Here is a 288,358-nt window from a genome sequence, read left to right as displayed (position 1 = left end):
TCACAATGCTACAAAACTCAAAATCAACCACAAGAAAAAATTTGGAAAGGTAACAAATACTTGGAGACTGAAGATCATCCTCCTAAAGAATGAATGGGCTAACCAAGCAGTTAAAGAGGAAATTAAAAAGTATATAGAAGCCAATGAAAATGATAACACCACAACCCAAATCCTCTGGGACTCAGCAAAGGCAGTCATAAGAGGAAAGTATATAGCAATCCAGGACTTCCTAAAGAAGGAAGAAAGATCTCAGATACACAACCTAACCTTACGCCTTAAGAAGCTGGAAAAAGAACAGCAAATAAAACCCCAAAGCAGCAGAAGACAGGAAATAATAAAGCTTAGAGCAGAAATTAATGCTATCAAAACCAAAAAAACAGTAGAACAGATCAATGAAACCAGAAGCTGCTTCTTTAAAAGAATTAACAAAATTAGTAAACCACTAGCCACTTTGATCAAAAAGAAAAAGGAAAGGACCCAAATAAATAAAATCAAGAATGAAAGAGGAGAGATCACAACCAACACAGCAGAAATAAAAACAATAATAAGAGAATATTATGAACAGTTATATGGCAATAAAATGGACAATCTGGAAGAAATGGACAAATTCCTACAAACATATACACTACCAAAACTGAAACAGGAAGAAATAGAAAATTTGAACAGACCTATAACCAGTAAGGAAATCGAATTAGTAATAAAAATATCTCCAAAAAACAGCAGTCCAGGGCCAGATGGCTTTCCAGGGGAATTCTACCAAACAAGTAAGGAAGAGTTAATACCTATTCTCTTGAAGCTGTTCAAAAAATAGAAATGGAAGGAAAACTTCCAAACACTTTGTATGAAGCCAGCATTACCTTGATTCCAAAACCAGAGACCCCACTAAAAAGAACTATAGACCAATTTCCCTGATGAACATGGATGCAAAACCCCTCAACAAGATATTAGCCAACCGGATCCAACAATACACTAAAAAAATTAATCACCACGACCAAGTGGGATTTACACCTGGGATGCAGGGCTGGTTCAATATCCGCAAAACAATCAATGTGATTCATCACATCAATAAAATAAAGGACAAGAACCATATGATCCTCTCAATAGATACAGAGAAACGTTTGACAAACTACAGCATCCTTTCTTGATTAAAACCCTCAAGAAAGTAGGGATAGAAGGAACATAACTCGAGATTATAAAAGCCATATATGAACGACCCAATGCTAATATCATCCTCAATGAGGAAAAAAATAACAGCTTTCCCCCCTAAGGTCAGGAACCAGACAGGGATATCCACTCTTGCCACTGTTATTCAACATAGTATTGGAAGTCTTACCCTTTGCAATCACACAACACAAAGAAATAAAAGGCATCCAAATCAGCCAGGAGGAGGTCAAACTTTCACTCTTCGCAGATGACATGATACTCTATATGGAAAACCCAAAAGATTCCACCAAAAAACTGCTAGAACTGATTCATGAATTTAGCAAAGTTGCAGGATATAAAATCAATGCACAGAAATCGGTTGCCTTCCTATACACCAACGATGAAGCAACAGAAAGAGAAATCAAGGAATTGACCCCATTTACAATTGCACCAAACCCATAAAATACCTAGAAATAAATCTAACCAAAGAGGTGAAAAATCTATAGACTGAAAACTATAGAAAGCTTATGAAAGAAATTGAAGAAGACACAAAGAAATGGAAAAAGATTCCATGCTCCTGGATAGGAAGAACAAATATTGTTAAAATGTTGATACTACCCAAAGCAATCTACATATTCAATGTGATCCCTATCAAAGTAACACCAGCATTCTTCACAGAGCTAGAACAAATAATCCTAAAATTTGTAGGGAACCACAAAAGACCTCGAATAGCAAAAGCAATCTTGAAAAAGAAAACCAAAGCAGGAGGCATCACAATCCCAGACTTCAAGTTATACTATAAAGCTGTGATCATCAAGACAGTATGGTACTGGCACAAAAACAGACACTCAGATCAATGGAACAGAAGAGAACCCAGAAATGGACCCGCAAACATATGGCCAACTAATCTTTGACAAAGCAGGAAAGAATATCCAATGGAATAAAGACAGTGTCTTCAGCAAGTGGTCCTGGAAAACTGGACAGCAATATGCAGAAGAAGGAACCTGGACCACTTTCTTACACCATACACAAAAATAAACTCAAAGTGGATGAAAGATCTAAATGTAAGACCAGAAGCCATCAAAATCCTCCAGGAGAAACCAGGCAAAGACCTCCTTGACCTTGGCCACAGGAACTTCTTACTCAACACGTCTCCAAAGGCAAGGGAAACAAAAGCAAAAATAAGTATTGGGACCTCATCAAAATAGAAAGTTTCTGCACAGCAAAGGAAACAATCAGCAAAACTAAAAGGCAACCGATGGAGTGGGAGAAGGTATTTTCAAATGACATATCAGATAAAGGGTTAGTATCCAAAATCTATAAAAAACTTACCAAACTTAACACCCAAAAAACATATAATCCAGTGAAGAAATGGGCAAAAGATATGAATAGAAACTTCTCCAAAGAAGACATCCAGATGGTCAACTGACACATGAAAACATGGTCAACTTCACTCATTGTCAGGGAAATACAAATCTAAACCACAATGAGATACCACCTCACACCTGTCAGAATCACTAACATTAACAACTCAGGCAACAACAGATGTTGGCAAGGATGCGGAGAAAGAGGATCTCTTTTGCATTGTTGGTGGCAATGCAAGCTGGAACAGCCCCTCTGGAAAACAGTATGGAGGTTCCTCAAAAAACTAAAAATAGAACTACCCTATGACCCAGCCATTGCACTACTAGGCATTTTTCCAAGTGATAGAGGTGTGCTGTTTTGAAGGGACACATGCACCCCCATGTTTATAGCAGCACTGTCAACAATAGCCAAAGTATGGAAAGAGTCCAAATATCCATCGATGGATGAATGGATAAAGAAGATGTGGTATATATATGTGTGTATATATATGTGTGTGTATATATATATACATATATATATATGTACATATATATGTATATATACATACATACAATGGAGTACTACTCAGCTATCAAAAATAATGAAACCTTGCCATTTGCAACTATGTGGATGGAACTGGAGGGTATTATTCTAAGTGAAATTAGTCAGTCAGAGAAAGACAAATATCACATGACTTCACTAATATACGGACATAAGAGACAAAACAGATGAACATAAGGGAAGGGAAACAAAAATAATATAAAAACAGGGAGGGGGGCAAAAGAGAAGAGACTCATAAATATGGAGAACAAACTGGGGGTTGCTGGAGGGGTTGTGGGAGGGGGTATGTGGGCTAAATAAGTAAGGGATACTAAGGAAATCTATTCCTGAAATCATTGTTGCACTAGATGCTAACTAATTTGGATGTAAATTTAAAAAAATTAAAATGAAATTCTCATTAAAAAAAGAAATGTGTGCGTGTGTTCAATTCTCTCACTTGAGTATAAACCCCTCAAGGATAAGAATTGCCCTTTTCATTTTTTACTATGTGTCTGATGTAAATTTGGACACAGGAAGGAGTCAATAAATATTGTACCCAAAATGATTGATTAAAATTATTGAATATAAAGGAGGAGGAAAGAATGCTAGATGCAAAAATCAAAATGAAGCGGGTTTTAGAAGCATGAAAATCTGGCCACAATAACAAAGGCTTCAGTTTGTGGAGGGATCAAGTGAAGTTAAAGTTCCTAAGTCCTCTGCAGGAGACTGGTGAAGGCCTGAATCAGAAGACGAAAATGCTGAACTCCGTAAGACAGAGATAGAGACAAAGGCACCAAGAAAGGAACGTTGTGGGGGAAGTAGGAGGTAGTGAAATGACCTGTCAACAGGATTAAGAATTAAGTATCATGATTGGTTTCCATTGCTCACAATCAACTTGGAGGAAGGCTGACTAGTTCTCAGGACTTCTGGCCATGAGTCAGATCACGTGTGAAGCTATTACAAAGGTGCAGACCACAGCCACAAGATAGGCAATTGTATCAGGTTAGTGATTTTGCCTAAACTGACCTAATTGGTCAGCTGATTAAATTGACTTCAAAAGTTTTTTTAACAGACTTGGTTGTGTACAAATTGAATGAACCAATCAAAGAGTTTGTATTTATTCAATATGTCTGTGGACTAGCACATCTACTAAAGAAATCAACATATTCAGGGGAATTTGTAGCTGTCAGCAGGTGTTTGGCTACCGGCAATAAATAATTATATCACTTCTCAATATTCTGTACAGTTATGGCTTCACTTAAGGGATAATATAAAGAATGCAGCAAGGATGAAAGAGTAATTATTGAATTCTAATAAAATGTTGGTTCAAAAGCAAATTTTAAAATAGCCAGTTGAAAAGCCTGCTGGCAAACAGTTCAGAAGTGTGTTGAATCCTGCACTACACAGTACTGCTAATGCAGTTTCAAGGAAGCAATGGGTTGAGTTATTTAAAGTTAGATGAAAATAAAAAAGAAAGCAGGTGACAGAAATTGTACCATTGAAGAGCTTGCTGCAGAACACTGGAGGTCTGACCGTGAAAATAAAAACCTCTGACAATCCTGATGAAATCTAAAAACCAAATAAGTGGGGCACCTGGATGGCTCAGTCGGTTAAGCATCCGACTTCAGCTCAGGTCACGATCTCGCGGTCCGTGGGTTCGAGCCCTGCATCAGGCTCTGGGCTGATAGCTCAGAGCCTGGAGTCTGCTTCCGATTCTGTGTCTCCCTCTCTCTCTGCCCCTCCCCCGTTCATGCTCTGTCTCTCTCTGTCCCAAAAAAATAAATAAACGTTAAAAAAAATTAAAAAAAATAAGTAATATAGGGAAATGCAGCGTACATTATTAGATGGCAGAAGGCAGATTCTTTCAAAAGAGCAAAGGGTCACATTTTCCGCAGTTGAATTGCCACACCTGCAGTTTGCAAGTTTGGGATTAGGGCAAGGAAAATAGTCACCTTGGGATCTGACCACCCAGCTAGGCTCTAGCAACTGTAGCAGTAGATCTGAAGACCTTGCTCCAGTGGCTTCCTACTTGGAAAAGACTACTTAGTGAAGACAGTCAGAGATAGGGATTTAATGTGAATCTTGGTCAAGCCCGGGTCATTTTTCCCGAGGGGGAAAAATGTTCATATGGATGAATAATTTTAACATTCTTTGTTTCCTGGGATAGAAAACAGATCATTAGCCCATCTACACTAACACATTCGGTAGAAATACGATTTGTGTTTGCATGCAAGATATATGAGAATGTGAGTTGTTTATCCTTTGAAAGTGCCTGCCTTTGATGACAAGGTCCGTGCCTTTCTTTAAGTTTGATGAGAACCTAGGCATTGGCATGGGCAGGTAGCTCCTATAAATATTTGAGTGATTCCCCTGGTCCTTGAATTTTTGCCACCAGATGAAAAGGAAATATTGATGCCTAGAGCTCTCCCCAGAAATCTCTGAAAGGCAATGGCTCCTCCAGAGAAGTCTGTCTGGCTTTAACATAGAGCTTCTTGTCTCCATTTTTCAGCACTGAAAGCACAATGGGAAAAGCTGAAAGGAAGACAGGGGCCATCATTCCTACGTTGTCAGTTCACAAGTGATGGCTAGGGCATGTAAACACAGTAGTGCAGGAGCCTGGAACTCCAACCTGCCCCCCACCCCCCCCACACACACACACTCCACAGATCAACCAAAGGCGCTCATGCCTGGTGCTAGCTCTGAACTGCAGGAAGATAGAAGCAGCTACTCATCTATTTTCTTGTTGATGGAACAGTAAGTAAAGTCAAGCCAAATGTGCGTTAGCTTTTTCTCTCCTGATTTCAGTGTCTGGAAGGATTAAGCAAACAAAATCCACAAGGAGCTAATAATGATCCCAAGAATAGTCTTCTCAAATATGCTCAAAATAACACAATATGCCATATTTGTTGCACGTGTTCTTTCATTTACATAATTTACACAAATGATTCCCACTCCTCAGTGGTTCTGCAATATGCTTTTGCATTCAATATTATGTTTTTGAGATCTGCCCAAGCTGATATTTAGCCTGACCTGCCTATCTAGCCTGCTGACAGTGAGATAGACCTGACCTCACTAAAAGATAATCAGGTATCATAATTCCAAAACAAGAAGCTCATCTACACAACAAAGTAACCAGATGCCCAAATTCTGAGGCAAAGATCACAGTGAGATGTGCCACTGACACCTTCCCCAGTCATTGCAGACATTGACAGCTGATCATCTACACTCTGGGACTTTGCTTTCCTAATGTAGGACTGAGATAATTTGAGATTTTTCAGCTTCAAAAGACCTACCATATTTTTCCTCCCTCAAAGCCCATCATCAAAGTTTAGATGGCTTGTTGGATTGGGGCCTGCCTTGCAATAAAAATGACTTTCATCCAGCATTCCAGCTTTGTTCTTTGAGTTTTTATTTTCTGGTTCTAATTCATTCTACATGGTATATAATGTTCCTTTTTGTGCACCTTCCAAGATTTATTTCTCTTCTCACCTACTGATGTATTTTGGGGTTGTTTCTGCTTTTTTTTTCCTTATTACTATTACAAACAGTATTATGCGGAAGACTATTGTTTGTGTCTTCCTGTATATAACACCACAATGATATGATGACAAAACCAGTCCTAGCAACCAAGAGAAATTCATGTCAGTCATTCAGCTAACATTAATGTTTTACTCTCTAAATGTTTTACTCTCCTAACTCCTTTACAAGTCTTTGATAGATGGTCCCACTGTTCGGAAAATAAGTAAAGTTATGCACCATAAGATGGCTGATGAGACTAACATAAGCTCTAGTTCCTAGTTTAGAGACTCCTCTTCCAGGTTCTTCTTCCTGCCCTGCTTGGTGTGTGCACCAAATTACTGCTAATGCAGAATGTGGAAGTAACAGACTATAAATTGTTCCCCGTGCTTATGCTCGGGACTCAGACCTCTGGAGAATGATCTCCTCTGAGCCCACCAGTGTAAAATAAACCTCCTGCCTTCCAATATGACTGAATTCCGCTTGTTTTTTCCACCAGCATTCCAGCCTGGTTCCATAACACCACAATATTTGTTCTGAATACATATTGTGAGGTGCCTTGTTTACAATTATATTGGTACTCAGGGGGTTCGTTCAGGGCTCATTTTTTTTAAAAAATGCTTATTTATTTATTTTAAGAGAGAGAGAGAGTTGGGTGAAGGGGCAGAGGGAGGAGAGAGAGAATCCCAAGCAGGCTCCACATTGTCAGCGCAGAGCCCAACACTGGGCTGGAACCCACAAACTGTGAGATAATGACCTGGACCAAAACTAAGAGTCATATGCTGCTTAACCGACTGAGCCACCCAGGCATCCCAGGACCCATCTCTAAGGATCTGTTTCCAAAGTAACACCACCTACAGTTTCCTCAGATGGGACATTCTGTCTCTGGCCAGTAAATTGTGACTCCTTCCCTCAGCTCTTGGCTTCTGGTGTGCACCACACACAGACTCCATCACTGGGGCTCTCTCATCTCTTCAGGCTTCCTCTCCAAATGAAGGAGACTAGAGGAAACACATATTCACCCCAATTCACCTCAAATGCTATAAAGAACAGTAGGTACTGTTGACTCTGCCACAACAGATCTGTCCTTACCAGTCTTTCATCTTTAAAATACTTGTACAGGACGATGTGAAATACTAGCCTTCTGTCCCCTAAATTCCAGGAGATGTAAATCAAGTTCCCCAGGTGATCTTAAAGAACTTATCATTTGTTTGGAAATGGAGAGAAACCTAGGATAACTCCAGCAGTTCTCAATCGAAAGAAACCCTTTCTCTCCAATCTTCTACCTTTGGGTAACTCTTAATTATCCATGTAGTCTGGAACTGAGAATGAGTTAAACAAGGAGGCGGAAAGTGGTTTGACAAGTTCTCATGATGTCCTACAACAAAGGTCTAGCACCTATTGTTCCATGTAGTGTCACTGCTAAAATTCCCAGAGGACAAGGTATGTACATTGTAATAGCTTCCTGCAGAGATTTGCAGATTTATTTATGTTTGTTAATGATGTCCTTTACTATCTTAGTAGCGCTCATGATGATTCTTATTTCTTCTTTCGTTCTGAATTTCATTTTTTTCTTTTTTAGATAACTCTTACCAATGATTTTTTTCATTAATTTTTATTTATTTTAAAAAAATGTTTAATGTTTATTTTAGAGAGACAGAGTGTGATCAGGGGAGGGGGAGAGAGAGAGAGAGAGAGAAAGAGACAGAATCTGAAGTAGGTTCCAGGCTCTGAGCTGTCAGCACAGAACCCAACATGGAGCTCAAACTCATGAACCACGACATCATGACCTGAGCTAAAGTTGGATACTTAACCAACTGAGCCATCCAGGTGCCCGTCATTAGTTTTTATTTTTAATTTTTTTATTTTATTGATCACTTTTTTGTTTTTGTTCCCTATTTCAGAAATGTTTATCCTTTTATTTCTTACCACTATTATTAAGTTCTTGTTTACCCTGTTTCTTTTTTCTTTATTTTTGAGTTTAGCTATTTTTTTCCAGTATTTTCTGTAGTTAAATGTTTAAATGTATTCTAAGATATAAATTTCTAAGTTCTACTTCGGTTAAATCTCAGAAATATTGTGGTTAAATCTCACAAATGATCTCACGGTTCATGAGTTCAAGCACCACATCAGACTCTGTGCTGATAGCTTGGAGCCTGGAGCCTGCTGCAGATTCTAGGTTTCCCTCTCTCTCTGCCCCTCCCTCACTCACTCTCTCTCTCTTTCTCAGAAAAAATAAACGCTAATTTTTTTAAATCTCACAAATGTTGTATGTAATATTTTTATTTCATTTGGTACTTTGTAATTTCCCAGGAGATCCTCCTTAATAAAAGCAATACTTATTTTAGGCTCCAAATATAGGGGTTTTTTTAAAGGCTGTCCTTTATGGATTCTAACTTTATTGAATTTTGGTCAAAGAACAGTCTTAGTATAATGCTTATTCTTCAGAATGTACTGGGACTTCTTTTGCAGCCTTGTACATGAATTCTCCCACAAATGAACTAAAAGAATCTGCATTCTCTGTTGGTTATACATTTTTACATAGAGCTCATATTTTCATATTGTGTTACCCAAATCTAGCATATTAAGAATTTTTGTTGGCTAGATTTCTCAATTTAAAGCACAATTTTTGATATGCCTATTTCTCCTTCTTCTGACCATTGTTGTTTGATATGTTCCAGAGCTGCACTGATATTCCACAAATTATTCTGTACACGATTACTATACCTAAGATTCCTTTTACCAATGAATAACATGCTTCTTTATCCCTACTAAACTTTTACCTTAATCCTTACTTGATGTATTATTAAAATAAGTATTTCATATTTCATTCAGTCTTCTTTCTTCTTCTTCATGTCTTTGTTCAAACGTGACCTTTTCAACAAGGTCTGTTTTAACAAATTACAATCCCCTGCCCTCTCTACCCCTCCTCCCTGCTTTATTCTTTGCAAAGCATTTGTCACTTTCCAAGATACTATAGAATGCAACTGCTCATTTTGTTTGCTGTCTGTCTTCCCTAGTTAAAAGGTCAAAAATATGCTGAACAGGTATTTTTTGTCTGTCTGGCTCCCTGCTCTATCACCACACCTGGAAGAGGAACTAACACTTAGAAGGCATTCCATAAATATTTGTTAAATGAGTGAATAAATAAACAGCTGCGTATGCTTTTGTTTTAAATGCATGTCCTGTAGACAAAGGTCTCCATTATGTGCATGTTTGTCTGAGGCTCCTCCTGTATTTTACTGTGCCTTGGAGAGGGCTGGGAGTCTGCAAACGACATGTTCCGGGATCCCTTACCAACCGGCTTCCTATGAAGTTCTGTTAATGGGGGTCCTGAGAGGGATTTGTAAGGTGAAAGAGGAGAGTTGTACCTCTCATTCTGCTTCCTGTTTCTGGTAGAGTCTTCAGTGGCGGCAGCAACAGAGCAATAGTGACTGTAGCACAGCTACGGATGACAGCATCAGTAGTAGCCACGACTGTGAACAAGACGTGACAAATGTCCAGCAGTTCATCAGCAGGTGTAGACTCTTGGGTTTGAGGGAGAAAGTGTCAGCAAACTTCTGATATCTGAGCATCACCCCCTTTTTTTTGCTCTTGCTAATCATCTGTATTGTGTTCATCCAAAATCTGCATAACCAATTCCCTGTTTTAAATCCCCTCTAAATACTAAGAATATTTTACCTTGATGGGATCTTGATTAATACAGCAATATACTGCTAAACCTTATTTTAAATCCAATCTGGGTGTTTCTATCTTTAGATTTCTGAGTTGAACTCACATTTATTGAAACTACTCTTAATGAGATTTTCTTCTCTGTAATGCTTAGTGTTATATATTACCATAGTTTCTTTACTTTTTTTTTTCTTTTTTTTCTCCTTTCATTTTTTATATTAGGAAGGTTGAATTTTCTTAGCTGGTTGAAAATTCTATTTTGTGGCTTCTAAAATGCATGTATTTTATTATATAGTCTCTTGACAATCAAGGTGGGTTTAAAGTCTCTAGTGTTTTATGAACACGGTTGGCCAGGCAGTAAAGTTATGACACAGTTGTCATTCCCTGAGCATGTGGGAATATCAAATATGCCAGCATTGTTACCCACAGAATGGGTGTCAGCAGTTTTAAAGAAAATCCCAGAGATAAATGGTGGAGAATAGAACACTTTTAATCTCTAGGAACGAAATGTTACAGAATAAGAGGTTGACAGAGTGGTGAATTGGACATCCTTAGCCACATTCTTCAACAGATGTCTAAAGTCAGCCTGCTCAGTGTCCCACTTCGGCTCAGGTCATGATCTCGTGGTTCAATGAGTTCAAGCTCCATGTCGGGCCCTGTGCTGACAGCTCAGAGCCTGAGGCCTGCTTTGGATTCTGTGTCCCCTTCTCTCTCCTCCCCACCCCTGCTTGTGCTCTGTCTTTCTCTGTCTTTCAAAAATGAATAAACATTAAAAATTTTAAAGTCAGCCTGCTTGGGGCACCTGGGTGACTCAGTCGGTTGAGCACGGGACTTTGGCTGGGGTCATGTTCTCATATTTCGTGGGTTCAAGTCCCACATTGGGCTCTGCACTGACAGCTTCAAGCCTGCATTGGAATCTCTGTCTCCCTCTCTCTACTCCTGCCCTGCCCCTCTCACACACGAGCATGCACCCTCTTTCTCAAAAATAAACAAACATTAAAAAAAATGTACGGTAGGCCTGCTCTACCTGCAAGTATAGCGGTTTTACTCCTAGAAATTCTTTACAATGTTGCATTGCCACTCTTTACAACATAGAAGTTTATTTTGTGCAGAAAACCACAAACAACAATGAGGTTAAATTAAAAACTTATTTAGAAGAGTTGGACTCAGAAGAGTGTGAAGAAGATTTATGAATATGTTAACTGGTTTTATTTTGGTTTTTCCTTTTATATTTTTATAAGAATGATAATATCTAAAAGACCTCTTGCAATATGAATAAAAATTATAACTGATAAGAAAACATTCATTTTTTTAATGCTATATTTACTTTTGAGAGACAGAGCGTGAGCAGGGGAGGGGTAGAGGTGGGGACAGAGGATCTGAAGCGGGCTCTGAGCTGACAGCAGCAAGCTGGATGCGGGGCTAGAACTCACAAACTATGAGATCATGACCTTAGATGAAGTCAGCCGCTCAGCCAAATGGACCAGCCAGGTACCCCAGAAAGCATTGTGTCTTAATTGGCAGCCCCTTTTTCATAGTTAGCAGCACTTTTTCTTCTTAGAGGTAAATGAAATAATGGTGTGCTTTATCATCGATGACATCTTGAATTTTATATAAAATAGAATGCAGACATATCGTTTTGTTTATGTATGATTATGTCTAATCAAAGCCTAATTTTGCATTTAGTTTTAACTATCAATTTCTTAAATTTATTTATATCTATTTTTTTAAGCCATTCTCAACCCCCACTGATTTCCAACATCCCTTATAGCCCAGATCATATTAGAATGACCTGGAATTTTAATTCTGGATTGTTATGGACTTTTTGACTGTTTATTATTATTGCTTATTAAGGCAATAACAACACTAGCTGGGCGATAATGCCATGGCATTACTTCCTCTTAGATTCATTTCTCTTTTTGTTGGGGTTCTTTCTCCAAGAGTAATTTCAAAAGTGGTCTTTGTTTTGCACATTTTCTGAGGTTCAATTATCTAAGTCTCAGAAAATAAATATATTTCATTTTCATAGCTAAATATTATTTATTTGAAAGAAATCTACATTCAAAGTTATTTTCCTTATACTTTTCTCCCATTTAATTATTCAATTCATCTAGAAAATAACTTTACCCCATACCATTTATTAAATAAAGATATCCCTTCAGTGTTGGTCTGTAATGCTTCCATTAGCATGTAGTTAATTCAGAGATACATCAGTGCATATTCCATTACATTTTAATGCACATTAATTATTTTGTCAGTACTTCATAGTCAATTGTCAGGGCTCTAATGGAATGACATACGAGGTTATTCTATTACAGTGTCTCAAGATGTTAACTACCAGTTCTGGGTCATCCTACCTTCCCCTGCAACCATCCCCATCTTTATTTGTGGAGGATAATAACCAAATTAAAAATGGCAAAACTCTACACTATGCAAGATGTAAGACTAAAACAATGAAGAAAACCAAAGAACTGGTTTCTGTCTTCTCAGTTATCAGAGGTGAGCCCATAAATAAAGCTGAAAGAAAAAGAGGCAAATCTTGGAGGGTGAGGGGTTAATAGCTGTGTATAGAGAAAGTGACTTGTGCCTCCACCCTGATTGTCCCCATCCCCAGAATTTCCCTTGCAATTTGGAACATGAGCCTAATGGGTACTTCTCATCTGAAGCTCTCATGGAGACTAGTGCTCAGCTAAAAAATAAAAATATTCAAAAGAAAAAGAAACCCAAATAAGCCAGTACCTATATGTATGTAATACACACACACACACACACACACACACACACACACACACGCACACATCTAAAATACAATATACCCATAGAAGTTCAATTGAGAGAGAGGGAGAAAACATTTAAAGATCTCCATAAAAGTGGAGGGATATTTGTGTTTTCTAATGGGAATAGGCTCTAAGCTAGTTTGGAAGCTTGGCAGCTTGGCAGAGAATAAAACATATATCAGTAGGAATTTGGGGGTCACACCCCATGGACTGCTTGTCTAGAATCCTCCACGGCAAAGAGTAGGGCAGGTTCCCAGCTGGGTCCCCAAATACACCACAGGTCAAAATCAACAATGGGTATATCAGTGCCACAAACCAGTCAAGGAAAGACAAAAGCATGGGAGCCCACACAGCTCTGTGACCTAGTTGGAGATACTTCACAATAAAGACTCTGACTCTGACTTTAAAATGATCTGAACAATGAAATTAACCACGTTGCTTACTCTGTTGCATGACACTAGCTCAAGCATAGAGTTGATATTAGTTGAGAGACAAAATAGAGTACACATGTCATACACATTTGATTGATGACTTTTCAGTTAATTCTTATCATGTTATAATACAGGCAATAATCGATATTTTTACTTTTTCAACGTTCCTGGAAAATAAGGTTCTAATACAAATCAAATGCATATAAAGAATGCATGCCATTTAACCCAATAATTCTATGTCTTAGAAACTATTTCAGGAAACAATGTGAAAATATGCTTATTAAGATATGATTTTAATTTGGTGACAAAAAATTAAACCAATATTCAATAATAGAAACATTTGAGGGGCGCCTGAAGTGGCTCAGTTGGTTGGGCAGCCAACTTCGGCACAGGTCATGATCTCACGGTTTCTGGGTTCAAGCCCCATGTCAGGCTCTGTGCTGACAGCTCAGAGCCTGCAGCCTGCTTCGGATTCTGTGTCTCCCTCCCCTACTCAAACTCTGTCTCTCTCTCTCAAAAATAAATAAACATTAAAAAATAAAAAATAGTAGAAACATTTGATTATAAATGTAATACTGTCACCACTTTAGTCATCCCCAACACTTTGTCAATAGTGTTCTATAACCCACTTGTTACCAAGAAGTGTTACTGTGGCAACTAACAAATGTTTGGATGTTTTGTTTACTCTAAAATTTTAATTACATATTTCAAATGTTATAGCCCTTTGGTCAGGAAAAAAAATCTATCATGGATATTTCTGCCATTTGAGTTTTTAAACATATTTATTTATTTTTTTAGAGACAGAGAAAACGCAGGTAGGGGAGGGGCACAGAGCCCGACATGGGGCTTGAACTCACAAACCATGAGATCATGATCCGAGCCAAAATCAAGAGTCCAACAGTTCAACACTTAAACAACTGAGCCACCTAGGTGCCCCCATTTGAAATATTCTAAATTTAGTTTATAGCCTGATGTATAACTTTCTGTGCCAAAAATTTCACGGAAATTGGAATTTGGTTTTGCTATCACTTTTTGAGTTAAACTGTTTATATGTAAACCAATGCTTCATTTCTATTAATCATATTATTCTGATTTTCCATATTTTTCTACTTAGCCTAACAATAGCAAAGACAGTTATCCTACATCATTTGTGTTTCTATTTTTTCCACAAGTCTTTACTATATTGATCTTTAATATATATATGTATATAATATATATGTTGTTTTAATATTTATATTGGTCTTTAAAATATATATTGTGATAGTTCAGTAAGCATCACCAAGAAGAACCCATGAACATTATATTTTCATTTAAATATGAATAACAGCTTTCAGCCCACTTAATTAATTTTGACTTTAATTCTCAACTTGTCTGAAATTAAAATTGCCACTGAAGCTTGCCATTTTCATTTGATAAATGCTGCTTATTATTTTTAATCATTCTGATTCCATGTAGTTTTATGTATATGCCAGTCTTCAGTCTTCATCCTCAATAAAATGCTCAATCTGATTATATTTATTGACAAAATTTGCATGCTTTTCCTTACTTTATGTTTTCCCTTTTGGGACAGGTAGTTTTTAATTTTCTTGTTCCCATGAATTTCTATATTTTTATCTCTTCATTTTTTAATTATCCTTAACAACTTTTTACAAAGTTAAAAAGTTTAGTCTTAGTTTAGTCATCTTGATGTTTATTATAATTATTTAAAAAACATGCTTTTGAAGGGGTAGAGGGGAAGATGGCAGCATAGGAGGACGCTGGGCTCACCTCATCCTGCTGATCAGTCAGAGTCCACCCACATCTGCCTAAATAACCCAGAAAACCACCAGAAGCCTGGCAGAACAGACTTTCCAGAGCCAAGCGGAGACAAGAGGCCCACAGAACAGGGTAGGAAGGACAGAGAGGAGGTGCACGCTACACGGACTGGCAGGAGGGAGCCAGGGAGGTGGAGGGGCAGCCCGCCAGGAGGGCAGAGCCCCTGAAGTCTGGCTTGCAAAAGCGGAGGGGCCAGACTCCATGAGTTCTGACAGCCAGCGGGACTTAACATCTGGAATGTTAAAAGTCAACAGCTCTGCTCTCTGAGAGCGGGGAGGGCGAGAGGACGCTGGGAAGGAGAGTTGTTGAGCCCTGGAAGATAGAACTCAGCTCAACAGGGGAACTGCTGGCAAGCACCATCTCCCTCTCCCATCCCCCAGCCAAAATTCCAAAGGGAACCAGTACCCATCACCATTACCAAACTTGCTTGCACCGCGCAAACACCCAACACTGTGCTTCTATGGATCCATCCCTCTGATGGGTCTGCCTCCCTCCAGGTGTTGCAGGGCCCCTCCCGCAGGAGACCATGAAAGGCAAAGTGAGCTAAGCCAAGCCTGCCCCTCCCACCCCTATGCACCTTGCGGATCCACCTGGGCTAATATGCCAGATCCCATTGAAGCAGCACAACAAGCCTGGCAGTGTGCAAGTAGCCCAGACAGGGGCCACACCACTGCACAGTGAGTCCTGGCCCTGGGAGAGGGGAAGATAAGGTACACACCAGTCTGACTGTGGCCCCAACCGTGGGCTGGGGCAGACATCGGGTCTGACTGTGGCCCTGCCCACCAACACAAGTTACTCCAGAGAGCACAGGGGAAGTGCCCTGCAGTTTGGAGCCACCACAGAGAGTACGCTAAATGACAAAACAGAAGAATTCTCCTCAAAAGGAACTCCAGGAAGTAGCGACAGCTAACGAATTATCAAAAACGATTTAAGCAATATAATGGAACAAGAATTTAGAATAATAGTCACAAAATTAATTGCTGGGCTTCAAAAAAGCATAGAGGACAGCAGAGAATATTGCTAGAGATCAAGGGACTAAGAAATAGTCATGAGGAGCTAAAAAATGCTATAAATGAGGTGCAAAATAAAATGGAGGCAGCCATAGCATGGATTGAAGAGGCAGAGGAAAGAATAGGTGAATTAGAAGATAAAATTATGGAAAAAGAGGAATCTGAGAAAAAGATTAAAAAATCCAGGAGTATGAGGGGAGAATTAGAGCTCTAAATGATGCAATCAAACGGAACAACATCCGTATCATAAGAATTCCAGAAGAAGAGAGAGAAAGTGGCTGAAGGTGTGCTTGAACAAATCATAGCTGAGAAATTCCGTGATCTGGGGAAGGAAAAAGGCATTGAAATCCAAGAGGCACAGAGAACTCCCTTCAGACGTAACTTGAATCGATCTTCTGTACTACATACCATAGTGAAACTGGCAAAATACAAGGATAAAGAGAAAATGGTGAAAACAGCTAAGGATAAACAGGCTCTAACTTACAAAGGGAGACCCATAAGACTAGTGGCAGACCTATCTACTGAAATTTGGCAGGTCAGAAAGGAATGGAGGGAAATCTTCAATGTGATGAACATAAAAAATATGCAGCCCAGAATCCTTTATCCAGCAAGTCTGTCATTCAGAATAGAAGGAGAGATAAAGGTTTTCCCAAACAAACAAAAACTGAAGGAATTCATCACCACTAAACCAGCCCTATAAGAGATCCTAAGGGAGACTCTGTGAGTGAAATGTTGCAAGGACCACAAAGTACCAGAGATATCACTACAAGTATGAAAACTACAGGCATGACAATGACTCTAAACTGATATCTTTCAATAATAACACTGAATGTAAATTGACTAAATGCTCCAACCAAAAGACATAGGGTATCAGAATGTATAAAAAACAAGACCCACTGATGTCCATTCTCACCACTGTTATTCAACATAGTATTAGAAAGCTTAGCTTCTGCAATCAGACAACACAAAGAAATAAAAGGCATCCAAATCAGCCAGGAGGAGGTCAAACTTTCACTCTTCGCAGATGACATGATACTCTATATGGAAAACCCAAAAGATTCCACCAAAAAAACTGCTAGAACTGATTCATGAGTTCAGCAAAGTTGCAGGATATAAAACCAATGCACAGAAATCGGTTGCCTTCCTATACATCAACAATGAAGCAACAGAAAGAGAAATCAAGGAATCAATCCCATTTACAATTGCACCAAAAACCATAATATACCCAGGAATAAATCTAACCAAAGAGGTGAAAAATCTATACACTGAAAACTATAGAAAGCTTATGAAAGAAATTGAAGAAGACACAAAGAAATGGAAAAAGATTCCATGCTCCTGGATAGGAAGAACAAATATTGTTAAAATGTTGATACTACCCAAAGCAATCTACATATTCAATGTGATCCCTATCAAAGTAACACCAGCATTCTTCACAGAGCTAGAACAAATAATCCTAAAATTTGTAGGGAACCAGGAAAGACCCCGAATAGCAAAAGCAATCTTGAAAAAGAAAACCAAAGCAGGAGGCATCACAATCCCAGACTTCAAGTTATACTACAAAGCTGTGATCATCAAGACAGTATGGTACAGCACAAGAACAGACACTCAGATCAATGGAACAGCATAGAGAACCCAGAAATGGACCCACAAATGTATGGCCAACTAATCTTTGAAAAAGCAGGAAAGAATATCCAATGGAATAAAGACAGTGTCTTCAGCAAGTGGTGCTGGGAAAACTGGACAGCGACATGCAGAAGAAGGAACCTGGACCACTTTCTTACACCATACACAAAAATAAACTCAAAGTGGATGAAAGACCTCATTGTAACACAGGACGCCATCAAAATCCTCGAGGAGAAAGCAGGCAAAAACCTCTTTGATATTGCCCGCACCAATTTCTTACTCAACATGTCTCCAGAGGCAAGGGAAACAAAAGCAAAAATGAACTACTGGGACCTCATCAAAATAGAAAGTTTCTGCACAGCAAAGGAAACAATCAGCAAATCTAAAAGGCAACCGACAGAATGGGAGAAGATATTTGCAAATGACATATCAGATAAAGGGTTAGTATCCAAAATCTACAAAGAACTTATCAAACTCAACACCCAAGAAACAAATAGTCCAGTGAACAAATGGGCAAAAGACATGAATAGACAGTTCTCCAAGGAAGACATCCAGATGGCCAACCGACAAATGAAAAAATGCTCAATATCACTCATCATCAGGGAAATACAAATCTAAACCACAATGAGATACCACCATACACTTGTCAGAAGGGCTAACATTAACAACTCAGGCAACAACAGATGTTGGCGAGGATGCGGAGAAAGAGGATCTCTTTTGCATTGTTGGTGGCAATGCAAGCTGGTGCAGCCCCTCTGGAAAACAGTATGGAGGTTTCTTAAAAAACTAAAAATACAACTACCCTATGACCCAGCAATTGCACTACTAGGCATTTTTCCAAGTGATAGAGGTGTGCTGTTTTTTTTTTTTAATTTTTTTTCAACGTTTATTTATTTTTGGGACAGAGAGAGACAGAGCATGAACAGGGGAGGGGCAGAGAGAGAGGGAGACACAGAATTGGAAACAGGCTCCAGGCTCCGAGCCATCAGCCCAGAGCCTGACGCGGGGCTCGAACTCATGGACCGCGAGATTGTGACCTGGCTGAAGTCGGACACTTAACCGACTGCGCCACCCAGGCGCCCCGAGGTGTGCTGTTTTGAAGGGACACATGCACCCCCATGTTTATAGCAGCACTGTCAACAATAGCCAAAGTATGGAAAGAGCCCAAATGTCCATCAATGGATGAATGGATAAAGAAATGTGGTATATATATACAATGGAGTATTACTCAGCAATCAAAAAGAATGAAATCTTGCCATTTGCAACTACGTGGATAGAACTGGAGGGTATTATGCTAAATGAAATTAGTCAGAGAAAGACAAATATCACATGACTTCACTCATATGAGGACTTTAAGAGAAAAAACAGATGAACATAAGGGAAGGGAAACAAAAATAATACAAAAACAGGGAGGGGGACAAAACAAAAGAGACTCATAAATATGGAGAACAAACTGAGCGTTGCTGGAGGGGTTGTGGGAGGGGGGATGGGCTAAATGGGTAAGGGGCATCAAGGAATCTACTGAAATCATTGCTTCACTAGATACTAACTAATTTGGATTTAAATTTTAAAAAAATAAAAAATAAAGTTAAATCAAAAAAAAAAAAAAACAAAACAAAAAACAAGACCCATCTATTAGCTGTCTACAAGAGACTCATTTTAGACCTGAGGATACCTTCAGATGGAAAGTGAGGGGATGGAGAACTATCTATCATGCTACTGGAAGTCAAAAGAAAGCTGGGGTAGCCATACTTATATCAGACAAACTAGACTTGAAATTAAAGGCTGTAACAAGAGATGAAGAAGAGCATTATATAATAATTACAGGGTCTATCCATCAGGAAGAGCTAACAATTATAAATGTGTATGTGCTGAATACGGGAGCTCCCAAATATATAAAACAATCACAAACATAAGCAACTTTATTGATAAGAATGTGGTAATTGCAGGGGACTTTAATACTCCACTTAATACAATGGATAGATCATCTAGACACACGGTCAATAAAACAAGTGCCCTGAATGATACATTGGATCAGATGGACTTGACAGATATATTTAGAACTCTGCATCCCAAAGCAACAGAATATAGTTTCTTCTCGAGTGCACATGGACATTCTCCAAGATATATCACATACTGGGTCACAAAACAGCCCTTATAAGTATAAAAGAATTGCGATCATACCATACACATTTTCAGACCACAATGCTATGAAACTCGAAATCAACCACAGGAAAAAAGTCTGGAAAACCTCCAAAAGCATGAGGTTAAAGAACACCCTACTAAAGAATGAATGGGTCAACCAGGCAATTAGAGAAGAAATTTAAAAATATATGGAAACAAATGAAAATGAAAATACAACAATCCAAATGCTTTGGGATGCAGTGAAGGTCCTGAGAGGAAAATACATTGCAATCCAGGCCTATCTCAAGAAACAAGAAAAATCCCAAATACAAAATTTAACAGCACACCTAAAGGAAATAGAAGCAGAACAGCAAAGACACCCCAAACCAAGCAGAAGAAGAGAAATAATAAAGATCAGAGCAGAAATAAACAATATAAAATCTAAAAAAAAAAAACTGTAGAGCAGATCAATGAGACAAAGTGTTGGTTTTTTGAAAAAATAAACAAAATTGATAAACCTCTAGCCAGGCTCCTCAAAAAGAAAAGGGAGATGACCCAAATAGATAAAATCATGAATGAAAATGGAATTATTACAACCAATCCCTCAGAAATACAAGCAATTATCAGGGAATACTATGAAAAATTATATTCCAACAAACTCAACAACCTGGAAGAAACAGACAAATTCCTAAGCACCCAAACACTTCCAAAACCCAAACAGGAAGAAATAGAAAACTTGAACAGACCCATAACCAGAGAAGAAATGGAATCAGTTACCAAAAATCTCCCAACAAATAAGAGCCCAGGACCAGATGGCTTCCCTGGGGAATTCTACCAGACATTTAAAGCAGAGATAATACCTATCCTTCTCAAGCTGTTCCAAAAAATAGAAAGGGAAGGAAAACTTCCAGATTCATTCTATGAAGCCAGTGTTACTTTGATTCCCAAACCAGACAGAGACCCAGCAAAAAAAGAGAACTACAGGCCAACATCCCTGATGAATATGGATGCAAAAATTCTCAATAAGATACTAGCAAATCAAATTCAACAGAATATAAAAAGAATTATTCACCATGATCAATTGGGATTCATTCGTGGGTTGCAGGACTGGTTTAACATATGCAAATCAATCAATGTGATATATCGCATTAATAAAAGAAAAGAAAAGAACCATATGATCCTGTCAATCGATGCAAAAAAAGCATTTGACAAAATTCAGCATCCTTTCTTAATAAAAACCCTGGAGAAAGCCAGGATAGAAGGAACATACTTCAACATAAAAGCCATTTATGAAAAGCCCACAGCTAATATCATCCTCAATGGGGAAAAACTGAGAGCTTTCCCCCTGAGATCAGGAATATGACAGGGATGTCCACTCTCACCGCTGTTGTTTCACAGAGTGTTGGAAGTTCTAGTATTAGCAATCAAACAACAAAAGGAAATCAAAGGCATCGAAATTGGCAAAGATGAAGTCAAGCTTTCACTTTTTGCAGATGACATGATATTATACATGGAAAACCCGACAGACTCCACCAAAAATCTGCTAGAACTGATACATGAATTCAGCAAAGTCTCAGGATACAAAATTAATGTACAGAAATCAGTTGCATTCTTACACACTAATAATGAAGCAACAGAAAGACAAATAAAGAAACTGATCCCATTCACAATTGCACCAAGAAGCATAAAATACCTAGGAATAAATCTAACCAAAGATGTAAAAGATCTGTATGCTGAAAACTATAGAAAACTTATGAAGGAAATTGAAGAAGACACAAAGAAATGGAAAAAAAAATTTTGTGCTCATAAATTGGAAGAATAAATATTGTTAAAATGTCAATACTACCCAAAGCTATGTACACATTCAAAGCAATCCCAATCAAAATTGCACCAGCATTCTTCTCGAAGCTGGAATAAGCAATCCTAAAATTTGTATGGAACCACAAAAGACCCTGAATAGCCAAAGTAATATTGAAGAAGAAGACCAAAGCAGGAGGCATCACAATCCCAGACTTTAGCCTCTACTACAAAGCTGTAATCATCAAAACAGCATGGTACTGGCACAAAAACAGACACATAGACCAATGGAATAGAATAGAGACTCCAGAACTGGACCCACAAAAGTATGGCTAACTAATCTTTGACAAATCAGGAAAGAATATACAATGAAAAAAAGACAGTCTCTTTAACAAATGGTGCTGGGAGAACTAGACAGCAACATGCAGAAGAATGAAACTAGACCACTGTCTTACACCATTCACAAAAATAAACTCAAAATGGGTGAAGGACCTGAATGTGAGACAGGAAATATCAAAACCCTAGAGGAGAAAGCAAGAAAAAAACCTCTCTGACCTCAGCCGCAGCGATTCCTTACTCGACACATCTCCAAAGGCAAGGGAATTAAAAGCAAAAATGAACTGTTGGGACCTCATGAAGACAAAAAGCTTCTGCACTGAAAAGGAAACAATCAACAAAACTAAAAGGCAAGTGACAGAATGGGAAAAGATATTTGCAAATGACATATCGGACAAACGGCTAGTATCCAAAATCTATAAAGAACTCACCAAACTCCACACCTGAAAAACAAATAATCCAGTGAAGAAACAGGCAGAAAACATGAATAGACACTTTTCTTTTTTTTTTTTAATTTTTTTTTCAATATTTATTTATTTTTTGGGACAGAGAGAGACAGAGCATGAACGGGGGAGGGGCAGAGAGAGAGGGAGACACAGGATCAGAAACAGGCTCCAGGCTCTGAGCCATCAGCCCAGAGCCCGACGCGGGGCTCGACGTGGGGCTCGAACTCACGGACCGCGAGATCGTGACCTGGCTGAAGTCGGACGCTTAACCGACTGCGCCACCCAGGCGCCCCGAATAGACACTTTTCTAAAGAAGACATCCAGATGGCCAACAGACACATGAAAAGATGCTCAATGTCACTCCTCATCAGGGAAATGCAAATCAAAACCACACTCAGATACCACCTCATACCAATCAGAGTGGCTAAAATGAACAAATCAGGAGACTATAGATCCTGGAGAGGATGTGGAGAAATGGGAACCCTCTTGCACTGTTGGTGGGAATGCAAACTGGTGCAGCACTCTGGAAAACAGTGTGGAGGTTCCGCAAAAAATTAAAAATAGATCTACCCTATGACCCAGCAATAGCACTGCTAGGAATTTATCCAAGGGATACAGGAGTGATGATGCATAGTGGCACTTGTACCCCAATGTTTATAGCAGCAATTTCAACAATCGCTAAATTATGGAAAGAGCCTAAATGTCCATCAACTGATGAATGGATAAAGAAATTGTGGGTTATATACACAATGGACTACTACTTGGCAGTGAGAAAGAATGAAATATGGCCTTTTGTAGCAATGTGGATGGAACTGGAGAGTGTTAGGCTAAGTGAAATAAGTCATATAGAGAAAGACAGATACCATGTTTTCACTCTTATGTGGATCCTGAGAAACTTAACAGAAGACCAAGGGGGAGGGGAAGGAAAAAAAAGCTAGAGAGGGAGAGAGCCAAACCATAAGAGACTCCTAAAAACTGAGAATAAACTGAGGGTTGATGGGGGGTGGGAGGGAGAGAAGGGGGGGGATGGGCATTGAGGAGGGCACCTTTTGGGATGAGCACTGGGTGTTGTATGAAAACCAATTTGACAATAAATTTCATATTTAAAAAAACATGCTTTTATTTTTCTTTACTTCTCTACTTACTATCATCCATCATAAAACAGTGTTTTAACCATGTGGGATTAAATTTTCAACCATTCTATTTCATAGCTTGGATTTGAACCCATTACTGCCTAAGCCAAGTAGGCACGCTCTGAGCATTTTATTTTTTTCAAAAATATTGACTTGTATTCAGTTTTTTTACTTGTATTCAGTTTTAAAAGTAGCACTTAATAGCACTTGATTATTTAGATTGATTATTATTTAAGATAATAATTTAATTTTGATATTCACAACATGGTTTGGGCTTAGTTTACTTATTATTGTATTTTTAACTTGGATTCATCTCCCACTTGACTAAGATATGGCTTCAAACAAAAACTTTTACATGTGTAGTAGTTTTTGGAGATCTCTACATAACCAATAATGTCATTCTTATAAACAGCAACTTATCTAATGCAAAATTATTAAATCATGAATATATTCTCTTCAAACCCTGTAAAAAATGGTATTTTGAGAAAGGAGCTAGAATTGTGAGTAGGGGACCAGACTTTGCCACAGATGCAGGTGCCAGTGCCCACTCTTAACAATGTTCCCTGTGGTAGGCAGGATAATGGGCCCCCAAAAGATGTCTTAATGCCTGGAACCTATGAATGTGTTACCTTATAAGGCAAAAGAGACTTTGCGAAAGTGATTAAGTTACAGATCTTGAGATGCAGAGATTGTCCTGGATTATCCATGTGGGCCGAACATTATTACAAAAATGTTTATAAGTGAAAGAGTGAGGCAAGGACCAAAGAATGTGGGTGGCCTCTAGACGTTGGAAAAGGCAAGGAAATGGATTCTTCTCTGGCGCTTCCAGAGAGAATATAACTGCGACAACCCATTTTAGAACTCTTTCCTTCTGAACTGTAAAATAATACATTTATATTGTTTTAAGCTGATAATTTTGTGGTAGTTTGTTAAAGCAGAAATAGAAAACAAATACACACTCCCTGCTGATACCCTTACTGTGGGATACCATTTAAGTCCATAACAAATTGAGGATGCTTGGCTGAAATAGAAATTCTTTCCTCCTGCATACATAAGGGCTCTCACTCCTTATCAGGGTAGGATTCAGCTACTATTCCATCACTTTTTAACGTTTAAATGCTATTTCCACAGGGTAACCCCAATCCCATGATAATCCTCAGAGTCCACAGAGGGCTTTTTCATTTGCAATTAGTTAGACCTACTTGTTTCCACCTTACATGATGGCACTAACCCTTGAATACTACAGATATTACAGCCAAATACCATAAGTCTCGTTTGCTTCCCATCTAAGCTCTATCGACAACCTGATACCTATGTAACATCCAGGATATGCAAATAATCCTCAGTTTATCATCGAGACTTACACACTCCTCCAGTTCTCCAGAAGTAATGTGGCTAAGGTAAAGACTCCTGCCCCAGTTTCAGATCAACAGTGCCTGTCTTAGACCCTGGCATTCTTCAAGTCACGATCATGGTTTGTGAGTTTGAGCCCTGTGTCGGGCTCTGTGTTGACATCTGTGGAGCCTGCTTGGGATTCTCTGTCTCCCTCTCTCTCTGCCCCTCCCCACTCACTCTTTATCTCTCTTTTTCTCAAAATAAACAAACATTTAAAAAAGTAATAGTTCACAATTACTTAATGTTCTTAAAGGATACAAATTTTCTGTAAGGTTTTCTTCTGATATACCTGTCCATTATTTAATGTTTATGATCAAGTATTTTAAGAAAAATATTTATAATTATCAAAGAAAGTATGTGCTAAGATATCCATATTGGCCAAACTGCATCATGGTATATATCAACTCTTCAGAACAGTCACTGTGACTCTGATGCAGGTTCCACATTATACTTCTTTATGACCTATCACCTCCGTCTCAGTCAAAATACTCTGAGGAACTTAAAATCTCCCTGAGTGATGAAGTCACATATCAAAATAATATCACAATTGGAAATGGAAACACACTTGAATCATTTGGGCCAAAGGCTAGGCAGGAGCTAGACATGAGGAGAAATTTTGTATGAATCAACACCTAAATTAAGTATGGAATGTTTAAAATAACTCTAGGTGAAGCAATTAGTTATGGCCCAATAACTATTTAGTTGATAATTATTAGCTGGATAAGAGTTCTTAAAGCTCCTCTTGTTTTATAACAGGACTTGATGTTGAGTTCTGATACTTCATCTTACAAGAGAAGAAAACATGCAATTAAATATGCAATTAAAATTTCTTTCAATAATGCAAATGAAATTTAATGTGTTCATAATTTTTCCACCACACAGTAGTTCTCTTCCAATGTTTTTCATTTTTCAAGCTCAGCATATTAAGGAACATGAGTGAGAAAATTTAGGCTTTATTTGATTGTAAAGTTTTGTTGACCAGTTGGAATTTTATAAAGTATTTTTTACTTGGAAAAATGGCACCACAGTATATTTTCAAATTTATATCACACAAAGCAAATTATCATCTTCTATTTTTTAAAGCAGGGAGAGACATAGCAAAGGGAATGTGGACATAATATGAACATTAAAAATATCAGTGTATGCCTTATAATAGTATGCTTCTAGGCCTACTTCTGCTACACAGTATTTCTCTAGTGCTAACCATGGGCCATGCCATTTAATCCGCACAATAACTGTATGAGACAGCTACCACTTCTGTCCTCATTCAGATGTGAAGATAATAAAGCACAGAGAGATTAAGTCATTTGCTTGAGGTCTGCCAACTGGTGGAGCCCAGACTTTAGGCTTTTTAACTGCTACTTGCTATCACTTCTTTCCAAGAACTTACACCCTTGAATGACTCTGTGGCTTTAGCCTAGGACAAACCACAGACCGATGGGATACCCCTGAGACTGACTGATCCCTTACCCCTCTGACTAGTCCTGCTTTCATGGGCACCAACAGGTGCAGCCTCTGGGTTTTCTGAGCACCTAAAGTAATCCTTCCAGATTTAGACTATTTTCTGGGAGATTTATTGAAATAGCAGAACTTTATGTTGCTTATTAAAGCACTTTACACATGTGAGAAAACTCAGTGGAAAAAAAAGACTCAGTTGAAAAACAGACAATTTCTCAGTTTATATGGCTCCCCTAGACCACAACACTTTTTGATTTAAAGTTCAACATTTAAAAGCTGAATTGAGTTAATAATTTTACTTTGATAAGCAGAACACAAATTTATTTTGGGCAATGAATATGACATTACAGATTACCTCAAATGTTCATCCTCTACTTAAATGAATACCATCTCCAATTTGCTAAGTTTCTCACATAAACTCATTTTTCCTCTAAGTATAAGCATTAGTGATTTAACTGATTCTTAAAAAGTGTGAGTCTTTTTCCAGATTATGGATAAATAGAGCCCTATTGCTCTAATAAATATCCTAGTTAGCTTAAAATCTTTGACCATACAATAATCAAAGTACCTCATGGTATTAAAAAAATTGAACTATGCCTACTTCATAGTCATAAATTTGAAATAAACATCTTACACATTTTGAAATTTTTAGTTCATGGGGAAGTTTATAAAATGGCCAGTTCCTTTTCTAAAACTCAGTTGAATATTTCAGTGCTATTTTGCATTATTAATTGACAAAAAAATGAACCACCTAAAGAGAATTGAAAGATAATTTTTCCTTTATTTTCCCTTTTCGCTTTCACCAAAAGAATGCCACATATTGTTATCTAGGCACTAAATTATAAACATGATGAGGCCTATTAAAGGAACATATACTAAACATTTCAATTTCAGAAATCATAAGGGCAAAACAATGAGGATGTGTCCCTGGTTCATCAAATTAGGTGTCAGACATCTCATGCAGCACAGTGAGCAAATGACTATTTCTGAATTGTACATCAACCCAAGTCTCCCAAAAGCTCTTTCTTGTACCAGCTGCTAAATGATTAATAGTGTTGCATTGATAATTTTCATAAAAGACACTGCTGAATGAGAGAACACTGTGTCAGAGAAAATCAGTTTGAGGTTCAGGGAAACAAAACACTTCTTCATAGTTCTAAAAGAAACAGAGTGAGCATTGAGTTATATAGACTCTATATCAGTTTCTCATAGTAAACGAGCCTGTGCCAATCTAATCTTCTTCATTATAATACATGTCAGGAAGTTTATTTTCAATAGTCTGCATATATTCATATATCCATCATATATCCACATATGGATATATGAATAATCTTGACTACATAACTTAGACTGATGATTTTAGTGCAGATATTGAAATACATATATATTTTTCATTTTGAAATTTTACTACTTGCTTGCTTTATGGCTTTTAATGTATCAATCTTCCATCCTCCCTACCCTTAGCAAGATTGTCTATTATAGTGGGAAAAACATGGACTTTTAAGACATGAAAAAAATGATTTAAAACAGAGCCCCACCACTTATTAGCTGTGTGATCCTTTGCAATTAACTTATATCCTTCTGTAACTGAATGGTCAGCTTCATATGCCGAGAAATAACAAAAATCGCACCAATATCATTAGATTGAAAGAAAATAAAATTAAATCTATAGGTTTTGTCAACCAGTGGTATAAAGTAAAGTCATATATTTTGTAATGCTCAAATCCTAGCAGCTCAAGCCAGCATTTTCTCCACTTAAGTAAACTTGCATTCTCAAAATTTTATACCAAGAATCTTATGTTTGATATATTTATTCATGCATTTGTCATTGTAATCCATAACAAAATACTAGCAAATTGGATCCAACAATGTACAAAAAGAATTATATACTGCAACAAACTGGGATTTATTCTATGTATGAAAGGCTGTCTCAACATTTAAAAATCAGTCAATGTGGGGTACAAGGCTGGTGCCAGTTGTTAGAGCATGGGCTCTTGATCTTGGGTCTTGAGTTCCAGCCCCACATTGAGTGTAGAGATTACTTACATACATACATACATATATACATACATACATACATACATACATACATACATACATACATATCAGTCAATGTAATCCACCACATCAGCAGCGTAAAGAAAAAGTAAATCTTATGATTATAACTGATAAAAAGTATTTGACAAAATCCAACACCCGTTAGTGATAAAAACTTTCAGTAAACTAGGAATAGAGGGAAACTTCTTCAACTTGATAAAGACTATCTAGAAAAAACTTAGAGCAAACATCAAATTTAATAGTGAGAGAGTGGCCACATCACTTTAATATCACACTCAAAAGGGGTGCCTGGGTGGTAAGTTGGTTAAACATTTGACTCTTGATTTAGGCTCAGGTCATGATACTAGGGTTGTGGGATCAAGCCCCATGTGCTGCTGAGCATGGAGCCTGTTAAATTCTCTCTCTCCCTCTGCCCCTCTCCCCCAATCACGCACATGCTATCTCTCTCACACACAAAAAAGGATGTTCTCTCTCACCACTCCTATTCAACATCACAGTACAAACCTTAGCTAGTGCTATAAAACAAGAAAAAGAATTTATATATTGGAAAGAAAGGCATAAAACTGTCTTTGTTCACAAATGATATTATTGTCTATATAGAAAACCTCAATGAATATGCAAAACAAAAACAAACAAACAAAAACAAAAGTAAAAACAAAAACAGAACTCCTGAAACTAATAAGCAACTATAGCTAGTCACAATGTAACTATACGATGTCAACAGGCAAATGTCAATTGATTTCCTATACACCAGCAAGGAACAATTTTCATTTGAAATTTAAAAAAAAAGTTTACAATAGCACCCCCCAAAGTGAAATGCTTAGGTATTAATCTAACAAAATATATGTAACAAATCGTAAAAACACTGATTAAAAAATATCATTAAAAAACTGAATAAATTGATAGATATTTCATGTCCATGAATTGGAAGATTGAATACTATTAATATTGATTATTCCCAAATTGATTTATAGATTTATCATAAACCAATTAAAAGTCCAGCAGCTGTTCTATAGACATCAACAAGCTTATTCTAAGATGTATATGCAGGGGAGGAGCCAAGATGGTGGAACAGCATGGAAGTTTTTTGTGTGTCTCGCATCCATGAAATACAACCAGACCAACACTAAACCATCCTGCACACCTAGAAAATTGATCTGAGGATTAACACAAATATCTGCACAATCTGAACCACAGAATTCAGCAGGTACATGGTGCATAGAGGTGAACTACAGGAGAGAGAAGCTGCGGAGGGGAGAGAGCCACTTTTGCATGTGGAGAGAGAACAGAGATGGGGTGGGGGGTGAGTGGAGAATATGGGGAAAGCACCCCCCCACCAAAAGCAGCTGGAGAGAAAGTGGAAAAGTGGAAACAGCCGCAGGGACTTTACTAAAAGGGGAGAAAGGAGAAAGGAGAGAAGAGAGGGTTTAAATTCCATTAAGACTATAAACAGGGGGAGCTCAGAGTCTGAAACTCCAAAGTTTGATACCTGGTAGTTCTCTGTTGGGAAGGGCGAATCCCCAGGAACAGAGTGGGGTCCAGGGGTCTTCAGGCAACACGGGAGAGGTGGTTCCCCTGATGGGAGGACACCTGGTAGAGGCCATGTGGGTTCCCCAAAGGCAAGGCCCAGCAGAAAACAGCCACATTCGCTGGTGCTGGAACAAGTTCATTAAGGGTGAAGCCTGGTGTCAGATGTGTGTTGTGCTTTTGCATAATCCCTGAAACTCTGCTGTTACACTATCTCCCGCAGTCTCTGGGCACTGGCAGCAGGACAGTCCCGCAAATGTTCCTGGGTGTTGTGGGCACCCGGCCATTGCTTGGTAAGACCCTCTTTCAGAGGGGCAGAATGGGTCAAAGCCGCAGTCACTCAGAAGTAAGGGGTGATGAAAAACAGCCACATCTGAGACAAAACTCAGGAGGGAGGTGCTGCATGGGGCTTGGTCACAGTCTGTGTAAAAGCAGGGAGTGAATGGAAGCCGAAGGAAAAGTACGGGTGTGCAATTGCTGATCGGGGAGAACAGAGTTCTGATACTAGAGACTAGGTAGCTGGGTGATGCTATTTTCACCACTCCAACACATACGCATACACATCTTCAAGCGCCACAACCATCCACCCCAGCTAACTAAGCAGCGCCATCTAATGGAGAATGGACCCGTTACACTAAGCCCCGCGCAACTGGGCCAAGCTCGCTTTTCAGGAATACAACTCTCCACCTGCTTAGTTTATGGACTAATAAGCGCTTCATAGATTGAGTTCTAAAGGAAAACAAAGTAATTTCAGGTGTATTTCAGTCTGTTCAAAGGTCCATCTATTCAATTTTCTGTATTTTTTATTTTTTGTTTTATTTTTCTTGAATACAGAAAGAGAAAAAAATCATGTTTATTTTTAATTTTTATTAAAAATATTTTTCTGTATTTTTTCTACTATATTTTTTACTTTTGTGTAAATTTTTTCAAATTCTATTTTACTTCCATCATTTTCATTTTAGCCTACTTCAGTGTATTCGTTTTTTTCAAATTTTCACATGATTTCCTTTTTCTTTTCTTTGCCCTTTTTTCTTTAATCTATCAAGCCCCTTTCAACACCCAGACCAAAACACACCTAAGTCTAGCATCATTTATTCGATTTTGTGTGTATGTGTTTTTAATTTTTTAATTTTAATATTTTTTAAAATTTTAATGTTTTTTAATTTTAATGTTTTTACCTCATTAATTCCTTCTCTCTCTTCAAAATGACGAAACAAAGGAATTCACCCCAAAAGAAAGAGCATGAAGAGATGACAGCCAGGTATTTAACTAACACAGATACAAACTAGATGTCTGAATCAGAATTTAGAATCACAATAAGAATACTAACTGGAGTCAAAAACAGACTAGAATCCTTTTCTGTGGAGCTAAAAGAAGTAAAAACTAGTCAAGATGAAATAAAAAATGTTATAACTGAGCTGCAATAACGGACGGATGCCACAGCGGCAAGGATGGATGAGGTAGAACAGAGAATCCACAATATAGAAGACAAACTTATGGAGAATAATGAAGCAGAAAAAAAGAGGGAGATTAAGGCAGAAGAGCATGATTTAAAAATTAGAGAAATCAGTGACTCATTAAAAAGGAATAACATCAGAATCATAGGGGCCCCAGAAGAGGAAAAGAGAGAAATAGGGGTAGAAGGGTTATGTGAGCAAATCATAGCAGAAAACTTTCCTAACCTGGGGAAAGACACAGACATCAAAATCCAGGAAGCACAGAGGACCCCCATTAGATTCAACAAAACCAACCATCAACAAGGCACATCATAGTCAAATTCACAAAATACTCAAGCAAGGAGAGAATCATAAAAGCAGCAAGGGAAAAAAAGTTCCTAACCTACAAGGGAAGACAGATCAGGTTTGCAGCAGACCTATCCACAGAAACTTGGCAGGCCAGAAAGGAGGGGCAGGATATATTCACTGTGCTGAATCAGAAAAATATGCAGCCAAGAATTCTTTATCCAGCAAGGCTGTCATTCAAGATAGAAAGAGAGATAAAAAGTTTCCCAGACAAACAAAAATTAAAGGAGTTTGTGACCACTAAACCAGCCCTGCAAGAAATTTTAAGGGGGACTCTCTGAGGGGAGAAAAGATGAATAAATAAACAAACAAACAAACAAACAAAGACCAAAAGCAACAAAAGATTAGAAAGGACCAGAGACCACCACCAGAAACTCCAACTCTACAAGCATCATAATGGCAATAAATTCCTATCTTTCAGTACTCACTCTAAATATCAATGGACTCAATGCTCCAATCAAAAGACATAGGGTAACAGAATGGATAAGAAAACAAGATCCATCTATATGCTGTTTACAAGAGACCCACTTTAGACCTAAAGACACCTTCAGATTGAAAGTAAGGGGTTGGAGAACCATCTATCATGCTAATGGTCAACAAAAGAAAGCTGGAGTAGCCATACTTATATGAGACAATCTAGACTTTAAAATAAAGACTGTATCAAGAGATGCAGAAGGGCATTATATCATAATCAAGGGGTCTATACACCAAGAAGACCTAAGAATTGTAAACATGTATGCGCCAAATGTGAGAGCACCCAAATATATAAATCAATTAATCACAAACAAAAAGAAACTCATCCATAGTAATAACATAATAGTAGGAGAATTCAACACCCCACTCACAGCAATGGGCAGATCATCTAATCAAAAAATCAACAAGGAAACAACGGCTTTGAATGACACATTGGACCAGATGGACTTAACAGATATATTCACAATATTTCATCCTAAAGCAGCAGAATATACATTCCTCTCCAGTGCACATAGAACGTTCTCCAGAAAGACCACATACTGGGACACAAATCAGCCTTCAGCAAGTATAAAAAGATCAAGATCATACCATGCATATTCTCAGACAACAACGCTATACTTGGAGACTGAAGAACATCCTACTAAAGAATGAATGGGCTGACCAAGAAGTTAAAGAGGAAATTAAAAATTATATGGAAACCAATGAAAATAGTAACACCACAACCAAAAACCTATAGGACTCTGCAAAGGCGGTCAGAAGAGGAAAGTATATAGCAATCCAGGCCTTCCTAAAGAAGGAAGAAAGATCTCAGATACACAACCTAACCTTACTCATTAAGGAGCTGGAAAACGAACAGCAAATAAAACCCCAAAGCAGCAGAAGACAGGAAATAATAAAGCTTAGAGCAGAAATTAATGCTATCAAAACCAAAAAAACCAGTAGAACAGATCAATGAAACCAGAAGATGATTTTTTGAAAGAATTAACAAAATTGATAAACCACTAGCCATTTTGATCAAAAAGAAAAAGGGAAGGACCCAAATAAATAAAATCAAGAATGAAAGAGGAGAGATCACAACCAACACAGCAGAAATAAAAACAATAATAAGAGAATATTATGAACAATTATATGGCAATAAAATGGACAATCTGGAAGAAATGGACAAATTCCCAGAAACATATACACTACCAAATCTGAAACAGGAAGAAATAGAAAATTTGAACAGACCCATAACCAGTAAGGAAATCGAATTAGTAATAAAAAATCTCCCAAAAACAAGAGTCCAGGGCCAGATGGCTTTCCGGGGGAAATCTACAAAACATTTAAGGAAGAGTTAACACCTATTCTCTTGAAGCTGTTCCAAAAAGTAGAAATGGAAAGAAGACTTCCAAACTCTTTCTATGAAGGCAGCATTACCTTGATTCCAAAACCAAAGACCCCACTAAAAAGGAGAACTATAGACCAATTTCTCTGATGAACATGGATACAAAAACCCTCAACAAGATATTAGCCAACCGGATCCAACAATACACTAAAAAAATTATTCACCACGACCAAGTGGGATTTATGCCTGGGATGTAGGGCTGGTTCAATATCTGCAAGACAAACAATGTGATTCATCACATCAATAAAAGAAAGGAGAAGAACCATATGATCCTCTCAATAGATGGAGAGAAACATTTGACAAAATACAGCATCCTTTCTTGATTAAAACCCTCAAGAAAATAGGGGGGTGGGCTAATGGGTAAGGAGCATTAAGGAATCTACTCCTGAAATCATTGTTGCACTACATGCTAACTAATTTGGATGTAAATTTTAAAAATAAAATTAAAAAATGTATATTCAAAGAGAAAAAGGCTCTAGAATAGCCAACACAATACCAAAGAAAAAGAACAATATTGGAGGACTTGAATACTAGGTGACAGAACTTACAAAAAGTCTATTATTTCATAGAAAAAGAATCATTTTCAAGAGTCAAATCTCACTTTCCTAACGAAAATACCTATCTTAGCATAAATAGAAGAACAGTGTTCAGTGAAACCATGTTGTAAAGTGTTTCACTACAACAATAATTTAATTCCACTACTGGTGAAATTGTGTTCTTTCTATTTGGCAATAAAAAGATTGCTTGCAATCTATGTGAGGGGTGAGAATTCAAACATAGAAAGTTAGGTGATAAAAAGTTGGGAAAGGAGTTATGAGGAGCTATGAGGTTATGATAAAAATGAGTTGGGTATCTTTAATACCTGGGTTATAAAACTTACATGAAATCTTAGCAGAAAGGCTTGATTTGGGGATTCCTGGTTGACACAGAAGATACAGATGGACTGTAAGAATGGATCCAAGTAATAAATATGTGTATTTGAGAATAATCTTCTGGGAAATTGTGTCTGAAATTCTGGACTCGTGACCAGAATCCATAACCTGAATTTGTAACTTTAGAGAATTTGATGGGCTTCTATGGACATGATTGATTCGGTTTACTGGGCAACATGCTACCTTTTCACGTGCCTTTTGTTCTCAGGAGCCAAGAATTAAAAATCACATCACTCAGGCTCACTGGCAGCTAGGATTTCACATATGAAATAGTTTCTGCCCGTTAGACATAACCTCAGGAGACTCGGAAGGTAGAAGTGAAGCCACTTCACAGTGGTACTGTCTGCTACCGTATTCTCCTAACAGGCAGTATTACAGAAACAGAGGGAAGAAAGGAAGCTCTGGCAGCCGATTTTGGCATTTCAGAGTCTAGTCATCACTCTCATAGGTGTTGAGACAAAGCTGGGGCAACAGAAGTGCCTGCGGACATAGGAAGTTTCTGGTCCTAGGACAGCATACTTTGTGGCATGTGTTTAAATTCAGTATTTCCAGTTGTGCCCAACTTCTCAGCCCTTTCAAAAATTTTCCTTATATTCGATATGTTTCTGTGTAAAAATCCAGAGTAGCTGTAGTTTCTAAACGAAATCTTGACTTGCTTTTTAAATTTTAAATATTTTAAGGTCATTTGAGTAGCTTATATTTATGATGTTGATGTAAAATATATGTAATTTTTATTTAAAACAATATTTAAAGACAAAGAAGATATAATTTACTAAATCCATATGTTTAGGCTTTTAGGTACATATTTAAAAATTTATGAATCCCTTTCATTTGAGTTACAGCTCTGTCTTATTCTGTATTTAATGTGCTTAAATTAATTAGATATTTTAGATTTAAGATTTTAGTATGAAATAGCTAAAAGTAATCATTAATCAACTATTCAAATTGAATTAAAATTTAGGGAATTTAGTCTGGTAAATCCATAAGCTAACTAAAACTTAATAGAAGAAAAATAAAATGAGTATTTTAATTTAAACAAAATATTAATAGATTTGTTTTAAAAATAAGATTTGTAAATTAAGCTTAAAAAGTTGGTTTTAAATTCAATTTATTGAAGTTATACATTTTAACACAAATCACTGTCAGTACCTTTTTTATACACCAAAGTTGTGCCCTCCCAATACTAGGCACTAAAAACCAAAGTGACAGCCTATAACTTTGGACTTCATCTTTTTTCTTACTCCAACAATGTAATTCGTTTCCACTGTGCAAATATCTGCTATTTAAGTAGTCTCCATGTACGGTAAATACCTGCCAGCAAATTCCTAGAGCTTTAATAGGTTTTGTGCTCAAGTGTGTCTTAATTTTACTGTATTATTTTGTTAGGAGATTTCATGACACCATGAGGTACAAGTAAAAGAGTGAATAAAAAGGAGACTCATGACAGCATATAATTAGTAGTTACAATGAGGACACCCATTATAGGGAAGACAACTGTAGACATACAAAATAGGGGCAGAGAAGGAGTGGACTCAAGAAAACAAAAGGTGAGGCTGAAAAGTAATAGAGCATTCTGGAAACTGCGCTTGGCAATGCCCACAAGTCCAGCTCAATTTGTATGTCTGGCCTATCCCAGCATCAGCTGGGACATACCACCCATACCAAAATTGTAGCCTAACTCCTCAGACTTCTACAAAATCTAATATTATAGCAGTGCTAAGAAAGAAACAACAACAGATAAATAATTCAGTATAGGGCATGTAAGGCTTTCAGTCCAAACTAAATGCAAGAGAGAATGGTGAAACCAAGTTTGAGAATGGGAAGAATGTGTAGAAAAAATTGCCCCTCTCAGGTGTGCCAATGCAGAAGATTAGAAAAGACAGGAAGACTGAAACCAACATTGTGGAAGCCAAACTGGAGATGGTATTGGCTCAGAAGAGATGACTTTCTGACTGTCAGATTTTGCATCTTTAAAATGTTTAGAGAAAGAGTGGGAACTTAGCATGTGTTTAACACTTAATTTCTAATTTTGAAAATTATACAATGAGAGACATAACATTTCCATCCAAGATAGATAAGAAATGACCTAGAACTTAATTAGATTATCCAGAACTTGAGCCAGACTGTCACTGATTTTATGACAATCAAGCCAAAAGTCAGCAATCCCACTGACTTTAGATGACACTGTTCTGATATGCAAGTACGATGTGGTGAGTGTCCGAAGAGCTGTTACTAAAATCCTTCTCACTGAGGCACATGCCTTTGCTTAAAAGCAGAACTTAAGGAACCACTAAGGGAGAAGGTGAGGCTTAGCTGAAACGAGGATGTAGATGAGAGAGCTAAGGCAGGCTTGGGGTGACAAGGAAAACGTGGAGAAACTGGAAAAGAACAGAGGAGGAAAAGACCAAAAGCAGTAACAGGAATTAGGGAACAAAAAGAAAGCACCTAACTCCTAGGGATTCACAAAAATATTGATAAAGACATTGTGATATTCAAAGGTGGATAAAGTAGATTCTGAGAATTAGGGCGAAACTGCCAATAAGGCAGCCCACAGGATTTGGGGAAATCATTTATGAGTGGACATCCTTGAGGAGGACTTCAGATAGCAGATTCAGGGTTATATTTTAATAGTAAACCACAAATAAAGTCACTTTTTGTAGTCACAATTATTTCTCCCCCACCCAATAAAATATCACGATGAGTGTCTTAATAATGTCTGTATGTTGATACCACTCCTAAACAGGATTAGGAATCGCCTACAGAATAAACAAATGAAATGTGTTCCTCCTGCAGTCTATATTTCAAATCAAACAGTGAAGTGTTGTTATAGATAGAGATGTTGCTATAGAAATGTACAGTTGAAAAATGTGCTTCTTGACAGTAATGAAATTATCTGCTTTTTATTTAAATGTGCTCTGATATAAAGGTAATAAGGCAAGTTTCAAATAATTCTTTTAAACATTTCATCAGTTCCTTTTCAGCAATGACACACCTTTGGAGTTATTAAAACTTTAGCTTTACTTGTCAAACCCAGACAGGTATTGCAGCCCCTTAAAATAGAACTGAAGCATCATGTAAAGACACTAATGCCATCAGAAATCTGGTGTTTGAAAGTGAACCTGTCATGAATTCTAAGTGTGGCTCAAATAAAATCATTCTCTGCCTATTGTCAAACCAGGGCTCAGATAGTAAAAATACCTGTGTTCAATGAGGCTTTGTGTTTTGTCAGTCATTTATCTTCACACTGAAAATATACTGTCAATCCATAAGTAAACTTCTACTAAAAGGAATTACAAACCTCCAGGGAGAAATTGCCTCTTCCCTAACCAAAAAGTCTCCATCCACAGAGACCAAAGAGATTGTTTTCCTTTCCTCTTTTAACTAATGGAAACTGCAGTACCCAGAAATTCTCTTCAGTGTGAGTAAATATCAAATGGATTTATTTTTCTACAGTTAGTTTGTAAACGGTGTGTTTATAACTTATGTGTAACATTTAATAATTAGGGAGAAAAAGCAGAATAAACTTCCATTTATTGGGAATTCAAATAACCAAAAACCTCAGGTACCTGGTGTTTTAGATCATTTTAATGGCCTGAGTAAAGTTAACCTGTCATTTCCAGAATTAAAAAAAAGAATCATAAATAAGTTCCAAGACCGGGATTTGTCTGCATATTAACAGAATAGTAAAAGATCATTAAAGACAACTGCTGTTGATACCACTGGTGGCAAAGATGTAAATTTATGCTTTGGTATATTTTATTATTTGAGGCAGTGTAACTAGAACAGTAAGAGAAGAAACTAGCTCAGGGGAGGGACATATAAATAATTGTAAATCTAATCAGAGCTTTGAAGGCGTATGAGGGAGCAAAGGCAAGTCCAGGAGGGGTTGTGGGTGATGGAATTGTCATTCCATGGCTCTCAGAAAATTGTGTTGGGCACGTTGATCTCATACATGGAGAGTAGCTGGCACGTGGTAGGTGCTCAGTACTTTGAGTAAATGAATTCTGAACCTTCTATGAAGATGACATTGGATGCCTGCAGTTAAATATCTTGTTAATCTAACCTTAGCATTTATCAGTGTTTCATTTACAATAGTCACTACTATGCTATACCGATAATCGTTTTTTATTTCCCTAATGCCTTTCATATTTATTAATTGGAATTCTATAAAAATGTTTAATGTTTCTCCCCATTCATTCATTCATCCATTTATGTAAGTATACACTCAAAGTTATTTATTTTATTGTTTGGCTTTTAATTCAATACTATTGTTATTTATTTTACTGCTCAAATTGTGCAGTTTTGGCTCCTGGGAGCTCTTTCACTGCATGGCTTCAGTATACTTTGACATGACCTCATCTTTGTTTTCTTCTATTTTGTTTTGTTTTACTCTGAGCACTTTCTACCTTTCTGACACTACAAAACACCCCAGGTTCATCTTTGTTTCCCTGGCCCAAATCTAGAATCAGCCATTCCTACAAGAAGCCTTTGTGCATTTATTAAACAATTAATATTTAAAATTTTTTTTTCAACGTTTATTTATTTTTGGGACAGAGAGAGACAGAGCATGAACGGGGGAGGGGCAGAGAGAGAGGGAGACACAGAATCGGAAACAGGCTCCAGGCTCTGAGCCATCAGCCCAGAGCCCGACGCAGGGCTCGAACTCACGGACCACGAGATCGTGACCTGGCTGAAGTCGGACGTTTAACCGACTGCGCCACCCAGGCACCCCAACAATTAATATTTAGAAACCAAAATCTGAGTACTAATTGTGCTTGCTGCTACTGGGATTTCATGCTCCTCTCAGAGAATAAAGCAGGACATTTAAGTACATATCTTCATACATGCACATACACGTATCTATAATTTAAGGTTGCCAAATAAAATATAAGATTCCCAATTAAATTTAAATTTCAGATAAATGTTTTTAGTATAAGTGTGTTTCAAATATTGCATGGGGTATACTTATGCTAAAAAATATTATTTCTTGTTTATCTGAAATTCACATTTAATTGGATGACCTGAATTTTCAGTTGCTAAATCTAACAACCCTAGCTTTATTTCTGTATCTTTCTGAATATATATGAGAACAAGCATGAGTTCTTATTGTTATGACCACATGGTTCATTCTAACCCCCCTCTAATTTTTTTTTATGTTTATTTATTTATTTTGAGGGAGGTGGGGAGAGGGCCAGTGGGAGGAGACACAGAATCCCAATCAGGCTCCACACTTTCAGTGCAGGGCCTGACACAGGGCTTGATCTCACGAACTGCTAGATCATGGCCTGAGCTGAAACCAAGAGGCGTTCGCTTAACCAAACTACTGAGCTACCCACACATGCCACCGCCCTCTAATTCTTGACTTCTTTCGATCACAGTGAGATACCTGGATTTTGGTATATTTGCTTATTTGTTCAATCCTAGTTTCCATGTAAAGTAGTTTAAGAACAGTGAAACCACACCCTTGTGAGAAACAAATTTATTAAACTATAATTTTTATGCACAGTTTACACTTTTAGCTGTACAGTATCTAGATGAAGCCAAACATTTTAGGTGAGTTCTTTTCTTCTGCCACTGCAGAAGTTATGAGGTTATGTCACGCATTTGTAATATACTTAGGATGTTTTTGTCCTGGTCTTCATTTCATTCTGGGATCCTCAAATTTTATTTTTTTATTTGCATATAATATAAGGTATGCTTTGCAGTTTATAGTTCTAAGGGTATTGGTGACTGATTAGAATCATGTAACCACCATCACAGTACCATATACAACAGTTATAACTCTAATAATTCTCTTGTGCAAGTTTTATAGCCAATCTTTATTTTCATTCCAACCTCTGGCAATCACTGACCTATTTTCTATGCCTATGCTTTTACCAGAATGTCATATAAATAAAAGGCTAGTGTGTGGCATTTTGAATCTGGTTTCTTTCATTTAGAAAAGTGCTTGTAAGATTTATTCATGCTGTTTCATGAATCAGTGTTTCATTCCTTTTTTCATTAAGTAATATGTTATCATGTGGATATACTGTTGTTTATCCAGTCACATGTTGAAAGCCATCTGGATTGTTTACAACTTTTAGAGATTACAAATATTCACACACAGATTTTTGTGTAAACATAGGTATTCAGTTCTCTTGGTAAATACCTATGTTTGAGAATGCTAGTTCCTATGATAACTGTGTTTTCAATTTTATAGGAAACCGACAGACTATTTTCAAGGTGGTGGTATCATTTTGTATTCCCACCAGCAATGAATTAGAGTTCTTACTGCTCTGCGCTCTGGTCATTGCTTGGTATTGTTAACCTTTTTTATTTTAGCCATTTAATAGATTTGAACTGATACCATATTGTGGTTTTAATTTTCATTTCCCTAAAAATCATGTTGTTAAGCATCTTCCTATATATTAATTTATAATTTATAGAACTACTTTGGTGAAGTATCTGTTCAGATTTATTGCCCATTTTTAATTTAATTTTTTTCTTATCAGATTTTACATTCTTTTTGTATTCTGGAAAGAACTACTTTATTGGATATATGATTTGCAAATATTTTCTCTCAATCTGTGGTTTGTCTTTTCATTTTATTAGCATTGTCTTGTACAGGATAAAATTTTAATTTTAATAAAGTACAAAACTTAGCATTTTTTCTATTATGAATCATGCTTATTGTGTCATACCTAAAACTCATTGTCAAACCCCAGTGGGCTCAGACTTACTCCTTTGTACTCTTCTAGATGTTCTATAGCCTTGCATTTTATATTTAGGACTATGATTCATTTTTAGCTCATTTTTGTATAAAGTTTGAGGTGTGTGTTGAGGTTGTTTTTGTTTTGTTTTGCAAAGGATTGTCTAAATGCTCCAGTACCATTATTTAAAAGGACTGTCTTTTCTCCATTGACTTGCTTTTGCACCTTTTTCAAAATGAGTTGACTAATACAATGGTCTACATTTGTGTGGGTCTATTCTGTGCTATCAAGTTTCATTAATGTATATAACTCTCTTTTCAGTAACATCATACTGAATTATCAGTGTAGCTTTACAGTACATCTTGAAATCAGAGAATATTGTCTTCTAAATTTATCCTTATTTTTCAATTGGTTTCTCTATCCCAGTTCTTTCGATTTTCCATATAAATTATAAAATAAGCATACTGATATCTAAAAAAAATATTAGTTTTCCGGGGCTTTAGTTGGGATTACATTAAATTTATAGATCAAATTGGGAATAACTGACACCTTAACAATGTTGAGTCTTCTGATCAATATACATGGTGTAATGTCTTCACTTACTTAAATATTCTTTGATTTCTTTCATCAGAGTTTTGGAGTTTTTAGATTTATAACCTGCACATTTTTTGTTTAATTTACACCTATTCCATTTTTTTGAGCAATTGTAAGTGGTACTGTTTTTTATTTCAAATTCCAACTGTTCATTGTTGGTAAATAGGGATTATTGGCTTTTGAATATTGACTATATAGTCTACAAACTTGTGAAACTCATTTATGTACTCTGGAACTCATTTATAAAGTCCATGGGATTTTCTAAACAGACAATTCTCTGGTCAGCAAATATAGATCATTTTATTTTCACACATCTAATCCATATGCCCTTTACCTCTTATTCTGGTCTTACTGTATTGGCTAGTACTTCCAGTGCATTGTTAATAATGTTAGTGAGAGACAATATTCTTGCCTTGTTCACACATTAACAGAAAGCATTCAGACTATCAAGCACTCATACTGAGGATGATGTGTGCTGGAAGTTTTCTGTATATGTCCTTTATTAGGTAAAGGAAGTTTCCTTTATTCCTAGTTTGCTGAGGAATTTTTTAAATCATAAATTAAAATTGAATTTTGTTGAATACTTTTTCTGCATCTGTTGATATTGTCATATGTGTTTTTCTTATTAATAAGAAAATAATAAGTCTGTTAATACAGGGTATTACATTGATTTTTCAAATTTTTGAATCAGTCTTTCATATTTGTTGAGCAAATTTATGTATATGTTCATGAGGGATATTGGTTTCTAGTTTTGTTTTTGTATAACGTCTTCCTCAGGTTTTGATATTAGCATAATGCTGGCCTCATAGAAGGAGCATAGGAGTGCTCTTTCTTCTTCTATTTTCTGAAAGGGATTGTGTAGAATTAGTATTATTTTCCTCATTAAATATTGATAGAATTTACCAATGAAAACATCTGGGTTTGGAATTCTATTTTTTTGGAAGATTTTTAACCATAGCTTAATTCTTTTTATGTATAGAACCATTCAGATTTTCTATTTCTTTTTGAGTGAGTTTTAGTAGTTTGTGTCTTTCAAGAGATTGGGCCATAGGATCTTAGTTGTTAAACATGTAGGCTTAAATATGTTTTCAGTAACCCATTGCTATCCATTTAATAACTATGGGTTTGTAATGATGCTCTGTCTTTCATTCCTGATATTATTTGCTTTCTTTTGAGAGAGAGAGAGAGTGCCCATGGGGGAGGGGCAGAGGGAGGGGGAGGGAGGGGGAGGGAGGGAGGGAGAGAGAGAGAGAGAGAGAGAGAGAGAGAGAGAGAGAGAGAGAATCCCAAGCAGGCTCCATGCTCAGCACAGAGCCCAACGTGTAGCTTGATCTCATGACTATGAGATCATGACCTGAGCCAAAATCAAGAGTTGGACATTCAACTGACTGAGCCACCCAGGCAGTCCCACTCCTGATATTATTGTGTGTCTTCTCTCTTTTTCTCTTGGTCAGTCTTGCTAGAGGTTAATCAATTTTATTGACATTTTCACGGAAATTCTGCATTATAACATTTAACATATAAATAACTAAATTCTCTGGTAACTGTCCCACCTGTATCATATCTGAGTCATAATTTTTTGTCCCTTTAGACTATTTTTTCTTGCCTTGTATATACTGCATAATTATTGTTGAAGCTGTATATATGTGCAGGCCTGTTGATACTGAGATAATACATTTTATGCTTAAGGATGAACACAACTTCTCTGCTAGCTCTTCAGTGAGGGGGTGTTTTTTCAATCTCTGTTTATCGGCCTGGAGGGGGTAGTCTGAAAGGGAGGCCTTCTCTGATGTTCTGATTAAACCTTGTTAGGCAAGCGCTGTGAGGCTGCATCTAGGCTTTGTGGCTTTCCCCATGGTTCCTGCTCTTCCTCCAGCTGTACTCTGATTCTAGCATGTATTTCCACCCCTTTGTTAGAAGGAGAAAATTTTTCTCCTTATTCTTCTCCTCCAACTGCAAAGGGTTCACCAGTGCTCCAATGCAATAGATTTTTGTTGCTCTTCACTGGGTGTACCAACGCTTTTATTCCATAAGGAAGATAAAGAACGTGGATCTCAGTGACATTTTGGCAATGATTTCTGTTCCCCTTGCTCAGCCAGGACCACAAGGAACCTTTCTCAGGATTCTCCATAATCATCCCTGCAAGTATTTGGTGGTCTTCATGGAGGAAAAGCCTGTAAGAAGGTACAAACCCTTGTGGCTGTGGCCTCCAGAGGCTTCCCACTATCACAAACCCATATTTAGCCTTTAGTAATTCTTTTTAAAAAACATTTAGCTACATTTTCTTATTGGTTTATATAATTTTTGGCAACATCTCCTCAAATACTCAAAGTCTGGGGTCCTGTTTTTCCCTATCTTTCACCATTTGGGGTTAGTGGTTTGCTCTTTAATTTGTAGTTAGTCCAGCTTTTTTCTTGTAAGGATGGGAGTAATGTCCTTCCAGCTCTCTACATCTTTGAGCTCTCGGTTGACATTTTAAAAGATTCTTGAAATATACTCAAGGATATTGCTAAGATTAGACTGTCTTTACTCAGCTCAAAGAGCATCATGATTTTGCAGTGATACCACAGATATGGAAATAGGTGAGTCCTTATGTTACCAATATATAGGCTGGCAACAACTATGGTATCAGTGCATGGGATGGTAAAAAAAAAAAAAAAATCATTCCAAATCTAATTACAAATGCTACAACAGATGTTTTTGCACATGCTAATGGCTTAGCTGTTCCAATATGAAAATGTACTTTTTAAAAGTAAAGGTCAACGACACAAGGAATGAATTTCATTATACTTCTATCAACAGTTCTGTAAGAAAGAAAAACTACACCATGGCATTTATTTACAAGTGGTGTCACCATACAAGTTGACAAGAAGATAACTCCAGAGTGTGGGCATGGCACTCAGAAAAAAATAAAATAAAATAAAATAGCTAAGAAATCCCAGCATAATGCGAAAAGAGAATTCAAATAGCTACTCCCCAAATCACCCTCCAAGGCACAGCCAGAGAAGCAGCTCAGTCTGATTGCCACTTTCACAGGAAGTCTGGATGCACTTATGTTTACGAGGTGATCCCAATAGTAGTTTATATCTCAGCTTTATATAGCCAATGCACAAAATTACAAAAATATTTACAGATAGAAAATGCTACGTAGGCCTAACCGAAAAATAACTGTTATATATCAACACAAGTGCTTTCAAAGGAGCAGGGATATTGTTACATTGTACTCTGAGCATTTTTACGGGTACAGATTTGCAAGTTTGGGCCAGGAACTAGAGGTAAATGCTGCCCTACATAATAGCAAGAGGTTTTTCTCACCCCTTGAAAAAAGCAATTGGAAGGTCAGGAGAAAAGCAAGGAAGATGGCAGTCAGCCAAGGTGCCACCTGGGTAGGAATAACCACTGCGGTTTCTAAGTAGGAAATAATCAGGTTATTATAAGTTATTGTGAGGTGATCGAGCTGACCCTTTAGTAAAGCTTTAGTGAAAAAGCTGCTTTCGTAACTTTCTTTTATCCAGGGTGCTTTGGAGTGTTATGATCCCGTGGAAGAAGCTGTTTCCACATTTGGATCAGCCCCAGGGCAAAGATAAAGGACTTTGTCTGGAAGCAGGAATCAGTCAAAGGGGACTTAAGAATGAAAGTCCCTACTCCTCTTCCCATTGAAATCAACAAAGACTCAAAAAGGCTTTTAGATTTTCAGTTCCTCAAATAGGGGGTCTTCCTTTGCCAACAACCATCTACCCATGTGTTTAATTCTTTGTAGCACCTGGGCCTCACCACCCACTCGTTCAAAGACTATATCGCTCATTTGGAAATCACCAGGAGAATACACCTGGTATTTGTGTTTATGATAATGCAAATAAAAATAGAGAGAAAAAGAACCTGCTTCCAATTTTATCCAGTGATGCTCCAAGCACAGCAACCACAGAGCCTCCAAAGGAAACATGAGGACCCAGGACTTATGGAACAAAATATTTCATAAAATGTCACTCATTGCCACAGTCCACTTGTGCTGGTTCCTGATGTGATTTACAGCACAGTTTTATTTGTGAGGATCTCATGTTTTTCTAAAGACAGCCTAGTACCAGTGTGCAGTACACATCCCAGAGAACTCGGGTCTGATTCCAGACCCAAAGTGCTACCCACCAACATCGCAGTCTCCTGCTTGCTTCATCACCTCACCCAAGCCTGCCACCCCTAAGCGCAGAGATTTAGCAGGCATTGCTACTGATATATTTTCAAAATTCTCATTAGTGGCATAGAACAAATTTTTAAGTTCCTTGAGAAAGAAAAAGCATTTTATCCTTAAGCATGGAGGGATTAGCTAATTACATTTGAAAAAACTGAAAATAAGGACTTTGAACAATGTCATTCAATATTGAAGACTGTTACAAATACTGACAGACCATTAACTTTCTTTTAAGTATTAAACTCCACATTTACTGTAATTATAAACAAAGTAGGGGACTTTCTTAACAATGCCCTGCAAAATGTTTTAGAACAGAACAGAAAGTATTAAAGCTATATAACAATATTTCAATATTATCTGTGATTGATTATTTATAATTTTCACTTCATAAATTTTGCTTTGGTATTTTCCAGTTTTTTTTCCCAAGTTGTGTGAATTTAACCTGTGAACTAAGAAAAACTTGGTTGTTTGTGGCAGAGATCGATATTCTTTAGATAGAAGAGTTTTTCCTCCCACACAGCCTAACTGTTCTATGATTTAAAAATTTTTTTTCCTCCCACACAGCCCAACTATTCTATAATTTAAAATGAAATATTATCTTAAAAGTAGCCATGAAACTACTGACTACGTAAAAAGGCATGCTATCAGGTAAAGCAAAAAGGGAACAGGCTTGAAAGCAAGAATCTATGTATTTTAAAATAGGATCTTTTAAATAGGCCAAAATGATCACTTCAGAAAGAGGTAAACTAGTCAGATTGCTTCATTTTACAAATGAGAAAATGAACACTGGTGAGGCAAAATGACTTTCCTCAAATAACAGAGGTGTGGGATGGCCAGAAACAGAGTTGAGGCCCTCTCTCCTTCAGTCAGATCCATGATATTCACCTTACCAGAGAAATATATCCCATTTAATACAAGATAACTGTGGCCTTTCAAAAGGTACCTAATGCCATTACCTTCTCCATTTGCTCATCTTAACAGGTGTCAGGTCTAGGAAATAAAAAATAAACTTATAAACTATAAACCCTGGCTCAATTCACACAATTAAATTCCTTCCATTGTTCATAGGCAAATGGGGGGTTGGGGGGTAGGAGAAGAATATCATTCTATTTTGTCCAAACAGGGAGGTAAGTTATGGTATATTAAGGAGAAATAAATTTCTATTTCTATAGCTGGCTCCAGATGCCCAGAGAGAAGAGACTTTACTTAGGAAATACCTTCATAGAAAACTTTAATGAGGGAAACACCAAGGCCTGAGAGTATGTTCTTTTAAAAAAAATGTTTTAATGTTTATTTATTTTTGAGAGGCAGAGACACAGAGCACAAGCAGGGGAGGGGCAGAGAGAGAGGGAGACACAGAATCTGAAGCAGACTCCAGGCTCCAAGCCATCAGCACAGAGCCCGACACAGGGCTCAACCTCATGAATAGTGAGATCATGACCTGAGTCAAAGTTGGACACTTAACCAACTAAACCACCCAGGTGCCCAGAGAGTAGGTTCTTTATGGAAGCAGCGGAGTGAAATATACCCAAACTGTTCAAAGTAGCAATTTAACAGAAATATTACTGGGGGAAGAAACTATGCATAAGGAAGAAAGGAGTCCAAACGACATGGCAGGATATTGGACAATACGGATAAAGGTAAAGAATGTTGATGATAAACACTGACATTTAATTTCATTAGTTTTATTTGCTGAAAAGACACATTCTCTTTATTTAGAAAAAAAAAAGTTCTAGAATAGGGGAAAAACATCAAAATCTTTTGCACACACAAAAGTTCTGGGCAAATGAGTATCATTAGAAAGAAAAGTCATGTGGTTCATATTTTACACCTGAAGCAGAGAAATGAAAACAGCTCCAGGATGTGAGACTTGGTAAGATTGAGAATTCAGTGGCAACATGCAAGTCCACCTCCTCCAAGCATCCTGACACATTAAATAAAACATTAACCTCATCATCTTTGTGAAGTTTAACTCAATTTGTATTTAATTCTCAAAAAATGATAACCCCAGTGGATCTCTAGGTTGTACTGGTGTGAAGCATGAGTGTAGAAATAGAAACATAAATCTTAACATCAGGGAATTTTTCCCTCCCAATTTCATTATCACATTGTATTTGGTGCTTATCAAAATCTCCTATCTCTAAGCAAGGCTCAATTTAGTTTATTTTGGTGATATGCAGTGAAGTTAAAATATTCAGGAAAGTTATTTAGACCATATCAAATGCCATGTACAAAATAAACTTTATGGTAATTAAGGAGACACAAAGCGAACCTTAGGGTAATTAAAAGTTAAATGTACTGGGCGCCTGGGGTGTTCAGTCGGTTAAACATCTGACTCTTGATTTCAGCTCAGGTCATGATCTCATGGTTTGTGAGATCGAGCTCTGCATTGGGCTCTGTGCTGACAGCATGGAGCCTGCTTGGGTTCTCTCTCTCCCTCTCTCTGCCCTTCCCATGCATGCTCTCTCTTTATCAAAATAATCTTTTTTAAAAAAGTTAGATGTAAAAGCTTAAAATTGAAAAAACCTAGTAAGAAAATGGGATAAATGTGTAGAAGATTCTAAAAAAATGACATTGGTGCAAAAGTATGTTGACTCCAGAATGACAACATATATGGTTTTCCTATTATGACAAAAAATAAAATGGAATGGAATCCGACATATATGGCAGGCAAGGACTAATCCTACATTATACAGATTCTACCATGCATAAAACAAAAAGGACTCAAATAGCTAACTAGTCAAAGACATTAGGAGGTTATTCAAAAGAAGAGGAGATCCAATCATTAAGTAAACATTTAAGAAACTACACTATTGATCAAAATAATTAAATTTCAAAAATAGTGTCTTTATTACTTCATAAATCGGTAAAAGTAACTTTAGTGACAATACTTCCTGCTGACCAGGATGTCCCATTTCACTGGGATATGATATTGGTTATATGTGCAATGTACAGTGTGAATAACAACTTTACCTTGGTACTTTTTTTAGAATGCAAAATATCTGTACTTATCCAGAATCACAACCAAGTACATACCCTTTGACCTAATAATCCTAAGGAAGTCATAAAAAACATTAACAAAAACGAAAACAAAAAAAACTATACCAGGTTAGATGTCATTCAAAAATAACAACAACAAAAATCTATCCCAAATTTTCAGAGAAGTAAATTATGAAATAAATCAATGTACTGCTATACAATAATTTTAAATACTGAATATAATGACAGCTTAGCATATAATCTTAGGTAAAAATATAGAACAGAAAATATAATCTAAGTTCAGAATATACATGCATAAATGCACACATGTGTGTACCTACATATATAGGTATCAATTTAAGCAACAGAGGGAAACATGGTAAAGGTCAAAAGCAGCTTTTGAGTTAGGATGAAAGATATAGAGGGATTTGTCTTCTAACTTCTTTATTTTTATGAAAATATTCATATGACAAATACACAGTTTTTAGCAGAGAGGAGGTCATATTGAATAGAGCTCGTATGTAACTCCTTTTCTACACTATACCATTTCATCTGTTGACATATCCCCTCCCTTCATTAATTAAAAAAAAAGCTATATTCTATATTTTAAATTTTAATTATCTTTACCAAGTATATAAAACCACTCTAAGCAATAACAATTTCTTAGCAGTTGGTCATCTTTCTTGGGGCACCTGGGTGGTTCAGTCAGCTAAGCATCCAACTCTTGATTTTGGTTCAGGTCATGAACTTGTGGTCATGGAATCAAGCCCTGCATGGGGCTTTTTGTTGAGCATGGAGCCTGCTTAAAATTCTCTCTCTCCCTCTCTCTCTCTGGCCTGACCCTGCTCATGCACATGCTCTCTTTCTCTCAAAAAAAAAAAAAAAAGAACAAAAAAAGAAAAATATTAAAAAAAAAATAGGTCATCTCCAAACAATAGTGAGAAATACAGCCCTGATTAGGCATCTAAACATCCAAGCTGACAAAAATGAAATAATTTGCTAATTTATTAAATATATGTGAATTTACACATGCCCTGATATTAACAACTCACCTTTATGAATTACAAATTCCAAAAAATTTTTAATTTAATTTGTTAATTTTTTTCACTTATGTATTTATTGAGGTTCCATTATTTACACCTAGCAACGTGTGAGTGCTAGATATTCCACATTCTGGTCCAACAGTTAGTATTATTTGAATTTTTCATTTTAGTCATTTTGATGGGTTTGTAGTGGTATGACATTATGATACCATGTGCTACTGTAGATGCTTTATTGGTAATATATTTTAATCCCTAATAAACCCATATGGAAATTGAGGCACAAAAAATGTCAACCTAACAGTAAATTATGAGCTGTCAGACTGCAAAGGCTGAGCTTTTGACCTTTGTGATAGAACTGACTCTACAAGTACCACATAAATTCTCTTAGTAATTCTGCAGATTATTGCACCAGCTTGGTTGTTTTAGTGAAGGAGATTAAGATCAATCATTCTTTTCCCATTAGCTCAAAATATTAATCAAACTAATGTTGCATTTTGTCCCTTTAACCTATGACATTCATAAAGCTGTCTTTAAAGCACTAAGAAATTAGCATTCAAGTTGAAATATCAGCTAACATGACTGATGAAACAAACAAAGAGAAATTCTAAAGCTGTCATCCAACTATAATTACATACAATTTAAAGTTTTAAATCATAACAGTCTGATGAATGCCTCCCTTAACACACCTATAAATACATTTGAGGTAAAACTGAGAGTTTAACCAGTCCTTATGGCATACTAATTTACTTTTTCAGCTGTTCTCTGTAGAATCCATCGCAAGATCATAAACAATTTTTAGTAGCAATGTACATAAATGAAGTCAATAAGTACTTCCTCTGTCTTCTTTCTGATATCTCTCTATTCATTAAATAAAACCAAAGGCTTAAAAATTCCAAATTTTATAATGGATTGTATTATATTACTTACATTTATTTAAACTTTGAGTATCTCTACTAACTGTTAATTATTTCTTGTTTTTTTCTGTTATTTACATGAGTCTGCCACATCAAATAGTAAAGTCTAATGAACATGCTGTAATTCAAGTTTCTATAAGTGAAAAACTAATTTCACATTTAATTCATAATCTAGATATAGAGCAAAATGTAACAATTTATTTTGAAATTTCCATTCTGAATTTTGGTTGGCAGTCATAGAGTAGAGGGTTAGGAGGAGGTAGCATTCAAGAATGCAGAGTTCTGTAACTATATTTAGACAAAAGTAAGGGCAAAGGGAGGTATGGAAATAGGAAACTACAAGGAAAAAAGATTAGTTTCGGAAACAAAAACATTTCCATTTAGGCTTAACACTCATGTATAAATAATACCATAGTTTTTTAAGCTCATAATATTTTTAATACACATATATTAATAGCATCTTTCTATTGTAAACCATAAACATTTATGGAAAGTTTATTATTATTGCACACTACTGTGACTCCTTTCATGATTGGGCCATTAAAAACTATGACCTTCTACATGGGCTTGAATGGACGTCTTCATGAGCTACTTGAAAGGAGGTGATGAATAATACTATGCATGTAGCTCATTCCACATGCCATTTTCAAGAAGTGCTAAGGTGTACTAAGAGTAGCACAGCAAACAAATCACAAGCTAAAATCAACATTATTTTAATGAAGAGTAGCATATATGTTCTTTAAGTGTAATGCAGAAAAACATTGGTATTTTTCAGTGCTGAAAATCTAGAGAAAGACAGAAAAAGCTAAGTTTCATTACAGAAATATTAATCTAGAATGGTCTAGACTAATCTAAAATGGATTATTCAAATTCCCAAGGCTCTATTTCAATTTTCATTTTCTGTTTTATTTTAAGAGAACTCAAGTGGACAATTGAATCTAATTTCTAAATTTCTTCCACAGTTACATATATGAATGGGGAAATTTTGTATACTATGGACTTCTATAATGTTCCATTTTTACTAAAAAAAATAAACTATTAAAACTAAACTGTTACACAATATTTGCCTGTGAATCTTTCCTAAATCAATCCTCAATCCATCATTACCATCAATTAGATATAATTCTAATATTAATATTTTCAACAAGATCAGAGTTGTAGATTTGTCATTATTTCTTAATTTATCACATGCAAATTAAATTCTTCATTCAATAACCAATATTGTATTTTAATTTATTAACCTACCTAGGTTTCATGTACTTTTAAAGGCATGAAATTATATGTTTCCTCAAACTTTCAAGAAAGTTTCCAAGTTTCAAATATCTTCTCTCTACTCTCAGATACACAAATATCAGTACTTTCTCAGTAATAATGATGTAATGTTAAATGCCATTAAAAAGAAGTTTAGATCATTCTTAATAAAAATGTGATTAGACCATTGGAATCTATAAAGTGAACTCTTTTCGCATATAAAGCACATACACAAATCAGATTTTTTAAATGAACTACTTTAGAACAGCTTTTTGTCCATAAGCAAAATCAACCTGAATTAAATCTATCTCTCCATCATATAGACTGTTACCAAGCAGGTCCCTAGGATATACATGATCTATGTGCTTAATATAATTATAGAAGGACTCAAAGTCTGTTATTTTTTAAATTTCTAAAGTCTAAAATTGACGCAAAAAAATGTAAAATTCCTATAGAAATTTTCACTTAGCACAAACATTTGTAAGAGAAAAAAGAACTTTAGGGACCAAATAAAGTGAATGCTTTCAAGTGAGATGTAAAATAAAAAAAAAAAAAAAAAAAAAGATTTCCCACCAGTGCCTAAATCATAAATCATTTTCAGAGAAATCAATGTGCATTCCCTTCTGTGTCTGGGATTTCAGGCCCTTATATAATACATCTTTCCAAAACAAATGTAACTATCTTATGCCCTTGCTAATAGAAAACAAATGGTAGGTTATATGCCTCCGATCCTTCATTTACAATATTTTTATACTTATTGCTTTAGATCTTTATATAGCTTCATTTTTATGTTTCACTGGGTAATTTCTAAGGAAAGAAATCTGTTCTTTAAGTCATTATTTTTGTGTATTAAAAAACATATTCACCATATATCATGGCAGATATTTAAAGTCAATTAGAATCGATCAATAAAAGTATTACATAAGATTTGCAATGCTCGAACTAGTCTTTAATAATTACTTTTAAAAAGCATTCACACAGATCTAAGTGGCATTTATATCTTCTTTCAGAGTTGAATTTGTTCTGGGAAGGGACATAACAACAGAATAGGAAATAGAGGACTATTGTACTTTCATCTCTGGGTTTCAAATAAGTTAATGTTATTTATATTGAGAGGTAGGATTAGTAGGATTAGTGTACATGTAGGATTAATGCTACATTTTGTGGGGGTGGTATCTAGATACTGATGTCAAAGAATCTAGAATCTAAGAGAAAAGCTAAAACATTCCCTCCAAAGACTCTAACACAAGATGAAAGTTAAAAGCACCCATAAATTGAGTGCTCGTAAAGAGCTATGGAAGTGCAGAAGTTCCTTCCTGCTTGGGAGAAGCAAGGTCTGGGAAGGATGCCCAGAGTAAAGTGACTTTTGAACTGGACCTTGAAGGGTAATTCAGAAAACCGTGTCAAAGGCATGAAACTGTTCTTTCACAGACAGAAGTTACTAATGCCTAGTAACATCTTCTGGAACAGAGTACAGAAAAATACCAGTTTGGGATCAATCACTGTATCAAACCAGTAGCCATGGCCTCAGAGAGGCAAGTAGGGGCATAATCTTGATTGTGGAGTGTGGGGCAAGCTGAAGGCAAAGTACAGGCTAACAGCACCATCCCCCTATCACCCGGTGGAATATGTGTGATATTCCTTGGACACTGCTGGGCTGCCCAAGAACAGGGGAAAGAAAAGAAAGCAAATGGTTGACTGATAGAGATCACAGTCATGCAGGACAGGAGTCTCCTTCAGTTTACAGATAACTTAGTAAACTGCAAGAAAAAGGCAATCTTATCCATAGCCTAATCTCTAGAAATCTATACTGTTTCCTAGAGCCCTAATATCACCCTCATCAAAATGCAAAGGAGTTAAAGTGCTTGCCATGGTGGTATGGGAAACAAAGGTAAATGAAAAATTAAATTCCCTTACTTCGTACAGCCCAGTGACAAGTCCTTGAAACAAGCAGAGTGACCTCCTTCTAGGAGCTCAGCTGCCTCGATGATGACACTTTGCTAGGGGGCAAAAGGGAATCTGGTTTAATGTTATCCTGACCCCCCAGGAACCTGTAAGTCTACTTTAACATATAAAAATTCCTTTTAAAACCTCCTTTATCTCAACTTCCCCAAGATATAGACTGGCAATCATTCTCCAAGTTTATGCCTCCCTGATATACATCTGAAGGGTCTCATGACTGAGATTTTACTAAATGGTAAAAACAGCATTTTCCTAATAGCAGATAGCCCCTCAAGGTCCTGGAAACCTTGTTTCCAAAAACCTTAGAGACTTACGCTGTCCCTAATCCCCTTCCAACCTGAGGGTATATAATCAGTTACCCATCACAACCCCAGTGCAGCTCTTTCTGCCCAGAGGTCCTGTTCCCGTGCCTTAATAAAATCACCTTTTTGCACCAAAGACATCTTCAAGAATTCTTTCTTGGCTGTCAGCTCTGGACCACCCCACCACCACCCCAAAACCCCATCAATCCAAGCAGTGTTCAGCGAGAGAGGAGAAAGTACTGGGCAGAGACCTGCTATAGACAAATGAGTATGAGTGGATACTCAGAGCAGGATTCATGCTCCCGCATGGCCTTTAAGAGTAAAGAGGTAGCATCCCTGACTCCATAAGTGCCTTCAACAGCACCACATGTGAAGATAACAAAGACAGACATCACAGTTAATTTGTTTTCAATATCACCTCCCTGGTCCTCCTTTCTCAGTCTTCTTTGCTGGTTTCTCTTGTATATCCTTGCTCCTTAAGCTGCAAGTGCTAGGGATTAGTGCATGGCAGGCCTCTCCTCCCCTTCCCTAACTTCTTCTCCTCTTCCCTCTCCTCCCCTCCATTCCCCTAACCTCCCCTCTCTTCTCATCAATCCTCACTCCCTTCGTGAGCTCAGAGCATTCTCATTCTCAGAGCATTAAATGTCATTCTTGTGCAGATGAATCTCAAATTAGCATCAGCCCAGAAGTCTCACCTATATCTAGAATTGTCTATATGATACATCCACCTTATTGCCTCAGAGACTTCTCAAATTCAACATAATTTAAACTGCTCTCCTGTCCTCCCCCAACTCCTTGTCTCTAAGCCTACACTACCAGATTTCTTTCCTTCCAGTTTTTCATGCAAAAACATGCTTCACCCCATTCTTTCTCTATTACCCCACATCTAACGGTTCAGCATTCTGTTGGGTCTCTCTTTAAAATTTACCCAGAAATCTCACCTACTTTCATTATCTCCATTCTCATGTGTGGTGATTACTTGCCTGGTTCCTACATGGTCTCTATGCTCCCCTACAGTACAGTCTAAAGTTGAAAAGCCAGAAGGATCCTTTTAGAACATGCTTCAGATAAAATGACTCCTCTCTCAAAACCCAGTGGTGGCTTCTCATCTAAGATAAAAAGCAAAGCTTTTATAAAACCCAAGTCTCTACATGTTCTTCTTTCTTGTACTAGGCACTCCCTGACCTCATTTCCTACTATCCTTGCCTTAGCTGGTTCCACTCTAAGCACACCAGCCTCTCTGCTGTTTCCCAGCTGTGCCAGGGAAACTTCCACCTTGGCTTTGGCACTGGTTGTTCCCTCCGCCTAGAGTGGGCTCCTCCAGGATAACTGTCATACTGACTCTTACCTTCATCAATGTCACATTCTCAGTGAAGTCTACTGAAAACCACCTTATTTGAAATTACACTCTACTCTTCCACTCCACCTAGCACTACCAATCTCCATTATCTTCCTCCTTTCTTTTTTTCTATTTCCTTCCATGAAATTTATGGAAGGAAATTAAATCATACAATATGATTTATTTATTAGATTTATTTTTTATTGTTATTTCCCTCTATTACTAAGTAAGCTCCATAAGAGCAGAAATCCTTGCTTTATACACCAAATACCTAGAATAGTAATTACCAGAGTCAGGACTTAATACTTACTAATTATTATTATTAAATACTAATACCATCTGAGGTATCTATTGAGATAATTTTTCTCTCATTTTAACTACTAATATAATTATATATTGATATATTGATTGATTAACATGGTAATATTTAACTGTAATTGCAATCCAGGGAAAACCATATTTAATTGTGATAAACTGTAGTCCCTAAAATGCCTTTTCTGACATTTTTACATCTATATTCAAAAGTAAGATGAATGTGACATTACTTTGTGCCATCTCTACCAATTTGGTAAAGATGTAAAAACACAGCTGTGTTTGCTCTTTGAAAAAAGATGGAGATACCCCACCTTTACCACAGACTATGGAGTGTTGGATGCAGCACACCAATTATCTTTGCCAAACACTTCAAGAGAATTTACCAATAAGGTAAATTCAGCAGTTTTTTGATGATTTCTCAATTTTTCCTCTGTTTTTTTTCTACCTTCTATTTATGAAAACTTTGGAAATATACATACCTATATATGTATTTCATAGGTATATGAATTTATAGGATATTAAAGTATATGGATATTTTCTAAATAGGTAAGCATACAACTTATGAGCCTATGCAACGTAGCTTTGGTGTTAAGAGCTAGACTCTGAGCCAGGGTACCTGGGTTTGAATCCCAGAACTTGAATTCCAGTTTTACCACTTACTAAGCACGTAAGATTTGGCAAGTTAATGTGCTTCTTTATGCATCAGGTTTCCCAAAAATAAGAAGGGATGAGTAATAGTATGTACCCCTTTGGGTTGTTCTGAATTATTTGACATAATATAAAACTGATGTGGAATTGAAACAAAGGATTCAGTATTTCAACTTCCTCTCAACTAAAATGAAAATAAACCACCCAACAAGTGATAACCTGTGTCTATGATAATTGAGGTTCATTTTATTTAAATTTCAGGTTGATGTTTATGCAGTGGCTCTCTTTAAGAATTTAATGATCTGTAAACACACACTTGATAAGGTGCTACCTAAGAGGACCCTGTGATATTTTTGTGGTGTGAGGAATTCACTTTTAATGTAAAAAATTCCATCTGCTAATCTACATGCCTAGTGATAAGGTGTTTGGGTATGTTAAACATTCTATTTAATAATATGGCAGAATATCTTCCAGATTTGCCACATCTGTATTTCTTGGAGGACATCAGGCCACTAATCTAATTTCTCCCCCAGGGAGCTTTCTCTCATCAACCCTCTACTTTCTGTCATTCTGGATTACTTGTTACTGGTTACATGTCCTCAGAGCTCTCTGTTTTTCTCCTTTACCACTTGGTTAATATCAAAATTGTGCTTTTCAGTTATTTGGGTAATTACTGGTCAAAAGTCAGAATGCAGGCTCCATAAAAGCATGGACTGTGTCTGTCTTACTTACTTGTTGTATCACCACTATCAGTTTTAAAATCTGAAAATTTGTACATCCTCAATATTTTATAAAATAAATGGATGAATAGATGCTGTTATTCAGCATTACCAAACAATACCATATAGTGCTTAACAGTATAGACTTTGGAGGAAGAACATTTGGATTTTGAGTCTCTCAGAATGATGGTGAAGCTGAAGTGAGATGGTGTTCCTGAAGGGCTCAGAAGAATTGTCACTGTACAATACACTGTAGATACAACACACTGTAGCTATTATCTTTAGGATTATTATTGAGCACATTATTATTATTATACCTTCAGTCCTAATTGTATCTTTCATTAATATGAAATGAACTTCACAATCCAACATTACTTGGTTTGTGTTTAAAATAGCTTTCTCGGGGCGCCTGGGTGGCACAGTCGGTTAAGCGTCCGACTTCAGCCAGGTCACGATCTCGGGTCCGTGAGTTCAAGCCCCGCGTCGGGCTCTGGGCTGATGGCTCAGAGCCTGGAGCCTGCTTCCGATGCTGTGTCTCCCTCTCTCTCTGCCCCTCCCCCGTTCATGCTCTGTCTCTGTCCCAAAAATAAATAAACGTTGAAAAAAAAATTAAAAATAAATAAATAAAATAGCTTTCTCTAGGAAATATTCAGAAAGTCAATTTCTCTACCATTAAATTTATCTATTTGCTGTGAACTACGTCCATTTGGCCCCCCACAATTGTTAGATTCTTCAGATGGCAGTATTTCCGATGGCCTGAGATACTTCAAAGACTGAAGACAACTTACAGGCCCTCCTCGTTATCCAGGGATGGTCTGGATATTCTATAAGGTTGGTCTGAATCCCACCACTTCTGCCTGAATTAACAGCAAGTAGTATAAGAACAGTCATATGACCTTTCATAGGAAGCTAGATCAACCTGTTCTTTGAAGCACCTTGCAAGATCTACCTGACGCATATGTAACAATTCTGTAGTGGCAGAATCCAGCCAGTTTTTCATCAGAATCAGGTGACAGAATTCTGTTTTGTGATTCATTTCAGGGCCAAGATGACTCTAGGGATACTACTCCAAAGGGAATGACCTTTTTGATTTTAAATCTTATTTATGCAAAGACACTGGTGCTTGATTAATATCTCTAGCTAATCCACAAATCTTAAACATCAGTAATTCCATCAACGAACATGATTTCTCACGTCCCTTTATACTGATTGGTAAACCATCTAGTTCTAACCAGAGATAAAAAGAGTTGACTTGCTTGTAGCTACTGTCTTTGGAGCATGGAATGAAGACTTTAAATTAAGTCTTTCAAATTCTGATTACTTTCTCACCCACCCAGCAGCTCCATAGTAACCACTGTGGGGTATATATAAATCAAAATTCACATACACAGCATTTTCTATGCTGAAACATTTTAAAGTAAAGCGATGTGATATATTTACTAAATCATTTTACACTCAACTCTTTGCAGTCTAGAGATATTCACTCACCCTCTCTGTGCTTCAGTTTATATCTATAATATGGGGTAAAAATAGCAATTTTATTACCTGGTTGATACGAGTTTTAAATAAGTTAATACCTATGAAGCACTTAGAACAGAGTTTGGCCTATATAGTCAGTAAATTTTGGCAGCAGCTGCTACTACTACTGACACTACTATTACCATTTTGTAATTATTAATATTACTGAGAATATAAGCAGATTTTTTTCTTTTTTTATGTTTATTTTTGAGAGACAGAAAGACAGAGCATGAGTGGGGCAGGGCAGAGACAGAGAGACACAGAATCCAAAGTAGGCTCCAGGCTCTGAGCTGTCAGCACAGAGCCCGACGCGGGGCTGGAACTCGGGAATGGTGAGATCATGACCTGAGCCGAAGTTGGATGCTTAACCGACTGAGTCACCCAAGTGCCCGAAAGTAAGCAGACTTAGACAACATTATTTTCCTCTGAGTTTTCAGGATCCTGCTCCCTTTTTTGTATCACTTAATTCTTTCTTGGTTCCTATGTTTTTTTTTCCCATGTACCCACTCATGAATTAAAAAAATCTTCCTAGAGAGTATGGTTAGGATGTGTGGATTACCCACAGTTTCTGCACAAATCCCTCTTGGACTGCTCAGGCAAGTGTCCAGGAAACTGGGGACTCCCTAGGAAACCAAATTTATTTCTGCTCTCAGGTTGGAAGCAAAAGTATAGGTTGGTATGTACTGCTCTTTGCCTGGTCTCTATTTCCTCTGAAGCAATGAACAAATGTCAGTTGTCCTTATGTATGTGAGACCAGATTTTAAGCCTCCAGAACAGAAGCTCCAAACTCATGATCCTGAGCTTACATTTAGATGTCAGAAGTAATTGCTTGTCCTACATAGTGCTTCTGTTGTTGTTGCTATTGTTTGTTTTGTTTTATAAAATTTAGGTCAAAATTAAAAATTGAGAGACCTTTCAAAGACTGGAACACAAGACCTGATATCATAAAACTCATAAAATAAAATAGAGAAGAAACTCATCATATTGATCTTGGCAATGAGTTTTTGAACATAACACCAAAAGCACAAACAGAAACAAAAAGTAACAAATGGAACTGTATCAAACTCAGGAGATTCTGCACAGCAAAAGAAACAACCAACAAAATAGAAACCTACAGAATGGCAGAACATTTTTATGTAAACCACATATTGAATACAAGGTTAAAAGCCAAAATATATAAAGAACTCAGCCCATTTAACAACAACAGCAAAAACAAACCAATCTGATTCAAAAAGGGTGGGGGGAGCGGGAAGCTAAATAGATATTTTCTCAAAGAGAACTGCAAAATGGTCAACAGGCACATGAAAAGAGGCTCAGTATGGCTAATCATCAGAGAAATGCAAATCAAAATTACAATAACACCTCACACCCATTAGAATAGCTATTATCATGAAGACAAGAGACAACAAAAGGTGTTGGCAAGGATGTGGTAAAAAGAAACTTTTACACAGTGTTGATGGGAATATAAATTGGTTCAACCACTGTAAAAAATAATATAGACAGCCCTCAAAAATGTTTAAATAAATCTACTATAGGACCCAGCAATTCCACATGTGGGTGTATACTCAAAGGAAATGAAAATAGGATTTTGATGAGATATAAGCATTCCCATATTTATAACAGCATTATTCACAATCGCTAATATATGGAAACAACCCAAATGCCCACCAATGAATAAACCAGTTAAAAGGATGTGGTATGAAATCACAGTGGAATATTATTCAGCCATGAGAAAGGAGGATATCCTTCCATTTGCAACAACATGAATAAACCTCAAGTACATTATGCTATGTGAGATAAGTTAGAGAAAGACAACTACTACATTATCTCACTTATATGTGGAATTTTTAAAAAAATTTTGTTAATGTTTATTTGTTTTTGAGAGAAAGAGAGACAGAGTGTCAGCAGGGGCAGGGAGGGGGCAGAATGAGAGGGAGAGACACAGAATTAGAAGTAGGCCCCAAGCTCCATGCTGTCAGCACAGAGTCGAACATGGGGTTCATACTCATGAATCATGAGATCATGACCTGAGCCAAAGAGATACACTTACCCAAATGAGCCACCTCGGTGCCCCTATATGTGGACTTTTAAAAACTTAAACCTGTAGGGGCACCTTGCTGGCTCAGTAAGTAGAGTATGTGACTTTTGATCCCTGGGATGGTGAGATCAAGACCAATGTTGGGCTTAGAGATTACAAAAAAAAAAAAAATTAACTAAAGGGTCACCTGGGTGGTTCAGTTGGTTAAGCATCTGACTCTTGGTTTCAGCTCAGGTCATGATCTAGTGGTTGGTGAGACTGAGCCCTGAGTCACACTTTGTGTTGACAACATAGAACCTGCTTGGGATTCTGTCTTCCTCTCTCTGCGCCTCCTCTGCTCACTTTCTCTATCTCTGTCTCTCAAAAATAAATAAGCATTAAAAAAATAATTTAAAAAAATAAATATAAAAACTAAACCTATTTAAAAAATAAAAGAGAGTAAAATGGTAGTTACCGGGGAATGGGGCAGGGGATGATGGTACAAACTTGTAAGGAGTAGTAAATAAGCCACAGAGATTTAATATACTGTGTAACGAATTTAGACAATAATATTGTACTTCAATAATGTTATGTGATCAGCAATCATATTAAATATATGAATGATCAACATAATACCTCATATACCTTAAATTTATACAATGTCATGTGTCAAAATTATATAATAAATATTTTAATAAATTAAAAAAAAGGGAAGATCTTCCATTAAAATCCACATTTTAGGTTTCTCTTGAATAGATCAAGCAACAAAAGAAAAAAAACTTGTGTAAAACTGAGAAGCAGCAGCCCCCTTCCAGAAAGCATGTGCTATCCAATTTGTCCCAATACCTTCACTGCTCATGCAATCCCCTACCCACCATAAGGTCAGATGGTGCTTCTGTATATATCTGTGGCTCTGCTCTTTCATTTTTCTAGTATGAATGTATTTCCTGTACTCAATCTATCTGCACCTATACCCACATCCTCTGCCTTCATTAATGCAAAAATGGATAAAATGCCACGCTTCTACCTACAGTCAGTCCTCTAAGTGTATTCGGAATCCCATTATCTTTTTGTATACTTAAAGGTTCTACACTCTTCTACAGTTTTTTCCTCTCAACTGGCTTACCCTTATCAATATTTAAACAGGCAAGAATATCTTCGCTCTTGAAAATACTACATTGTGGGTGTGCTGAGGTGGCTCAGTTGGTTGAGTGTCGGACTTCCACTCTGGTCATGATCTCATGGCTCATGAATTTGAGCCCTGCATGGGGCTCTCTGCTGTCAGCACAGGGCATGCTTTGGATCCTCTGTCCCCTTCTCTCTCTGTCCTTCCCCAGCTCAATCTCTCTCTCTTCCTCTCTCTCTCTTTCAATATACATAAACTTTAAAAAAATAATAATGAATAAATAAAATACTCCATTTTTCATATCCCACATCAAACTACTGCCTCATTTCTCTTTCACAACAAACTTCCAACTGCTTGATACAGGAGTTGTCTCTCCTCCTGTCTTCTCATTCCCTTTTCAAAGCCATTTCAGTCGGGCTTTTATCCCTTCTACTCCACTGAAACTATTCTTGTCAAAGTCACTGATAACTTCCATCTTGCTAAAACTAAAAATCAACTCTTTGTTGTTACCTTAATGAGACATCTCATCAGCATTTGACAAGTTGTTCGATACTCTTTGTTTAAATACTTTCTTCTGTTGGTTTCCATGACACCACACTTGCATTTTTCCCTCCCATCTCTTTGACCCTTTTCAAGCTTTTTTGAAGGATTCTCCTCATCCTATCTGCATTCTACTGCTTTATTTCCCATTCATATTTAATTCCCTGCATCCCATTTCTCATATCTCTTTTCTTCTGACCAACCTCATTCCATCAGTTTTAAATATTCCTTTACTACATGACAATTCTCAGAATTCTCTAGCTTCAAACATTACCCTGAACTCATAAGGCCCAGATCAAGTCAATGTCTCTACTTGATTACAGATTAGGTTTTCGTGCATACGTGTCTGCATCCGAACTCTTGAATTTCTTCAGACCTGCTCCTGCTTCAGCTTTCCTCATCTCAGTAAAGGGAACCACAATTGTCCACTTGCTCATTCTTGACCCTTCATGCCTGATATATAATCTCTCAACAAGTTGGCTGACACTGCTATCAAAGTATCTGTCTGACTCTGACCACATCTCACTGTAAATTATCCCTAAACACGACATCATTTTTCACTTAGACTACATCAATAGTTACTTAACAAGTCTCCCTGTTTATACTCTTGTCTATCTAGTCAGTTCTTCACCAGAGTGACCTTTATAAATGTTAAACCATGTCATGTTATGTTCCTTGCTTAAAACCATCAGATGGTTTCCTTTCACTAGCTTGACCACCTCCTCTCAGTTTGTCTAAGGTTTTCCCAGATTTAACATGACAGTTTTTTTATTTATAAGTTTATTTATTGAGAGAGAGTGAGAGCACATAAGCAGGGGAAGGGATAGACAGAGAGGGAGAGAGAGAATGCCAAGCAAGCTCCATGCTGTCAGCACAGAGCCTGATGCAGGGCTTGAACCCATGAACCACGAGATCATGACCTGAGCCAAAATTAAGAGCCAGATGGTTAACCAACTGAGCCACCCAGGTGCCCCAGATTTAACATGATAATCTTATGTCCCAGGAACTTCTTCAGGCTTGGGCAAACTGAAATAGTAGGTCATCCTGCCATTCTTTTGCCCCTTATCTTCTATCACTCTTTGCCTTGTTCACTCTACTGTAGCCACAGTGGCTTTCTGCTGTTACTTAATGCATATCAACCCTGTTTCTGCCATAAGTGTTGAATAATTCAAATAATCTAATAAAAAGTAGAAAAGCAAAAAACAATTATTATGGTGACACATTTTAAGAAAATAGTACATATATATTTCTTTGTGGCAAACGAGAATTATTTCTGTGCATTTAATATAGAGACCTCTATCTACTTTGTTAATTTGTATAAGAAGTCTGGTCCCAGTAGCATTTGAGTTTTCAGCTCCTGCTCTAAGCCATGCTAAGAAGCTCAGGACATGAAGACTTGCTGCATTGGATAGATTAACTTCAGGACAATAGGAGGCCTAAGCTGTGCCTGGATTTCAGCTACTGAGCAGTTAATGCAAGCTGTTAATTGGCCAACAGAGGATACTTAGAAAGAGAACTAACTTTTCCGTTAGAAAACATGGGTCCTAGTCTTGGCTTTGCTACAGTCTAATTACATGGTGTTCAATGAGTTACATTCTCAGGTATTGGATTTTTGTTTTTGTTTTTGTTTATTTGGTCAGTTGGTTGGTTGTTGTTTAATCTGAAAAAGCAAATTAGATCACGAAGTTGTCTCTCAGATTCCAGCTCTACAATTTTTAAATGACTGATTCTCTTTTGCTTTTCCCCTTGAGCTATGCATTCATATTTTCCAGATACAACAATAATAAGTGTACAATCTATTTGGAACTGATCTATTATGGATGCCACAAATCATAGAATAATAATGCTGGCTACATAGTGCCTCTTTACCAAGCCTAAGCAGCATTTTTTTTTGCATGATTTTAAAAGAGATATTCAGTGAGATGCAGACTGGTTAAAATTATTTATGTCATCAAGCTTTTAACATTTCCTTGGGGCTCTCGTCCCTTGTCACTGTTGAGCAAATTTTTGGATGGTAGGATAAAGTTTCTTTTGCTCAATTTCCTCCTATCTTTTGATTATTCCCTTTTAGATCAGACAGCATTCTCCTTCCCATCTTGGTGCTTACAGTTTTTAAAGATTTTGTAGTAATGTGCCATGCCCTAGTAGCTTTCTAAACTAATTTCAAACCCCTGGAGCTTCATGGAAATTCTGTTGCTTACATTTTTCCAGAGAGGTAGAATGCAAATAACGTTATTAATATTTCAAACCTAGCTTCATGATACCGTATTTAAAATTCTATTTTTGTTTTAAATAGAATAAACTCCCTCACATATTCCATTTCTAAATGGCAAAAATACTAAGGAAACTGAAAAGTCATATCTCCTGCTGTGTCAGTTTCACTACTGAATAGAAAGAAATTGTCACCTAGCTAGTTAATAGTTTGATGCTTCAGAAACCCTACCCCAACTTACATTTTTCTTTTTGTTTTTATTTCACATTATTTATACTCTCCTAATGTTCCCTTAACTATAAACTGTCCTTATTTTTATGCTCCCTGAAATATAATTTCCCTTGCTATTTAATGCTAATCCATTCCTCTCTCCCCTCTAGGTACTTAGCTCTCCATTTTCTTAGGTATTTCATTACATTTTACCCATTTTATAATTCCGCCCATTCATTTGTATGCGATTCACTTTTTCCTCTCCTTCCTGTGAAGAATAAATGATAATTGTCTGCCATCAGCAAACTTTATGAATTTAACTTGCCTGTTTTGTTTTTCAGGAAGACACTTAATAATTCTCAGTATTAATGTAGCATCTTTCATTTTATAACTCACTGTGTTTTTAAAATCATAATTTTATATAATTATAAAATTATATAAAAGTAAATTACTCTTGGGACACCTGCGTGGCTCAGTCGGTTAAGCATCCAACTCTTGATTTTGGCTGAGGTCAAGGTCTCACGGTTCCTGAATTCGAGCCCCTCATTGGGCTCTGTGCTGACAGTGCAGACCCTGCTTGGGATTCTCCCTCTCTCTTTCTCTGCCCCTCCCTGCCTCTCTCTCTCTATGTCTCTCAAAATAAATAAAAGTAAACTTTTTTACTTTTAAAAAGTAAACTTTAAAAAAAAGTAAACTACTCTCTTTCCTTGGAATGGTTAATCTGGTTATGGCATGGCCCACCTACGAGCATTTCACCTTTTGGGAATCCTTTGTTGTTGGTGGATGGCAGGGATCTTCAAATAGAGTTAAGCCCCCTTTATGATCACAGGTGGTTTTGAGTGTATCTGGAATGTGATAAAACTTAATGAATGTTAGTTTCCCATCTATTCTGAACAGATAATGAGATACATTCTATATCCCAGAACTAACAGGTTTTGGTAGAATTATAAAAAAGTATGTGCACTTAATAGGTCATAGGATAAATTTCTCATCCTGTGCCACTGTGTGTGATAATCAGTGATGTTCATTCTGTCTGTGTGCAGTATTGTGAGTGAGGGAAGAAACATGCACACAAATGATTAAAATCCAGTGGGAGAGTTGGTTCTAAAGGTATGAGTGGAGCACGGTGAAATTACCAGAGATGAAGTTATAAATTCTACCTTGGAAATTCAATATTTACAAAAGAAGCTAAGATTTGAGCATTGTAGTTTGTGTTCCAGAGAGGAAGAATAGTATGAGTAAAATCAATTCTGAACAAGTGAGGCAAAAGGTATAAGTAAAGTCAAGGAAGCAAGTTAGTAGCAAGAAAATGAAAGTCTCTGAAGTTGGTGCAAGTGAACAAAAATATTTTAATTACACATATACTATCAGAACCAAGGAAAATCTAAACATCTAGGACACAAAAGATGTAGCAACTAGAGAACTTAAGGACCTCTATTATGTATATCTTAACTATTTTCCCATATATTTCATATTTTCTAATTTATTGACAACACAGGCCCTCATCACCCCAATTCCAAATTCCCACTTGAATAATCTAATTAACTCAGTTGAGAGAAGTGACCCTCTCTTTAATTCCTTCAGCTATTGGAGGTCCTCACAATGATGCCATACTATCTTCTTTAAAGAGGGCTTGGGTGGAAGCATCTTCATAGGCTTGGGGACAGACTAGACTGATATACTCCTTAGAAGGAGACCAGTGGCTGATAAGACTGGAAATTTACATTTGGGTGAAAACATGAAAGACTGTTATTCCAGTCATCTGATATATAAATAATTTGGATAAAGCACTTTAAGAACATCTTGGTTTTTTCACATGGTATTTGGGGTCTCAGCTGAGAAGATTCAGTGTCTGAAGATTACTCGGTGGCTGATGGCTGTAATCATCTAAAGTCACATGACTGGTGGTTGGTGCTAGCTGTGGCCTGGGACCTCAGCTTGAACTGCAAGTCACAACACTACATATAGCCTCTCCATGTGGCTGTCTGAACTTCCTTAATTGCTATTTTGACGGAAAAAAGGGTTTAAAGAAAAATGAAAACTTGAGAAAATTTTTACAACATTCAACATATAGGAAAGGAAAAGAGTTACGCATAATTTTTAAAGTTTGTAAACTTTAAATTAAAAATAGTAAGAAAGTGAAAAACACCAGATAGAAATTAAAGTGCATTAAGAAAAGAAACTACAAAAACCTATGAAGTGCATGAAAAAGTACACAACTTGCATGCCATGTAAAGAAATGCAAGTGATATAAAAAAATAAAATAGTTTTATCTTTACCTATCAGACTGGCAAAGATGAAAATTTGGAAGATACCTCTAATCAAGAGGTATCTTGTGTGTGGGAAAGGAAATTCAGATTACTTTTAGTGAGAGGACAAACTTACATAAATTTTCTGTAAATTGCATTACAATTTTAACTGTGGATAATCTTTAGCACGGCATTTTAAATCTAGAAACGTATCCTCAGGAAATTCTCAAGCAAGTACAAACATGCATATAAAAGGTCATTCAAAATAGTATCGTTTATAATACTGAAAAATTACAAATAGCCTACCCTTCTAAAAGTTTAAGAAATTGTTTAGGTGGAGTAGAAAATGATACATGCAGCTTTTAAGATAATTGTGTAGATTTATATTAATTGACATAATAGTATGTCCAAAATATGATAATGATCAAGATGGAAAACCAGTTTACAAAACATCATGAGCTAATGTTTGTTAACTTGTTTACTAAAAAATGTGCATGTATGTTTAAATGAATAAAAAATCAAAAGGCAGGAGAAAGAAGACTTAACTAAGAAATGCATATTTGAGAAAATGACTAGTAATTTATTGAACAAATATTGAGTGCATGTTTTGCTACAGGTATTTTTCTGAATACCTGAAATAACGGCAAAGAAGAAAGCAGACAGAACCACAACTTGAAAGCAGAGTGTGGCTGTATCCAGGCAGCTTTGTGCCCTCTCCAACCCCTTAGGAATGCTGAGAATTACTAGACACCTTTTTTAGTTCTTTTTCTAAGTTACTTAATTAATTTGTTTTTATTTTAATTGAAATATAATTAACATACACTGGTTTATTAGTTTCAGATGTACAATATAGGAATCAACAATTCCATTTCCATACATTACCCAGAGCTTATCACAGCAAGTGCACTCCTTAAACCCTTTCATCTATTTCACGCATCCCCCCACCAACCTCCAACCAACAATTCTCTATACTTGAGTCTTTTCAGTTTCTCTCTCTTTTTCTTTGTTTTGTATCTTAAATTCCACGTATGAGCAAGATCATATGGTATATGTCTTACTCTGACTGACTTATATCACTTACATAATACCCTTTAGATCCATCCATGTTGTTGCAAATGGCAAGATTTCATTCCTTCTTATGGCTAATTTCAATGCATATATATACAACACCTTCTTTATCCATTCATTCATCCATCCATGAACACTTGTGTTGCTCCCATAATTTGACTATTGTAAATAATGCTGCAATAAACATAAGGGTGCATGTATCTTTTCAAATTAGTATTTTTGTATTCTTTGAGTCAATACCTAATAGTGGAAATATTGGATCATAGAATAATTTAATTTTTAATTTTTTGAAAACCTCCCTACTGTTTTCCACAGTGGCTATCCCAGTTTGCATTCCCACCAACAGTGCACAAGGATTCCTTTATCTCCACATCCCTGCCAAAACTTGTTGATTTTTGTGTTTTTGATTTTAGTCATTCTGTCAGATGTGAGGTAACATCTCATTGTGGTTTTGATTTTCATTCCTCTGATAATAAGTGATGTTGAGCATCTTTTTATTTGCCTATTGGCCTCTGAAATGTCTGTTCATATCTTCTGCCCACTTTTAAATTGGGTTATTTTGGTTATGGTGCTGAGTTGTATAAATTCTTTATATATTTTTGATAAAACCTTTTATCAGATATGTCATTTGCAAATATTGTCTCCCATTCAGTAGGGGTTTTTTCTGTTGTTGTTCTGTTGATTGTTTCCTTTGCTGTGCAGAAAGTTTTAACTTGGATACAGTCCCAATAGTTTATTTTTGCTTTTGTTTCCCTTGCCTCAGGAGATATATCCAGAAAAATGTTGCAATGACTGATGTCGGAGACATCACTGCCTCTGTGCTCCTCTATGATGGTTATGGTTTCAGGTCTCACACTTTGGTTTCTAATGCATTTCAGTTAATCTTTGTGTCCAGTGTAAGAAAGTGGTTCAGTTTCATTCCTTTGCATGTAGCTCCACAGTTTTCCCAGCACCATTTGTTGAAGAAACTTTTTTCCCCATCGCATATTCTTGCTTCCTTTGTCAAAGATTGATTGGCCATATAATTGTGGATTTATTTCTGTGCTAGTACCATACTGTTTTGATTACTACAACTTTGTAGTATATCTTGAAATCCAGGATTGTAATATCTCCAGCTTTGTTCTTTCTCATGATTTCTTTGGTTATTCAGGGTCATTTGTGGTTCCATACAAATTTTAGGATTATTTGTTCTAATTGTATGAAAAACACTGTTGGTATTATTTTTATTTTATTTTATTTTATTTTATTTTATTTTATTTTATTTTACTTTCTTTTCTTTTCTTTTCTTTTCTTTTAGACAGAGAGAGAGACAGAGCATGAGCAGGGGAAGGGCAGAGAGAGATAGAAACACAGAATCTGAAGAAAGCTCTAGGTTCTGAGTTGTCAGCAGAGTCTGAAGTGGGGCTCAGACTCATGCACTGTGACATCATGACCTGAGCCAAAGTTGGCAGCGTAACCGACTGAGCCACCCAGGCATCCCTGTTGGTATTTTGATAGGGATTACATTGAATCTGTAGATTGCTTTGGGTAATATCGGACATTTTAACAATATTTGTTCTCCCAACCCATGAGCAAGGAATGTCTTTCCATTTGTTTGTGTCATCTTCAATTTCTTTCATCAGTGTTTTATACTTTTTGGAGCATGGGTCTTCAACTCTTTGGTTAAGTTTATTCGTAGGTATTTTATTATTTTTGCTGTAATTGGAAACAGGACTGTTTTCTTAATTTCTCTTTCTGCTACTTCATTGTTACTGTATAGAAGTGCGATGGAGGAGCACCTGGGTGGCTCAGTCTGTCAAGCGGCCAACTTCGGCTCAGGTCATGATCTCACAGCTCCTGAGATGGAGCCCCTAGTCGGGCTCTGTGCTGACAGCTCAGAGCCTGAAGCTTGCTTCGGAATCTGTGTCTCCTTCTCTCTCTGTTCTTCTCCTGCTTGTGCAATTTCTCACAAAAATAAATAAAGACTAAAAAAAAATTAATAAAAAAAAGAAGTGCAATGGATTTCTGTATATTGATTTTGTGACCGGCATCCTTACTCAATTTAATTCATTCATTAATTCTAGTAGTTTTTCAGTGGAGTCTTTAGGGTTTTCAATATATAGTATTATGTCATCTGCAAATAGTGAAAGCTTTACTTCTTCTTTACCAATTTGGATACGTTTTATTTCCTTTTTAATTTTGTTTACTGACCTTTAACCGACTGAGCCACCCAAGTGCCTCTGAGGAGAATAGGTATTAAGTCTTTAAATGTTTGGTAGAATTCACCTGTGAGGCAGTCCTGGACTTTTGTTTGTTGAGAGTTTTTTAATGATTCAATTTCATTGCAGGATATCAGTCTGTTCAAATCTTCTATTTCTTCTTGATTCAGTTTTGGGAGGTTATATGTTTCTAGGAATTTATCAATTTCTTTTTGGTTGTCCAATTTGTTGGCAGAGAGTTTTTCATAATATTCTCTCACAGTCCTTTGTATTTCTGTGGTGTCAGTTGTTATTTCTCCTGTTTCATTTCTCATTTTGTTTCTTTGAGCCCTTTCTCTTTTTTTATTTGATGACCTTGATAATGTTTTATCAATTTTGTAGAACTTTTCAAGGAACCAGCTCCTGGTTCTTGATCTGTTCAATTAGATTTTTGTTTGATTGATTTTAGTTTCTATCTCATTTCTTTCTGCTCTAATCCTTATTATTTCTTTCCTACTGTTGGTTTGGGGTTTAGTTTGTTCTTCTGTTTCTAGCTCCTAAAGGAGGATTGGGATGAGGATTAGGATTAGGATTCGGATTAGGTGGTTTATTTTAGATTTTCTCACTTCTTGAGGTAGACCTGTATTGCCATAAACTTCCCTCTTAGAACTGCTTTTGCTGCATCCCAAAGATTTGGGACTATTGTGTTTTCATTTTCATTTGTATTTTTTGGTTTATATGGAAGGTAAAAATTATATTCCATGTATTTTTTTAATTTCTTCTTTGATTTCTTGGTTATCTCTTTCACTGTTTAGTAATATGTTCTTTAACTTCCATGTATTTGTGTCCCCTCCACATTTTTTTTCTTATGGTTGACTTCTAGTTTTATAGCATTCTGGTCAGAAGAGGTGCATGGTATGATTTCAATCTATTTGAATTTGTTGAGATTTGTCTTGTGACCTAATATGTGATCTATTCTGGAGAATGTTCCATGTGCACCCAAAAAGAATGTGCATTCTGCTGTTTTAGGACAGAATGTTCTGAATATATCTGTTATATCCATGTGGTCCAATGTGTCATTCAAAACTACTGTTTCCTTGTTGATTTTCTGTTTGTATGACCTGCCATTGATATCAGTGGGGTGTTAACATCCCCCACTATTTTATAGTTACTATACATTACTTCCTTAATGTTTGTTATTAGCCGCTTAATGTATTTAGGTGCTTCATGTTGTAGGCATAAATATTTAAAATTATTATATTTTCTTGTTATATTGATCCTTTTATGATTATTTAGTGTTATTCTTTGTCTCTTCTTACAGTCTTTGTTTTAATCCATTTTGTCCGATACAAGTATTACTACACCGTCTTACTGCACATGTCTTTAGATCTTCAATGAGTCTTTTAGAGGCAGCATATAGATGGGTCTTGTTTTTTTATCCATTCTGTCACTTTATGTCTTTTGGTTGGAGCATTTAATCCACTGACATTCAAAGTAATTATTCATAAGTGTGTACTTATTGCCATTTTGTTACATGGTTTATGATTATTTTTGTAGTTCTTCTCTGTTCCTTTATTCTCTTGTTCTCTACTCTCATGGCTTGCTGGTTTTCTTTAGTGATATACTTGGATTCCTTTCTTTGTATTTTTTGTATTTCTATTATCAGATTTTGATTTGTGGTTACCATTAGGTTGATGTAACATCTTATGCATATAGCACTCTAAATTTTTTAATCATTTTTTAAGTTTATTTATTTATTTTGAGAGAGAGAGAGAGAGAGAGTGCATGCACAAGCAAGGGAGGAGCAGAAAGAGAGAAGAGGGAGAGATAATCCCAAAAACAACAAAAGAAAAGTAGTGGCCTTATGAAAAAGAGGTCCTGCAGTGCCCTGCAATGTAATGCCCCGTCGGCCAGAACCACTTCTGATGTCTCCTATGTGTGTTGCATGCTTTCTGTTGTGCTGGTTGTGCTGCATTTGCTTGCAGTCTAGTCATGTAATGACTTTTTTTGTCTGTTGTGGGCAGGGTTTGGTCCCTGTGTTATTAGTGGGCCAGTCTGGGGCTGCCTTGGACTTGAGTTTAGTCAGATCAGGTGTTTGCCAGAGCTGCAGTTGTACCAAATTCCAGGGCATTCTCCTGAGTTGTCCCTTGAGAATCTTTCACTGCTGGGAGGGACCTACAGTCACACCAGATGTCTGCCACCACCACTGCTGGGGCCACAGTCATACTGGTGGTTGTGGTTATCTTCCTCTCTCCCTGAGGCAGAAGTCACTTTGGAGTGGTACTAGCCTTTCTCAGGGCTGCTTGCACAATGCCAGGCTTGTGGTGCTGCTTTAATGGACTCTTGCCAAGAGTATGTTGGAGGGAGGTCGTCCACAGGAGAACATGGTGGCAGGGTATTCTGCAGGAAGCTGGGGAGAGAGTGCTTGTGCTGAGCTGGTTCTGGCAGATGTCCGTGTATCCAGGCTGGGGGGAAGGAGAAGGAAATGTTGCCCACCAGCTGTTTTGTTCTTGGTGACATCTCCCAAAGATCCCTGCCCCTCCAACACATGCTCTATTAGTAAATATATCTTCCTGTATACCTCAAGTGTTTTTCAAACTTCCTCTTCTATGCTATATCTCAGCAGGACTGTTCATTGTACTGTCAGTTTAAGGGAAGAAACTCAATTTTTATCACCTCTGGCTCTCTCAGAGCCATGCTCACTGATTTTTAAGGTTCTAAGTGTTAAGCCTCACTGATTGTAAGAATTTGTGACATTAGGCCACTCTGATTTTCAAAGCCAAATATTATAGGGATTTGTCTTCCCCAGTGTGGGTACCTGCTGCGTGTAGAGTCTGCTCCCCTCTCCTCTCTGTACCCATAGCACCCCTCCTTCCTGGAGAGAGTCTAGCATGTCAGTTTGCCTTCTGACTGCATCTTTACCCTTCCTACCCATTTCAATGTAGCCTCTTCTTGACATTTTGCTGTGAAGAATCTGTCCTGTCAGTCTTCAGGTTGTTTCCTGGGTATTTACACCAAAGTGGGTGTTATCTAGTTGTATCCATGGGACAAGGTGATCTTAGGATCCTCCTACTCTGCCATCTTCCCTGGAAGTCTGAGGTCATGATTTTTAGCTCTTTGATGGGAATTCAGAGAATGGGCAGAGGAGGAAATGAGGAGTGCTTTAGGAATGGCAGGTAAGTCAATTTACACACTGAACTACAGACAATGTGTTGACTACAAAAGTAACAGTTCCTTGGATTCAAAGGAGTTTTTCTTATGGTTTTAAGAAGAGAGGCATATTAAAAAAGCTGGGGTTTGTGTTGGCAGAGGATGGAAAAAGGATTTTGTGAAGGAATGTTGGTGACTGTGTGTGCTCTGTAAAATAAATTTTAATAAATGCAAGTAAATAAAGATTTGTACTCTTTCCAAATTATGTCAGGTTCTCATGCCTGGTTTATGAGAAATAGAATATACCAGTACCAGGGAGTAAACTGAGGAACTTCAACCTAAGTGAAGAGTCAGAAGACTCCTCACTGAGATTATGACATCTAAACTCAAATTTAAAGTTGAGTATCCAGAAGAAGGCAGAAATCTCAGGGGAAAGGATCACTTTAAGAGGCCCGAGAAAAAGTCTGCAAAGTACCTTAAATCAAGAAAAATAAATGTAGTCTTCTGAGGAATTCAGATATGTATCAATGAGTTTATTAGAAGGAAACTATGGTTTAGGAAGTGGTCAGGACATGATATACACATTAAGACATGCATTTTAACATAGCGTATGGATTAGATTTGAGGCTGTCCCTAGAAAAGGACCTAGTACTTGGCTTTCTTAAAAAAAAAAAAAAAAAAAAGCTTAGAACTACATGGAATTTTTCAACCTTGCATACTGTATAAGGACTAGATAAAAAGATATTGTTTGTGGATAGTAAGACTCAATATTGTTCAAATATCAATTCTTCTCAACTTAATCTATAGATTAAATGCAATCTCAATCAAGATCCCAGAAAGATATTTTGTAGATATAGACAAACTGATTCCAAAGTTCATATATAAAGGCAAAGACGTGGAGTAGCTAACACAATAATAAAGAAGCAGAAAAAAATCATAGAACTCACACTTCTCTATTTCAAGATTACCATACACTACCATAATCAAGACATTATCGTATTAGCTAAAGAATAGACACATAAATCAATAGAATAGAATAGAGAGACAAAAAATAGACTTACAAACACAGTGAACTGATTTTCAACAAAGGTGCAAGGGCAATTCAATGGAGAAAGCACAGCCTTTTCAACAAATAGTGTTGCAACATTTAGACATCCATATGCAAAATGGTGAACACAGACACAGACCTTTCACCTTTCACAAAGTTAACTCAAAATAGATCATAGATCTAAATGTAAATGCAAAATTATAACTTCATGAAGAAAATGAGAGGAAATCTATGTGACCTTGTGTTTGGTGATGAGTTTTGAGACACAACATTAAGTGCATGATCCATGAAAAAAAAATTGATAAATTAGACTTTAATAAAATAAAAATTCTTGGCATCAAAGCATATAAACAACAAAGTGAAATGGCAACCCATGGTTAAAATGGTAAGTTTTATGTTATGTGTATTCTACCACAATTAAAAATAATTTTAAATTTAAAAACTTCTATGAAAGACATTGCTCTAAGAATAAAAAGACAAGCCAAAGACTCAGAAAATATTTGCAAAACATATATCTGATAAAGGACTTGCATCCAAAATCTACAGAGGATTCTTAAAACTCAACAATAAGAAAATCAACAACCTAATTTTTAAAAGAGCAAAAGAAAAAAAAAAAGAGCAAAAGAAATGGATAGGCACCTCACCAAAGAATATATACAGATGGCAAATAAGCATATGAATAGATTCTCAATAGCATGTCACTAAGATGATGCAAATCAAAACAATGAGATGGCATTACATATTTTTATAAAGGCTAAAATTCAAAATACTTGAAATACCAATGACTGGCAAAGATGTGGAGCAACAGGAATTCTTATTCATTGCTTGTGGGAACACAAAACCCAATAGCCACTTTGGAAGACAGTTTGGAGGGTTCTTACAAAACTTACCAGAATCGTATTACATCGTCCTGCAATCCCTACCCTAGGATATTAACCCAACCGACTTGGAAACTAAGTCTTCACGGAAACTACAAAAACTCCAAACTAATTTGCAGACAGAAACCCCGCCTGGGCCATTAGTAGAAGGAATTATCCTCCACAATACAGAACCAAAGCCTTTATCTTGCACACAGATAAGACCCAAATTCACAGTATCCATAAGGCACAGAGACCTTGAATAAGAAACTAGCATATAGGTCCCAAACTGGTTGACCCAACCGGGTCCTGCTAACAATGAAACGGCAACATGTAAAATCCAAGAAATGTCCAGGCCTTTTAGAGATGAAACTCCCAATGGAGACAAGCTTAGGAAAAGCCATAAATGGAGAACTCATACTTTATACTAAGGAAATAAAGATCAAACAGACAAGAAAGAGATTTTTAAAATATGTTTAAAATATTCATAGAGATCAAGGAAGCAAGAGAATCCATGAAGAACAAAGATCATTTTATGAGGAAAAAAAAAAAACCACAGATGTATTTGAAAAGGAACCAAATGGAGTTTCTGGAAATAAAAATGGTCAATGAAATTTTAAAAACTTTAATAGATAAGTGAAAGAGCAGGCCTACTAAGAGACCAAACCAAATCAGTTGAGAACTGAAAATGTCTGCTCTATTACTCCAGCAAAAAAGATGACTGCTTGAATAGGGTAGTGGCAGTGAGAGTAGAAATAAGTGGAGAAATTTAAGAAGAACTTTGAAAGTAGAATCAACAAGATTTGGTAATGAAGACTCCAGCCTCCCAATATATTCCTTCCTGACTTAGAAGAGAAGCATTGTGGCTGTGGTTTGAGCTGATGTGGTAGCTTCTTCTTAATGCCTGGCCTGTGGTAAGCACTCACTGCTGCTGTTGTTCATTGTGTTGTTGTTTTCATTTTATGATTATCACCATTAAAGTTGATAGGAACAGCTGAAAGGTAAAGAAGGATGTGTTGAACCTCCTACTAAGGAACATGTTATTGCTTTCCCACTGTCCAAATATTTTATAGGAAAGCTTGGTGTTAGAGCTGCTCTGCTTCAATCACATTGCAAAAAAAAAAAAAAAATGAGTGGAATATGAAATAAACCAGGTAGCTCAAAAACATATATCATTGTATGTAACCATGCACAACATGATTAAGAAAGCAACCCAAATCAGCACTGGAAAGATGGAATTATTAAGTCAGTGACATTCGCACAGCAGTGACAAAGAGCAATGACACACTATTATCACTTCACCATGCTGACACAATTTTAAAATTTAAAAAGCACATGGGAAAAAATTGTGACAAAATTAAAAAAGATGCAGTTTCAAAGATTTCTTTTAAAAATATGCAGAGAGGCACCCGGGTGGCTCAGTCAGTTAGGTGTTTGACTCTTGATTTTGGCTCATGTCAAGACCCCACGGTGGTGGGATCAAGCCCCAAGAGGGGCTCCACACTGAGTATGGAGTCTGCTTGGGATTCTCTCTCTTTCCCTCTGCCCCTCTTGTCTGGCGCTTACTCTTTCTCTCTCTTGGTCTCTAAAATACATTTTTTTAATTAAAAAATTTTAAATATGCAGATGTGGGTTTTCTGGAAAAATTTCTCATCAAAGTAAGAAGTAACTTTTATGGGAATATGCAATCCTCAACAATGTGCAGTAAAAATAAGCACACTCTTACATTGCTGGAGGAATAATAATACATATAGCTTTAAAACCCTGTCAGCATGTTTTAAGAGGCCTACGAACATTTATGCTTTTTAGTGTAATAATTAAAATCCCAAGAATTTACTCTAAGAAAACTGTAGAAATAGAGAAATACATGCATTGCAATGTTGTTTATAATAGCAAAAACACCGGACACAATCTAAGTAGTCAATCAAAAAGGAGGGGTTGTAATGCATGGCATGGTTATTTTAGATTATTACATGGCCATAAAAATCTATTAATAAGCAGTTTTTAATAACTAATGTGCTGATTATTCTCCATTTGCTCCCCATTCTGCCAGATCCATTCTCTCCCATTCTCTTCCTTGATCTGTCCTCTGAGAAATGACTAGTACAAACTGCATCATATAGATTCTTTGTCACTTCCATTTCCACGGAGCTCCAGAAAAACATGTCTTTCCTTCACCCTTGGAACCCAATAGCTTCCTGTTGCTGCTAGCCTCTGATGCCCACCATCCCTTGTCCTTAATCCTAACCACACTTCTCTATAGAGCCCCTTCGTGAAAGTCTCTTCGTTAAAACCTGAGTAAGTTTCCTATCCAGAGATGAGATATATGTGAACTCTTACATCATAAAACTGCATAGTCTGTATGATCTAATGTGAAAATACATAGAAACACTTGTAAAGAAACACACAAACGTGGAGACAAGCTTCTTCTGAGAAGTATGAATAAGACACATTTCTTTCATTTGTTTTCTACTCCCCAAATTTTTTACAATAAATAATGTATAATTTATTAAATGCAATTATTATTAAATTACATATAATTCTTTTATGATAGAGTAAGAACTCTAAAAATCAGATGAACATATTTTAAATATACCTCTTCTTTTTAAAAGTGAATGAAGTTGGCTTTTTTTGACCTTCAATAGATTTTCAAGAGGTCACTGTTCTTTTATAGAAGGATTCCAAGTCCTGTTGTCCATATCAAAATAAATATTTTGCCAGAAATTGTTCTTACTTTTCACTTTTTACTGAGGCCTTTTTATTCTTAAAAGGGTAAGATGTGGCATCTAATTTTGTCTCTGCTTCTTTGGGGAGAGGAACTTTAGTATATTGCTACTAAAGACATTTTCATCACATCTAACCCGGCAAGCTTCCTGTATTCTTCACTTTCTTGGTGTTTAGAGAGCTCAATTAATGTACTTCTGCTAACTTTGTTGTTGCTGTTGCTGTTGTTACTCACTTCCTTGCTAGGAAGATGGGGTGAAGTTTCTGACCGGAAGCATAAGAAGAATAACTAGATATCCTCTATCCTCCTGTGTCTCTCAAAGCCAGTCCCCTGCAGAGACCATGCATCTTCCTTCACTCTTTCATGCTGGAAGTGGTACAGCAGTCAGCTCCGGTGAGTGTGGTGAAATGAGATCTACCCCAAGTCCAGTGCTTTCTGTAAATGCATGAGGTTGCCCAAATCCTTGGATCCTGGTGGCAGGCCCATTTGGCTAATGGACCTAGAGCCACAATCTGCACCCTGACCTCTAGCAGTGACAAAGGCGATATCTTGCCTGACATATATACTCATTTGTTTCATTCCTCCAATCGTTTAGTAATTATGTGGGAAAGAGAGACGTTATTTGTTGGTGGCCTCCTCAGAAACTGCAAGACATACTTTTGTTTTACAATTATAAGTATATACATACCACTTTGACTTGACAATAAAGCCTTCTGGTTGGTTTGAGTTTTGCTATATGTTGTTGTAACTTGGATGCCAAAGGGCTTCACACCATTCTTAATTTTTTTTTTAATGTTTATTTCTGAGGGAGAGAGAGAGAGAGAGAGAGAGAGCAAGTAGGGGAGGGGCAGAGAGAGAGGGAGACACAGAATCCAAAGCAGGCCCCAGGCTCTGAGCTGTCAGCACAGAGCCCAACTCAGGCTCGAACCCACAAACCGTGAGAATATGACCTGAGCTAAAGGCGGACGCTTAACTGACTGCGCCACACAGGGGCCCCGGGCCTCACACCATTCTTAAACAGTCCATTCTTAAATGAGTAAACAGTAATTTCTTAGAGAATCCAGAAGGTCAAACAGCAGAAACTAAAAAATAAAAACTAGAGTTTAGATCCTTTGGGGAGCTGGTAACTCCCATACACCAAGAGTAGGAATGCAGGGGCACCTGGGTGGCTCAGTCGGTTAAGTGTCTGACTTCGGCTCAGGTCATGATCTCACAGTTCGTGGGTTTAAGCCCTGCGTCTGGCTCTGTGCTGACAGCTCAGAGCCTGGAGCCTGTTTCGGATTCTGTGTCTCCCTCTCGCTCTGCCCCTCCCCTGTTCATGCTCTGTCGCTGTCTCAAGAATAAATAAACATTAAAAAAAATTTTTTTTTCTTAAAATTTTTTTTTTAACATTTATTTATTTTTGGGACAGAGAGACACAGAGCATGAACGGGGGAGGGGCAGAGCGAGAGGGAGACACAGAATCGGAAGCAGGCTCCAAGCCATCAGCCCAGGGCCCGACGCGGGGCTCGAACTCACGAACCGCGACATCGTGACCTGAGCTGAAGTCAGATGCTTAACCGACTGAGCCACCCAGGCGCCCCAAAAAAATAAAAAAAAAAAAGAGTAGGAATGCAGTTACTCAGCTGTATGCAGATGTTCCCTTTCCTCTTACCCTTTTAGCCCTGGAATCCCAAAAATGTTGGCAAAATAAGTATTCTATATTATTCTTTTTAAAACTTTATTTTCTGACACAACTCAATAATACAACACATAGGAGTTAGGTAATCAGACCACCCTAAAAAAACAACAGATATTTCTTCTAAATATCAAGATAGCAAATCAGAGGCATTATTGCCTTTTTAGTTCCCCATATCTTAAGCATTAGTCATTCAAATAATGTCAAAATCTTTTATAAGTATTTCTATTAATTCCACTTGAATAGATCTTCATTTAATGAGCCACTGTGCACCCTCATTTTCGTCTTAAATAAAATAATTTTAATGAAATAATTTTGTGTCAATTTAGATTTTATTGTTGCTATTATTAATACTATGTTTTAATGTTATATTCATTATGTGATCTGTTAATAAAAATCTGCTAAAGGCAATCCATTTGTTTCAGAGTTCATGAAAAACTGGTATATTCTGGTCACAATTTGGCAGCAAGAGATCATTTAGCAAGGACATACTTTACACCATATGATGAAGCATGATCATTCTGCTTGAGTGGAATGGATGAAAGATTGTTCATTAATCCTACAAAAATGTATTAAGTACTTACCATGTGTCAAGTACTGTGCTCCTTACTGAGGACACATTGTCTCTGCTTTAATGGACCCTAAAAGAAAAATTATACAAATGATGTACATTAATAGATGATCACACAAATAATTATATAATGATAGATTATGAAGCATACAATAAATAAAAATTTATATTGTGACCAGGATTGTCAGGAAAATGTAAGGAAATTTGATAGATAGGTTAAATAAACTCTTTGCCCTACAGTTAATAAAAGTTTTTAGCCTCTAAAATGTACTTCTTGGGGCGCCTGGGTGGCGCAGTCGGTTAAGCGTCCGACTTCAGCCAGGTCATGATTTCGTAGTCCGTGAGTTCGAGCCCCGCGTCAGGCTCTGGGCTGATGGCTCAGAGCCTGGAGCCTGTTTCCGATTCTGTGTCTCCCTCTCTCTTTGCCCCTCCCCCGTTCATGCTCTGTCTCTCTCTGTCCCAAAAATAAATAAACGTTGAAAAAAAATAAAAATAAAAAAAAATAAAAAAATAAAAAAAAAATAAAATGTACTTCTTGCCTCTAAATTGAATCAATATAGGAACTTGGAATTTTTATAATCAACTCTTTAAAATTCTTTAAAATTCATCCAAAGACAATTATATGAGAAAAACAGTTTTGTCAATGTTATAGACATTATGATCCAGATACCAGGACACCAGACCTGCATAGATGACCCTTCCTAAACTCCGATGGGAGCCTTAGGAAAGTAACTTTGCCTCTGTGGACCCCAGTTGCTTGTCTTGCAAAATGAAGTATTGGCCAGGTTATCCTGAGAACCAAACCAATCTAAATTCTCTGATCTATAATTTAAGAGAAATATTCTCTATGACTACGGAATAAGTTTGTGCCTGTCATATAGAAATTACCTGTCATAAATAAGCTATAAGAATTTGATGTTAAGTGAAAACACAGAATTGGATCCCTTTAATACTTTATTAATATATTACTGTGTAGACATACTACATAAGGTAAAAATAACAATTGCTTCCTGTTGTGAATATAGCATCTGATTTTCCCAGTATATAGTTTCCCACAGGTGCATCTGTTCTCTAATGGAAGTTGGGGTGACACATACTAAATAATGACCAGCTCAATTATATTGATTTATATATAAATAGTAGCCACCCCAGATTTTTCTCTTCCCCCAGAATAATGTAATAACCTGCTATACATACTTGTGGAAACACTCCATTTCCTCAAAATACAAAGAACATTTGTAACTACCTATTTAATGTCTTTCTTCTCCACTAGACACGGTATCTTATTCACTGCTGCATTAACTTTTGACGCATTAACAACCAACCAAACCTAGAGTCTTAAAACAACAAATCTATTTCTTCTTCACCATTTTGCGTTGACTACAGCTTGACCCAACTGGACCCAGCTGGGCTTAGCTAAGCATAACTGTAGGCTGCGTAAATTTGTATCTGCTCCACATATTGCTTATTCTGGAACCAAGGCTGAAGAAACACTGACATGATGCAGTATAGTTTAATGGAAAATGACAATAACGCAAGAAGAGAGGTGCCTGGGTGGCTCAGTTGGTTAAGCGTCTGACTGAAGCTCAGGTCATGATCTACTGTCCTGTGAGTTCAAGCCCCCTGTCAGGCTGTATGCTGACAGTTCAGAGCCTGGAGCCTGCTTGGGACTCCATGTCTCCGTCTCTCTCTCTGACCCTCCCCTGCTCATGCTCTGTCTCTCTCAAAATTAATTAATTAATTAATTAATTAAACATTAAAAATGTTTTAAAAAGCAATAAAGCAAGAGGAAATAAATGGATGGTGGATTCCTAAGCCTTATTTAAGAATGGTCACACAGTTGCTCCCGCCCTCATTTCACTGGTCAAAGCAATCACAGGGACAAGTGCAAAATCAATAGAATGGTGAAGTATACTCTCCTCCATGACAGGGAAAGGAAGATGAATTAGTGAACAGTAATGAAGTCTGTAACAGCTGCCCTACACTTACCACTTAATATAGTCCATGGCACATAGTGGATGTTTAACCTTTTTGAGGAATTCATAAAATTGTATAATATGTCATCCATCTTCCCAAATAAGTCCATATTCTCTTGTCTTTCTCTGTAATACAAACGTATTTTCCCTCCATGTGAGAAACTTTAATACTTTAATTTTTCCCAGATTCAGTATGGCCCAGGAAACAGTTTGTCATCATATCCCTAGTTCTAAGTTCACTGGCTTTCATATAGTCAATGTTCAACAAGTATTTTTTTTAGATGAACAAAAAAAAAATAAAATAATAATAAAGGAATGAATGAGTCCGTAAGCCAAATGCTAGATGTGGGGGGTTTTTTGTTGTTGTTTTTGAGGAGATTTTTTTGTTGTTCATTTACACATAATAAAGCTAAATCTGACTTCTAGTAAGTGTTAAATCCTAAGGTGTTCTAGCATTACTTTCCATATAAATTAAGAGAGTACTCCTTTTTGTGAACTCTATTTAAGTGTTATGGCATGCTACTTAGAATTAGTTTTGAAAGTTAAATATACTCCTACTGAGATTATATGGGCACATGGAAATGGTCTTAAAGACCAATGAATTTCAACCCTCATACTTTAAGGAAGATTATCGTTATCTTTAATTTATTATTCACTATCTCATGAAGGTATTTTGTTTGGATGTATTTGTCATTAGTTTTCATTAAAAATGCTTTTCATGTATCTATTATTCCCAAACCTCTGATATACATGATATATAAGAAACAGTTTCTTTTATTCAGGTTTTTCTATCTGCTTGAGTAGATATGCTATGTTTCAAGACAGCTACAGTAATATTTGTGAGTACCAAATAAGTAAAACATACCCACAAGAATTTAGATAAAAGAGATAAGGTCCTACAAGAATGATTAAGAAAATCTTATGGAAGAAATACAATTTAATTGAACCTAAGAAAATGAGTAGGATCTCCATAAGTGAATTAGAGAGGGAGGATATTTTCAGGAGAAAGAATATAATAAATAAAAAAGCAAAAGGTATAATTCAGCAACATCAAGAAAGTCAGCGTTAAAGCTGTGTAGGGAGATAACTAAAGATAAGGCTGGAAAAATAAGTAGAGAACAGATTGTGAATGAAGACATAAAATGGTGAACTAAGGATTATCAATTTCATTTTGTAAGCATTGTAGAGCCAATGAAGTTTTTTCACGAGGGAATGTACCACAATGAGTGTATTTTTAGGATTATTAATTTGGCAATAATATAGACAATGGATTCGGTGAAGAGTATCACAGAGGCAATTTAGGAGAATGTTTCCATCACTGAGGTATGAAGTAATCACACATAAATGAAGGTGGATGGCTGTAATGTAAGAAAGGACTATGGAGTGAGTACAAAGTCAGATGTACTGGGACTGAAACAAAGAGCTGTATGGCATAGTTTCATTGATGGCCTTGGAATTCAGATCAGAGAACACTGGGGCCAAAGTACTGAAAGAACATCAAGTTGGGCTTAGATCTAGAATCTGAAAATGGAAACAAGGTCAAGAGCAAGGGTTAGTTACTTCTGAGATAAGCATAATTCCTAAAATATGAACAAATCCAAGAGACATACCTTAGGGGCAGACTATGAGTATTATTAGCCAAAGTCCAAACTGAATAGGGCAACTGGATTGTGGATTTCAGACAAGAGAGGCTATACATTCATTTAAAAAAAAAAAAACAGTTAATATTGGACAGAATTTATTAAGTGAATAAACTAATATTGACTCTTCTAGCCCAAACCTAAATTTTCCCCCCACTGGAGAGTATGAAAAATTCAAAATAGTGTTTGTAGAAGTAATGGAATGGTAACATTTGATGTTGCCATGCAGCACAGCCTGAATATAGACAGTCCATGCACCTGAGCACTAGGATTCAAAGCAGAAGGGACAAGATGATGGTAATTCATTTCAGGGAGATGAAATTTACATGGTTCATGTTGAAACTTAACTTATGAATTCTTATCAAGTAAAGAATAGTTTATATGGTCTTTGACAGCCAGCCATGTATTCTTAATCAAAGAAAGGCGTGTTCCATAGTGTTAATGTTATTCAGATTATGCAATCTTGAATTTTCCCATTATTACACTAGCAATTTTTTCTGTAGTAAGATTTCTAACATGAAGTAACAAACATGCCAATAAGCCTATATACACAGAGAAACAGAGGGAAGAGTGTTGGAGTGGTATAGCAGAAAGGGCGGGGGGGTGGGGAGGGAGCAGAGAAATAGAAAAAAAAGAAGAGGAGGGGTTGGGGGAGGAAGAAGAGGGAGAAAAAGAGGAGAAGGAGAAGATGAAGAAGAAGAGGAAGATGAAGGAGAAAAAGAGAGATGGGGAGAAAGAACTTTTGTATTAGGTTAAGCTGAAATCATTAATCAAGATATAATAAAAGCACAATTTACAAAGACAATATATCTAAGATATAGTTCCTTCCCAAAATATTTTTAAAAATATTTTCATTGCTTATGGATTATGATTTCACCACGTAACATTATCAAGTGATGAACTTTTTCATCTACAAGTTTGTTCATTTGTTGTATGATTCATAGCCCCAATACACAGAAGCCTGACTGCTATGTCACTGAGGGGAGACTTGAGATGCAGCCCTGTGCCTTTGTTCCTTGAAAACTTGTCAGCAGATACCGAAAAAAATCATATATGTTCTACTTGCCTCTAGGTACCAGGATACCAAAAATAAGATTTCTTCTTGTTTGTAAACTAAAAGTTTTTCAGTGTAGAATATGTAATGACACAAGAGTTCAGTGGCAAGAGAAACCATTTATTATTAATGATCGCAGAACTACCAAAACAATAAAATATAACAAGGGCAGTAGGTTTCAAATATGTGGCAATCTACCAGATGTTTAATGCAGATGAAAGCAACATTGTATATCTGTGGTCACCGTCAATAACACATTTCTCTGAAATAAAACTTTCATTCGCCTCTCATCCTCTACACATACCCAACCTCCAAAACACTTTTTACTTATAATCATTCTACTATTTGGAGTCCTTCTGTCAAGTTTCTAATTCTATAAATCTCTTCCACCTTGATCTCTCTTTTGGTTTTGCTTTTTCCAAATGTGGGTAAGAGAGGTTGTGTGTAAGAAAGAAAATTACAAAATGCATCAATTTCAAGATTGAATTGTTGCTTTCTTGCCTCTCCACCCCAACCTTAAAGCTCACCAGCAGCATTAATGCTCCACGAATAGGAGACAACAGCAAAAACGTAGCGAATATGAATTGTAAGTCAAGGGAGAAAAATCTAATGAACTCTGCCCAATTGAAACTGTCATCTCCTAAAACAGTCATGAGAGTCGGAATCTCCTGTGGAATTTCGTAAAAATAAATATTCTTTGGGAACTACTCCCACAGAGATTCTGATTCAGTATGTCTGGTGAAAGCCCAGAAATGTACATTTTTAACATGCTCTCCTGGTGAAACAGATGGATGGCCCTACACATTGCAATAATTATTCTAGAAATTGCAGGAATAAATACTTCTCATTCCTCATTTGACTAACAAAGAATAATTGATAGTGGAATTGATAGTGATGGAGACACAGGGAACAAAGGTCCAGGTAATTATAAAATTTACAGTACCTGAGAGGACAACACAAAGCCAAAATTAGACCTTGTCCTTTGACTTTAGGATTTCAGATTTCCTGAAAAGTAAGAGAAAGATAGATTGGATCGTGGGAGCTAAAAAAACCACACTCCTGTCAGGTTGCTGCCATATATACTAAAATACAATTGATCCCATTCATTCCCATTTTGAGCCCACAACTGCATACTTTTCCAGTTCTTTCACTATTTTTACCATGTACTAATTTACCATCTCTTTCAAACCCAATTCCTTGGTCACCCTTACCTCTAGGTCCATAAGTTTCACTGTCTTCTTTAATTCCAGCCTCAAAGTCCTTCATTTCACCACGCCTATTGTCAACACCTTCAGATACGTGACATTGTTGCCCACATTATGTGCTTTTACCAAATTCCTAAGCTAAGATGAACCCAGTCCTGGCGTCTAGTTCTCTCCCTCTACTGATCACCACTGAAGAAAAACTACACAGTCATGCACATTGATACTATTACAATATATGATTTTTCCCCTCAACTGGGCTTTTAACCCCACAGCAATCCTTTTATATATCTCTAATCAGTCCTGACTCTATCTCCCCACAATAGCTATACTAAATCTTCATCAGTTTGTTTGAAGGCACTATTAACTTTCCCAATGCAAAAAATAAAATCCATCACACATGAGCTACTTTAACGTTCCATTGCACTATCTGTAAATGCCCATGTCTGCCTCTCTACCAAATACTTACACCTGTATCCATAGCTGTGCTCCTCTTTACCCTATTCCCTCCTATCCCAGAAAAATAAGTGCTTCTAAACAAAGCTAACAAATCTATCCTATCTTCTCCAAAGAGCTGTCATTAATTCTACCTTTTTGATCCTTATCCACTTTCTTCATTGCTCCTTTTTTCTTAATATTTTCATGACTATCCCATATTTTTTAAAATGCTCACCTAATTTGCATTTCTCCCTAAAACAATCCCTCCTCATTCCCTTACCTTTTATTGGAACTCATAAAATGAGGATTTAAGCTATTTTTTTACATCTTCCATTCATTCTTTAACTCTCTACATTCTGCCTTACTACTCCCATTACTGCTCAATCTTTTTACTCAAGCTGACACTGCTAACATCAGCAATGACCTCCTCATTTACAAATCCAGGGAATGCTTCTCATTACCTATCCCATTTAACTCTGGCACTGACATCTTCTGCTTTTGTGCACTCTTCCTTTGGGCTCTGTCATAGCATTCTCCCTGGTTTTCCTTTCATTTGGCTGCCCCTTTCCTAGAGTTGTGGACATGAGCTTTGTAGTCAGACTATTTCCACCATTTACTAACTATGTGACCTCTCTGACCATAGCTCCCTCCCCACATAAAAGGGAGATGATAATAATATATACTTCTTAAGGTGGCCATGAGAATTAAATGACAAATGTGTTATAAATACTTAACACGATGTCTGAGGAATAGTAATGTGGTACAGTGATTGGTAGACAATGTGGTGTTGATCCATACGTTGTATAGTTGTTATTGATATTAATACTATTGTTATTGTAACTACTCCTTATGTCAAAATTTTTCCAAATGAACCCTTTTTTATGTTTGTTAAAATAAACATTTCTGGGCTTTACCCGAAACCTAACAAATTGGACTCTTTGGAATAGATCCCAGTAATATGTATTTTAAGAAGGTCCTTGGGTGGCTTTTCTGCTTATTAAAGTTGGAGATCCACTGTCTTATTTCCTTCTGTTAGTGGGGACCTTGGTATCAGACAGACCGGAGATCAAGTTTAAGGATAAAAACTTGAGTAAATTACTTCCTTCTTAACTTTAGTTTTCATGACTATAAATGTAGCTTAGTACCAGCAACTACATAGACTTGTTGAGAAGAGAAAACTTGATAGTGTGTATAAATTGTCTAGCACACTACTCTTTATATGACCACTCAACAAATATTTATACTATACCCCATTTTCATCTTCTGTCAAAAGGTGAAAATAGCATGAATGTGATATAAAGAATAAATCCTCTCCCACCCTGTGTACCTACCCCCCAGGATGTATCTGTGTAAGTCTCTAATGATAGAGTTTTAGTTGCCTTATTTACTGGGAAGTCCAGTAAGTGTGACAGTAAATTAGAAGGCAATAGAGCAGAGAAAAAGTGTAAGTATGGCAGTAACTTAGAGCCAATAGACCAGGAAAAATGGAATGAAGTTAGAGTGTCAGGTATTATGAAATAAATTTAAAGTAAACCAGGCGTTTTGGCAGGTAGGTCCCATCCAACAATGAATATTGTTCATGTGTCAAAATCTCCAGCACAATCAGCATTATGTTTGCTAACATAGGAAATCCAAAGAGTTCTAGATTTGACCTCTCCCACAAGGACCTAATTAATATCTAATTGGCTTAGAAGACTAAAACACATGAAAAATAAGATGCAAATGTAAGCCATATTTTTCTATTGAATTAACATATAATCAGCACTTATATATATAAAGTCATACTATTTTCTAGAGGTGATTCAGTTGCTTAACCATATTACAAACAAGTAGTCAAGAATGATAATCTGTATAGATAATATAATATTGATAACATAGATAATATAAGTGTGTTAATATGGAAACAGCCCCTCTCAAGTTTCCATATTAGAATTTCTGTAGTACAACCCTTTTTTAAGTTTATTTATTTATTTTTGAGAGAGAGAGAGAGAGAAAGTGCAAGTGGAGGAGGGGAAGAGGGAGAGAGGGAGAGAGAGAATCCCAAGCAGGCCCCACACTGCCAGTGCAGAGCCTGACACAGGGCTCAATCCCACAAACCATGAGATCATGACCTGAGCAAAATCAAGAGTTGGATGCTTAACCAGCTGAGCCACCTAGGCACACCTGTAGTACCACACTTTTAAATTCTCTTCCAGTTTAATTGTTCTGGGTTTGGGGAGGATGTCTTTGTATGACTAAGTATGAAATTAAGTGTATTAATTTCTCCTTTCAGTTGTGAAAGAGAAGAAACATTGCTGAAATAATCATGGACTGCTCCATGGAAAAATCAGGAACTGAGCTGGGACCTGAAATAAGGCTTGGAAAGCTGAAAAAGAAGACAGGACTGCACTCAGGCCAAGGAAACATTAGCAAAGGGAGGGGGTTAAGAATGAATATGGTATGTCCATGGAATAATAAGAAGGCCAGTAGGACTTCAACAGTTCCATAAAGTCATGTTACATGGAGAGGATGTGAGTGGATATGGAGAGACTCAGAAGCCTGACAAGGAATGTAGATTTGCTTCTATGGAAATAGGGTCACTTTAAAAAATGAAGACGAAACAATGAATAATATTATTCTGTTAGTCATGTCCATTGACTCCACAACTGGCCACTTGCAGTTAACACAGTCAAAGCCAAATGCTAGGCATTGCAGGAAATAAAATTGAATAAGACATAGTACACTGCTCTCAATGCCACTGAAAAATTAGGACATAAGATAATGACAAAAACAATTATAATCACAGCAGAATATAAATGCTACCAGAGAGACACATGATATTACTATGAGAGGAAGTAGGCAGCTTATGAATAGCAGTAATTCATAATATTTGAATGGGACCTTGAAGGATAGGTGTTATGTAGGCAAAGATAAGAATAGAGAATTTCTGGGAGGAAAATAGTATTAGAAGAAGCTGTTCATTTCAACAAGCATCGCCTGCTCACTGTGTTCCAGGTCCTGGATTGATACTGGGGTATAAAGTAGCATCATAACCTCTGCTCTTAATTGCATAACACAGACAAGCAGAGCACTTGTTCTCAGGGACATTTGGGGAGTTCCATTCATGCAAAGCCTTTATATATGAGGAAGTAATGGAATGAAACTGGGAAGACAAATTGAACCAATATATTAATGAAAGTCTTAAATGCCAGGTTATGGTTGCATTGGAAATCTGTTGCTATAGTTTTTACCAGGGGAGGGGAATTATGAGAATTATATTTTGGGCAGTGTAAGCTGGGAGGAATGCATAGAATAGATTTTAAAGGAAGAGATTTTAAAACCAGGAGGCTATTATTACACTAATAAAGTATGGAGTGATAATAGCCTGGGATAGCTGGTGACAGCAGAGTATACCAAGAATATGTTAATGTTCTAGTCATTTGCTAAGAGTTTCCCTGAATAATCTCACAAAATCCCTGTTACAGGTGCTTTTATTACTTCCTATTGACAGATGAGTAAACTGAGCACAAAGACATTACAGAACATGCCCATGTTCCACAGATTCAAAATGATGAAGCATAGGCCATCTCCAGAAATTGCACTTTTTAACCACTGGCTATGGAGTCAAAAACACATCTAAATTTTGAACTTGCACATCTAAGTAAAAAATAGCTCAATTAACAAATACAAGGAGGTTTTAAATACTTTTTTCACTGAAAAACTTTACCAGCTTAAAAAAAAAGTTGTATCATCCCTCTCCTAAATCAGACTCACTGAAAGCTTTAGTGGTTTTCAAATTCAATAATAGAATTTTAATAGCAGAATATATCTCAGAGAGTATTTACTCCAACCTCACAACTTTACAGAAAAGGGAACTGAGACCAAGATTAAGGAGATTGCCCAAAGTCAAAAAGCTAGCTAGAGATCAAACACACATTAAAACCCATACCATCTATTTCTGGCCTACTATAATACAGTACTCTGATGTTATCATATAGAAAAGAATACAACGCTTCTGTTATGTTTTTCATAGCAAATATATGGATGACCCCAACACCGAGCATACAGGGAGAGTAGTTTTTAGTATAAATTCCAGAAATATATATATATATATATATATAATTGATTGCATAACTACTCACTCAAAATCACAACAATAAATTGTATTAACAATTAAGCCCATTTTTCATTTTAACAGTTTTAACAGATAAATTTATCTACAACAGTGGATTTTCAGGCAATGATGTCAAGTAGGTCTACTTTCATATCATAATAAATATTTAGTGAGCAAATAAATGAAAACCCATATGCTAATTGTTAACTCTCACAGTGATAAAGAAACACCAGGATTTGTTGGTGTTTTTGGTGTTGTTTTGGGTGGTTTGGGGGGGTGGGGTGGAGAGAAGGTAGAGGGAACCAGAAGGTGTCCAAGTTTGAAATGCATTGCTGTCTTGAGTGTACATCTTTGCAGAAGAACTCTGACTTCCTTTTTTTTTCTTTTTTTGGCTCATTACCAGGTGTTTCCCTTTGCAGCACAGCACCAGAGTCCAGCATGGATAGTAAAAGCATGGCCAGACCAATTTGCTCTCATTTATTTTGAGCCATTGCCAGACTCAGAGAAAAAGAACAAAAGGAAGCATATCCTTTTCATGTCTTTTTAAACTGAATGGTCTTCTATGAAATATCTTCATACTATTAAATACATTAGAGAATGTCCTACATTGATGTAGGCCCAAAATACCTCAGAGAACTCTGTGAGTTCAAGGTTAATGGAATGTGCCAAGAGGGCTACCATACAAGCAGAGAGACCACACTGGGAGGCTCACAGAGTAATGGTGCAGGTTTCTCTGTCAGGAACAAGACAAGCCTAAATAACAACTGGAAATATTCTGTCAGTTATCTCCCTATGGTCCTCCCTAGCCACAGGTTAGAAAAAGAAAAATAAAAGGAGTTCGAAGTAAAAAGAAAGTATAAACCAGGAAGGTTGTAAAGAAAAGCTTGATTCACTTCACATTCATTGGATGAGCAATTGATTAAAGACGAATGCATAAATAACACAGAGTTCATGTCACTGGATAGAGTAAGGAAGAAAGAGATAAAAGAAGCATACGTCTAAGTGGGGTGGAACAAAGTGGGGAAAAGAAGAGAGGAAAGCAAATAAAAATTTAAAAAGCAAAGAAGGAGAAAAGAAAATGAAAAAAATTAAGCTGACAGGAAGGAACATATGAAATGCAGCTGTGATGCTCATTTGCTCCTCTTTTAAAATGTAAATTACTTCTGATTTTGAAGTCAAGGTCTTGATATTTTCCTGTGGAAATATAGCCATGTACACTTCAAACAGTCTCTTCTACAAAAGAGAGAAAATTAGGAGACAGAATGTAGTTTTACTATAAGGAATTAAGAAACAGTCCAAAAAGCCTAAAGGCATTTCGGTATAAGTTGTCTGCAATAGACAACAGCTTTAAAAACCTCCAAATTTCCTAGCCTGATACGGGCACAAAGAGAGCCTGGGACTTGGTTGCCTGGCAACCGCGCTCTTCACAGGCAGCTGGAGTAAAAGAAACCGCCTGGTGCCAAATGGCCTTTCACCTGCTTCGTTAAAGGGAAATCAAAGTGAAAGCGTCACTTCGCGAGGGCCCAAGCGCCCCTTGGGAAACAGAGGCCAAAGTAACCCTCTTCTAGCTTCACTTTGTTTGGGGAGTCATTTGATGAGGGTTTTCTAATGCCTCAGTAATCAGGGGCGCTTAGTCTCTCCTTGCCCCCTCCTCTGGGTACCACCCTGCATATAACAGGCGGTAAGCTTGGAGCTCTGATGGTGTATACAAGGCAAAGCAATCATTTTAAACGTTTTGCTCCAAACTGATAAACTCCGAAAATTAGGAAAAAGGCTTGTAACTCCTTTAGTGATGACCTTTCAAGAACATCTCCCCAGTTCTTCATTAGATTTGCTTCCTGATAATACTAACAAAGTTTATTCGTGATGAAAAGAGACTAGAAATAGCTACACAAATATTCTGGTTTTACTTACACACCTGGTGACTGAATTTATTTTAGGAACTTACTTGGCTGGCTATTTTCGTGGAAATGTGAAAAGTGCCTGGAGGTGATTTCGTATAAAGAGTACAGTGTTCTTTCCAAGAGAATCATACAGCCCATTCCTAAAATATACTCTACTATACACCGTTGTCTGTGGAAATTTTAGAATTTGGTAGAAAATACAGTTTTGTGATGGAATCTTAATGAGTAACTCCCATTTAGTCCCGCTCTCTTACAATCAAACAGGAAAATGTGAGTGGAAACTGGGCAACTAGCTGTGTAGCAGTCAGACACAAAGCGCTGAAAGAAGCAGTGGATTCTGCACCCGCTCCTGTCACTCAGCACCACGCTGGCTTTCTAATTTGAGTAGCATAGACATAACTAATGTACGTAGTTTGCATTTGGATTTTTTCTTGAGGTAACTTTTTTTTTGAAGTGGGGGAAGAGAACAAGAAGGAGGGAGGGAGAGAAACTTCAGCAGGCTCCCCGCCTAGCATGGACCCCCACGCAGGACTCTAGTTCACAAACCATGAGATCACAACCTCAGCCGAAACCAGTAGTCCAACACTCAACCGATTGAGCCATCCAGGCACCCCCAGGTAACTTCTGAATATAAAACATAAAAGTATAATGTTAAACTTTTCAGGCTATTCAAATTATGTGTATTTATTTCAGTTTTATTCACTACCAGTATAAAGTATAATTGCTTTTTATACCTTTTATAGCACTTATTCACTCTTATTCCTTTTTTATTATACTTTACTAAAATATGCTTTTTTATATTCAAAACTGTGTGTGTGTCTGTATATATATATATATATATATATATATATATATATATATATTCCATAATCCACCACCCTACTCTACCCCCAAAGTTGAGAAGGAAATGGATTTTTATTCTCCACATGACTTCTCAAGGCAGTCTTCTGTGATTGTCAGTAGCTATAGAATCACCCAGAAGACTTTGGTCAGTGAAGGTGAAGAGGTGTCAAGCAGCTAAAAAGAAAAAGAGAACAGCTTATAAGCACTGCTAATACCTCTCCCAGAGGTCAAATCAATAACTAAAGACTGGGGTGAAAGTAGAAAGGAGTATAATTTTGCTCCAAGTTGAAGATACATCTGACCCAAAGTTTATGGCTTTCACCCTTTCAAAAGTGGCTATAAGAATATTAGCTGACATTACTACTCACCTTAAAAGTAAAAATTCCCAGAGCCTTTATTATGTAATAAAATATGAAATATTTGGTCAACCAGTGATTATTAAGGAATTATATGTTTAAGTAGAAGATTATTTTCTCTTCCAGAATGGCTATAAAATGTTTTTGTAATAATCAATTGTAGCTTTTTAAGAAGTCATAATTTACACTGTTATAATAGAGACAACCTTGTTTTCTCTTATTTTAAAAAACCTGGCACCACAATTACTTTGTAGAAAATTTGGGGTAGAAGGTAAGACCCTGAGGCCATAAGTTAGTACATAGCTATATGTTAGGATCACCTGGGGAACTTTTTAAAAATGTTGATTCCCTACTTATACCTTCCTCCTCATCAAGGCTGTAATCTTGATTCCACATCTGAGTCAATTCTGTATGCAACAGCATTAATATGTGTCCATGAACTTCTAAGTTAATTTAGATTTAAAGTTTAAAAAGTGTCATTTTCTGAGAGATGGACTTTAGGAGACTAGTTACACTATTGCAGGAAAAAAAGGAGCAGAGTGTTTAATGTTATTTATGCCTAATTGCTTGCCCAACATCTGTCTCTCTAGTCATGTGCTCATGTAACCTCCCATTCTAATGCTGTATCTTAATATTAATGTCCTAAAAATGTTAAAGAGGAAATTAATCCTAAAAAATATTCTAAATTATGTACAAGTGTAAGTAGTAAAGTAAATGTTAACTCTTACTGATAGCATCCATCCAGGTTACACTTTGGGAGTGGGGAGCCATATCATCTATACTGTAACTGTACAACTCCAAGTACACACACAGTTTACTTTCTAGAAAAAAACTAAGCTGAGCTATTTTTGCCATAAAATCATATAACTATTTCCTTAATGTGTAGTATTCTTTTCTAATGGAATTTTTAGGGTGTGTGTAATATTATACCATCCCATGAAAGAATTAGAATGATCTGTTTTTTAATAATTCTCTACCTCTAACATTACTGATGAAAACCTGATTTGTATACAAGAATTAGGATATACCCTTTGTCATTTGCTAGCACACACCATTTACAATAATCTATAAATTTCCTCATTCTATACTTAAGAATACAATAAATTCTGTAACACGTACTCCCCTAACTTACAGCTTCAAGCTGAAAAGTTGGTGCTATTGCTACCTAGTAACGAGAATTACATACATTGGATTTTCATTTATTGAAGTTCTATTTATTGGCAACAAACTGTCCTTCTGATCTTTGTCCTTGAGTCCTATAACTGTTAGGTTTCCTAGTTTCAAGAAAGAAAAATCAGTTCTACTTTAAGCAGAAGTGGGTCTTACTGGAAAGATGTAGGATATTAAGAATTGTTAGGAAAACTGGATATCAGGCTCCCTAAACAGGCAGGAACCAAACAGACAGGCAGAAGAGCATCAGGTGAGGTCACCCTGTAAAACCAGTCCGGTCAGAAAACAGCCATTAGCTCCACTGCCCTTAGAACCATCAGATCCCGTCACTGGGAATTACTGGAGAAACCACTGGATGCCATTGCAGTCATTGTTGTACAATGCAACTGGTACTATATTCTCAACTGTCCCTCCATCTTTGTATTTACTACTTTGGAGTCAGTATCACAGGCAGAAGCATTCTATCTGTTGAGCTAATATCACCTACAGCTATCACTAACATAAATGCCAGGGGTAGAGGAAAGCAAAGTTTGTCATCCTTTGGCTTCTGTACTGGGAACTGGGGCTCTGGATCCAACCAAGATTCTAGGAATGAGATATTTCTTAAAATACAAAAGGAGTTTGGAAAATGGACAGGCAAAAAAGGGGGAAGCATGGTTTTAACACATTTTCCAAGGACTACACACGTGAACAGAATCGTATCTCTATGATAATGGAGGTTGAGATAGGTTCCATGATGATGAATTTGTAGAATCAACTTCAAATATAAAACACAGACAAAATTACCATTAGTTAATTTTGGATGACTGACTCTGGGATTAGGCACAAGGTTTTTGTTTTTGTTTTTGTTTTTACTATTTTGATAACTGTAGCCAACACAGGTCATGAAAGCAGATACCTGGAGCCTTCCGCACAAGCAATAAATACAGTTACCAACATGGTACAATTTAATGGGTAAAAGATTTGAAAATTGGCTGAAAATTGGACATTCTTTCTGATGAATAATGATAAATACACAACATATCAATATTTGTGTGATGTGAGTAAAGCAGTCATTGGATGAAATTTTGTAGTTTTAAGTGATTACGTTAGAAAATAAGACTTGAAATCAGATACTTAAGAGTCCATGTTAGGAATCCAGTAAAATGTGAGCAAACTAAAACAAAAGCAAGTAGGACAAAGAAAATAAAGAAGACTATAAAATAGAAAACAAATTATTAACAAAACTGTAAGTTAGTTCCTTGAAAATATCCATCCATCTAATTCATCTTTTTAACAGAACATAAAATGAGACAAAACCATCTCAATAGATGCAGAAAATATTTTACAAAAGTCAACACTCACGATTTTTTCAAAATCATTCATAATATTAGTGATATTAATAAATGAAACTAACAAATAACAAAGGAAACACATAAGCACATAAAAAAAGTGCTTAACATCATAAGTTACCAAAAAAATTCAATTTAAAATCACAATGATTTAACACTACACATTCACTGGAATAACCAAAATTTTAAAGACTGAACATACTAAATGTTGACAAGGACACGGGAAGACTGGAACTCTCATATATCATGGTGAGAATACAAAAAGATAAAGCCACTGAGGAAAGAGTTTTGCAGTTTCATGTAAAGTGAAACACATCTTACCACATGATCCAGCAATTCTACTCCTATGTATTTAACTGTGAGAAATGAAAACATATGTCCACATAAAGACTTGTACACAATGTTCATAGCAGACTTATTCATAATAGCATAACACTGGAAACAGCTCAATTGTCCATCAATAAAAGAAGGGATAAACTGACATTTTATACAATGATATACTACTGAGCAATAAAAAGTTAGGGTACTGATATATGCAACAACGTGTAAATCTCAAAAACATTTTACTTCCGGCACCTGGGTGGCTCAGTCAGTCAAGCATCTGACTCTGGATTTCAGTTCAGGTCATATATAGCATTTTGTGGGTTTGAGCCCTGCATCGGGCTCCACACTGGCAGTGCAAAGCCTGCTTGGGACTCTCTCTCCCTCTCTTTCTGCCCTGCCCCCCTCTCTCTCCCCCTCCCTCTCTCTCTCTTTCTATACACACAGACAACACACACACACACACACACACACACACACACATTATTACATTTATGTGAAGTTTTTCAAAAGGCAAAAAGCAATCTAAGGTGAAGAAAATTAGAAGAGTGGTTTTCTAGGGGTTTGAGAGAGTTCATTAGCCAGGAAGAGGAATTAGAGAACTTTTTTGGTAAGGAATATGTTTTATATCTTGTTATGGATAGGGCTACATGGGTATATTATTTTTTCAGACCTCATTGAATTGTATCTTTATGATTTATATATTTCAATTTATTCAATTTACCTCAAACAGAAAACTTAGTAAATATTAAACTCTAATTAGTAGGTTTGCTGTGGTTTATCAATTCTGAAATTCTCTTTTGTATACTCTAGGCTTGAGCAAACGAATAAATATGTTGAAGATAACTGGAGGAAGTTTTCACACACGTGCGTGCGCGCGCACACACACACACACACACACATACATGTATATTTTCTATTCACTGAGAAGGCAGAGGAGCAAAGACACCCCAGTAGCAATGACATGCCTACTTTCCAGGTCTTGGCTTCTAAATTTATTCTCCACTAAATGGAATCAGAATTCCTAGGAGAATTAGACGATACCAGTACTAAGACATGAAAAGTACAAGATAAGCCTGGAACCTCTTGTTGTGACAGAAAGTAAGGAAGTAAAGAATAAAGGAACATGTCAAATGAATATAAAAGTCAACTCAAAAAGGCTCCCACTGGCTGAACCTGGGGCTATTTGACCACTAAAATAAATACTGATAGTAATGGATTATAAACTGGTGAGTAAGTAACCTGGTGAGTAAGAATCCATGACTCCATACTGACATAAAGACACGGATGAGTAAAAAAAATAAATGCAGGAAAAAGGAAATGTACTTTTTATGGTAGAATGAAGACCAATAAATGAAGAAAAAATGGAGTTAGAAAGCCATGAGCAGACATCAAATCTAGTAGATAAAAGTTTGATGAACAGGATATTTATGTAGTCTCAAAGTATCTCTTCACAAATTACCTGTTAACTAGGAAGGAAAAATAGTGATGAAAAGATACCAAAGAGACACAAAAATTGCATAAATGTAAATCTTGCTCCTGGTTTGGATCTTGAATAGGGAAAAAGTAAGGAAATGTCATTTTGATAACTATGTTGTCGATAGGTAAGAGAAAGAACATGCTCTTAGGAAACACACAGTAAATTATTTAAGGGTAAAATTTGTGATCTCTTTGATTTACTTTCAAATGATTCAGGAAAAAAAGAACAATATGCAAGTATATAAGAGGGGAAGCAAATGGGACAAAATGTAAATAATTGAATCTGGGTATAGGTTATGTGGGTATTTCTAGTTCTTTGTACTATTCCTGAAACATTTCTGTAAGTTTGAAAGTATATCAAAATAGAAAATTATTGGGGCGCCTGGGTGGCTCAGTTGGTTGAACGTCCGACTTCGACTCAGGTCATGGTCTTGCGGTCTATGAGTTCAAGCCCTGCGTTGGGTTCTTTGCTGACAGCTCAGAGCCTGGAGCCTGCTTCGGATTCTGTGTCTCCCTCTCTCTCTGCCCCTCCCCCGCTCACATTCTCTCTCTCTCTCTCTCTCTCTCTCTCTCTCTCTCTCTCTCTCTCTGTCAAAAATAAATATTTTTAAAAAATAGAAAGTTACTAAATAAATAAATAAAGTCAGGAACTCCCTCCTCCACCACCAACTCCTTTCTCCCAAAAAAGCGGTTACATGGGAGATTGGTGAGTCAAAAAAGAACAGTACAAAATACCAGTGTTTCTAGCTCCAGGGTCTTTGGAGGGTAGTTCCTAAACATAAGATGGAAGAAAGCTCCTCTTTTGCCCTACTAGTAAAAGTCCCTGAAGGTAATTCTTGCCTTCATCTCAAGTCTGGTTCTATTTTGTTTGATTGCAAGAATAGGACTAAGGAAGCAAGAATCAGGCTAATTATTCTTTTGCCTTGGGAAAAAAATCTTTTATTGTTGGTGAAAGATTTTTGATGCATTTTTTATGAATGATAAAGAAAACTTTTTCTAAAGTAGCTGGATATTTGTAAGCCCAGGGCTATGCTGAAAACTCAAATGTACACAGCAGTTTGAGCACCGTCTGTCATTAACTGTGTGAGGTTTAAGCATTCTGTTTCGTGAGATCAAGATTCTTTTTGTTTGAGGAAAGAAACGACTCAGTTTGCTGGGAGTGAGATCCCAGGACATTTGCATCCTTTTCCTTGCCAGACCATTTCTTTTATTCATTTGTATCTTGCAGTCCAAAGTCTTTATGTCATAAGGTACGGCAGTATATTTTTCACTCACTAATGAAGCCTGATCAGAATTCAACCCTTGTAGGTGATATTTATGACAAAGTCACGTTGGAAGGGATATGTATCTTTCAGATATGCCCTCAGGAACTCTGAAAAAATCCATAGTAAAAAATTATCCATTCTTTTCCAAAGTTGCAATAGTTATTGGAAGTGACATTTCCTGTCATTCAACCAGATATAAAATGCTTAACATATAAACTTATCATCAGAACATATACACATAGCTTTGCCATTAGCTCAGACTAATGCACAGTGGGATAAAAGACATTCCACTCATATAGGTCTATTTTCTTATTTTTAACCTTGAAGGCCTTTTGTTAAGGAGGAATGATCATCAAGGATCAGGAAATATGTGTGAAAAATCTCCAGAATATGAGAGAGAGAGAGAGAGAGAGAGAGAGAGAGAGACCAAGTAAGAAAACTATGAAAAGCAATCCAGAGGAGAGATAATGCATGAGATGCAAGAATATCTCAAAACTAAAACCAAAACTTCAAATTAATGCATCAGGGAGATAGACATTTTTTCATCAATAAAAATGGATGACCCTTAGAAGGAAAAACTAAAATAATATAGTTGAAACAAAAGTTTCTACAGAAGACTGGAAATAAATTAAATGTCAAGAAGGAAAATATGAGAGACAAGTTAAGAATTAAGAACATCAAACCAGGAGCTCAAACAACTAATTATTATGAGTTTCCTAAAGAGAATAGAAGGGAGTCATGGGGATAAAAATATCTTCAAAAGCAGACTTTCCCAAAACTAAAAAATGTACATTTCTAGATTAAAAGAACCCGAAAATGTACCAGCACAGTTAATTTTTTAAATACCCCAAACAAGGCACATTCATGACATTTTAGAATACTATGTTAAAGACAAAACCCTAAACAATTAATAATAATATTAACAATTTTAAAAAGAAGTCCATCCAAAGAATGAAAGTCAGAATTAAATCAAGCTTTTCAACAACAGCACCTGATGATTCAAAAAGAAAGAAATTTTCAAACTAGAATTTTTTCATTCAAGAGTAAGGGTAGAATATGGGGCGCCTGGGTGGCTTAGTCGGTTGAGCGTCCAACTTCAGCTCAGGTCATGACCTCAGGGTTTGTGAGTTTGAGCCCCACATCGGGCTCTGTGCTGAGAGCTCAGAGCCTGGAGCCCACTTCAGATTCTGTGCCTCCCTCTCTCTCTGCCCCTCCCCTGCTCATGCTCTGTCTCTCTCTGTCTCAAAAATAAATAGAAGCATTAAAAAAAAAAGAGTAAGAGTAGAATAAAGATATTTTCATATACGCAAAGATTCACAAAATTATCCTTCCTTTCTTAGGTAGCTGTTGGAAAGGAGTGCAGAACGGAAAAATTATTTCTATACAGGTATTAGTGACAGAGTTTGTTTGACAATTAAACTGTTTTCTTATAAATACTAACTCATCTTTGATCATAAGGGAGAAAGAGGGACTATCTGTAAATGATGAATCAAGACAAAATTTAAACATATTATTTAAAATTACACGGTAATTAGTATAGACAATTATAATAAACCTATTATAAAGTAATAAACTTATATTGAAAGGAAAAGGAGGGTAGTGTAAGTGAGATAAATTTATCAGAGAAAGTTAATATAATGTTTGATATTGATACTCAAAAGTTGTTTCATAAACATATCTTCATATGCCTATAATTGGAGTTTGGATCTGTAATGACATGTCTGAAAAAAACTGCCCATTCCTCATCTTCCCATGGAAGCCAAGTCCTAAGAGAAGATGAGCAGATCAAGAGAGATTTTTTTAATTACAGTAAGTTCTCAGAAAATAGCCATTAGGCACCATGACTTAAGCACTGGAAAACAAGTTGTGGTTCCAAGAGCAGCAGAAACCTGAACTTGAAGTGGGTCACAAGGATTCCTGACTACCAAAACTGGTGAATTCATCTCAAGTGGGATATGGAAGAGAATACAGTCTGCCTAATGGCTGCACAATTAGAATAAATATTGAGAAAATGCTAACACTTAAAGCCTATAACAGTACAGTTCAGCTCTAAGCCTTGGGTAGGCCCAGTGGAGCATTAGCAGGAAAATCTCAGCCACCCCTTTCTCTACAGGAGGCACAGATCAGTAGCTAGAGCAAAAGACAGCAGAGATTCTGATCCTGATTATAGGTGCCATTTCCACCTACACTGGAGCCCAATCTCTTTGGGAAAATCTTAGAGATATAAAAAGTAGAGTGTGCTGAGAGCCTACCAGTCATTTTGATGAAGCTATTCATTCACTGGAAGTAGATACAAACTGCTAAAGCAAGTCTTCCTGGAAAAACTTCTAATTCAAAAGACCTAATGGGAATTTTTATATCTGAGATCTAAGATGATCACTCACCATATTCCTGAAACAGTTCTCTCAACAGTCCCTGATGGAATTGTGAGAATTCTCCGGACCCCAAGTTGGATGACAACTGTAGAAAGCTCTTTGTGATTATCAGCTAAGCCACAGATGTCTGCAGAAACATGTTTGTTTTGTTTTGTTTTGTTTTTTCTGGGTGGCATACACTGCAAACTCCGCACTTTGTGAGTTAGAGGCATCTCAGTGGGACAGCTGCGGTAAGTGGCTTCAGAGAGCACATCACAGTGTAGTTTCTTCAGATTATGTTACACACACACCCCATTCACATCACCCTGTAATATCTGCATGAATCAGAGGAAAAAGACAACTCTACAATTGAATATAAAATATAAAACATGATAAGGCATGAAATAGGAGGTGTATAATGTATGATTCATAAGTCTGAGTTCTGTTTCCTGAGACAGTATAAATATTTGCAAGTTCTTAAACCAGGTATCCTATGGAGAGATCTATTATGAATATAATGGATTATTCTTCTCTAATTATAATTCCTTGGGTCTGGAGTAACCTGTGACGAGTAGGAGCTCTTACAATATACTCCACTCTAAGAGCCAAGTTTTTCTCTGGTTGTACTATGGTACCACCCTCCCACCCTGTTTTTAGAGCATATTCATGTTGTCCTTGTCCTGTTTCTACTTTAACATTGAACTTTGAGGGAAAGTATGCTTTGTGCTTCTTTCTCTTTTTTCTTTCTCTTCCTCACCCTCCTTCCCTCCCACTCTTCCTGATCTGCATCTCTGGATGTTGATCCCTGTCTATATGCTGAGAGGACTCTTTCCTTCCATTTTCCAGCTCTTTCCCCCTTGCCTTCTCTGTGGCTGGATTGTACAGCTGTTTCAGAATCTGGCGGTAGTACTATGGTGGTGTAACAAATTATTCCAAATGGCTTAAAATAACAGTAGCAACGATCCCACAGTTTCTGTAGGTCAGGAGTCTAGGCATGACTTAACTCAAGTGGAAAGGATTTTTTTTAAAGCTCAGTCATGTAATTATTGGTAAGACTCAATTCTTCCTAGCTCCTGTACTGAAGCCTTGGTTCTTCACAAGCTGTTGGCCAGAAGGCCTCCCTTGATTCTTGTTATGTGTATCTCTCCAGAAAGTATCTCAAAACCTTGTAGCTTGCTCCATGAGAGTGAAACAAGCTATAAAGCAGGAGAGCGTGCCAGTAAGATAGAAGTCATTATCTTTTGTAATCAAATCACAGAAGTAATATCCAATTAATTTCTCTATATCCGTCTCTTCAGATGCAAGTTACTAGACCCATTCAAGGAGAAGGGATTATCCAAGGGTATATATAAGTACCCAGAGGTGAGGATCACTGGAGGCCATTTCAGAGACTGCCTACCAAGCACGGTTAGAGTGTAGGGAAGGGCAAGTATTTGCAGACGCTGGAGGAGAGAGAAGGTTGGGAGCTATGTCAGAGATGCTACCCCTCTGGCTGTATGGTTTGCCCATTCATATCCACACCTATCCTTCTCTCTCCCCTCTAATTCACCCTAGACTCTCACTTTGTCTTCACCATAAGGTTCTATACTCATTTAACCCTTGGTTTTAAGCATTTTCCCTGATTGTCTACCTTTCTGTCCTGCCCAATAGCAATAACTAACATTTATATGTTGGTGTATGTATAGATTATAAAGTATTTTACCTGAAAGGAACAGAATTTCAGAAAGAGATATAACCAAATGACAGAAAAGCAGTGGTCAGAGAAGTGGAAATGTCCAGATAGTGCAGGATCATAGCAATGAATTGCTTCAAGCATTCGGTGGTCAGCCTTGTGCTTTCTACTCAAAACTGGGTTCACCAAATCACTACTGTAGATCCAGAGTATTATTTGCAAACTGCAGAGTTTTATCATTTGGTTCTTTTGTAAGTTTATAAATTTGATGTAGTTGATGTTTGATTACTATAATAATCACAGAGAGTTGTAAATTTTAAATAGAAAAATATCACATTTACTTTGACTATAACCATAGAAACTGAATTAATATCAGTCCTCTTTGCTTATTAAGGTCAGGTTCTGACAGTGGTTGCCATGGTTGTGTTTGATGGTTTTCATTGACTGCATAACAATTAGAAACATTTTTCTGAAAATTAATTTTTCTGGTAACCAGGAACTGAAGTGAATTCAGGTCTAGCTACCTTTTGTACTTTGAACTGGCATTTCTTCCACAGTCACGGTCAGAGCAACATACAAAATCTATCCGCAGAAAATACTTATTTATGTCATCTATGGATTTTCCAACAAATAGCTTATGAAAACACCTTTCATGTAGATAATGACTAGAAGTGAAAAGTGGACTGATTCCCAGTAATTACAGTCTGGTGTTGCTTTAATCACCAGTAAGTAGTCTATCGTTAAGAAACCTAACATGCCTGAAGCAGATCAGGATACAAATTGTGACTCAAATGAGGAGATAAATGGGAAAAAGATAAATTCTATCTTGTGTATTTTCTCCTCCATCACACCACACTGTATTGCATTTGGATGTCTTTTCATTTAAATAAAGGTATTTAAGTGACAGCTGATGAACAGTGCGTTTGTATTCCAGGAACGCTCTCTCATAGATTTGGATTATATACAGATGAAAAGTAGCCCATATGGCTTTTGAACAAAATGAATGGCTGAAAGCCCTGAAAAATGCTAGTGGAAAGGTTGGCATACTAAAAGGTTAATTAAAATTTGACTCTGCAGGATGGATACTTTTATTTATAGAACCTTCAGCTGATTTTCAGCAGCCATGTTTTCTTCTAATTAAAATAATATGAACAGCTAATAGCAATCAGCTTAAAGAACTGAATATTTTAGAGAAGGGATGATTCATAGGCTTTTCAATAACCATTTTACAGTAGGTGTCTCCACTAAAGAGCACATAAAACATTTGTATTCAGCCATTGTCTGGTTCAAATGTCAGGAAGTATTAAGTTGGAAAAAATGAGGAGTGAATTATTTAAAGTGGCCTAAAATAAGTCATTGATATTATCATGTAAATTTGATATTTCCCTAAAGGTTCTGGAATCATTCTCTGACATGGCATAACTTATAAATTCTGAGAAAGTGGGCCATTAGAAGCATTATTTTAAAAAACAGAAAGTTCCTTATACATTCACATATATAACAAATTGGTAAATAATAGTATTTAAGAGAAGTAAAAGTTTGTCGTGGACACATTATGTATGCATTCAGACAGATAAAAAGATAGATAGATAGATAGATAGATAGATAGATAGATAGATATAGATTAGATACAATAAAGATCATTTCATCATAATAACATCCATAGGATCAAGCATCCTTTCCCCCAAATCATTGAGAATGACTAAAGAAACAGATTAAAACCTGAAGTGGAAAGATAGAATGCATGAATAAGTAACTATACATAAGTAAAAAGTTTAAAAAAAAATAGAAGTAGAAAAGGAACACATCACAAATGTACACTTCCCGGGTGACAGAAACAACAAATCCATCCCCCTATTCTTCACCCCATTTCTCTTTTTCCTCATCTTCCTCAGCAATAAAACTCTTGAATTTCAGTGGGGCATGTCACCTTTTAGAATCAACACTCCACATCCCCACCTTCTATGAAGCTAAAGAGGACCAATTGTGCAGCCCTGGCCAGCGGAATGTAAGTGGCAGTAGTGTCTGAATCTCCTGTGAAGTGTCCATCCTCTCCTTTCCCCTTGCTGCTGACTGGAACGTAGATGTACGTGCTCTGGACACAGCAGCCTTGTAACATAATGGTTACTTGGGAATGCAATGCTTGCAAGACTGAGAAATAAAATAAAAGGAGACTGGGAATCCAATATTGTGGAGTATCTAACCAGTCCTGGATCCTTCTTCCTAACTTGTACTTTGAGAGAAAGCAATTTCTACGTTTTAAACCCACTATTGTTTTGTTTTGCTCACTTAAGGGTGGACCAAATCCTAACCAAATACACTCTAAGATGTGGATTTACTCTAGAGAAACAAATCAGGCAATATCTCTACCATTTAAGATACACTGCTAAACTTTAAAAACCCAAACATACAGTCTCCATGGAGAGACAGAAGTGCACTAGACCAGTTATTCTCAACTTGCATGTATATCAGAATCACCTGGAGAGCTTGTTAAAACACAGAAACCCTAAAACCCCAGAAGATCTGATTCAGTAGGTCAGGGTGGGTCTGAGAATTTACATTTCTAACAGCCTCCCAAGTGATGCCAGTGTTGCCTGACTGCGGAACACACACCCCAGGTGTCACTGCCCCAGAATACACCTCCACCTCCAACATATGCATATTCTGTATGTCCCACAGCATGACACAGCTGCTCCTTGCCCTGGCATCAGGATATTCTAATTTCTAAATGTCAGGCAAAGCCACTTTTAACATCCTGGAATACCTTGCCATTCACCTAATAAGCTCCATACCTTCATTATTTTAAACTGACTATAGCCCACAAAATAAATAGTGAAATGAACATAATACAAAAATCATGGTCTTTATTCATTATTTATTGTAATGTATTTATTTCAAGTTCCACTTCAAAAATAAGATAAAATATAAACAATTAAATCATGGGGATTTGGGGGGTGAGGAGTAGGTAGCATAATTACCTGATCATTTGTTTCTGAATCACCTAGGGCACTTATTAAAAATGGAGATTCTGGCCCCCATTCCACACATACTGAATTGGAGTACCTGAAGGCAGGGCCCAGGAATCTTTTATTTAACAAGCTCCCCAGGGGATTCTGATGAACCCAAATGTTTGCTAATCATTGATCTTGTTGTCAAAGTGTCATCAGAGACACTAGCTCCGTCTCCTGAAAAAAGATTTTTCAGCATGACTGAGTATGAAACAGACAACCAGAATGACCTCCTTAATGCTACGGGCAAAAAGCTTGAAACCCACATAGTAACAGGAGGGTGAGACAGCAAATATCACCAAACAAAATCATCTGAAGAATGGAATCCTTCTATTGAACACTGTGTTTGAAAAATATTTTTCTGGGGTGCCTGGTAGTTCAGTTGGCTAAGTGTCCGAATCTTGATTTCGGCTCAGGTCATGATCTCATGACCTGAGATCCAGCCCCAAGTCAGGCTCCACACTAACAGTAATGGGGCCTGCTTGGAATTTTCTCTTTCCCTCTCTACCCATCCCTGACTCATGAGCTTTCACACACTTTCTCCTTCTCTCTCTCCAAATAAATAAACATTAAAAAAAGAAAGCTATTTTTCGCACCCAAATTCAGGCAAGTACATGAAATCTACCCCCCGTAGTCACAAAAGGCATTGTTCTATAGGAGGCCTTCAGCAGAAGGCACTAGCAGAGATGTTTATATTGAGAAGAAAACAAAGAAAGTCAGATCCCTATTTTTTTCAGCATTACACAGACCTAGGCAGTAGCAAATAGGTAAGAAATAAGACATACAAATGGCCAACAGGTACATGAAAAGGTGCTTAACATTACTAATCATCAGAGAAATACAAATCAAAACCGCAATGATATATCACATCCCACGTGTTAGAATGGCTATTACCAAACAGACAAGACATAGCAAGGTGAAGTTGTGGGAAAAGGGAACCACTGTATACTGTTGGTGGAAATGTAAATTGGTACAGTCACTGTGGAAAACAGTATGGATGGTTCTCAAAAACTTAAATATAGAAATACCATATGATCCAGCAATCCCACATCCGGGTATATATGCAAAGGAAATGAATCCATTATCTTGAAGACATACCAGTACTCTCCTGTTCATTGCAACATTATTCACAATAGCCAAGATATAGAAACAACCTAAGTGTCCATCAACGGATAAATGGATGAAGATATTGTGATATAAATATAATGGAATATAATTTGGCCTTAAGAAATAAGGAAATCCTACCACTGGCAACAGCATGGATGAATCTAGAGATCATTATACTAAGTGAAATAAGCCAGGTGGAGATAGGCAAACACTACACGGTATCACTGATACCTGGAATCTTTTTAAAATAAATAAACAGAAAGTCAAACTCAGAGAAACAGAGAGCAGCAAAATGCTTGTCAGGGGCTTGGGAGGTGGAAGAGGAATAAGGAGAAGTTGGTAAAAGTGTATAAATCTCAATTATAAAATGAAAAATTTCTCAGGATCTAATCTACAACATGATGATAACACTATATTATATAACTGAAATTTGCTGACAGAATAGAACCTAAATGTTTTCACCAAAAACAAAAGTAAATATGTAAGGTGATGCATGTGTTAATTAATTCATTAACTCCATAGCAGGGATCTTTTCACGATGTATATGTGTATCAAGTCATAAGGTTACACACTTTACATAGCTTATGATTTTGTCAATTATACATCCATAAAGCTGAAAAAAAGTTTAAAAATTAAAACATTTTTAAAAAAGAAATAATAAGCAGAGCAGTCAAAAAGCTGACTCTACGTCCTTAACCTCTCCAATCTACCCCCTTATATTGAGCTCCACCCTCACTAGCATAGTCTTGGTAACCATCAAGTCTCCCCTAGACTCCTGCAACTACCTTCTACCTGGCCTTCCTCTCTCAGCCTTACCCACCTCTGACCACCGCTTCACACTGCCATTGGAATGACTCTCTAGACACACATCTGATCATGACAACGTACCAATTAAAATCTTTTTGGACTCCCCATAGTCATAAGTATAAAGTCCAAATCCCCTAGCACAGCAAAAGCCCCTTGCGCTCTCCCCTTTTCCTATGCCTCCAACTTCATCCCTCATCATCACCCTCCTCTCACTTGGCACCACATCTAACTACTTGTCATTCCTGTCATGTGCCCCAACCTCTCATCTCCAGCTTTTCCCTCTGCTTGGAAATTGCTCTCCAGAAATCTCTACCCACCCCCACTTCTCCCTGGATAACTCCCACTCAGTTGTTCAGGACTCTGCTCAGGTCACTGCTTGTTGGAAGTCTCATCTGACTTGGCTGGGTTCTTCTGTCATTGTTCTCTCTCTGAAGTCTCCTTCCTTCCTCCCTTCCTTCCTTCCTCCCTCCCTCCCTCCTGTCCTTCCTTCCTTTCCTTCCTTTCCTTCTTTCTTCTCTCTCTTTGTCCTCCCCTCCTTCCCTCTCTCCTTCTCTTGATCTTAATATACATACTAAGTGAATAAAATTGCTATTTCTTAGCCCAAAACTATAAACTTGTAACTCCCAGTAATGGGAAACATTTCTAGATTATAATTCATCTTTGATATACTTTTTGCACTCTGTCATATGATAAAAAGGACTATTGAACAGTGGTGTGCTGAGGAAAACTAAGGAACAGAGAATGCTATTGTTCCCATAAGACACTTACTAACAAGACTATATATATACACACACACAAACACACACACACATGTATGTGTGTGTATATATATATATATATATATATATATATATATATATATCTGTACCAGTTTGTGCAGACATCAGGAAGCAACAAGATGAGCATGGCACATGGACCTTCAAAGAAGAGGCATCGGCAGAGAACAAGGTAAACCAGAAGATAAATGCAGAAAGAATTGCCTCAGAGGCACTGCTGGATTCAATCCTACTTATGGTCTCAGCAGTGTTCTATTATTCAGGTACTAGTCAGCACTTCCCTGTGCCACACATCCAGCAGCCTATTATAAACAGCCCCAGGCCAGGAAGAGATGCAGTTTACTTAATTAACTTAGATGACCCAGTGTCCTCACCTCCTGCCATCTCACCTGCTTTCCACATTTGTGTTTTGGCAAAATCTTCAGTACTGCTCTGGCTCAGCTCTCTGCTAAACAGTCACTGCTGGCATCCAGCCTTGGCTCCTTCCCACACATACGTACCCTAGGTCTCAAATACTGTATCTGATTTGCTACCTGGCTTCTCTGTCTTCCCTACATTTTCATGATTTCAGATTTTTATGCTTTATGCCACTGTGGGCACCTCAATAAGAGAAAGGTTTTCTAGCTAAGCCTTGGCAACGCTGGTGTTTTAAGTTTCATTTAACTTTTGGTGAACTTTATATGTTTCATGCCATATTGTAGCACAGTGGCTCTCTAAAAGTTCCAAGTTAAAAGATCTCTTCAGGTAATGCCAAATGAAACCATCAGACTGAGGAACCTCATAAAAAGGGGTCCTTTGGCATGGTTGCTATTGGGGTGTAATCTCTTACAAGAACCTCATGGATTTCCTGCTCTGTTACCTGGTCTACCAGACCTCATATAATTATGGCAATATCCATGATGGTACTGACATTATTCATGGTTTTAAAATACTTTAAATGTTTGATCAATATTGATTTTGAGCTACTTTTTATTATCAATATTAATTTTGAATTATAAAATTCAACTTTGCATTTGTTACTGAGATTTATTTCACCGATCCTTGTATAAAAAGAGTAACTTTCCTAATCTTGTACGGTAAAATATAAACCTACATAATGAATGGAAATATTTCTCTCATCATACTGGTCACTCTTTTAGAAACTATCATCTCTTTATAGTCTATACTTTTAAAAAGCTCTTTGTTTTACAGTTCAAAGCGAATTCATCATAGAATATGTCAGCTTAGAGCAGAGGGCAATAAACGCCTCCTTATCCAAAGACCAGGAAAAGCATTAATTATAACAGAATGTTGCAAACCTCCCTACTCTGCTTCAGAAACTCTCTTAGTTCTTTTCCACTGGGATATAATCTAATGTTATGCATTCATATTTTCACCCCTACTGTTGAAAAAATGATAATAGCAGTGATGTTACTCAGACTAAACCTATCAAAAGTTTTTCTAGCAAAAGTGACATATGATAGATTTAACCAGCAATACACCCACCTACACACACACACACACACATACACACGAAATATTAAAATACATATTTAAATGATCTATTCTCAGGTATAAAATCAGAGGACTGAATGCCAATGAAACTAAAGTTTCTTTTTTTCTTCCTAGAAACTAAAATTTCTAAATTTAGGAATTCTAAATTTCTAAAACAATCTAAGTTTCCTGGTGATATTTTTCCCTTTTTATCTCATTTTTGACAGTCAAAATTCTCAGGTAAAAGAAATATGGTAAAATTTCTCCTTGCCTCTTTGCTGGCATTTGAGGAAGTTTTAAATGCCAGTTGTCATAGCACCAGAGCAGTGTTCCAAGGCCGTCTGTCTGTCTGTCTGTCTCTCTGTCTGTCTGTCTGTCACACTGGCCTAACTGTAACTAGTAAAAGCTGTTCTCATTGTGTTAGCCATTCTTACACTGATAATTATATTGAGAATATTATTGTTGATTGATAAAGTAAATTTTAGGCTACATTTTTATTAGGGAAAATAGGGGTTTATGTTGAATTATGGAATGAAAACATGAATTAGATTGGTAATTTTGCTTAATTCTTTTTTACGCTTGTGACAGGGACCATTACCTCTTATTTTCTTTGATCCCATAAATATGCATTTGTTAATTTTTTTGTTCTTTTTCTGCACTTTTGTTACATCTGTACAAGTTATTTTCATATTTCAAAACAAAATATGCCCGTGAATTCCGTGAAAAGGAAAATGTTTTCACTAATGCCTTCTGGGAACTAAATGCTAATTCCCACATTAAATAAGAAATCTCAAAAGATATAGGATCTATGGAAAACAAGTACAAGCATGGAAGATCTTTTCTCTGAATATGTTAGTTTAGAAATGTATAATCACTTAAGTTCAAGGAGCACTTTTCTGTTCCCATTTCTAAGTTCTATAGTGAATCCAATTCCATGTGAGTTAATTTTTATGGGGAAAAACTCCATAGTCATTGGGAACCATTTGAGTACCATTAAAACAAATCAATCCAAAATAATAACTGAGTCAGTGATAAGAATCATAATCATAAATAATAGTAATAATGTCAGAGATAATTCTGTAACCAAGGATTATAGGTTGTGTTTCTGTTAAAGTGGCTTTCAAGTATTGGCAGAATGTGAACCTATCTTTTGCTCTCCCCCATACCTTCTTATTTCCAAGGTTAGTAGCTAAACCTAGCAGTAGCCTCCCATTTTTTGTGTCTGAGGCTACATAACTAAGTCCTGTGTAACTGAACCTGAAAAGTCTGGCAGAATGATGATACTCATGATCAATAAATAGACACAGCAGGTTTAAAGTCAGACTCCCTATGGCCATAAACTCACCTGAGCTATTTGAGTAAATCAGAGCCATTTATTTAACAAATATTTATGGAAGGCCTATTTTGTGTCAAGCTACTTGTTAATTCCTATGGCTACAAAATCTGATAAAGTTCCCTGCCCCCATTGAGTTTTCCAAATACTGGGAAACACAAATCAATTGTGTGACAATGAGTTGTCTGACAATCAGGGTCACCCTGTAATCTCTATTGAGTTGTGGGAAAGTGACACCTGTGAAGTCAGATTGAATTAAGTCCAAATTTTCCCTCTGCCATTCACTGACTGTGTTACTTTTAGAAAGTCATTTAAACACTTTGAGCCTTAACTTTTGCGTCAGTAAGATAAGGATAACAATACCCTGCAAGAGTATTATGGAAAATCTATTTGATCAATAATTTTTTTGACATGTACTATGTGCTAGGCACTTTTATAGGTTTCTGGAATATATAATGAACATAGCAAAGATCTCTGCCCTTGTGATGCTTATAATTCAAGAATATTGCCTGCTACTGTTCAATAATAACTATTTTCATCATTATAATAATATAAAGTATTTAGTAGGTTTAATTCAAAAAGAATAACTGAGAAAACTGTGCTCTCAGATGTTATAATCAACACTAAGTAAGGCAAAATACAATCTGAAAATAAGGCACCTAAAAATAAAAAATTTAGAAGGAGCAGTATATTCAAGGTTAAAATGTATCTGTTTCAAATAAATACCAGGAATACAAATTTGACTGGAGTACTAGGATTAATATTCGGTTATGAGGGAATGGTCAGAGGAATTCAGTTTGAGCTGGTATGTAAGAAGTTTACTGTCTCACATCTAATCAACCCAGGAAGGCCAACCCAACCATGATACCATCTGTTCCAGAGGCTGCACGTGGTCAAAAGCACAGGCTTCCTCTCACCTCTACTGAGCTTGCTGTGGGTCTAGCTGATAGGCTGTGGAGACTGACACTATGTCCTCAGTGTAATACCACCCCTCTAGGAGACCAAACAGCCACTTGGATAGAAAATTGGTTACTTCACATATTGTCTACTCCAGAAGTGCAGAAATTTACCCTTTCACAAAATCAGCACATATTCTGGGTATAGGTTTAGGTTTGCTCTCCTTTTGTGAAGTCCCGTTACCAGCATCACTCTGTAAGGACTAACAGTGCTTATTATCATGGGATTCGTACGTAACATCACTACAGGCCAAGGGACCCACTTCACAGGAAAGACGGTGTGATGGTGAACATACACACACTCTCCTGGTGCCTATCACAAAGTTCATCACTCAGAAGTTGCCCTCCTAATTTAACACTGCAGGGGCCCCTTCATAGTGCACCTGAGATTCCAGCTTGTGGGTGCAGTGCTGTCCTTCAAAGTGAAGTATAGACACTGAACCAATGTCTATTTTACAGTGTTATGTCCCTGGTCTGGGAACCAAAATGTGGATATAGGGAAAGTTTTTCTAAATGTCACTCCCAGTAATCCACTTGAAGAACTTATGCTTTCTGTTCCCACAACTTTTGGCTCTGCTGATTTAGTTTCTGGTTCCTGGGAGTGGATGAGGAGGTACTTCTATCAGGGGCACAGCAAAGATTCCACTAATTCTAAATTTATATCTTATGCCTGGCAATTTTTAGCTCCTCATGCCTAAAGACCACAAGGCAAAAACAAAGAGTTGCTATGCTATATTAACACGAGTCATTGATAATCAGTTAATCCCTGATTATCATGAGGAGATAGAATTGCTCTTTGACCATGAGCAGAAAGTCTGGGACTTGACAAAGTCACTGACTTACCTCTGATTACTTCCACATGCATGACAGCTCTTGGTGGACAGTTGTAGCAACCACTGCCTTACAGGAGTACAAGAACCATGGTCTCAGATCCCTCAGGCATAAAATTCTGGGTTACCCCACTCATTAAGCATCCTAGATCAATAGAAATGCTGGCTGAGGGTAAAGAAAATCTCAAACAGGTGGTAAATAAAGTATGTGATGAGAATGAATTGTGGCCTTAGCATCAGAGAGCATAGTTTGTCCTACAAACCTTTCCATGTAAAGCATGTTTGATAGAAATTTTGAGTGTTTACCAGACTGAAGAAGCTATCACAGGATGGAGTGAAACTTAATAGAAGGAAGAGTGGCTCTAAATGATGAAGGGATGCAATGTAGCCAAAGCTGTTGATACCTCATGTTCCTGACTTCCAAACACCAGTATCTGTATCTGTCTAATGGCTTTCTCCAAAGCCTTGAGAGGCTGCTCTGCTGTTACACAGCAGCTGGCTGGAAGCACCAAGGAATCCATACTCTGGGAACAGCTGTCCAACAATGATTGACTTCTAGCTAGACTCTTTGTGCCTTGTGGGATATATTTTGAAGTGCTTCTTCTACACCATATCACAGAGTTTTCCCTTGAAATAAAGCTCAGTTGTAGAGGCTAAAGTTTGGGATTGTGATGCCTCCCACTTTGGTCTTCTACTTCAATATTACTTTGGCTATTCAGGGTCTTTTGTGGTTCCATACAAATTTTAGGATTGCTTGTTCTAGCTTCAAGAAGAATGCTGGTGCAATTTTGATTGGGATTGCATTGAATGTGCAGATAGCTTTGGCTAGTATTGACATTTTAACAATATTTATTATTCCAACCCATGAGCGCGGAATGTTTTTCCATTTCTTTATATCTTCTTCAATTTCCTTCATAAGCTTTCTATAGTTTTCAGCATACAGATCTTTTACATCTTTGGTTAGGTTTATTCCTAGGTATTTAATGATACTTGGTGCAATTGTGAATGGGACCAGTTTTTTTTATTTCTCTTTCTGTTGCTTCATTATTGGTGTATAAAAATGCAACTGATTTCTGTACATTAATTTTGTATCCTGAGACTTTGCTGAATTCATGTATCAGTTCTAGCAGACTTTTCATGGAGTCTGTCAGGTTTTCCATGTGTAGTATCATGTCATCTGCAAAAAGTGAAAGTTTGACTTCATCTTTGTCAATTATGATTTCCTTTTGTTGTCTGATTGCTGATGCTAGAACTTCCAACACTATGTTAAACAATAGCAGTGAGAGTGGAAATCCCTGTCGTGTTCCTGATCTCACGGGAAAGCTCTCAGCTTTTCCCCATTGAGGATGATATTGGCTGTGGGGTTTTCATAAATGGCTTTTATGATGTTGAAGTATGTTCTTTCTATCCTGACTTTCTCAAGGTCTTTTATTAAGAAAGTATGTTGTATTTTGTCAAATGCTTTTTCTGCATCAATTGACAGGATCATATGGTTCTTATCTTTTCTTTTATTAATGCGATATATCACATTGATTGATTTGTGAATATTGAACCAGCCCTGCAGCCCACGAGTGAATCCCACTTGATCATGGTGAATAATTATTTTTATATGCTGTTGAAGTTGATTTGCTAGTATCTTGTTGAGAATTTTTGCATGCATATTCATCAGGGATATTGGCCTGTAGTTCTCTTTTTTTGCTGGGTCTCTGTCTGGTTTGGGAATAAAAGTAATGCTGGCTTCATAGAAGAAATCTGGAAGTTTTCCTTCCCTTTCTATTTTTTGGAACAGCTTGAGAAGGATAGGTATTATCTCTGCTTTAAATGTCTGGTAGGATTCCCCAGGGAAGCCATCTGGTCCTGGACTCTTATTTGTTGGGAGATTTTTGGTAACTGATTCAATTTCTTCTCTAGTTATGGGTCTGTTCAAGTTTTCTATTTCTTTCTGTTTGAGTTTTGGAAGTGTGTGGGTGTTTAGGAATTTGTCCATTTCTTCTACAAAGCTGTAATCATCAAGACAGTACGGTATTGGCACAAAAACAGACAACTAGACCAATGGAATAGAATAGAGACTCCAGAATTGGACCCACAAAAATATGGCCAACTAATCTTTGACAAAGCAGGAAAGAATATCCAATGTAAAAAAGATAGTCTCTTTAACAAATGGTGCTGGGAGAATTGGACAGCAACATGCAGAAGAATGAAACTAGACCACTTTCTTACACCATTCACAAAAATAAACTCAAAATGGGTGAAGGACCTGAATGTGAGACAGGTAACTACCAAAACCCTAGAGAAGAAAGCAAGAAAAAAACCTCTCTGACCTCAGCTGCAGCAATTTCTTACTCGACACATCTCCAAAGGCAAGGGAATTAAAAGCAAAAATGAACTATTGGGTCCTCATGAAAAAAAAAGCTTCTGCACTGAAAAGGAAACAACCAACAAAACTAAAAGGCAACCGAAGGAATGGGAAAAGATATTTGCAAATGACATATCGGACAAATGGCTAGTATCCAAAATCTATAAAGAACTCACCAAACTCCACATCCAAAAAACCAATAATCCAGTGAAGAAATGGATAGAAGACATGAATAGACACCTTTCTAAAGAAGACATCCAGATGGCCAACAGACACATGAAAAGATGCTCAATGTCACTGCTCATCAGGGAAATACAAATCAAAACCACACTGAGAATACCATCTCATGCCAGTCAGAGTGGCTAAAATGAACAAATCAGGAGACTATAGATCCTGGAGAGGATGTGGAGAAATGGGAACCCTCTTGCACTACTGCTGGGAATGCAAACTGGTGCAGCCACTCCAGAAGACAGTGTGGAGGCTTCTCAAAAAATTAAAACTAGATCTACCCTATGACCCAGCAATAGCACTGCTAGGAATTTACCCCAGGGATATAGGAGTGCTGGTGCATAGGGGCACTTGTACCCCAATGTTTATAGCAGCACTTTCAACAATAGCCAAATTATGGAAAGAGCCTAAATGTGCATCAACTGACGAATGGCTAAAGAAGATGTGGCTTATATATACAATGGAATACTACAATGCAATGAGAAAGAATGAAATCTGGCCATTTGTAGCAACGTGGATGGAACTGGAGACTATTATGCTAAGTGAAATAAGTCAGGCAGAGAAAGATAGATATCATGCTTTCACTCTTATGTGGATCCTGAGAAACTTAACAGAAGTCCATGGCGGAGGGGAAGGATGAAAACAAAAGTTACAGAGAGGGAAGGAGGCAAACCATAAGAGACTTTTGAATACTGAGAACAAACTGAGGGTTGATGGGGGGGTGGGGGAGAGGGGAAAGAGGGTGATGGGCATTGAGGAGGGCACCTACTGGGATGAGCACTGGGTGTTGTATGGAAACCAATTGGATAATAAATTACACTTAATATAAAAAAGAGAAAAATAATAAAATAAAGCTCAGTTAGGGGAGCCTGGGTGGTTCAGTTGGTTGGCTGTCCAACTTCAGCTCAGGTCATGATCTCACAGTTCATGAGTTCAAGCCCTGCGTCAGGCTCTGTGCTGACAGCTCAGAGCCTGGAGCCTGCTTCAGATTTTGTCTCTCCCTCTCTCTCTGCCCCTCCCCCATTTACGCTCTGTCTCTGTCTCTCAAAAATAAATAAACATTGGCAGAAAACATGAATAGGCACTTCTCTAAAGAAGACATCCGGATGGCCAACAGGCACATGAAAAGATGCTCAACATCGCTCCTCATCAGGGAAATACAAATCAAAACCACACTCAGATATCACCTCATGCCAGTCAGAATGGCCAAAATGAACAAATCAGGAGACTATAGATGCTGGAGAGGATGTGGAGAAATGGGAACCCCCTTGCACTATTGGTGGGAATGCAAACTGGTGCAGCCGCTCTGGAAAACAGTGTGGAGATTCCTCAAAAAATTAAAAATAGATCTACCCTATGACCCAGCAGTAGCACTGCTAGGAATTTACCCAAGGGATACAGGAGTACTGATGCATAGGGGCACTTGTACCCCAATGTTTATAGTAGCACTCTCAACAATAGCCAAATTGTGGAAAGAGCCTAAATGTCCATCAACTGAAGAATGGATAAAGAAATTGTGGTTTATATACACAATGGAGTACTACGTGGCAATGAGAAAGAATGAAATATGGCCTTTTGTAGTAATGTGGATGGAACTGGAGAGTGTGATGCTAAGTGAAATAAGCCATACAGAGAAAGACAGATACCGTATGTTTTCACTCTTATGTGGATCCTGAGAAACTTAACAGAAACCCATGGGGGAGGGGAAGGAAAAAAAAAAAGAGAGAGGTTAGAGTGGAAGAGAGCCAAAGCATAAGAGACTCTTAAAAACTGAGAACAAACTGAAGGTTGATGGGGGATGGGGGGGGGGGGTGACGGGTATTGAAGAGGGCATCTTTTAGGAATGAGCACTGGGTGTTGTATGGAAACCAATTTGACAATAAGTTTCATATATTTAAAAAAATAATAAAAAAATAAATAAACATTAAAAAAAGTTTTGAAATAAAGCTCAGTGAGCTCATAGTAATACCTGGTTGATAGCACACTTATTATTGCTGTATTTCCTACTGTCTCGTTTCCTCATTCCCTACCAGTGTTTTCTGCAAGTTGCAAACAAACTGCACTCACTCAAATCCTTTTCAGGTCTGCTTCTGGGGAATCCAAACATTCCTACTAGCTCTATTACATTCCCTAATACCTAGACTCTAAGATCCTTAAAGGCAAAGAATATGTTGTTAAATATATTTCATACCCCTAGTCCAGTGCCTCATGTATAAATGCTAGTCAATTAATGTTTATTCTACTTGTTCTGTATTTGTTTTTCTCTTTTATCTTCTTTTGGATTAACTAAATGTGTCTAATTCATTTTCTCCCATAACTGTTTGTGGTTTATGTATTCTTTTACTATTGTGCTAGTGAACTGTTATCTGTCATCACAGTCTTACTACTCGATTTACTAAATACTTATTATGTATATTACCTTTCTTTAACATTTCCCAATGAATTTTTTATGTCATCATTTTTGTGTATTTTAATTCTACATATATTTATGACCTCATAAAACGTTATTATTGTTTCAAATACAATATTCATTAATATTTACCTAACATTTATTCCTTCTGATACATTTCATTTCTTCTTCACCTCCAACATTCCATCTGTAGTCATCTACCTTTTGCCTTATAATCTCCCTCTGGAATTTCCTTCATGTAGGTTTATTGCTGATGCATTTTCAGTTTCTGTTTCTATGATAAAGTCTTTTTTTGTCCTCCCTTCTGAATAATATTTCCTTTGGGTACAGAGTCTGTGTTGGTAATTATTTTTTTGCAATACTGTAAAGATATTATTATTCCCTTGTCTTCTGAGAAGCCAACTGTCAGTTCAGTGTTGTTCCTTTGATAGAATATCTTTTTCTCTGGTTTCTCCTCTGGTTTCCCTAAGATTTTACCTTTGTCTTTGACTGTGTGGGATTTTCTTTGTACTCATATGTTTGAAAACCTATACTTTTGCATGTATGGTTTGATATCTTTCATAAATTTTAGAAAATATTCACTCGTATGTCTTCCCAGATTGTTTCTGCCCCATTCTCTCTGTCCTCTCTGCCAAAAACTTCAATTGCATACATCTTAACTGCATGTCACATGCACAGTATTCTCTTTTCCATTGTTGCATCTTTTACATCTTGTTTCTCTTTGTTTCACTCTAGGTATTTCTTCTAACCTATCTTCCAGTTCAATTTTTTGTAAACGCATCCAATTTGCTGTTAAAGCCAAGCCCCTCATAATTAATTTTATTTATTTTGGTTTTCAATTTTAAATTTCCATTCAGGTCTCTCATAATTTCTAGTCCTCTAGTTAAATATGTCAACTTGTCATTGAATATCTTAAAATATTATCACAGTGATTTTAAAATCTGTGTCTGCCAACTTTAACATCGGCATTTCTTTTGGACATGTTTAGGTTTTTGTTGGTTTTTAATTAGTTACTTTTATTTTTATGTTTTGTTATTTTTTACTGAGTGTTGAAAACTATATGTAGAAATATCTAGAGGTCATTTGAAGGTAATAATAATTTTTTCTTCATCCAAAATTGATTTGCATTTTCTCAGCCAAGAATAAGTCTAGGAGGATATCCTCTTAAACCAATCACAGATGAAATCGATTTAAAGAGCATCTGCGTGGTTTAGTCAGTTAAACTTCCGACTCTTGGTTTTGGCTCAGGTCATGACCTCATGATGGTTCGCGGGTTCGAGCCTCACATGGGCATCCACACTGACAGTGTGGACAGTGCAGAGCCTGCTTGGGGTTCTCTCTCTCTCTCCCTCTCTGCCCCTCCCCAGCGTGGTCTCTCTCTCTCTCTCTCTCTCTCTCTCTCTCTCTCTCTCTCTCGCTCAAAATAAATAAATAAATTTAAAAAAATGATTTTGAAGTTGAGGTCAGGCCTTCCAAGAGCTAGTCTATGCTATTTTTACCCTTACTCCTAAGGTATAGTCCTTCAGGGCTTCAACTGAAAGCCTAGTTTGTTTGTGGGTACACTTCCTTATTGCCCCAATTCCAATATTTGTTCTGCTAATACTGTGAGGTTGACAGAAGTTCTGCTGAGTTTCCTAGGCTTTCAGTCACTGCTTTCAAGTTGGCAAGTGCATTGAGGGAAAAAAGCAAGGCCAAATTGTCTGACACACACCTCCCTGTTCTTTCCTTTTCTACGTGTCTTAAACTGTCAAGTCCTCTCTACAAAGGTAGCTGTGCAGTGCCTGCAATCAGGTTTTTGGTTCTTATTTTTATAACTCTTGTATATGTTTTACAAATCTGTTTAGTTGTTCTTCATTTGTCCGAATAAGCTAGCTCACCATTTCTGGAAGCAAAACTCTTTAAAATAGCATATTATTAAAAGCTAATAAGGCAAAAAATGTTCTGGAACCTGAAAGAGTATCAGAAAGTATTGTCTAAGGAAACTTAGATATGTTAAGTAGGAGACAAAAAGTTAGAGAAATCTTATAGAAGAAGAATAGAAGTTTAAGAGATGCAAATGATGATCCCTAAAAAACAAATATGAAATACTGAACTTATAAAAACAAGAATTCCAAGATAAGATCAATAGAGGAGAAGGAACTGTTAAAAAGCATGAAGCCAATCAAGGAACAGTCTTCTTCACCAAAGAAAAACCTGAGTCTACAAATCAAAATATTAAAAAGCTCAGTTCTAGAAAAATCAATGAGAAAAATGTATATTTAGATGTATTCTGATAAAATGTCTGAACTTGGAGACTGGGAAAAAAGAAAAAAGAAAAACCTTATATGCACAAAGAGAGTGAATCTTTGTTTATGGCATGGGAAGAATGATTATATTTCATGAAGTTACCACTCATTGTTTCCTTACATAAAAGACACTAAAATTTAGGTTCATTTGCATCTCTACAATAATAAAAGCCTATACTTTTAAATTGGCATCTAAGTACATCCAAAATTTCTTATGATTGATTACTGCTTGGTATCAACTTAGTGGTTGTGTTTGGAAAGAGTTATCAACTTCTTTGTTAAGTTCATTGTGGGAAGTTTAGGGATAATGGCTTCATCCACCACAATATATGATGATTTCATATTGTTCTCAATTTCCTCACAATGCCATGTACTTACATTCTGCTATGATTGTGCTTCACACATCCAGGTTGCAAAGAGAAATATACTTCAAAAAAATTTTTTAAGATAAATGAGGACACTTCAGTAAGATAAAGAAGAACACGTAAAATAATAAAAGGTAACAACTGAGGACACTTTTTTGAAAAGGGAACTCATTTTGATTGGTAATTAAAAAAGCAAAGTCCTATGTTTATAAATTAACATGCATAAAGCCCAATTTCAGCAAAAATTTTAATTGATGGAGCTGAGTTTGGTTGGTTGGCAATTAATTAAAGTGGAGGAATGAAGAAATGGTTTATGAGGTGGTAAATGTTATTTTTTAAAAAACAGCTATATGGACCCCCATAAAAATAGTAAACTATCACACAGCCCTACTCCTGTCTGACAGACTTGCAAAGCTATGGGAGTAGATGGAGTGAGCATATGTTTTTAACACCATGGCATACTCCACTTTGCTTCATCCACCATACCAATCTAATAACAGTTATTTCCTAGAATACATAAAACACCAAATTTTCCATATACTCTTTGCATATTTTCTTTTTTCTAGGTAATATCTCTCCTCCCCACCCCCCCCCCACACACACACATACACACAATGTACAAAGATATATACAGAACGGGGATTCTGCTGATTCCTTTGTAAATATATATGACAACAAAGATTCAGCAATATTTTCCCAAGTCTTCAGAGCAACGGCATTCCAGTAAAACAAACCATCATTTACTGACTAAGATAAACTTAGGCAAGGAATACTCTAGGAGGATGTAACCCTAATTCAAGAAATCTCACTGTAAATAATTTGTATTAAAAAGGCTAGGAAATAATACTAAAAATAAAGCCTAAATGAGAGGAAGGTTGAAACATCATTGTGTAGGCTTAAGAGCATAATAACTAAGCACAAGGCTGGAATGAAAACTGCTTAGGTTTGAATTTCAGTTCTGCAGTAAACTTTGTCTCATTTTGACATTGTTCATTAGAGAAAAGGAGCTTCAAATATGGCATAAAAGTCAAAAATAACCATTAGCATAATAAAAATAGAAAGTAGACTTCCCAATTCACCAGAAGAGAAAAACAAGCCAACACACTGAGTCCAAATTGGAATACAGGAAAGAAAAAAAGAGAGAGACTAGCAAGTCTGAAGAACGTAAAAGCATAAAACAAGTAAGTCACTACAAGGTATTTTCCTCATCTCCGTTCCACTCCCCCCACCCTATGTTCCATTCTTGACTTCTAGAAAATGCCAAGTCCCTTCTGGCTTCCTGTTACATATGTAAGCAAGGAGAAGAAAAGCAGACATTTGGTGTTGCAACTAAAACTAGAGAAAGAAACCAAGGTGTTCCTAGCATAATAGTGTATGGGACATATGTACTATAATATGTCTGAGTAATGTTCGATTGCGTTGTAGCTTCCTCTCCCACACAATCCAAAGTGCAGTTGCCCCCACCCGCAGAATCCCAACCCTAACTAAAATAGAAACAGACAGAACTGAATAATAATTCCTCTGAAACTGGGTGGAAAACCGGGGCTAGTGGTGGCTGGGAAGTATGAAGAGAAAGCAGAGGTCAAAAGAAACAAAGGTTTTGAATTTCCCTGTAACTATGAGACAGGAAGCCTCATAAGGCAGCTCCATAGCTGAACCTGAAGAGCTGGAGGCATGAGATGAATAGGGTAGGGGATCCATCCCTAGATTCCCATGGACTCTGTAGGTTGGAGTGTATGACTCAAGACAGAAGTGCTACTCCATGCATTACTCTGAATCCTATGAGCATTTGGTCAGCTAAGAGTAAAAGCATTTAATATTTAAAAGTTACACCCCTTCTAGCTACTAGAAAGGGCACAAGAGTCTCAAACATACACAAATGTAACATTTTTCTGATAAATTAGCATGTACCTTTGTGGAGAATATCTTCTTTCAGTTACCTACAGTGCTCTGGAGACAGTTTGCCTTCTTAGTAACTATGTACCCCCAATACTAACACATAGTCCCCTGACCTCTTTTTCAAATGTTCAACAATTGGTCATTCATCTCCAGCGAGTAGAGAGTCTTCCAGTAGCCAGGGAAACCAGCTTAGAGAGTCCAGCTCTTTGGGATGTTAAATGGTCTGCCATCCATCTTAAAAGGCTCCTTTGGGTCAGCTTGACCTGCCCTGAATTCCAGATACTTCTTTTCTGTATTAGCAACAAATCTCTATCCATAAGAAGACACAACTAAACATGATGCTAAGGCCTTGATGTTTTAATTTTTCTTCACTTTTATTGGCCTCCACAATGTCAAGGAAACCAATAGAGAATGCATACTTATGTGATGTTGTCTCTATATAAGGCTCTCCACAACAGGCAACATCATTGGTCCCTACAAATCACAGTTTCAAATCATATATCCTAGACACAGCTACAGTTTGCTCTGGAGTTGTCAAAAATCAAATGTTTTTGAATCTATGTTATTTAAGTTTTAAGATCTATTCATCATAACTAAATGCAATTTGGCATTCTGGACTGGATCCTGAAGCAGAAAAAGAACATTAGTGAAAAAGCTGGTGAAATCTGAATGAAGTCTACGATGCAGTTAAAGTGAAGAATCATTAGTTTTTTGATAAATGTACCATGAATTATCAGCAGTTAACTTTAGAGGAAATTGGGTAAGGGATATATAAGAGCTCTCTGTATTATCTTTGTCTTTCATTTTTCAGTAAATCTAAGATTATTCCAAATTAAAAGCTTATTTTTAAAAAACCTCTTTACTCACCAGGTCCAAGGAGTAGGGATTTGGAGCCCTGGAGGGCAACTGTAGAAAACAGCTAAAATAAGCCACTGCCTTATATATAATAACCAAAGTCTTTGGAGGAAAGATGGCAGCCAGCAGTAGTGGCAGCTCTTCAGTCAGGTTCTTCTGAGGAAGACCCACACTTAGTCTACACTTAAATTTCATGTAGACATTTTATGGTATTTTGTTTTATTAAATTAATCAACCTTCTTCTAGTAATGGAGACTGTGACTTTTTTTAACATACAAATATCCTTAAGGGGCAAAATCAACACAATAATCCAGAAGGATAAGCCCTATTCACCAGGTTTCAGTCATGAATGAGATCTCTCACAATCATCTTATGCCCACTAATAGGACTACCAGGCACGGCCAATATAACAGAAAGATCAAATCTGTCTGTAAAGAAATAAGTGTAAATGGGTTAAATTCCCTCATTCAGTCACAAAAATGCTTGATTTGGGAGAAGAAACAATAACAAACTAAATACATCTTATAAGGAATATAACCATATGGAGGGACTTCTGGATGAAAATGACATAATGATTTCATACTTTGAAAACTGTCTCAGGGTGCCTGGGTGGCCCAGTCGGTTGAGCGTCCAACTTCGGCTCAGGTCATGATCTCACAGTTCATGAGTTCGAGCCCCACATCGCACTCTGTGCTGACAGCTCCAAGCCTGGAGCCTGCTTTGGATTCTGTGTCTCCCTCTCTCTCTCTCCTGCTCGCACTCTCTCTCTCTCTCAAAATAGATAAACATTAAAAAGATTTTTTTAATGTTTCTGTTTCAGAGATAAATGAAAGAAAAGTAATATAAAAAGAGAATATCAAACAACCTAACAGTTAAACTGACAGACTAGAAATGGGTAGAAAAGCAAATAGTGTGTGGGGACTGAATCCACACAATGGCTGGCCTTTGGGCCAGAAGCTGATAGTGGGGACAAAGGAAGCTCAAAAATTCCATATAAAACTAATGACAGTCTCACTTTTTGAAGCCAGGGTCTATGTTTTGGCTATACCAAGTCCTGAAAGAAAGCTTAAAAATAATAAATATATATATTATTGTAGAATGCTGCCTGGGATTATAGTCCAAATTAGGGAGGCAGAGGATTTTGAACAGCTTCTAAACCAGGACCTAAAACCAGGAAACTTCCTCTCCCCTCCACCACCCCAACTCTGCATTCACCATCCCCACCATCATCATTAAAAAAAGTATATGACCTGGTTCTATATTGGGACAAATGGGTTGACTGAAGGCAAAACCAAAACCACTCCTCAGAGATGAATAACAAATAAGAGAAAAAAAACCTTCCTACATTCAAGGGGAGAGGATTATACAGGGCATATGCACCAAGGGATGAAAATCTTGAGGGTTGTCTTAGAATTCTGCTCATTACATATGTATTATAGAATATTTGGGGATGGAGGTACATGTAACCGTTTAAATTAAGATGCTGGAAATAGAAAATATAGCAACTGGAATGAGAAGAGATAAACTTCACTGTGTACACAAATTGAGAAACTCACTAGAATGCAGAGCATAATCACAGATACTTATAAAAACACAAAAGATTAAGATTAAAACTTACTTATGAGTTGATAATAGAGGGTTTACTTAAAAACTTTAAACAATATTAATCATATGGTAAGGAATTTTAAACAGAAAATTAAACCATAACAAGGTCCTTGTAGTAAAGAGAAATATGAAATAATGAATAAATGTAGATGGCATTCTAACTAATATGAACATTAATTTTAAACCATAGAATAACACAGTCCTTGCAATCTGACAGACTATATAAGCAGAAAAAAATTCTAAGTACAAAACACCTAGAAATGATGGATAAAATTTAAAGTAGAAACTCATTAGTGGACTATAGACAGTGAGGATAAGATGACAGACCCTGGCATAGAAATTTAAAAGAAGTATGATGACTTAAGGAGATAATATTCAAATAAAACTACTATGTGCAAATTGTTTAGCCATCTCTAGCCATTCCTCTTGGTAGAGCCCAGAGAGCATTGCCTTCACCAAGGTATTAACAAATGCAGTGCTGTGGAGAAGACCAACATCCTCAAAAAGCTTTATGGTGGCTGTTCTCTATAAGCTAGAGATGACAGTTGCAGATGCCATCATAAAACTGGGCTCCCTAGTTTCATTTCCAGATGGATAGAGACCAGGTGGCACTGTTTAATCACTGGAGACTTGCTGTGTGCAATTACTATAATAAGCCAATGGGGTGGAGCAGTAATCAAAGTCTTTTAACCTAAAATGATCTCTGGTGGTGGGTAATTGAGTATGAAAATCCTGAGGAATAAAAAAATGGGTGTCCATTAAAATACTGTTTGACACATAAAAGTGAAAAAAATTCCAGATCTAGTGGCAGAAACTTGATGTGAGTCACTATAGTAGGGATAAAAGACCACTTAAGTTCTCAGACCCAGAGTCCCTTGATTAGGGTCTTGAGTTAGACCCTGCACATGGCCACACATATTTACTAAAACATTTCCTCCAAGCCTTCCTCAGAGGGACATGTGGCCATTCACCAGGGTGACTGTGCACTGGAGAAAGGGAAATACTCATTCAGGAATTAACAGATACTACTCTGAACTCATTATTTACCCCTAAAGCCTAGAATTCCACTATGGTCAGACCGTCAGAAGGGCCTCTGGAGGTAAGATAATAGATGGAGGTTTGGGCTGAGTCCATCTCACGATTGATCCCACTGGGACTGAAGACCCATTTTGTGGTTATTTTCCTCCAATATGGAGTGTCTAAACATTGGTTCTGTAACCCCTGTTGTAAGGGTCATTATGGTAAAAGCCCCTTTACATTCCCCCCATTATTGAAAACAATAACTATATCTCTGAATGGTGCAGAGATTAGTGCGGCCATCAGACACATGAAAAATGCAGAAGTGCTGATTCTATCTTATTCTCTTTGTATGCACCTATTTAGCTAGTGCAAAAGCCAGATGTATGCTCAGGGATACCAATGCATTATCATAAAATTAATTAGGTTGTGACACCAATTGCAGCTGCTGTTCCCAATGTGGCACATCACTGGAGCAAATCATCACGGCCCTTGGCACCTTTTATGCAGTCACTGACCCAGCAAACATTTTCTTTCTTACACCAGGTAATAGAGAAAATTAGAAGTGATTCACCTTCACTCTTTTACCTCAAGGCTATATGAGCTCTTGGCTGTCAGTTTTATGTCCTAGAGGAAACTTGATTGCTTTGATATTCCACAGAACACCATCCTGGTTCATTACATTGATGGCAATATGGTAATCAGACCTGGTAATCAGGAAGTAGTAAAAGATACTTTTGAAATGCACATGCATGCCCAAAGAGAGGTAAGCCAAACCCCCTGAAAGTTCAGAGATCTAACCACATAGATAACGTTTCTGGATGAGCAGTGGTCTGTGACAGATCTCCACTTGGCACTCACACCATGAAGAAAGAGGCACAGTGCTTGGTAGATTTTTTTCAGATTTTTGAGAGAATGTATACCATATTTGGATGTGCTGCCCCAACCCATTTCAAGCTAATATATAAAGCTGCCAGTTCCAAGTAGGTTCCAGAGTAAGACAGGCCTCAACATTGGGTACAAGCTGTGGTATAAGTGGCACAGCCGTTTAGGCTTTATGACCAAATAGATTCAATGGTATTTGAAGTGACTTTGGCAGACAGAATACCAAATAGGAGAATCACAACACATATTTTAGAATTTGGGTGTATGGCTATGCTCTTTCCAACACCAGCCCTCATTTGAAAAGCAGGTCTTGGCTTGGAACCGAGTCTGGCAGAGATACAAGATACCATGTGATTCTGTGACCGGGGCTGCCCATCATGAATTAGGCCTTATTTGTTGTGCTAAATTATGAAGTTGGACATGTACAGCAGCATTCTATTCTTTAAATGGAACACTCAAGATTAGGTTCAAGATGGTCTTCATAGCAAAGTAAATTGCACGAATCAGTGAATCACTAACAGCTACGGGGTAATGGCTATAGGTTGCCTAGCTAGTCAGGGACCTTTAGAAAGGTGAAGATTGATGACAAGATCTGAGAAAAAGGTACATCAATGGATGCGGTGGCCATGAAAATACATGCTCAGCTCTCCACTTTAGGAAGCATAATTGATTGATGGCTCAAGCTATTACTTTTCTGCATCTACCACCACATTCCTGCCCAGGCCACAGTTCCCATGAGCAGCACTGAACCAATGACTTTCAAATGGGCTTATGGATACAGACCCGTTCCTGGAACAGAACCTTTTCAGTGGAATACTTTGACTCAAGGACTCTCCATCAGTCTGCCCAAATTTTCTGCAATTACATTTCAATCTGAAGCACTTTATACACATTGCCTCTTCCTTGTCACTCTCTTTCAGAGACATCAGGCCTTAACTGTCTCTAGTCCCCTCCTCTTTTTCCTTCATGGATATATTTCCCCAATAAATCTCTTGCATATTGTAGGAGGCTATATTTTAATGTTTTGATATTCAAGATATCAGTTCGTAATCCCTGAAATCTGTAAATGTACCTTATTTGGAAAAAGGGTCTTTGCAACTATGATTAGTTAAGGATTTGGAGATTATTGATTGATTACCTTGGTGAGCCCAAATGCTATTACACATGTCCCTTTAAGAGAAAGGATGAGCAAGATTTGACATAAACACAAGCAGAGGAGAATGCAATGTGAAGATTAGCAGTGAGAGAGATCTGAAGATGTTGGTGATGCAAAGGTATGGCAGAACCCAGAAGCTGGAAGAGGCAAAGAACAGATGCTCCCCCAGAGCCTCTGGAGGGATTGTGGTTCTGCTGACAGCTTGATTTCAGCCCAAAAAAACTGGATCTCAGAACTTCTGGCTTCCAGAACTGTGAAAGAATAAATGTGCACTTTTAAAACTACTAAATTTATGGTAATTTGTTAGAACAGCCAGAGGGAATTAATACACATCTCTAATTCTGTCCTGGAACCTGCTTCTTGAGGACCTGAACAAACATGGTTGGTGCCACTTGTGATCCAAGAAAAGAGGCAATACGGTGGGTTTGGGGGACGAGGTCTCTCACTGCTCAGCAACTCAAAGATGATGCCATCCTGCATAGTATATGGGACATGGATAGTCCCTGGCACAAGCCATCCCAACTGCTAACAGTCATCAATAGTGACCTGAAACGCATTTGGAAGATAAAGAGGAAAAATACTTACAAACACAGCAGAGTTGGTTGATTACACGTAAATTGTATTGCTAACTACAAAGGAATAACAAGAAACTAAGTGCTGTGAGAAAGCAGTTAAAAGCTAAGTGTTAAGTGTGAGAATCACTGGCCTGTTTAATAGCTTACAATGTGCAAAAGACACATCTGAACAGCAAATCAAAGCTCTGAAAGTTAAAGTCTCAGAGCTCCACAGATGATTAAATACTCAGTCAAGGAAGGTCTGTTGTCCTAAGGTCAGGGCCCGGGGTAGAACAACATGGGACTTTGACCTGCAGGTCCCTGTGCCAGAAAATGCTGCAGAGGCCTCTCCGCAGCAAAGCTGCAAGTACCCCTCTCAGAAACTGCCTGTACTTCCTCTCCTGGTTGCCAGACTGAGGGCTAGGATTACATCCTGGCATAACCTGTGTGGGTCCACTCTGGGCATGACAAAGGAAACAGACTATACACCCAAGGAGCTGCAAGAATTATCTGCCTTACACCAGCAGGAGCCAGGAAAGTGAATCTGGTATTAAATCCAGAGGGAGCTTAATAGGTGGGGCTGGAATATAAGACTGGATAAAAAAAGGATTTATTTACTTGGGGCACTTTTTCAGAGCATGAGAGCTAACAAGCTGGCAGGAACTTCAGGGAGTATACTCCATTTGTTGCCAGAGTGGCTCCTGGAAGTCTAAGGAAAATGATGGGCCCTGCTGAATGAGGTGGTAATGTCTGACTTGTCTGACAGCTAGTAAAGATTAAAGAGGCTGAGGGGTGGGTGAGCTGGAATGAAATTCTTAGGTAAGGCTGGAATACTCATCAGAGGATTACGTTCCACTGGAAGGACAGGACACCAAATAACATAGCATTCAGCAAGGCCATAAGGAATGCACTGGTGAGAAGAATGCCAGCATGACTGAGAAGCTGTATGGGTACAGAGAGGGTAGGTGGCCCTCTCTGCAGGCCAGGGCTGACTAAAGGAGAGGCAGACCCAGAGCTAGGTTTGTTAATATCTGTGGAGATGAGAGTCCACAGGGTGGTGCTTGGTACTAGAAGGCAGGAAGCCACCATCAGCTGAACAACTAGCAAGGCCAGAGGGACAACCTAGGGGCTTTGACCTGCAGGGAATTTTTAAAAGAGCTTCTCACCTCTAGGGACAAAACAGACTTGCAGCCAACAGTGGTACTACTTAACTTCTATAACCAGGTACAAAGGTGAGAATGGAAGAGCAGGAAGGTGAGGGTGCTCAGTCCAATAAAAAGTCACAATCCCACTTAGACCCCAAACCTGAGCCAGTTTTCAGATCCAGAACACATTAACTAAAGAGATGGACTTCATCACTCCAGCTTTAAAGAAACCGAAGCACAGACAAGATAAACGGCATTCCAAAAATCATATAGCTAGTACGTCATGGACTAAACCAGGGAACTACATTTGGCAACACTTCTGACAAGGTGTTAATATGTGAAGGAATAAAGTAGGTAAGTACAAAAAATGTGCAAAGCGGGCACCTAGGTGGCTCAATCGGTTGAGCGTCTGCCTTCAGCTCTGGTAATGATCTCAGGTTCGTGAGTTCGAGCCCCACGTCGGGCTCTGTGCTGACACCTCAGAGCCTGGAGCCTGCTTTGGATTCTGTGTCTCCCTCTCTGTCTCTACCCCTCCCCCACTCACGCTCTGCCTCTCAAAAAGAAAGAAATGTAATAAAAAAAATTTTTTTAATGTGCAAAGGAATACAAATTATTAATAAATATATTAAAAATTTGGCAAAGGAACGAACATAAAACAATTTGTCAGCATATTAAACTTCATCAATTAATAGTTTTGAATAATAATATGCTGAACTAAAATTCGGGAGTATATAAACTGGCACATCATTTCTGGAGGTAATTTTCACCACATTTATAAAACATTTAAACTTTGGGAATCTTGATTTCTACAAATTACACACTTAGGAATTTATTATACACAAATCATCTGACACAAGTATAAAAGTTTATTTATAAGGATGATAATTGAGCATAAAATATAACTGGAAAATTAGAAAAAAAATCCTTAATGTTTAACAAAAGGTTGGTAATAACACTACACTATAATCATAATAGAATAATATAAAGTCATTAAAATTATATTATTAAATAATATTCAATGACATTGAAATGTTCACAAAACATTGCTAGGTATGAAATTTAAAAGAATTTTCATACTGGTGTGCAAGTGATTTTACCCAATGAATATGTGAAAATTTTAAAAGTCCATAGAATTGGTGGGACTAGACCTCAGAGATCAATTACAGCAACACCCTCATTTTTTGATAAATCTAGTGAAACCCAGAAAAGTTAATATTTTAAAATAGAAACAAAAGAAATAGATTGGGAGCAATTTGGTATCCAAAACAAAAAATGTGTGTGTGTGTGTGTGTGTGTGTGTGTGTGTGTACAAAAGAATTATAAAAGTTTATGCCAAAGCGTTACTGGTGCTCATTTATATGTGGGGTATGTGGGTAAATAATCATTTCACATATTGTTTGTTTCTATTTCCATTATTTTTCCAATGAACATGTAGAAACAAACAAGAAATGTTGCTTTAAAAAATTTTTTCAAAGAACTGATGTGTGATAAAAAGCTCACTGTATCAAAATGCTTCTCAAGATCTGCCTGTATGTACCTGAGAGTTCTTGAGTGGGCATTCATTAGCATTCACACAAATCCTTTAAGCTCAAAATTACCTTGGTCAGGATGCAATCTAATATTCCTTTAAGATCTAAAACAATAATCCCCTTGCATGAGCACAGGACTAGATTATATGAACACCGAAAGTACACGAATAAAATTGAACAGTGAAGCAATAAGACCCATGTGATGTATTTAGCTGTATATATAGCTGTTATTTTGTTGTTGCTCAAAAAGTAAACCTAAGTTAAGATCAAGTCACCAGAGTACTATAACTTTTTTTTTCATAACCAAACTAAATTTTGAATTTTCCCTCCTTATGTTGGATCTATTACGAGCACAGATTTCCAGTTTTCCCCCATGGCACTTACTAGTTAGTTCTTCCCCATCATCATCAGTATAATTTCACACTGACACTGCACTGACACATTAGAAAAACCAGGACCTGGAGTTCCAGCACCACTGACTCCCACCTCACACCCTGGTATTGACATTATATGGGTTTATACCCCCTCAGTGTTCTCCCAGACCCATCACTACAATCAGAAATCTTCAAGGAGTTAGTAACCAGACCACCCCCTGACAGAGCGGGGTGACCTTTGTCACCCTGACCCAGGAGTTTCGGGTAATAGAGGGCTTGAAGGCCCTAGGAATAGTAGAGAATGAGGCCATAGCTTACCCAGAGTGTCTGTTCAGTAAGTGTGGGCAGTTGCAGGTGGCAAGAGAAAAAAGAATGAGTAATGATTCTGCATTTCTGGCACTTGAGAATTTAAGGACTGAGAGATCAGAAAAGAGACTTGACTTAATGAATACAGAAGACAGGAGCTAGCCAGGGACTTTACTTCTTTTTTTTAGTTAGTTAACATACAGTGTAATATTGGCTTCAAGAGTAGAATTTAGTGATTCATCACTTACCTATAATACCCAGTGCTCATCTCAAGTGCCTTCCTTACCCACCAGGGACCTTCCTTCTAATCCAGACGCCAGGGCATTTAAAGGCCAACAGTGGTTTTACTTTCAGAGTCAGCCTTAAACCCAATTTAATCCAAGAAGAAAGAGGCTACTTTGCCAAAAAAAAAAAAAAAAAAAAGTTTCTAACCATTCATGCCTAAGATTATTTTACGTACTCAAAGAAAATCTTCATTGCCCAATGAAAGAAACACAATAAAATACTAATACCAGGAAAACTTCATCCAAAGAGTAAGTGGAAATTGTATATAGATTAATAGAATTGTAGGGCTGGACTTCCAAGATCAATTATAGCAACATCCTTACTTTATGATGAGTCCATTGCAACCCAGAGAAGGTACGTTATGAAGAGTAGAAGTAGATTGTGCAATAGTTTATTAAATCCCAAAACACTGGAGCCAGAAGTAAACTTGAAATTTTAAAGATTGCTATAAGACAAAAATAATAAATGCAATTTTTGTGTACTGACACTTTAACTTAATTGAACTTGTAACTCTGCAAACATCATTGAAAAACAAGGGTTTAGAGAACTGTAAAATGATAGACTCCAGTAGATTATTAGAAAAATTTAAGATTGAGATTATGACATAGCCTAAAGACCTTTGGACAGGGGTCAGAAGATATGGCCTCCCTTCCTATTCCACTGACCCACTGTATGGTCCTTGAAAAGTCAAGGGACCTCTTAGGTGCTCCTCCAGTCCTTTGAATGTAAGAAAGAGCTGAATACTTGATCTGTAAAGCCTAAATTCCACACAATATAATGAAAATCACATTTCCTGCACATTGCAAATTTCTTGAGGATTCTGTCTACTAATACTAGACTTCCTACACCTTTGGTCTTATCCACCAAGAAACTCTTAAGATTCTCAAATAAACAAAAAAATTAGATCATTCAATCAATATATCAATACTATTACTTCTTTATCAAAATTGCCTTAGATCTCATATAGCAGGTCCTAAAGTGATGCACAATATAAATCTCTGTTACCAACTTAATAAATACTATAGAATGATAACATTCTAATAAAAATGATGAACTGGGTCTCACAAGAAGGAGACAGCAACAAAAATACAATAAGCACTTATCCCCATGAATGATGAACTTATAAATTACAGAACTGGCCTGGGAAAGCCTGAGAAAATTTTCATAACTGAAGATTAAAATCAGTATTTTTAAAAAATTCCTTTTGTTATTAAAACTGATAAGAAAAAATTCTAATCAACACTGATATTAAGCAAAATTCTATGTACTAGCTCTTCAAATTCCTACTCAATTAAAGCATTATATATTTTAATAAATCACACCTTCTGTTTAAATTACATAACCATATATGGATGATTTTTAATCATTAGAAGATGATTTTTAATTATTCTCTTGAACCTCCATGACAAATTATTCAAAAAGTTGGTTTTCAGAGACTTGACGTTCCCAAATGCTGCACCCTCCCTTCCTCACCCTCTTTCTAAGAGTTTAGGAGACTCATAATAGAGTGGTTGGTGCATTGCCTGTTAAACTAATACCTTCTACTCCAGAAACAAGAATGCACAGAAGTTAACCTCTGACCCACAGATTAAGTACAGGTCTAAACGTAAAGGATTTTTTTCCTAAGATTATTGGAAAGAAAAAGTCTATTCATATCGTTTCTTTAAAGAGTGAATATTATTCATTAAAATTCTCAACCATCTGGAAAAAATAATTGAAGAAGTTCTGAGGGCTTTAAAAAAATCAAGTTTTGGGAAAGACAGTGATGGAATTCTCTTTCTTGCTAATTTATCCACCAATATTAGAGTATCAAACACATTCATTTCCATCAAACACCTGGCCTCCCTGACATTTGGCGCTCTCCCAGACATCTATCAAGAAATAGTTCCGATTTTTCAGCTTTCAGTTTATGGTTTCAAGGAAAGATCCTGACATTGATTTTTGCATATGACTCTGATTGACTCCAGTGGGAGTCCTGCACACAATTTGGTAGTACAAAATGATCCCTAGCCTAGCAGTCTATGCCCTTTCCATAAAGATATTTTATAGTTTCTAATTCCCAACTTTTTTATTTTCTAAATCATTTTCTCAGATCTTTAGAGCTTTCTCCTTATCTCCTATAATGTCTTTAAGCATAAAGTTCAAACCTTGGGTAAACTATTTTTTGCTTTAATCTTAAATATTTCTTGAACACACAGTCACTATGGCCTCAGGTGCCTAGAAAATACAAACACCATCACTGACATTGACTTCCCAAAAGAAAAATTATAAACTGTAATAATCTTAACTCACAGTTTATAGCAGTGCTGTTAGTGAGAGCAAGTAGTCATATACTTTTGTTCTGTTCCCAATAGGGATGAATATGACTTGTATTTTTCACAGGAGTTTGTCACTTAGGAGGAGTTCTGCTTCAAGTAACAAAATATGTGAATTAAAGTGGTTTGAACATTATGGACATTTTAGTAGCTCACTAATCAAGACTCTTTGAAGTAGAAGTTTCAGAGTTCATTACTATAGCTGCTCAAAACTGTCAGGGCTCTGAACTGTCTTCTCTGCTACTTCATTGGCTCTCCCCTCATGGTCACAAAATGGCTGTCACACCTCCAAGTGTCTTGCCGTCACACTACGTCTCCCAAGGCATAAAAGAAGAGTGTGGGCTTCCCTTCACTGTTTATTACCTAAAGCTAGGGGGCATGAGTGGAATTCCACCTTCTCTGCTCACATCTCATCATATACCTGAACAAAATCAGATATTTGTTTGCAATGGAGGAACAAATACAGGACAGCCAGATAGTAGTATCTACACCTGGAACTCTTTGCTCCACCCCAACAGAAGTCACATTTATCAGTTATCTTGTATGATGACTCTTGGGATAGTCACATGTGTACAGAAAGTTCCTGATAAAGATACAGAGCATGTATGTATAATGCCCAGGCACTCATCATACTTTTTCTCCAATCAAGGACCCCATTTTTTAAATAAGGCAAGCATAGTCTAAGATGTTGAGATGATTTATGGAATGCTTCAAGGATACCTAATTGTCTTCACTTTATCAATAACCCTAGCATTAGTATGTATTTTATTTAACTATGTAGCCATTTATATAAATGCCAATTGTACAGACTTTGAAAAAATATTCAATACACTTGCAATGAGTGAACTGTATAGTATGTGAATTACACCTTAAAAAGCTGCACACATACAAACATACACACACACACACACACACACACACACACACTCACTCACTCAAAAAGAAAAAACAAAGGTAATTCAGCTTTTACATTGGTGTTGTCTTGAGATCATTTCTCTTGAAGCCAGCCATCACGTGAGAAAGCCCAGGACTGATGGAAAGGCTATGTATGGATGCTCCAACAAAAGCCCCTGCTGGGCCCTTGGCTGACAGCCAGCATCAACTGTCAGACTCTAGAGTGAGCAAGCTTCCAGATGATTCCAGCCCCAGCTTAGGCTTCAGACATTATGGAGCAGAAACAATTCATCGCTGTCGTACTCTATCTGAATTCCTGACCCTCAGAAGCCATGAGAAATAATAAGTGATGATTGTTGCATTGAGCCACAAAGTTTTGGAGTCATTTGTTTCATCGATAGGTAACTAATACTGGCACTGATGAAACCCACAACACCAGTGAAGGTAAAATAATGACTATGACAAGTTGTAAAATGAAGGTGTCTAAAGGAGTAAGCATATATAATTAGGGGGTGAATGTATTTTTCACAGTAAATCTGCAAAAATTCATGGAGTCAGGAATGGCTTTCAGCTCTGATATGCTCAGCAAGTGGGCACTCACTAAAGTCAATAACTAAAATGACTTTGTTAGAGAGTATGGAAAGGTAACTATAAGAATAGACTTAGACAAATCTCCCAGGTTGGTAGCCCCACTCTACCACAAGTAGCTATGTGACCTTGGAAAAGTAACCTCTGTGAGCCTGTTTTCTTATGTGAAAATGGACGTTTGGGAGTATTAAATGAGATGATACACTTTAAGTACCCAGCATAGGGCCTGGCTCAATAACTATGGATTATTGCTCTTATTATCATGAAATAAGTGGAGTGATACCAATAGCATGGTCCCAAGTCATCTCTACCTCTAAATTTGCTACTTACCCCATAGATACTAGAGACAAAAAGTCTTTTGATGTCCTTCTTGTAAACGTATTTGTGAAGCTCAGCATCTTCTTTTCACATTTTATTATTTGTAATTAACTCTCAAAGTCACTTGTGGAAAATAATCAGAATCAAGAAGTTCAATTGCTTAAGGTTAAGGATGAGGTTTCCATACATTTATTTTAAGTAATTCATGAGTTTGGGTGGTAGTAAGTATGTCAGATGATGCCCTTCATGTAAAAGAGGCAGTATTGCCATGTCATTCTTTGCATGATTGTTTAACAGATGATAGATTTTCCTACATGCTATTTGCTATTTTAGAGATCAAGGGGAAGTCAGGAGTCAAAACAAAAATGATCAAAAACACAGAGATGGAAAAAAAGAGTTGATTCTTTTTCTTCCATTAAAGTCATTGCATGTTTGTGGTCTGAGACGCTCACCTGGAGCCATCAGGTTAATAGACAGCTTCAGGCAACCATGGCTTGCTACTGATAGCCAGACAGGACCCTATTAATCAGATTCATCTGATATGGACATCTTCCGTGGTACTTCACGGAATAATTTGAGAGGTGAACAAAAAGGGAGGTTGATTTCTACTAAGAAACAAGCATGTATCTGGAGCTTTGCATTCTCACTGTGTCATTCCACTACTTCAAGGACATCAGCAAAGAACTGCCATTAGAGGACATTTATAAAATAAAGAACACCTTTCTAAGATTTAATGTATAATTTTGTCTATATCTTATCTGCTTTCCTGTCCCTAGCACCTTACATGATTCCTAGATCATAAAGAGGCACTCGATAAACGTATGCTGAATTGAACTGAAGTACCAGGTCAGAAAGTAGATGCAAAACCTTCAGAAGAATACGCTGCAGAGCCTTGAGCATAAAGAAGTGATATTTCTTCCTTAAGCCCAATAAAAGTGACACCATACCTGCTGCTGTGCTTTTCTCACTCTCCCCAGGCCTTTTCCCCAGCTAGAACTATACAGTCAAGCATGGTAGATCCGTGCAAAATCTCTGGAGCGTGATGGCTGAGTTCAAACCTCTGTTCTGCCATTTTTCTAGCTGTGTTACCTTGGACAAGGTCACTTACTCTCTCTGTGCCTTAGTATTCGTTTGCAAAGTGGAATAGACCAGTGCCTACCTGTTGGAGCTATTATGAGGAATAAATCTACAAGCATACATAAAGTAAATAGATTGAAGCTGGCACACAATAGACAGACAATAAATGTTAGCTGTAATAATAGACATCCAATCTGATAGTGTCCTGGGCATGCAACCAGGGTCAGGTCCTAGTTCCTCCCCTTTGCTAAACTGGTGAGGGAGCCATACAGATGGCGCAGCAGAATATTCTCTTTGTACTCACACACTCTGAGAAGGATGGCTGGAGAGGGTCCTCTTTCCACCAAAGCTCTAGACAGTGTGGTGGAGGGAGAATCACACTGACCATCCTTAGGAAGCCCAGCTGTGAACAAAAACACAGTCTTATTTTATTCCATGGGCAGTTATTTTCCTACCAGTTTGCTTTCAATTAATGTCAAACATGTCCTAAAATTTGAACAAGTCCTTGATTTTTCTCAGCAAACTAGGCAGTTCCCCCAAATCATCACTAGCCACCTCTTTTGTACATTTTAAAATATGTACTATAAAGGCTTGAAATGCTGCCATCTAGAGACAGCTATTTCATAATGATAACCAAGGCAGTGATCTTGAAAGGCCACGAAAATAGAACTTGGCCATGCATTCTAAAAGCCATTTTAAAACTCTATAGTGTAAGTTGATTACTTACCTATTTTATGTAAGTAGGATCAAGAAAAGGGGGTAAGTAATTTAAATTAGAAACAAATAGCATCCTTTATAAGTAATATTTTTAAACCAGTTGTCCCTCACAGGCAATGTACTACCTTTATTTTTGTGACGGGAATAATCTCTTAGAACAGAGGAGGAATATACAGGAGTTAGAACTTCTTCCCTCCTGGCCTACCACCCACGTGTGGGTGTCCCAGTCCCACCTGCTGTGCCCTGATAAACCGTACACTTCAGGAGAACGGCGACCAGAGGGCGTATGCCACAGGTATTTCCTAAAGCCTCAGCTACAGGCTTTTCTGTACCTCTCTGCAAGGCTCTCTCTCTCTATCTGCACACACCTGTGGGTAAACCATTTTTAGAGTTCAGGGATTAAAATTACACATTACAGCATAGGACATAAGCAGCTAGTTAAGTTTTGTCGTTATAATTAGAAATTTCATGAGGATCAGAAGAAAATCAAAGAAAATTGTTATTTCCATCCCACAAGAAAGAATGTTTTGCTAATACTATCCATTATGCAAAAGGGAAAAAGTCCAGCCATAAATATACAGAAGTTCCCCACATCCTCCATTAATACGTGACCAATGCCTCCTTTCCGGTCTTCAAATCTCTCTCGCTGACATGACACTTCCATAAACTGTCACCATCTTTGATTATTGCTGGGCCAACTTTTTTGTTCTTTTGTTTCTTTTCATTTTTTTTTTTTACGGTTTTCATCATTAACCCCTCCTTATACTTTCATCTGTTTTTTTTTTAATTTTCTTTTAATCTTCATTTCTTTTTAAGAGAGAGAGACAGAGCATGAGCAGGAGAGGAGCAGAGAGAGAGGGAGACACAGAATCCGAAGCAGACTCCAGGCTGAGCTGTCGGCACAGAGCCCTAGGCTGAGCTATTGGCACAGAGCCCTATGTGGGGCTTGAATTCACAAACTGTGAGATCCTGACCTGAGACAAAGTCAGATGCTTAACCGACTGAGCCACCCAGGCACCCGCCCCTACGTTGATCCTCTTTGCATTCATCTACAAACTTCAGGAGTAGAATCATTCCACAATCACTTGCAACTGTCCAGCCAGCAATGAGAATGGAATGAAGCAAAGTCATGGAGATATCAGAGATATTTTCAGGTCATTTGATAGAAAGGTGTCAAATTTAGGAAAAAATATAAAGAATTTTAACTCTCAAACAGTGTTCTAGCTACAGTCCAACAGATATCTGGAAATCTAAAATGAATCAAAGTTGGCATTCCTTTCCTTAGACAGTGGACCAAGTGGCAATCCAATCTCCCAATTATCCTCAAGAAATGGCATGATTGCTACCACCCCCCCCCCAATTATTTAGTGGCTGAACTCTCATACAGTATGTAATGCATTCAGGGATGAACTATAAACTTGGATCTCCATGTTATAATAGGATAGGATTTTTTTAAGTTTTTATTTTAATTCTAGTTAGTTAACATTCAGTGTTATATTAGTTTCAAGCATACACTAGAATGATTCAATAATTCCATACATCACCCAGAGCTCATCAAAAGTGCACTCCTTGAACCCTATCATCTTTTTCACACACCCCCCCCCCACCCACCTCTCCTCTGGTAACCATAGTTTATAGGATAGGACTTGACTGCATGTGTCTAAATGCAATCACAATAAGCTATAGATTTCAATTAGGAACAGGCATCATAATAATACTGTATCACATTTGCTCTGGAAGGCTAGACCAAAGACAAGAAAAATGTAAGTACTGAGACGTGCCTCTAATTTTTCCTCCCTATCTTATCATTATTTTGCTCTGCTGCAGGCAAACTGGGGACTACTCCACTCCTGTTTTGTTTTGTTTTGGTTTTTTTTTGCATTTATTTATTTTTGAGTGAGCACAAGTGGGAGAGGGGCAGAGAGAGAATGAGACAGAATCTGAAGCAGGCTCCAGGCTCTGAACTGTCAGCACAGAGCCCCTTGTGGGGCTTGAACTCACAAACCGTGAGATCATGACCTGAGCCAAAGTCAGCCACTCAACCTACTGAGCCAACCAGGTGCCCCAGGGCAACTCTACTCTTTTGAAGAGAATACAAAGCAGGTTTTGGTTCCTTAGCAAACTCCCTACTAAATTGAGTATTTGAAGCTACTTTATAATATCTTTTATAAGTAATGCCTTTGAATGCCTTTTGTTAAAATTCTACTTCAAATAAGTAGACAAAATATGTTAGAAAAGGATTCATAAGCCATGTGAAATTGCCAAAAAGAAAAAATAAAGGAGCACAGCAAAGCATTCCTGAGATCAGAAACCTACACACACACAAACATTCACAAATGCAAGCAAAAATAGTCAGAAATAGAGTCATGCTAAGGTAAGACATCTCTAAACCTTTGAGAGATGCAGATAAAAGCCAATATGTGAATAATTGCATATCCATCCTTCATATCTATAAGTGGGAAGCTTCTATTTCATGGAAATTTAAAATTTATTCATGTGAAATCCCAGAACAAGAGGATTGAAGACAAAATAACCCTATTTCATCTCTGAATGGCTATCCTCTCCACACTCCCTAAAGGTTAGTTGAGAATAATTATCCTAGAATTTAACCATGGTGGAAATGGCCTGGCCAAGGATTTGTCCAGATTCTAACAAGCAGGATACTTTTTGCAAGAAAATTTTCCTTGATTTTTTTCAATGGTTCATCTAAAGCTAGGTTTTATGTTAAGACCAGAAGAATTCAAAAGCTATGTCTTAAAAATTACTAAGCTTTGTTCTACATATAAAATTATTTTGAAGCACACAATGATTCATTCATTTAATTCAGTAATTCTGACCATCTATAATGAAGCCAAATTGCATCAAGTTTGTAGAATTCTGGATAACATTAAGTGATCTCTGCATTTACCAAATTTAATAACACATATAATCTAAAACAATATATAAAAGCCAAAAATGAAATCAGAATTAAATGGTTTCTAATGTTTTTACCCATAATAGCACTATATAAATCATATCCGGCCTAATTATCATCAAATTTTTCCCTGAAATGATCCAACAGGTAGTATCATTATGTCATCAAATTGCAGAGTCCTATTCCATACTGCTGCCAGGGCCTCCTTTGATATCTATAGCTTTCTTGATACACAAAGGTGACATAAGCAGGCAGAGGATAATTCCTAGGAAAATTCACCGACTATGATGCCTACTAGACTCATGGGTGCAGATGATACAATATCACAAGAAAAGCTCAAAAGAATAAATTTTTCTCTAAAGTGTTTTTTTCACTTTAAACTATCTTCTCCAATTCCTTCCCAATTCAGCCTACAACCCAAGCCCCAGCTTTTTGTAATAAATAAAGCTTTTATCAAGAAAAGTAGAGGAAAAGAGCTTTTGCTATTTCTTTTTAAGAGTTCCATCTGAAGTGCTTATCTGGTGATGTACCATATTGACAATTAGCACTCCAAAGTTTCCATATTCTATACAGGTGCTGTAGATATTTTGGTACCTGAGTTATTTCATAGCAAACAAGTAAAGATAAAAATGTGCCTCCACTTTATCACAAAGAAGGTTGAAATAAGCCTGAAACCAAAATGAAATGTAGAATGAAAGCCTCTATGGAGGAATTATTAATTCATTCTTATTAGTAAAAAAAAAATTTACATCTCTGTAGAAAGCTTACGCCCCGTGAACAAAGGAGAGCTAATAAAGTCACACCAGTGACAGACTTTTAAATTCTGAGCCCTTCTCCTGGGGACCCAGGGCAGCTCATCTAAATTGAGTTCTAGGCTATTAGAAGATGTAACTATATGATCACTAAAAGATCATAACTAAGGTCACACAAATTTTCTTTGGCAAAAATTCACACATACTCAACAATATGTAATGTTCTCATTGAAACGATTCCACAACTAACAATATTAGCATTTTCGCATCTGCTCTATAAAGGTGCACTATAGTAAACGTGCTTATTCTTTTCTCACATCTAACTCTGCTTTACTCAAATCTTTCTCAGACTATACTAAAGTCAAATAAGAGGAATCTTCTTGCCACTAATCCAGGCAACTCTTTACAAGGTTAAATTTCATACTGCTTCCACCATGTTACATTTCTTCTCAACCACAGCCAGTGACTTCCTGGTGATGGTCAAAATAACTTAACCTGCATCCACTGCCTCCCATGAGTTCTGCCCAGCCTGCCTTTGCCATCTTAGACCGTGGTGCATGGCCACTCAAACCCTCTGCTGTAGCTGGGCTTGCTGGCTCTTTGTTTTCAAGCACAACATGTAGATCCACTAGCGCACAGCATCTTTCTTCAATTTTCTTCTCTTAAAATGAGCTCTTATCCTTTTCCCTATCAGTCTGAACACTACATTTGATTTCAGAGCCAGAGAAAGTCTCAGGTTCTCCCTGAAGCTGTTCCTAACCAGCCCATCTCACAGTTGTCTATACTTCCTAGGGACTTGTATTGCATTTATTGTCTTTGCCATTCAATTAATGTTTGGCATTAATGTTTAGATTTTTAATTAACTACTTGAATATTTATGTATCTCTCTCCACACATATATTTAAATTTAGTAAGAATCAAGACACTTTTTTAATATTGATTTTGCCTTTAATTGTCATTCCTCACTGTACTGCACATAGCAGGTGTTCAACAAATTCTTAATTTATTCAAATAAACTCAAAGAGAAACACAAGGGATTCATGGTACATATAAAACATTCCTTTCCAGAGAAACCTGCTAAGCATTGCTCTAAGTTGCCAAGAGGAATCTTATCCCCTGGGTATCATTAAAAATAGATACATACTACATTGTGCTGGATCATATAAAGGAAAGTAATAACTCTGGAAAGAAATAACCACGGGTGTATCAGCCCCAGTTCTCCTGTTTTATTATTCTTTAGGTATTTCAATGCCTTCCAGACTGTAAACATCCAAAAGAAAGAGATAATTTAGTACCTGGGTGGGTACTTTTGTCTCCAGCGGATGCAGGGAAGGAAGGAGGTAAACCATTAACTATAGTGAATTCTGTTTGTGGCTCTAAAGTTAGGCTTGATAAATCTGTAAAAGTTTTAACATATAAAATAAAGCAATATCACTTTATATCAGATAGTTTTCACAATACACACCTTCTACTGAACAACATTAGCTAGAATCTACTACCAGCATATCACTGTTTCATCCTTCAATTCCATCTCTCCTGTCATCAACTCTGCCTTTGGATTGGTCTGCTGGACCATTTAAATTTAATGCTGTTATGGATGTGGTTGTTTTAAGTATACTGCTTTGCTGCTTGGTTTCTGTTTGTCTTGTTTTTTGATTCTCAGCTCCTCCTTTCCTGATTTTCTTGGGGGAAAGGAGGGGTGAACCAAATAATTTTCAGGATTTTGTTTTAATTTGTCTATCAACTTTTTAGCTATACCTGTTTGTATAATTTTGGGTGGTTATCCTAGAGATTATTTAGACTTAATGGTATATATTAATTCATGTAAAATTAACAATCTTGTGACAGTAAAATTCTATTTAACTACTTCCTATCCTTTTGTTATTGTTTTTATATATCTTACTTGTGTTATAAATGCCTTAACCTCCATCAGTAATCTTATGCAGAAAATAGGAGTAGAAAAAAAAGCAGTATTTTATTTTTACTACATATTTGCCATTTGTTGTGCTCTTCTTTACAGTACATCTGATTTTCATCAGGTATTATTTCTTTCTGGCATGAAGAACAACCTTTTATATTTCTTGAAAGTACAGGCCTGCGGTGCCTGGGTGGCTCAGTTGGCTAAGCATCCAACTCTTGATTTCAGGTCACAGTTTGAGTCCTGTGTCAGGCTTGGGACTCTCTCTTTCTCTCTGTGTTCACATGCTGTCTCTCAAAATAAATAAGTAAATGAATGAATTAATTAATGAATTAATAATAAATAAATAAATAAATAAATAAATAAACTTTTTAAAAAAGTATAGGCCTAATAAATAAGTAAATGAATGAATGAATGAATTAATTAATAATAAATAAATAAATAAATAAATAAATAAATAAACTTTTAAAAAAAGTATAGGCCTAATGAAAACTAATTCTCTCAGCTTTCCTTTATCTGAACTTTTTTTACCCTCATGTTTTAAGGGCATTTTCACTGGATATAGAACCCTAGCTCAACAATTATTTTATTTTTCTTTCAGTATCTTGAAGATGCCATTCTATTATCTTCCAATATTTCTAAAGAAAAGGCAGCTAACATTCATATCTCAGAGTTCCTATGTATGATATGTGATTAAAATCCACGTTTTCTCTCCAACACTTTGACTATGATATCCTTTTTAGAATATGCTGAGCTTTCTGGACATGTCAGATGATGTTTTTTCACTTAATTTGAGCTGTTGTTTCTTGAAATATTTTTCTTCCGCATTCTGTTTCCTTTTTTTTCTGAAATTCAAATTAGTCATATGTTAGATCACTTGATATCATCCAATAGGCCACTGGAGCTGTGTTAATTCTTTCTCCAGTCTTGGTTTTCCTTCTCTTCTCCAGATTGGATAATTTTTATTGACCTGTCCTCTAGTTACTCTCTTCTCCTTCCTCTAATTTGCTGTTAAGCCCATCCCATGATTTTGATCATTTCAGAAACTGTACTTTTCAATTCTAAAATTTCTAGCTTTTTTTATAGATTTTCATTCTTTACTATTACAGGAAGTCATCAAAAGGACATAACCTATGATTGACTTGTGAGCTGGACCCAGACAATCAGAGGCTGGTTATTCCCTTCCCTTACTTGAAATGTACATTCTACCCACTGTTCCTATTCTAGGAGTTCTTTCAAGGACACAGGCATGAAGATAAATGCATTGTTGAAACTATCTGGGACTCTCTTTCTCTCTCTGCTCACACTCTCTAAATAAATAAGTAAATGAATGAATGAATGAATGAATGAATAAATATATAATAAATAAACTTTTTTAAGAAGTACAGACCTAATGAAAACTAGTTCTCTCAGCCTTCATTTATCTGAATTTTTTTTTACCCTCATGTAAAAAGCTGATACAATTGAACTCCATTAAGCCTTCTATGTAAGCTTTAGATTCTGGTGGGTGTATATGCAGATCTACTCATCCTGCGGACACCCAAGACAAGCCTCATATCCAAGTTCCTTTGCTTATTAAAACTGCCATCTACCAACCGGCAGTGGTCTGCCTTTTTATTTGGTCTCTCTTTGCCTTATGTGTATGAGGGCCAGTTTTGAATTTTACCCTGGGAACTCCCTAGGTTGTAAACTAATATTTACCGAGATTTCTGATCTGTTCTCTCTTTAGAACTATTGTTTCCCTCAGGTCATTTAACATATTTATAAAATCAAGTTTAAAGTCTTTGTATGCTAATTTTCATATCTGATTCATTTGCTTTTTTTGTCTTGATTATGGGTAACTTTTTTTGTTGTTTCTTAGCATGTCTGGAAATTTGTATTGTATATCAGATATTGTGTTTCATTGTAGAAATGCTGGAATCTATTAGCTTCTCTAGAAAAATGTTGGGTTTTGTTCTGGAAAGGAGTTAAATTCCTGGATGATCACCTAAAATTTGTGGAGGCTTAGTGTTATGCTTTGTGAGGGTGGGTGGGTGGGTGGAAAACGCATGGAGTTTAACAAGTTCCCTAATTTGAAAGGACTAAATTCCAAACTCTGACTTCTCTGCTTTGAAAAGCATCTAAAATTTCTATTCAGTTTTCCATCCTTTCAGCTATTACTTTTAATGGACTTCATGGCCTCTCCCCCATGCATACATAGTTCAGAAGTTAGCCAAGGATTTGAAGAGAGTTCATCTTCATATTTTTGGTCTCCCTCTCTATAAATTCCTTCTTTGCAGGAGGTTCTTCTACATTTTCAGTCACTCTGACATCCTGGAACTCCAACCTCACATTTCTCAAACCAGTAGAATTCTGGCTTTCTGTTTCAGTGTAGCTTGTGTTAAAAATAAATTATATAAATGTGAATTTTGCCCAGTGTGTATGGATGTCTCCTTTTAGGGTTAAGTCCTAAGTTCTGCCTGCTTCTGGTCATTTTTCAATGCTTTTAAATTCTATATACACAAACACACGTATGCATAGACACATGTATGTGTATTATAATTATTATCTGTGGAAGGATCAGTCCAGTCCTCTGCAACTCCTGGGATTAGAATTCCCTCTTGGCATTCATTTTCAAGTCATCAGTCTGAATTACAGCAAGAGCCTCTAGTTCCCAAGGGCCTTTAACTCTTCTTTGACTCACAATTTTGTACTGTTCAAATATATTCTCCTGGCAGCAGCCAGAGTTATTTTATTAGAAACCTAAAATCAATCATGCCACTCTCTTTAACATCTTTGTATGGCTTCTCATTACACCTAGAATCAATCCAGAATTCTAACTATGTCCTTTAACAATGTATACAATCTGCCCCTCTGTCTATCTCTTCTACTCCATCTTACCTGCTCTATTTGCCCAATGGGTTTTGGTAACACCTCAAATCTTTAAACACCTGCTCAGGGATTTCAGATATGCTACAACCACTACTAAACCAGTAATTTTTCTACTCCCTGTATAAATCACCTGACTTAACCTTCAGGTTCTCACCTAAATGTCATTTCCACAAAGATGATAGAGCTGATTCCACAGATTGTGTTAGTCAAGTACTACATTATAAAGGGTGAAACCCTAATACCCTTCACTTCTTGGCTTGGAGAAAACTGGAAATCCAGGTTCAATAATCCACAACTCAAAAGCAGGAGATTGGAGGATTTCCTCCTTGGGGTGACCATCCCTAAAGGAAAGACCTAACAGATCCTTTATGACTTGTACTCTTCAATGAAACTGTCCAGCTGGATTATGCTACAGAGAAACCCACCAGTTGATACTTCAGTCTACACACATGTGGAGAGGGCTTTCTGTCACCTCTTTGTATCTCACTCTGAAATGTGAGCAGTCAGGGACCACCAGTCTATTGAGGAAAGGTCCCAGGATGAAGGACAGAGAACAACACACCTGGAAAGAAGAAACTTCCAGGAAACAAAATTTAGATTAAAAAAAAACTTTTAAAAAAATCTCTACCATTAATGTCCTCACAGAACCAAGTTTTGCTTCTAAAAAGGGACAAAATGGGAAATTTTAACTGAAATACCAAGATAGGATGAACACTAGCTATTAAAATGAGATGAAGGACTGCATCCAGTAGAACTTAAACATTTCAAAGTGATGTTGTCAAAAATTAGACAATATTAAAGCCTACACTGAGAGTATTAAGGGTTAAACAGTGAGATCGGAGAAAAGATTTAGGGTTCTTGTGGGGAGAGCCACTGGGATGCTGTGAGGAAAGAGGGCTACAGAGGATCTTCAGGAAGAGCAGTCAGAGAACTTGATATGTACTCCAGCATTAGGAGGACCATGTGGACTGGTTACTGACTGGTAACTGGTTACTGACTGGTTACTGGTTACTGACCAGTTACTGGTCAGTAACTGGTTACTGACTCCTGCCCAGGAACTATAGAGGGCAAGAGCACATTGGCAGGATGCTTTGGAGAGAAGAAGAGGTGCTACTTACCACTTTGAGGTTAGTGTGCATAAAAGGTGCATGTGGGAAGATGTGTCCACCTATTAGAGAGAACAAGCTTGGGAGTTGTCTTTGGTCCTGTCCAAAATTGTCACCTACAAGGAAAAACAGGCCTCAGCAAAGAAGTTGGAGACGGACATCTATGCTCCTGGGGACTGACTGCTCTATTTAAGGGAGTTACTGCTCAAATATAGTACATTAGTCTAAGCCAAGAGAGAGAGCCACGCTGAGGAATTTGATCTCCAAAGAATTCCCTAAATCTCTTCCAGGTCCACCAAAACAAAGTCAGCTTAGGACAGAACCAGTAGTAAAATGACTGCCCAAACACACAGAGAATACAGCCAACCTGTTGATGTAATTAATGTTAACCTGGTTACATGTCATTCTTCCCTTTAACATAGGTTTCTCCAAAGGATGATTAAAGTTCTCCATGTTACTTTATCAGAAAGGATAGGAGACTAAACACTTATCTAGCACTAATGATATTCCAGACACTTTCTAGGAACTTCATATTAACTCTTGATTTTCCCAAAAACCCTCTTACATAGGTAATATTACTACCACCATTTTAAATTCACATAGCTGCTAAGTGGTATAGCCAGGGTTTAAACACCTTAGTCCGGCTCCAGGGTCTGTGCTTTTAATCAACATATTTTATGGTTAGCTCTCTCATTCTAGGTGAAAGGATTATTCCCTAGCACACATCCTTGATTATAACACATACAAATAATAATATTCTGACAAGTTTTCGAATTCATTTTAAACCACATTGTAAGAGAATAGATTTCTATTGTTTACAGCTGTCTTTCTATTCATTATCTTTTTTCAGAAATAGAAGCAAAAGGAATCTACACTACTCAAGGACTATTGCTATCATGGGATTAGTCTGGAGTTCAGAAACACCAGCTTCCTTATGCTGAATTAAGGCAAGAAGTAGCTTGTTACTTTGATCAAAAGTTTCTTAGCTGAGACAATATTTAGGTTGTATGCATCAAAACTTAGAGTTAAATTTGATAAAGTCTGTTTTAGACAAGCAAGACACATTAAAAATATACATACATAGAAGCTTAAAAAATGGTATCAGTTTTCCACATGGAGTTGACTATTTTGAATATAGTTTGTTTTCAATCTAAGTAGTTGCCAATATTCTCAGTTATAAATTCCACATTTTAGGTCATTCAACACAAAGTTAACAGATTGGGGAAAAAAAGGTGAAATATTTTCCATTCCAATTATTTCCAAAAGACAAGACTGTTAGCATCACAATTGAGATTTTTCATGTCTCTCAGGATATATCACACATCTGGGTAATACAAAAGATCTAGATTTCTTGATCACCCTAACTAATTTTCATTTATTCATTAATTCAACAAATATTTATCGTGCTGCTACTATGTGGTAGGCATATGCTAGGCACTAGAAATCCAAAACTGAGTAAGGTAAATATGGTCTCTGCCCTCATGGAGTCTGCAGGTTAGTGGATTTCTCAGGATTATCTAGACCAACCAACCTATTCCATGTACCATTTGCAAATGGAAAAAGTAGATAATCAGGTAGCCTCTGGATGAAGATCTGAGGGAATTTCCTATAAAATAAAGCATTAGGGCCTTATGATTTGAAGTTTAAACACTGATATGATTTCTCTTGGACTCTCTAGTTTTATTTTATACCACTATTTTATTGTATTATTACAAAAAAATAATTTTTATATTTAATAAGTTTGTATTAATACAAATAACACATTTTTTTGTATTATTTTACAGATGCTATTACTTTTGTCACATCCATAAATAAAAAACTTACTTCTTTTAGCCATATTTTCTGTGAGCATGTTTCTTTTGATTTTCGGTTACTCCACATTAGATGCCTTCTTTTCTCAAGGCAGAAACAGAAGCAGGGAGTTAGATGGACTGAAGCAGCGTGCTATCAAGGGAGTAGCATATAACAACTGGGTGGTTTGGAAACAGTTTTCTTGAGCTTCCTAGGCTAAGTCAAAATAATGAGATGTCTGGAGAGATGTTTCTAGGCCCTGATCATATTTTAGTCAGGCCTAAAATATATCTCATTCTAATTCTCACTGTCTTTCTAAACAAACATCACGATGTTAAAATAACAAAAAGAAAATATTGGCAATTTATGAAATTCTTAGTAGCAAAACTGAATATAGAAACTAAGTTAAACAAGGCTCTATCTTACCTAATGTTCTTCATAAACTCCCTCTGAGGGATACTAAGTGGTTAGCAGCCTCCAGAGGAGACTCTCTTGCCAAAGAGCTGTGTGAGATGCCAAGAGCACTGGAATCAGACCAACTCCAACTTCCTTTGACAATGGGCAGTTCCCAAGCCTAGCTCTCTCACCAAACCATTACTGGGGATGCCCTTTCTTCTTGGCCTCTGAATTTCATTTCTATTTTTTTAATTTTATTTATTATTTATTTTGAGAGAGAGAGTACAAGCAGGGGAGGGCCAGACAGAGAGGGAGAGAGAGGGAGAATCCCAAGCAGGCACAGCACTGACAGCACAGAGCAGGAATGCAATTCACGAACTGTGAGATCATGACCTGAGCCGAAACCAAGAGTCAGATGCTTAACTGATTGAGCCACCCAGGAGCCCCTGAATTTCACAATTCTTAAAAATTATGTCTTACCTTGTTTACTTTTTCAATTCGTTTTACCTTTTATTGTTTCAGATCCCCTCATTTCTCCTTATTCTTCTCTTATTTCAGGATGTCCTGGAACAAAGTTTTGGGTTTTTTTTGTTTTGTTTTGTTTTTTTTCATGTGGAACCTGCTGGGAGTTAAATCAACAAGGATCTCTCATCTATACTTAATTTTCCTCACAGCAGGTGCTATGGTACAGCAGTAATTCTAGACAGAAGTGTATGAGGTTTTGTTGCTGCTGCCATGCTAGTTACCAGAAAATCAATAAATGATTAGAACACCTAACACAGTGAATGATTCCAGTAGCATTGAAATAATGATGTAGGAAATCACTTAAAATTCATACATGCACTTGTTCTTTGGCTGTCAAGGTTTCAAATTTAACATGCATAGTGTCTAACCGGTTTCTGAATATAGTTTAAAAGTTTTAAGGTTGACTTTTTTGTTCCATGCTTTGCAATACACATTTAGAGAAAGAGAAAACACTATTTAGAATGTTTGGCAACCAATATAATCAGGTAAAAACTAAAGAAATTCAGTAAGACTTATTTGTCCAGTATTTGTTCGTGTAAATAAATTTTCTGGATAGCTAATGTTTACTCTTTCTAGCATAAAAACTTTAAAATTTGTAATCACTTCAACTGCAACAAAATCTCTCAAAGCTCCTAAACATAATCCCTTTCTTCTTAAAATAAAAATATTAAATAGAATTTCATATTTTTCTTGATGCAAGAATTAGTAATTTGCCCTTGCTCTTAATATGCCTTTGGTTGTAACTGTTTTTTACAGCTTTTCCATCTTCCCATACCTGACAGAAAATGCCACACTTCATAAGATGAAAATAGTTCAAATTCTCATGTCCACATCCAGGCACTCAACACTGATCATTATTAGTCCTTCTCTTGTTCATCTTCCTCTCCTCTTTGCAAAATCTAAACTTTTACCCATGTCCTCAAGTTTCCAATTCCCATACTCAATCTCACCTCCTTCAGCTTTCCTATTACATTGATAAAATTGAAACACAAATCAATCAAGGTCTTCTCCCTGCTTAATTCATATTTCAACCTCAGCTTCCTTTCCTCAGGGGATGAATGGGCCCTCTTCCTCCAACTTTTCTCTATTCTTCTGGTTTATTTCCCCTGACTCTTCCATCTAAATCTGTTTTTGATATTGACCTATAAACATAATTAAGTCTAGCCCATCTTAACAAAAAAATGAAATGAAACAAAACAAAAACTCCCACTGATGCTCTACCCAATTTCAGATTCTATTGTTGTTCATATGGATTCTCACTCACAATGGCTTGTTTCTTAAATGTTTTCTAATTCTGAATTGTAAATTCAGTTAGTCTAAATCTATGGAAATAATGATGGGATCAGAATTAAATGCAGACTTTTCTGGAGAATAGTTTTATTTGCTTCTGCCAGATACCCATGACCACATTATTCTAATTTCTAGGATTGGGATTATGTAAATCTGAATAACAATTCCACAAGAGGTCAGTGTTGTATTCAGGAATTCTTAAGAAATTCGTTCTCTTTTGCCCTCCCTTGCCGGAACCAAGAATGAAGAAATGACCTTGTCACATATCTTTGCTGATGGGAAGATTTTTTTTTCTAGATTATCTTTTTTACCAAGAAAATATCCATTTGAAGGAACTGACTACTGGAATCACTGCATCACGAAAACACAAGCCTCTTTTATCAGAAAATACCTTTATGAGGCTACAAATCCAGTGTTGGCTTACCCCACTAGATTCCTGCTTTTTCTTTATTTTTGGACAATGAGGAATTCCCTTATAAACCTTAAAAGGTTTTAAATTACATCTAGCACATTTTGTAGTAGAGCTCTCCATAGCTCTAGAAGAAAAAATTCCCAAGTTTCTCTAGCAGTAAGATTAAAGTCCTATCCATCAAGGTAATGTCAGACTGAATCACTGTGATTACAGGAAGATCCAAAGTAACAAGTTTTCTATACCTACAAAATAAAACATTTATCACTTATTTATAACTTATAACTTTAATTTAGTCCCAATTTCATTCCCTTTATATTAACCAAACAGACAAAAACAAAAATCGACCTTGCAGAACCAACTATGAGAATTATATTTAACACAATTTCCATTTCAAAAAGATGAAAGAAAATTAGCCTTAAAAATTTAGGCAAACTGCCTAAGGTCATACAGCCATTAAGAGATAAATCTAGCAGGCAAACCCAGAGCTCTCTTTTTTAAAAACCCACAATAAAGAACAAATTATATCCTCCAATAATGTAGTTACTGAGTAGACACTATAAGATAACTGTATTTAGAATAAAAATAAAAGATATATAAAAGGAATCTAAGGCATACCAAAAGAAGTCTCTATAGAAAAGGACAGGCAAACTTTAGAAAGAATAAAATAGAACTTATATAACTGAAGGCTAGTAATTCCTCCTGACTTTCATTTCTGGTAATTATAGCAAATTAAAACAGATCAACCCTCATGCTAAGAATAACTATTAAAGCTGGAAAAATATTTTTTAATCTACTTGATTCCATTTGAAATTTAAAGAGGCAAGGATAAATTAGAAGACCAAGATCTAGGGGATAAAATTAAGAAGACAGAAGAGGTTTGTATCTGGGGTCACTTTTCCTTAACGTACATGCTTATACCAGAAGAAGCATCTGAGAAAATCAGGAACTTAGTAGGATTTTGAACAGATTCATGGTATCAAGGGACAAGAATTGGAGTTCACTGCATACTCAAAATACGGGTCATGGCAAACACCCTGGACTTGGGTTTGGGTCCACACAGAAATACACCCTAGGAATGTGAGTCCATCATTAAAAGACAGGCTTTTAATAAACACTAGCTCCCAGATAAGAATCATCACAAACTGTTATTGAATTAAGATGATCTGAAAAAAAAAAAAGATGATCTGGAATTTGTAGCCATGTACCAGAAGAAAATATGAATCCTCTCTGATGGAAAATAACATCATCATACCCTAAATTAGCCGTATTGCATCGGGTTAAATGTGCTGTTTACATTAAAAAAATAAACAAGATACAGGGAGACAAGACAACATGATCACAACAAAGATAAAAACAGGTAACAGAAACCAACAAACCCCAAATCCAAATAACAGAATTATTGGAAATGGATTTTAATATTTTTAAGGAAATAAAATATAAAATTGATAACATTGGCAGATAAGTAGAAATTATAAAAAAGAATCAAATGAAATCACATTAAACTAGAACTATAGAGAGGATTAACAGGGCAGGGTCAAGATGGCAGAGCAGCATGGAAATTCTCCACTTCTTTCATCCCTGAAATGCAGCTAGATCAGCATCAAAGCATTTTGCACACCAAGAAAATTGATGTGAGGACTAACAAAACAATCTGCATAAGCTGAAACACAGAACTTGGCACCAATTCACCCAAAAAGAAAGAACAGAAAGAAATGACAGCCAGGGACTTAATCAACACAGATATAAGCAAGATGTCTGAACCAGAATTTAGAGTCATGACAACAAGAATCATAGCTGGGGTTGAAAATAGCTATGGACATAAAAGAAGTAAAATCTGTGGACATAAAAGAAGTAAAATCTAGTCAGGATGAAATTAAAAATGCAGTAACTGAGAAGCAATCTCTAATGGATGCCACAGCAACAAGGATGGATGAAGCATAGCAGCGAATCAGCAATATAGAAAACAAACTTAGGGAAAATAATGAAGCAGGAAAAAAAAAGAGGGAAACTAAGGCAACAGAGCATGACATAAGAATTAGAGAACTCAGTGACTCATTCAAAAGGAACAACATCTGAATCATAAGGGTCCCAGAAGATGAAGAGAGAGAAAAAGGGGTAAAAGGTTATGTGAGCAAATCATAGCAGAAAACTTTACTAACCTGGGGAAAGACACAAACATCAAAATCCAGGAAGCACAGAGAACACCAGTCAGATTCAACGAAAACTGATCATCAACAAGGCATATCACAGTCAAATTCACAAAATATACAGACAAGGAAAGAATTATGAAAGCAGCAAGGGAAAAAAAAGTCCTTAACCTATGAGGGAAGAAAGATCAGGTTCACAGCAGACCCATCCACAGAAACTTGGCACACCAGAAAGGAGTGGCAGGATATATTCAATGTGTTGAATCAGAAAAATATGCAGCCAAGAATTCTTTATCCAGCAAGGCTGTCATTCAAAATAGAAGGAGAGATTAAAAGTTTCCCAGACAAACAAAATTAAAGGAGTTCATAACCACTAAATCAGCCCTGCAAGAAATTTTAAGGGGGACTCTCTGAGGGGAGAAAAGATGAAACAAAACAAAAAAAGAACAAAAGCAACAAAAACTAGGAAGGACCAGAGAAACATCACCAGAAACTCCAGCTCTACAGGCAACATAATGTCAATAAATTCATAACAAAAAGATCGAGATCACACCATGCATATTTTCAGACCACAATGCTACGAAACTCAAAATCAACCACAAGAAAAATCTGGAAAGGCAACAAATACTTGGAGACTAAAGAACATCCTACTAAAGAATGGATAGGTTAACTAAGAAGTTAAAGAGGAAATTAAAAAGCACATGGACACCAATGAAAATGAGAAGATCACAACCCAAAACCTCTGGGATGCAGTAAAGGTGGTCATAAGAGGGAAGTATATAGCAATCCAGGCCTTCCTATAGAAGGAAGAAAGGTCTCAGATATACCTTATACCTTCAAGAACTGGAAAAAGAACAACAAATAAAACCCAAAGCCAGCAGAAGACAGAAAATAATAAAGATTAGAGTGGAAATCAATTCTACTGAAGGAAAAAAAATAGTAGAACAGATCAATGAAACCAAAAGCTGCTTCTTTGAAAGAATTAACAAAATCAATAAACCACTAGCCAGTCTGATCAAAAAGAAAAAGGAAAGGACCCAAATAAATAAAATCAAGAATGAAAGAGGAGAGATCACAACCAACACAGCAGAAATACAAACAATAATAAGGGAATATTATGAGCAATTGTATGCCAATAAATTGGGCAATCTGGAAGAAATGGACAAATTCCTAGAAACATATACACTATCAAAACTGAAACAGGAAGAAATAGAATATTTGAACAGATCCATAACAAGTAAAGAAATTGAATTAATAATAAAAAATCTCCCCCAAAAACAGGAGTCCAGGGCAGGATAGCTTTCCACAGGAATTCTATCAAACATCTAAAGAATAGTTAGCACCTATTCTTTTGAAGCTATTTCAAAACATAGAAATGGAAGGAAAACTTCCAAACTCATTCTATGAGGCCAGCGTTATCTTGATTCCAAAACCAAAGACCCCACTAAAAAGGAAAACTACAGACCAATTTCCCTTATAAACATGGATGCAAAAATCCTCAACAAGATATTAGCCAACCAGATCCAACAACACATTAAAAAAATTATTCACCATGACCAATTGGGATTTACACCTGGGATGCAGGGCTGGTTCAATATCCGCAAATCAATCAATGTGATACGTCACATTAGTTAAAGGAAGGACAAGAACTATATGATCTTCTCAATGGATGCAGAGAAAGCATCCAACAAAATACAGCATCCTTTCTTGATAAAAACACTCAAGAAAGTAGGGATAGAAGGATCATACCTCAAGATCATAAAAGCCATATATGAGTAATCCACTACTAATATCATCATCAATAGGGAAAATTGAGTGTTTTCCCCCTAAGTTCAGGAACATGGCAGGGATGTCTACTCTGGATACTAATATTCAAATGAATATTCACTGATATTCAATCCAATACTGATAGTATTGGAAGTCCTAGCCTTAGCACTCAGAAAACACAAAGTAATAAAAGGCATTCAAATCAGCAAGGAAGAAGTCAAACTTTCACTCTTCGTAGACAACATGATACTCTATATGGAAAACCCAAAATATCCCACCAAAATACTGCTAGAACTGATCCAAGAATTCAGCAAAGTCACAGCATATAAAATCAATGCACAGAAATCGGTTGCATTCCTATACACCAATAATGAAGCAACAGAAGGAGAAATCAAGGAATCTATCCCATTTATAACTGTACCAAAAAACATAAAATACCTAGGAATAAATCTAACCAAAGAGGTGAAAAATCTATACACTGAAAACTATAGAAAGCTTACGAAAGAAATTGAAGAAGACACCAAAAAATGGAAAAAGATTCCATGCTCATGGATTAGAAGAACAAATATTGTTAAAATGTCAATGCTACCCAAAGCAATCTACGTATTTAATGCAATCCCTATCAAGATAACACCAGCATTCTTCACAGAGCTAGAAACAACTATCCTCTAACTTGTATGGAACCAGAAAATATCTCCAATAGTAAAAGCAATTCTGAAAAAGAAAACCAGGGGCGCCTGGGTGGCTCAGTTGGTTAAGTGTCCAACTTCGGCTCAGGTCATGATCTCACAGCTCAGCCTGGAGCCTTCTTTAGATTCTGTGTCTCCCTCTTTCTCTGCCCTTCCCCCACTCATGCTCTGTCTCTCTCTGTCTCAAAAATAAATAAACATTAAAAAAATCTAAAAAATAAATAAAGAAAAGCAAAGCTGAAGCCATGAAAATCCTGGGCTTCAAGATGTATTACAAAGCTATAATTGTCACGACAGTATGGTACTGGCACAAGAACACACAGTCAGATCAATGTAACACCATAGAGAACACAGAAATGGACTCACAAACGTATGGCCAACTAATCTTTGACAAAGCAAAAAAGAATATACAATGGGGGGGGCACCTGGGTGGCTCAGTCGGTTAAGTGTCTGACTTCGGCTCAGGCCATGATCTCGCGGTTCGTGGGTTCAAGCCCCACATCAGGCTCTGTGCTGACAGCTCAGAGCCTGGAGACTGTTTCAGATTCTGCGTCTCCCTCTCTCTCTCTGACCCTCCCCTGTTCATGCTCTGTCTCTCTCTGTCTCAAAAATCAATAAACATTTAAAAAAATTAAAAAAAAAAAAAGAATATCCAATGGAATAAAAACAGTATCTTCAGCAAATGGTGTTGGGGAAACTGGACAGCGACATGCAGGAGAATGAACCTGGACCACTTTCTTACACCATACACAAAAATAAACTCAAAATGGATAGGGGGTACCTGGGTGGCTCAGTAGGTTAAGCACCCGACTTCGGCTTAGGTCATGATCTTATAGTCAATGAGTTCAAGCCCTGTGTCAGGTTCTGTACTGACAGCTCAGAGCCTGGAGCCTGCTTCAGATTCTCTGTCTCCCTCTCTCTCGTTCCCTCCCCCATTCACACTTCTGTCTCTCTCTGTCAAAAATAAAAAACAAAAAAATAAAATTAAAGTAAAAAATGGATAAAGGACCTAAAATTAAGACAGGAAGCCATCAAAATCCTAGAGAAGAAAGTACACAAAAACCTCTTTGACCTCAGCCACAGCAACTTCTTACTCAACAGGTCTCCAGGGGCAAGGGAAACAAAAGCAAAAATTAACTATTGGGACATCAAGATAAAAAGCTTCTGCACAGTGAAGGAAACCATCAGCAAAACTAAAAGACAACCAATTGAATGGGAGAAGATATTTTCAAGTGACATATCAGATAAAAGGTTAGTTTCCAAAATCTGTAAAGAATTTATCAAACCCAACACCCAAAAAGCAAATAATCTAGTGAAGAAATGGGCAAAAGCATGAATAGATGCTTTTGCAAAGAAGACATCCAGATGGCTAACAGACAAATGAAAAAATGCTCAACATCACTCATCATCAGGGAAATACAAATCAAAACCACCATGAGATACCACCTCACACCAGTCAGAATGGCTAACATTAACAACTCAGGCATCAACAGATGTTGGCAAGGATGCAGAGAAAGGGGAACTCTTTTGCATTGCTGGTGGGAATGCAAACTGGTACAGCCACTCTGGAAAACAGTATGCAGGGTCCCCAAAAAAATGAAAACTAGAATTACCCTAGGACTCAGCAATTGCACTACTAGGTATCTATCCAAAGGATACCGGTATGCTGTGACAAAGGGATACATTCACCCAATGTTTATAGTAGTGATATCAACAATAGCCAAAGTATGGAAATAACCCAAATGTCCATTGACAAATAAATAAATAAAGAAGATGTGGTATGTATATATGTATGTATGTGTATATACACATACATACAATGGAGTATTACTTGGTAATCAAAAAGAATGAAATCTTGCCATTTGCAACAATGTGGATGAAACTAGAGGATATTATGCTGAGCAAAATAAGTCAGAGAAAGAATATATCATATGACTTCACTCATATGTGGAATTTAAGATACAAAACAGAAGAACAGACACTTGATGAAATAAGCACTGGGTGTTATACATAGGGATGAATCACTCAATTCTACTCCTGAAATCCTTATTGCACTATATGCTAACTAACTTGGATGTAGATTTAAAAATAAAAATAAATAATAATGAAAAAAGAATCAAATGAAAATTCTAGATATGAACAATGTAATGACTGAATATTAATAACTCAATATATGGGCTTATAGTAAATTAGTCACAGATAAAAAAAGAATAAGTCACCTGGAAAATATGTAGAAGAAAATGTACAGAATTAAGTAGAGAAACAAAAGGAAGGAAAATAAAGAAAATTACAAAGGAGATTCAAAGGGGATACAGCAAAAGTTTGAACAGATGTGTAACCAAAGTCTCAGAAAAAGAAGAGAGAAAAATGGGACAGAAAAATAGTTGAAGAGAGTATGGCTATGGATTTTTAAAAACTTACAAAAGAGATCAAGCCATAGATTCAGGTAGCATTAGAAAACCCAAAAATGATAAATACAAAGAAAGCTACACATAAGCACATCATAGTAAAATCAATGAAAAACAAAGAAAAACAACAAAATCATAAAATTGGTTACAAGAAAGGCAAACAGACTAGGTTGATGGGATCCATAATAAAACTCATCATTGACTTCTCAATAAAAGCAATAGCAGCCAGAACACAATAAATTGTATGTTTTAAAGGGCCAAAAGAAACTAACTGTCATCCTAAAATTCTATAATGGAAATATTAAAAGAATGTAACCCTGATCAGGACAGGAGGCTTCTGGGTACTGACAAAACTTACTGACCTATGTGGTAGTTACAGGGTATGTTTGGTATGTTTATTTTGTAATGATTCATTGAGATTTAGCCTTACAATGTATGCACTTTACATAGATGAGTTAAACAGAAAGGATTCATCAACTTGATATAGAATTAAGCAAACTACCCAGAGAACAGCATAAGGAAATAAAGAGATGGATACAATGAAGTTTAGAGACAGAGAGGATAGAACATCCAGTTGAAGTTACAAAGGAAAGAACTGAAAAATAAGGAGAAGCCAGAAGCCTCTTCAACATGCTGAAGGAAATAACGGTCAACCTACAATTATATACCATGATAATTTATCTATCAAAAAGAATGAAATAAAAACATTTGCCTTCATTCATTCACATATTTTTTTCCAACAATTGTTATTGGGCACTTACATTATCTAGACATGGCAACATAGTATTAATGAAAATAAAGTTCCTGCTCTCATATTTCAGAAGTCTGAAATGAAGTGCATGGGAAAAAATAAAGATGTCAGCAGGTCTAGTTCCTTCTGGAGTCTCAAGGGGAATTCTATGCCTTGCCCCTTTAGCTTTCGGAGGCTGCTGGCATTGACTTATAACAGCATCACTCCACTCTTTGCTCTCTCTCTCCCTAAGTCCTCCTGCAACCCTTTTATAAGGACGCTTGCAATTACATCAGGCCTACTCAGGTAATCAAGGATAGTCTCTTCATCTCAATAGCCTTAACTTAATCACACCTGCCTTTATCATACAAGGTAACACATGTTCTGAGGATTAAGATGTGGCCATCATTATGGGGGCACTATTCAGCTTACCACAATATATATTAATTTCTCCTGGATTTTACCTTGGAGTGAAATTGTTGGTGTATAAGCTATTAAGTATGATAAGGATTAGTAGATAAGCCAATCAGTTCTTCTAAATTGTTGTATCTACTTACACATCCACCAGCTATGTTTCAATACTTGATACTGTCATTCTTCTTAGTTTTAGCTGTTCTGGGGGATGCATATTGTTATTTCATTATCTTAGTTTTCATTAGATTTAGTTTTCATTTAATTTCCCTTCTAATTAATGAAGTTGCACATTTCAAACGTTTAATGGTAATTTAGATACTTTCTTTTGTGAGGCACCTATCAGGTCTTTTGCTCATTTTCCTGTTAGATTGTAGTATTTTTCTTACTTGTTTGTAGAAGTCCTTTATATTTCTTGCATATAAAGTCTGTGTCAGATATATATGTCAAAAAATATTTTCTACCACTCTGCATCTTTAATATCTATTGTGATCTTTTGGTGAAAGTTTTTAATATATTTCATGTCACGTTTTTCCTTTTTAGTTAGTATTTTTAGGGGTAATGTATAAAAAAATTTTTGGCTACTCCAAAAATGCAAAACATTTCTTTATGTTTTCTCTTACAAACCAACATTTTCAAAATATTACTCTAGCTGCTATGTGGGCATTAGTCTTAAATTATATCAATTAGGAGATTGCTAGTATAGACTCTATTCCTCAAAGATATCAGTACCAAAGTCTCAGTAATCCTCCTGGATTTACTTTAGACTCAATGGCTGCTGAAATTCTTGCTACCACTTTCACATGACAGGCATTAAAATGCAGGAAGAGGCAACAGGAAATGAGTGTTCTTCCCAGATTTATCAGCTCCTTCAAAAGAGAGCTTTCCTCAAGGCTTTACCCAGAGACAATTCTGACATCCCCTCAACCACTTCATTTGCAAGAGAGGTGAGGAATTGTCATTTTTAGCTCATTACTGTGTCATTCTACTATAATAGGATACGAGTTTTAACAAAAGAGAAGAGAATGGATCTTTGGGAGGTAATTAGCAATATTTACTGAGAGGACGAGCAGAAGCAGTGTGATCAGGTAGCAAGCTGTTCCCATCACCTGTTTGAAGAAGACTAGAATGATGGTGGTCAAAGTTGTAAAAGTGGTCAGATTCTGCAGCCATTTTGAAGATCTAATGGGATTTTTCTGATGCACAAATAAAGACTATAACAGTTTTACTACCAATAGCTATTTGCAGAAAGTATTACAAATGGATCTACTTCATAATGAAGGAATTTGAAACAAGAAAGGAACATATGAAAGGTGAAACTCAGAAGAAAAAAAAATGTTATACCTTTGACTAATGTGAAGAATAAAATAATGGAATAAAGTTTAAAAATTATATGTGGAAAAAAATTAAAGCTTTCTAAGGTACTTATATTATTCAAGAAGAGGGCAGATCAAGGATATTAGAGCAGAGAGGAAGGAGAAAATTACATTGCCAGGGATAAAGAGAGGAAAGGGTCTTTCAAAAAGACAAACTATTGGGTGCAAATATTCAGAGATCTGCAGTAATCCTGTGGGTTTTGAGAAGGACAACAATGTGGCGTGTTGGTGGATCCCAGCCTTCATTAAGGGTGCTGAGGATATCAGGATACCGCTGGGACAGTAAATTGGGACAGATTGTGTAGGTTTATTTCAGGAGATTTTTAGGAGTCTGTATGTACTTCATTACTTTGACGAAATCAGAGCCATTAAGTGTTTTTAAAAGCACGTGTGGCCTGAAGTACACTTTTAATATAATTATGTTTTTAATATAAATATGTTGTAGAAATGTAAACTGAAATCAGCAAAACAGATAAGTGACTATTGTAATAATCAACATAGGACAATTTAGTATTTTACCTCAAGGCACCGTGCTATATACACATGTGGGTACAAAAATGAATGACATTGTCACTAAACCCAGGAAACTTATAAAACAAGTTGCTGTTGTTCGTAAAGAGAATTGAAACAGGTGAAGGATTAGAGTCAGAGATCAGAAGCAAAGAATCTTTAGAGTTCATTCATTTGTGGAATTTGAGAAACACAACAGATGAACATAGGGGAAGGGAAGGAAATAAGATAAAAACAGAGAGGGAGACAAACCATAAGAGATGCTTAAATACAGAGAGTAAATGGATGGTTGCTGGAGGGAAGGGGAGGTATGGGTTAAATGGGTGATGGGCATTAAGAAGGGCACTTTTTGGGATGAGCACTGAGTGTCATATGTAAGAGATGAATTACCAGGTTCTACTCCTGACGCCAAGACTGTACTCTATGTTAACTAACTTGAATTTAAATTTTAAAAAAGAAAGAAAACTTCAACTCAAAAAAAAATCTCTGGGGTTCAAGAAATGCTAGAAGATGCCCCCAGTGGTTGGGTTTTCTGAACCTTCTAGCCTCTCCCCAGCACGTGCGCACACACACACAGTGTCCCTTTCCATTGTTTCATTTGTGTGTTGTTGAACAAATGTCCTTAGGAAGAAAATACACTTGGGTTTAGAACATGAGTTTATGCTGTATGCTTAGAGAATTTCATATTTGTTTAAGATAACATATCAAATTTCTGAAACAAGTTAAATAAATAATTAGTAATACTTTAAGGACTTCTAAACATGTTTCTTTTTCATGTTGTTTTCTCTACCAAATTACTCAAACAGAAGTAAAATGTGTGAAGCCTCCATATGGTTATTGTGGCTTTTCATGATACAGCTATAGGGTTGAATCTCAATTTTGCCTCTAATGTTGGAATCATGGTCTCAAATAGAACCACTTACTGAATCTTTTTGCTCATATCCTAATCTCTTCTGGCACGTATATTTGCTTGAAAGATGAATGTCTCATATTGCAAGGAGCACAGATGTGCCTCTCTTTCTCAGCCATAATGATAAAAAACTCCAGTAAGCAACTATTTTGCGAATGGATTTTATGGGATGCAACTCATAGGTGCAAAACTAATTCATCCTTCTGCTAACAACAAACATTCACCCAAATTTCCCCCCACCTGCCAGAATAAGTATGATAACGCATACAAGATTTTAGATAAACAATGTATTTACCAAGTTCTGAAGCAGTGTTCAATCATAGCAATTTTTATAGATTTTCGTGAGGAAAATCCATTAGACTTTGCTATGTTGCAGTATATCACAATCTAGAACACTGTACTATTACAGAATTTCAAAGAAGCAATCTTGCTATGAATGTTGTTTTGACCTCAAGAAAAGCAATTGGAAATTTCTTACTTATGAAACATGCATATCTTGAGGAGGTGGGTATTTCATTACTGAACCTGTATTTACTGTCTGATTTTTTTAATCTATAAGTACTTCATGAAGCAAAATAAGCTTTACTGTTTGTTGATAAGAGATTTTTTAAAATCTGAATGCTCTCTATTATATTTGGGGTTCAGTCTAAAGTCTGGGGTCTCTACCAAATAAAAACATCATAAAATCTTGTGAGGCATTATTGCTTACAAAATGGGCAGTCTTAGGATGCCTGCATGGCTCAGTCAATTAAACATCTGACTCTTGATTTCAGCTTAGGTCATGATCCCTCAATTGGTGAGTTCAAGCTTCGTGTTGGGCTCTCAGCTGATGGTGCAGAGCCTGCTCAGGATTCTCCCTCTCTCCCTCTCCCTCTGCTCCTTCCTTGTTTGCATTCTCTCTCTCTCTCTCTCTCTCTCAAAATAAATAAATAAACTTAAAAAATTTTTTAAAATGGATAGTCTTAATTACTTCACCACCTCCAAGATAATTAATGTATAAACATCCCTACTTTTATACTTCATGTCTAAAAGGAAGACATTTTCCTTAGCCCATCTTTATTAGTTTTCTCTGGCTGCTGTAAGAAATTACCACAAACTTGGTGGCTTAAAACATAAGAAATGTATTCTTTCCTCATTCAGCTTCTGGTGGCTAAGGCATTCTTCAGCTTGAGGTTATATCCCATTACCTTCTCCCTTTCTGTGTATGTGTCTCAAAATTCTCTCTGCCTCTCTTATAAGGACACACATGATTATGGTTAGGACACACTCAGATAATTCAAGATAAACTGTTCCTCTCAAGAGACTTAACTTTAGAGGTGCCTGGGTGACTCAGTCAGTTAAGCATCTAACTCTTGATTTTGGCTCAATGATCCTAGGGTCATGGGATCCCAGGGTCATGGGATCGAGCCCAGCATCGGGCTCCATACTCAATGAAGAGAATGTCTCTCTCCCCACGATGTATTTCTGTCCCTCCCCTGCCAATTAAAAAAGAAAAAGAGAGAGAGAGACTTAACTTTATCACATCTTTTGTCATATAAAGTAATATTCATAGTTTCCAGGAAATTGACATGGATATCTTTGGTGCTATTTTTCAAATCACTACATACCATCTATCTGGATTTTACCACATAGTTTTCTGTCACTCTGGGGATTTTCTCCAGAAAATCCTTCTGCCTCCTTCTCCCTTACTCTCCTATCTTTAATTACTTCTCCTTCAATAGTTCTTCTCTTCATCATATACTCATACTGTTAGTTTTCTAGAGCTGCCATAACAAAGTACCACAGAATGGGTGGCTTCAACAACAGAAATTTACTTTCCCACAATTCCAGAAGCTAGAAATCTGAGATCAAAGTGTGGGCAGGCTTGGTTTCTAAGGCTTCTCTCCTTGGCTTGTAGATAGTTGTCTTCTCTCTCTTCTCATATGATCTTCCCTCCATACATTTCTGTGTCCTAATTTTCTTCCTTATAAGGACTCCAGTCATATTGGATTAAGGCCCACCCTAATGAATTCACTGTACTGTAGTTACCTCTTTTAAAACTCTATCTCCAAATACAGTCACATTCTGAGGTTGTGGGATTAGGACTTCCACATATAAATTGGTGGGGGGGGTGGAATACAATTCACTCCATAACACAGACCATTCTTTCCCATTCTAGAAAAAACAAAAACAAAAAACCTTCCATCTAAAGAAATACTCCCTCAGCTGTATAATACAGTTCCAGCTCTATCAGACATTTACTTCCCATCAAATAGTCTGGGTTTCTCCACATTTCTTGGTCCCCTCGCTATAAGGTAGAACCTTGGGACTAATTTTTGGTAGGCAGCACTATAGGTCTAATGGACCAGTAGAGGCTGTACTATGAAAATATGGATCTAAAAACAAAAGTAATTTCATTTTATTTTTTTTAAACATTTATTTATTTTTGAGACAGAGAGAGACAGAGCATGAGCAGGGGAGGGTCAAAGAGAGAGGGAGACACAGAATCCGAAACAGGCTCTCGGCTCTGGGCTGACAGCCAGGACTTGAAATCACGGACCGCGAGATCATGACCTGAGCCAAAGTCGGACGCCCAACCGACTGAGCCACCCAGGAGCCCCTAAAAGTAATTTCATTTTAGAGTCACCATCTTATAAGACTGACAACAAATGGATGATAATGCTTGTTTCAAAGAAAGCAGTTTCTGTGATACTCTGAGTTGCATATTGTTCTCGTTCTCAGCTTTCGTCAATGGAGGCTATGAACAAACAGCTTTAAAAATTCCATCGTGGCATTTACTGTAGGCAAAGTATTTAGTACATCTCCAAAAATCTTTGCTTTCCCTGAGGGTCCCTCTTTACCTTTTGGTGATAATCCTGTAATTGACATATTTGTTTGTTTCATTTTTGTTTTTGTTTTGCTTAAAAGCCATATTTGGGGTGCAAGTTATACAACTAGACTATGAGCTCAGATGAAGGTAACAACTAGAGCTGTCTTAGCCATTTATGTATCCCCTCTGCCCAGAATAGGTGTTCAATAAATAAGCATTGAATAAATGAATGAGCCAACTTTACAGAGCTATGTAGCCTGAAAACCTCATTATTTTTCCCCAGATCTTAACTCTCAATTTTGCTTGTATTTAGGGGTACACTTTTTCTAAATTATGAATGCAAATATTGTAAAAGTTGTGAAAATGTCTTTAATAAATATTTGGTTGAATGAATTATCTTGGCTGATTATAGTGTTTCCTGATTCTTTTAAATGATGCAGTGCCAAGGACAGCCCTAGCAGGAGACTTGATACATTCATTCTACATCAAGTCAGCAGTCATCACAGAAAAGGTTGAAGTATCAGTTCTGAAAGTGTCAGTAAGGAACTTCTGGTGTCCCTAAAATCTTTCAGAGGTTATGATGTCAAACTATTGTCAAAGTGGTATTACATCATTATTTGTCTTTTTCACGCTTATTTTTTTTCATGGGCATACAGTGAAGTTTTCCAGCAATTACATGATGTGTGATATTGTAACAAACTGAAAAAGTTTCTATTGACCCTGTTAAAAAGAATCCAAAATGAAGGGCACAATCCGAATATACCCCTGGGACCAAACATCTATAGTCACATAACCAAAGTTTAAAACTGCCCTGATTTCCCTGAAATGCCAACTCTAACCTTAAATAAAACTTACATTTCCTTCAAATAAGCATGACTTTACAGCTTCCTAGCCAACCAAGTAAGAAGATATGCAAACAAATCAGCATATAGAGTGCTACTACCATAAAAGGAATGTAAGCTTCTAGTAACAAATCACAAAACAATGCACTTCCTCATTCATGCTTTATAAACTGAGCTATAACTACTGAAAGCCATGCTCCCACCAGTTTTAGTTTTGAAGTCTCCCAGCTTATGAATAGTTTGTTTCTCTCTCAATAAAATATATCAAGTGAAATTCTCTGAAATTTCTTTTGACAAGCCAAATGTTAAAAAGACTTGGGAAAACCTAAAGCAAATCCACTCCTCTCACTAAATTTTTTGTTCTACCAGATTAATTTTACAAAAAATATATATTATTTACATTAACACTCATTTTACTGCAGTCATTGTTCATAACTATTTTAATTTATTTCCATTTTAACACAAAAAAATAGATATAACCCATATACATAAGCTCTTTGAGAGATCCTCAAAATGTTTAAGACCACAAAAGTTTCCTGAAACCAAACAGTAAGAACCACTAGGGAAAGAATGAACTCCCACTTTTAAGAAGCTCCTTCCTGTATGTTGTGGAAAAACAAAACTAAAAACATATGTGTCCCCTTTCACTACTTCCTGGATCATTAGCTCCAGGAAACATGTATGACATCACAATTAAGCACCATTGTGCAATACAAAAAACTACTCAGTAGAATAAGGGAATCTGAGTGGTGGCCACACAGATAGACAATTTAGAGATCTATAGATATACCCCCAAAGTATGTTTTCTTTTTTTGTTTCCATGCAACATTTACTCTAAGTCTAAAACAGAATTCTCTTCTGTCAATTCCTGGCTCCTGAGAAATTAAGATCTATATATGATTCTCCTGGTACAATTCCTCATTCAGAGAAGTATCTGACATACTTCACTGGTGATCCTTATATTTCTGATGCTACTGCCCAGAGGTCTTTTTACATTAGGATATTTCTCAGAAGTATGGCCTTGCTCTGGAATGGGGAATATATTTCATAGCAAGTGCCAACTTTAATATATTGTTAGCAGTTGGCTGGAACATTGTTTGAGAAGGATTCTGAGGCATTTCCAGGCTTAGCAAGACAAATGCTATAATTGATTAGTGGTCTACTCTAGGTCCTAAAAGGAAGAGTGTTAGCTTATGTGCTGTGTATTTGCTGACCAAATGAAATCAATTGGAATTGCTACGGTCAAACAGATATAAGGAAGACATTAAGTGTTTAATCCATGTAAAAATTACACAGGGATATAGTTACTATGATGATTAATAACAGATATCAGCAATAGTATTTGTCTCATAAACACAATCTGCTTAAAACATGAGCACAGATTTTAAGATTCAAAGAAACAAATCAATTTAAGAGAACACAAGAATTGCTGTAAAGATTTGTAATAACATACACTGTGCATCTATATATCTGAAGACATTTTTACCACCTACTCTTGATTGGAGTACCTTTAGGAGCTTGACCAGAACTTACTTTCTGAAACAATCGCAGAATGGAATTTAAAAGGGTGAATATTAGGTATACCAGCTGTGGCTCTTCACAACTTCCAGATGTATCACTGCTGCTACTATAAAGTCTTCAATCTCTTTACAACATATATCTTGTTGGTGTAACTAATAATTAATACATGGAGGAAGAAGAGGAGGAGGAGAAAATTGAGAGAGGAGAAGGAGCAAGAGATAAAGAAGAAAGATATCAGACAGAGAAAGACACATCCTATGTTATTTCACATACATGTGGAATCTAAAATAAAACAAACTCATAGATACAGACAACACACTCGTCAGTTGCCAGAGGTTAGGTGTTAGACGTGGGTGAAGTAGGTGAAAGTGGTGAAACGGTACCAAGAAGAAGAAGAAAGACACAAATCATTCCTGGAGATTTGAGCCAGTGTGACTTTTTGTTTGGGAGGAAACACAGATACTATACATTTCTTTAGAATGTGTCCCTATGACTATTAACTCTACATACCATTCTACACACCAGTACCTTAGCAGTGATACAAACTGCCAATATAGTCCTTTACATCATATTTTGTTGATAAAATAGAAGAATTTTAGCTTCTTTGAGAACAACGTCCAAGCACTGACAAGAACACTAACTTGTTCCTTTCCGAATTGGACTTTTTGTCATTTTGCCTGGCAGTTATACCGTGGAGAAGTGTACTCAGGAAAGCAACTGGTGCCTGGGGCTAATACGTCTGGCTCTAAACACAGCACTGTGAAGAAATGGCGGGAGAGGGGGGGAACAAAACCAGAAAAGACTAATATAGAATTTGTTCCCTTGGAAACAAAAGACTACTTAGTGTTTTGGGGAATAAATATATATATTTGCAGAACAACTTTCACAAAACCGTGGCTCTAAAATGAAATTCTGACAATATAGTCACAACACTAGTGAGGAGTAAGGGGAGCATAAATAGATAAGTAATTTTATAGTTTATAAAGTATATGCATTTGACTCCATAGGCCAGACTACAAAGGTTATGTACCAATGATAAAGTGATGTGAAGCAGAAGGGATGCCAGTTATTGCTTTACTGATAAAGATGAAGGGTCACAATGAACAAAAACTTGCTCCCCCATCCAACAAAACCTACAAATATCAAAAAAGAATTTTAAATCTCATTTTGGAAGGAGAATAAAAAGAAAAATATAGGAAAGCAAAAAATATTCTAAAATAAGTTATTAAATAGCTTTGTAGGATGTTCATAAAGAAAATGGTGATTATTATGGAACAGCAAGAGTTCTTTAAGAGTAAGTCTTGAAAAGTTTTTTCCAAGACTGATAAATTTCAATTCTGGAATTCCATAAACAAGTTGGCATTCCATCTTCCCCTAAACAAAAGGGGAAATATGGTATTTAAGACAATCATATTCAAAGGTATGTGTTAACTCTATAAAACTAATAAATCAGACTTTCAGATGTCCCTAAAGTTCCCTCCAGCTCTAAAATTTTTTGAATCTAGAATCCTAACATACCAGTGTCACCAACTTATCACAGACTATATCCTTGTTTCTCTCTTAATCAATTTTTCTATTAACTAGAATGAAAAAACTTAATTATATTTTAAAAACTTATAGATGGCAGGTGATGGCAGAAATAACAATGTTGAAGGACATTTAATTTTGGAAATAATTTCAACTAGTTAGAACAGTTTGCTCTTCTTGGTACACCCATGGTAAAAGACTAGCATATAGTAGATCTCAAACACTATTTGTTGAAATAATAAATGAATGAATGGGTCAAAGCTAACAAGGTGAAATTTATCAAATTAAATTTAATTTTTTCAGATACAGAGTTGACTAAACCTAGTTTGATAGCAATTTAGATACAGTTCATTACCAGCTCAATTTAAGCCAAGAGTCCAATTAACAGAAGTATAATATCTAGGGAAATTAATCTGTCATCTGCTCTATTCAGACTGTGTGTAAAATACTAAATTCCTCTGGGCATCACTTTCAAAAACTAATACTGGCGAACTAGAGTTCAATAAGAGAAGATGGCCAGGATATCTAGAGGTCTGGAAATTCTTTCAGGAGATCTAATGAAGGATCTTAGATGCTAAACTTGGAGAAAGAAAACAGGAGGGACATACTGAATATCTGGAGAGTGGTCATGGGAAAGATATATTAGAGTCATTCTGCTGACTCAAGGAAAGAATACAGAAGTTACAAAGAAATAGATCTTGCTTTAGTATAGGGAAGGAATTTCTGTTAAATCTGTCCCAAAATGAATTAACCTACTTTGCAAAGAAGGGAATACTTCATCACTTCAAGTGGTCACACAAAAAGTACATAATCTGCCAGGGCCTTTCAGAGAAATTATTACTGTGGGTGGATACTAGCATGAATGATCTGAAGAGGCTTTCCTGCCCTAATACGCTGTGATTCTATGGTCCCTGCATAATTGCTGCCTACCTCTTGAACATTATTGTAATCTCTCTTTTCACTGACTTATCTTCTATTCATTTAATAGTTGATCAGTTCTTTGTTCTTGCTCCCATTATTCACATTTGTTCCTGAGGTATCCTACAATCTAACTTCCATTGCTATCATAGCAAGAAAAAAAAAATCCCCTCTTAAAAGTCATAACCTCTTTGCTCTAATAGTCAATGGGTTTGCATTTATTTTCATTCTCTTTGACTCCGTAGAGGTATTGTTAACTATTCCACCCTCTATACCTTCTTTGCTTCCCTTATTTCTAGTTCTTCAATTTCATCTTCTTTTTTCTGAACTTTTGGCTTTTCTTTCACCCATAAATCATAGTAGCTTCTAAAGGTATTGATGCTTTCTATGTATAAGATTGAACTGCCATTTTTGATGGTGGTATCAAGGTGCTTGTTAAATCCCTAACTACAATAAGGTAATATCAGTGACAATATTAACACAATGTCTTTGTAATTTCTCTGCAATGACTTGGTTAAGAATACACATTTTGCAGTTGCTTGGGTTTATTTTCCTAGTTGAGTTGGAAAAAGTACTTCACATTTTATTGTTTTATTTTCTAGTAAAAAAGAAAAAGTCTTCAAATTTTATTAAAAGTATGGTTTACCTTGGAGGAATTTTACAGGATCACATCTCATATCATCAAAGAAACCATCAATCCACATTACAAATGTTAGAATATTTTATTAGCCTTTGAATTTAAAATGAATCTGAGGATAGTTTCTCAGTCATGTACCTAGTGTAGCGTCCATACACAATCATGTACCTAGTGTAGTGAAGGACCATGAGTCCTTCCCACATAATATACGTGTCAAAAATTTGACTTAAGTCTGTAGACACAAGCTGTTAGAAAGGTTTTTTTAGAGGAATGAAGCTCTATTTTCCAAGTCTACATACAGTTTGTTCTTAAGAGGAATCTTTCATCTCTTATTCAGTAGCCATTTGTACTGTTTACCATTATCCTATTCATACATTAGATTACTTAAAGCTCCTCTACTCTTTATCATGATGTTAGCCAACATTGAAATAGTCCCCTTTCATTCTTACTCCCCATTCAAAATAACTGATACTGCAGTTAAGGTATAGTTGTTAGGTGCAGATAGTTGTTTTGAGTCTCATGATTTCAGAGTGAACAAATGTGTGTCTTTATCAAAGATTGAAACCAGGACTATCCAATAGAGCTCTTGTTGAAGATGAAAATGGTTTTCTATACTGTTCCATAAGATAGCCATGAGCCACATATGGCTATTGCACATTTGAAAAGTGGCTATTGTGAATGAAGGACTAACTTTTATATTTTATTTAAAGTTTTAAACTGTTTTTTAAGGGCAGTTTTAGGTTCATAAGAAAATTGCAAGGAAGGTATAAAGATGTCCCCTAGATTCTCTGCACCCACACATATGTAGCCTCTCCATTATCAAAATCCCCTCACCAAAGTGGAACATTTGTTATAAATGATGAATTTACATTAATACATCATAATAACTCAAAGTTAATTGTTTACATTACAGCTCACTCTTGGTGTCCTACATCCTATTGGTGTGGACAAATGTATGATAACAACACACGTCCATCATTATAATATCATAGTGTTTTCCCTGCCCTAAAAATCCTCCAGGCTCTGCCTATTCATCCCTCCACCTTCCCCAACCCCTGACAATCAATGGTCTTTTTAGTGCCTTTATAGTCTTGCCTTTTCATAATGTCATATAGTTGGAATCACACAGTATGTAGCCTTTTCAGATTGGCTTCTTTTACTTAGCAGTATGCACCTAAGGTTCCTCCATGTCTTTTCAGCCCATTTCATTTTAGTGCTGAATAATATTCCATTGCCTGGATGTATCATAGTTCATTTATCCATTCACCTACTGAAGGAAATCTTAGCTGCTTCCAAGTTTTGGCAACTATGAATAATGATGCCTTAAATATCTGTGTGTAGGTTTTTATGTGGACATAAGTTTTCAACTTCTTTGGGTAAATACTAAGGAGTGCAAGTGTTCAATTGTAGAGTAAGAGTATTTTTATATTTTGTAAGAAAGCACCAGACTTTCAAAGTGGCTGTACCTTTTTGCATTCCCACTAGCAACAAATATGAGTTCCTATTGCTTCACATCCTCATCAGCATTTGGTATTGTCAATATTCCATATTTTGGTCATTCTGATAGTTGTGTAGTGATATCTTATTTCAATTTGTGTTTCTTTGATGACATGATACAGAGCATCCTTTTATAGGTGGCTCTGCCATCTATACATCTTCTTTGGTGAGATGCCTGTTAAGGTCTTTGGCCCATTTTTTAATTGGGCTCCTTGTTTTCTTACTTTTGAGTTTTAAGACTTCTTCGTATATTTTGATAGCAGTCCTTTATCAGAAATGTCTTTTGCAAAGATTTTCTCCCAGTTTATATCTTGTCTTCCATTCTCTTGACTTGGGCTTTAGCAGACCAGTTCTCAATTTTAATCAAGTCCAGCTTTTCAGTTCTTGCTTTCATGTGTTGTGCCTTTGGTATTGTATCTGTAAAGTCAGTGATATATCCAAAGTCATCTAAATTTTCTCCTGTTATCTCTATGGGCTTTATAGTAGCATTTTACTTTTAGATCTATGATCCAAATGTAATTTTCTTTTTGAGAGAGAGAGTGCAAACACAAGCAGGGGAGAGGAGCAGAGGGAGAGAGATAGGATTTCAAGCAGGCTCTGTGCTCAGTGCGGAGCCTGATGCAGGGCTCAATCCCATGACCCTCAGATCATGACCTGAGCTGAAATCACAAGTTGGACACTCAACCCACTGAGCCATGCAGGCAGACCACTCCAAATGTAATTTTTATGAAGGCTTTAAGTTTTGTATCTATAGTCATTTGTGTGTGTGTGTGTGTGTGTGTGTGTGTGTGACTATCCAATTATTCCAGTAACATTTGTCAAAAAGATTGTATTTTCTCCATTGTATTTCTTTTGTTCCTTTCTCAAAAATTAATTGACCATATTTATATTGGTCTATCTCTGGACTCTCTATTCTATTCCATTGATGTATTTGTCTATTCTTTGACAAATACCACATTATCTTGATTAGTGTAATTTCATAGTAAGTCTTAAAGTCCAGTAGTGTCAGTCCTCCAACTTTGTTCTTCCATATTGTGTTGGCTATTCTGGGTATTTTGCTTCTTTATATAAACTTCACAATAAGACTGTTAATATCCACCCAACAATTTGTTGGGAAATTGATTGGGATTGTATTGAATCATAGATCAAGTTAAAGAGAACTAACATCTTGAAAATATAAGATTTCCTGGAGTTTTCCTATCCATGAACATGGAATACCTTTCCATGTATTTAGTTCTTTGATTTCACTCATCAAAGTTTGTCGTTTTCTTCATATAGATCTTGTACATATTTTGCTAAATTTATGCCTAAGTATTTCATTTTGGGGGGTGCCAATGTAATTTTGGGCATGCTAGTTGTATTGTGTTTTCAATTTCAAATTCCACTTGTTCATTGTTGGTATAATTTTATTTAATTTTAATTAACTTTAAATAGCTTCATCTTCCTAGTGGCTACCATTTTACTCTAGGATCTAAAAAATACAATCAGTAATTATTCCTTTTTTAGGAATTATTGCTTTTTAGGAATAAATGTAAATGTTATTACTATACCAAAGTAAAATGCTGCACCAAAACAGTTACACTGACTTGTTCATTTAACCTATACAGAGTATACCAGGGTACTATGTACCCGATGTCATACTAATGCTAAGGAGCACCGAGGAGCTCAGACTTAGAGACATAGTAAGTAAAAATTGCAATGTAGTTTTGCTTGTTATTAGAGACAATAATAGCATTTAGCTACTAGACACCATATATATAATTCCTACAATAATTGTAGGAATTAAAAAAAGGCTTCATTGAAGAGTTTTATTTAATCTGGGACATCATGGAAAAATAAGTTACAAAATAAATGGGGGCATGGTGCAGTGAGGAATAGGACAGGCATTCCAGAAAAGATACTGAAAGGGTTTGGTGTGTCTAGGCCACAATCCACATGTGGTGTGCAGCAGCTGATGCTGCCAAAAAGTAGACTCCAGGCTGACAGAGTCCTATATAGTAAGTAACAAGTTTGGATGGCAAGTGATCACATGGTATGCTATATTTTCCCTATTGTTCTACTTTTTATAGTTTATATTAAGTACTAAAAAAATCTGCTTCATTAGACTTATAAGTTGTTTATGGCAAGATCATATCTGCCTTACCAACCAATGTAATCCATGGTATCTGATAGAGAATGAGTACTTCAGAGTAAATTACTTCAGAGTAAATACCCACCTTTTACTGATTTCAATGCAGAGTAAAGCAAAATAAAGGTGCCCTTTGCTTCCTCCATTTCATCGGTAGCTATATATGCATATATATGTTCCTATTTCATTACTTGATAGAGCCAATATTCCCTGTAGGAGAAACGGGAAAGAATGACGTTCTAAATCTAGAATAACAGGAAACAATTCCCAACCTTTAACGGTATCCAAATTCATCATCTTTGTGCAAAAAAATAGAGTACCTACCTTCAGTACTGTCTCCCATTTGTCACCCAAAAGGTACAATTGCTCTGTGTCCATATAAAAATTAACATAATTCACTACGGACTGCTCCTTAATAGCCAGGGAAGAAGAAATACTAATCGCAGGCACAGGCACATATCCTCCCCCTTTCCTCCCCCAAAAACAAATGAAGGGCACAAGAGAAATAAAAGTAGTTAATTTGATCAACACTGCTCTGAAACACTATTGACAATACAAAAACCTAAAGTAACACTTTACTAACTTGAGCCCCCTGCATCCCGCCTGCAGTATTCCAGGAACCTAGCCACCTGGCTCCCAAACAAGGCCCTTCCGCCTCACAAAAAGCAGGACGCTCCCCGCCACGTGAGGTGGGCGGGGCTGAGGCTGTTCCGGCCCGTCCCTGCCGGAGCGGGGCGCGCGCGTTCGGTATCTGCGTCGGGGGAGGAGTCTCTTGTCCCTCCGCGCGGCCCGTTCCGCCTCGGCTCCCGCTTCCTTTAGGCTGACGTGTCGGCAGTTCTTCGGCGCCTCTGCGAGTAGGGCCGGGATGGCGGACGCCTGGGAGGAGATCAGGCGGTTGGCGGCTGACTTTCAGCGGGCGCAGTTCGCCGAGGCCACACAGAGGTGCCTGACCCTCCCTTTTCGTTGCAGAATCCAAAATAGCCCCTGGGTAGTCACGCCGAGATCTGAGGCCGCAGATCCCTGGCTCTGGACCCCGCACCTTCCCAGGCTGTGTCACCGATTTCGCCCTCACCTTCCTCCCCGAGCCTGGATTGCAGTTCCAAGTATAGTTCCCAGCTTTGAACCCCGAAAGCTACTACGCCCCGGACCATCCCCCGCCCTCAGCCATGCCCCAGCCAAGTGCTGCCGCGCCCCGCCCTCTTGATGGCTGAAGCTGTTGATTTCTCACTGTCTTGAGTGTCCCTCAGATCCGTATTTACCCAACCCCCTATGGCATCACTGATTATTATGCACTTCCTGACCTAGAATGAGCTGGAAGGGAGAGGCAACAACAAAATGCAGTACTTTGTAAATGCTGTGTTGACCCTTTAAACATTTTGCCTTTTTTGTCCACCAGGAGAGTGTGCCAGGCCAGACCCATGGTCCCATCCGTCATTTTTAAGAACTCCCGGACACAGACATTTCTTGCAAACCCACCAACCTTGGCGGGATTGTGTCCTGGGCACCCTAACTCTGCTTTTTAATATTACAGAACACATAAACAATGTTGATAGAATCCTTTTTTATCCATTGACTATCTCTTACTTCGATGTTTTTGTTCCCAATGGGGCTTGAAGACCTTAATCCCTTAATACTGTATTTTGTAGTACTGAGGGCAAACTAGGGCACATACTTAAGAGCTTGGATAACAGTTGCAGTCATGGTTTTCCTAGGCCATATCCCCTGCCTACAGACCAATAGTAGTAGGCAATTATACACTTAAAGAAAATTCCGTTTTGTTTGGTTTTGGTTTTTTTACTGAACTTAAACTGGGAATTGAAGTAAAAGTAGGGCTACCTAATTTATATGTGCTACCTAAATTATATGTGCTAACTTTTCTATTCAGATTTGAAGGGTACAAGCAGGCCTGTAGGAGAGAGCAGACTTGAAATTCTGTAATAGAATGGTTTGTACCAGTTAGGTACATGATTTAAGTTTATGTAAACCTGCTTACTCCCAAGAGGTGTGTGTGTGTGTGTGTGTGTGTGTGTGTGTGTGTGTGTGTGTTTTAACACATTGAATCAGTATGGTTATACTAATCAAAGATACAGATTTTGTAATGTAGATCTTAGTGACTTTTTACCCAAACTTTTTTTAAAAGTTCATACATTGTTAAGTTTGTTAAGCACCAAATGTATCAAGTGCATTTTAAAACTTCTTGTTTTCCTCAGGTTGTCAGAGCGGAACTGCATTGAGATTGTGAATAAATTGATTGCTCAGAAACAGCTAGATGTAGTTCACACACTTGATGGGAAGGAATATATTACTCCAGCCCAAATTAGTAAAGAAATGAGAGATGAGCTACATGTCCGAGGAGGTAAGTAATTCCTTAGTTTTTTTTTCTTCTGGTTATTTGGAAGAGGGAAAAAACTTACAAAACATAACTAATAAATTATTTGGAGGATGTGGGACATTCTTCTCAATTGTTAATATGGAAATCAGCGTTAATGTTTTTAATAGCTTCAGGTAAAGATCATATAATTTAAATGAAGTCAAATATCGTCACTTTACAAAATAGCATCTTTTATTATTATGAGTTATGTGTTCTGCGTGTGAATTAATCAACTGTTCCTATTCACAGTTCATGAATTTATTGCATGACGCAGGGGAGGGTGCTTAGCTGTCTATTATCAGGTGGTAATTATGAAATGAGAACAGAGATTTTGAAGGATTATAGATTGTTGAAAATCAGAGCTATACTGCCACTTTTTTTAAAAACACTTACCTTTAAGTATTTGCAGATTAGGAAACGATATGGTGCTATACCTATATATCATGGGAAATGCAATTATAAGCATATAAAAAAAGTTTTTTTCTTTTTTTTAATTTGAGCAAACTACTGAGCAAATTTGAACACTTTGATTAGAATATAAGCAACTATGAAAACAGCTCTTCATTAGATGTTATCAGATATACCCTTGGTGTTGGTTCATCTTCCTCCATATTGCTAATAAAATATTAGCTATAATTTGGAATACTTGACAGACTTCTTTTGCCAATACATGGAAATCTACTCATTCCAAAATTTTTTTAAATGAGTTCATCCGAATTTAATTGTCAGTATCACTTTGGTACAATAGATAAATTCTGCCAGGGAAGTCCATCTTAAATCCATAGATCTGGCCAAATTGTGTGTCAATCAATTGATGTTCGTTATTGGCCTAATGTAACAAATGAAACTTCAAAAATAAATTATTGCCTGTGCCTTCAGCCACGAGGATGTATTCAGCTAATGGTTTGCATTGAAAACGGTAATTATTGTAGCTTTATGTGCTTTGAAGACGGGGGACTTCAACTGTCCAAGATGTAAATCTATTGAAATTTACAGTTTTTGTCTGGTGTATACTTACACATGAATTAAAGTCAATGAATGTCTTTTCTTTAAAGGTCGAGTAAACATTGTTGATCTACAACAGGTACATTTTTAATTTATCAATTTTTTTCCTTTCTCGATTTTTTGATACTATGACTTAAGAATTCACTAATACTGGTATCTTATTTTGTATATCTGTGAAGAAATAGTTTTATATCCCACACTAATATATTTAATTAATTTAGTAAGTTCTGACATACTGAACTGATTTAATAAGTTCTTCTTTCTTAGTTATTTACTTATTCTTTACCAAGTAAACTCATAGTTATGATTTTTCATTGTAACAGGGTTTAAGTATTTAGGGAGAAAAATAATGTTCATGTTTACTTTAGTATATGGAAGGAGTAAAGAAATATTTTAAAAAGAAGAAGATATTTTTATAAAATATAAGAACACGTGTCATCAACAAGTTACACTATATCCAAGAAGCTGGAAAATCTTGTGCAAATCCTGCCTATTGTATGACAATACAGTTTCTTAATGCAAACTTTGCTAACAAGTGAAAATGTAGTTGTTCAGAAATGAAAGTAAATAAGCAATAAACCTTTAATTTTTATTTGACTGAGACTTTTGACAGTATTTCAAATTAATTTGAAATTCATCTAAGAGAAAGTAAGTTTTTAAAAAGATAGGTTGGGGCACCTGGGTGGCTCTGTCGATTCTTGGTTTCAGCTCAAGTCATGACCTCACCAATCATGGGTTTGAGCCCCACGTCAGGCTCTGTGCAGACAGTGCAGAGCCTGCTTGGAATTCTCTTTCTCCCTCTCTTTGCCCCTATCCCCCTCACACTATCTCTTAAAATAAATAAACTAAAAAAATAAAAATAAAAGTCATAGAAAAAAATGTTCTAATATATAGTTTCAAACTTAAGAAACAATATGAACTTATCACTAATAGAATTTTATTTTTTTTTCCAGGTAATTAATGTGGATCTGACTCATATTGAAAGTAGAATTGGTGACATTGTAAAATCAGAAAAGCATGTTCAGCTAGTTCTGGGACAACTGATAGATGAGTAAGTACAATATTTAGGAGCACTTTTTTGTGTTTCTTTTTTTTTTTTCCATAGTGTTTAAATTTAGAACAATTGTGACCAGTTTGGCATTTTATTTAGAACTCAAGTGCTGATTTTCATTTTTAGGATCATTATATTTAAATTGTAAGTGCTTGGGGCACCAGGGTGGCTCAGTCAGTTAAGCGTCCCACTCTTCATTTCTGGCTCAGGTCACAATATCAAGGTCATGAATTTGAGCCTTGCCTCAGCTCCCTGCTGAGCATGGAACCTGCTTAAGATTCTCTCCCTGCCTCTCCCTCTATCCCTCTCCCACTCACTTTCTTTCTCTTTCTCAAAGAAAAAAAAGTAAGTGCTTAATTGTATGGAGTACTTGGGAATAATAAAAAATTTGATTTTTTTTCTATTAAAGCAGCATAAACGTAATTCTTACAGTCTTTCCTCTATGATCTTAATTCCGAAAGCAAATTTGTTCCGAAAATGTTAATGAAAAATGCAGAACTTACATAGTTAAAAAAAATCCCAGCATTTATCATTTGGTTAACCTTACATTAATTACATTGATAAGAAAAATAATTTTCAGAATATGAATAATGACTTATGTTTACCTAAACATACCCTATTCATTATTTTGTGAGCATACCTTATTGCACATAAAAAAGGAAAATAATTGTAATTTTTTTTTCTTTAACTATTAGCAACTATTTGGATCGGTTAGCAGAAGAGGTAAATGATAAATTGCAAGAAAGTGGTCAGGTCACCATATCAGAACTATGTAAGACCTATGATCTTCCTGGAAACTTTCTGACACAGGTACTTTTTCTTAATAGCTTAGTGTCTTTTCAGATAAATAAAGAATTTTAATTGGAAGAAAAAAACTAGACTTTCATACCATTAACTTTTTGCAAGTGTTTATTGATGTAGTTGTATGTTTTGGGGATGCTTCCAATACATTGATGGCTCTGATGAGACAGACCATTTAGAAATGATTATTTCTTTGTTCTTAAAATAGTTTGCCATTTTAGAATTATAGACATTTATTTTGTATACTGGAAAGTGCATGTGCTTTGGAGTTAAACAGACTTTGATTTTATTCTGCTTATGCCGCTGTTTAGTTACTCAATGTTAGGAAAATTATTTCACCTCTTTTGTATTTGAATTTCCGTATCTTTAAAATGGGAATAATTGTCTTTTTCATAGACTTCAATAAGGTTATATATATGGTGTATCAGTGAGATGTCTGGCACAATGGAGGTACTCAATAAGTGATGGTTTTGTTTTGTATTTACTGGAATAAATAAGGGAAAAGCCAAATCTCTTTTTAGGTATATATCTCTTTAAGAAAATCCAACTTACAAAAATTTACCAAACCATAATTGCATGAGATTAATTTATAATACAAACAGATTTACTAACCCATTTTAAGAGAGTGACTTCCTATAATTGCATCTAAAATACAATTTGAATACAGATCTGTTTTACAGAGCATATCAGGAGCCTAAGTTCTATTTTAAGTGAGCAAATATATGTTGATCACAGAAAGTCAAAAAATAAATTTTTAGAACACTGTTTAAAGATATCAGAACAGCCCCAAATGATTTCATATAAAACTGTGCTGTTGACACATTTTGGAAATACATATGGTTTCTTAACATTTTTCAGTTCTAGTTTTTCTGAATATTACAGGCAGTATTCTAAAAAGTCATTAAGAAATGGTTTGAAATGCATTTTTTTATACCAGAAAACTATCAGCCAGGCTGCCTTGAGTAGTTTTAACTTATCTTGGGATGTGAAATATGTCCAGACTTATTTCAGATGTACCTGACCCCAGTCATAATGTAGCTATGGAGAAATACTGTCTTGGGGTTACCAGGAAATCATGTCTGCTAGTATAGATCTCTGGGCACAAGTAACTTATTGATAATTGCGTCAGAGAAGGTAACTTTTTAGTTATTACGTTTCCCTAGGTTTCAGAATCTTGGAATAACATTTATTTTACTCAGTGAATACTCATTTATTTTACTCAGCTCCAGATAGAGTCTTCAAGACCCATGTATATGTCTTACTGTCTATGTTTCAGGCTGCCTATATCTAGAAAAATTGGTTAATCATTCAATTTTATTTTACATTAGAAAAAGCCCTCCTTACCATGTAGCTAAGCCTTTTAACATATCTATTTGACTCATTTGGTTCTTTGCCCTGCTGTGAGATTTTGAAGTTTCCTAGATCCTAAATCTTCATTTTAGCTTATACATCCTATAAATTTGTGCTTGTTGAAATTTCTCAACCATGTGGTTAATACAACAACAGCATGCATTGTACCTTTAATAAGGCTATACAAATGTATATTTAGAATTTTGTTCTTTCAAATTAATAAAAATTTGCATTTTACCCTCAGGCACTAACGCAGCGACTAGGTAGAATTATTAATGGACACATTGATCTTGATAACAGAGGAGTAATATTTACTGAAGCTTTTGTAGCTCGACATAAAGCACGCATCCGTGGACTGTTCAGTGCTATTACCCGGTAAGCCTGTTTTAAAGTATGTGTATTTTGGGGCACCTGGGTGGCTTAGTTGGTTTAAGCATCCAAGTTTTGACTTCAACTCAGATCATGATCTCATGGTTCATGAGTTTGAGCCCCACGGTGGGCTCTGTGCTGACAGCATGGAACCTGCTTTGGATTCTCTCTCTCTCTCTCTCTCTCTCTCTCTCTCTCTCTCTCTGCCCCTTCCCTGCTCGTGTTCTGTCTTTCAAAGTAAATAATAATAATAATAAATTATGTATATTTTTATATTTCATTGATCATGGTTTGCTTTTTCTGTTCTATCAGGTATTTTTTCTTTTCTTTTTGCTTTTTCTTTTTTTTTAATTAAAATTTCATTCAGGACTCTAGGATTTTAGACATATAGAAGGGTAGGTAGCTTCTGGGAATGAAGATTCCAGAGCCCCAGAATGTAGCCAAACTCTCTTCAACCCACATCTCCTCCCACTCCCTACCTTAATCATCCTCATGACCCCAGATGCAGGTCTGCAGAATACCCAAATCAGTATATAGAGTCATCCTGGGATACGGAAAGAGCTTGCAGTTTAAAGTAAGAAGTCCTCATTCTATTGCATAATAACCATGTGAGCTGCAGCAGATAAGTCAGTCACATAAGTAAGTCCTTCGAGCCTCAGATGGGGCTAGATGATTTTAGAACCCTTTTTACTAAATATTTAACATTCTACAGCTCAAATGAATAACAGTGTTAATTTCAAAATCACTTTAACTTTTCTAAAGTGAGAATTTCTGAAATGTTTGGAGCCTGAGTGACACTCTAATATAGAATTAAGAAAACCTACATTCTTAATTATCTCCTCTCTCCTGTGTCATTAACTGTATCTCAGTGGTTTTTGGATCCCATCAGTATTTAAATATGTCCAGATTTCTCCCATTTTAAAACAGTCAAACCTCTCTCCACCCCATATTCTACTTCATCTACCATCTTGTTTTGTTTGTTTCCATAAAGTGAACCTTCTCAAGAGTTGATGTCTACATTTACTATCTCGATTTTCTTACCTTTGTCACTTATCAACTCGTCCATCTGGCTTCTACCAACTTACAAAGCAATAATGTCAATGTCATGAACTCTAGTGGATGCTTTCTGCCCTTGTTTTACTTGACTTGGCAGCACCATTTAATTCCAGTTACCTCTTCCTTCTTTCTTTCTTGAAATGTTGTCATTCCTTTTGTTGTTGTTATTTTAATACTGCACTTTACTGCTTTCTTCTTACTCCTTTGGTTGTGCCTTATATGGCACGTTTTTCTGTCTCTTTCTCCTTTCTCTACCCTTTAAAGTTTTGTTTCAGGCCATGTTTTCTTCTTAGTCCATCACTGTCTTCCTAGGTGACTTTACCTTTCTGTTTTTAAGTTATTTATTTATTTTGAGAGAGAGAGAGAGAGAGAGAGAGAGAGAGAGAGAGAGAGTCTGTGTGTGGGAGGGGCAAGAGAAAGGGAGAGACAGAATCCCAAGCAGGCTCCGCACTATCAGAGTAGCATTGGGCTTGAATTCACTAGCCATGAGATCATGACCTGAGTCAAAATCAAGAGTTGGATGCTTAACCTACTGAGCCACCCAGGTGCCCTACCTTTCTTTTAAATTTCAGACTTCTATTACCCACCCCACATCTGTATTGAAATATTTTAGAAGTCCCTCTAATTCAGCATATTTAAAATAACTATCACTGAGCTACCCCACCCCACACCACCTGAATTTATTCTTCCACTTTTGTTTCCATTTTACTAGTAAATGTTATTATCAGTTGGTTTTGCCACAAACCTGGGAGTCCTCCTTTACATCATCCTTTGTTCATCTCCCCCTTTTTCAGAACACAAAGGCTTTTGAATTCTGTATTCTAAATATTTATATACTTTCCCTATCTATGACCATTCCCCCCACTTTAGTCCATTTTTTTAACTAGACTATTTTAGTAGCTTTCTAATCAGTCTCCCTTCTTCTCTCATTACCTTCCAGCACATTTTTTTTTACATGGCAGTCACAGTGATTTATTTTTGTCATTCAGCAAATCACAGCATTTTTTGAGTACTTAATACATTTAAGGCACTGGTATAAAAGACTAGGTTAGAGGACAGAGCTTGCAATTTAATGCAACCATTTTTTTTTTAATCATCTCACAATTACAGAAAAATTACAAGAGAACCTTTTTTTTCTGTCCTGCTTGACAGGAAGTTCCTGACAGAGTGTCCCAACACCACAAATACTCTAGTCTGTGTGTCCTAAAATAAGGGCATTGTCCTGTACAATCGCATAACTGTAATACAAACATCAAAATATTGACATTGGTACATTACTACCATCCACTCCTTGGAGCTCATTCATGTTTTACCAGTTTTTCAATAATATCCTTTATAGTGAAGGATCCAGTTCAGAATCACACATTGCATTTGACTGTCATGTCTCCTTAGTCACTTTCAATCTGGAACACTTACTTGGTCTTTTTTTTTACTTTGGTGACCTTGACAATTTGAAGACCACAGGCCACTTATTTTGTAAAATGTTCAGTTTTGTTTGCTATTTTTTCATTCTGATATTCAGGTTATGCATCTTTGACAGGATTATAACTGAAGTAATTGTGTGTTCTTGTCATTGAATCCTATCAGGTGGTAAACAGTATAGATTTTGTAGTTACTGATGATGTACATTATAACTTCTTAATAATCAGATATCTGTTAGGCTTTTCATAAAAATACTTGTTTTTCCCTTATAATTAAATATTTTTGGGGAGGGCAGTTTGAGATCAGGTAAGTGATCCTCTTTTTTTTTTTTTTTTTTCAACGTTTATTTATTTTTGGGACAGAGAGAGACAGAGCATGAACAGGGGAGGGGCAGAGAGAGAGGGAGACACAGAATAGGAAACAGGCTCCAGGCTCCGAGCCATCAGCCCAGAGCCTGACGCGGGGCTCGAACTCACGGACCGCGAGATCGTGACCTGGCTGAAGTCGGATGCTTAACCGACTGCGCCACCCAGGCGCCCCAATGTGATCCTCTTTTTTATCAAACTTTCAGTTTATTTATTTCTATAAATCACTATGGACTCCTGGCTCCCTGTTTTATTCATTGGATTAAAATTTATAATTATCATCACTTAGATATTTTTTAATGGGCTCTGATTTAGCTATTGGCCCATGCTTCAGGCTGTACTCTGTGTCCTTTAATATGTCTCCATCATTCTTGGAGCATTTCTTTCTGGTACAACAGAAAGGCTCAGTTCATATTTTCCTTGTCCCATCCCTGGAATCAGCCATTTCCCCAAAGAACCCTAGGTCTTTTTAGTGTACTATTTACAGACCAAGATCTGGACACTAAATTGCTTATTGCTGTTTGTTTGTCACTGCTCCCAAGCCCTCTCAGCAGACAAGTTAAGGGATGAACATGCACATGTGTATACACCCCTCTCTATATCTATATGTTTATCAAAAACCATGAGTTCACACTGATATTCCCAGTTCCCTTCCAAACCTCCATTAGTTTTGTTCTAGTTGTCTCCTTTTCCATATTTGCAACTCCCTTCTTTGACCATGAGAAATGTAGCTCCCATTATTCTTAATATACAGTCGATCCTTGAACAATGCAGGCATCTACCCCCCACCCACATTGCAGTTGAAAATCTGCAAATAACTTTTGACCCCCCCCAAAAACTTAACTATTAACAGCCTACTGTTTACCAGAAACCGTACCAATGCAATGACAAATAGTTGAGTAATGCATCTTTTGTATGTTTTATGTATTATATACCATATTCTTATGGTGAAGTAAGCTAGAGAAAACAAAATATTAAGAAAATCATAAGAGAAAATACACTTATATTACTGTCATATATATGTGTGTGTGTGTATATATAAAATCATGTATAAGATGGACCCATGCAGATCAAATCCACGTTGTTCAAGGGTCAGATATGTTTACTTATTTAATTAATTCCCCTTTATGTGATTGAGCTCCCACTGCTGCTACACCTCTCTTCCTTATGTGGATGCTCTCCTTTCTCCATACAGGCTATGACAGCTTGCACCAAGTCACCCTCCTAACACAAGAAACTGGTAACAGTAGTTGTTTCTGGGAAAAGAACTGGGTAGCTGAGTGATAAAAATGGAGGGGGCTTCAGTTTTGTAACTTTTGTGCTCTTTATATATATTACTTGGTCAGAAAATTAAAAAATTAAAAATATAGGGACACCTGGGTAGCTCAGTTGGTTAAGTGTCTGACTTTTGATTTCATCTCAGGGTCATGACCTTGTGATTTGTGAGATCAAGACCTGCGCTGGGGGAGGGGGGTATGCTGACAACACAGAGCCTCCTTAGGATGCGCTCTCTCTCTCTCTCCCTCTCTCCCTCTCTCTCTCCCTCTCTCTCTCTCTCTCTCTCTCTCTCTCTCTGCCCTCCCCTGCTTGTGTGCATGTGCATGCTCTCTTTCTCTCTCAAATAAATAACTAAACATTTTTAAAAATACTAAAATTATATTTTCTTATTGACAAACATTTATCTTTTTTCTTTGGCTAAGTATTGTGGTGAGTGTAGTTATCATCAGGTTCAGCAAATAATATTTTTTCTGACTCATACTAGCCCTGAGTTTCTCTGTGTAGAGGCATTATCAAACCATGAGAGAAAAATAAATTCTGAGCCTTAAAAGATGTTGCTAGGCTCTGTGGCTTCCAGATAGTTCCACTTAAGGTACCATATTGTCATATTTGTCTCTCAAATATAAGGAACTACCCCACTTTCCTGGTCTAACTTCAGAGAAAACACCTCCATCTCTGATTTAAAAAAGGTTTTTGTTGTTGTTATAGGTAGCCAGAAAGAAGAGTAGGAAATAATTATAAGAGCGAGATATGTAGGTATACCAAACTACATTGTATTCCAAATTGAAATAGAAATTCAACAGCTAAGTTTTAGTGTACAAAAAAAAGCTAGCAATTATGTGAAATTCGATTAAACATTTACTGAACACCCACAATATGTTATGAGCCAGAAATTTTAAGATAAAGTCCTTCCAGGAGCCCTCTACATTTTTGTAGGGATGTGTTCAGGTGGAAGGGAACAGAAGACACACAAAAAAACAAAACATCAGAAAGTTGTAATGATTATAAACAGAGGAGAGCAAACTTCACTGAGCACCTAAATTGACCTAATTGGTTTAGGGATTCTAGATAATTTAGCTGAAAAAGTAGGGTAAAGCAATTTAATGAAAAACAAATTAACCTACATAAGAATTTGGTAAAAATAATGATTTAGTCAAAAATTCCCAAACATAGGGGTTTTAAATATCAATTCAATATTCAGACAAATGTTTTTGCTCTCCCAGTTTGTCATAGAGAAAATTTATAACATCTTGAATAATCAACAATAGATGATTAAGTTACTTGGAATAACTTAAAAGTCTCTTAATTATATGCATAAAAATAAAAACATAGACTAAACCCAAACCAGAACACAGGCATAATTGACTTAAACAGGGAAAATATATAAAGTCAGAAAAAGAAAGTCTAGGTCATTTTCTTTATATTTTCCCTTATTTAAAAGATAATTACTATAAAAGAAAAGGACTCACAGGGATCTACCCAAAAGAAACGAAGAGATATGTCCACACAAAGACATGAACACAAATGTTCATAGTGGCATTATTCATAATAGCCCCAAACTGGAAATAATCCAAATGTCCATCAACTGATGGATGGATAAACAAAATGTGGTATCTCCATACAGTGGAATGCTATTCATCATTAAAAAGGAATGAATACTGATTCATGCCCCATAATACTCAAAACCATGCTCAGTGAAAGAAAGACCACATATAGATTCCATCTATGTGAAATTTCTACAAAGGCAAATTTATAGAGGCCAAAAGCAGATCAGTTTCTCTAAGACTAGGGGTGAAAGCAGGAATTAACTACAGATATCTATAATGAAACTTTTTGGGTGATGGAAACATTTTAAGACTCGAGAACTATTAGTGATTGTTCCTCAACTTTATAAATTTATTAAAATGACTTAATTGTGTAAAATTGATGGGATTTATGATACGTAAATTATACCTCATTAAATGTTTTTTTTCTTTAAAAAGACATATGTAGTCATTATAGAAAATAGTCATAAGCAAAAAGGAACATTTTAAGTGGATCCCTCCTAGTCATCCACCTAATCTAGGAGTATTTCATTACATACAAGATTTCATTTTTCTTCAAAAGCAGAATCCTGTAACATTCACTTGACTATTCCCAGGTGGGGAAAGAGCCTCACAGAGAGAAAGAATAGAATGAAGAAAACAAAGTAAAGGCAGATCAAGTATCACTAAATCAGAGGTGGAAAGTTGGTAAGAAAGTAAATTGATCCTGAATTGTGGAGACAGATCAGTTCCCCCTGGAACTTCAGTAGTGTAATTCTGATTAAGGATGTAAAATGTGGTGTTATTTTTGTCTTTCACATTAATTGGTGTTTGGGGTGCCTGGGTGGCTCAGTTGGCTAAGCGTCTGACTTCAGCTTAGGTCATGATTTCATGGTTCATGAGTTCAAGTCCTGCGTCAGGCTTGGTGCTGACAGCTTGGAAACTGAAGCCTGCTTGGGATTCTGTGTCTCCCTCTCTCTCTGCCTCTCCCCTGCTCATCCTCTGTCTCTCTGTCTCAAAAATAAATAAACATTAAAAAAATTTATATTAATTGGTGTTATTCATAAACTCGTTATCCTAGTTATTTTTTTAATTCATAAATATGTGTAACTGTATAATGAGTAAGAAGTTCTTTTTCTTTCTTTTCGTAAAGTCCTACAGCAGTGAATTCTCTCATTTCAAAATACGGATTTCAAGAGCAGCTGCTTTACTGTGAGTTTACTTTAAATTATATGTCACTTAATTAGCTGCTTATTAGACTATTATTGTAAAACTTACTAATTTTTCATATTTTTACTTCCACTAATGTTAAAACTTACATAACTGAAATATTTCTAGTTGAAATATACCAATTTTCATGTACATATCTATCTGTTATATCCATCAAACATTTAGTGTTGGCTTACCTCCAGAGGAGTGAAATGAAAAAAAAAAGTGTGTGTGTGTGTGTAGAATACTGCTACACATATACATTCATAGAGATTTAAAATTGTAGGATTAAGAATAATTTTCACTTTGTTTCTTACAGATTTTTACTATATTTTCTAACATGAAAGTAAATAATATTTGTCTAAAAAGTTTTTATAGAGGTGCCAGGCTGCCTTAGTCATTAGAACATGTGACTCTTGATCTCAGGGTCATGAGTTCAAGCCCCACATTGGGCATAGAACTTACCAAAAAATGAATGAATGAATGAATGAATGAATGAATGAATGATTTTTAAAATAAAAAGTAAAAAATTTTTACAAAGATAATAATACCAATAAAAATATATTTTTAGCATTCAGACAGCATTGTAATATCTCCAAAATAGTCTTGGTTCATTACCTGTATTATGTGTGTGTTTGTGAAGCTCTTATCAGAAGGGGTGTTTTTAAAGCTTTGCTGGAATAATTTTTAAAAACAATGACATAATCTTTCAGCTCAGGTATCTGTGCAAATAGAAGAATTAAAATGAAGAATGGAAAAGAAATTCATGTATAAAACCAAAACATAATTTTCATTCACTATATTTTTCAGCATATGGAGTTAAATATTTTAAGAGAAAGTTAAAATGTAACATATATTGGAATCTACTAATTGGAGATTGGTGGGGTTTCATTATCATGTATAGTTCTTCAAATAATAATTGATAACTTGCTGACTTTCGTCTTTAACACACATTTGTGTTGTATAGTCACAGAATTTAAAATTATGTGTGCAGTCTGTTGAAAAAATCTACTTTTCTAATGTACCCTAATTTACTCAGCATTGCAGTCCTGAAATGCATATGTAAACTATTTTTATTTCTGGGAAAGGCTAATTTTCATAAACATTTCTTTGCCAGACATCTTTTGACTGTGCTTGCTGATTCACTTAGAAGTAACTCCTTATCTGCTTGTTTTTTTCAGGGGATTTTGGTATTTTAACAACATGTTTAGTTAAATATTCTCGTTTAAATAAAAAGCATCTATTTTATGTTAATGGCAGTGCTATCCAGTTCTCAGACTGGCATCAGTCCTTTGATGATGATGATGATTGATGACAGTGGTGTTTGTGATGATACTTAGTTGACATTTACTGAGTAGTTATTATATGCCAGCTACTGTTCTAAACACTTAATTTGAATACAATAACTCCATGAGCCTGTTATTATATCCCTGTTTCATGGCTGAGAAAATTGAGGCATAACTAAATGACTTGCATGGTTTTTGTCAGTAAGTGACAGAGTTGAGGTTTAGACTTAGGGTGTTTAGATCCAGATTGATCCTCTTAACCATGGCATTATACTTCTACAGGTGTTGCTTCAATTTAAACAGTCGAAATGTAATAATTTATAAAAATTGTCATGACTTTATTTCACAGAGTTTATTCTAATGTGATCCATGTATCCTGAGTTTTCTAAATATGAGAAAATTAAACTTAGTAACACCAGTGTTTGCATATTAATTATTCTCAAAGCATTTAGTCATCCACTCTCAAACATATCATAAGAAAAATAATAGCATGATTTTTCCCCAAAATTACTCTAACTAAAAAATTCAACGTTAGTATTAACTAGTTCAAGTTCAGCACCTTTAGCTAGCTGCCAGAATGTCCTGAATTTATGACCTCAGTATATTCTTATAAATGACAGGAAAGTTTTGTCTAAAATATAATGTCTTCATTTATGCAATTTAAACTTTAAGTTGCTTTTTTTTAAGGTAAGAGTAACTAATTTGTGAAATAGTATTTTACTTTTTGACATTTATACCTGCTCTGATTTATTTCTATTTGTTTGGTTTTGTTAAGCTGTGCTTGAGGAACTTGTTAATAGTGGACGTTTACGAGGTACTGTGGTTGGTGGGCGACAGGATAAGGCGGTGTTTGTTCCTGACATTTACTCCAGAACACAGAGTACTTGGGTGGATTCCTTTTTCAGGCAGAATGGCTATCTAGGTAACTGTTTCTTTTTTCCTTTGAAACTAAAACTAATACTACACACATTCTTAGTATTGTATTAGTCCTGGGAGTACACACTTTACTGTTTCCAGAAAATTATAAAGTTTTTCTTTGAATATAAAAGTAGTCACACGCAGGTTTTTGTTGATTTTGGAATTGAGTTTAATTTCATAGTTATTGAACAGTTATAACATAGAAAGGCCAAAAGCTTGTATTGATTGCTCCCAATGTTCCAGTGATATAATACTGTTACACCTTCAAGTATATTTTATGAAGTTGCCCAGTTGTTTAATTACATAATCTTGGCTATCAGCTTGGCTTATTGGCTGTCAACTTTACAGTGTTCATTTTTATTAGACATCCACTCCTTCAGAAAACCTGAAATTATTCTTAATTCTGTTTCTAGGGTTCTGTCATTTGGGTAAAGTAGATTGAATTTAGTCATTAAAACAGTTAGCAAATATATATACACATACATATTACACACACTCATACACACACACACATACATAAATATGTAGCTCACTTATATATAGATAGATGTTGCTCAGTTAGTTTGATCAGTTTCATAGTCCAACTCAAATCATGTAAGAGTTCAGTTCCTTTCTCAGTGATAAACCTATAAGACATTAATGTTCAAGCGATTTAAATGTATGCTAGAATACTAGGCTGCACTTATGTTTTCTTGGCTTTCTGTAATGTACTTTTGTTTCTTCAACTATGAACTTGGGTTAGAACTTCGTTATAATTAATTTACTGAAATATGATTATTTGGGGATAAAGAGAACAGTAGCTATCTCCAATAACTTTAATGGCTGTAAACTGAAGTTTTGTTTTTTTTTTAACTTTTGTTTTATATGCTAAATCCCTTACTAGTTTAGAATAGAGAATTACTTTGTCCTAAATTGATTCCTTTAGTTACTATAATAAGCAAAATAAATTGCTTTTTTGTTTCTTAAATTATTATATTTCTCTTAAGCCCCATTTCTACTTTATTGCTCTGTAGTTCTCATGTTTCCTTTTGACCCCTCAGTTGGAGAGGGAGTGACATAGCTGGGATGGAGGAAGTATTTGAACGAATTTTTCTACAGATACGTTTAGTAATAAAAATTTGGGAAGGTAGCCTAACTATGGAATAGGCTGTGGTACATTTCTATGCTTTATTCTTTAAAAAAAAGAAAAATAGAATATAGTGCATTCACAAAGAATAGGTGTTGGAAGAACTTAATTCGTTCTAAGATTTCTAAAAGGTGTGAATGACAGTTATATTCCAATGAATTCTTTTCTAATTCTATTTGTGATTTATATCTAGAATTTGATGCTTTGTCCAGACTTGGAATCCCAGATGCTGTGAGCTACATAAAGAAAAGATACAAGACTACACAACTCTTGTTTTTGAAAGCAGCTTGTGTTGGTCAAGGACTTGTAGATCAAGTGGAAGCATCAGTAGAGGAAGCCATCAGCTCTGGAGCATGGGTTGATATTGCAGTACGTTTTATCATTTTCTTGTTAATTTTTCTTTAAACCAGGGACAACTGATATTCACTAGTATGTGGCCATTTTAAGTATTAGGATACATAAAAGTAGTCTTGGCTTTATAGCCAAATTCTAGCAATCATTGTTATAGCAAAAACTACCTCAATCTTGCTTAAAGACTTTATAGCTTTTGAGGTAGAATGACCTTTTATATATGGATAGACAACATCCAGAATTCCATAAATCTCAAAACAAACAAGCAAACAATATGACACTCATATCAGTCTTGCCATACAGAAATTGTTGAGACTTCTGACAGTCTTATCTAAGCATTTACAGCTTTACTGGCATCAGGCATTAATGTAGCATTTGTTGTATCCTTTATCCATTCATTAGCCTTTGCTCATGTATTAACATGAGCTGCTTTAGCCCTGATACTGTTTTACTTCAGTGTTTAGTATTGACCTGCCTTTATTATGCCGAAAAGATAAGAGTGGGTGAAGAGAAAGAAATAAGGCCAATCCATTATTTACTCGTCAGCGCCCAGATTCTCTTTATAAAGCAGAAAATTCCTTGTTTTGAATATACAAGTTTCCAAGATTCCAGATATAAGTGTTTGTTTATTCATTCAAAAGATTTTAGTAAGTACTATTTATGTACCAGAAACCATTTTACCTGCTGGGAATGTGGTGTCCAGAAAAGTTTCCTAGAGGGAGATAGTTAATGAAAATGATAATTTTAGACCATCAAAGAGCTAAGAAGAAACCTGTTTTGGAGGTAAAGGTATCAGGACTTGATGGTGAATTGTTTGCAGGTTTATGAGAGGAACTGAGTGTGACATGAAAGTTTGGGGCCTGATCACCTGAGTGGAGAACAGTACCATTAATTGAGAGGGGGAGATGATGGAGAAAGGGGGATAGGAGCTGGGAGTCTAGGGGTGGCAGCTGCAATCAGTGTTGTTCTGGATATGTGAAATTTGAGATGCCTATTAGACCTATGAGCGGAGAGGTTAGGGAAGTTGTAGGACATAGACCTCCAGAGCTCAGAGGGATGATGAAAGCAGAAATATAATTTGGGAGGTTATCAGCAGAGAGATGGTTCTGAAGGCCACTGGACTTGAAGTCACCTAGGGAGAGCATATATGTAACAAATGGTTTATATGTATGATATTATATTTATATTTGTTTTCATTCTTTTTCTTATTCTAGCCTCTGTTACCCAGTTCTTTATCAGTCGAAGATGCTGCAATGTTGCTTCAACAGGTGATGAGAGCATTCAGCAAGCAAGCTTCAGCTGTAGTCTTTAGCGACACTGTTGTAGTCAGCGAAAAATTCATAAATAACTGCACAGAACTGTTCAGTGAACTGATGCACCAAAAAGCTGAAAAGGTATGCCAGATTTCCTTTCCCCTGCTAATCTTAACGGTACTTTCACATTAGACTCATCTGACATCTTCTGAAAAATGGGGTAAGCAGTATATACCCAGGAATGAACACTGTTCATTTCCCTTTAATGTATTACTCCTTTTTATCTCTTCTCCTCGATTTGTTTTCCCCTTCTTCATTCCCATCAGGACATGTATGTTGGAACTTAGGGAGCTGATTTTATAAATTGAAATCATCTAAATCATACACTTCACAATTAAGTCACCTAAGGGTATTGATCCAACGTTAAAATCCACAAAAACGTTATCTGTGGATTAAATGCACAAGTATACAGTGTATCCATCAATCACTACACTATATATTTAATCTAGCAGAGCCTTATTAATTTTACCTATTCAGGATGCACAAATGGGGTAACTTACTGAGGAAAGAAATTGTTGCTATCAAAATTGATTAGTTCTTCAGAGCAAGTGCTGTCAAGAAGCAGAGGTCCTGCCAGGTCTGCTTTAACGAATATTCAGGTCGTGTTTCTAGTTAGCAATACCATCAACTTATAAAGCCTGCTCACGGACAGGTAGAACAAGCCCATTTATCTTAGACTGTTAATAAATTCATGGGAGCTTATTAAATATATAAATAATTTGTATTCATCTGTATTCCTTTTAAGCTCTTTAATAGTTTTAATTTTTTTTAATGTTTATTTATTTTTGCGAGAGAGAGAATGAGTGGGAGAGGGCAGAGAGAGAGGGAGACACAGAATCCGAAGCAGGCTGCAGGCTCTGAGCTGTCAGCACAGAGCCCAACGTGGGGCTCGAACTCACAAACCGTGAGATCATAACCTGAGCCGAAGTCGGACACTTAACCAACTGAGCCACCCAGGCACCCCAGTAGTTTTAAAAAAATGATAATTTTCTATGACTTGCCCACTAATAAAGCAGCATTGAAGAGTAAAAGTACATAGGATTGACAACAGTAAACCTGAATTCCAATCTCAACTTGTTTACTCTCTGTTTGACTTTGGACAAATAGACCTTCTGCTTCCATATCTTCAAAAAAAAGGATGATGGTGGTTCATTTCTTAAAGATAAATGTAAATAAAGGAGGGATGTATACAAAATTTCTGGTATATTAGCTACTAGTTGCTAGATGGCTACATTATTATTTATGATCTTTTATTAAAATAAAAACATGGTCATCAATTTTTCTTTCTTCCTGCTCCTCCCTCCAACTACAAAAATAACTTCAGGAAATAAAGGTGATTCTGTTGTTTGAACTGTAACATCCTAAACATTTTTCTTCAGGAAACCAAAAGGGAAATACCATTTTTCACATGAAAATAAATGTACTTTTGTCGCTACAAATTTAGAGCCCTGTCCCATAATGAAAAACAGTTTCTGAACTTGGAAATAAATGGTTCATTATTCTGAACATTTTTTTTAAAAAAGCAGAGGTAAAGAATGAGTCCAGAGGAAAAAACAGTTTAAATGACTAAATGTGCAACTCATACATGGTCATTATGTTAGGGTTGGGAGTGTAGATTTTGTTAATCTTTGTAGTAAACTTAGGTATCCAAGTGGCATTGGAGTTGGGAGCCTCAAAAAGAAAAAGAGCAAGGGCCACCTATGAAGCATTGGTTAAAAAAATAAAAAAGCGGGGTGCCTGGGTAGCTCAGTCGATTGAGCGTCTGACTTCAGCTCAGGTCATGATCTCACAGTTTGTGGGTTTGAGCCCCGCATCAGGCTCTGTGCTGATAGCCTGGACTGCTTCGGATTCTGTGTCTCCTTCTCTCTCTGCCCCTCCCCCACTCATGCTTTGTCTCACTCTGTTTCTCAAAAATAAATAAATGTAAAAAAAATTTTTTTTAAATAAATAAAAATTAAAAAGCCAAATCGGCTGAACAAGCCAAATTGCATCTGATGTTATGAGATCAATTCTTCAGTGACCAGATAGGATTTCTCATTAGCTGATGACACATTCAAAGAGCCAGGAACTGCAAGGGAAGAGACTGATCTTTGGCAAGGAGGGACCACCTCAGAGTGTCAGCTGTTGGACAGAGCTCTATAGTTCTTAGCAATGAAATCAAACAAGAATAATCAGGATGAGTAATAATGATTGACTATATAAATAACTTTTATGTTTTTTGGTAATACCATATATTTTTGCTTACCAAGAAAAGCATGTTTTATTTCAGGAAATGAAAAATAATCCTGTTCATTTAATCACTGAAGAAGATCTGAAACAAGTCTCCATTTTAGAAAGCATTAACACAGGTAAAAAGGATAAAAAAGATGAACGAAGGAGAAAAGCAACAGGTAATAAATTATTATTAATCAAGAAGATTCAAAGATGAGTTTTTTACAAGTTGCAGTGAACTCTGCATTTATTAGACCCTTTGAAAGCTCTTTTATTTGGTTGATTTACCTTTAACTGCTAATATTAACCAAATCTTTTACTAATGAATTAAATTTTGATGATGAAAATGGAAATATTAGTGATTACTTACTCTTTCTTATTTTGTCAGAACTAAATGATTTTCATGACCTGGCCATCTTCCATTGTTCACTCCCTCACCCTTTATGTTCTACCCCGGTAGCCTTTTTTCTTGAATCTCAAAATTTGGCAAGTTTGTGGTTACCACTAGCTCTTCCTTCCACCTGAATGTTCTCTCCCTAATCAGGGAACTGATTTCTCATCATTCAGAACTCCACTTCAAATGTCAGTTCCTCAGAGAGGCCTCCCTAACCACCTGGAATAGTGGACATGGTCACTCTCCATCATATTATCTCCTGGTTTTTTTGCATCACTTTTATCACTGTAATGCGTTTTATTGTTTGGAAGCCTTGTCCATCTCATATATTGTTGTTTCCCTAGTCTTTAGAACACTTGTTGGTGTATTTCTGGTGCTCATAAAATATTGAATGAATAAATTTCCCAAGGAGATACTATTTCTTTCATTTTTTTTAATTAAAAGCCAATGGAAATTATTCTAGGTGCACATGTATTTTCTATACTTTATATAGTAGAAATAATTTTACTAGCACTGTATCAAGGTTAATGAAATTAGATATTCAACATGTTTCATTAATAAATACCAACTATAATGAAGATGTGTTATAAAAACTTCAATTTTTATTTGTGAGAACTCACTTCTATTTCTTTGAGATTGTTTCTTTTCAAAAACCTTTTACTGCAAAATCTTTCAATTTGGTACTTTGAAATTTCTCTGTATTCTTCTGGGGGAAATAGACAAGTAAATTACTCCCATAAATCATAGTAGTATCACAGCCATGCATATTTTATCATATTATTTGAAGATATAAATTTACCTTAATCAGTTAATTGTACTTATGTCAGAATAGCTAGTCTTTTATTTCCTTCTAAAAATTCAGAGTTATCTGATCTTCATCTCAGTGATAGTACTATCCTGTTGTAGTGGTTTAGGTATAGTGCATGGAACAATGTCAAATATATAAGTCTTCCCTAATAAGAAATTTATTACCAAATGTAAAAATTACATTCACCTTAGACTTGTGTTTCGAAAATTATATTTTTCTATCCCAAAAGCAAGGGAAAATAATAGAACTTACAATTAGAGGACTTGATGAAATTTAAAGGAATTGTACTTAGGATTTAGAAAAAGATCTGTAGTTTATATGTCATTTTACTTTATTGAAAAATGAATCTTTTATGAAGAAACATATTTTAAATATTTTTCAGTATTTCAATCCCATTATTAGAAAGTATTCTATTTTGTTGAATAAATACTTTAAACGTAAATATGTAATGGTAGAGAAATACCTCACTAAGATTACTTTTATTTACAGTGTTTTGGTTTGTCTCATAATTTGTATTTTTTAGTCTTTATTTGGCCAATGGGTGATGGATAACTCTGTTTTTCCACTTACCCAATTTAATATTCATGGTCAAAATTTATCAAGCACCTGTTAATGTGTCAAGCATTGCTTTAACCCCAAGGATACAAACATTAGTGAGACATGCTTCCTATCTGAAGGAGTTCATTGTCTCGTTCAGTGGTGGAAGACTCAGGATGTCTCCTATAAACATGAGTAATAATCTTTCAACCAAGAAGACAAAACCAAGGGTAATTAAATTTGTGAAATACTGTAATGGAGATATTAATGAGGCTGTGGTAACAGAAATGAGCAAATGAGGGCACATTTCTTTTGGGGAAGGTAGAAGAAGAGGTAAAGGAATGGGTTTGGTCAAGAAAAAGCCAGACAAAGCTACAGAAAAAGATGTCTTTGGAGAAGGAAGGAGAGACTGTATTTAGAGCAGGTAGGCTCTCTGAATTGCTCAAGTTCAACGGATTTCATACTTTATTAATTTTTTATTGACTGAATTACAAAACTTCGTAATAAAGAAACTCCAACCTTAAGTAGCACCTAAAAGTTAATTACTTGGCTTTTCTTGTTCTGCTGTAAAGTTAAATATGACAATGTAGTGTCATCATTCTAAAAATGGTAATTCAGTTAGGGAAGACTAATGAGTATCCTCTTCCACCAGAGGGCAGTGGAAGTGTGAGAGGAGGTGGTGGTGGCAATGCCAGAGAGTACAAAATTAAAAAAATCAAGAAGAAAGGAAGAAAAGAAGAGGATAGTGATGATGAGTCATCTCATACTGGTATGTAGCTTTATTACTCTTCCTTTGTGCATGATTTTAAACATTTTCTTACGATGCGTACTGTTAGGTGTATACGCTTATACAAGAAGTCCTCGCTTTGCATAGTTTCTGTGGACACAGATTTCAGTTACACAGTTTAGTTGATATCACCAGCCCCCCAACAACATGGTTCATGTTTTGAGTTACCAGCGTGTATCAGCTGTGAGTAATCGCATAAAGTACAAATTTGCTGCTGGCTCCTCAGTCCACAGATGAGCACATAAATAACCCAGGTACATCATGAGCTGTGATAGTCACATCACTGATTTCAGAGTTTGTCAGTGATGGATCCCTGTGCCTCTCTTCCTTACTTTATGCTCAGACAATACCCCACGCAGTTGTGTTGCTTCCTTGTCTCCCAGTGATGAATCCATACATTTTAAAAAATGGATAATCAAAAGGGAACCGGCCAACACAGACAAAAATGCAGCAAAGAAATAAAAAGTGATAACATTGGAAATAAAATATGAATCAGGAATAAATGGAGTTAGGGAAAAAGCTGACTGTGGGAACGTTGGTATTGCCCTGTTCAAGAACCAAGTATGCAGCCTGAGGAGCTTGGTAGAAGCGCACTTAACTGACGTAAATGGGGAAAGTGATCATGACAAAAAGGATGAAAATGTTTTAGAGGGGGTGAGGTTGGCAGAAAACCTCCAATAAAGGAATTCTCACGAGATGTTTCACAACATTGAAAGGGCAAAGGATAAAATGCCGTAAGCTGATCCGGAGTTAAAAAAGGAGTATGACAACTTGCCAAGCCACAGAAAAATGCTTGCTCTGGAATATAAGTCACAGGATGAGAAGAAGCAAGCACCATTGAGATTATTTTTGATAAGTTTTTTACATAGAAATCAAACACTTTCATGCTCAGGGTTTCTAATGAGCTAAATTATAGTATGCTAAATTATTAGTTTTCTTTTTCATTTCCCTTTATATTCATAACCAGCAGAACTTCTAATGTTTTCACAAACATTTTTTAAAGGGTCACAGAACAATCAAATTTTCCCATTGTTTATTAAGAACACCTTGCACAGTTGCGGCTTGCATAGTCACTTTTATGGTTTCCCACTGCCATGAAAAACAAATTATAATATTTTACAAAAGTGGATTTCTGCGTATTCAAGTAGGAAACACTAATATTATGCATGTTTAAGTTTTATGGTAACACTTAAGTGATTGGTTGCTTCTATTTAAGGAAGAGAATTAGTATATGCATCTTCCTTTTCCAAGACTTGTTCTTATTCAGTATTGTTAAGTTAGCAAGAGACATGTTAGTTTTTCTAAGTAAAGTTATGATTCTTCTATGTTTGTGTTGTAAATAAATTTACTTAATGCAACTGTGATACCTCCCTCTTCCTTTTCCCCAGTAAACACAGAAAAAACATTGAAATGATAATAATCTGAAATTTTTATTTTACTTCTTCCACAGAGCTCATTTTGTATGGGCTAGAGCCAGGAGGCGTAGAAATCAGTTGACATGGGCTTCAGTTATTAGTGTGCCACTACTAGTGATAATGTATTTGCTTAAGATCTATCTTTAAAGTATTCTAAGATAGATAAAAATAGCTACTGTTCTCAGCATGCATAAAACAATATTAATTAAAACTGTCTTCATAGAGGAGCGCCTGGGTGGCTCGGTTGGTTAAGCATCCGACTTCAGCTCAGGTCATGATCTCATGGCTCGTGGGTTCAAGCCCCGCATCATGCTCTGTGCTCACAGCTCAGAGCCTGGAGCCTGCTTCAGATTCTGTCTCCGTCTGTCTCTCTGCCCTTGCCCAACTTGTGTTCATTTTCTCTCTCTCTCTCTCTAATATAAACATTTAAAAAACTTTTTAAAAAACCTATCTTCATAGAAACTAGTAGCCCTGTTCCTATTTTAAGTAGTATTAAGACTGACCTATGTGGGTTTTAATTTTTCATTAGTAAATGAATTTCTCTATTCCCCAGATGTACTAGGGGTGGGAGAGAAGGGATATTTAATAAAATATTTTTCTATTATCTGTAGCCTTAAGTAATTATTAAATGAGGCATGTGTTACTTCTTTTGTGCACAGGTTATAGAGAGGGGCTATAAAGGTAGCAAAACCATTCTACCTAAAAAAATATAATTTCAGTGCTTTTGAAAAAGGGTTGTGTTATAATCTCGCAATGGGGGATGGAATCAGGTTCTCAGCTAAAATACAGCATCAACTCAGTGTGAAAGATTACTATATGGAAATATAATGTAATAACTTATAACGTGCATGCAGAAAGCAAACAAAGCAGAAACTATTTGATGTGGAAGATCAGGAATGGATAGCAAATCACAAAAAAAAAGAATAGTCTATCTCTTCTAATGGGTGTATCTGTTCTAAAGCTATAACGTTAGCTACTTAGATCTTGATGCATAGTGAAGATTGATTTTTGGGCTATTATTTATTTATTTTGTTATTTTTTATTTTTATTTCTATGGTTTTACAATAACCAAATTTAGCTGGAAATAATCACTTTTATATTTTTACAATTAATAATGGAAATATTGTTAGCTTTCTTTTGTCTGCAACCTGTACTTCTTCAAGTCGGTGAGTAGGCATGCACAGTTAACAATTATTTCCATTACACTAGCTGCATACAAGCTTTCCTTGGTATGGAATTATTTTTGTAAGAAGAATAAATTATGAGTGTAAAATTACAAGGATTCTTTTCATCTGTGCCTTTCCCAAAGATAATTTTTAGCTTAATTCTACCAGAGTTGTAGTTCACATGATTATAAAGACTTTTCCTGAAGATCCTATGTAACTTACAAGGATGATTTGATTTTTAGTGCCTATTCATTTTTATAAAGACAGAAATTCTGCTCATTATATATTGTTCAACAGCGAAGTTATCTTTTCTTAAAAGATTTTTTTCCTTGATTTTCAACTATTTGTACCATCCAAGTTAGACTGGGGAGAAAACATCTTTATGATTTTCTGATTGACTCAAAACAGTCACAAAATGAAGTTAGGAAATTATTACTCAAAAGAGATGCCACTATCTCTTATTTTTAAAATTATTTTCATTGGTTATTGCTATTTGACATTGGCAATATCAGAGTCTTTGTGGTATGAAGTGAATGAATTACCATCTTATTAAATATGTTGAACCTTATTTGCTTTTAGGTTGCTTTATGGTTTTGTTGTTTTTCACATTGCTCATTTCTACTATAGGAAAGAAGAAGCCAGAGATCACTTTTATGTTCCAGGATGAGATTGAAGATTTTTTAAGAAAACACGTACAAGATGCCCCTGAGGAGTTTATTTCTGAACTTGCCGAGTACTTAATAAAGTAAGTATAAAAACATATTTTTTTCTGTTTTATGATAGAAATTCAGAGGTTTTAAATAAAATTTTTACCAACATCATAGAAAACATATACTCTAGGTCTTTTCTTTTCAAAGCTTAGAATTTAATCTAGCCACCAAATTGCAGATTTTGTTTGCCTGTAGAGGCTGTTCAATTCAACAAACATGTAAGTGCTCTGGGGAAGGCAATATAGGAAAGAAAAGGCGAGAGTGTGGAGGCATCCTCATTCACTGATGTCACAGTACTAGTTGGGAGAAAAACACCAACATAATAGCTGGCTGCTCTCTAACATAGCGTGAAAAGGAACATCTAAAAGAAAGAAAAGACCATTTTCTATCTGGACTAGACGGAGTAAACAGTGCACTTTTAAAAAAGGGGAGAAATAAAGTAACAAACTGTCTTCAAAGAGAATAAATTTAGACAGCACTAGCTTGTAATTGAGCCAAGCTAAATTTATTTTACGGAAGTGAAAAACATTGTGTATAACTTGACCATTACTAACTAACGTGATTTTCCCTCAAGGTAGTTCCAGTGTGTAAGCTATAAATGCAGTCCAGGAGCCCAGTGCATCTAACATTGAATTTAGATTATAGCTTTTGTAGTGAGATTTTTTCATTTCACTGAATGTTTTTGTACATGAATATATTAAATAATCATATTTTTCATATGTAAAAAGATGGAGTAGTTACTTCTAATCATTTGCCATTACTTTTTAAAAAATCTTTTCTGGGGGTGCCTGAGTGGCTCAGTCAGTTGAGCGTCCAGCTCATGAACTCATGAGTTGAACTCGTGGTTCATGAGTTCAAGCTCCATGTCAGGCTCTGTGCTGACAGCTCAGAGCCTGGAACCTGCTTCAGATTCTGTGCCTTCCTCTCCTTCTCTCTGCCCCTCCCCTGCTCATATTCTGTCTCTCTCTCAAAAATAACCATTAAAAAAAATTTTTTATAAAAATAAAATAATCTATTCTGAGTTGTTGAGCATAAAGTTTTTAATGTGTTATCTTTTATAGTACTTTAGAAATTGAGAATTTATTATTCCCAAGGATGGGAAACAGATTTATAGTCTATTCTCCAAATTAACTTTTAAAAACTACTTTGAATTGAATTTGAATTTGAATTGAAACTTCTGTTACTGCTATTCTTACTGTCTTTAGTGCAATAATTTTGAGTACTGTAAGACTGAGAAAAGTAAATGCATTTAAGTGATAAGTTCTAGGCTTAGAGGACAAATTCTTGGGAACTAGTCTCCAAGTTAATCTTGTTTGTTTAAAAAATATAGAGGTCTTCCCTTAAGGCCTATTTCCATAGAAGCAAAATTTCTTAGATGCATAAATCCAGTACTTTTTAATAAACTAAATATATTTATCTTGTGCACAGACCTCTTAATAAAACTTACCTCGAGGTGGTGCGTTCAGTGTTCATGTCTTCAACTTCTTCTGCCTCTGGAACTGGTCGAAAGCGCACTATCAAGGACTTGCAAGAAGAGGTTTCAAACCTGTATAATAACATTCGGCTTTTTGAAAAGGGGGTGAAGTTCTTCACAGGTATACTTGGTGCTGTTTTTTTCATTGATTCTCATAATTGTTCTTGGACATTCATTTTAATAAAACACCTTTATTTTCCAGATGATACGCAAGCTACTCTTACAAAGCATTTGCTGAAGACAGTGTGTACTGATATCACTAACCTCATTTTCAACTTCTTAGCTTCGGATTTAATGATGGCAGTAGACGATCCTGCAACCATCACAAATGAAGTATGATAGTGATTTGTTTGCCATCCTTGATGTGTTTAGTTTTGAAATAAAAGCATGCTTTATTTTCTCACACCAGGAATAGTCTAAAGGAGAGTAAAATATAAGAAAGGGTTTTTAGGGAAAACATCCATCAGATTTTTAGTTCAAATTGGTAATATAACCGGTCTTTTGAAAGTAATGTTGGTTAATTACTTTAGAATCAACACTTTTATTTTTTCCTAATTATTATGGTGTCACATCCCTTTCTCCTGCTGAGTTGCAAATCCCTTAACAGTGCTATGGCCTGATTGCATACTCTGCAGTCATTTTCACTTACTGGCACCATCTCTGTTCAATATTTAAATAAATTGTAATTTATTTGTTAAAATTCTAATCTCAAACTAAATTCAAAGTTAATTTCTTCCCTTCTTGAAATGTAAGGTAGGGCAGTGGCTCCTAGTTGCCTAGAGAAGGAAGTGTGATCTGTCCCTAACTCTCCTCCTCTACTTCTTCTCTGTCCTCCTTCTCTGATCCACTTAATGTTTGAGATTTAGAAAAAATGAAAGAGGCAAAAAGTGCCTCATAAGAATGACTGCGTATCACTGATTATGACCTAGGTCCAATGCTGTGGTCTCTTGTGATGTGGCCATTGCCACATAGATGGCATAGGTTGTTTGGGGGATGTTTTTTAGCATGTGACTCCCTCTCATGGCAAGGACCACCCCCTAAACTTCCAGACAGGTTATTTCTGTCTATCCCAGCAAAGTACTGTCCCCCTTCCTCCTTTAGCTTGACAGTGAATCTCCAGATGCTTGGGCAGTTCATGTATCCTGCCTCTGTGCCAACTTCTGCTGTGAGAAATACATGGGGTCCTGTCCTGTGCCCTTTGGGGGCTACAGAAGGATTTAGTGTGCCATGTGATGGGGAGTCAGTAGGTTGCCCTAGTCTTCCAAGACTCACTGTAACTTTCGGGGCCTACTGGCCAAGCCATTCCAGTAGGCCTCCACCAGAAATTTCATACTAGGTAGGGCCATCAGATGGGTCAAGAATGCCACCAAATTTCTTGAGACACATCTGTGTGGACGGGGTGCTGAAAAGACCACACACCAAATAGCATAACAACTGTCCATCCATAGAGCAAGTTCTCTAGTTTATAGGCATTCTTAAACTTTATTCAAGAGTGAGACCCCCTTCACTTGGCATTAGGAAGAACATTCTTCCCACCCCAATGAAAAAGAGAGGGAGTAGCCCCTTGCCCCAAATTCTCTTTTACCCACAAGGTAAATGGTTCTCTCTCCCTCCTCCCTCGGCCCACCCCCTGCCACTCCCCTGCCCCATCTTCCTCTTACATTGCTGGGCCGGAAGGGAGGAACAGAGCTATATCTAGCTTCATTGGCTGACTGGTTGTTAGCTAGCTTTCAGATATTAGAATGCTTTTGGCATGTTTTTATCCCTACTTTGAGAGCTAAAACTCAAAAACAAAGATAAATTCTATTCAGTATTCTATTATAGCAACAAATATACTTTATTTTGTGACATGTTAAAGTCACCATCCCAAAAGAATTTTTTTCCCCTTATAGGTAAGAAAAAAAATTTTAAGTAAATTATCAGAAGAAACCAAAGTAGCTCTCACAAAACTACATAGCTCTCTGAATGAAAAGGTAAGCAAAGTTGGATTCTGTTTAGATAATGGGGCTAGAATTTATGACCTTTGAGTACATTTTTGTAAGAATAATTGTAAACTAAATCTCTTTGGGAGGTGAAGGGGGAGAACAGGCTGGGGACATTTTATCCTTTTTAGTCCTAAATCACAATGTGAAGTTTAATAACAAAATGATGTTTTTAAAAATTGTATTTAGGGTGTAATATTATAGAACAGTATTAAATGACTGTATTTCTTTAGGAAACCTGTTAATAAAAATAAATTATGGCATTGAATACCTTTTCAGAGCATAGAAGACTTTCTTTCTTGTCTGGATTCTGCAGCAGAGGCTTGTGATATTATGGTGAAAAGGGGAGACAAAAAAAGGGAAAGGTAACAACATTCAATTAATCTACATTATTAACAGATTCTTAGATGTGTGATATTTCATGTCTGAATTTGGTGACTATGTGGATCTTGCACAGAGAACTCTTGTATCCAAATGGCTGCATACCTTTAAGTGTATTCAATACATAGGTCTCCCTCTCTGACCCATTTTGATAGGGTAGCAAGGTTCCCTCATCCCCTAGTAGATCAAGCCTGGGAACTTTATGTTGGCTTTGAGACCTGCTATAGAAAGCTTATGTGCATTAGTGCACTTCTGTCTGATTCCCAACAACTTAAAATAAAAAGTATACCTTGAGTATCCCTGCTATCTAGTTTTCTGTATCATTCTCTAGCATATTAGTTTATCCATACCATTTAGGGTCAAGTGTGTCTATATTTCCTATTTAAAATATTCCTTAAGATGTTTATGGAGCTAGATAACTAAACTGGAGAAGCTAAAAATGAATACAGAAGGGAAGAAGTGAAATTGGTGAGAGCTGGTGAAAATATGATAATGTGTTTTGTGATTTTATTTTTGTTTAGGCAGATATTGTTCCAGCACCGACAAGCACTGGCTGAACAGCTAAAAGTCACAGAAGACCCTGCTCTTATTCTGCACCTCACATCAGTCCTTCTGTTTCAGTTCTCAACCCACAGCATGCTCCATGCACCTGGAAGATGTGTCCCACAGATCATCGCCTTTCTCAGTAGTAAAATTCCAGAGGTATCATCTTGTCAGTGCACTCGAAACTTTTAAAGCTTTTAGATTCTGAAGATTTTGAATGGATAGGTTTGAATCATCATAAACAGTAAGACACATACATGTTAATATGATTTCCTGTTCAAGAATGTGAACAGTGATAGAAGATTGATTTTAAAAACTCAGCATAGCTCAAGAATCTTTTGGGATCCTACAGGATCTATAGTAAAAAAAAATATTCTGAATTTGGAAATTTAAGCTTTCAAAAAAGATGTAATAATGTCCAGTCTTCCAATTCAGCTTATGTAAATTTAACCTGTTGTTCAAGGACCAGTTCAAAAAGTCTTAACCCTGCACAGATTCTTCTGAGAAACTTCTCAGCTAAAAGTAATTTGGCTTCTTTGAACTTCCATGTAACTTTGACTAAATGTCTGGTGATAGAACCTAGCCAAGTCGGTTTACATTAAAATGATCTGTATTCATGTTTTATCACCCCTAACCTGTCAACTTGCCAGCAAGGACCTTGCTTGATTCAGTTTTCTACTTAAGATCATTACACTGATTTATAAAGATGGGTGTTGGTTGAACAAATCATGCTTGTTCCACAGAAAATTAATGTTTGTTAACTTTTCTTCTCCTTTCTCTTTTCACAGGATCAGCATACTCTTTTGGTAAAGTATCAAGGTTTAGTTGTAAAGCATTTAGTTAGTCAAAATAAGAAGACTGGCCAGGGAGATGATCCTTTGAGTGATGAATTAGACAAAGAACAAGAAGATATCACCAATACTACTCGTAAAGAGCTTCAAGAACTTTCTTCATCCATTAAAGACCTTGTTCTCAAATCCAGGAAGTCATCTATGACAGAAGAGTAATGATCTTAATTTACTTTTATCATATAGTATACATTTTTCCCAAAGTTTAATATGGTGAGTGGTTACCACAAAGTGTTCATTTCACAGTCCTCAGTTCCTCCCAGTAATGCCCCCATGCATACACCCACACACACGCAATTCAGTCTAAACAATAGTCTTGTATTCAATGTAAACCTTATAAAAATGTGAATTTTTATAAATTGGGTTCAACCATGGAAGATTTCTTTTTCACAATATAATTCTAAAAATTAACCATTTCAGTTTTATTTTATTTTCAGATGCTAAATGAAGAATAAATTTTGATATCTTTCATCTCTAGAAAAGGACTCATTCGTTGTGTTGTTAGATTTCAAGTGACATTATTATATATATACCCATATTAGGTGGAAACTTAAAATGTGGCCATGTGTTTTTTAAAAAGGAAAAAAAAAACCCTTTGGTGTCAACAATAAAAATCGTGTATTTAAAAATTAATAGACAATGCTTCAAACCTAAAATACAGAAATTTGCAGAAGAACTTTTTATTACTAAGCCCCTGCTTTTATTTCTGGCAGATAGAGGGCCTCCCATTGCCCCCACAGGAGTGAACTTTTATGTGGTTGACAGTTTCAGGGATGCCTTTACAGCTGCAGAAAAACACCAGAGGGGCCCATTTATTGCTATGGTCTATTCTATTCTAAAACAAGATGCTAACAAGAGTGAGAGAAAAAATAAAAATTACTTCTTAATAGATATAAATCACATTAGAATAACTAAAAATGTAATACAAGTATTTTTTCTTTAACCCAATTTGCATTTTTAAATGTTATTTTTTATATCAGTAGTCACTCTGACTCCTAATGCTTTGTTGTAGGAGGATCTATAAGTGCATTGAAATCATTGAAACTTTTTTTTTTTCCAAAAATGGAAATCCATGGAAGAAAATAGGTATTCTTGTTTTCTAAAGACTACTAGTAGTTAAAAGTAACTAAAATAGTTCCTTGGTGTAATAATTTCAAGCAAATGAGTCTTAAGCAACAATTTATTATTATCAAAAAGAAACTTATTTTGAATATAATAGTAAGTTAAATTTCAAATATTAAAAAAGTACTATTTTATATAATTCCTCATATGGCATTTAAAACTTCCTGTTTCAAAATGTTTGAATACAAATATCAGTCTACCTCTACTCTAATTCAGACAGAGTGTTAATATTGAGTGAAAGAAATTGATACAATTGCTAACTAAACATTATTATTAAAGTTGATAGGAATGTAACCTAAATTTAAAAATGTTTTTCCACTGGTAATTTTCTATTAATGTATTTTCATATGGGCAAAGGAAGAAAATGACAAATCCTCTGTGACCACAAACTCCAGGTAGGTTTTTTTTATTCAGCTTTCAAAATATTAAAAACCAAACTTAAGGTTTTATCCAGTCTTTAAGAACTTATCATTTATGTTTCAGCAGATACCAGAGTAATCCACATTTGATTCAAACTAGGTCATAAACAATGAAGCAAATAAAATCATTCTGGCCTTCCTGATTTGTAGGAATAAAAATAGGAGAGACGACCAAGCAAATAAAAAGAAAACGATTGTCTTGATCACATTAATTTTTTTCATTTATCAAAATGGTTCGTATTTTTCACAGTAAATAAGAACAATTTTTATTGTTTTTGAAAACAGTGGTATAGCCGATTTTGTATGTAAAAATCTAATCTCACTGATAAATAAAAATTCTTAAATGGTTATCTACTATGATCTTGATGGGAAGATTTGAGTGTTATTAAAAATAAAGTTGCCTATTTCTGTTAAATTTTGTGGTACTTTGGAGCTTCCATTATTTTAATTACTACTAGGATTAATTGATGCATATGTTACATGTAACGTATTCACATTTTAAAATTCTTTTTCTGAATATATTTAAAGATTTTATTATATTTTCTTGCACAAAAATATTTCGATAGTCCTCAGTGTCTCATTCCATGAAAGTTTGCCAGTCATGAACCATTTTACCTGAGTAAATCATCTTCGGTTAGCTACATGTCAGCAAATGTACAGCTATACTCTTACCTGCCACTTCCTACTATTGCAGATACAATAGAGCTTTCTGAATAATGTATTCGTGTGCCCCATTCTCCAGACCACATGTTTCTGAAGAGTCAAGGGAAACCCACTTCTAGCCATCAGAGTGATTCAGTGAACCATGGCCTATCTTATCAAAATCAGTGAATTATCAGAAAAGATACTGATATGAAATCAGAATAATAAATGTATAAGTTGCTTAATTTGAATATAGAACCATCTTGAACTTTTTAGGGAGTGTGTTTTAGTCAGACCATAAAGCACCAAAGATGAGGTCAGAGTGCAACAGTGATTGTTCGTGAAGAGGGAGCATGGGGCAAGCGGAGGGCAAAATGTAAGCTGGCACCGCCCCCCCCCCCCCAACCCGGTTGAATATGAGTGATATTCCTTGGACACTTCTGGCTACCCAGGAACAAAGGAAAAGAGTTTAAGTGCTTGTCATGGTAATGTGGGAATCTAAGGCAAATGAAAAATTAAATTCCCTTACTGCCTACAGCCCATTGACAAGTCCTTGAAACAGGCAGAGTGACCTCCTTCTAGGAGGTCAGCTGTCTCAAGGATGACACTTTCTTTAGGGCAAAAGGAGAACCTTAGCTTAACATTATCCCAACCTCCAGGATCCTGTAAGTTTACTTCCTTTATCTTAACTGCCCCAAGATATATGCTGGTAATCATACTCCAAGCTTATGGCCCCTCAGTATACATCTAAAGGCTCTTATGACTAAGGTTTTATTAAATGGTAATAAATGTTTCCTTAGCAACACCTAGCCCCTCAAGGTACTGGAAACCTTGCTTCCAAAATTCCTTAGAGACATACTATATCCTTGATCCTCTCGCAACCTGAGGGTATATAAGGAGTTACCCATCATGACCCCATGAAGCTCTTCCTACCTATGGGTCCTGCCCTGTACTTTAATAAATCACCTTTTGCACCAAAGATGTCTTTAAGAATTCTTTGGCCTTTGGCTCCGGACCACCCCACCATCACACCAAAACTTCATCCCTGCAGCGTGTGGATTGAGAACAGAGAGTTCATTGCTTCCCCAGAAATGCTACTCATCCCAGGGCCAATGGGACTTTTTTTTCTATCAAGAATTAACATGTTAGTTGGGTAGAGGTTGGAGACCATGGAAGGTTTGCTTTCTTTGACTAATACCAATGAAGCCTTTACCCCAGTATATATGGGAGATGAAGGAAAAACACATAAACTCAGATGCACATCTTGCACAAAAATCTAGGACCACATTAAAGTGGCCATTAAAATGGCCTAGATTCACACAAGTTGCTCTACTTTGAAGTCGACACTGAACCAAAAATTAAATAGAACCTGGGAAAAATTTGTTCCAAACCATCTAACAAAGAAACCTTGACTTTCAGGCTTTCAGAAACAGAATACACAGAAACACAGAAATAAAAAGTGTTTATTCAATTTACACCACCAAAAAAGAAGGAATAACTACTTTGAATATGTATTAAATTTTTATAAGCTCCCAGTGTTTTATTATTTGTTTTACCAGGTTTGCCTCTATTTGCACCTCTATTTCTCTTCAGTGATTAGTAATACGACTAATCCACATTGTGGATGTGTGTTTACAGAGCAGGAGGAAAGAGATTGTGTTGTGGTGCGATGAAGAAAGGGGAGACATGGTGAATTTCAATCCTGAGCTCAACAATCTCCTGGATCCTGTATGACTATGAAGAACTAGGAATACAAATGTAAATCTTAAAAATACACTTTGACTTAGCATAATACACTCTAGTTACATCCACGTTGTTGCAAATGGCAACATTTCCTTCTTTTTGATCACTGAGTAGTCAGAGAAAGACAAATAAATAGATGACTTCACTTACATGTGGAATTTAAGAAGACAACAGATGAACATGGTGCGGGGGGAGGAAAAATAAGATAAAAACAGAAGTAAACCATAAGAGACTCTTAAATACAGAGAACATACTGAGTGTTGCTAGATGGGGGAGGTAGGGGAGGTATGGGCTAAATGGGTGATGGGCATTAAGAAGGGCACTTGTTGGGCACTGGGTTCTATCCTGAAACCAATGCTACACTGTATGTTAACCAACTTGAATTTAAATAAATAATTTAAAAATACATATGTTAGTTGAATAAGTAAAAGTATGAAAAATAAATACACCTTGTTTCAAGGAGATGGCAAGAATCAACGAGCAGAGGATGCTATGGGGGAAGAAATGAAAGTCCACTGTCTTGCACAGCGGCGAGGGGAACTGAACAGGCTGGAAATGACCTCCTGAGTCCTGACAGAAAAGTCCTGACAGAACTGAGCCCTGACAGAAAAGTAGGACAAGCCCAGTGAAATCAGGCATTTCTGAGAGAGAGGAGGAGATCAGGAAGTACTAAGACATGAACTAATATGAAATAATGAGACATTTGGGAAACCCTAAGTATGAGAAATGTGAAAAATGGTCTGGGGAAGCATTGTAAGCTGAAGCTGGAGAGACCAGAGGGAGATCATGAACTACCTTATATGTACACTAAGCGAAAAAGTTTAGCCATCATCCTGAAAACGGGGAGTTTTACAAGGTTAACCAGGAAAATAAGGTAATTAGATTTGTCTTTTAGAAAGACTGCCCATTCTGAAAGGCAGTTTGAGCAGTTTGAGGACATATCAAAATCCTTTAAAATTACCATTATTTATGAAATCAATGTCTCTCCTGTCTGAAAAGTAAAATGTGGACTTGATATGTACAAGTCTTTTTCCCCAGCTTCTAGTCAAAGAGGAGCATGGACAGCCTGCCTTGCCCAGAAAGGAGGCAGTCTCCTTGGCTCTGAAGTACTCTTTTTTATTCAGATGCTAGTCTGTCATGATAAAAGCTCAGGGTCAGTTTTGGTGTTGAAGAAAACAAATCAGAAAGCAAGAGAGACAGAGAGAAGAGAGACCACTAGTCCATAATATATTTCGTGTGTTTCATTATATTGCAGCCTTTATTCACAACCACCTTAAAGATACTCGATTTGGAAAATTGTTCATGGTATATTAGGTTAAAAAAAAAGGATGCAGAACTCTATATAATGTGGTCTTGGTTTTCTAATTAAATATACCGTGTACACATTTGTATAAATGTCCTTGTATGGTTTCCTGCATTTACATACCTAATATTCTAAAGAGATTTGGGCTAAGATTTGACTTGTGGCTGTCTCTTTGATTGCAAGTCATTTTAAATTTTATTTGTTCAATTCTTATTCCAGGTTTTCTGCAAAAAGCATGTATTTTCTTTTTTTTTATTTTTAACATTTATTTATTTCTTTTTTCAACGTTTATTTATTTTTGGGACAGAGAGAGACAGAGCATGAACGGGGGAGGGGCAGAGAGAGAGGGAGACACAGAATCGGAAACAGGCTCCAGGCTCTGAGCCATCAGCCCAGAGCCTGACGCGGGGCTCGAACTCACGGACCATGAGATCGTGACCTGGCTGAAGTCGGACGCTTAACCGACTGCGCCACCCAGGCGCCCCAACATTTATTTATTTTTTGAGAGACACAGCACAAGCAGGGAAGGGGCAGAGAGACAGAGACAGAGACACATAATCTGAAACAGGCTCCAGGCTCTGAGCTGTCAGCACAGAGCCCGACGCGGGGCTTGCACCCACGAACTGTGAGATCATTACCTGAGCCGAAGTTGGGGGGGTCAACCGACTAAGCCACCCAGGTGCTCCAGAAGCAGGTATTTTCTAATTTGATAAACTGGTATTTTAAAATGCTGTTTTATAGTGATGTAGAGAAATGATAGAAGGGGACTGGACTGAGGCAGCTACTGGTCGTTCTACGACTGATCCAGTAATCCAAGTGAGAAAGGTGAGGATCAGAGTGCAGGGAGGATGACAAATTTGAGGGAGAGCCAACAAAGTAGAACCAGCAGAAGTTGGTGATGGGGATGACTGATGGGGATGGTGGAGAATAAGTGAGGACAGTCTAAGGTGACGGCTTGGATGATTGTGCCCATGCCCTTAGAGAGGAGTTGAAGTGAGGAGAAGATGAGGAGCTTTATTAGGGACCGTTGAGTTTGAGATGCCTGGGGACCTGTAGAAAAAGATGGCCAACAGACAACAGGGTACAGATCCGGAGGCTCAGAGAGTGATAACAATTGAAAACACAGGGTTGGTAGTCATATAATTGCTAATGGTTTCCATAGCTCTAGGGAAGGCTGAGATGAATAAAGGGAGAGGAGGCTGATGGTGCTAAAAAAGGAGGAAATCAGAGAATGTAACTTAGTGAAACCAAATTTAATGAAAGCAAATTTCAAAAAGAAACAGACATGGCAAGAGATGAGATATCTCAAGTAAGGTTAAAGACGGTGCCCTTTGGAGGGCTAATTAAGACCTTTTATGAGTTTACTGAAGCTTTTTTGGTGGAGTGGTTCAAGTGGAAGACAGATTGCAACTGTGGGAGGATAAAGCAGGAGGGTCAGAAGCTGTATCAGAGAATGTAGGCTACCCTCTCAGGAAGCATGGGTGTAAACAAAGACGGTGATGGCCCCATAATTAGAGGGGAACATATGCAATTTATATCTCTGAGACTCTACTTCCTCACCTATAAAAGGATAAAAATAATGCCTGGCTAGCAGTAGGGTCATGCGGATTACAATCTATTACTAGTTGAATGTACTTGTGTCCTTTCACTGAATCGATTTGTTGCTGCTGCTCACCATGTTTTCATTTTCATATCTATTTTTTAAGTTTATTTATTTTGAGACAGAGCATGAGCAGGGAAGGGGGCAGAGAGAGAGGGAGAGAAAAGTTCAAGCAGGCTCTGCTCTGTCAGTGCAGAACCTGACCCAGGCTCAGTCTCATGAATCTTGAGATCATGACGTGAGCCGAAATCAAGAGTCAGATACTAAACCAACTGAACCACCCAGGTGCCCCTCATTCTTATATCTTAAATCATCAAAGTCAGGTGAACAGCAATGCACACATTTCCCCAACTCAACTTTTTTTGTTTTTTGTTTGTTTGTTGTGTGTGTGTGTGTGTGTACCTGAGTTCAATCTCAGAAAATATTAACATATAATTTCTTTACCGCTTATAACAAGAACAGTTTTTGTCTGGGAACAAATGAAGTTCAGAGAGAACATTTCTTCTCTCGCCCCACTTTATAAAGTGAAGAAATGGCCTCAAGTAGAAATTCTAGGAGCAAATGTCCCTTCGTCCATCTGGTCCATGGAGAATTCCTGTTCTGGATTACAATATTCAAATATAGTTTTAGATACAACTCTCGAAATCTCTATCCACTTTTCATTTTTGAATTGAAGATTTCAAAAGACCAGATGAGTCTATGTTTAAGTGAAGTCATATAGCCAGGACTGTGACATAACAATTGTTGCCAGCTCATAGGGCAATACGCAGAAAGAAGCAGGGAGTGGTAAGTCCTCAGTGCACGTGCAGGAAGCAGGTAGCTACCTGGAGTTATTCTAGTCAAATCCAAGGCTCAAATTTCCCAAGTTTCCCAAGAAGGCAGTGATAGAAGCCACAACCCAGGGTTTATCTCTCAAGCTACCAAAAATTCTTCAGGTAAGAACATGGGGCTTCATCTCTTTCCAGATAGTTCGACAGAAAAGCTCTGTAGTACAGCCATCTCTAACCTAAGAGACAGGTTCAGATAGTCACCAGAAAGCAAGAAAATGAAACAAAATCAAACAAACAAAACAGATTAATCAAGGAAAAGGAAACTACATCATCCTTTTAGAGATTTTTAAAGATTTAAATATGCCCTTAATTTAGCCTAGGCAGTGGAAATTTCTTGAGTGTGTATGTGAGTTGTCTGTGTATACACATTGTACTTTAAAATTCTGGAGCTTATCCAGATATTTCAAATACTAATTTTGGCAGAATTTCCCTTTAAGGATATCCTGCAGAGAATTTGTTACTCCCAATTTTAAGTAAAAATTGACAAGGAGTGCTTTTTCAGCCCAGTAGGAGTCAGCTACATACACATCACAAGACTTGGAGGAAACCCACTCACCCTCCTATTTTCTTCTACAAAGTTGAAAAAGCTGCAATTGGGGGGACCCTCAGATAGCTCTGGTGTTTCATTCTGTTCCTCTTGGAGTTGACATTTGGATGTGTTGGAGGAAAAAAATCATCATATATTCTTCTTTCCTACTCTTTAAATCACAGGAAGAAGCAACTTAAGAAAAAGTAAGTTCTGTTTTCTTTTCCATGTTTCTTTTGTGGTTTTTATGTGGTATTTCGGCGTTCATTTTTTTTTAAGTATAAGCGATTCTTATAAAATTTCTAGTAACCTCTTATGAGAACACTTTTACTTGGCAAGTAAGTGTATATTTTGAAGTTTCTTAGAAACTTTAAAAAGCTATTTGAGCCAACAGTTATCAAATGTTATAAGCTGAGCTTTTCAGATTTCTCACTTCAATAATATGTGTGCGGGGGCCACATAGTGGACAGATAACTCTTCAGAGTTGCCTCCTGAGTTGTGAAAATGGCTTTTATACACGTTATAGCTTCATTGCCATAAAACAGAACAACAACAACAAAAAAGGTGGCAGGATTCTGGGGATTTATTTGGCTTCGTTTATTTGAATGACTAACTTTATCACTGCGGTTATTTTATGGCTGGGTTTATGTATCCGGAGCACAATTTGAAGTCATTTACAGATTTGAAGTGAGTTAGTGAGATTCCTGCTATTTTCAAGAAAAATCTGCCTGCTTGTTCCAGAAGCAGGCTTAGAGACCATTCCTTTAATTTTTAAAAAAATTTTTAACATTTATTCATTTTTGAGAGATAGAGTGCAAGCGGGAGAGGGGCAGAGAGAGAGGGAGTCAGAGAATCTGAAGCAGGTTCCAGGCTCTGAGCTGCCAGCACAGGGCCCGATGTGGGGCTCGAACCCATGAACCACAAGATCATGACCTGAGCCGAAGTCGGATGCTTAACTGACTGAGCCACCCAGTCGCCCCAAGATCATTCCTAGTGTTAGGTTTTCTGAGATTGAATTGAAATGTCTGTATGTCTGGCCCACACAAATATATAATCTATTACAGGAATCTTAAGCATTGCTTCTTGAAACAAACAGCGTTTCTTAAGCAAAAGCATACATTCCATATGTGTTTACACTTTCTCCCTCACTAGTTTAGCCAGACCCTCTGTGGTATCTGTCAGCCATTTGAAAACTAAGCTGTTAGTTTGGGTTTCAAACATGTGGAAACTGAAAAGAATCATGAATAAAACTTGTAATCCTTATAAAGAAAATGTAAGAAAATCCTCACGTCATTTTAGCTGTCATTTCACATTCACAATATCATCATGTATAAATTTTAGCATTTTCATCAGCAAAGCATATAGATTAATATTTAATGCAAATATTGCAAGCATGTATCATACAAGATATTTCTTAACATATTTGTTATGATACATGCCTGAAGCCATAATCCAAATTGTTTGATGGGGAAGGTAAACTCTGATGTCTGTTTTCTACACTTCCTTGATTTCCACATGTTACCATTAGTTGCCAATTCTAAGCAAGAGCAGCAGATTTGTGTTTTAATGTCATATCACCTCACTGACAAGTTTACCTCTGATTTTTATTATACTTGCCAACAACATTTTGAATAAAGGTAGATTCATTTGGGTTCCTTAGGCAAGCCTAGTAACTTTCAACTATAATATTGAAAATAAATGTTCATCTAGAACATGTTGGAAAAGCTTTGATTTGTTTTTTATGTTTTCAATCTAGGAAACATGATTTCTTTAGAATTGAAAACCAAATACTTGGGTTCACATGGGAAATTCTGAGTCAGACGACAGTTAAACAAACTTGTATTTCCATGTTCTTGTAATTGTCTTTTTTCCTCTCTGATTATCATCATTAGTATTGGTTACTTTTTGGTACCCTGGAAATGATCAGCTTGAGCATTTATCTATCTCCACAGACTACAGATGCCCTTAAGACTCTGATAGAATCAATGGACCCTCTTCTCACAAAAAAAAAAAAAAAAAAAAAAAAAAAAAAAAAAAAAGCCCATTGCAAATAGATTTTTCAATTACATATCTGGGGTTGATAGATACCTGAAATCTGCCCTTGAGTATTCTCTGGGGTCCTGATTATGAGCCACTGGTTTCTGTGAAACCAGAGACCTCAGTTTCAGACATATTTTGGTACCAGTGGGTTCACCAAATCTTTAAAGGGTTTTGGACAGAAGTATTCCTAAACTGTCTCTTTAAACTGTCCTCATCTGAAGACAGGTAAGGCTAAGGCAAGGATTTTAGTTTAAGGGTTAATTTTTTTTTTTTTAGAGAGAGAGCAAAAGCACACACAGGTTGGGGAGGAACAGAGGGGGAAAGAGTGAAAGAGAGAGGGAGGGAGAATCCCAAGCAGGCTCCACACTCAGCACAGAGCCTGATACAGGTCTTGATTGCACGACCCTGGGATCATAACCTGAGCAGAAATCAAGAATCAAATGCTCAACTTGACTGAGCCACCCAGGGGCCCCAAGTTTAAAGTTTAAATTTTAAAGCAGGTGCTTAGTTAATTCATGGCCATACTTGTCCTGAGCAGTGTGTAATGGAAATAAAAGTGGAGTTTTCAAGGAGCAGAACAGTTCCTTTTGTGGAGAGCAAGGCTTAGGATGGAATGCTGGTAGGATTAACCCACTAAAGACCCCAGAATGTGGAACAGATGACTCTTCCACTCCAGCAGAGGAGTCTTCCCATTTCTCTGACCATCCTCCCATATCTCCATACCTACCTACTGGTACACTGGAACATAAAAGGAAGAGCTATACAAGTGTCCATTACCCTTTCAAGCATCACAGTCTTTAATCTTCCCTTCTTTATGGGCTCCTTTTATCAGCACTCAAACATGCTCAAATTTCCCATCTTAAAACATTTCTCCTTCATTACTGAGCTCCTCCAATTCCCCTCTTCCTCAGCTTCATAGATCAATCTCTTGAAAAGTTGTCTACACTCTATTAATCTCCGCTTCCCGAGCCCCACTTCTCAGTCTATTGTAATCTGACTTTAGTCCTCATCAGTTTTTCCCAGCTCTCATGGAGGTTGTCAATCACTAGTGTATTGCTAAATCCAGCAGACATTTCTCGTTATCTATTCAGTGTCTAGAATCAATTTTACCCTATTCTCCATTTCCCCCACTTTGGGACACGCTTTACCCAGGGCTTCCATGATATCAAACTCTTACTTCTCTCCCACGAAGACCACTCTTTTTGGTCTGCTTTGCAGATTTCTCTTCTTCTCCCCTGTATCCTGGACTCCTTTTCTCTTTCTGGGAAATCTCACTGCCTCAGTTACCATCTGTTCTATAGGCTTATGAATACAAAATCTGTATCTCTAGCTGAAGTATCTTTTCTGAGCCATAGTCCTGTATGTTTAATTGTCTGCTGAATGCAAAACTGCTCGGAGTAGGCTTGGACCCCAATGAATTAAATGGTAGAGGAGGAAGGGATATCAGGGACAAACCAGGACTTGCACAAAGACCCCTTCCAACATACCCAAGTAATTTATATGGTTTCCCTGCCATTTATACGTGGTTTCCGGGGCTTGCTTTGGCCCTGGCTAAACAGCTATACTTGGCTGCCCCAAAGTCTTCCCAAATCTCACCATTTAATCTAAAAGCAAATTATCGTTTCCTACTCCCCACCCAATTTCCCTCAGGTATACTCTTACATAGTAAATGACACCATGGTGAAACCAGTTGCTCAAGCCATAAACTTGGGGGAACTAACTCCTCCCCTCCCTCAATTCAAATACCCAAAGAATCTCTAAGTTCTGGCAAGGCTGTCCTGTGCATTCGCCTACACCTCTCCTTTGTTACTGCCACCACCCAATTTCAGGCTGCCATCTTCTTGTACTTGGCGAACAGTAGCCCTTTCACTGGTCTCTCTGCCTCCAGGATTGCCCTCTGCTACTGAAGGCTCCATATTGAAGCCAGAGCGATTGACCTAAAACAATTGGTGTAAATACACATTTGACTTTGCCAACCTTTACTTCAAACTTTTCCCTGACTCTCCACTGGCCTTAAGGTAATGTCCAGATTCCTTCTCAAAGTTAAAGAGAAACAATAATAGATTATAAGGGATTACAACAGATCTCTTCAAACTTTGAAGTGCTCAGGTAGGACCTGGTCTTTGTTAAAATGCAGATTCTGGTTCTGTAGGTCTGGGTTGTTTTTACATTTCTAACAAGCTTCCAGGTGAAGCTGATAATACTAGTCCAAGGACCATGCTTCTCATGCTAGATTGGCTGGAACTCAAGTTCCAGTTGTGTTGCTCCCTAGGTCTGGAAACTTGAAGTTGTCACTCAACTTCTGTGTGTCTCCTTTTCCTTGTATATAAAATGGAGATCATGATGGTGTGCCTTTTTCTTGGGTTTTTTATGAGAAATAAACATGTGATATTAAAATTACTTGCAACAGTGCGTGGCCCAGAGTAAGTGTTAAATGGCCTTATTATTATCACCAGTCAATACTTTGAATAACTTAGCCTCTACATTCTTCTATTGTGGCACTGGTGGGCACACATGCACACACACGCACACACACTACTGCTCAGACATGCCGAATGACCTTCAGCACATTAAGAACAGAGCAAATGCCTGCTTTCTGCCAAACTTCCAAAGGCGCTTCTTGGCAGAGCCTCTGCCTACAAAGTTAACTCAACTCAGTCACCCTCATATTTTGGATCTTAGCTCAGGTGTGCATCCTCTGGGAAGTATTTACAGAACACCTTCCACCCAAGTCCACATTTCATACCACTTTGAGTATTCTCATATTACGAATGTGCCTTCTGGTCTCACATAATAATTTCATTTATTTATCTGTCTCACCTATAAGACTATCTGCCCCTTTAGAGTGAAGGACTGTGGCAATACTAAATTTCTAATACCTCAAACACTCTTTCGCAGGTTGCAGGTGATCAGTAAAGAGTGAATGCATTTTATAGACACATTTCCAAAGACCTGTAAAATGAGAAATGGAGACAGGGAACAGAAAGCTTTAAGATCTGGTTTGAGTAAAAGGAAATATGAGATGTAGTCCTCCAAATGCTGCTTCTGAGTTGGACTATTAACACACTAGAAAGGGACAAAGATCTTCAAATTCATTAAATAAATAAACAAGGCTAAAAAGTCAATGCAATGGTGATAGTGTGACACAGAGAAGAGAATCAAGGCTTTGAAGTCTGGTCCATGTTGAGTCTTCTACAACCTCAGGCAAATTAGTTTGCCTCCCTGTCTTAAAGATGGAATAAAAACACGCATTTTGTAGAATTTTGTATTAGTGTAATAGCAACATTTTTATTTTTATTTTTATTTCTTTTGTTTCAAATTTTTATTTAAATTCTAGTTGGTTAACATACACTACACTATTGGTTTCAGGAGTAGAATTTAGTGATTCATCACTTACCTATAACACACAGTGCTCATCATAGCAAGTGCCGTCCTTAACACCCATCACTCATCTAGCCTATCACCCACCCACCTCCCTCCATCAACCCTCAGTTTGTTCTCTATTGCTGAGTCTCTTATGGTTATTTTTATTTCTTCTCAAATTCTTCTGTTATAATACTGTTGCTACTAACATAGATTTGAGATATTCTTTTGTTTGTTCATTTTGCCAGAGCAGTAACCACCAAATGGATTCTGAGTTTTATTTTTCAGTAGATCATTTTGATACATCAGATTCTCCCCTCACATTATCTAAGAATACACCTTTTTGTTTTATTCACAATTTAATCACAATTACAGCACTGAAGACGGTGGGGAATGGGCTTCTGGGCTCCTTGTATCCCAGCTTGATTTTATTCTCTTCAATGATTCCTCACAACTCTTCATAAGACAATTTAATTAATGTGGTCATGTTACCCTTAATATGTTTTAAAAGAGTATTAAGAGTTGTCCTGATCAAGATATCAAACTGTGTATTTTTTTCAGAGCCAGAAAGTCATACAAGGTAATTTATTCATTTATATATTCATTCAAATGTTCACCAAGTAGATCAAGCCAGTATAGTAGCTACAGAAAAAAATGGTCAAATTGTTTAATTTTCTTTACATCATGAATCTATGCATTATGTTGATGACCATTTCCTGAGTCTCCTATGAACAAGGAATAATCTATCATAAATTTTGACCAAATGCCTCTCAGTATAGAACTAACAATGCTTCGGTTTTGTGGAAAATTGTTTCTTAACACAAAGATCAACATTTCTTTAGCAGATTCATGGGTATAAATTTGCATGCAGGAAAGAAAAGAAAAAGCATCTGATACCAAGCTGTCATGCTACCTAAATGAAGTAAAATTTAATTTTTCAAAATGATTTCTGGTCCTATAATTACATTCAGTCTATCAACTCATTCTCTTGAACATATTTATAGTTATACTACCACAGAAGATTCTAATCTTTGAGAGTTTAACTGTACTCTAATTTAGTTCAGTATTTTGTTTTTCCTTATTGTCAAAGAGATACATTGTATAATTTATGAAGTCCTGAATAGTAAATATGTTTTTAAAAATCCATAACTTCAATCAAGAGGTCTATCATTTGAGCATATTTTCTTCTAAACTTGATTTCTACTCTTTAATAGTATTTATGTAGTTGAGATCACACTGATTGTTCACTTCAGACTCCTTTTTTCCTTAAAGCAATATCAGAACCATTTTGCCATGCCCTTACATTCCAAACACCACATTAATGATTTCTAGCATTATTTTACAAGTCATTTAGTCAATAATTTTATATTCTTTTAAGCAGTGTGTAGAGGCCCCTTTCAAATCCTAAACGTAAGCATAATTAAACAAACACTCAACATAATATAACTAAAAACCACAAAATATACTCTGAAACTTTAGATCAGGGATCAGTAAACATTTTTTGTAAAGGGCCAGATAGTAAATATTTTAGGCCTGGAAACTACTCAACTCTGCCATGATAGTTCAAAGGCAGCCACAAGGGCACCTAGCTGGCTCAGGCAGTGGAGCATGTGATTCTTGATCTCAGGGTTGTGAGTTTGAGTCTCATGTTGGATGTAGCGATTACTTAAAAATAAATTGTTTAAAAAAAAAAAGCAGCCACAGACCATATGTAAATTAAAGAGTATGGCCATGTTCCAATAAAACTTTATTTAAGGACACTGAAATTTAAATTTTATATCATTTCACATGTCGAAATATTGTATTCTTCATTTGTGTGTGTGTGTGTGTGTGTGTGTGTGTGTGTGTGTGTTTTGATCATTTAAAAATGTAAAACCTATGTTTAGGTCTCAGGCCATTCAAACACAGGCTGTGGCTAGGTTTTGGCCCTTGGGCTAGAGTTGGCAACCTCTAATCTAAAGCCTGGTTCCAAGAATCCTGGTTTCCTTAGTTTTGAGAAGCATCTGTGAACACATGCATATGTATATATTCTTAAGTGATAGTTTTCATTAGATGCTAAATAAATTCTTTTTTTTTAACATTTATTTATTTTTGAGACAGAGAGAGACAGAGCATGAACGGGGGAGGGTCAGAGACAGGGAGACACAGAATCTGAAACAGGCTCCAGGCTCTGAGCTTTCAGCACAGAGCCCGACGCGGGGCTCGAACCCACGGACTGTGAGATCATGACCTGAGCCAAAGTCGGCCGCTTAACCGACTGAGCCACCCAGGCGCCCCAGATGCTAAATAAATTCTTAAACTAAAGTGTTTAAAAATCACTGTTTCAGATAATATACATGAAAGTACTTTGTAAACCATAAATCATTATTAAAACACATATTGGTACTTTACTTTTGATGTTAGTTAAACCGCAAATGATTTGAAAAAAATTAATAGAAATGAACGTATGCCATTATGAAAATTGCACCTGGGAAACTAATATTTGAAATCCAAAAAACCTTACATGCTATAACCTAAAGAGAAAACAGTTAAGTCAAATTCCAAAATTCTTTAAGAATTAACAGCTATTGTGATCAAGATAATTAGAATATTTATTGTTTTGCTTGTTTTCTAAGAGCTTGCAAATAATGCTATTCACTCCTTCATTTTGTTTTTAAGTGTTAAGCTACAAAGCTAGCATAATCAGAGAATCCTAATTTAACATCCTGGTTAATAAAAGCTGGTATGTATATTACTCACTCACCTCCTCTTTCCCCACATATCCATACACATAATACAACAAACAATACTTAAGAATAAACCACCTTTATTGTAACATATGTATGGATTAGAAAGTTCCACTTAATCACGTATCTCTACTTTTAGAGTTCTAAGAATTGCAAAGTAGACGCAGGTGTCATATGTGAATCAACTTATTTTCAATTTATTATTACTGAAACGGAATTGGAAAACAAGGTTTTTCAAAAGACTGCCCCTTCCAGCCTGAATTGAGTTCACTCCCAGAAGAGAGAGAATGTGGGCCCTGCAGGTGACAGTGCTCCTTCCTGGGGCCAGGTGGCTGCAGCGAATTCCCTGGAGGGAGAGGAGCAGCGTTGCAGCCTGTGAGCACGCAGGGTTGAGGGAGAATGGGTTACACTAGAGAGGACCCTTTTGCCCAGTTATTTATCGGTTAAGTCATTCCGCAAGTATAAGAGAATCAAAGAGCCGAGGGAGGAACGTTTTATCCCCAATAATTTCAAAAGAGAAATGACAAGTATAGAAACTTGGGGAAATGAGAGCTTCTCTTATATGATTTTTAATTCAAGAAACCATTCCTGGTTTCTTATAAATTTAAGTCATTGATGTAAATTGCAGAAATGTCAATTAAGATTTTTAGTTAACAGCGTATGTCAGCGTATGTCACACGTATGACCTGCTTTTATAGTGTGGTCTTCCATTGACCAAGAAGCAAACAGTAGGCTAAATACATTTGCAGCAATGTATAGCTGGGTTTTTAAAGCTCTGACATGTAAAAATATTTAGTTTCATAAGGGACGTTTCTTTTGCTCAACTATGGATGAAATGCTGCCTTCCAGGTCTGGTCCTTTGAGCAGCTCTTAATGTGCTCACTGGGCTTGTCGTCCACATCCCTTGGCATACTAGGTCACCACCTCCACAACCATGTGGACTCCCCACTGCTTAGGAACTTTCCCCTGCTTTTCCTACAGACTAGCTTTATTCAAACTTTAGGACACTGCTCTAGAAGAAGCTTCAATTGAAGCTTTCTAGAAATTTTCTGAAATCTCCAGAGGGCCCCACGCATTTATCCCAAGTATTTCCGCATGTCCTCTCTCCTTTCTGCCCTCATTTCTTCCATCCACAATGTTTACTGAGTACTCAACATATGCTGGTGATACTGCTAGACATCAGAAGTCTGGTGGGAACGTAGCGTCTGTCCCACCACAAGCTTACTGTTGAGCAGTAAACGTGACTAACTAGAGCCAAGATGAACTGTGTGTGGAGAAGTACCGAGAGCTGTGCATGAGAACTTAGAGCCAAGGTCCTCATCTGGTGGAAGAGTCATGGAGTAAAGAATTATTTGTGAGTCTCTCTCCCAGCATGGAAGCTTTTCAAAGGATAAACCTGGTTTCACCTTCACTGACAAGCACTGTGGATGGCCTGGACTTGGCACTCCAGAGCTCTTTGTGAAACCCATAGAACTAAAAGTACACTGTTGGATAATGTTGGGTTGAAAGAGCCAGATCATGAAAGGTCTGAAATGCTATGCTAAAGAGCTTGGATTTTGAAGGTCGCAGAAAGTGTGATTCAAACACAAGTCATCTAAAGACTCTGGGTTGGCTTCTATTTATAAAACGGGAGAAGAGTGGCTGTTTGGCTCTAAACCTTTAAGATTCTGTGGCCAAACATCTGACTTCTATCTTTCTGCATTCATTTAACACATATTTGTGCCAAGTTCTGCTTTAGGTGCCAGGGACACAGCCCTGAGCAAGGCAAGGAGAGATCTCTGCTCCTGTGTGTGTGACACATCCGCATGACTTAAAAATTCACACACTGAGTGATGCTTCGGGTGAAAATGAAAACAACACTAACTCGTAACCAGTATTTGTCAGCTAATACTGTGAACATTTGGTTTCCAAGGGAATGAACACAGATTTTGCCGTTTACTCTCAAAATTAGCATGAACAACCTGAGATCAACACATTGTGTTTCCAAAGGTGTAAACCACAACTGATGAGTGAGGCTGTGAGCACTTTGACTACAAGCATTTTCCTTCAACAGATGCTGAGAACCAACCTTGTCTACAACTCAAGACCAAGAATAGATAAAAATTAAGTTAAAGCTGGTTTTCAATATCACCATGCAGCCGTTCAAATGGTCACCCCCTCCATCACCAACAAATTTTAAACTGTCAAGGGAATTATTGAATTTATTGATTAATGCTATCACCAAAGCACAGGATACAGTCCTGCCTGGTATCTTTGTAAATCACATTCGGGTAGGAAGATTATTTTGCTTCAGGCAGAAATACTGGAAAAACTAGTTAACATCAACTTCCAGCACTCACCACACATCCCCAGCCCCAACACCCCCCACCCCCACCTCACACACACACACCACAGCACACATATTCACATACACACAAATATACAAACCACATATACACACATGCATCACTACCTCATATTTTTGGTGAGGATTCAGAAAATCAAGCCAAATGTGGTTTGGGTTTTTCTTCCCAACCAGTAACAACTATAATAAATGAAAACCAATAGAAATTGAATTGGCCTTGAATGTTGGAGGGGATATGTACTTGCTGTTGAAGATAATTGGTTTGTCTTGTATAGCTAGTGGTGGCTTGGCTTGAGCTCCAGAATGAACCTCTCTATGCATGTGAGGTTGTTACCTGGTCAGTAATTCAAACCTGGAGAGCCAGATACAAATACGTTTTTTTCTCTTTTGGAAAAAAATCACAGCAGTAACCAAAGCTGTCACTCCATACAAGCTTTTTGCCCATCTATATATGAAAACAATGACAAATGGCTTCCATGAGGAGTTGGAGATCTGGACTCTGGTGGAAACCTTTGCACTAACCACTTTTTCAGCTTTAAAAAACAATTTGCCTTCCTGGCCTTCAGTTTTTCGCATTTGTTAGATGAGAGGCACAAACTAGAGAATTTCAAAAATCCCTCCCTGCTCCTAGATTTAGTGGTTCTGTAAAAATGGAATTGGATCAGAAGCACGCTTTTATAGGGAAGGAAAAACATCAAAATGACTGCAGCACTAAGAGGCTTTATCTCTAAATATCTTACTATACCCAGAGGGGTTCCTCTTCCTGAGTTTCCGAAATTTCTCTTCTGGGCTCCCTCTCCTCCCTCCTTCCTCCTTCTCCTTATTTCTCTTCCTCCTCACCCTCCTAGATCTAATGGTAGACATTTTTTTAAACTATTGCAGAAAACTACTGCAGAGAAGACTGGTTGTGCAGCTAATTTGTTGGAAAATGGAAGTTAATTCTTTCTTTCTCTTTGAGAAAACAAGGTCACACAGAGCAGAGCTGAGAAATAAATTGTGAAAAATTACCAAAATGGTGGTAAATGTAAGATTCTTTAAGTGGGTCACTAACTTGGCATCCAGTTTTGGACAATCTTAAAGAAAATCGTTCATGTTTATTTAACAACCTGGTCACTCATTACAAAGTAGTAATCTAGTCTAAAAAGAAGCTTGTTAAAATTCATGCAAATGACAGATGTGGTAATAAAGCAAAGTAATGAGTGATATTTTAAAATTTCATGTTGATTAGCAATTTGGGTATTTTCTATTAAGTGCTTACACAGTTTTATTTGGAAGATATATTCCATTTTTCCTAATCTTTCTGGAAAGTAACTATGAATACTATCTTCAGAATTTAGTTTTCATATCTGTAAAATGAGTTGAAACTGATCTATCTCGTCTAGTTCTTACATTTTATGATCAGGAACAAGAGAGTCAAGTGAAATAAACTTAATCTTTTGATTTGTGTTAAGATTTTATTTAAGATAGTCCATGCATGCATTTGGAACAAAATTCAAAAAGTACAAAAGGCTACCCAGTGAAAAGTAAATCCCTCTACCTTCCCTGTCTATTCCATCATATTGTATCTTGTGGTTTCCTCAAGGGTTACTCTAAGTATTTTTAAGTGAAGTGTCAGTTGATGAGATGCCAAGATTGGTTTTGATCAATATCAAGTATTACAATACTATTAGCATAACAAGTTGTAAATATTCTTAAAATTTTGTCATTTTCCATCTATAATTACTCTAATTCCTACATACTTTCCTTCTCAGCAATGTTTATACTTGCATAACTCATAATTTTTAAGGTATTTTGATACGTATTATCTCATTTGCTCTAAAGCACCACTTATGGATACCATTTACAATTTTCTACCTTGCAAGGAAGAATAAAAATGCCATTTTTTTAAACCACATAAATATTTAGGTGTTGACAAAATGCCAAATAGGATACTGATAACTGAGTGGTTTTATAAATAATGCTACTGTTACCTGTCCCAAAAAATCAACTGAAAGTTAAGAATTTGGTGATAGATTGTAAATGTCATGTATATGACAAGGGGTACATATGCCTTATGACCAGCCCTTAGTAGCAGGCTGCTGGCCTTCAACAAGTGCCTGGCATTGCATCCTCCCCATGTCTGTGAAGGGCCAGGAAGAGCTCCTCCCATCAAAGTTCCAGCCCTTCCCTTCCCAGCCTTCAACAGGCTTAATAAGAGCCTAAAGCTGCAGGAACCACTAATTTTGAAAACAGAATAGAAAGATCCAAAGAGAGAGCAAATACCTACTCGATGCATACAATCATCTGGAAAACTGCTGGTAGACTTACAAAGATATAGGACACTTTGTTATCCTCTGATTAGGCCTATTAGTTCAGAGGAAGAGAAAGAGTATCTGGAGCCTCCACCCCAGAAATCAAGAAGAGAATGCTGCTTGAAGAGTGCTTCTAGTCACTAGGGAATCATATGATGCCCCAGCAGAAAATTCCAAGACTGGAGGAGCCACAGCTTATTTTCCTGGCCTTGAGCCATCATCACTTTTAATAAAATAGAAATATTTTTTAATTACCAACAGTTTAATCCAAGACATTTTTGAAGATCACCCACAAAATAATGCGGCACTGCTCGTCTTCCAGTAGAGCACAGAAATGAGTAAAACATGGTAGCTGCTCTCAGTGAGTCTACATGATGGTTATAAGAAATACAACAAAGCTCCAAATCAGTTATAATACAGGGTAGAATATAAATAATATCTACAAAAAACACAAAGGGCATTCATTAAACATATCACAATACATAATACATAATATCATAATACAATTTATAAATGTGCCTTCATATACCTTAAAATTCAGTAATGTCTGAAGCTTTAAGTCCAAGGTGAAATAGAACTTGTTGACAGGCTCTCCTAATTTCAGAAGGTCCAAAAATGGACTCTTCTTCCATCATTGTGTTTTATGAATTTGAAGATCATAAACCAACAGAAGCTGTAATACACATTAATGCCAGGATATATGAAAGCCAATATATTGTATGGTTAGATTTGGCATATTCTCAGGAAGGAATTATGTGATCAATGGTGAAATCTTATTTATTGCTCTTAGTTGAATGGCTGAAAGTTCTTCCTAACTAATTTGTTTGACTGGAGTTGTCATTTAGGTAAGTCGGGGATTTAAAAAATTACCTTGTAGGATCTATTAGTTAAAGAATACATCTATCATTTTATATTGGCCACCTTCCAAATGAAGAGCAATTCATTTTCTTGGACAGTTTCTAATACTATTTTTCAGAATAGAAATGGTTTATTTCTTATACTTAAAAACATACTTGTTTAAAAGAAAATCATAGAAAGTGTTTTTTGCTTGATTCTCCTATATTATAAAGGAGCATGTACTTTTAGTTTTTCAAGATTGTATAGGGTTCAGATGAACCGACTGTCTTGTGATTGGACCACTTGGCATAGTGCCTGGATCCACAGTTATTAACCTGACCTGCTCTCAAGCCATTGTTTAAATTGAATATGTTTGTCACCATTTAAAGGTGAGTTAATTGAGCAAGGTTTGAGCTTTCTCATCACTAGTTATGGAAGGAAATTAGAACTTATTTAAAAACATTCAGGAAAATAAAATAGCCATCTTGGCTTTACAGTGATCAGTTCACAATTTCTTTATAACACATGATATTGAACTCAAAAATGGAAAGATGAAAAAGGTACAAAAGATATTGTATTTCCTCTCTGGTGAAGTATATTCCCCAGATCATAGCAAATTTTTCATGTGATCTTGTGCAAACACCTGGCCCTGTGGGGTGATGGAGCTGATTAGTGTGTGTTACACACATGGTCATGGTTACAGATTCAGTCTTTCCTCAGTGGACTTAGGTAGACTTCCTTTTCACAACGACACATCATGCTTATTGCTAAGTAAGTTTGTATTTGTCATGAGATGCAAAGGGAAGCAGGTAGAAAGTGTTAAATAGATGAATCAATGGAGCTCCCTCCTCAGTGCTCAGAAAACAGCTACTAGTGTTTACATACTGTTAGTAATTAATGAGTGTGATGAAGGCGATCTTGAAATAAAAGGAAGACCAACAAAACAAGACAAAACAAACTGATACAATTACTACCCTTAAGGAATTCCATAGAAGATTTGTTGAGTTTTCCAAAAAGCATAGAGAGGAAGCAGGAAAAATACTCTCTAATATTTACATTAGATCTGCAGTGTTCTCATAGATTCCATGTGTAGGAAATAAGGTTGATCCAAGGGAATTCATATGCAAGAAACACTCACTCTGCCCCTCTACCACGTGTTGACCCTATGCTAAATACTTTTAGATAAATCGTCTCTTTTAATTCAGTATTTACGTTTATTAAACCCTTCACTTAATCAGAACTTCAAAACAAGGCTTGCAAGAGAGACCCTAAGTCAACCCAGGAACCAGATCTGCTCTTCCAGAAGACTTTTTACAGAAATAGCAGCAATTTTGCAGGAAGTAGAAGAGAAAACTCAACTTACACATAATTTGAAATGCTTGTGGTTCCTTTGTGATCAAAATTGTAGAGGCAAACTTAATGACAAATTTAAAAGCAGAAAACTGGGATCTGAATAGACAGAGATTTAGATAATAAAGTTTCATCTCTAAAGGAGTATTCTTTTGGTCTTGAAAATTTCCCAGTGAGAAAAAACTCAAGGATGGTATTAAACCTACGTATTTTATAAGAGTTCTACTTCTTTTATTTTTAAAGAATATAATGTTTGATAAAATATAGTTGTGTATTACCATGATATATTTTACCATTTCAATAATAGCTGCTATAATTACATGATTCTGAATGTAAATCTCCAAGAAAATCATCACTTTTTTTTTTCTTTGTTAGTATCCACAGAACAAATTAACCAGATGGAAAGCTCTAGTCAGCTGTTTTGTTTCATGGGAGAGTAGTTCATCAGCCCTCAGGAGAATTACTATTTGACCTCTCTACACAAGACATTCAGCTTCCAACAAACTGGACTTGCAAATATGTCCCTAGAGACTAATATCAAACATTCCACCACCATTCTATGATGCTTGTTTTAGGTTATTTTTGATTGATGGCCTGAAGTTATGGCTTTAGTTATTTTTAAATTGTTTGTTGAGTTTTTAAAAAGTAGTGCATGAGGGGGGAAGAAAATAGCCTCCTTCTTCAAAATGGGAGCTACAGTTATAACTGCACATTTTCCACCAAGTCAAGTACACCTACAGATGACTTAGCCATGAATTTTCCACTCCTACATCCCACTCGATTCTTGAGTGGGATCATGGACAGCTATTACTGTTCTCATTTACAGTTAAGGAACGTAAGGGCCAGAAAGGTTAAATGGTTTCCACAACAGTGGATAAGTTATATGCTAGTGCTAAAGCAACAGGTGCCACAATCTCCAGCTTCTGATTTCTAACCTAATTCTTCTCAATATGCCTTGTCTTGGGTGACAAGCAAAAACAGATAAGGAACTACACACAGGCCTGCTGAACTCAACCCTCAGAACCAAGAAAAGAAAAAAAAAAACAAAAGAACTTTTTTTTTTACTAGTTATCCTAACTCCTTCATATTTTTAAATATGTGCATTTTAATTTCTTCTGCTGTAGAACATATATTTATCCCATCTGGCCTAGTTTACCCAGACTTTGGAAGATTTATTTTTTCATATAGCTCATTTAACTCCCCTAAACTTCGTCAAATTCAGTCACTCGATCAAACATTTCAGCTAACATCATAGATCTCAGAGACAAAGATCTTGTGATCTGGGTAAAGACATGGTTCATCTCAAAATGTTATGTGCACAAATCCAAAAAGTCTGGTGTAACGTCCAACAGAGAATTGAAGAATCTGAGCCAACACCTCCAAAACTGTTAATAGAAGCATATCAGTCCCCCTAGTTGAGAGAAAAAAAAGCCTTTATTAATATCCACAGATAAACCACCTACTTCTGCTGCTTCTCTGACACATTCCTCAGTTGGTAATGAAGGAACCCACCAGGTGTCTTCCTCAGCTGCCCTCACAGGGAAAGTGAAAGAACTCTCCTTGCCACAGACAGGTCCTTAGGGCTTTACCTTCTGTTCCCTAACCTTCATTTTCAGTCCTTGGACATATTTGCCACAGATGTAATAGATACAATTAATTCACTAGTCAAGTGGATATACAAATTCTTAACTCTTTACTAATTGAAACTTTATCCCTTATTCTGTTGATAGAATCCTCTTTGCATATATGTTTTCATCAATACTTGCCTTGGACTCCACGCCCTTAGAGAACAGGAAGCTTCCCAGTCATTTCTTTAGTCATAAACCATGTTCTGAGGTCCTGCTATACTCGGATTTGATATACACAAATGAAGTAAGCAACATTCTTCCTCTCTGAGGAGCTCACAAGTGAGACACACATGGACAGAAAAAACTGTTACAAAATGTGGCAAAAGAAAAATAGACATATGTATGAACTAATGAGAGCAGCTACTCTTTCCTGAGGGATATGAGAAAGCTACCGAGAAAAGGAGTTTTAACTGGACCTTGATGGATGAGGAGAATCATCAGGCAGACAAGGTCAGTGAGACGAGAAAGAGGGTATTAGATTTAGAAGAAAAGCCACAGGTGAAGACTCAATGCCATTAAAGGATGTAGCATGTGTGAAGAATAGGCAGTCACTGGAAGTGGCTAAAGCATACGTGGGAGATGTGTGTATGTTGGGCGGTGCGGAGTCTGGAAAGGGCTAGAGGAGGGGAAAGCAGACAGGATAGTAAAGGGTCTCTATGCTAATGCAGTTTAGACTTTCTTTCAGAGTCAAAAATAAGCTGTTGGAGACTTTTCCAGTGAAGGGAGATGATCAGATGAGTCTGAGAAAAGATTCTTCTTGAGTACATGGAGGATGTTCTGGAACTTCCTGGGGGAAATCGAGCTTATCATTAGAGAACAAAAGTCATGTAGTAGCAATGTGCTTGGTTCCACTCAATAGAGGAAGAAATCTTGAATAATATCCCCAGATAGATGTAAACCACTATGGCCCATCAGAGATAGGAAGAGGGCCCAAAATAAGATTTAAGGGATGCTTCTGAAATAGAATCAATGGGATATAGTACCCAATAAACATATGTAGGGAGTGCATGCAGGGAGGGAGGAGAGGATGGAAACAGTTGCCTCAAGAGACTAGGTGATTATACAACTATGCACTATAGATGGTTTCTATAACCATAGAGCACAGAGAAATATACTTTGTTCAGTAAGGTTTCCAAAAAATGCTCCTGCCTGGCCATCAGAGAAACAATTTAAAATAAAATCCTAAATGGAAAAAGGGCCACAGGTAAATTAAGTTAAATATAGTGTGAATTAGGATTCTTCATCCAGTTTCTGTTTCCATTCAAGTCTGGTATATCAATCACACACTTCAAAGACTTAAACATTTTGCACTAACACTTCCCAAGAGGTTTTTAATATTCCTTACCCCATTTAGATTTGAATTCTCCCCAAGTTCATCCCTAAAAAAAAGCAGAAACAAATCTACTTTACTGAATCAATGAAAGCCTGAACGGGCAGTCGAAATAGTCCTGCAGTACTCTCATAGGAACACAGATATATTTACACAGGCTGAGTGAAGGTGCTTTGAATAACCAGATGGAAATTAGGCCAGGTATCCCAGCAAACTTTGAATTAAAGAACAGTGCACTTTGACTTATGTGCAAAAGTAGTGGGTATGGCATTATTTGCATCTATTTAGCAAAATTTACACATCATGTATTGGAGACAGAAGTAACCATATATACCATTTATTGTATGTCCTCTATTTTAGGAAACATAATTTGTTGATTTATATAGTATTACCTGTCTCTATGGGGAACAAAAAGCTGTAATCAAAACTATGTAAGTTATAATTGCTATTTAGAATAAAATATTGACAGTAATTCAACTGCCTCAAGTAAGTAAAATTCCTCAAAAACACATCGGCAATAGAGACATTACTGGAAACCAGAAGGCTCAAATTGTATCCTTGTATATTTCAAGTCCACCATAAGAAGGAAAATCCCTCTCAGTTTTCAAAAGTGTAATCCATGACAGGAAAGTAATAAGACATAGACAGGTTGTCCTTGATTTGCACAATGTTCATGCACAAAGCTCATGCATATTGCAACCATGTTCCCACTTTGCACACTTCCATGGTACTGTGAGAGAGACAGAGAGAGAGAGAGATTTATTGCTTCCCTCTCCTCTCTTGCATCTAAAATGTTCCTGCTCAGTTCCCTTTGATTCAGCCCATATGCATCCCAGATCTTCCCAGTTTGGACAACTTCCATGACCACCATTAGCAGTCAAACCCTTCTTAGATATTGCTACCCCCATATAGATTATGTCTAGATTATGAATCTAGATTATGTCTCTTTTGACAAACATAAGAAAAAATAATTTAATACATACCACTCTACTTATCATCTACTCATTTTTTGAAATCTTTAAAAAATAAAGCATTTCATATATAGGAAAGAATATTTCTAATATATCTGCAAAGTAAAGAAATAGCAATTTAGTCAAGAAATCAAAACATTCCCTAAATACTTTTTTTGTAGTTTCAAGTTTTTATTTAAATTGCAGTTAGTTAATATACAATGTAATATTAATTTCATGAGTAGAATTCAGTGATTCATCACTTACACATAACACTCAGTGCTCATCACAAGTGCCCTCCTTAATACCCATCATCCACTTAACCCATCTACCTGCCCACCTTCCCTCCAGCAACCCTCAGTTTTTTCTCTATAGTTGAGTCTGTTTCTTGGTTTGCCTCTCTCCTTTTCCTCCCCAAGTTCACTGTTTCATAAATTCTGCATATGAGTCAAATCATATGGTATTTGTCTTTCTCTGACTGACTTATTTCACTTGTCATACACTCAAGTTCCATCCATGTCATTGCAAATGGTAAAATTTCATTCTTTTTAATGGCCGAGTAATATTCCATTGTATATATATACCACATCTTCTTTATCCATTCATCAGTTGATGGACATTTGGGCTCTTTCCAAAATTTGGCTATTGTTGATAATGCTGCTATAAACATCAGGGTGCATGTATCCCTTTGGATTAGTATTTTTGTATCATTTGGGTAAATACCTAGATCCTATATATTTGAAATCCTCTTTGCAACTTCTCAATACCCCATCTAATTCCAGAAGTTAGGTAACTTTAATTGCATCCTGATTTTTGTGTTTATAATCATCATGATTTTTAAAATAGCTTGACTAAAATTTATTGTGTTTAATAACATGTTAACTAACATACTAACATATTTTAACATGTTAATAATCTATCTATTATAATTCCTAATAATCCATTTTGAATGTTTTTGAACTTTATAAAAGTGTATTTACTTTTACAGCCTAATTGCTCCATTCAATATTGTGAAGTTCATCTATACTGAGGATGAATTACCTGTAATTCATCTGTTTTTATTGCCATATGTTAGTATGTTGTATGACCACACACCTACTTATGTATTCATTTTTCCCTTCGAGAGATATTCAGTTTCCTGTTATGGCTACTATAAACTATGCTGCTGTGAGCGTTCTTGCACATGATCTCTGCAAGATTTTCTGACTTAACACACTTAACGGCTGCAATTGCTGAGTCATACAAAAGGTTCTTGTTCAACTTTACAATGTTATGAAATATTGTTTTTTCAGAGCGGTTTTATCCTTTCCATCTTTTACTTTTATTTTTAGTGAGTTTCCATTGGTCCTTATCCTCAACAATATTTGATATTGTCAGACTTGTTCATTTTTTCTGACTCTGTGAATGTAAATATATAGTTTATTATGGTTTGCTAAACAGATCAATTCAAATTCCATGGAGTAGATTGAGCTTTCTTTAAAATATCTGTCAATTAGAAAAGAAACATGTTTTTGTATCTTTTTCCCATTTTTCTGTTAATTTTTAATTCTTATTTACTCATGGGAGTGTTTTATATATTCTGTACTCTAATCCTTTGTCAGTTATATGTGTGGCAAATATCATCTGTTAACCTGTTATTCTGTGATTGTCTTTTCATTTAATAGTGTCTTTCAATGACCAATTTTTTTTGATTGCCAATCTGCTCATTTATGGTTTGTGTTTTGCATCTTTTCAAAAAACTTTTACTAACATGAAAGCATAGACATTTACTCCTATATTTCAAATTTTGCTTTCCATATTGATGATTGAATTATTTTGAGTATAGTATAAGGTAGGGATCCAACTTAGTTTTTTGCCATGTAAGTAACCAATTATTCCAGGACCATTTATTGAATAATTTCTTACTCTTACTAAACTTAAATTTCATTCTTTATATAATAGATCAATATTTATAAATATACATATATCAAAAATAGATATATAATTTTTGTCTGATATTATTTGGTTCTGATTTGATTCATACTTGATTTGGTGTTCTCCATGCTGTTCCACTGGTCTCTTAGTTTATCCAGTTCTAATACTATATTTCCTTAATGACTTTAAGTTTTGAGATTTCATATGACAAGTCTTCCCAATATCATAAGGTTTAGATATACTGTGTTACATTTAATACAAGTATTATTTTTATTGCTTTCAAACATGATAGTTTTTAACATTATATTTCTGTTGTATAGGAATTCTGTTGATTTTTGTATATTGATTTTGTATCAAGAAACTTGCTAACCTCTCGTTGACTGATAATGAGCTTGAGCACAATCTCATGTTTACTAGTATTTGGACATCCTCTTTTGTGTAATGTCTATTCAAGTCCTTTGCCCCTTTATTGTATTGTCCGTTTTTTTCTTATTGACTTTTAGAATTTCTTTATGTATTCTGGATATGATTCCTTTGTTGGTTCATGAGTTACAATATTTTCTTTGACTCTGTGGTTTTTATTTTCACTCTCTTATCTAGAATCTTTTTAAAATAGTGGTCTTAATTTTAATGTAGTCCAATTTATCAAATTCTCCCTATATGGCTGCATTGCTTAAGAAATTTTTCCCTATTACAAGTTAATGAAGACATTTTCTTATATTCTAAAAGGACTAGAAGAGAAATAGCACCTTCAAAATAGTGAGTCTCCAAGTCTATGAACATGGTCTATCTTTCTACTTATGTATTTGTGTTTTCTTTATATTCTTTCAAAGTGTTCTGTGTAGGGGTTTCATACATGCTTATTATATTTATTACAAGGTATATGAGGGTTTGGTAATGGTATATAGCTTTTATTTCATTTTGTTTGCTGTTATGTAAGAATACAATAGATTTTTGTATATAAACATTTTATCTAGCAACTCTGTTAACTCACTTACAAATTCTAATTGTTTATTATAGAATCATTTAGATTCTCTTCACACAAAATCCGCCATCAGAAAATAATGACAGTTACTTGTTCTCTTTTAATTCTGATATTTTTCTTTTTCTCATCTTAGTGCACAGGCTATGACTTCTGGTATAGAACTGAATAAACGTGATCACGGGCATTCTTTTTCTGTTTCTGATCTCAGCGTAAAAGCTATCAGCATTCACCATTATATATGTTTGCTATATATTTTTAAATTACATTGAGGAAATTCCTTTTATTCTTAGTTTGCTAAGTTTTTGATTTTGAATTGAAGTCAAATTTCATCAAAAGCCTTTTCTGCATCTGCTGAGATAATTATATGGCTTTCTCTTTTATTTGATAAATGTGGTGAAATACAGTGATTCTCTTTTTAATTTTAAACCAAAATTGCATTCTTGGGATAAATGCAATTTATCATGACATGATTAACATTTTTATATATTACTAGAGATAATTGCTTATTATTTGAGTAAAGATTGTATGTACTGCAAAATGTATTATTTATTATAAGTGTAATTGGCCTATAAATTTTTTCTCTAATGTTTTCAGATTTTGGTATCACCTTAATGGGTTCAAAGCTAACATGTTTCCTGCTTATAATATTTGGCATAATTTATTAAGATTAGTATTATCTCTTGAGGCTTGGTAAGATTCACAAGTGAAGCCATTTTGGGCTTGCATTTTACTGTGTAAATAGGCTTTTAATAATAAATTTAGTTTCTCTGATAGTTACCAACTAGTTGAAATGTTATATTCTTGTACCAGTTTTAATATTTACTTATTTTAGAAGTTTCCTGTTTTATCCAATTTTTCTAATTCCTTAGCTAAAGTTATTCCATATAGTCAATATTTATTTAGATACACCTATTTATAGTTTTTATTGTTTTTCACTGCTTGCTTCCTCTCTGAGCTTCAATCTGAGATCAATGCTTTTTTTCCCTGAAAAACAGTCTTTGGTATTTATTTTAATACGAGTGTGCTATTGATATATTCAGTTTCTGATTGTCTGAAAAATATCTTTTTTTGCCTTCATTATTGAAAGCTATTTTATCTGAGTATAGATTTCTAGGTTGGCTTCTAATTTCTTTCAGCAATTTTACCTTGTCTTTCTATTGTCCAGCTTCCATTTTTTTCTGTTGAGAAGTAGGTAACTTCTTAATTTGTTGTTACACCGAAAGTAATATTTTTACCCCATGTGTTAGATGTCATTTGTCTTTGGTTTTTAGTGGTTTTACCCCGAGATGACTCAGTGTGTGTGTTTTTAGGCAGGTTGAGGTTCTTGGTTTTTGCTTTCTTTTTTTAAATTTGTACCATGATGTCATTTGTCAGTTTTGGAGGACTGGCCATTATTTTTTCAATAAGAATTCTCCTCATATTCCCCCATAAAACGTGTAAAACACACTTTTTTACATAGGAAGAAAAATAATATCTCTTGACCAAATGGCATATTGAAAAATGGAATCCAGGGGCACTTGGGTGGCTCAGTCAGTTGGGTGTCCGACTTCAGCTCAGGTCATGATCTCACAGAGTGTGAGTTCGAGCCCCACTTCAGGCTCTGTGCTTACAGCTCTGAGCCTGGAGCCTGCTTCAGATTCTGTGTCTCCCTCTCTTTCTCTGCCCCTCCCACACTCATGCTCTGTCTCTCTCTGTCTCAGAAATAAACATTAAAAAATTAAAAAAAAAAAGGAATCCTAATTGATTTGCCTATTTGTGGTATGTCTATCATGCAATCCTTTCTATCGTTATTTTTAAATTAATTTTTATAAGTCTCAGCTCAAAACATTTCACGTACCTATTCCCAGTTATCAGTGGTCACTTCCTTTTCTATAGAAAAAAAATATATATGTTCAACTCCCGCTTGAAACTTAAACCACTGATGATCTCTCCCAGTCTACCTTTCTAATTTGCCCTCCAATATTTGCCTCCTTGTGCCCTGAAAGCCACTGAATAAATTACTTGCTGCTTCCCGTGCCTACCTCGCATATCCAAGTATGAATGTCTATCCTAATTCTGCTGCTCTATCTTAATGCCCTTCCCCACATCTCCAGGGAAAGAGAGGTCTGCACAGGCTAAGATCCTAGGCTTCAGTTTCTGACAAGTGTCGTTTTGAATCTAGCATTGATCTAGCATTTTTATGAGCCAGGTGATCTTGGCCTCAATAAGCTTTGGTTTCTTCTTTAAGGGGATAATATTATTCATGAGGATAATAATAGACTTCACCTAGAGGGCCATTGTGAGGACTAGAGGAAACAGTCCACATAAAGTGGTTAATACAGTGCTTGACACTCAGAAACAGGAATATGAGAGATCACTGGTGGTATTTTTATTATAAAATACCAAGGGATAGGAGAGACTGCTCTTTTCCCACCGCTACATCGATTCTGCTCTGTAATACAGAGGTCAGAAACCTGCTGCAGCTGCCACAATGATATGATTACCACAATATCTCATAGCCAAAAATCTAGTCACTGAACCCTGGACAACCTGAGCCCAGGGCATTTCCAAATAGTAGAAAGCACCCACATAGGTCTGACACAGTCTGCCAGCATCGGCAGCAGCAGGAACATGTCTTCCGTTTCCCTTCCATCTTCCAGTTTATACACATGGTTTGTGTTAACAGAGCCAAATCTGCATCCTGAACACTTCTGTAGAGGGGCCAGGAATTATTTTTAGCTTCCTGACCTCTCCAATTAGAAGGGTAAAGCCAAGGTTGAGAGAAGAAATCCATAACATCTACTGCATGATTCATTTAAAGGCCACCTTCTCCAACTTGTTCCCCGATTTTTCCTAGCTAAAAGTGACTCTGTGTCCGCTTCCTATGAATTGGTAGTTTTCAAACCTCATTGGACATTAGAACCACCCAGGAAATGAAAAATACTTATTCTTATCCGTTATTTCCAGAAATTTCTGATTTAATTGGTTTGGGGTAGGGGTGCACTTTGGAAAATTTTAAACTCTATGTGCACTCTGTGTTTAGGACTGCTCTAAATTCTTAAAACCTTTCATTTCTCCTCATCACTTCTTAACTTTTGTTTATTTATAAAATATCCTTACTTTTCCTCCTATATTATAAATTCTCTGAGGATAGGATTTGAATCTACTATTTTATGTCTTTTACAACTTCTGGCAGATTACTTTGGAAGTAAAAAGATACTTTATGTTTATTGACTGCATGATTAAATGAATGATGTATTATGCCTTGCAAACAAAGGCATATTAATGATACCAGGCATGGTATCAGGTCCCTGCCTTGCTCTTGTTTGACATTCTCTCAAGTACACTTCTTGTGAATCTATTAATTGTGCTCAGCCTAGTAAAAAATATAAGTGGATATATGGCACACAGCATTAGCCATCTAATCAATAATTCACCATAAAATATAACTTGACACAAAATTATTCCTGGTTTAAAAAAATAACATCTAAGAGACATCATTCTCAGCTATGGAAACTATTGCCAATGAACACACATCCTTTTAGGTAGAAACCTAAAATAAAGGTGGGAACTGGAAAATGAAAGCCAAGTCCATTCAAGGCATTGGATTTCTGAGGTATTTATTTTTATAGGTTCTTTGATATATCAGTGTATCTCTAAATCAATCTTCTAAAACTTCCAGTATGCAATGATAAAAATTCTTCACTTAAACTATTGTATAATTGCAGAATGACTTCGAAATAAGTTTGGTTAGAATATATTTAATTGATATATATAACCTCTTTGAAAGAAGTTTGACAAGAATGTGTAATTGATATTGATACTAGCATTTCTGAGTTTGTATCTAAAAAAGTCAAATGCTATCTAATTGGGTTACATTGTTAGTATTAAGATTTCTTATGCTTCATAATTATAGATGAGCTTTACTCAATGATTTTAAATATTTATTTGAAAGAAAAACTTTTCCCAATATCTCTGCCAAATTAATCCTCAGATGAGGGCTCCTGAAGTAAGAATCGCATGGTTCTCATCCTCTTTCCTACAGCTTTACCTATTCGGGAATGATTAAAAAAGCAAGTTGTTTGGTCTGCTCTCCTAGACACAGAGTTATTCCCCGAGTATTTAAAAATATTAATGTTAGGGATAAAGAAAAGGAAAAGGACAGAATGATGTTTAGAATGGAATAATGTTAGATAAAAGGTGATATGACTGGAGAATTTTTTTGCCTCTTTTGCCTGCCCCCACCCCATCTAGCACTGCTTCTATTAAAAGTGCAAATAGTTTTAGGGTCACCTGGGAGGCTCAGTCGGTTAAGCATCTGACTTTGGCTCAGGTCATGATCTTGGGGTCTGTGAGTTCAGGCCTCACATAAGGCTCTGTGCTGACAGCTTGGAGCCTGCTTTGGATTCTGTGTCTCCCTCCCTCTCTCTCTCTGCCCCTCCCCTGCTTGTGCTCTGCCTCTCTCTCTCTCTCTCTCTCTCTCTCTCTCTCTCTCAAAAATAAATAAACATTAAACAATTAAAAAAATTCAAATAGCTTTAAAAAGCTTTAGCTTCAAAGTCTTCTTTAATCCTGAATGTACCAAGGTGAAAATCTGTTCACAAGACTCACCATTTCCCAACATCAGAAGAGAACCCATACCATTCCCCCATTTGTCTTTTCCTCTTACTTTCCTGCCAAATCGAGATCAACCCTCCCTCCCTCTCTTCCTTCCCTCCTTCCTTCTTTCCTGTGTTCCAACAGCTTAACTTCCTTAAAGTCTTTCTGAGAAGGTTTCCTGACACTGTATCTCCTCACCCTCTTTCTATTAGTTCCCTAAGAACTCCGTGGTTCTAGTAGAATATGCATCATTTATATGGTTATAACACCTCTATTTAAGAAACTCTATTTGGATGTGTTCATACATCCATAGTTAAATGAGAGACTTCATGAAAATGAGGGCTGAATTTCTCAGTGTATCTTTCCCAACCAAGAATAAGAAAGTGAACATTTAGTTTGTTCTCTTACCTCAAATTATATTCACCATCACCAAGTAAGAGTTAAGCTAGAAGAATCCAGACTTCAGGAGGACAGGGAGTTCAAATGTTACTGAGTATATATTCAATACATATTGACCTAGACTAAATCTCACTGTATAGTTCTATAAAATGCAAAATCACAAGGTTTTGAGGTGTTGAAATGACTGTTCTCACCCTACCAAACCCTCTGATGTCGCCATAAAGAAAAGATGAGATAAGAAGTAAGTTTCTTCTTTAAAAAAATTTTTAAGTATGGTTCATTTTGTTAAGAATTCTCTATGGAGTAAGGCCTATTATGTGGTTAGGATGGGGATACTTATTTAGAGAAATATTTATATTTATTGATATACATGGTGGTATCAATATTTATATATTTATAAAATATGTAAAATGATATTGTGATGAAAGTTAAAGGTATATAACTTATTTCACTATTAAGAGATAAACACATGATCATTGTAAATGTGATTAAAACTCGCATTTGAAAATCTTTCAAGGGAATCACATCTACTTTCCTCCTGTTTCCAAGTCCTCACTAACTCTCTGAGTGTGCTTGTACTCACTTGGAAGGGACAGTTCTGTGGAATTAATCAAATAGGGAATTCAATGTTCCTTGCAGATAATTTTGGCATGTTCCATTGGGAACTTTCTAGTAGGAGTTTTCATCTTTCCTGGGAAAAACTCCACATGTTCCAAATCCTCAGTCTCTTCTCTGTTAGTGAGGAACAATATAACAAAACTGCTACATATAGAATTAATGACAATATATATTCAGCAAGACAGTCTGCTGGAAAAAACCATTAAAATAGAAGAAGGCAAAAACGTATGGGAATACAATTTAAATGTATTAAATAAAAACTGGCATTAAAAATGCTGTAAAAAGCATCACAATAACTAATTTTCTGATTTTGCTAAAATTAAAAAAACAAATTTCTGAGGTGGAGAATTAGAAAATATTCATAGCTCCTAATATATTCTAGTAAGTCCAGAGGTAACAAGTCTCATTTTCCAAGAAAATCAGTGGTACTACCTTGGAGGACAATGAGACATTCGTGTTCAATGCCCAGTTAAACTTTTTGAAATCCATATGTTTTGTTCTTTCATGCTTTCCTATTATAGAATAACTCAAGTTCTTATCCTTGCCTTGGCTTTATGTTTCACACCAGGTTTTTGTTCTGTAAGATGCTGCTATTATTAACCATTCTATATCCATATTAGTTTAGTCCTAAACTTTGAAGAAGAAGCCTGGAGTTCTTTTCTACCACTGATGGTTTGGCTGCACTTTTACATCTGGGCAATGGTTCAACAACAGTCATAAAGACCTAGCACTTGGACCAAATCCTACCGGCTCAGAAATCTTATTTGCCAACTTAGTGTGGGCCATCTAAATGGAGATGCCCAGGAGACAAGTGTAGCTTTAGCTCAGATTTTGGAGTCAACATCATATTTGGGGAGGTTGAAGCCACAAGTAAGGAGGATGTCCCAACAGAAAGTATGTAGCACGGAATATCTTAGGACTAATGCACAGAAACTTCCATTGCAGTTAGAGTAAAAGAGACTGTTGTGATTTCCAAGGAACTCTCCTCCAGAACTCTCCAGCAAGTTAGTAAGTGATGACAGTTAGTGAAAGCCCTATCAACAGTTCGTATTTATATCCTTGGGGTGAAACCATCCTCTTTCAACACCTATCACATTCTTATTGAAGTTCACATTAGTGAATGATGAATAAAAGATGTTTTTCACAATCTGGCTGCAGACTTAATGCATTTTGTTAACAAAACACCCAGGAACTGCCAAAATAGGACAGTAGCCTTTCCTAAATCACTCCTAAATGTCATCATGACTACAGCATATTTTCCTAATTGGTGGGGTTTTGTTTGTTTGTTTGTTTGTTTGTTTTGTGTAAGACACAAATTCATTCAAGTGCTTGACTCCTATTGAGGCTTTATAATTTATCTTAGAAAAAAAATTGTTTTTATGAACATGAATCATTTTCTTATTCACAGGACTGAACCAAAATGACAACTGGTCAATTCGATTGTCAATACTGTGCAGCATCACTTCTTGGGAAGAAGTACATACTGAAGAATGACAATCCATACTGTGTTTCCTGTTACGATCGTATTTTTTCTAACTATTGTGAGGAATGCAAAGAACCAATTGAATCAGATTCCAAGGTAGGTCTCACTTCAATTCCCAGAATTATTGCATGCAAACAAGCAGACAAATGCTTTGGAATGCCTTGTTTCCTTTAGTACTGACTATTAATACCACATTGCTCTATTGCTGGGTATAAGCATCTTCAAAGTTACCATCGGTCGCCAGATACTATGCTCAGCACTATGAAATATGACATATACTTTAATCTTCACAGTGATCTTAGAAGATAGTTTAAGATGCTAAAGATTAAAGAGGTTCAGTTATTTGCCCAAAGCTACACAGCTAAAATGTTGATTTATTTCTGGAATGACAAGAGTATAAATGAATAAATACATAAATAATTGAAAATTTAAAGTTTCAAAAATCTATATCTTCTGACTTCAAATCAGCCTCATCTCCACTAAGTCCATTGTGCCCTGACACGGTCCATTCCTCTCACAATGCACATTATTGTATTTTTTTCCTTTTTCTTTTTTGTCTTTGTTGTGGTGTTGGCATTTTGTTTAATCTCAGACAATAATAGGATATCACAACGTAAAAATAAGAATCATTCCATGAAAAGCCCCTCTTATAGCTTATGAAAAGGAGTGAGAGGAAATTTGAAAAAAATAGGAAAAAGTTCACTTATTTTCCATCTGTCTCTACTGACCAACTAAGAAAGCCCAGGCTCTAGCTCTTAATTGTCCCAGAGAGTCTCCTCTCTATGGGTAATACTATCAATGACAACTTTTCCTCAAGCTACCAGCACAAACTTCTGGTACCAGAGTCCCAGGAGTGTTCAGTTTAGTCTTATAAAATGACCTGTTTTGTCACAAGCACATTTAATTAACTCGTATTTACTGTCTCGAAGGATCTTTGTTACAAAGGCCGACACTGGCATGAACAATGCTTCAGTTGCGCCAAATGCAATCACTCTCTGGTGGAAAAGCCTTTTGCTGCCAAGGATGAGCGACTGCTGTGCTCAGAATGTTATTCTAACGAGTGCTCCTCCAAGTGCTTCCACTGCAAGAAGACCATCATGCCTGGTGAGATCACAAGGGAGTTCAGGTCTCTAACGGAAGCTGTAACACTTTGAATTATGCCCAAGTATAGGAAGAGTATAGTAGCTAAGAAAACCCTACTTTTGAGAAAGACATCTATCTTGCTATCTCTTGATTTCACTTAGTGTATTTCAGAAATAAAAAGACCATTTTGTTCTGTTTTGAATGGGTAAAATACAGCATTCTATGTATTTTTGTAAAGTTAATTCATACAGGCATTTTCAACCACAATCTGAGCCATAAAGATGAAATCTAAACCAATAACACTTAACAGTGCATTAAGCAGCGGTTCCTAGGCATAAACAATGGCATCAGGAAGCATAATCCATCATAGGAGAATGGAGCCAACCATCATTTTGTAGCAGGACAAAATATAGTTTGAGGGTCAGTCATCTTTATTCCTTCTAGGGAAGACAAGGATTCATGTACATGATTATACTTTCAGGCAAGCTCTTTTGCTGTTTTGATTCTCTACTAAATCCCTCTGGACATCAGCATAACAACACGGTTCTCTCTCATTTTCTTATTATGAATTCAAAAGAGTTTCTAGAAGACCATAACTGCACAACATCCATCCTGAGAGTTGGTGCCCCAGGCATTCCTAATATCCCAATACTGATAATTATGGCCCAATCTATCTAACCCACATGCAGCCTTTCAGAGTCTCTACTAGTTGTACTTTCAAATCTCAAAATTGTAGCTTACACAGCATAAGAGTTTTCAGTAAAAGAGCGATTCATCATCATCATGGCTGAACTCTACCTTTTTTTTTCTTTTTTAGATAAATGTTTTAGAAACCAACAAAACACTATTTTTCTATAAAGACAATTAGCTTATCATCTTAACGTTAAAATATATATTCTAAATAACTTGACATATCATTACTTAAAAAAATGATGTTTCATTTGTACTAACAGGTTCTTATTTGTGGGGTACAGGTTCCCGCAAAATGGAATTTAAGGGAAACTACTGGCATGAAACCTGCTTTGTGTGTGAGCATTGCCGACAGCCAATAGGAACTAAACCTTTGATTTCCAAAGAGAGTGGCAATTACTGTGTACCGTGTTTTGAGAAGGAGTTTGCTCACTACTGCAGCTTTTGTAAGAAGGTAATTATCTACAGGGGATGAAGCTTGTGGATCCTTCCGGACCATTGCTTTTTAACTTCATTCTATATTTGGAATGAACTGATACTATCATGTTATGTCTGTCTTTACACATTCATGTTACTTTTAAATTCCAGCATGTCCAAGAGCACACTGCCTGCCACAGTGAAGATGGCCACCTATTTTTATCATCATAAAATTCTACCCAGAACATGACTTTAGTTCCAAAAGCTATAGATATTCCAATTCCATTTGCTGCTGTTACGTAAGATTTCATGTATTTTGGTAGAGGACACACATCTCTTGTTGAATACAAGATACTTCTTAGAAAATAATTTTTGATCCCTTTCCTTTCAGAGGAATATGAATTTGTCTCACAGAATCATTAAGGGAACCAATTTAAACAGAATGTTTAACTTCTCACATTATGTCCCAGCAACACAAATGTCTTCTTGGCTTGAAGCTTTTATATTTCTAATGAGTAGACAGGTAGACTCAAGAGAGTGACAAGACCACTAGAGAAATTCATTAGACATACAGACAGAAAAAGGAATAAGGGTGGCAAGTGGTTTCCTTTGCTTCCAGTTCCAGAGTGTCATTTACAGCCTTTTGACTTGGAAACCCATTGAAAACATATCTTCCAATAAGAAAAAAAGTCAAGCTTTTCAAGTAAACTTTCTCCAATTCTTTTTTTATGTGAAAAAGTCACTCCTCTCTATCACTTTGATAAAACCTGTTTGTATTTCATAAAATAGATATTGATGTACTTGAAGAAATCCTTGATCCATGAGACATCATAAGTTTAAAATAACACTATAAATTGTGATGAGCATGCAGTGTTGTCTAAACATTTTTGATCTATGAGCTGCTTTGGCAGATCTCAAGACTATTTGTATAATTGCATCTGGACAGCTAGAAGTCTCATTACCTCTTTCTATGGGAACATATGCACACAGTAACTTTCTACATATGTTTAAAATACAAGTACTGCATTTGCAGAGGCATCAATAAACTCCTAAATTATAATAATTGGATTATAATCTTGATTATACTATAATGATGGCCGAAATTACAATTGATAGTAACATAATGTAAAACCATCTTAAACCCAGAGACTCCCTTCACTCTACCAGAAACACTGACTTTAAAAATGGCTTTATAAGCAACCCTCAGATGCTATGAACCTGCGATATATGAAACTCAGAAGACTCACCAGGGTCAATGGCAAGCATTTTAGAAACAGATTCTTGGAATAAAATGGTAGGTTGATCTCACTGTTTTGAGGGACAATAAATTGGCCATGTTCAGGTCATTTTTCTTAAATACTTAAGCTGAAACTGAAATATTAGTGCAACCTGTTGGAATTACCTCAAAACCATTTATTGGGAATGCAATATAAACTTTCTTTCAATGCTATAAAGATTCAGAGGGGGAATTTCTCCAGTACATCAGTGCTAAGTACTATTAGAGAGTAAAGCACTGGCATTTCCCAGGTTATAGGAGCCTGTCCTATATTTAGGACATGATCTGAAGTCATGAAAACTTTGTGAAATATTTATATTGGGTAGTAGACAGACCACAACATGCCAGATTGTTTTCTATTTAATTTTTAAAACCACAAGCCATTCAAGGAAAGCTGGATATAAATGTTTCTGATCAAGATGACCCAAGCTGAAGAAAAACAATTTGTTTCAACTCAAACCAGAGACCAAATATAACACAAACAAAATAGGCAAAAAATACTTAAAAATCAGGCCCTTAGAACTTTTTTCATAGATTTTATTTTGTGAAACTAAAACTTGTTTTCTACCAAAAACAAGTAACCTCAAACTACAAGTGCTTTAAATTCAAACTCCTCGAGCTTCCCAGAGTGTCCTGTGATTCATTGGCTCTTGTCTACTGAGCACAAAACCAATACTGCGTCGACTTTGCCAGAGAAGAAACTTGTTCCAAATCCTGGGATCAATCAGTGGCAAACACCAAACCTAGATGTTAGACTTCATCTTAGCCCGCGTGCCTCTTCAAAAGGAACATAATCACAAGCAAACTATTTTTAATGTTCCAGAGTTTCTTCTTCCTAATTAAATAGTCTTTGGTCTATATATCAAGTTTTATTTTGCTGTGAATACATTTTTCAAGTGTTGAGTCTTTTAAGCATTGCCTGCTAATAATTTGACTGAACAAATGAAAGGAATCTTCAGTTCTGCTGTGCCTGCGGTAAGGCATTTGAAATCCGTAGGGGGTATTTTAAATTGCTTCAGTTCACACATGCCATTATGTTTCCCATTTACTTATTTAGAATAGTATACATTTTTTTCCTTTAGGAAAAATAACTTTTCTATTAAATACCTTTAATTTTTAAGAGATTTGTTGTAAGGCTTAAAAATATCTTTAGCATAATCTTTTTTTTAAATATTTTTTAACCTTTATTTAATATTGAAAGAGAGAGACAGAGTGTGAGCAGGGGAGGGGCAGAGAGAGAGGGAGACAGAATCTGAAGCAGGCTCCAGGCTCTGAGCTGTCAGCATAGAGCCCGACACGGGGCTCGAACTCACAAACAGCGAGATCATGACCTGAGCCGAAGTTGGACGCTTAACCGACTGAGCCACCCAGGCACCCCTAGAATAATCTTTTCAAAAGCTTGTGTCATAGACAACATTTTTAAATTTTTTCAGCAATGAGATGGCTTTGCATAGGTTCCACATTTTCTATATCTAGTGAATTTGGATACAACGATCACAGGAATCATCTCAGATACCACATGAGCACATTCCAGTTTCCACAGCTACTCCAGGAGCTCAATAGCCATGGATTCGAAAGATGCTAGGACTACAAAACTGCTATCCAAGAAGAGTTGTTCAATATTTACCCATCTGATTCTAAATAAAGATATCTCAGCCTTTTAAAAAGTACTATTCGTGGATTAAAAAGACTTATATAAGCCAGTTTAATCCATGGGGATATATATACATACACACACACACACACACACACACACACGTGTGTGTGTGTGTGTGTGTGTGTGTGTGTGTTATGGAGGAATAATAAGCTTCTCTGACACAACCCTAGCACATCACACATTAAGGTTCAACATACAAGCTGTGTTCATTACTTAGAGTTCTAAAGCTGAAAACCCACGCAGTTGCCACAGCACCCCATTTGTACTAGAGATAATACTGGAACTGCTATCCAAATGTTTTTCCCTTTGGTGTTTATTCATTAATTCAGCAAGGACCAACTGCCATTAGTGGAAAGTAACCTTGTCTCAATATTATATTACTGGTTAAGTATACAGGCTATGGAGTCAGTTTAGGTTTGCATGCTAGTTGTGTGAACTGACCAGTGACCTGACCACTGTAACCCTCAATAGTTTCTCACCTTTTAAAGGAGGAAAAAATAAGAGTGTTGGTTATATCGGGATGTTAGGAACATAAGAAAAGGCCATCCCTTAGCACAGGACTAAGGACTGAAAACACACTTCAGAAATATTAGTCATTGTTAGTGGATGATGGTGCTTATCAATAATAGTCAGGGTTGCTTCTGCGGGAAGAAAGGTTTCAGGGAAAAGTAGCTTTTTTCAATATCCTTTAAAGCTAGACATGGAAGTACGAACATGGTATAGAAAATATCTTCGTTCTAATGGTAGACCTTTGAAGACCAACATGAAAGTTAAAGATGAGAAAAGGAATCGGGGCTCTACTTCTTTTTCATTTTCCTGAGTCTGTTATGGCCCTAATTCTTTTCTATTCCACAATAGGAGAAAAATTAGGATATATATATATATATATATATTTTTTTTTTTGCCAGTTCTACTTAATCCTTATAGCCTTTTGATTCTCATATTGATTCAAAAAAAAAAAAAACCACAGGGAAAGGACATCCTGACACAAGGGGATGGAGTAACCCAAAGTACACTCATGGGCACAGAAGAGGATCATGACAGGTCTGAACTGTAATAGCGTCCATGGTCACTGCCTCCTTTGTGGTCCTTTGGCAGGTGGTGACTTCAGGTGGGATAACATTTCGTGACCAGCCATGGCATAAAGAGTGTTTTCTATGCAGTGGCTGTAGGAAAGAGCTCTGTGAAGAGGAGTTTATGTCCAGAGATGATTATCCATTTTGTGTGGACTGCTACAACCATCTTTATGCCAAAAGGTGTGAAGCCTGCACCAAACCCATTACTGGTGAGTTCTTCAGTTTAATATGGTCTGTTAATGGGACAGCTGTGGCTATGTAGATGCTTTATAGTTAATTTAGAAAAGGCAAGTAAAATATATATATAATCTTATATATATATATATATATATATATATATATATATATAATCTTTCCCATATACATATAATCCTTCCCTTATATATATTATCTTTTATATATATATATATATATATATATATATATATATATATATATATATATATAATCTTTCCCTTATGTTTCTTTTTGAGATACACACACATGGGTATCCATATATAAATAGAAACATTACACAGACCCCTCAAGACAAATGTATAGCGTAATTAGTTCTATATGTTCTATAGAGGGTAATTAATACTAAACCTTATGGAGGAGCACCTGGGTGGCTCAGTCAGTTAAGCATCTGACTTCGGTTCAGATTATGATCTCAAAGTTAGTGCCTTCGAGCCCTGGTTAGTGAGTTCAAGCATCAGGCTCTCTGCTGTCAGCACAGAGCCTGCTTTGGATACTCTGTCTCCCTCTCTCTGCCTCTCCCCTACTCACTCCCTATCTCTCTCTCTCTCTCTCTCTCTCTCTCTCTCTCTCAAAAATAAATATTTTAAAAATAAATAAATAAACATAATGGTAATGACTTTAAGTAATAGTTCAGGGAAAGAGGAGAACAGGATACGCTGAGAGCTCAGAGAAGAACTTCACAAGGAGGCCTGACATTTAAAGATTTGAATGGGAGGAAGGGATACTTATAAATACAAATCCTACTTAATTTCCAACAAGGGCAAAGGAACGCTAAAATAGAAAAGGTTTTAATTAAATGCAAGGATTGTACAAATCTGAAGCTGTAATAATTAGGGTAGCCAAGGTCAGGAATTAATTAAACTTCATTTTAAGATGCTTCTAACAAGTGTATCATTCTGTTCTCTCTCTATTCACTTGTGAGACATTTCAATTATGAATAGATGAAATAAAACAAGATAGCATTCTGATGAAAGAACAGAACACATGTGACATGATTTGAAAATATCACAAATGATAAATTGATCCAATTACATAGATTTTTCAAGGTAAAATAGTGCATTATATTTTCCTCAGAGATACTTCTGAAGAATGCTAATCCTATAGTAAAATTTGAAGTTGGCATAACCTGAGAAAACCAGAAGCTTTTCGTTTAGGCATTTATAGTCACCTAATAATGTGGCAGAACTGTACTTCTCTTCCCCATTCCTTGTATTCTTAGATCATATTTCATTTCTTTTAGTTCAGTTTGTGTAACACAGTATTAAAGATTATTTTATCCTTTTCCTCCTCCTCCATCTTCAAATATATCACAAAATAAAAGTTAACTCTTCAAAGAAAAAAAAAAGTGTTTCACTGCAAACCCAGCTTGGCAGGTTTTCACTGACTTACAAGGGGAAGGAGAGAGTTACCCAGACAAACAGACAAGTCCTGTTTGCCTGCACAGGGCACCATGTTTTCCAGAATCTCACACAGTTCATGGCTATATCTGGCTGGCAGGTGTGTTTTGTTTGGCCTGCACATGTTTGGAAACAACTCATGTAAAACTCCTCTCTGTGGTCAAAAGTAAATGAAGAGCCTGCCGGGGATGAGCAGACTACCCTCACATTCCCCTGCCAGGTCTCTGTCATAGGCTCAGCGGCTGCGCCATTGCTCTGTTCCTCACACCTTGTCCCCATCATTCAGCCATGTCACCTTCCCAGTCCTTGCATTGGATTGCATTGGCAATCCCAGACTATCGGGCTTTAAAGCTTGAACTCTTAACCACTCTGCTCTCCTGCCTCTACACATCTGGCAACCCCTTAGTCAAAAGACTAAGCCACTATATCCACCAGTTTTGGTTAGAAAATGGGGCTTCCAGAAATGTATCAGTACTGAGAGCTCAAAAATCTCCGTAGAATCTGCGATTACTGCGCAATGGATGCATTTGATTTATTCCATGACACTTTTCTTGAACTATCCAGAAAAAAGGGAGGACTTCCATGAGGAAATGAGAAAATTAAATAATTCAAAATGGGTTGAAATTTTCCTGCGTACTCAGTGGCTAATGCTGACCTGCAAAGAGCCTACCACGAGCCCTGAACTTGAGTTTCAATTCTGATCTATCACAGATTCACGTATCTAAGTGATTTTTTTTTTCTGTTGGATTGTTTCACATCAGTATCTGAGCCTAGCTCTTTCAGGCTCAGACCAAAAAAAACCCACATTGTTCTGCATGTAACATAAGGATGATCAGGAACCACAGATTTGACCCAAAAGTAATCCAAATACAGGATTATGTATTTAATTTAGAATAATCAGTCTTATGATAATTATCTTAATCATAAGCTTTGCAATAAGTAGTGTTTCTTGAAAATTGAGCATTTGAATTAACATACCATAGGGAGTTCTTATACAGCCATAAATTTATCTGTTGGAAGTTGCACATTCATGCAAACAATGTGCCAACCTAAGAAACTATATTAGAATATTTCAAAATACATTTTTTTCAAAATACTTTTTTATATTAACTAAATCTATCTGTGAGTCTCCAGATGTGATTTTTTTAAATCCCATCAGAATAAATTCAATTCATTTGAACAAACCCAAGGTATAACTACAAAACTTTCTTTTTTTTTCTCTCGCCCTCTAAGATAGGATTAACCTTTCAAAGTTTCTGGGTTAAGTGAAGCAGCTTGATGTAGTGGGAAGTGCTCTGGACTAGGGAGTAAAGACTTGGTCTTGCCTCTGGCCCTGACTACTGTGTGGCCATGGGTAAGTGACTCACCACTGAGGTTCTCATTTGCCTTACTTGCAAATGAGGAGTTGAAGAGGATCACGCCTTACCCTTCTTCCATGTTTATTTTGAGTAAAAGGAGTTTCAAATGTTATTTCTTGAGAAAAGAATGTTAATGTTCCTGGTTATGGTCTTTACAATAGATAAATTCAGACTTAATCTGGTGAAGTTAAGAGCATAGGCTCTGAAGCCAGATGGCCTAGGACTGAATCCCAGATCTGCCATAAACCAGCTAGCTGATTTGGGCAAGTGCTTGAACCTTTCTGTTCATCAATTTTTCTCTGCCAAGTAGGGTTGATGATAATATCTTTTCATAAAGTAAGGTCAGAGTTGTGAAGCAATATAAGTAAAGGGCTTAGAATAGTGACTGACTCGTGGGGCACCTGGGTGGCTCAGTCGGTTGAGCTTCTGACTTCGGCTCAGGTCGTGATCTCACGGTCTGTGAGTTCAAGCCCTGCGTCAGGCTCTGTGCTGACAGCTCAGAGCTTGGAGCCTGCTTCCAATTCTGTGTCTCCCTCTCTCTCTGCCCCTCCCCCACTCATGCTCTGTCTCTCTCTGTCTCAGAAATAAACATTAAAGAAAAAAAAACAATAGTGACTGACTCGTTTTCAAGTGCTCAACAAATGCTAGCTCTTATTCTACAAAATCTTCAGTAATAAATGAAGCCAAATAAAACAGGTGCCAGAGACTTATTTCCTGGGGGACTTCCTTACTGCAAATGACCCTCATGACCTGAGGGAGTAAAGGCATCCAAAGTTGAAACAGTTTGTAAACATCTCACATACTGAGTCAGGCCTTTCTTAAATTCCTACTACCAGACACTTCTATTTCTCTCTTTGTAAAATTCTAGAATTATTTCTACATTTATCACTTGTACAGGCTTACCTAATAAAATCAAGAAAAACTCATGAGCAACAAAATTCAAGATGTGTAATAATTAGTTTTATGAACAAAGATGATTCATGCATATATAGAACATGATTCTTGCAGTCAGCTTATTAATGTTTTGAATAACATTCAGGGAATTAATTGGTTCATTACTGATTTACTCTTATTAGCAAGTAATGATAGCATCATAAATAAGTGAGCAATAAATTTAATCAAGGAAAGTAGAGAAATTTGATGTACATTTATTTATGAACTAGTAAATTATATGTAAAGACATCAAATAACACTTCTAGTATGAAAATAAAAGTTCATTATCATATTTAAGGAGAGTTTATCTGAAATAGAATGCTTATTCACCTTTTTTGCTTCCCCAAATGTAGTATTTGGAAACTGTATGTGAATCAACACATGAACTATCTATGGGTAAGGAGCAAATCACAGGAAGTTCATAGCACTATGATCACTTGGAAAAACCTTGGCAAATAAAGAAAGGCCCAAGGCATCCCAACTCCTTCCCAATCCCTACACCTTTTCTCCTTTTCAACGCCTCAAAATCAATTCTTTAAATTGTAACCTGGATCCATATTCGGGGTATAGAAAGAGATTCTCACTGAAGACTCAAATTCTTCTACCTTTCATAGAAATGTTACAGCTAAAGAAACCCAGATTGAAATGGTGGAGGCTGATAAAGTACTTCTTAGAGACTAACCATTGGATAGCATGGCCTCAGTGGCCAGAGTGATCAGATTCACAGATCTTTGTTGCAAGCCTGGGCTAAAGTTGTCTCTGGGCAAGGTAGTAAGGTTGTCATGTTAGGTTAACTCCATGATAGTCTGGATGAAATTTTCTATTTGGGGCTTTTGGAAAATTGTGCCCCACACCACAATATGACCATGGAACTTTATCTGAAGCAAAATTGACCATAGGAATAGAGGTAACAGAACTAAAAGTCATTGAAACATCAGGCACTAGGCTAGAAAGTATACATTTATTTTATTTTATCTTCACTTTGCTTCTAAGAAAGCAGAAAGAAGATATTCATACTTAGGTATCTCTGACTTCGAAATCCATTCCCTCTTCCCACGGCATTCTACTGTGTTTCCTTATCTGTCTTAGGCAATCTTCATCTGTTTCCAAAAATACCTGGTTTGTATATTCAGATTCTACCTACTTGTGTAGATTACAGAAAAATTTGACTGGGAATCAGGCTGGATCTCAAGGGGGAACTTGCCCACGGCGACATTCCCAGATAGACACAGGGGCATGGGAGGCAGCATTCTCTTCTAGGTTACTTGCCTCTACATAGACTTGCTCATTGCTGTTATCTCCAGTTCCTAGAAGAGTACCTGATGGAATGCTTAATCTCTTCATTGAAAGAATATTCTTTTCCGCAATTCCTTTACAGGTCTCAAAGGTGCCAAGTTTATCTGTTTTCAAGACCGGCAGTGGCACAGCGAATGCTTCAACTGTGGGAAGTGCTCAGTCTCCTTGGTGGGGGAAGGCTTCCTGACCCAGAACAAGGAAATCTTTTGCCGCAAGTGTGGTTCTGGAATGGACACTGACATCTAGAGGGAGACAGTCTGTCCTCACCTGAAATCCACCTTGCTTTTGTTCTCACTAAATCCAGAGCTTGCTTGAAGTTGCATTTATGACTTACATTTTACCAATATTAGAGTTTATAGCAGAAGGGTTTTTGCACACATTCTGACTGAACTGTGTCATAAAAGCTCAGAAAAAGCATAGTCTAACAGAAATGAATATATCTATCCTAACTCACAAAGGCATCTCTCCTTGCAAAATACTGCACTCTGCTGTTAAAAACATAAGAAAATATCTCTTTATTGTCACCAACAATATGACCTATACCTAGAAGTCATGGATGTTATTACTGAAGACTGCTGTTTTTAAAACCGCAGGGGGGAAAAAGAAATTAAGAGATCAAAGTGAAAGGCATACATGAGGCTAATGTTTGCATTCTTAGATAGCTAGCTATAAATAATATGATAGCTTGGCTATTAATGGTGGAAGAACAAAACCGATCAGGGAAAACTGATTAACAATCATCCTACTTGAGAACTGTGTCATTTTATCATTCTTTTATTCACACACACTGACTTTGGAGTTGCAAAGCTGCAAATTTGCCCTCATCCACACTGCTTCCACAGCTGGTTGGTTTCATGCTTAACAAATGGAATTGAGAATTTGGACACTATGGCTCTCATACTCTGCATGGATACAAAGGGGTCCCCTCTCCCTAGGGATAGTCAAAGCATAGGTTTCAACACATTTTGTATCAATTGCATTTTCAAAGCTCCCAATGATTTTTCTAAATACTTACAGATTCCATGAAAGAGAAGTCTATTCTTTCAAATGAGCTAACCAGGAAAATCATTGTCCCCAAAGGCAAACCTTTAAAGTAAATAGATCATTAAGTCATCACTCATGGAAATGAGTTTTAGGGAAGGGATTGAGCGTTGGAACATGACTTTCATCCAGATATCTAAAGGCATAATAGAATGCATAATTAGCTCTGAGCTTCATGCATTTTGCCTTCCAAAATTACATAGATGACTAATGGGAAGACATAAAAGTGGGCTTTAACAAAATCTAGGAATAATAAGAACTGAAAAAGATTAATTCACTCCTGATAATTCAGGACCTGCAAAGCAGTACAATAGAGTAATATGGGTTGTAGATGAGCCCTCCCCACTGTTCCTCCACACCCATGCCATCCCCACCTCACCCCATGCCAACTATGCCCCAGAGTTCCAATCTTCTGCATGGCCCAGAGGTACACTCCCAACCTTAGCGGCCATTCTACAAGTAAGTCAGTGTTTATCGGCCACAAGAGAAGCAACAGCCTTAGTGAAAAGCCTATCACTATATGTGTATCTTTCTACTAGACATCGACTGATCATGGCCCTACCTACCTGTTCCTGGGCAATATTTTCCACATTATGTGGGACAAATGGAAAGCAAACTTTTTTCTCCATGGTCAGTTGTTATAGTGCCACATATATAGCTGGGGTAGAAGGGGGTCAGGAGAAGAAACCCACACAGACATAACATTTTCATAAGTGTCTACTCTCAGATTCCTGTTAAAGGTCCCGATTAAAATCTAATTACATGATGTGGCTGATTACAATGATTAAAATCGTTTCACAGGAGATTCCATTAAAATTGTTATGGAAACACAATTTTTGAAATAGCTTAAAATGCAAGGACATTTGGAGATGCTAACAATTTAGAGCCACTAATAAAAGGTCAGGCTACAAAGGCTATTTGAAAGATATGATTGTCTTTGTTTTGTAGTAACAATGCCAAGATAACCGATTATAGATAAGCATGCAAAATGTACTGCTTTCTGAGTCAAATAATTAGTAATGTTTCAGCATTTTGCCTTGTGTGTCGGCTGAGCTTGCATATGATCAGGCTTGCATTGTATCTGTACAACTAAAATTCACAGCATCATTTCTGAGATAGAGATTCTGTTATCCTTTGATACGTATACTTAAGTATATATTTTTCACATATAAATAATTCCATACATAGAATAAAGCTTCGTTATCACATATGTATTAAACACATACTGTGCTCAGAGTTAAGAGTTTGAGCTGTTGTGGTTCTGGGGTGGTGGGTGGGTAGACCAGGGTATGGAAATGCAAAATTGCCAGATGTAGAGATCTTTCCCCACAGCTGATAAACAACACCACTGTGGACATAATGTACATATACAAAACAATTAAGAAAGAAGACCTCGTTAGACTGCCATACACACAAAGATAAAAATGAAAACCTTATCCTGTATACTGTAATTGATTTGGGGGTCAGTAAAGAGAAAAGCTCTCTAACTGACCTATCCAAAGATGGGACGGACTGCCTCAGGAAGCAGTGGGCACCCAGTGATTCAAGGAGTGACATCTGCACAGGCAGGAAAGCAGTTAGAAGCAAATCCTGTGTGCTAATAACAACCAGATGGCTTGGAAGTAGCAGAGAGACTGTGCCAAAGAGCAAGAAAAATGAGATAGCTAAAAGAGAAAAGGTCAGATGAAGACAGATATTAACTCTTAGCATAAAAGCTTTATATTTGATATAACAGGCAATAGAAAGTTACTAACTGCTCTTAAATAGAGGAGAAAAGCATTATGACAGTGTTTGAGGAACATTATACTAATGATTCTGTGTGGCCTAGAACTGAAGAGGGCAAGGTTCCAAAGGCTAAGTCTCTTAATGCAGTAACACATTTGGTTCCTGGCTACAGAAAAGAGAAAAGAAGCAATAGCTAATGGAGGCAAAGAGCTATATTTGTTGATACAGCTGAAAATACAAGTCAACAAATCAAAATGTTTTATGTTGTCATGTTAGGATTAAAGATGACAAAGAAAAAGGCAGAAAGGAATTTCTGTTTCTATAATAACAGATGGGGTGGCCAAGGTTTCAATTTTCACTTAACAAAATCATAAACATGTTATATTGGAACAATCTAGGTCCATTGGTTACCTAAAGTATGATAGGGGTACCATGATAGATTCAAAACTTACAGTCACTATAACTTTAAAAGAAACATTAAGAAAAAAAAGAAACATTAAGTTGTACATTGGAGTGAAAGATTGGTCAACCATTGTAAAAATGTATAACATTGTCACAAATGGCCTTGGTTAAAAATCGTTGCAAAATACAGAACCACAAATGAAAAATTAACTCAAAAACATTTGTCTGATGTTAGTAATACCACTTTTGAATTTAATAAAAAAGTATTTTTAATCTGTTTGATGTATTGATAATAATTCATATTTTAAATAAAATGATTGTTACACTATGTTTTAGATCTATTTATTGAGCACATAAATTATTATCAAATACATTTATAGATAGATGCTTGTTATTGGGATAATACAGTTTTTACTTGTTTTACAAATTGTCATTTTCAGAAGTTTCTTATACTGAATAAATTTGCATAGTACAAATTTCTCAAATTGTTTTTAGAGACTTATTTTTTACATTAACTGTACCAATATGGAGTAGCTTTGTGGTGCTTCTACTTCTATTACATAAGGTAGCATGATGACTTTTACCTTCTTGTCCCAACCATTTTTACAACACTCAAATTAACTATATATTCAGATATCATTTCAGGGCATTAATATAAAAATAGCATAACTGAATTCTGTCTGATCCAAACAGTAACGCCTCTCCTGTTAAACTAAGGGAAACACATCTGTGCTCTTCTTTACAGTGATAAAATTTTTAAATATTTAAACTAAGAGTTATTTTATTTCTAATTATCATTTCTGTGATTCTAAAAATATTCTATCAGAAAAAGTTCATTTTAATTTGATTTTCCTGTTTTGACTAAGATACTCTTTAGCTAATTTCTTATTATTTTTATATTGGAGGAAATGCTGGTATTCTTAGTAGTTTTAAAGCTCCTAGGTACCCAAAGGATACAAAATTACTGATCCCAAGGGAAACATGCACTCTGATGTTTGTAGCAGCATTATCTACAATAGTTAAATTATGGAAAGAGCCCAAGTGCCCATCAACTGATGAATGGATAAAGAGAAAGGGGTGTGTGTGTGTGTGTGTGTGTGTGTGTGTGTATACATATATATATATATACATACATATACATATACATATATGTACACACATACATATATACATATACATATGTATATATACATATACACACACATTGGAATATTATTTGGCCATGAAAAAGAATGAAATCTTGTCATTTGCAATGACATGGATGGAGTTAAAGAGTATAATGCTAAGTGAAATAAGTCTGTCAGAGAAAGACAAATACCATATTATTTCACTCATATGTGGAATTTAAGAAAGAAAACAAATTTGTGGAGGGAGAAAAAAGAGAGGCAAACCAAGAAACAGACTCTTAACTATAGTGAACAAACTGAAGGTTACTGGAAGGGAGGAGGTGGGGGAAGGAGTTAAATAGGTGATGGGTATTAAGTAGAGCACTTGTGATGAGCACTGGGTGTTGTATATAAGTGATGAATTACTAAATCTTATAGGTGAAACTAATATTACACTGTATGTTAACTAACTGGAATTTAAATAAAAATTTGGAGAAGAAAAATTAATAAAGTTCGTGGGTACAAAGAACAGACTGCTTGTTGCCAGGGATGGGGGTGGGGGAGTGTAAAATTGGTGAAGGGGGTCAAAGGTACAAACTTCCAGTTACATATAAGTCCTGGGATGTAATGTACAGAACGATGACTATAGTTAAATAATACTGTATTGCATATTTGAAAGTTGCTAAGAGCAGATCTTAAGTCTCATCCCATAACTATGCGTGATGACTTGTGGGTGATCATTTTGCAATATATACAAATAATGAATCGTTATGTTAAACTAATATAATATTATATGGCAATTAGACTTCAAAAAAAATCATAGTGGTTTCAAACTCTTATTTTATCTAAAGCAAAGTTTGTGTCTATAACACAAGCCCTTAAGAAACTAGCTAATTCACACTATTAGCATTAGTTAGGTTCTCTTCAGAATTTTGTCAGATTATGAGTTCTAATGTCAAAGTGTGTTCCACAAAGAAATATTTGGAAAAACATCTCTTACCAAACATTTTTTTAAAATTCAAGTTAGTTAACATATACTGTAGTATTGGTTTCAGGAGTAGAATGTAGTGATTCATCACTTAATGTAAAACATGCAGTGCTCATCCCAACAAGTGCCGTCCTTAATGCCCATTACCCATTTAGCCCATCCCCCTACCCTTCCAGGAACCCTCAGTTTGCTCTCTATATTTAAGAGTTTCTTATTCTTACCAAACATTTCTAATTCATTTTTGAAAATCACGTGGCCTTCAAATATAATGAACTTTGGATGGGTACACAAAAGACAAACTGTATGCCTTAGAATAGTGTTTCTTCAACAAAAGAGTCAAAATATCACTAGAAATTATAATTGGTAGGATATTACTTTTATCCTGAACCTCTTTTCCCCAAAGCATCAAACCTTTAGATCTTCATTATTTGACCAGAAACATTTTAAGAGTTAGCTGGGATAACTGTAAAGAAATGATTGGGGAATGTGATGACCTCTTTTTAGAGAGAGGCAAAGAATATCTATCAAAACTTGGGAAAATATGTCATAATATAGTTTGACCTTCCAACTTCTCAGAAATTACTGTATCTGGATTTTTTCTTTATGCCAACATAACAAAGGGACACCAAGGAGCGAGGATACTAAGAGTCTTCCCTTAAACCACCCAACTCAAGAGGAATTAGAAATGAGTCCATTCACTGAGACATCTGCATAGCTTCCTAGATGGTACTAAATGTGAATCATCCAGAGAGAATCAGAGAAGTTCTTTTCAGAATTCTGACCATTCTGAATTTTTCCAAATGCCCAGCTTTAGGACCAGCTACCTTGTTGAATATGAAGGTGGGGGAGATATTTCTCAAACTGGGAACCAGAAAGGAGTGAAAAGAAATGAGATTTGTGCTCAAGATTGAGTCTATAAAAGAAATAACAGGATTTATGTGTATCTGGAATGACTGGATTGTATATCTCTGGGTCGGAAAGGAAACAGCTCACTGTGATAGAATTATGATCCATGTCACAGAGGAGCACAGAGTATTTGGGTCAAATATTTTCCCACAAATGGTAATAAACTTATGGAGTGGATGTCCATAAAGGGTTCTCTGAACAAGAAACAGTAATGAGCTCAACAGACATCCATTCAATGACTCAAACAGTGACATTAAATGCTATTCCCATACACACAAAAACAAAAATCAAGTTTGATATTTACGGTAGTCCACATACTGAATCCCAAGGGCTTATTCTTTCTTTATACAAATGACAGCCTCTCCCTGGTTTGTCTCTTCATGGATGAAGCTGTTGATCTGAGAATCCCAACCCAAGTCCTCAAAGAGGAAATCAATGGAATACGGATAAAGGAAAAAAATGGAGAAAAAAGAGTGGTGATAAAAGTTGACAGTCCTGAAAAAATAGAAAATTAATTTGAATTTTTAAACTGTTTTCCCTATCATATAATAAAAAATTTCCAAAACTACAAGGCATTCATAGGAAACAAAATTAATGGACAAAAAATTGCAATAAAATTTTGTTCTTGAGAACTCCAATATGGTGTGTGTCTCCTCCCTGCAAGGGAAATTACTCTCTCAGATGCCACCAATGGTTATGTAGTTGCCAAAGTCAATAATCATTTTCTCTTCAGCTTTCTATGCTGTTGTGAGGTATTTGCTGTTGTTGACCTTTCCTTGTTTTTTTCAAAATCTGATTATAGTCCTCACTTCACGATGTATATGTATAACAAATGATCATGGTGTATGTGTTAAATATATATAATTTTTATTTTTATAAAATTAAATAATTTCAAAAACTTTAAAAAAAACCCACAAATGCTCGGAGGCAGTCCCATCAGTAGATGCTTATAGCAGTCTTGGAAACAGATCTTCTAAAATTGTAATGATATTAAATATTCTCCTTACATTTATGAGATATTTTTTTCACGTTCAATACATTTGTCTCATTACTTTCATACACTGCTGAGGAGAGAAAAACACTTTTGGAAAACAATTTGGCAATGCATCTAAAAAAGAACCTTTAAAATGTTTTCAATAAGCTTTGACCAAGATATTCTGAAACCTAAGAACTTATGCTGGGGAAGTCACATAAGAGCCATAGAAAGATTTCTACACTAGAATGTTTATTGCAGTGTTGTTAAAATAGCCTCCCCTCCCAAGAAAACAACCTAAAAGTCCAAATAAAGGGGATTTTTAAATATGTACAATAAAAGGGAAAAATTAATTATGGTACATAACTGCAATTAAATGCTTTTAAAACAGCGATTAAAAATAACTTTAAGACTACTTAATGACACGGGAAACTGTTCATGACGTAGGGTTAGGTGGAAAAAGAATGTTATAACAGGTATGATATGATCCAATGTTATTTATTTATGTGTGAAGGAAAAGTCTGCAAAGAAGGAAAATAAAATGTTAATATTAGCAAAAAACACTTTTATTCCAATGGCATTTATGGCACCAGTTTTCCTATGTCTCCTAAAACTTTGCACACCATTCATCTCTTCCTTAAAAACAGATATTTCTACATATTCTCTCAAGCTCCTTGAGCTCATTTTCTATGCTGATGAACTTCTCTAGCTTCATGATTTCAACTGCCTTTTCTGTGCAGCTGAGTCCCAAGTCTATGTCCTTGGCCTTAAATTCTGAGTTCCACTCAAATTTTTCGCTGTCTTCTGGGATAGATGGAACTCAGTGTTGTGCAGATAGTTCACTGCAACTCTATTATCCTTCCTGCAAATTCCACCTAACCTTATATCACGAGACAGTGTGCCTCTCTCAATTGGCATTCATTTGGGTGTCTTGAGACACTTATTTTTCAGGTGCTCTGAAGAACTGCATCTGAAGTTTTCCTTTATGGCATCTGAAGTAGATTCTGTATACACTGCGCAGCTTTAGGTTAAGCCAGACCATCCCATGCCTGCCAACTTTGGAGTCAATCTGTCCCCCAAGTTTTGTATCATGTACTTACAGACAGTTAGAAACGTAATTGCACTTGCTTTGCTTAAACTGCAAAATGCATTCTCTGTGTCTCTCAAAAGTACAGAGGATTGTACTTAAACTGATTGTTGACTATGTGTAGCTTTGGGCATTTGAAATTCTCTTATCGTGCCAGAACAGCATGCATGGGCTGCCTCAGTCCTATCAGGGTACAGCATTCCTCTTGTTCCTCCTTATTAAGCTTCCCCTTTTCTTGACAGATTCACTTCCCCTGTTTCAGTGTCCTCTTTCTCTTAGTGTGCATTAATTCCCTCCAGACTTAGATTCCAACTATTCACAGAATTATTTTGGGTGGAAACCCAGAAAATAAGCACCTAGGCACTTTTGGGATCTGCATTGCCTGGTCTTTTTTTTTTTTAACCTTCTTTTTAATGTTTATTTATTTTTGAGAGACAGAGCATGAGTGGGGGAGGGGCAGAGAGAGAGAGGGAGAGAGAAAGCAGCAGAGGGGCAGTGAGAGAGGGAGATACAGAATCCTAGCAGGCTCCAGGCTCTGAGCTGTCAGCACAGAGCCCAACGCGGGGCTTGAACTCACCAACTGCGAGATCATGACCTGAGCTGAAGTTGGCGCTCAACTGACTGAGCCACCCAGGCACCCCTGTATTGCCTGATCTTTAACCAGCACCCACACTTCTGCTGCCTCATGCTTCTATATTAAGCTTTGTGTGTAGCTTCGAAGGATGGGATAATAGACGTCTGCAGCCAACAAGTGTTCAGAGACAGGCCCTGAGGTTGGGGAGAAGAAAACATTCTGGGGATCGAAACTTTAGTCTCATTCTCACTCAGATTTTTCATGAAATATCTATTTGTCCCTCATGTTTACAGCTACTGAAATGAGCAGAATAATATCAAAACTCACAACTATTTTGATTCCCAAAGGCAAAATAAGATCCTTCGATTTGTGGTTCATTTTCTAATGTGGAGTAATTGTGAAAAATTCTCAGCTAATTATCTTCTTTGTGAATAACTGTAATATCAAGGTGAGAGCAAATACCCCTTCAAATACATCTGATGCCAATGCAAGCAGGGGTAGGTGGCTCTGTGTTACTTCTTTACTCCCCCAGTTCCAGACTCCAGGGTCAAGTGTTCACCATATCCCCAGTAATGTGGAAGTAGTTGTCGTTGTTTTCCACAACGATCTGATAAAATGATACTTTTAATTATTCCTACTGTACAGATGAGGACACTGAGGTTTAAATAGATAAAATAATTTCCTTGACTAATTGCAACATAGGCAGGTCTGCCTCCAGAGTCTACACTGCCAGTTCTGCAAATGATACACTGGTTACATGGTTTAGGCTGCCTCCTCTCTGCAACAAACCTAGAATCGTCATTTCACGTCATTGCGCACATGCCCACTTCCTGCTGGTACCTAGTTTGTCCTTTTCACTTCCTTCACTTCAGCTTCTTTTTTTTTTTAATTTTTTTTTCAACGTTTTTTATTTATTTTTGGGACAGAGAGAGACAGAGCATGAACGGGGAAGGGGCAGAGAGAGAGGGAGACACAGAATCGGAAACAGGCTCCAGGCTCCGAGCCATCAGCCCAGAGCCTGACGCGGGGCTGGAACTCACGGACCGCGAGATCGTGACCTGGCTGAAGTCGGACGCTTAACCGACTGCGCCACCCAGGCGCCCCTCACTTTAGCTTCTTTAAATCTCACCTGGACTCTTCAAATTGCCTCCTATTGAGTTATCCTTCTGGGGCACCTGGGTGGCTCAGGAGGTTAAGCATCTGACTTAGGCTCAGGTAATGATTTCACAGCTGGTGAGTTTTTGACCCACATAGGGTTCTCTGCTGTCATCTCAGAGCCTGCTTGGAAACCTCTGTCACCCTCTCTTTCTGCCCTACCCCCACTCACGTGCACTCTCCCTCAAAAATAAATAAACATTTAAAAAAAAGAAATAGGTTTCCGTGCCTTGATGGCCTCATTCTTTTGTCTATCTTACACATTGCCTCCAACAGATAAATATTTCTTAAGTAATGTTTGATCATGGTTTCATCTTGCTTAGTAGCCTTTGTTGGCTCTCCATTAGATCCCCTCCAAAATCTAGCCCCCCCACCTCTTCTCAAGTTTCTGTCCCAGTATATCTTCCACACTAGAATACACATGCTTGAGGATGGAGTCTTTTTCTATTCTATTCACAAACATATATGTACCGTCTAGAACAGAGCCTGGCAGAGTAGGAGCTCAAATAAGAATGAAGAAATGTTGCGGTTTAGCCAGATCATATTACTCATTGCTCCCAAAATAAATAAATCCTAGATTTTTTCCAACTTGGTTCCTTTGCTTAAAATAGTCTCCTACCTAGGGAGTCTTCCCTACCATTCCTATTTACACAATTTAATTTCCATTACAATTTACCCATTATTTAAGTTACAGCTCATAAGTCAAGTTCTCCAGCTGGAAACATCCTCCCTCTCCCCCATACTTTGGTTATGATAACTCTGGTCTCACACTCACTGCATTTGCTTTGAATTATAGTTAAGTCTCCTCCATTAGCTTATGAAAACATTGACTCACGAACAGGGCAATGTCTTATTCAGCTTTGCATCCCCCATAATGTTGAATATAATATAAGCCTAAACAAATGTTTGTTGATTATTTAAATTGAATTGAGTCTCAGTACAAGCCAGTTCTGAACTTCTTCCTCATATTAGTAAATATGAGGTACATGGGTACATGTACCTCATGTATGGGTAAATATGGGTACATGTAAACAAATAACAATGGTAAAAACAGTAATGACATTGAACACTAAGCGCTTTGCATGGATTTAATCCCTCTAGCAGCCCTATGAGTCAGGTACTATCATTATCAGATAGGAAAGCTGGGGAACAAATAGATTAAGTTCTCCAAATTCCCATAGTTAGCCCAAGGGAGATCCTCAATTTTAAATCAGGAGGTTTGACTTTAGAGCACATGCTTTTAACCTTGGATATGACTGCCTCTTCCATTATTGGAGAAAGGAGAAATTTTAAGAGTCAAATATAGATATTTTTTAAAAGAGCCAAATATGGAGCCACATTTATCTATGCCACAGGCCTGTAACTATTCAAACACTTAGAAATTCAGCATACAGTAGCCACCATCCCCCCTTATCTGCAGAGGACACATCCAAGACCCCCAGTGGAGGCTGCAGATAATACCAAACCCTGTATATACTATGTTTTTTTCCTTTACATAAATACCTGTGATAAAGTTTAATTTATAGATTAGTCGAACTAAGAGGTTGACAATAATATTAATAATATCATAGAATAATTGTGACAATATACTGCAATAATAGTTATGTGGATGTGGTGCATCTCTCAAAATATCTAACCGTACTGTATTCACCCTTATTCTTGTAATGATGCGGGATGATAAAATGTCTACATGACATGAAGTGAGATAAGTGACATAGCATTAGGCTACTATTGACCTTCCCCCTGCGGAACTGAAGCCACAGAAAGCAAAACCGTGGATAAGGAGGACTAGACTGTACTTGGATTTATATTTTATGAGTGTCCACAATTATGTTTAGCAACAGTAAAAGAAGTAACAAGACATCATGCATTTTTTACATTAAAAAAAAGAAGTCAACAAATCAATAAAAATGCAAGAATAGATTTGAGGTGCAATTCGTGGAGAACTGTTTGTTTTGTTGACACGAAAACATTCCTTTCCAGCAGCAGGAGGCTTGGAATTCATAGCTTTGTGATCTTAAAATAAAGACATACTTTATTCTTTGAACTATCCACTAGATGGCAGAAAACTGTCACTGTCTAAAGCAACTTTACTGGCTTAGTCCCAACTCCTTTCTTAGCTTCAGATTTATGCCAAATGCTTTTACCTCTACCCCTAGCAATGCTGGCCTTTCCACATATGGCATTTTAAAGCAAACAACTATTTTTAAGCTGGGAAAAATCAGAGGTTTTCACAGGAATAAATATTAGGCATGAGCATGCTAATTATATGTTTGTGTTGCTCTGCTTTAACATAGTACGAACAGATGCAGAGACTTGTGGAAGAAGGGCTGGTATCCCACATAAAATGTTCCATCCAGATGTTAGATATTACAGTTGAGCAGAAAAGCCTCCAGTAGGATGGTTTTCTGTAACTTTCAAGCCCAAGTTCTCATCCCTGTTACATGGTAGACTCACCCTAGGGGCCCTACCCCAGACCCCAAATCTCTGATGATGGAGCCTGGGCATTGGTATTTTTTACAGCCTCCTCATATACAATAAGAGGATACAAGTAGACATTCCAGTCTTTTTTCCAGCATTAAATTCTAGAATTGATGCCTAACAACATACTCCATGAGTGCGAGAGCTACTTCTGCTCTAGATCCTTCACGATTATTAACTTGGTCGATTCACACAACTATGACAAAGCTGGGGAAAAGTGAGACAGAAAAGTTTCACAATGTGCCCAACACCACATGAGATATGACCAGGCAGCCTGGTTCTAGAGTCTGATCATATAATGTCATGTCATAATTCCCTCATAAATAGTTGATTAATGAATAAACTATATCCATCTCTATTTTTCTACCTATTGTACCTGCACTAACAACTATGGTTCCTACATTGTTATTTAAGCCATAACTGCCATAATATACCTGGGAACTGTGTATGGCAAAGGCCAACTGTAAAAAAAAAATCAGTATATTTGAAAGTGCTGTTTTTCTGGATTAAATTGTAACTGAACTCAGTAATCTCTGGTATTTTGCAAAAGATGAGCATTTGAAATGCACTTATTGAAATTTTCTAGAAAATTCTAGTTAAATTAATCATATAAACATTTATTGACAGGGGTTTCACTCCAGGACTCATAAGAGATTAATAAAACTAAATTCTGTCCACATTCTGTGCTCCGTTTTTAGAATCTCACTTTTTTGGAGCATTGAACATGTAAGTCTCTTGACCCAGCAGGGAGAACTTCCTTAGAAGCACAGGTGAATGTGGTATAGATTCTTCCCCACTTGACTTAACAAGCTGAATTCCCTGGAGCCTTGAAAAGAAAATACATTTTGTCAACATTGCTTGCTAAATGAAGACCTAGGAGACAGAGGTAAGTAGTAAATATGATGTGCAGTTGCTATGAACTTTTGGATGATCTTTGAGGAGAATAATGATGTTCACAAGAACTAAATGGTCCTAAGTGTGACCATCATGTGATATTATTTTTTTTTACTTTTTATAATGGAAAAAATATGAAAAAGTAGAATGAGTGATGTAATAAATACTCATGTACCTATCACCTAAATTCAACAATTATTAACACCCTGTCAATTCCGTATCTGTACCTCTATTCCCTTGCCCTCACACATGGGTGATTTTGAAGCCAACCCCAGACATGATATTATTTCATCTGTAAGAATTTTAGGATCACATTCCAAAAGAAAAGGGCTCTTCTTAAGAGACCATAATCATTACATGATACTTAAATTAATAATTACATTTTTAGGGGTGCCTGGGTGGCTCAGTCGGTTAAACATCCAACTTTGGCTCAGGTCATGATCTTGTGGTTTGTGGGTTCGAGCCCTATGTCAGGCTCTGTGCTGACAGCTCAGAGCCTGGAGCCTGCTTCAGATTCTGTGTCTCCCTCTCTCTCTGCCCCTTCCCCACTCATGCTCTGCCTCTCCCTCAAAAATAAATAAACATTTAAAAAATTTAAACAAAAAATAATAATTACATTTTTAGAACCCATTTATCTAGATCCCATTCATTATTGGAGGCCCTGGCCCTGAGGAATGTAGGTTAGCATTGAGTATCTGATTTTTAATTTCAGAAAGTGTTTTATCTGATGAGTTTTAACCAGGAAGAATATAAACTTCCTCAGTACTGCACCAAAGTTTACCTTATTCTCTCCTACCACTTTGTTTAAACTTTAGACTATGTCTGATTCTTGCTAAGTAGTTGTAATCTCCTTAGTAACCATTTCGCTATAGAAAAAAAAATTTAATTTTTTAATTTTATTTAAATCCAAGTTAGTTAACAGATAGTATAATAATGATTTCAGGAGTAGAATTTAATGATTCATCACTTACATGTAACACCCAGTGCTCATCCCAACAAGTGCCCTCCTTAATGTCCATTATCCATTTAGCCCATCCCCCCACCTAACACCCTTTCAGCAACCCTCAGTTTGTTATCTATATTTAAAAGTCTCTTATATTTTGCCTCCCTCTCTCTTTTTATCTTATTTTTCCTTCCCTTCCCTATGTTCATCTGTTTCTTAAATTCCACATGAGTGAGGTCATATATTATTTTCCTCTAGCTGACTTATTTCATTTAGCATAATACACTTTAGTTCCATCCACATTGTTGCAAATGGCAAGATTTCATTCTTTTTATGGCTGAGTAATATTCCATTACCACATCTTCTTTATCCATTTGTCAGTCAGTAGACGTTTGGGCTCCTTCTATAATTTGGCTATTGTTGATAGTGCTGCTATAAACAATGGGGTGTATGTGACCCTTCAAATTAGCATTTTTGTATCCTTTGGATAAACTGAGGAACCTCCACACTGTTTTCCAGAGTGGCAGCATAAGTTTGCATTCACACCAGCAGTGCAAAGTGTTCCCCTGTCTCCACATCTTCACCAAAATCTGTGTTTTCTGAGTTAATTTTAGCCATTCTAACAGGTGTGAGGTGGTATCTCATTGTGGTTTTGATTTGTATTTCCCTGATGATGAGTGATGCTGAGCATCTTTTCATGTGTCTGTTAGCAATCTGGGTGTCATGTTTCTTCTGGGTTAAATGTCAGTGGCATATATTGTGCTAGATACTGGAACACAGTGATTTAACATATCACAGAAGTCTACTATACATCCCCCCAACTGTGGATTGGGTGATAATTTTTAAGTCATGAAGAGACTTTCATTGCAATCGGACAGTGCAATGGAGGGATGCTGACTTTGGAGGAAGGACTCTCAACAAGGAGATGACCTTGACAACAGCCTTTTGGGCTCAGAATTTCTCTCCTGAAGACATAGGATTAACACGGAGGCTGTCTCCCCAGGCAGAACTCCCTTGTGTGCAGTTAGTTACTTGGTCCATTAAGTCCCGGAGGTGTGGACCACAGCAAGGGGTATTTCTCCCTTGTTTTGTGCAAATTCCCCAAGGTCAATGAGAGGCTTTTTCTAAACCATTGTCCCAGTCAGGTCTGGCAGCCACCCAATATTTATCTGGGAAAGCCAGGCATTAATTCTGGCCTCATAAAGTGAAGAGGTGTGGAAAGGAAAAGAGGCAATTTATAATTGAAGACTATCTTTGAGGTTCCCAAAAGGCCATGATGGCCAATTTTAGAGTTGGAATGGGACTTGGCACGGTGTTATGGCTCTGGTCCCTGAGTGCACTTTCAGTGGCAGAAACCCAAACATGAGAAGTGAGATACAGCAGGCTACATGAAAGTGATGTTTCTATCAGCCTAAAACTAACTGAAGATTATACATGGACATAATTCAGCACAGTGAACCATCCTATCTTAAACAGTTATAGAAAAACACAGCTGATAGTTTCTTTCAAAGACCTATTTCAATTTTCTCAAGCTGTCATTGAACTGATTCATAGTCAACTCTCTCTTTCCTCCTCTGTTTCTCTAGGAGTCTGGTTTTCTTAATCTTCATTCTGCCACCGTTCTTTTCTTTCCAAGTATGCTATTTAAACAAGTTCAGCCATTCTAATAATCTTAATCACCTTCCACATATACTTTATATCACCAGCCTCTCCCTTTCTGTCATGTAGCCACTCCTCGTATCTTCCTCATTCTCTATCTGGACAAGATCCTAACACACCTAGCAGAACCAGGCAATAGAAGTATCTCTCTTTTTCTCTTCTCTCTTTTTCTCTTCTCTCTCTCTCTCTCCCTCTCTCTCTCTCTCATTAACCAAGATACCTCTACTACAAATTACCCCTGGTAAGAGTCGCAACCATGTCTTTCACCCCAATGCAGAACCTCAAACCCTTTGTTCTTTTTTCTCACATTCAATTTTTTTTACATAATGGTTTTCATCATTTCTATCAAGAATGCATTTCCTTCATGATGACCCAAGCATTTATGATAACCCAGGCACTTCACATACAGACTACTCTAATCTGATCAGTGTATTACCCATTTCTCACCTTTCTCCAGATGAAGTCTTCAGGAGATGTGTTACGTGTCATTTTTCAAGGCATCACCTCTATTTTCCTAAAGTTCATGCAATAACCCCTCTGTTGGATAAGCAGAACAGCAAAGAGCATACACTTTGGTGTCAGAAACACTTGAATTTAAATCCTTGTTCCATCCCATATAGCTAGATGACATTGGGAAAGTTGTTTACCCCACTTAGCTTTATTTTCCTCATCCATAAAATGGGTATGACAATAAAAAACAACTTTCTTCATAGCACTGTTACAAGAATTAAGTTAACTAATGCTTAAAGTACTTACATGGTGACCAGCATGTAAGTGTTTAATATATGTGGGCTTTTGGGATGGAAAGTGAATTGAGAAATGACTAGAAACCCAAAAACTAAACTGTAGGATATGCCATTTCTCCTTCTCCCTTACCCCCCTTTCACCTAACACACACACACACACACACACACATCACGCATAACAAGAGATAAAGTTGAATCAATGAAGTCGGCAGATGAAATCGACACTGATCAAGAGTTGGGAAGTTTTGTGACCCAACAGGCAGAGCCAATAAAAGAGAGTTTCTAGCATGTTAATATCAAATGAAGAAAAAGAGGATGGAAAAAATTAATTTAAATTAGATAAGAGTTCACAAGTATGTTTATTTCTCATATTTCTTACTACATTCTATGTTACCACTCAAATTCCAGCTTTATTTAATCCATTCTCCATGTTCTGAATTTTGTTCAACTAGATTTGTCCTCTTGGCAAATCTTCTCACATTTATAAACCAGTTAGCAAGCATTAAACAAATTGTTACATAACTAGTTGCATGGAGACCTGTGCAGGTCTGTGTCAAAAGAATATCTATATAGATAGATGATAGATGATAGACAGATAGATAGATAGATAGCCTACCTGAGATTATCACCTAAATCAGAAACATACACAAATTGGAAAATTAAAAGAGTATAAATGAAGTCTCCTTTCTATTCTTGTCCCCATTTCCCCTCCCTCCCTCCCTCCATTGGTGACAAGATTTTTAAGTTTCTTAGTGGATCTTTCTAGCATTCCATTATTCACTTAAAACAAAGAGTACAGATTGTTCCTCACAATTTTTACATATAACGTAGCATATCAGACAGATTATTCTGCACATTGATTCTTTTAAATTACACTTTTTATTTTGAGATAATTCACATGCAGTTGTAAGAAATAATGCAGAGCAAACCCATGCATCCTTTACCCATTTTCCCCACATGGTAACATCCTGCAAAACTATAGTACAATATCACAATCCAGATACTGAGATTGATGCAGTCTAGATACAGAACAGTTCCGTCATCACAAAGATCCTTCCCCCTGTCCTTTGGATATCCACACCCACCTCCTACCACAAATCAGTTCTTCATTTCTATAATTTTGTCATTTCAAGAACATTATATAAATGAGGGGCACCTGGGTGGCTCAGTGGGTTAGGCGCATCCAACTCTTGGTTTCAGCTCAGGTCATGATCTCACTATTTCGTGGGTTCGAGCCCTGCTTTGGGCTCTGTGCTGACAGCACGGAGCTTACTTGGGATTCTCTCTCTCCCTCTCTTTGCCCCTCCCCTGCTCACACTGTCTCTGTGTCTCTCAAAAATAAATAAAATTTTAAAAAATAACATTATATAAATGAAATTATGTAGTATGTAACCTCTAGGAATTTAATTTCTTCATGCAACACAATTCGTAAAGATTCTTTCAGGTTGTTGCATATATCAATAGCTCATTCCTTTTTCTCACAGAGTAGTATTCCATGGTAAAGATAAACCACAGTTTCTTTAAGTTTTCACTCATTGGGATATTTCTAACTTTTGTCTATTATAAATAAAACCAATATAAGCATTCATGTACAGGTTTCTGTGTGAACATAAGTTTGCATTTCTTTAAAATTTTTTAATGTTTTATTTTTTATTTTTGAGAAGGAGACACAGCACAAGTAGGGGAGGGCCAGAGAGAGAGGGAGACACAGAATCTGAAGCAGGCTCCATGTTCTGAGCTGTCAGCACAGAGCCTGATGCGGGGCTCAAACTCAGGAACTGCAAGATTATGACCTGAGCAGAAGTCAGATGTTCAACCGACTGAGTAATCCAGGTTCCCTGAATTTTAATTTCTTTAGAATAAATTCCCAGGAGTAAAACTTAGGAATGACAAAGTAATTGCATGTTTAGTTTTATGAGAGACTATCAAACTGTTTTCCAGAATGGCTGTACCATTTAACATTCCCTCCAGCAATACATGAGTGATCCAGTTTCTCCAAATCCTCACCAGCATTTGGTATTGTCACTAGTTTTTATTTTGGTCATTTTGGAAGGTGGGTAGTAACATCTCATTATGGCTTTAATTTGCATTGCCCTGGTGGCTAATGATGTTGAACATATTTTTATGTGTTTATTTGCCATATGTATATCCTTTTCAGTAAAATGATTCACGTTTTGCCTGTTTGGTATTTGAAATTTTTTTTTACTGTTGAGTTTTAAGAGTTCTTCATATATTTTACTTACTAGTACTTTGTTGGATATGTGGTTTGCAAATATTTTCTCCCAGTCTAGGCTTGTCTTTTCATCCTCCAATGGTGTCATTCAAAAACAAATTTAATTTTTTATTAAGTCAAATTTATCCCCAGCATAGATGAAAGTTCAGGCTCCCTGCTTGATACACATTCTCTGACACCACCCTGACAAAAGGGGTGTGAAGAAAGTGGGATGGAAATCTAGTCTCCCTACTCAGCCTTTGCTTGTATGTCTGGGGGTGGGGCCATAGTTTTTTTTCTGTGGGGTTTCACTGGAGTAGTTATTCTCTAAAAGTTTTCTGTTCTGCTAGCCTTCCCATTTCCTAATCTTTTGGCTAGAGAGAGTAAGCTTTTTTTGAGGCATTTTTGTCTTCTCCCATTAGCATTTCCAAGTTGCCACTTTTTCAGCAGCAAGTCTGGAATATATGAGGCAAGAAGAAAACCCAGGGCACTCACCACCACCGTGGTTTTCTTGGGTTCTGAGATTCCTATCTCTTGTGCCTTCTCTCCATCTTTCAGAGTTTTCTTATGTTTTTGTTTCTTTGTTTACACATATAATGTCCAGAATTTTTATTTGTGCTTAGGGAAAGGAATAGGGAAGATTGCATCCACTCTATCTTCCTGGGAAGTGTAACTTGTCATTTCACTTCATTATCAAGAGTTATCTGTACCAGAACATAAAGACTGTCTCATTTTTATGACTACACATATTTCATTGCATGGATAAGCCATACATAACTCACTTAGCCAGTCCCCTATTTTGGAACATTTGAACCATCATCTGAAATTATTAACAATTCTATAAGTAATGTGTTATACATATGTTATTTTTCATGAATGCAGTTATACCTGTTGGACAAGTTCCCCCAAAATGAAATGATTGGTTCAAAAGTTATATGCACTCGCAATTTTGTTAGTTAATGCCAAACTACCCTCCATAGGAATGGTACCAATCTATACTTCAACCAGTTAAGTATGAGAGTGTCTATTTTTCTGCACTGTGTGTTTGTTATCAATAATTTCCCCCAAACTTACAGGTGAAAAAGAATATTTCATGTTATTTTCATTTGTTTTTCCTTTATTTTGAGAGGATTATAGCCTCAACATATATTTTCCAATTTGTATTTCCTTTTCTGTGAATTGATAGCTCATATACTTTGAAGAACATTCTATCAGTTAGTCTGGCTTTACATTAACGTCTAAAATTGCTTTATAAACTAGAAGCAAGGTATGATTTAAATACATTAAAATTCATCCACTTTCAATATGTAGTTTGATGTGTTTTGACAAATGTATTCACTCATGTAGCCACAAGCACAATCAACATGGGACATTTCCATCATCCAAAAAGTTCCCTTGGGCGCACTTGTAATCAATTACCCCTCCCCAAAACATTCTCAAATATCTTCTACTGAACCAACAGCTGACTTAATTAAGAATGTCTAGAGAAGGTATTGTTTCACTCACAGACTAATTGCTACTCTCCTTTGGAACTAATGGGTAAGTAAGGCAGAAGGGTGAATATATGACTATCTTATTATCTTAGATAATGAGCCGTTAGATGACAGAAAACATGGCTTTCATATGTTTTATACTACATTTAGTACTGGCAAGCATTTAATAAATATTATCATCAATCAACATTTGCTTCTAACTTGCAACTAGTCATCAGTTGGTCATAAAAATGAGGAAATAATCAACTCACAGTCTAAAATATAAAAACAGTCCCCCACTTAACTGACTAAATGATGGTAAATACATTCTTGTAAGAAAAAAGGATAACAGCAATAGCATACAGGCAAAGGCCCTCTCATTAAAATGAGTGTGAGCAATACTCTGTTGAATTTGGGTGGATTCATCACCCTCATGTTGAAGCTCTCTGCTGCAGAGCTGATGTGCAATCACTGAGCCGCAGCCAGCTTTGCAAGGCTGAACTGGAAAGCCATTGTGCACCCACACAATAGAGTGGCAGCGTTCAGTTTCTGCAACTGGACTTATTTTTTAGGTTGTTTGAATCAACCTACCATCTGGAGGTAGATAGAGGTCATCTGAACTCATTTTCTATATACTACTGCAGGCAGCATAGAGATATTTAACTTTTTTATCATCTATTCCAGCAAATAAATGTAAACCTACTATAGAGTGCTGTGTTTCCAGCACCAACAACATTTCAGAGAGGTTGAGTTGAGGCCATTGTGAAATAGCACATAGCATTTCCCTAAAATTAAATGCAAACAAACAGAAACTTTCTCCATGAAAGTATCTAAATATGATTAAGAGTAGGCGCCACTTAAGACCATATTTATGGTGAAGTTTTACATCAGTGTGGTTTTCACCTTGTAAAATAACAACTTGCAAACTCAAGTAAACCTCCCTCTAATGGAGAACCAAGGCTGTTTTCTAAAAATACCACAGAACATAATAAGGACTTAGAGTATCTTAGGGAAAATACTTCCCCAAGCAACAGAATGCCTTATTTGGGCTGGGCACAAAACTAGCACAAGCCCTAAATAACCTGCCAAATGGATGGCCAATCTTATTTCAATGCCTTTGCCCCAGTAGACTCCTTCCTTCACTCCTAATAACCCCACCTGTTTTCCTAAGTCCAAAAAGAGGCCTGTCAAAAAGGCACGATATGTATGTTTTCCATACTTCTGATCTATATTTGAAATCTTTCCAAACTAATTTTCCTCCAAGAAATTTTCCCCTAGGAAGTTTCACAATTCATAGATTCCTTGTTCTTTAGCCTTTGAACTACCATACAGAGTTTTGTGGGTACAATATCAATGAAATATATCCATGCCTCCCTTATTCAATGACAATATGAAAAGCAATGGTAATCAATAGGTTCACACTGAAGTTTATTCCCACAGTTTTACTTTGGGGTCCAAGACTATAGATTTATACCTAGGCAAATAAAGTCCAATTATGGAAACACTACTATGTAGGGTTTTCAAAGAGAAAGTGACCAGAAGGTATCCCAAACAAAACAGACCTATTAAAAGCCAGAATGAATAACACTTACTGAATTAAACCACACAGAAGAAATGAATCAATAATAATTAAATAATTAGGAGCAATTATTTATTATTAATATATTTCAATCCATTCCTGACCTTTGTTCTTTGAGGTGATGAGGGTGTACAAGCAAACAGGAAAAACTTACAGGAGGTTTGATTAATGTGACTGTACAAGCACCTAAAATCTAAAAGATAAAATCATGCCACTGATGGTGGTGAGCTTCATACCATATTTTTTTTAAAAAAAAGAAATAGTAGATTATTAAGGAAGTTGCAGGATAATTAAAACAAAACTAGCACTCTTCAAAATCATTAATTATTGTATATATTAAGTAAAGTCAAATTCCATGGTCTGAGAATGTACTTTTCCAGCTTTACTGATGTATCGACAAATAAAATTGTAAGATATCTAAAGTGTATGTGGTGATTTCACACACATGTACATTGTGAAGGGGTTTCCCCCATGGAGTTCCTTAATACATCCATTACCTCACATAATGATAATAAAATATTGTACCCTTTGACTACAATAAAAATCCACAAATCCAAATTATGAAAATAAATACATAAATAAATATATAATGGGAGAGAAAAAGTTCTTTGATATAGAAGGAGTTAGAAAAATCACCATTTTGCAACATCATGGTAGTAAATGATTCAGATAAAAATCATCAATGAATGCCACCTTAAGCTATTTATTAATTACAAAGAAAAAAACTGTTACTTTACAGAGGAGAATCTCGGTGGAAGCACTTAAACTGACTGGTGAAAGTTAAGATCACTAGTAATGGGAGTAAGCTAATCTTTGTGCTACCTGCTATGAAGCACCAAGGAGGATACATCATCATTCCTTTGTATTCTCACGAAAGATACATGATCTAATGTCTAATCATGAGTTAATATCAAACACACCCAAACGGAGGGGCATTCTGTCAAATAACAAGCCTGTACATTTTTAAAATGTCAAGATCATGAATGACCAAAGAAAGACAGGAATAGTTCCAGAATAAAGAGACATGATAACTACATCAAAGCACACACTTGGGTTAAAACTTGGACTAGAAAAAAAAAATAACTATAAAAAACACCCTGGAAAATTGATAAAATTTGACTATGAACCATGGATTACATCATAGTAATATATCAATGTTGTTTGTTTTTTTTATGCTTGCAGTTATGCAGATTATGTAAGAGAATATCTTTTGTTCCTAGTAAATACACACTGAAGTCATCAAGACAAAGGGGAATGATGTCTAAGACTTATTCTCAAGTGTTTCAGAAAAAAAACACAAATAAATATTTAGAAAGAGTAAAGAAAATGGTAGAGCAATGGGGTGAAATGTTAGCAAGTGTTGTGTCTGGGTAAGGGTTGTACTTTGTACTATTCGCCTCACATCACTATACGTTTAAAATAACATAACAATCACAAGCAAGAACTAAAGGAGCACAAGGTAATACTTTCTTAGGAGACTACAGGAAACTTACAAAAACATTCTATAACAGATTTGTAACTATGGAAACATAGAAAGAATCATACACATCTATGCTAGATGACCCTTAGAGGGCGTGAGATTGTGTGCCACTAGGCTACACATAATCCCAGGCCCAATCTGGCTCAGTCCTCTTGGTGGAGAGTGGCTCCATCTCTAGTGGCCACCATGTGCCATGCTACTCAATTTACAACAAGTCCATATCTTAGCTACATGATGTGAAGCATTCAGATCCCCATGTGTGCAGCTAGTTAGAAAGTGTGCTTATTTGGAAGATAACCATGTATACTGTTTAATAATATATAACTATTCTTTACCCAGTGTCCACAGCGGGACCCCTTTCAAACTGAGCTGTAGACATTTAGAAGAGAGAGAGAGAGAGAAAGAGAGAGAGAAAGAGAAAGAGAGAGAAGAGAGAGAGAGAGAGAGAAGAAGAAGAAGAAGAAGAAGAAGAAGAAGAAGAAGAAAGAAGAAAGAAAGAAAGAAAGAAAGAAAGAAAGAAAGAAAGAAAGAAAAGAAAAGAATGAGGGAAGAAATAAAGGAAAAGAAAAGAGGGAAAGAGAGAGAGGGAGGGGGGGATGAAGGAAGGAAGGAAAGAAAAGATAAAAGAAAAGAAAAAGTAAGAAATAGGGAGAAAGAAAGGGAAGGAAGGAAGGAAAAGATAAAAGAAAAGAAAAGATAAAGAAAGAGGGAGAAAGAGAGGTAAGGAAGAAAAAGAAAAAGAAGAAAGAAAGAAGGAAAGAAAGAAAGAAAGAAACCCATAATTTTTGAGGAGTACACCAATTCCATAAAATAAGGGACCCTGAAAAGTAGCAATAGACTTTAGTCATATATGAACACAGGACTGAATATACCAATCAGAAGAATAGGACTTTGCAGAGTTTTTCAGGTAAGCTGAAAATTTCTTAGACAGGGCTCCAGGGTGACTCAGTCAGATAAGCATCAGACTTCAGCTCAGGTCATGATCTGAGTTCATGAGTTTAAGCCCTGCCTCGGGCTCTCTGCCATTAGCACAGAGCCCACTTTGGATCCTCTGTCCCCCTTCTCTCCACCCTTTCCCCACTTGCATGGCTGTCTCTCTCTCTCTCTCTCTCTCTCTCTCTCTCTCTCTCTCTCTCTCTCAAAAATAAATAAACATTAAAAAGAAAAGGAAAACTTATTAGACATAAAGACTCTTTTTTGATAAATGGCTGGTGCCCCTAAATAAGGATAATGTCTTCATATCTTAGTTGTTTAGCCCCAAAATACTACTGCTGGGAAGACTGGCCTCCCTGCTAATAGCTTTAAATCTCACACACCAAATCTCAAACTGTAGGAAAGTCTTTTGACTCTCAAATTCATCTTCTGCTACATTAGGTACTACTAGTGTTTATGACCTAGGATTGGAATTAATACAATTTTTAATTGCTTTTCAAGTATGTAGCACAGTGCCTGGCAAACAATCAGGCCTCACACGAGGAACACAAATCACAGTATTTTTGCCTAGAAGGACATGTGCGTGGCAATCATGAAGGCCATTTCTTATGGAACTTTCATCAGCTCTCTCAAAATGATACGTGTAAATAACCTTTCCCTTACAAGTCAAGCAGCATATGCATTGAAAGCCTAGTCAGAATAGCAAACATCCAGTTCTTCAACTTTAAGAGTAGTTCATTTCCTGGGTCAATCCAATGCTTGTGCAGAAGAGTTTATCTATTCCTGTTTATGGCGACTCTAAAACAGCTGCGGGAGCACAGAGCTCAGCACAGGAGCCACCCTCCAGAGGCTGCATGCATGTACTGCTTGTTACCGGAAATGCGTTTGTCACACCCTGAGATCAAATACATGTTATTCTGTTTGTCATTGTTTTCATTGAACGGTTTAAAAATATCTCTTTAATTATATTAAGAGTTCTATTTCAACTCCCAAGTCTCTTTTAAATACACACACACACACACACACACACACACACACACACACACCTGCTACCATTATAGACAGATCAGTCAGTTACCTTTTTGGAGAAGTTGAAAGAGAAAAGTTTAGGCACAGAGATAATCCCTAGACATGTGACGTCATTTAGGATTGATTCCCCTCTCAGTGTTCCTTTGCATATATTGTTATTTATTTTAAGAAAACATACAGAGAAAGGATATATAACAGGAAAAACACACTCTCCCATGAGGGCTTTAAAACAGCTCTTATGTAAGAAAGTTCCAAGAACAATAATTCATCTTTTTTGTATTTACAAATCTCATTTATCTAAGAAGGCAAAATAGAAAAATCAGAAGAGAACAGATCCTCAGGGACCCTACCACTCATGTGCAGTCTTTCTCCTGTTTTCTCTCTCCCTTGTTCTAAAGTCTTAACCTTCATGTGTAAACATCCTCAAATCTCTTCTGGTTCTCTATTTCCCAGACAGACTTCTAGAAATAACAGTCCTCAACCAGGGGCTCCATTTGGTTCTCTCATGTTTGCAGCACCTCTGCCCTCTGGCTCCTGTGCTCCATGGACCACCAAGTTTTGCATCAGTCCCTTAGGTGCTGAGCCAATGGACATGTCTAACAACCTCATCATGTTTAAAAACTCCAAGGCACTCTGAAATCATTTCCCATTGTTCCCCACTAGTCCTTCACCCATATCTCTGATTTCTCATTCTTCATTTCTTTGAAGTCTCCCTTTCCCTTCAGTGTTGGTGCTCCTGCTATCTTCCTCCCCTCCTCGCTCTTCGATGTAGATCTAATTTTTCCCAGAGCTGCAAATTCCACCCAGATACCCGTGACTCCTATGTAAGCCTAACTCCTCTCCTATAAATCCTCTTTACTGGATGAGTCACTTGGATATCTAGTACCTCAAACCCCACATTCCAGAATAGAGTTTAAAGTCTTCACACTCTGTGGTCTGAACCTTCTGCTGTACTTCTCTCCATGGATGTATCAACTATAGGAGTTAACATATACTATGTATGTTATATTACTATATAAAATATAACATATAACTCTAGCAGTTAACATATACTCAGTGCTCAGTCTGCACTAAGCAGTTTGCTAGGTTTCTCATCTGCACACTTGCATGTCATGTTCACCACAACCCTAAGAAGGATACCACTATTATACCCATTTTACAGATGAGGAAAGGGAAGCACAGCATCATTACAGAAGCTTGCCCAACCAAACAGGGAGTGACCGACTGAGACAGAAGGACTTCAGAGACAGGGGCTTCACTATTTGTACAACCTCTTCTCTTTCCCCACCTTCTCATGGTTGATAATGTAGCTCTGTCAATTCTAGCTCTCTCTGATATTGCTTGACCTGGCCCCCTCTACAGTAGCCTTGGTTTAATCTGGATGATGTCACGCAGTTATATAAAAACTTCTTTCTTTATTGTTTAGTATAGCTACCGACTCTTGCCCCTTCAGCTCTATTCTCCGTATTACTTGTGGGAGTCATCAATCTGATGACTCCCAAAACACCAATCCGATCACATCCAAACTGCAGACTGCTTACCATGATATACAAGATTAGACTCCTGTCTATTTTCCCAGACTCATCTTTCTGTTTCTGTGCTTACAAATGTTTTTATTATACCAGCACATGCACCTGGCTTTCAAAAAAATCTATTGGATTGAACTGATTTTTAAAGTAGTATTCTGGGGTTTTTTTTTAATAGCTGTAACATATTCTTGCTCATCTTAAAATATGAGAGTCATAAAATTTTATTTGGGAGAAGTTAATTCTGACATCTGTATTGTTTCTGTTTCTTCTGGGTATTTTTTTCTGAATGTTTATTTTGTCTCTCTTTCCCTTGGGGCTTTTGCCTAGGCATAATCTCTTATACCTAGAGATTTTTGGTTAATAATATATATTAAAGATAAAGGTTTAAAAAGCTAACTGGCAGCTTTCTGTGTATGGAAGAGTTGGGTCAACAACTAAGCCTGTTTCACTTTGGGGTGACTGAGTGGGAGCCATATTTGCACTGGAGAATTCTCTGACTTCCTGTTGGATCAGCTCAATATGTGCAGAACTTTTCTCTGGAGGCATTCTGTTCTCCAGAGAAGATTCTCCAATATTCTGTCTGCAGTGTAGCCTGGATGGGGACAAGGGAATAGAAATCAGTCATCCTCTGATGAAGCCTTTTACTTAACACTCATGCATTTGCCTGAAATTCCAAGTATTTCTTTTTCAATTTCTACAGAGAAATAACCTACAATTCCTTGTCCGAGGGCCATACATCTTGGGATGGAAATAGTATTTGAGGTTTAAATTTCATATACAGACATAATCAGTGCTTCTGTTTGCACCGCTTTCAGTTCTGGACTTCTCTTCCAGTACTTTCACATTTACACTATCCTTAGGTTTTGACTATTTCTGCATTTGAGGGGGCAAACAAGCCCTCCCCCACCTCTCCTGTATAACTTCTGCTCTGCTAAGTACATAACCTTTACTCTATCCAGGGCTTCTACTCAGCTGGAGTTCACCAGTTTAGCCATGCCAGCTTTTGAAAGAGAAATACTCTTGTACATGTTGGCCATCAGCCTCCACCCCAAACCCCTATGCACCCTCCTGTCACATAGCATCTCCTGGGAACCCCCCACTTCACACACACACACACACCTCTTCACAGGAAACAGATAGTGCCCCAAAATGGGATTGTTGAAGGGTTTAATGAAGATGTCATTGACAAAGATGTGGACAGAGTTAAGGGAAATCAACAAACAATGAGATGGGATCCAAGAATCATCAAGACTTTAAAGCTCTCAACTCCTCTAGGCCTGAAGGGACAAGGAAAGAGAAGAGTTGTCACAACTAAGCACAGCTATAGCTACAGAGTGAGTGACCACCCTGCTGGAGCTGTGGTCACAAGTGGAGCTTAACAGGAATCGCCAAACTTTGGCCCAGGAAGGAAGAAGCCTGTGGAATAAAGACCTTGACACCACCACTCCCATCCCCCCCTCACCCCCTTCCCGCCATGCCTGTATTAGCTGAAGAACAGGAAGCCAAGCCAAAGAGCAAAGGAGCCCTCTCAGCCCGAAGGGTCAGGTGGAGAGCAGACCATGACAGAGACCATGCAGCACACAAGTGTGTCAGCAGAGGGTCCCCAGAAAACTCCAGCATTTCATCTGACAGTTCTTATGTTGCTTGGACCCTGTGCTGTTATTATTTTCAAATATGCTAAAAATTATCTCTACTCTTATTAACTTGGTTAATTCACAACATGCAATAAATTTGATCCACTAATATCCCCTCTCTCATTCTCTTTTTCCCTGTGGATTTATACATATTGTTTGGGTTCAGGTGGGGTAACTAAAAGGAAGTCTAGATTTGACTTTAATGACTCTTTCTTTTGATTCAACCTCCCGAACCATTTGCAGATCTTCAAGCGTGCTATGCTGGCTCCTACCTCCATAGCAGGGTTCATCTGCCTGGAAAGATGTCCATTCATCTGGATGGCTCCACTTTTCTTCAAGTCAGCTCAGAAACCCCCTCCTCTGGGAATCCCTGCCTGTCCGCCCCTCTGTCTGTGTTAAGTGTCCTCCTTCTTGCTTTTATAGCAGCACTGTGTGCTTGTCCCTCTCAGCGCTTTTCCCTCTTTGCTGTGATTGTTTATTTCTACCTCTCCAATGACACTATTAGCTACCTAAGGACAGAAATAGTGCATTTCTGTTTGGTGGTTTTCAATCTTACCAGATCAAATCCTTCTATTTAGAAGCCTATTTAGTCCTTTCACTATCCTGAAATGAAATCCATCCAAAGCCTGATGGCCTTGCAGCAGCCTGTGGTGTTTCCTGCTGCACAGGAGTGAAGCACTGGCTTTTGGAGCCCGCCTGTTGGGACACAGAGCCAGAGCCAGAACCCAAGTGGCATCCATGTAGCCAGCTTCAGTACCCTAGAAGACTTAACACAGTCTCACTGTGGTCACATCAGCACCATCTGCATCCAGTGTGCAAGCGCCATTCAGCCTGAGAGAACAGTTTCCCTTGTTGGCAACCAGATGTGTGCCCTGAGAGGATATTCTGGAGGGTTTACTATGGTATATCAAGGCATCCACACACACTTAAGAACCATCTCCCAAGGAAGTGAAAATCAGATGCCAGTGAATCCAGAAACCTTTCTGGGCAGTCTAAGATTCCCAACAGAAGAAGGGGACTGGGAACCAGCTTTTCAGTAGAGGTGTGGGGACAGAATGCGAAGTGATGAATTCAGATTATTCAAGGAGACAACCAACTGCCATCGGTTACTGACACAGTCAAAGTCAACCCCATGACAAAAGAATCATCAAGTGTGCTTAAAATCTACAAAAATGTCTCTTTGATGTTGCTCGTGGCATCCCAGTTGTCGGTCCTACAGTGAACTTTACTAGGGAACAGGAGACATGGGTCCCCTAGGGGCCTTTCTGCATCACCTACATGATCCCACACATCACAGACCTGAAGCCAAGTGACTGTGCACAAAGTTTGTGCACAGATCTGTGATTATTTAAATCACAACAAACCATTGATAATTAGACCTTTCCTCAAGCTCACAATCTTCAAAAAGTTGAGATAATTAAGACCTTCAAAGCTGAAGATTTTCAGATTAAAGGCTACAGTCTTCATCTGACTATAAAAATGGAAATGGCTGTCTGAAATGAGTTCTGTTTCAAGGATATTGTCAGTCTTTAGGAGGCAGTCTGAATGCTTAGGTAGAAGTTTTTGGTTTTGTTCTAAAGGGGAAGAACTAGGCAAAAACCCATCAGTATCCTACCAGTTACTATGTATCATTAAGAACAGCTTCTCTAGGAGATAATTGTTTTAGTAAAAAAGGCCAGTTCTTTTGGAAAAAAAAAATCCTTGAGCTTAGTTAACTCAAGAATGTGTGAAAATTCTAAGACTCTGAATAAGATCAGATTAGACTTTTGCATACCTTAGAAAAACATGTGCGTGCATTTCAAATACATCTGTATGAAGAATGTCAGTGAATTTCAAGTATTATACAAACACTATTGTGATATCAGTATATAAATACTATTGACCATATAATACACAATGTCATTCCAATCATTTGAAATGATATTTGTTTTACATATTGGTATAAATATAATAAAGCATCATTCTATCTTCAAAAGAAGTCAACGAAATGCCCTCAACTATAGTATGAGGGAGTAACAAAAGGAAATTATTTATACTTAAGGAGGCTGTATGTCAATATGTAAATCCTCACAACAGAACAAAATTTTAATTAGTCTGATATCTTCAACTATATGAAAAATTACATAGTAGTTCATAATGCAGACAGCTATAGGTGTGAGGCTTGTACTGTAAGAGACTCAGACACCACTTATAGCTTTTCCATCAGCATCTCAACTTTCCAAAATGATGAACAACTCAGTATGTTCTGAACAAAGTGAAGCACAATCTTTTTGTGATTTACACAACATTTGCATTCTTGGGAAAGTCACCATACATAAATAAAATGGGGTTGGCCTCTGGATTCGGATAATTACAAAAGCAAAATTCTCCCCTACTGTCACTGAGTACACTATTTCCTCATATTTCCCCCCTCTCTCAAATTAGGAAATTCATCTTACAGTCGATCGCTACTTACAGTCTCTTTCTACTAGATGGCAGTCAAGATCAGCAAACTTTGTCAGCTGCTCAGTGTCACTTCCAGTTATCTGCTTTGAGTTTAATTACTATAGAAAACGCCATTTTAAAGGATTATGCTGTGACTGAGCATTGAAATAAATAGCTATTCACAAGCATGGAAACAGAGAAATGGGACATGATTTTGAAATTTTAAAATATTCATCTTTGGAAGAATGACCATCTTTCAATATTTTTTTTTCCAAAGGAACATTTAATTGCTTCCTCCTTTAGGAACAAAGAGCAAATTTGTTCCTTAAGAAATGAAGGTACCATAAATACCTAGGGGCTTACATTTTTTCTTAATAAAACATATGCAAGGACTGTTTATCATATGTCATTCAGTGCAACAGATGGCAGGAGAATTTGTAGATCCCTCAGAGTAGGTAAAAGAAAGTTAACAAGAGCTGTGGAGACTGATCTGAGTGTCACGTGGAACTGTAGTAGAGGTACCATGTCATGGTTTAACCTGCAGTATTTCTTCCTTCTCAGTTACATAAAATAATGGTACATCTTAACCAATAGTTTCATAAGTCAAATGAAATATTATACACAAATGTCTTGTGAAATACTTTGAAATCCTGTGGAATCTGGATCAATTCTTCATTGTGAAGGACTGTCCTACAAATTGAAAGATATCTAGAATTAT

The 288,358-nt window shown here is 36.6% G+C and overlaps 2 protein-coding genes and 2 long non-coding RNA genes across 12 annotated transcripts; 2 read left to right on the top strand and 2 right to left on the bottom strand.

Moving 5' to 3' along the window:
* Positions 1-69,839: 69,839 nt before the first annotated feature.
* LOC106980084 (uncharacterized) lies at positions 69,840-91,142 on the bottom strand. 2 transcript variants are annotated; one of them, XR_001431021.3, is made up of 5 exons: positions 86,438-91,142; positions 84,411-84,491; positions 82,814-82,926; positions 80,838-80,894; positions 69,840-73,260 (listed from the first exon to the last, which is right to left on the bottom strand). It is a non-coding gene; the product is annotated as an uncharacterized LOC106980084 (long non-coding RNA). The 2 variants fall into 2 exon arrangements; XR_008298464.1 differs by lacking the exon at positions 69,840-73,260 and having other exon boundaries at positions 79,990-80,894; positions 86,438-91,132.
* A 6,466-nt stretch (positions 91,143-97,608) lies between these two features.
* LOC106980081 (uncharacterized) lies at positions 97,609-176,974 on the bottom strand. 4 transcript variants are annotated; one of them, XR_008298461.1, is made up of 7 exons: positions 176,502-176,974; positions 176,266-176,387; positions 151,604-151,687; positions 150,761-150,832; positions 148,949-149,052; positions 138,963-139,061; positions 97,609-99,151 (listed from the first exon to the last, which is right to left on the bottom strand). It is a non-coding gene; the product is annotated as an uncharacterized LOC106980081 (long non-coding RNA). The 4 variants fall into 4 exon arrangements; XR_008298463.1 differs by lacking the exon at positions 148,949-149,052; XR_008298462.1 differs by lacking the exon at positions 148,949-149,052 and having other exon boundaries at positions 150,761-151,687.
* Positions 176,975-176,987: 13 nt separating this feature from the next.
* UFL1 (UFM1 specific ligase 1) lies at positions 176,988-210,193 on the top strand. The gene is made up of 19 exons (XM_015078048.3): positions 176,988-177,119; positions 178,388-178,533; positions 179,604-179,632; positions 180,507-180,604; positions 181,300-181,414; positions 183,000-183,130; positions 189,922-189,980; positions 192,039-192,185; positions 193,501-193,676; positions 194,873-195,052; positions 197,241-197,361; positions 199,574-199,690; positions 202,917-203,034; positions 204,428-204,594; positions 204,676-204,806; positions 206,366-206,446; positions 206,735-206,820; positions 207,358-207,538; positions 208,168-210,193. The coding sequence occupies exons 1-19, from the start codon at positions 177,043-177,045 to the stop codon at positions 208,384-208,386; spliced, it is 2,379 nt and encodes a 792-aa protein (XP_014933534.1). The 5' UTR covers positions 176,988-177,042; the 3' UTR covers positions 208,387-210,193.
* Positions 210,194-215,815: 5,622 nt separating this feature from the next.
* On the top strand, positions 215,816-256,984 carry FHL5 (four and a half LIM domains 5). Of its 5 annotated transcripts, none has more exons than XM_053222459.1 (7): positions 215,816-215,991; positions 233,094-233,441; positions 245,174-245,344; positions 246,178-246,352; positions 247,306-247,475; positions 251,470-251,656; positions 256,751-256,984. In XM_053222459.1, the coding sequence occupies exons 3-7, from the start codon at positions 245,186-245,188 to the stop codon at positions 256,912-256,914; spliced, it is 855 nt and encodes a 284-aa protein (XP_053078434.1). In that variant the 5' UTR covers positions 215,816-215,991; positions 233,094-233,441; positions 245,174-245,185; the 3' UTR covers positions 256,915-256,984. The 5 variants fall into 5 exon arrangements, with proteins under 5 accessions (XP_053078434.1, XP_026913039.1, XP_026913038.1 ...); XM_027057238.2 differs by lacking the exon at positions 233,094-233,441 and adding an exon at positions 216,598-216,618; XM_027057237.2 differs by lacking the exon at positions 233,094-233,441 and adding an exon at positions 216,465-216,618.
* The last annotated feature ends 31,374 nt before the right edge of the window (positions 256,985-288,358 follow it).

Source organism: Acinonyx jubatus, chromosome B2 (genome assembly GCF_027475565.1).
Source record: "Acinonyx jubatus isolate Ajub_Pintada_27869175 chromosome B2, VMU_Ajub_asm_v1.0, whole genome shotgun sequence".
Classification (NCBI taxonomy): Eukaryota; Metazoa; Chordata; class Mammalia; order Carnivora; family Felidae; genus Acinonyx; species Acinonyx jubatus.
The sequence above is the reverse complement of the archived record's forward strand: the minus strand, read 5'-3'. Positions and strand labels throughout refer to the sequence as shown.

Bases quoted from the DNA above. Each gene is read 5' to 3' on its own strand.
- FHL5 (XM_053222459.1), top strand. From the start codon at position 245,186: ATGACAACTGGTCAATTCGATTGTCAATACTGTGCAGCATCACTTCTT. The intron at 245,345-246,177 runs GTAGGTCTCACT...ACTGTCTCGAAG, and splicing joins CAATTGAATCAGATTCCAAG to GATCTTTGTTACAAAGGCCG. The intron at 246,353-247,305 runs GTGAGATCACAA...TGTGGGGTACAG, and splicing joins CAAGAAGACCATCATGCCTG to GTTCCCGCAAAATGGAATTT.
- UFL1 (XM_015078048.3), top strand. From the start codon at position 177,043: ATGGCGGACGCCTGGGAGGAGATCAGGCGGTTGGCGGCTGACTTTCAG. The intron at 183,131-189,921 runs GTAAGCCTGTTT...CTTTTCGTAAAG, and splicing joins CTGTTCAGTGCTATTACCCG to TCCTACAGCAGTGAATTCTC. The intron at 206,821-207,357 runs GTAACAACATTC...ATTTTTGTTTAG, and splicing joins GGAGACAAAAAAAGGGAAAG to GCAGATATTGTTCCAGCACC.